This window comes from Podarcis pityusensis (genome assembly GCF_964106645.2).
Source record: "Podarcis pityusensis genome assembly, chromosome: 15".
In the NCBI taxonomy this organism is placed as follows: domain Eukaryota; kingdom Metazoa; phylum Chordata; class Lepidosauria; order Squamata; family Lacertidae; genus Podarcis; species Podarcis pityusensis.
The window spans coordinates 25,148,726-25,390,019 of record NC_138040.1 but is presented as its reverse complement, the minus strand read 5'-3'; the positions used below and the strand labels follow the sequence as shown (position 1 = coordinate 25,390,019).

Here is a 241,294-nt window from a genome sequence, read left to right as displayed (position 1 = left end):
TTAGGCACACCTAAACTGGAAGTTTAAGGGATGCAGGTTTAAGTTTAAGGGATGCGGGTGGCTCTGTGGGTTAAACCACAGAGCCTAGGACTTGCCAATCAGAAGGTTGGTGGTTCGAATCCCTGCAACGGGGTAAGCTCCCGTTGCTCGGTCCCTGCTCCTGCCAACCTAGCACTTTGAAAGCACGTTGAAGTGCAAGTAGATAAATGTGGGTACTGCTCCGGTGGGAAGGTAAACAGCGTTTCTGTGCACTGCTCTGGTTTGCCAGAAGCGGCTTAGTCATGCTGGCCACATGACCTGGAAGCTGTACGCCAGCTCCCTCGGCCAATAAAGTGAGATGAGCGCCGCAACCCCAGAGTCGGCCACGACTGGACCTAATGGTCAGGGGTCCCTTTACCTTTTAAACTTCCAGTAGGTTTTGGACTCCCTGCCTTGCATGCCATAGTGCAAAATTGCTTTGAATCCAGCTCCCTTTTAAAAACGTTGGCTGTGGAAGATGAGCTGTGGATTCTGCAGGCTGAGAAACAGGTACCCAAACCCACCCTCTCCCCACTCAGTTTGGTGTGCAGTAGTGATGAGTTAATATGTCAATTTCTATTTTTCTATTTTTCCTCATTTCCCCAATCTTAAGTTCAGTTCTTCATATTTCCACATCAGTTTGTGATTGTTGTTGTTTTTTTTAAAAAGAAAATCTCACCAGCATTTTAGTGCAAATTTCTCCCAATATACACATTTTCGTAAGCATTATTGTGTGTGTGATTTGAGCCCCAAAGCAGCTGTTGACCAACTTGGACTGAGAACTTTGTGAAACAAAGAGTCATGCAGGAAACCAGCCTCAAGGTGTGAGGTAGAGGTTTATGCTTTTGGGGACTGTTTACTGATTTACTGTACAGATTCTTCTTGAAGGTTTCATCATTGCTTTTTGGAATGCTGTTGATTTGTGTATTTTGCATGTTTGTGGTGATGGGAACTGTTTAAAGATTTTTAGGAATTGTTCTGATAACTGTGCGCGTGCTTGAGCCAACAAAAGAAGAATGGCAGATGAAATTGATGGAGTATGCAGAGATGGAGAAACTGACAAGAAAGATCCGAAAACAGGAAGATCAAGTATTTTTAAAAGACTGGAGTAAATTTCTAATTTATTTAAAAGACCACTATAAAAGGTTAAAATCATTGGCAGGGATGTAATGTAATGTGGGATTAACTATGGTAACTATGGCCATACAACAGATGGACAATGATAAAAGATGCAGAAAACTTTATCTTAATTATGGAACTCATGGAAGGAGGGAAGGAGGTCCGAAGGTTCAAAAGAACCTTTTATTTTCATGTTTGAAATGGTTAAAGTTAAAATGTATAAAATTGTGAAAAACCAATAATTATTTTTTTTAAGGTAACTGTGTGCGTGCTTGAAAGCTCTTTTGTGCTGCAGTGACACACACACACACACACACACACACACACACACAGAATGAGCAAAGACTTTGGGTAATGCAGCTCTGGTACTGAGGCTTGCATCCTGGCTTAAACATGTCAGAAACCCATCATCTTGGGCATATTGCCAAATTCCAGAAGGGGTTGTAAATGATTCAGGTGTGTGTAACACCTAATCACATTGTGTGTTGCCTAGAGGTGTTGTTACAATGCAAAGTGTCTGCTGCATCATTGACTCTGCAGGCTTTCCCTGACAAGAAGTCCTTTTTTTTTTTTTGCAAAAAATATGCCTGCCAAAGAAGAGACTAGGAATTCTTCTCCTTCTCTTTCAGGTCAGTAAACATTGCATGCTCATGAAATGGGGGGGGGGGAAGAAGCATGCCATTAAACAGCGGGCACTGCCTATGCCTCATGAACTTTCTACCTGCGTGGGTGTTGTCCAAGAGCTCAGGATGCAACATGCCTTAACCCACATTACTAGGAATTGCTGGGTTCCAGAGAAATCCCTTTATCTGAACTTACATCAGAGTCATGACTGCCTTTACAGGTGAGTCATCCTAATGCAAAGGTTAGTCTATCACCTGGTGCCTTACCTGGCACACAAACACTTAGTCCACCTTAGCAGGAGGCTGGAAAATAGTAATAGTAGTAATCTGACTGCTCATGTACCAATTGGCATGGGGATGTTTGGCACTTAGATCTTATGGGTATCAAAGGACAGAGGTGTGAAGAAGTTCAGCTCTGCAACAGTTATCTAGTATGTTATAAGCCAGTAGTGAAGAATCTGATGTTGGATTACGGCTCCCATAGTTCCTGACCACTGACCACCCCAGCTGTAAGTTGGAGCCCAATATAAAGAGGGCCACAGGTTCTTCTCAATTGTCACAGGCAGCAGCTGTAACAGAGAAGTTCTGGCCAAATACACAGTGGGGCAAATATTTTTGTGTGCAAAATGCAGGATGAATTTTACATATAAATTCAAAGCACCCTGTCTCTAGCAGTTGTGATTTTAATGAAGTCAAAGAGCCTCTCTGTGCTTGGTTCCCCTCACCGTTTTGCACCTGAGTTTTACAACTTGAGCACCACCCAGAAAATGCCACTATAATCCTGTGTTCAGAAATGAATGGACCTCGTAGGCAACAACGTGACGAAGAAAGAGTATATTAAAAAAGAAAAGAAATTTGTTAAGTTGTGGGTGAACATATCAGACGACACAGCGATTCTTCAAACAGCTCTTGTTTATTCCGAGGCCAGAACAGAACTGAACTGAAGGGTTCAGCCAGCCTGCTTATATAGAGCTCCACTAGAACGCAACAGTAACCATTTTGTGTAACTATCCAATCACTGAACGTCACTTTCGATCCCTTATTTGCATAACTATCTACAGTATCCCCCTGCTGGCCCAGGGTGAGAACTTCAGTACATAACAAAATTCAATTCATATGTCAACCCTACCATCGCTGTCCATTTTTGTCTAGGAAAAATGAAGATGTAGAGCCAGTCCTATCATATAAAAGAATTGCTCAGGAATCTCTGTAGATGAAACATCACGTATAAAACCAAGCCTACCATACTGAGCAGGAACAGAGAAAGGAAATGTATTAAACCTGTATGGGCAGCAGTGTCCTTAAAAATACAAAAATTGGGCACTCTACAGGTATTGCAAAAGAAGCTTACCAAGCATGCAAACTAATGAATCAGTCATTGGAGGTTATCAAGGCAATCCGAACTACTACTGTTTGCACTTTGTATTGCTTGGACACGTTTTGTGTATGTGTGTGATACACTCACAGAATTGTAATCATTTTTTCATGCCTCTTCCTATCCTCTTAAAGTTTCAAAAGGGTTTTAAAAAGGAATGTACATAAAATAAAGCACAATTTAGATATTGGTGTATGGGGGGGGGAATCTTATGGAAAGGTTAACTCATGATCTACGCAGGGCTAAGGGTCAAGTCAAATCTGATGTATCTGAAACAGCACAACCCCCGATTTAATACTTCAGTTATGCCACTGTCTAGTACTCAACTTGGGTTTTGGAGAGGAAACGTAAGAGGATGATCTTTTTGCAGATTTTGCTCTCCCAATCACTTGTACTTATTCCTAAAAATGTATCAACATACAATAATTAATATGGGGTTGTTCTTGTTCTATCTTGGTGTGTTTCTTAATGTTCCCATGATCTGGTAATAAATCTGGTAACCTTAGCCTATGGTCCTTGTGGCTTTCTTGTGAACTTGCCCTCTCATTATTTTCAGTGAAACTGCTCCCAGTATAAAGGTGAGTCTGTACTCCTGAGATTACTTCCCACATATGCCAGTCTCCCCCAGTCCCATGACATCTTCTTTTGTTCTTGGGAGAGGCAATGCTAATCCCAGCAAGGTGTTTGAGCCACAGCCTTTCAAGTGTAATTTGAAACCGCCTCTCCCATCAATCCTGGCTGATGTTTTTGTGCCCAGATTCTAATCAACAGGAAGATAGGCCTTTCTTTGTGTTGTGTTCTGTTTCTTGTATTCAATATGAAGAGGCGCCTGGCTGCTAGATCAGCCCAGTGGCCCATCTAGTCCAACATCCTGTTCACACAAAACCAGCCTGATCCCTCCTCTGGGAAAACACATAACAGAGGCAAGCCTCAAAATGGTACTAAAAATATGTGAATTGCCCCTGAATTGCTCCTTATTTATTGAGCTTTTGTCTCTTGCAAGTGAGTTGTCAAATTGCTTGTTTTACAATATATCCCTCCTAATTCAGCACTTGCTTTATTATCACAAGATTTGGCCCCAAACTCCATCCTTCCTGTTCACAGCAGCTAGACTAGTTATTGCCCAACGATGGAAGGAAACATCTAATATACCAATAGAGGCTTGGGTTAACAATATCTGGAGTATTACTCTATCAGAACGCCTCGCATACCATCGGTGACTAATCAAGGGAATCTCAAAAAAAGATACCTTTGATACAGTCTGGTATCCCCCTTTCTCTTTTATTGAAGAACAAGATATTTTAATGCCATCATCATCACAGAGGTGTCTGTGGGGGGGATATATTCATTGAAAATGTTAGCTTTTCTTTTCTTTTTTTAAAAAAGGAACCTATCTGTTTGTTAACCCTAGCACTAGAGGTACCGGTAATTCTCTAAATATCTCTGCCACTCTGTAGACTTTAATAATAATAATAATAATAATAATAATAATAATAATAATAATAATTTATATACCATCACCTGATTGGGCTGCCCGGAGCCTAGCTGTCAACTTACAGATTTGAAAATAAGGGACCAGCAGCCTTGAAAATAAGGGACCAGCAGCCAAAATAAGGGACCTGCAGCCTCACCTGTTCCAGGCACTCCAGTCTTCCTGTCCTCCTGCAGTCTGGTCAAACTCATGCTGGTAGCTTCGAGAACACTGTCCAACCAACTTTGTAACCAGAGGTTCAACTGAATAGAATCTGAATCACATGCACCACAAGGCGTATGCAGCCTCAACTTAAGATGGCACCCCGGCCTGGCTTTGTACTGCAAAGTTTGCAGCAGCACGTGCAACAAAATGGTGTCCAGCATTCAAAAAACCCATCAGCTTGCATTAACTAGCCACACACAAGGCATGCAAGCTCCACCCCCAGTCGTTCTTAGACTTCTTATTGGGTGAGCAACACAGCCAAGCAACACAGTTGCTGGTCGGCAGGGAGGGAGGGAGAGGAGCTGCTTCCTTTGAAATTTAAGGGACATCATTTAAGGGACATTTAAGGGACATCCATCAATAAGGGACAGCAGCAGGACATGGCGCTGGAATAAGGGACTGTCCCTTCAAATAAGGGACACTTGACAGCTATGGCCCGGAGACCCACAAATTTAGACTTGGGGGGGGGGGGGGGGAGATTGCCCAGGATTTTAACTGATTTTATATCTATCGCTTTTTGTATTTTTACTGTTGCTACAATAACTGCTTTTGTTTCTGATAAAAAATTTTTTCCCTTCCAGTAGCACCTTAGAGACCAACTAAGTTTGTTATTGGTATGAGCTTTCGTGTGCATGCACACTTCTTTCTGATGTTTCTGATCTGTTTTTATATTTGTTTTATGGTTCTCTTTTGTAGGCTATCTTGGATATCTAGATTAATAAAATTATGGGTTGTTGTTTTTTTTTAAATGCTTGTTTCATTCTGTTATCCCTTTTCATGATAGCAAAATTACACTATTTACCTCCAATGGAAAGGAAAGGGAGGGGGGGGGGGAGAGAGAGAGAGAGAGAGAGAGAGATGAAAAAAAAATAGTAAAGCAAAATTAAATAAAGAACAATTAATGGGGAATTCAGTATTGATCTCTTAGCTGTACAGACTCAGGAAGCTAAAAAGCAAACAAACCACAACAGCACAACTTACAAGCAGGAGGCTTTTGATTAGCATTATAAGGCACCGTTATTGAAAGGAACTTACTTTTGACTAGGTATTATAATAAGAACTTGTCTATGAGAAACAGTATTCTTAGTTAAGATTATTGTTGCGTTTATATCCCGCCTTGCCTTCAAGCAGCTCCAAGTGGCATGTTATTCTCACAACAACACTGTGACGTAGCTTAGGCTAAGAGGCAATGATTGATCCAAATTTGAACCCAGGACTGCCCAATTCCTAGTCCAACACTCTAACCACTCCACCACACTTCCTCTTCTAGTTAATTCCACATCTAGCAGGAAAGGAAATGCCTTTGCTGTGCTAAAGAGGTCCAGTGCAGAACCAACCTAACAGCACCCATAACAGCTGATTTTTCATCTAGGCTGTAAACCTGACTTTACAGAAGTGATGTTACACACACACACACACACACACCCACACACACCCACACACCCCAGTGAGTTGTGATTAGAGCCATTTGGCAATGCCTAACAGCCATCTTTCACATTCCTTGCAGTTAAACAACAGGCCTGCCAAGTGCTGAAAATTATAAATATTTATTGAAGGTGAGGGATGGAGGAAATGGATTAAGCTCCCAGATATTCTCAGAAAAAAAACTATGTTTGTTATAGATTTCACAATGATTAAATAATGCACACACACAAAATTCAAAGTTAAATTTTCATAATCCACTAGAGCAAAAAATGTTTCTTACTGTGTATCACTGGGCCTATTTTGTACAAGTTATTTTGTGAATTCATTGCCAAGATGATTTTTGACTTTTATACATATCATCCACAGCCAGACTACAAATTCACCATCACTAATACAACCTCACTGTGCACACATAAAATCATAAAATTGAAGAGTTGGAAGGGATCCCGAGGGTCATCTAGTCCAACCCCCTGCAATGCAGGAATCTCAACATGTGGTCCCCCATCCAATGCTTAGCTTTGCAAATGTACTAGCAGCTTTATGTACAGTTTTATGTACAAGTGCACCCTAGGACTGCAGTCTTGGAATCCTGATGCACCATTTTTATTTGCCGATTCTGGAGGAACTACACAGCCATATGCGCAAGATGATTATTTCGCTGCATTTGGAAGAATGCGACCTTTTAAAAATAGATATATTCTTTATTAGATCATTAAAGCATTGACAACCAAAATTCCAACTACTGACATAAAAAGTAACTATTAACATTACAGCAAATTAAAGACAGCACAGGGTAGTACATTAAGTTTATTATTCCAGAACATTACAAAAAAAATGCCCATCTTTCCATAAACTTATTGGATTGATTTGCATGTTTTCTCTCATAGTAGGTTGTACATTTTATGGTAGAGCGTGTACTTTTAAGTCAAAAATCATTAAAACAGCAGTAATCTTCAACTTCAGTCAGCAAAACAGTTCAAAGAAAAATAAACTACATGGAAAAAAACCCAAACTTTCTCAACACCATAATCGATGTGCATTTACAAATATTTACCATTTATGAGGTTCATCTTATTATACACAATCTTTTGTTTGAAAAAATACATTTCCCATTGACATCAGTGGAAATTCTCCATGTTTACCAATTTGCTGGATATATTCAATTTGCTTTTTTTTTTTAATTACAAAAACATTATTAGTATCGTATTGCTCCATGTGTAGCAACTAATGAAGTTTCACAGAAACCACTAACTTAAGAACCAAAGCTTACCAAAAGAAAGGGCAACATTTGGAACCGGACATAGAGCTATGAGCAAGTTGTTGAACAAAGAGGTAAAGTGCAGGTCTTGGTGTGCAGAGAGGGAGAGGAGGGGAAATCTCAAAGTGGAATCACTGTACACAGTATCTTCCAGCTAACCTTTGTCTATCATTAAACAGATCTGGCAGGTGTTTGTATTCCCTCGCCCCCCAAAAAACCTGTTTGACTTGCAGAAAACAAAAGAAAGCTGTTTCCACTACATGGGAAATGAGCTCTCTTAAAAAATTATTGCCCAACAGGAGTCTTCTTGAAACTTCTCCCTCCCTCCCTCCCTCCCTCCCTCCCTCCCTCTCTCTCTCTCTCCCTCCCTCTCTCTCTCTCTCTCTCTCTCACACACACACACAGTAGGAAAAAGTGATACCAGCTGATTGACAGGCAGACCAAGATTGGCCCATAGGCTGGAGGTTTCCCATCCCAGTGCTGGGTCCAATCAAAAAGATCCATAAATATAGGATGTCAGAGCAATGGATGCAATTCAGCCCCAACCTCAAACGATTTTAGCACAATGAACTTTGGACTGGATTGTGGCAGATGCTAGGTAGATTTTAGATTTCACTGATTAAAGAGGAAGGAAGGAAGAAAGGAAAGAAAGATTCATGATGCAAAGGAAATTGCACCTGTTGAATTGAACTGCAGTCTAAAAAAGCTTGTGCCCGTATTAAATGTCTTCATCTTGGAGATGGTACAAGAGGTTTGTATGCATGTTTGTTTGTTTGTTTACATAATACTGTATCGAGAGCTTTCACCAAAAATTCAGCGTACAGAATTATGGGGGAGCAGTTTTCACTCAACCCTGGTGAAATGCCCAGCTCCATTTGTCCGGTTCCAGATTCATCTGTGCATTTCTTATACACACTCAAAACAACCTCCATAAACTTTGATTGCATCGATAAACAAAGCATTGTGGCTTTGCTGAAAATACATCCTCAGATCAAGGGTGGCTCTGTTTTCCCCAGGGTAACACCAGAGATAAAACGCAGGTGCTCTGCCAATGAGATACAGAAGCCCTCCCTCTGTAGGGAACCAGTTTGAATTTTTGCATGGCAATAATCTGTGCCTGCTCCATGGACTACCTGCTCCATGGACCACCATCCATTAAGGAGCATCTTCTCCTGCACTTGATATTTTGAGAGCAAGGTCATTTAAGGCAGGGGAGAAGACCTCAGAGCTTCTCTATCTTGACACATATGGCTTGGGGAAATAGAGCCAGCCTTTCCCATCTATAATCTTCAGTGTTCTTCCATTACAATTTTTCTGAGGACATGAATCCAGCAAAGCCCAAGCCTTCACAGGTTCAAAGACTTTTACTGTCTATTCTCAAGCTGTTCTTCTGCCAACAGCCTGGCAGAAATGGCACTCCAGGTTTCTTGAAGTCCATCGAGGCATCCGCGGGCTTCAGATCATCAAGTATACAAAGCCTGAAACACATCTGCTTCCTGGTGTGCTTAAGTGTCCTGTTTACATTGCACATTCATGGGAACGGTCGAGGAAACTTGGAAAAGAAACCATTGGTGGCTCCACATCTTCTCCTTGCAAATACGGAAGGGCGATTTCATCTAGTCCAGAGAGCAAGCTGTAATCCTGGGCAAAGCGAAAGTATTCAATCAGTCTCATTTCCTAACACGGACAAGAGCTATGCAGAAGCCTGGCTTCCACAGAAGCTCAGCAAAGCTGTATTGACGGAAGAATCTGCATTTCCTAAGGATATTAGCTTTAATTTAAAAACAAAACAAAAAGGAAGGGCATTTCTACTTTTGAAGGTTGCAATGATATACGAGGCAGGGGGCGGGTACTGACTAATGAAACCCCCAAAGCCCCAGGGGCTGCTGAAGAAGACTCTCAGGGGGCAAAGGTGGGACCTTCAGTGTCCCCTACAGCCTACTGCCAAGGCTGGGTTCTGCAAGTCTGCAACAGTAGCTGGCTATGCCAAGTACAGATTGCCTGGTGCTTTGTAATGCCATGTATTCACCTTCTCTCCTGCCCTCAATCCCTAGAGTTATTTTGCAACTTCATTAGTGTGATCTGGGCTTAAAAAATAGTAACAATGAGGCAATGTGTGTAAGTTTCATTTAATTAAAGGATACAAATTTTTGCATTTTCCCCCCTACCCTAACTGTAAGTTTTTAAGCTCTGTTTAAAGTTGTTTTTTAAACTGTTGCAACCAAGCATGGGAACTTAGATACAGTGGTACCTCGGGTTAAGAACTTAATTCGTTCTGGAGGTCTGTGCTTAACCTGAAACTGTTCTTAACCTGAGGTACCACTTTAGCTAATGGGGCCTCCCGCTGCTGCCACCACGCTGCCAGAGCACGATTTCTGTTCTCATCCTGAAGCAAAGTTCTTAACCCGAGGTACTATTTCTGGGTTAGCGGAGTCTGTAACCTGAAGCATATGTAACCTGAAGCGCCTGTAACCCAAGGTACCATTGTAGTAGTAGTAATAATAATAATAATAAAACAGTTATACCTCGGGTTACAGACGCTTCAGGTTGTGTTTTTTTGGGTTACGGACGCGCCGAAAGCCGGAAGTACCAGAACAGGTTTCTTCCGGGTTTCAACGGTTGCGCATGCGCAGAAGGACTAAATCGCACTTTGCACATGCACAGAAGCGCCGAATCGCAACCCACGCGTGCGCAGACGTGGTGCTGCGGGTTGTGAACGTGCCTCCCGCACAGATCTCGTTCGCAACCCGTAATAGAGAATTAGGTTCTCCTTTAAATGATGCAAACTGGAACTGAATTTCTCCCACATTCCTACTCCCAAGTAACAACAACAACAACAACTGATTATTTATGCCCCGCCCATCTGGCTGGTTTTATGACTGAATGCTTCGTTCTCTTTCCTTTCTGTCTGTCATCCATAATACTTAAGGACCACACACACAAAAACTGGCATAGCAACCAGTCTTCTTGCAGTCTCCCTGCCACCCTTTTCACCAACCCAATAGAATTACCTGCTGCCTTTGGGACCTGTGAGTTTGGAAAAAAACACATCAGTTCACTATTTTGCTGGACTTTTGCAAAATAATTTGAAACTCGACTTGATGAGTTTGTTCCCTAGGAGAAGAATAAGAGGGTAGTCATAGTCCCCTGGTCTGGATACAGCTTTTGCGTAGACATTATGCTCAGAGGAGATCCCAGCAAAACATGTCAATGAAAAAACATACATGTATCAAGAAGACTATGTATCTCTGGAACCAAAAGCAATTTAATACATGGGTTCCTAGCAGAGTGGCAGTGTGTCCTGCTTTAGGAGAATAGCTGCTTTAAATGCACATTTTACACCTGACTTCCTCTAGTAATGCTTTCTTTTGAAAGGTTTAATATAATTTGCTTTGTCAACTTTGCTGTGTTAAATGTTCGTTCTGTACTTGATTTACTTTGCAACATTTTATTTTGAAATCTTTAAGCTACTATTTTAAGTTTCCTGTTAATTATGCTGCTTTGAATGTATATTTTATATTTGACTACCTTCAGCAATATTTTATTCCAGAGTGTTTCATTTGATGCTTTAATGTGTAGTAAACCGCTTTCAGATTTTTTTCTTAAAAATATAAAGCAATATAGAAATGAAAGGAACAGTAATAAAAACAACTTAGGTCCACTAATTTTAATGGGTTTGCTCTGAGTAGAAGTTAGTTAGCTACCATCCACTATTTCCAAATTTGTATCTATGCACATGATTTACCGACACCAATTTTATGCCAGTTGGCACTCTCTTTTGTAGTACAGTCATACCTTGGAAGTCGAATGGAATCTGTTCTGAAAGTCCGTTCGACTTCCAAAATGTTCAGAAACCAAAGTGCAGCTTCTGATTGGCTGCAGGAAGCTCCTGCAGCCAATCAGAAGCTGTGGAAGCCCTGTCGGACGTTCAGCTTCCAAAAATAGTTCACAAACCGGAACAGTCACTTCTGGGTTTGCGGCGTTCGGGAGCAGAAAGGTTCGAGAACTAAGCTGTTCGAAAACCAAGGTACGGCTGTACCACAAATCCTTTTTTTAAAAAAAAAAGTGTGGAAAGCCTCTGACAGTTGGCAAAACTCTCTTTTCTGCTAGGAGAAAGGATACAAGTGAGCAGAAGGGGAAAGACCTGGAAAGAAAAAGACCCTACACCCACTCCAAAACCCTTCATAAAATCAAGCTACATTTCCGTTTGAGACCAAAGTACTTACTTGCTCCCATGGGTTGGCTCCCATTTGTATCAAGCACTTGATACCACTCAGTATCTGATCCTTACGGAGGTTCAGAAGCTTCCATGTCTCAGCCGAGAGATGGCGGCTGTCCGAGTCCATCGCGAGAGCGCAGTGAGCCAAACCCGCGCACTGTATTGGCGTTAAGCCTGTTTAGAGAGGAGCAGAAGGAGCATTAGACACTGCAGGCCAAACCAGACATGCGCTTAGCATGTAGCATGCGTTTTGCTCTCTATTCAATAATTATAGGCATGTGCCTGTCCAATTCACAGTGAGGAAAACAACAGAGAGTGGAGGCTCGTATCATCACTTTCTCACTGTGGTTGGAACAGAGATCCCATCTCTTTCCCTGTGTGCTACTGGGAGACTGAGGGAGGGAATATCATTGGGGAGGGAGGGAATATCATTGGGGAGGGAGGGAATATCATTGGGGAGGGAGGGAATATCATTGGGGAGGGAGGGAATAGATACGTCCCCCCCCCATCACACACATTGCCTTCCCTGTAAACATTGGGCTCCCCCATGTCTGCAGTTAATTAAGGAAAAGCAAGATATGTGGCTGGTTTCTATGTATTAGGTCAACCTTTCTCAACTTGTGGGTCCCCAGATGTTGTTGAACTACAACTCCCATCACCCCTAGCTAGCAAGGCCAGAGCTCAGGGATGATGGGAGTTGTGGTCCAACAACATCTGGGGACCCACAGGTTGAGAACTGCTGTATTAGGTGCATGCCTTGATTAACAGATTGTATCCTAAGAAGCAGGAAGAGAGTTCCCTATCCTCACCAAACTTCTCCACATACCCTGATTGTCGGTTGCGTCTACTTCAACGTGGATGCCAACTTCCTGACAGCTTTTCAAGACCTGCCATGGAAAAAGAGACGTGGCTACTTTAAATATCCTGACTTCAGGCCGCAGTAAGAGTGGACCAAACAGCTGCAAAAAGATAGGCATGGACAAATCTCTCAAGTGTTGGTTTCTCTCCGTTTCTCATTTTTCTAATCTTAAATTTAGGTCGCATTTCTGCAGAACGTTGTGATTTTTTATAATAATAAAAAATGGTACGAAGTCACCAGTATTTAGTGCAAAACTCTTATAATAAACATATTTTTGTATGCAGTTTTGACATATATACATACATATTTCTGCAAGCAGTTTCCCTTGATACCATACATTTCCCACAATATTTTTATTAATATATGCATGTATATGCACACTTTACTTACTTACACACACACACACACACACACACACACACATTTTTGTACACAGTCCTTGGCTGGAGAACTTCATTGCAAAATTCAGAGTGGTAGTAATTTTGAAGCATGGCTGTACTTCAGTCTGCATGTTGTTTCAGGAAGTACAGTGGTACCTCGGGTTAAGTACTTAATTCGTTCCGGAGGTCCGTTCTTAACCTGAAACTGTTCTTAACCTGAAGCACCACTTTAGCTAATGGGGCCTCCTGGTGCCACCGTGCCGCCGGAGCACGATTTCTGTTCTCATCCTGAAGCAAAGTTCATAACCCAAGGTACTACTTCTGGGTTAGCGGATTCTGTAACCTGAAGCGTCTGTAACCCAAGGTACCACTGTACAGATTAGGTAGGTTTGGGTTTAAAGGTGACCTGGATTGAATTTCTCCCCCATCCCTACCTCAAATTAATAGACATATAACCCAGCCAGGCCCCACTTTCAAACTCTACTTACTTCCAAGACTCTCAGATAACCCTTCTCAGCACAGAGGTGCAAGGGAGTCTTCTCTGAGCTGTCCCTCGCGTTTACATCAGCACCCAGAGACAGCAGATCGCTGGCAATAAGGTGATGGTTCTTTTGAGCTGCTATGTGCAATGCAGTCTTTGAAGGATTAAAAAAAAGATGGGGAAGGAGGGATAGAAATTTTGAGCAATTCACAAATGAGAGTAGCACCTTGTCACTGTGTTGTTAATATCACAACTGCTGCAATTTAGCAAGCAATAATCTTTACATCCATGCAAAGGGAAGAGGACCTGTGCCCCCCTGCTCTTCTAGGATGCTGCTAGACTAAAATTCCCATTTCCTGATTGCTGGCCAAGCTGACTGGGGCTGACTGGAGTTGAAGTCCTAGCATATTTTGACAGCCACAGATTCCTCTTCTCTCCTCGAGGCTGTATGAGTTTCTACCACTAGTAGAGGAACAAGTGCAAGAGCAGTATCAAAAGCTGGCTTTCAATTAACGTGAATTAGCGTTAGGGAGTGTGGCCTAGAAAAAAGCAAGACCCGCCATTCCATTTCCCCTTATGGGCTCCCTCCCCTTGCACCTTAAGATACACTCATTCACAGACCAATGAAAACACTCTTTTTCTGTTGACCTTTTGGGGATTAGTGGACAAATGGTTTCTGCATTTTTAAAAAATGCAGCTTGCAACTTTTCACTAAACCCCCTATATTCACTAAACCCTCTATTTCATGTGGTCCATTTCTATAAAATTACCGACAGCTGCCCTGCAAACAGCCTTCTGCTAAAAAGCAGCTCATACCTGTTTCGCTGCGTTCTTCCCATCAAGTCTGTTGAGATGTGCAAACCTCCTTGCCAGTGCATATGCCAGCGCCCTTTTCCCCTGAGAAACAGCATTGTGAAGAAGCCTGGGCAGAAGGGGAGAGAAAAAGAGAGGAGTTTTGGTTTGGTTTCAGTAATGCCACAGGTGGTTCCAGGCCCTCCTAGTGTCCCTATTTTCCAAGGACAGTCCTGGATATACAGAAGCTGCCCTGGTTTCTGATTTGATCCAGGAATGTCCCTCTTTTCCTTAGGACGTCCCTATTTTCATCGAAGAAATGTTGGAGGATATGGAGTTATGCAACCCCAGAGCCAAGGAGACAAGTAACTATGCAGCCTTTGGAAGACATCCGAAGGAAGCTGTATAGGATTTTTTTTTAATGTTTAATGTTTTATTATGTTTTTATATACAGTGGTACCTCAAGTTACATACGCTTCAGGTTACATACGCTTCAGGTTACAAACTCCGCTAACCCAGAAATAGTACCTCGGGTTAAGAACTTTGCTTCAGGATGAGAACAGAAATTGTGCTCCGGCAGTGCGGCAGCAGCAGGAGGCCCCATTAGCTAAAGTGGTGCTTCAGGTTAAGAACAGTTTCAGGTTAAGAACGGACCTCGGAACGAATTAAGTACTTAACCTGACGTACCACTGTATGTTGGAAGCTGCCGAAAGTGGCTGAGGCAACGCTGTCATATAAGCGGGGCATAAATAATAAAGTTGTTGTTGTTGTTGTTGAATAAGATGCCCTATTTTCATCAGAGAAATGTTGGGGAGTATGTGGTTTTGCAAAACAGAGAGAAACAGCAAGGGAGGAGAGGCAGCTTGAAATCAAATGAGAGCTTCTGCTGCTGGGCAAATGTCAAAAGGATATTTTCACAGGCTCATAGGAAGTTGCCTCCCACTGAGATGCCGGGGATTGAACCTAGAACCTTCTGCATGCAAAGCAGATGCTCTTCCACTGAACTATGGCCCTTCCTCAGATACGATCCCCACCCCTACTATTTGCAAATTTAACAAAAGGTAACATAGGAAGTGGCTTTATGCTGAGTCAGGCCATTGGTCAATCTAGTTCAATACTGTCTACACTGACTGGCAACATCTCTCAAGGATTGCAGATGAGAAAACTCCTTCCTCCGCATGGAGATTAATCTTGTGGGGAACTGGATTTAAGACTAGCAAAACATGAAACCAAAATGGGGGGGGGGACCCCACTCCATCCCCAGATATCTATCCAAGCCCCAATACTTTCTTCCTTGCAGGTTTTTAAGGCAGAGGTTGGTTTTGTCATTTGTCATGGCTGCTTTAGTTGAGATTCCTGCATTGCAGGGGGTTGGACTAGATGACCCTCAGGGTCCCTTCCAACTCTACAATTCTATGATTCTATGATACATAGAATCATAGATTCTATACATCGCAGCGGTATGCTGGTTCAAAGTTATTCAGTTTCAAAATAAGGGGCACCGCTTCGCTTTGACTCAGCTCTGAAATATGAAAGGGATTTCCCTTTATTTTAGATCTAAGATTCAGAAGCAAATATTTGAAATAGAAACATACACATTTCTACTGAAATGGCTCATAAAACGTTGCTTTGTTTTGTTCCAGTTCCAGAGAATAGGCCCTCTGAGTTCTCTGGAAGTCTCCTCCCTGTTCCCTTATCAGTGACCTGACGCTGCTGGATAACCTCCCCATTCAGATTTATGGCCATCATGTTTGAAAATAAGGAAGGAAAGAAAATCGATGACAGAGAAGCACCATCAGCTTCTGCCACTCCAAGAACAATGATAATGACATACGGTGGTACCTCAGGTTACATACGCTTCAGGTTACATACGCTTCAGATTACAGACTCCGCTAACCCAGAAATAGTGCTTCAGGTTAAGAACTTTGCTTCAGGATGAGAACAGAAGTTGTGCGGCGGTAGCGGGAGGCCCTATTAGCTAAAGTGGTACCTCAGGTTAAGAACAGTTTCAGGTTAAGAACTGACCTCCAGAACGAATTAAGTTCTTAACCCGAGGTACCACTGTATTGGTGAGTTAGCAATAAGAGGAATAGTAAAATTAGTGCTGTGGCTGAGAGGATAAGCAGAGGGCTTAGTCCCCAACACATCTATAATATGGGGATAATAGCACCCATAAACCTGCTTGGACCAACTATCTAGCAGTAATATAGCTTCCAGGTTTCCCAAACCCTTTTTCAAGATAGATCAGCCTTCACCAAGTTGGTGAAGGCTGATTATGTTTTGGACTACAACTCCCAGGCTGGTGCTGATGGGACTTGTAGTCCAAAACATCTGGAAGGCACCAGCTTGGTAAAAGCTGTGCTATTTTATTTTTAAAATGGGGGTAAGAGTAAGAAAAAGCTGGATGTGATGGAAAGTCCTCAAGGACTGTGGTTTTTAGCAGTCGAGAGTGCAGGAGATATTATTCAGACTGAATTGTTAGATCGTGCTGGGTGTAGCAGGGAGTTCCGATTGCCCCAGGGGCTGCTGGGGCAAAGAAACATAGTGGAAGATCTCCTTTCACCCTTAAAAAATATAAGGGGCAGTTGTTCTTCAGGTCTGCCTCTGGTGCTAAGTGGAAAACAAGTCACGTCCTTGTAAGGCAGAGAGCAGGAGTAAAAACCTAAGAAAAAGTGTGTGGTGGTGTGTTAGCAATGCTGGAGATTCCTTTTAAGTGACATGCTGGTTGAAGAATAAAAAAAGCCAGCTGGAGTAGTATTACCTAGTGATTACAGGGCATGCAGACACCAGAAACAAGACCCCAGCTTTAGCTGTAGTTCAGTATTATAGCATCTGCTTTACATACAGAATGTTCCAGTTTCAATCCTAGGTACCTACTGGTAAAACTGGGAGAGATTTCTTTTGGAAACCCTGGACAGCCACTGCCAGACAGTATATGCAATATTCAGCTAGATCAGGCAACCTAAGGCTAGGGGCTGGATGCGGCCCAATCGCCTTCTCAATCCGGCCGGCGGACGGTCCGGGAATCAGCGTGTTTTTACATGAGCAGTAGAATGTGTCCTTTTATTTAAAATGCATCTCTGGGTTGTTTGTGGGGCATAGGAATCCGTTCATCCCCCCCCCCCAAAAAAATAGTCCGGCCCACCACATGGTCTGAGGGACGGTGGACCAGCCCACGGCTGAAAAAGGTTGCTGACCCCTGAGCTAAATGGACCTAGTGGCCTGCCTCTAGAAGGCAGCTTCCTTTTTAAATTAGCCCTTTATTCCAGCCCATGAGGACTAGAATCTTCCTTTATTTTTAAGGGAAGAGATCTAACTCAGTGGCAGAGCACCTGCTTTGTGTACAGATGGTATCTCTCAGTAGGGGTGGGAGAGAACCCTGTCTGAAATTCTGGTCAATGCCAGTCAGTGTAGACAATGCTGAGCTAGATGGCCCTATGGACTTAGAAGTTTCCTATGATATATCTATAAGAAAGCCATTGTCCTCCAGATACAGGATCCCTTCCTTGGATGGTTTAAAACTTGAGTTTTTAAACCACGGCTTTTACTAAAATTCATTACCAAATTCTTCCCTTCCCTTTCTCCCTAGTTATTGGTATTTGGCTTCAAGTTTGTTGGGGCAGGGAACTGCCCCCTCCTCACTTTTGTTTTGCACATGTTACTCTGAACATTGCAATGGACACTGGTCAGAAAGTAAACACAAACTCACAGCAGCTCTCAGGATACATCTGTGAACTGCAATGAAATGAAACAAAGGCCATGGGGAAAAGGTAGCAAGAATTGTGGGGCATATAACCATTCCATCACCCAAGTTACAACGGGTTTTGTTAAAAGATGTTTTGTCACCAGAAAGAGGAGGAGTATCAAGAAGAGTGGATTAAGTTTAATGATTATTTAGTTAAATATGTTAAGTTAAATTAACTGAAAACAGCTTGCAGATACTTAATTGGTTTAGGATTTTATTTAGGTTAAGTGATGAATTAATATGTTTAATTTCATAAAGTGAAGATTTAAGGATGTTGATGTTTAAGTTAAATTTTATAAGAATTATGATTTGGGAAACCGTTAAAAGGATATGCAATGAAATTCAACCAAGGGGAAGTGGGGAAGTCACTTACAAAGTTAATAAGTGCAATTTTCAATAAGGCTATGATTTATGTCTGTTTGTCTTATGTGTTTGTTTGTTTATTTATAATACTGTGAAAACCAATAAAAAAAATTGATTTTTTTTAAAAAAATAAAGTATTGTCAGGTGCAAAACCAAACCACTGACCAACCTGTTCCCATTTCTATCCGGCATGAGCAGCTTGTCCACCGAGATACCCCTGAGCCGACTCTCCTCGCGGCAGAGCTGGAATTGGAAGAAAGAAATGGTGGGAGCCTCCTGGTCCATGGAAGACCACGCACTTGCCTTCAGGCACCCCCTGCCATGCAAGGCAGCAGTGTCCTCTTCCAAAGTCTCTGGCAAAGCCTGCCCCAGTGGGTCGTGGCAGTGAGGCCTAATCTCCTTGGCAAAGCCTTGGGAACTCTCCCCAGGATGTTCAACAGACCCATTCCCCAGCCAGCATCTTTCTTCCACGCAGGAATTCTGGAAAGTGTCGACCAGATCCAGACGTTGTTGCGTCTTTCTGCACTCAAATCCATAGGAAATCTCAGCACGTGGATGAGGCAATGCGCCTGAAGCAGACAACGGCTGAAATCCGACAGGCTCCCAGCTGCTTCTCAGCCAGTTGCCATCTGGTTGTGAGTTGCCGTTGGTTTCCCACCAGGGAGGCTGAAATCCCTGGGTTGCACCATGCGGGAACTGCATAGGCAACTGAGGCTCTAGCTTGGAGTGGCTCTTGTTCAGGTCTTCCTGAAGTACTTCGACTAGGATGTCCAAGTCCTCCGTGCTTTTTAAGGCTGTCTGAGCCTGACAGCAGTTCTTTAAAAAGAAGAGAAAGAAATGAATGTGTGAGGTCTGCGGTCTGATTTGCTTGGGAAATGCTGGCTACGGAAGAGAGAAAGTGTCCCACATACTTGCTTGTCATGCCTTTCTGAGCGAGCTCTTTTTTTCCCTGTACAGGAAGAAAGAAATATATAAATATCCATAGGTATTCACTTACCAAAACAATTAAAGTAAGGGTTTCTGCATGTAGGGTTGCCCCATACATACGCACACAAGTTTTTTTCTTTTTTTTTTTACCTGCTCTTCCTGAAGACCTTTTGGTATTTGCTTTTGCAGGTGTTTCCTATGGAAAGAAAAAAAATGTATTTGGGAAATTATGAACCTTGATTAGATGGATCAGCCTCAACCTAGTGCCCTCCAGAGGTTTTGGACTATAACTCCCATCAGTCCCGGCCAGCACAGTTGTAGACAGACTGCCTGGGATGTCTCATTGACTGGGGCAAAAGCTGGAAAAAATGGCAGTGACACAAGCAGGGGAACCCCTGTGATCTCAAGGTGATCCCTTCTACAAATTGAGCTTCAGTTGTAGCCAACTTTTCTCTTCCAGAGAAGTAGCCCATAAACTCACACTTTTAGTGTGTGACTCTTAGTGGAAGGATAGATGTCAATACCGAACACAAAGTTTGATTCCCTGACCACTATTCCACCAGTACTAGAAAAGTGAACCAGGGTGTTTTCAGACAGGGTCATAATTGGTAAACGAGTTTTGGCATTAAGTGGTGTGTAAATTAACTGAAAGCTAATACTACAAAAAACAGCAACAAGCAATAATTTAGCAAAATGAGCAAGAGGGTAAAGGAAATATTACTGGCATGGAATCCTATCAGAGGTGATACCACCAGGAAGGAACAGGAATAAAAGGGTAGGAATTAGTCACCTTTTAGGAAAAATTATTACTGTATAGCATTTGGGGCACTTTTAGTGGAGAATGTGGTCGATTATTTGCAAGTATGGAAGAGTGGGAGACAGACAGGAATGACCTAAGGGACAGAACCCAAGGGGAAATTCTCTTGTACAGACACCACTGAGATTAGCAGGCACTGTAGGCCTTTCCTCCAATGATGCTTGTGCAGGAGATCTCCCCTTTGCGCTGTGTCTGCAGCTGCTAATCCTCTTTAATAAGCACTCTTGACAATGTTGTGCTTGACAAAGGGCAGGAAGTCGCGCCGGGCTCTTGAGGGCTGCGCAGAGCTGCCTGCAGTCCTGGGCTTCGTGCAGTTCTGCGCAACACTAGGGAGCCCAGCGGGAAGTCGCGCCAGTCTCCCGAGGGTTGCGCAGAGCTGCCTGCATTTTGAAGCCTGGGGCACGCTGAAGAGCGCGCCCGGGCTTCGCGCAGCTCTCCGCAAGCCTGGGGAGACCGGCATGACTTCCCGCCGGGCTCCCTAGGCTTGCGGATAGCAGGCTGTTCTCGGGGCTGGGGTCGGGGGACGCTTGGGCTTCCCCCGCGCCAGCCCCGCGCCTGGGGGGGGAAAATAAAATGTTTTTTCTTTATTTCGCCCCCCACCAAAAAACTAGGTGCGTCCTATGGGGCGGTGCGTCCTATGGGGCGAAAAATACGGTATATAACGTGACAGCAGAGGAAGCCATATAAAGGGAAAGCTGCCTTAGCACTTGTACCCCCAGAAGATTGCTGTAGCCTGTGGGAAAACATCTGCAAGTTGCAAAGATCTGCTCCTGCCAACCTAGCAGTTCAAAAGCATGTCAAAGTGCAAGTAGATAAATAGGTACCGCTCCGGCGGGAAGGTAAACGGCATTTCCGTGCGCTGCTCTGGTTCGCCAGAAGTGGCTTAGTCATGCTGGCCACATGACCCAGAAGATGTATGCCGGCTCCCTCGGCCAGTAAAGCGAGATGAGTGCCGCAACCCCAGAGTCGGTCATGACTGGACCTAATGGTCAGGGGCCCTTTACCTTTACCCCTGTTCTATGGAGTGGCACTTTCCAGATACAACTGAAAATGTTTTCTTTGTTCCAGCAGGCTAAATAAATGAGTCTTTGCCACGAGTGTCTGTTTTGTACAGGCAGCATCCATTTGCATGGGGGCGCGTTCCATTCCTGGCCCCCACATGCGTTGGCAGAGCACACATAAGCCAGTTCCGTTCCTACCCCTGCCTCTTCCAGGCCCAAAAGGACCCACACATCAGTGGTCATGCATCAACTGCACACACCTAAAATGGTCTCCACCTGCACAGGATTGTTTTAGTTTTATTTTAAAGGTATCCACTGTTTTTAATAAATGAATGACAATGATGAAAGGAAACGGGGCAGGAAGAACATGGAGTTAATTAATGGAAGGAAGTGTGCATCTCCATCTTGGGAATCATAATAATTTGGGTTGGCCCCATAGCCTAGCAAAACCAGGGAAGGTGCAAGGGGCATCTCACAGTGGGAACAGCCCAATCCTCATTATCCTCATGCTCAGGAAATGGGGTGGGTATCTTACCCTGACGTCACTGGACTCTGTCCCTTTGGAGAGACGGATTTTTCTCAGCAGTTCACACACTGGCATTTTTACCCTCACGCCCACATACTGCTTCTGAGGGGCACCCACAGTCAGTGCTGAACCTGGAAAAATAAATAAATCAAAAGGTGGTGACATGCATTTACAGAGGGCCTGATCCATGCTTCTCAGCTGGTGTTCCCAAAGCAGAATATAAACACCACTGGATAAACCAATAATTTTTAAAATATATATATCAAAATTTAAATAATTAAAAAGGTTTTTTTTAAAAAAAAAAAACAACCACCCAGAACATAAACAATGGCATCTGATGTTCTGTGAAGCTGGGAATCTTTAGCAGAGTTTTTTTCCTCCTTGCTAAAGTACAATTCCTAGGATGCTTTGGACGGAAGCCATGATGGCAAAAGGGGAATGAAACCAATTCAGGTTTTTCAGTATAGAGAAGACCTCAGTGTTGCCCAGCTATGCCCTTTGGCAGGTAATGCAATCATTTCTACTCTTGTGCACTTGTTTGGAGGAAGGTTTTGTTTAGGAGCTGTGTATTTCAGCATACTGGCCCTGCAATATGCTTTTATTTCTCTCACCTGAGTGGGTGATTGAAATACTTTTGCTACCATAGTGGATTCCACCAGCCTTTGCATATTCACTGACAACAGGAAATTCCTTGAAATCCTGCCAATTTCAAAATGCTTGGCACTCAAAAGGCCTCCCATGAATAATGATAAGCATCTTATTAATCAAGTCTTCCTATCACTACCATCAACACTTCTAGGAACTGGTCATGGAGAACAATGTTTGGGCCCAGAGCCTGCCTGCAAAAAAAGAGAACATTGCAATCCCAGTCTGGGGATGGGCAAATCTGTCAATGTGGGTTTCTCATTTTTCCCCAATCTTAAGTTCAGCTCTCCACATTTTCACATCAGTTTGCATTAAAAAAAAAGTTCTAATGAAAATTCACCACTATTTTAAGGTGTATTTCTCTTAATACACACTTTTTAATATCATAATCTTGCCCCAAATACACATTTTTGCAAATCAATGTTTCCTAGTAGAACACATTCCTGAATTTTATCCTCACCAACTGATGCATTTTTATGCCCCCAGTACCCTAGAATCTCCATTTCTGTACATATTACCTGGCTGGAGAGACACACTGCAAAAATTGGGGAAGTGCAGGTTTTGAAGGATGCCTGTGCTTCAGTGCAGGTATTGCTTAGGAAAGTGCAAATTAGGTAAGTCAGCCTTGAAATGTGAACTAAATGGAATCTCTCTCCCTCAATCATATCCTAGGATCTGGGACCAAGCTCTGTGGACCTTGTGGTGGGGGTTCTGAGGTTTCTCTCAGTAAAGATGCATGAGGTTGAGGTGCAACTTTCCTCTCCAGATGTCTCAATTGTAATACTAACGGTCTCTTTAGATGTTTGGGTCCTCATTTCACAGTTATTAGCTGCACTTGTCCGTATGGAATTCAATTCTTGTTATAGCCTTGAAAGGCTCAGCAACTCAGTAAATTTGGAAGTGACACCAAAAGTCATCCAGTGACATCTGAAGTGAAAATGTTTTATGAAGAGGGGTAGCATATTGGTCAGGAGCCTGGGCTGGGAGTTCTTTCAAACCTCACCTCTGCTATCCAGCTCTCTACAAGACATATGCACACCACAGAATTAAACTGATTTAACTTCTATATCCTCATATTAGAGTGCTAGGAATTTTAGCTGCAGAGAGCTAGGAATATCTAACAGAGCATTCTCAGTCCCTCACGTCAAACTACAGTTCTCAGGATTCTTTCAGGGAATCCACAATGGTTAAAGTGGTATAAAACAGATAAAAGTTTGAAAATGTGGAAACACCCTGGGTGTCCGTAAGCAAGCTACTCATTCCCACTCTCATGTCCTCTGCCAGAAATATGGGCTACCAAGGCTGACCAAACCTTTCCAGAGGTTTGGAAATAATACTGATACAGTGCATCTGAAGTGCTTTGAACACCGGGCTTACATAACGTATTAGGATAATGGTGCTTTCACAATCAAAATCCACTTTGAGCCTCTTTCCTGTCATTTGTGACACATGTGGACACCATTAACACGGGGCAGAATGCAAAACAAAGCCGCAGTCAATTTGCACGCCCCATCCGTCTAATGCAGAATGCAGATGTGCACAGTTCACTTCTGTGTTCTTCCAAAAACACTGCAGGAAATCCCCTTCACAGTGCAGGCCAATAGAGATTGCAACACACTTATATAGGAAGCTGCCTTACACTCCATAAAACCATCGGCCTGCCTAGCTCAGTACTGTTTGCACAGACTTGCAGTGGCTCTCAAGGATTTCTGGCACAGAATCTCTCTAAGCTCTCCCTGGATTTGCCAGGGATTGAGTCAGGGACCTTTTGCATGCACACCAGGTGCCCTACCCCTAAGTTACGGCCCTTCCCTTATATACTAAGGGCACTTCCTATATACAGTGGATGCTCAGGTTGCAAACATGATCCGTGCGGGATGCACGTTTGCAACCCGCAGCGTTCGCAACCCACAGCGGTGCGTCTGCGCACGCGCGGGTTGCAATTTGGCGCTTCTGCGCATGCGCGACCGCTGAAACCTGGAAGTAACCCGTTCCGGTACTTCCGGGTTTCAGCGGGTCCATAACCCAAAAAAACGCAACCTGAAGCGTCTGTAACCTGAGGTATGACTGTACTCAGGTCACTATCCTCAGGGAATTTCTCTTGTACATTAACATATATAACAAGAAGCAGGTCAGAAATCAATCTGTTTTCTTGCCTGATGAAATGACCGCAAATCATGTTGCACGACAGTATTCAATTATGCACAGAAAGGTTTCATCTTACCTCTCCTGGCAGGCAGCTCCTGAACCTTAGCTGGAGATGTATTCCAGGTAGTGGATTCCACACTGCTGAGTTCGGTTAATCCAGAAGCTGGTAAAGATGGGCTCTGTTGAAAATAGCTTTTGGGACTGGCTGTTTCCCCTGGCATAGGAGACCCCTGCTCCTCTGCATAGCCATAACCTTCCTTGGCACAGATATCTGGGCTGGCTGTCAATAGCTGGGTATCCGATTGAACTACTTTCACCAGTGCTTCCATCCTGCAGAAAGAAGATTACATTTCCTCGATGAGGCTCACTTTCCTACTCATTGCCAAGGGTGCATGATTCCGCATGTGAGCACCATCACTGTCCAAACTAAACTCCCACTTACTGGGAGGAATTCTGGGTGGTGACCAAGCTTAGGTTGTCTGTTCCCCTATGGTAGAAGCTGGTGGAGGCAGCATCCTCTGACTTTACTTGCTCATGAAAGCAAGAGGGGAAATATTTACAGGATAAAATCAATCTGGGTTGTAACCTGTCAGGTTCTGGAAGCCGTTTCTGGGTGTTTCAAAGCCTGTTCCCTGCCTACTTTAAAAAAAAGAAAAAGGTAATTTATACCCAGGTAACTCTGGATAGACGTCAGTTGTCAGTAAGAAACCACACCCTGTTTCCCAATTAAGCTGTAGAAGCAGCTGACTGACAGATAACGTAGGCGGCAAAAGGCAGAAAAACAATGCAAAAAACGTAATTGGCAGCGGCAGGTAGCTAATATTAAACAGCTGCACAGAATGATCCTGTTAGCAGATTGCAAGGGGAAGCAAACATCTTGCACTCTGTTATACAACTCGTTCACCCCAGACTGAAACCTTGCAGTCTAAGGTACTGCTCACAGCTCACAGTTTGCTCAAGGTCCTCAAAAACTACATGCTCTGACTGCTTCCCCTCTGCAGTCTAGTGTTTCCACTAGAGGGGAACAACCTTCCCATTCAAAAGCACAGAGAGATTCACAGCTATCAGAAGTCCCCTAGGGTTACCATGGTAACTATTCAGTCACTACTGCCTCAAGGGAAGGAACTAGGCCTCAAGCCTGCCCTCCATTTAATAAAACATTCTGCCTACAGTTCCAGTTGTGTGAATATAGGAAGGTGCCTTATACTAGCAGGCAACTGGTCATTGCCCGCACCAGTGGTAGTAAGCCAGTGGTCCTGTGCCAGTCAGTGGGCAGGGATGATGGGAGGTGAAGGTCCTCTCCATCCCAATGTGGTCCTGAATCTTTCCCCCTTTTAATGTGCCCCCCTCCCCCACATTCCTTGGAAAGTTTAAAAAAATAGGCCAGGATTGCATTTGCAATTAGGACACAGCTGAGGGCCAGCAGCAGGGAACAAGTGTGCAGGCTGAACCCCAGAACAATTTCCCTCCATTGTATCGGGACACAACCACAACAAAATATTATCGTTTCTTCTTCTTATGAAGCAACAGTGCAATCGTACATGTCTTTGCTTTAGCAATCAGCTTCAAGGGTGAAAGGGGACCCCTCAGCAAAGTTCTAGCAGCTGGGACTCAATACTAAATTACTGAGTATTGTGGTTAAAGGTAAAGGTAAAGGAACCCCTGACCATTAGGTCCAGTCGAGACCGACTCTGGGGTTGCGGCGCTCATCTTGCTTTATTGGCCGAGGGAGCCGGCGTACAGCTTCCGGGTCATGTGGCCAGCATGACTAAGCCGCTTCTGGCGAACCAGAGCAGCGCACGGAAATGCCGTTTACCTTCCTGCCGGAGCAGTAACTATTTATCTACTTGCACTTTGACGTGCTTTTGAACTGCTAGGTTGGCAGGAGCAGGGACCGAGCAACGGGAGCTCACCCCGTCCTGGGGATTTGAACCGCCAACCTTCTGATCAGCAAGTCCTAGGCTCTGTGGTTTAACCCACAGCGCCACCCACTTACAGATCACAAATTGAGCCACTGTCTTGAAAATGCCATACACCTTACTGTATCTTTGCAAGTAAGACCACAGATAACTAATCCTCAACATTTCACTTGCTCATGCTGGTCTCATTTAAGTGCCTCTCTCCCCCCCCCCCCTTCTCCTTCTCTCTCTCTGTGTGTATACACACATGAAGGAAGTTCTGTTTAATAATAAAAAGGATAACCCCTGTTATTAATTAACTCGTGCATTTAACTCTGTCATGGTTTCTGTCATAGTCATGCTGATTTAGCAGAATAAACAGGACCTCCAAAAAGGTCCACCACTGACTGCTGGCCGCAACCCTCCAGGGTTTCTGGCAGGAAATACTCCCAGCCCTGAGGTGCTGTATGGCATTCGTGTTTTCAAAGAACTGTAAGGTGCTCAGTGCACATCCACACCATCTATTTAAAGCACATCTAACACACGTTTAAAGCATATGACACCTCCCAAAGAATCTTGGGAACTGTAGTTTCCTCACAACCATTAACAAACGACAGTTCCCATGATTCTTTGGGGGAAGTCATGTATTTTAAATTTGTGTTGGATCTGCTTTAAATTTATGTGCCCACAGATAGATTTGGTGGCAGTGTGAGAACAAAAGACAGGGTTTTTTTCCTCCCTTGGCTAAGAAAACTGCCAAATTGATTGCAAGCATTTTTAATTCAAACCAGTGTGGCAGTTGAGATCAGTTCTCTCCTAGGGGAGGGTCCAGGAAAGCAAGCATCAAAATGCAAGTGTGGCTGACTGGCTCCTTCTAGGAATCATATTAGTATCAACTCTGTGCTCTTCACACAAGATTAGCAGCACGGATAGAGTATTTTAATCCCTCAGCATTTCAAACCACTCAGACTTTCCAGGACTTGTCCTGCATGCCTAACTTGGATGTTTGTTTTTTAAATACTGCCTAGCAAAAAAATCTCCGAGTTCTCCGAGCAAAAAAATCTTTATTTAGACATATGTGCAGCCTTTGCACAATGAAACTGTTTCTGCCGGCAAATATTGCCAGGAAATATTGCTCCACTCATCCCACACTCAGCTATGATACAGAAAGAGTAACATGGGAAAGAGGATTTGGAGAAAGTCCTATGTGAAATAAGGATGGGGGAGAAATTTGATTCCACATGCATTCAAATCCAAATTGTTCAAATTCACATTTTCCAACAGTTTTCTGTTAGAGTTCTCCAACCAAACTATGCTTACAAATGCATGTATTTTAGGGGAAAGTCTGCATAAAAATGAAGCTCTGAGTGAAATTAACATTAAAAATGCACAATATTGTGGGAAATTGCTTGCAAAAAGCTGTACCTTAGTCAAAATTGCATATACAAATCTGTTTGTTAGAACGTTGCACTAAAATGCTGATTAACTTTCATGAGGCTCTTTTTTTGGCAAATTACTGCAAAATATGGGGAACTAGATTTAAGACTGGAAAAATGATGAACAGAGAGAACCGATTTTGGCAGATCCTAATATTTTCTAAACATCCTATGTAACAGTGGCCCCTGATTCATATCTCTGAAATGATGTGCTGCTGTTATTCTTATGGGTGAAAAATTGCATATGATCAGGGCATGGGTACCTGATTGCAACTGGTTACAACAAAGCAGGGGTGCCAACTTGAATAAAATATTGGGTGGGGGGCAGGTAAGCCCTCCCCACACAATTGATCACAAGCCATGACACCCCCCCCCCCTATTTGAATGGCAATGCCTATGAACTGGGGGAGTGGGGGGCTGTAATATTTTATTGGGTGCTGAAGGGACTTCAACCCCAAGAGTTGACTCCTATGTGACAAAGCATGAATTATGTTGATAATGTTGCAGGCATTACAACACCCATCACCCCGGACCAGTCACCTGATGGGAGCTGGCGTCCTACAACATCTGGAAGAAACCATTTGTGGTCTGGTTGTGTGTATCTGCAGATGGGTAGCCGTGCTAGTCATCTGCGGAAAAACAACAATCACAGGATATAATCCAAGAGAAAGGTAAAACAACAGGAATGAGACCATTTTAATGATTAGAATCTCAACCCACCAAGACTTCCAGTTCATAAATGTATGCTCCTTCTACACTGGGCAGCATCTTTCCCCTGCTCCTCTCCCCGGCCCAGAAAAACACTATGATTTTTACAAACTCCAGCTCAAGTGCCAGGAGAAAAAGATTTGTGGGAGTATGAATGACTCACTGGGAAAATCCTAAATGTTTTCCCTGGCTTTCATCAGACAGGCACGAAAGTAAGACACAGGGTGTTCACTTGGCGTCTTTCGGGAAAGACAGTGGCACCCATTTTGCCCAGAGGCGAAGAGTCAGGTCTCATCAACAGAAACATGTTCGAACCTTTCTGGGTCTAGTGAGTTGACTTCAAGCTAGAGTTCAAGAGGCATTCACTAATTGTTTTTGTACCAGCTAAAGGTAAGCCCTAGTGAAAAACCAAGGTCTGTGTCAGAGGTCCAATGAAATGGAAGATCAAGAGATGTAGAAAACCTCTCTTTAAATGCAACCAGCTTTCTTTAATCATCATCATCATTGATATTACATTTATTTATTTTGTATGGTGCCCTATACTGGTAGATCTCAGGGCAGTTCACAACATAAAATTACAATATAAAAACACAGAATACATAATAAAAACAAAGACAACCAAATAATCCCCCTTTCCACAACACATTTAAAAGGGCACCAGATGTCAATCAGCCAAAGGCCTGGCTAAACAGGGATGTTTTCACCTGGCGCCTAAAGGTGTACAATGAAGTCGCCTGGTGAACCTCCCTGGGGAGAGCATTCCACAAACAGGAACCACTGCAGAAAAGGCCCTTTCTCGTGTCAACACCTTTCGGACCTTTCATGGAGAAGGTACACAAAGAAAGGCCTCAAAGGAACTAGGCAGGTTCATATGGAAAAAGGCGGTTCTTGATGTATCGCGGTCCTGAGCTGTTTAAGGCTTTATAGGTCAAAAACAACATTCTGAATGGGCCCAGAAACTAATTTGTAGCCAATGCAGTCAGACCAGGATCAGTGCAATATGCTCAAACCATCTTGCCCTAGTGAGCAACCTGGCTGCTGAATTCTGCACTTTGTTGTTGTTGTTTAGTCGTTTAGTTGTGTCCGACTCTTCGTGACCCCCTGGACCAGAGCACGCCAGGCACTTCTGTCTTCCACTGCCTCCCGCAGTTTGGTCAAACTCATGCTGGTAGCTGCACTAGGACCCCTCTAAATCCATCTCAGCCATTTAAGCCAACATCACGATCCTTTCTTAACAGCAACTATTTAAATACAAGAAGCCAGAGCTCTGATGGACCAAGTTTGTGGGGGGGGGGGGGGAGAACACAAAGACACTGGAAGGATATAGAGATTTCTATTTGCATTCTAATCAATATTTCTTAATCTGCACCTGTACGCATAAATTAGCATACCAATACATGTGCATTGCATGCAGATCAGTGTCTTCTTTTGTTTCCCCTGAAATTTCTGCACCCCTTTGCAATTATTTTTTTTAAAAGTCCATATGAAAATTCATCAGAATTTCAGTGCATATTTCTCATGATATACCTAAGGGCCACATTCCCTTCTAGGCAATGTTTCAGGGGCCACTCTGCCAGTGCTGGGCAGGACCACCAGCAACAGTGTGAAGAGCAAGAAATGTTTACTCACACATTCCTCTCTTTCCTCCGTCCAGGCAAGAAAAAAGTATCATCAGAGCTCCAGGAAACACTCTGGCCAGTCAGGAACACTCAGGGAGGGTCTATTTCAGGCATCCCCAAACTTGGTCCTCCAGATGTTTTGGGACTACAACTCCCATCATCCCTAGCTAACAGGACCAGTGGCCAGGGATGATGGGAGTTGTAGTCCCAAAACATCGGGCAGGCCGAGTTTGGGGGTGCCTGGTCTATTTGCTAAGGTCAGGCAAACCTCTACTAATTTTTATGCTCACGTTCATCCTCTCCAGAGCAGCTATTTCACATTCATCAGGGATAACAATGGGCAAAGACAAGCACAGAGAACAAGGGAGATTGGAGGAAGAACTGGGTAGAAAATCTTACACACACACACACACACACACACACACACACACACCACATTTGTAATTGCTGCAGCATAAGCCTAATGAAGCCAATGTTTTCAAAAAGCTCTGAGTGCACCTTCAGGGCACCATATATTAGGATTGCAATCTCTTATTATGATTGGCCTTGTTTATGTGCCTTTCACAGCAGCCCAAGAGGCAGAAATTAAGCAGGTGGAGATTTTCATGGCATGCATGAAGAGAAAGTGATGGAAGAAGCTCCCTCAGCTGCATTTTTGTGTGTCAGTCAGTCGCCAGGCAATGAGCTTGTCTGTCTTGTACTTCTCCATTAAGCAGCTGTAAAGCCTTCCATAAGAAGTCAAGAGGCTGGTGCTGTTCTTGTAAGACTCTCTACTGACACCCAGTGGCTTAGCAGAGTTCCCACCATTTAATGACTTTTCAACTGATGAATTGGCAATTTCATACTAGAGGCATAACATTTCCATACCCTCCAACATTTCTCCAGTGAAAATCGGGACATCCTAAGGAAAAGGAAAAGTGGATGTATGGAAGTGAGAGCTGGACCATAAAGAAGGCTGATCGCCGAAGAATTGATGCTTTTGAATTATGGTGCTGGAGGAGACTCTTGAGAGTCCCATGGACTGCAAGAAGATCAAACCTCTCCATTCTGAAGGAAATCAGCCCTGAGTGCTCACTGGAAGGACAGATCGTGAAGCTGAGGCTCCAATACTTTGGCCACCTCATGAGAGGAGAAGACTCCCTGGAAAAGACCCTGATGTTGGGAAAGATGGAGGGCACAAGGAGAAGGGGACGACAGAGGACGAGATGGTTGGACAGTGTTCTCAAAGCTACCAGCATGAGTTTGACCAAACTGCGGGAGGCAGTGGAAGACAGGAGTGCCTGGCGTGCTCTGGTCCATGGGGTCACGAAGAGTTGGACACGACTAAACGGCTAAACAACAACAACAAAGGAAAAGTGGGACATTCCAGGATCAAATCAGAAACTGGGATGGCTTCTCTAAATCAGGGACATCCCAGGAAAGTTGGGACATTTGAAGTGCCTGCATTCCTGGAAGCTGGGATTCATAGAATTGCAGAGTGGAGAGGGACCATGAGGGTCATTCAGTCCAACCCCCTACAATGCAGGGATCTTTTGCCCGACATGGGGCTCGAAGCCAAGACATTGAGTTTAAGTCCCATGCTCTACTAACTGCGCTATCCCAGAGAGATGGTGGGGAGATCTTTTTAAGTGTGAATTGGTGGGAAATAGAGATTCTGGAGAAAATCAGTGCAGTGCTAGCTTGCTTATCCAACTTGTTTTTCTACTTTAGCAACATATAATAACACTCACAACTTAGGGCACAATAGTTTTGTATAATCAAAGCTGTAAAAAAACAAAACCCACTTCTAGAGAGATGCAAACTACTGCAAAAAAGGGCCACTTTTAAGTAGCTGCATTTTAGGTTTTGTTCCCTGAGAAGCAGGAAAAATAAAAGTTGAAAATATAAAACAGCAACTTTTATAATAAGCAAGGGGGGAAATGCATTATTTGCACATAAACAGTACAGTGGTACCTTGGGTTACATATACTTCAGGTTACATACGCTTCAGGTTACAGACTCCGCTAACCCAGAAATATTACCTCGGGTTAAGAACTTTGCTTCAGGATGAGAACAGAAATCATGCTTCAGCGGCGCAGCAGCAGCGGGAGGCGCCATTAGATAAAGTGGTGCTTCAGGTTAAGAACAGTTTCAGGTTAAGAACAGACCTCCGGAACGAATTAAGTATTTAACCCGAGGTACCACTGTATTAAGGAGTAGCAGCATATTTGGACATGGAAGCAAACTTTATAACAACAATGAAAATATGCATGTTATATATGGCTGCAGTACACACAGGAATTGCCGTATTTTTCTGTGTATAAGACGCCCCCATGTATAAGATGCCCCCTATTTTGGGGGACTCTAAATTAAGAAAACACCCCTCAGCACTACCCGTGTATAAGATGAGCCCCAATTTTAAACCTATTTTTTTTGGTAAAAAAACCAACCATGTCTTATAAACGGAAAAATACAGTATTGTTTGCCAGTGCTGCAGATTGTCTTGTATAAAGTTATCCATACTACATTTTGAGTATGCAAAGCCTCGTTTTCCAAAGCACTATACTCACTCCGTAATGAGTTTTTCAGTGTTCCCAAATCCTTCCAATTTTTCCAATGGAAAAAGCGGGGGAGTCCTAAGGAGGGGAACTGTTTCCCTCCCCATTTTTAAAACTCCCTCTCCACCCCAGCCCCAGGAATTCACATTTATATTTCAGTCCAGTATGTAAAGAGATTCACACACATTCAATGGCTGTCCTATCACCTATCCAGCCCACTGCTGCTATGATGGACCAAAGTCCTGCTTGTGTCCCTCCATCCTGCCAACAGTACATCATATCTCCAATTCCCAGGCCCTGTCTGTGTCCCCCCCCTCTCCAAGCTGACCTCTCCCCCTCACAGTAGTTGTGCTTCTTATGGATATTCTGCTCTTGACCCTTCTCCTTCAGAAGTTAGAATATTTATGAACATTCCATGTCATTGTAGTTGCTTTTGTCCTTTGCCGCTCATTTCTATGGCACAGGGCTTGTATCAGGGAAACATTCCATGGAGCTTGGGCAGCACGGGCACGGGGTTACAAACCCACTCCTTTCCCCAAGTGTAGCACCTTTTTGCTGAGCAGAGCTATGGGGCTGGTGCCAAAGGAGGATGTCCTATTCACACCAACCACAAGATGGTGCTGTGGAATCAAGGAAACCTATATATATACTGTACAAAATGCTGGGGGGGGGGGGTATATATATGCAGGACAATTGGTTAAGACATATATAGAGTGTTTTTTTCCTTAAAAAATGTTTAGGGGTACTCTCATTTTCCTATTCATATTGAAATACTGCCTCTCAATGAGGCTAAACGTAGATTCACAAAATGTTTAGGGGTATGCGTACACCCAGAAAATAGCACTGCGCATATATATATATATATATATATATATATATATATATATGCAGAATAGGTTTGGAGAAATATTTGCTCTACATTAGAAAACATACAGCTCAGAATCATAGCTGTCAACGTTTCCCTTTTTGAAAGGGAAATTCCCTTATTCCGAATAGGATTCCTCGCAAGAAAAGGGGAAAGTTGACAGCTATGCTCGGAATCTTAACATAATATATTTTGGAGTAGTTCTGTTACTTAGCTGTACCCCATGTTACTTACTTTTAAATTGGCTCACCCTTCATTTTAAGGTCAAAAATCAAAGATTTCTGCTCCTCTTGCAGCAAGATGAACTAGGATGCCCTCCTTGTTCCTTCCATGACTGTTGCCCATTGCAGCCCCATCCTTAAGCTATTTAATGCTTGGGTCCTCTTCCCACACAATTTTCCAGTGCCTCTCTTAACCCCAGATCCTGCCAACGCCGTATCTTGTCTATGTTCCCTTTATGCATTTTCTCCCTCTTCTTTCAAACCTTTCACTTCCCTCCCGGAAGCCGCATTATTTGCCCTTGTTCTTTTGCTTCTTCTTTTTTTTATAAGAAATTTTTATTGATTATTTTCACATAACAAATTATTTCAGCAATTATATTTTTCCCCCATTCCCTCCTCCCACCCCCACATACCCCCCTCCCTCCCCTACGACTTCCCTCAGTTCCTCTCTCTGATTTATCAACACATACTGTTCTCTGCATAATGTAAAAATGTAAAGATCTCTGAACTATCCATCCATTATGTTAAGAAATAAATTTGTGTATGTTTATTCAAAACCTGCCAAGGAGTCCAATTCGTTTTGTTGTTTCTTTAAGTACTTTGTAAAGGGTTCCCATTCTTCTTTAACGTCACAGTTGTCCTTGTCCCGTAGTTTATGCAACAATTTTGCCAGTTCCACATAGTCCATCAGTTTTTCTTGCCACTGTTCTTTTCTTGGGGTTTACCCTTGTTCTTTTGCTGACATGTTTCCCTCCTTGCCCCCAAAGTTGGAATGCTTGTGAACATTCCCTGGCGTCATTGCATTCTGCAGCGGAGAGCTAGCAGGCAGGGAAACAACAGGCACTTTTAGAGGGTCAGTGGGTCCCTTCAGACTCAAATCTTGGCCAGAAGTTCCCCTCTAATAGACTGATGTAATAAAAAAAGAACTTAAAGGAAGAAGTAGGGAGCCCTGTTGGGTCAGACCAAAGGGTCACACCACTCCATGAGGTGGGGTGAAGCAGCCACCTCACACAGCAGAACTCTCTGCTACCAGCAGCGGTGTGGTGTTGGCACTGATGCAGATTTCCAATGAGAACTTGCTAAGATCTCACAAGATCATATGATCTTCCTGTTTCACCTCAAGCGCTGAAATGGGGTGCTCAGCTGAGCTGATAAAAAGGCAGTTGGAAAAATATATATTAAAGCTGTATTCGCCGGATGAAAGTATATGACATTTGTATATATCATATAAGTATATGACATGGTGGGGTTAGGGGTGGTGGATGGTGATGGGAAAAGGAATTATCTGTGGGACTGAATGTAGGTATGTTTGAATATATTTAAGGATTGTATGAAATGTATGTTTGTATGCTTGTATATTCGCAATATGTGTGTATTAATGCTGAATTATTTTAACAATAAAAATTTTCAAAAAAAAGAAAGTAAGTAAGTATATGACATTTGACATGAGTGAGAATCCTGGACCCAGGAACAAAGAATTATGAAGCGTTAAAATCGAGATATGGGAAATATGGAAACAACAGGAGAAGCAGGACTAAGATGCGGAGATCCAGACTGTGGGGAGCCCTAAGAAATTAATAAATATAATTTGGACTATAATTTGATCTTTTTTATTTTAGTTTTTTATTTTAATTGAAGTATTATGATTGGATATTTAATTGGATGTTTTTTATTGGAAAATCAATAAAAACGATTTTTTTTAAAAAAGTGCTGAAATAGGGTGCAAAGCCCATCTGGTCCGCCAAGCATAATAATAATAATAATAATAAATTTTATTTATATCCCGCCCTCCCCAGCCAAAGCCAGGCTCAGGGCGGCTAACAACAAACAAATAATCAAACAATCAAATAATCCAACATTCTAAAACATTTCATTATAAAAATTAATTAAAATCAAATTAATGGCAACCGTTAAGCAAAGTTCTGTGCAGGTTGCCGGAGGTGGGAGTCAGGCTGGGCCCTGACCAAAGGCCTGGCGGAACAACTCTGTCTTGCAGGCCCTGCGGAAAGATGTCAGGTCCCGCAGGTCCCTAGTCTCTTCTGACAGAGCGTTCCACCAGATTGGAGCCGCAGCTGAGAAAGCCCTGGCTCTAGTTGAGGCCAGCCTAACCTCTCTGAGGCCTGGGACCTTCAGGATGTTTTTATTTGCAGACCGTAGGTTCCTCTGTGGGGCATACCAGGAGAGGCGGTCCCGTAGGTACGAGGGTCCTAGGCCGTATAGGGCTTTAAAGGTTAAAACCAGCACCTTAAACCTGATCCTGTACTCCACCGGGAGCCAGAAGCAGGTGGCTCTGGTGAGCTCCCAGGCAGGGCATGAATGCAATAGCCCTCCTTTACTGTTACTCATAAGAGCACAAGGAGAAGCCTTCTGGTGGCCCATCGATTCCCGTGTCCTGCTCTCAGACCCTCCAAGTGTCCCTATTTTCCAGGGACAGCCCTGGATTTACAGAAGCCGTCCTGGTTTCTCATTCGATCCCAGAATGTCCTGCTTTTCCTTAGGACGTCTCTTTTTTTCATCGGAGAAATGTTGGAGAGTATGGAGTTATGTGACCCCCCAAGCTAAGGAGATAAGTAACTATATAACCTTTAGAAGACCATCTGAAGGTAGCCCTGTATAGGGACTTTTAAATGTTTAATGTTTTATATACGTTGGAAGCTGCCCAGAGTGGCTGGAGTAACTCAGTCAGATGGGTAGGAGAAGAAGAAGAAGAAGAAGAAGAAGAAGAAGAAGAAGAAGAAGACGACATCCCTATTTTTGTTGGAGGGCATGTGCTCTCGTCATGGCTGACCAGATGCCTGTGGGAAGCCAGTAAGCTGGACCCGAGGGCAACACCTGCAATTTCCAGCAACTTGTGTTCAGAGGCTTCCTGCCAGCTTCAGTTGGCAGGGGACATGTTTTTCTCCCTCAAGTGGAGTTAATTCCGAGACTTGAATATATGGCAGCAGAAACAGGATTTAGGAGCCAAGGAATCTTTAGAACAAGTTGGAGCAAAATGCGCTCTGTCCATGTTTAGCAAAGCCCTTTAAAAAGGCCGGGCAAACCCGCTGAGCTTCTAACGGCATCTCTCATGCCTTTACAATTTGGCACAAAAATTATTGACCAGTTGTGTCAAACCAAGCATGAATGCTAGGATCTAAAACCAAGCAGGAAATATCTTTTAAATTTATTTCAACGGAAAGAAAAGCAGATTATTGCAACGTCTGTACAGCTCAGAGATGCAGTTGTTATGAAGCTGAGGAGTAATGATGGACACCAACTTGGATGGCTATAAAAATGGGTTGGACAACATGGAGAATAAAGCTACCAGTCAGAATGGACTATGCTTTACTTCCACTGTAGATTGAAACATCATGTTTCTGAATACTGGTTGCTGGAAGTGGCAGGTGATGTGAGCGCTGTTTCACTCAGTTTCTGCTTGTGGACTTCCCAGATGAGGCATCTGACTGGCCATTGTGAGAAAAGGATGCTGAACCAGATGAGTCTTTGGACGGATCCAGCAACCTATCATTCAGCATGACATGCAAGCTAGCAATGTGCCGTTTGCTAGTGTTGCTCCATCCTTGAAGGCCACTTTTGGGGGTGGCAGCTGGTGATTCCCATGGAGGCAGGAAGATAATCACACAAAACATGGCTGGCTTGGATGTCTGGAGCACAAATCATGCTTGGCAGTGGTGGCTGGTACCCCATAGAGATTGGTGGGGAGGAATTCAGGTAACTGAAACAAGAGGTGAACAGTCCAGGCCAATGGCAGGTAGAGTGAAAGATTTCTGGTCTTGCCCCCTCGCCATCCTCCCTACTGAGTTCTACAAGGGTCAAGACTAAGGAAGGGGAAGGTGAAAACTAGTCCTTTCTACTGTGGGTTAAACCACAGAGCCTAGGACTTGCCGATCAGAAGGTCGGTGGTTCGAATCCCCGCGATGGGGTGAGCTCCCGTTGTTCGGTCCCAGCTCCTGCCAACCTAGCAGTAAAGTGCAAGTAGATAAATAGGTACCGCTCTGGCGGGAAGGTAAACGACGTTTCCGTGCGCTGCTCTGGTTCACCAGAAGCAGCTTAGTCATGCTGGCCACATGACCCAGAAGCTATACGCAAGCTCCCTTGGCCAATAAAGCGAGATGAGCGCCGCAACCCCAGAGTTGTCCACGACTGGACCTAATGGTCAGGGGTCCCTTTACCTTTACCTTTACCCAACCCACCCTGGACTGGTTGTACATAAGAAGGAATAGAGTTGGATCAGGGCAAGTGGAGGTTGGTGGGGCAGTGCCCCACTTGCCCAAATAATGGACCAGCCCCCACTCGTGCTTGGTAATCTAAACTACATCTAATGCATCTGCACCAACCTTGTGTGTGTTGCTTTCGGTGGAACAATGCTGGCCCACCCCGCAACCAGGAATAGTTAATCCCCTTTATTTCCTTACCACTTTATCTTTGCTGCAAAGAACTACAAAAGCATTCCAACGAATGCAACAAAACAATTAAAATGAGCTTCTAGGGTGTGTGTGTGTGTGTGTGTGTGTGTGTGTGTGTGTGTGTCTTTGGATGGTGTGTGCTCTTAAATTAGCCGGTGCCTATTTGAGAATAATCAGGAAAGAAATCCATCCGTAATGTTAGTGACAACAAGCCCATCAACAATGCATGTGTTAAAGGCTGTGCAGGAAATACTGAGAGCCATGGGGCTGAGAGACAATGGCTCATAATCCAGGGTTTGATTTCACAGCTTGGTTCCCACCAGTGGAGATTACCATTTTATTCTCAAAATGGGCAGCGATTCTTGCTTTGGGTATCCTAGCTAGATAATTAGGTTTAAAAGGCAAGTCACCCACCCCTCACCTGTTTTGAAACTAGATTGTGCTCCCCGCCCCCACAGGAGAAAACTGAGGTAGGTATCTGGGACAGGAGAAAGTGTGTTTGCTAATCATTTCCCTCATGTCTTGCAGATCTAGCTGTTGCTAAAAGCTGGGGTTCAGGGACTGCTTTAAAAGCTGGCAGCAGTTTAAAATTTAAGTTTAAAAGTTTAAAATTCATCAGGTGAAACTTTTTCCATTGCTGCATTGCTGTGCTGTGCACTCTCTCTCTCTCTCTCTCTCTCTCTCTGTGTGTGTGTGTGTGTGTGTTACCTGCTAACAGCCACTCAAAAAAGCTGAGGTCAATGAGCTGGCAATCTTAGCCTGCAGAATAATGTTTCCCCAAGATTCAAAAGCAGAAGCTGCAAGCGAAATGCAGTCATTATGAGCAAAGTTAGTTCCCAGAGGTACTGCAGAGGGGAGTGAGGGGTTGAGAAACTCCTTGCCCATTTAGCTTGAGACTGAGTCATGAGCACATGACAGGTTGCCAACATTTCCTTTGTCTTCTAATAGAGAAAGGCTACCAGCACCGCCCTGAAAAGCCATCTGCATAAGATTTCGTGGAGGGATGCCAAATTCTTTCTTTACTCAAGGCTGTGGTACAGTCCCAAATAATTGTGACATCTGCTATTTATCTAAAAAAAGGGGGAGTATTGTTAAAGCCTAATTAATTGGCAAGGTTGAGAAATGTGTCCAGCTGCCTTTCGTTCTTTTTACAGCCGATTAAACCCATTCCCAAGCGCACCAAGTATGCAAAGCTTGGCTGAGACGCCGCGTATTTCACGCTCGCTTCTGCCACATCGTTGAAGCATCTTCTTGATTTATTTTGAGTATCTTCAGCCCACCCTTTCGTTGCAAGGGATTCCCACGTGGCGTACAGCAACTCAGCTTCAGAGCAATGCCCACCAGCACTATAATACAAAAAATGAAAGCAAATAAACACATAAGTAAGACAACCTGTTTGAAGGGACACGGGTGGCGCTGTGTGTTAAACCACAGAGCCTAAGACTTGCCGATCAGAAGGTCGGCGGTTCGAATCCCTGCGACGGGGTGAGCTCCCGTTGCTCGGTCCCTGCTCCTGCCAACCTAGCAGTACGAAAGCATGTCAAAGCTTTCGGCGGGAAGGTAAACGGTGTTTCCGTGCGCTGCTCTGGTTCGCCAGAAGCGGCTTAGTCATGCTGGCCACATGACCTGGAAGGTGTACGCCGGCTCTCTCAGCCAATAAAGCGAGATGAACGCCGCAACCCCAGAGTCGTCCGCAACTGGGCCTAACAGTCAGGGGTCCCTTTACCGTGACTTTAAGACAACCTGTTTAAGCTGCAGAAACAGAAATGGCTTCCCGCTATCTAGTGCTAGCAGCAGTTACAAACATATCAGAGCAAAGGTGGGGAGCTTCAGGCCCAGGGCCAAATCTAGCTTGCTGAACTTCTCTGTCTGAAACTCACCCCTTCCTTCACAGCCTGCTCAAATAATGGCTGGAATGTGTCCTCGAACACTGAGAATGCATATCTGCCGAGCACCCCGTTTTCAGTAGGATGGCACCACTTTCTCTGAGAATGTTCCAGGCTCTGCCTTCGTCCCGGGTTTCATGCATGGTGGGCGACAGTGAGGGGAGGGCGTGCAGCGGTGTGCCAGAGTGTGGGATTGAAAGAAGCTCGGGTTTTTCCCCAGTCTGGCGCTCTATGAATCAGCAGGGCTGCGCCAGAGCATCAGACTGAGAAGGGAGCATCTTGCGGCTCAACAATCTGGTGTGACCCTCCTGATTTGCACCAGAGTGCAAGATTAATAATAATAATAATTTATTTGTACCCCAGACACTCTGGGTGGCTTCCAACATATACAAATGGTTTCGCAAAACCAAAGAACGAGCATTTTTTGGTCTCATGCTCTTGCGCATGTGTGGAAGCTTGGGACCAAAAATGGAGCATGGGAAAAATTTTGGACAGCATGAGAATGGGGGAGGAGGAAGGGATGTGTGAGAGTGTATGTAGAAACTAGCCCACTGCACAAAGGTAAAATTTACATTTGTTGCTCCACCCATTTTTGTCTCTGGCCCTGCCCACCAACAGCATGTGGCCCCTGGAAGGTTGTGCAGAACAGACGGTGGCCCTCATCTTGTGCTAGAGGCATAGAATCATAGAATCATAGAATCATAGAGTTGGAAGAGACCACAAGGGCCATCGAGTCCAACCCCCTGCCAAGCAGGAAACACCATCAGAGCACTCCTGACATATGGTTGTCAAGCCTCTGCTTAAAGACCTCCAAAGAAGGAGACTCCACCACACTCCTTGGCAGCAAATTCCACTGTCGAACAGCTCTTACTGTCATGCGATTCCTTTCTCTGGTGAAAACACCTTTACAAAAGAACACACAGAAGCTGGCTGATTCCACTGTAGATTTCCCTAAGAAGGTGGTTGGTTGATAGGGGGAGGTGGAATCAGAGAAGGAGGATTGGGTAAGAAAATTCCAAAACGTGAAACTGCAGCAAGATGGAAAAGTAATACCCACTCCTTTTGTAGGGCTGGGAGCTCCTGTGCCTTTAGCAGCTACAAGTTAGGCAGAAGTTCCACAAGTGGTATGACTTCCTCCAATGAGAAAAGTTGCTGTGCATATTTCCTATCTGTCATGCCAGCTGCCAAAAGGCACAAGAGCTGTTCCAGGCAAAGAAGATGGCAATTGCGAGGGTAAATCACAGGCCTTGGTTTCTTCAGATAGACTGTACTGGAAAAGGACTGTTTCTGTTCATATATAAATTTGCTTCCTTTGATTTTTCACAATGACTTGAAGACTAATAGCGGACTGTGTGAGAAACCACATTGAGTGGATGGGTGAGACGGCGATGGTCAGATCTGTCACTTTCGGTTTAAGCAACCTGAATGCAAGTACTTTGATTCCCTGGGTTGAATCTGAACGTTGTTCCTCTTCTTCTTGCACTGTGTATTGATTCATTGCTTGTCAACACTTTCAGACTTGCCGTTTCACCTAGATCTTTCGTTCTCTCTCTCTCTCTCTCTCTCTCTCTCTCTCTCTCGTCATACCATTGGCTAGATGCATTGATAAGAAGCTGATCTATGACTTCAGGAGAGCAGATTCCAAGTTGGAACCAGTTTTTCCTGGTAACTTCTGGAACTGGCTTCTTGCCACCTTGCTTTGCCTTAAACAATGAGTTCACACGAGAAAATCCCACCTCAGCTGCGATAAATGGGAAACTTCATTATCCTAAATGATTCAGAGCACCTGCTGAAGTCTTCGCTCTGATATCAAGGTGGGTTTTTATTTGTTACTTATGGCAGAGCATTTTGCACTCCCCAATTTCATTAGAAATCTTGCTCTTAATTTTTTATAATCCTTTAGCATTCACAGCATCTCTGTCTCCTCCGCTGTCAAACGTGTCAATCCTCCATGTAGCTCACGGAGCTGGGGTGGGGGTGGGGGTGGGATAAAGAAAATGACCAAATTTAAAAGATGCAAAGCCCAAAGTTGTGGATCATCCTCAAATTGCAATAATAATAATAATAATAATAATAATAATAATAATAATAATGTACTATTTATACCCCGCCCATCTGGCTGGGTTTCCCCAGCCATTCTAGGCGGCTCCCAACAGAATATTAAAAATTGAATAAAACATCAAACATTAAAAACTTCCCTAAACAGGGCTGCTTTCAGATGTCTTCTAAAAGTCAGACAGTTGTTTGTTTCCTTGACAGCTGATGGGAGGGCATTCCACAGGGCAGGCGCCACCACCCAGAAGGCCCTCTGCCTGGATGTTATCTCTCACTTACAAATAAAGAAGAACAGTTCACATGTTGCAACTGTAAAACACACATTTTATTTCATGCGTTTTATCTGAGCTGAGCCGACACTGTGACAGAAACCAGAGCACACAGAAATGCCTTTATCTACTTGCACTGGTGTGCTTTTGAACTGCTAGGTTGGCAGGAGCTGGGACAGAGCAACGGAGCTCACCTCGTTACAGGGATTCAAACCGCCGACCTTCTGATCGGCAAGCCCAAGAGGCTCAGTGGTTTAGACCCATGTCCCTATTTTTCTCCCATAGCCTTAATTCACACCCAAACCTTCCCCATCATAGTCTGGGTTTTCCCATATCTGCATTCCCCACAGTTGCCCCTGGAGAATTTTGGATGCTCTGCCTTTTTCACAAGTGTGTCTGTGGCTTAAGGATGCTGCTGCTGCCACCACCAACGCTAGACTATTTAACTTTACCAGAGCGGAGTTTGCATAGGGAAATGAGAGCCGGTGGCATGCACAGGTGTTCCTTGGAGTCTGCTCCTTTTTTACCCAGGCCTAAGTGGCTCATTGCAGCTCAGCTCAAAGCAAAAAGTTGGCAGTGTAGGGGGGAGGTACCCCTCCCGACCGCTGTACCATCAAATATTTACTCAGCCAAAGAAATGCAGGACTACAGAGTCAACATACCATCTGTCCTTCCTTATCGCCCCAGCCAGAAGGGGCACTCAAAATCTGGTTGCAGCTCCACACCTGTGCAAAGTGGGCATATGAACCATAACACACACACACACACACACACACACACACACACACACACACACTGAAGATTGTGGGTTTCTCGGTGCATTTATTTATAAACTCATATCTATAGTGCCTTTCACCAAAGCGGTTTACAATTCAATAAACAACAATGATATGATAACTCAGGAAACGCATCAATGAAATATATATGGGTTGGTTGGAAGCAAGCAAGCTATTTCTCAACCCCACTAAATCATACAGGGGTCCAAGACATATGAAGTGCTAGCAGATGTTCATACACAGCCACTCTTTTGCAGACATCTACACTCAACATGGGGACGCAGGTGGCGCTGTGGGTTAAACCACAGAGCCTAGGACTTGCCGATCAGAAGGTTGGCGGTTCGAATCCCCACAACGGGGTGAGCTCCCGTTGCTCGGTCCCTGCTCCTGCCAACCTAGCAGTTCGAAAGCACGTCAAAGTGCAAGTAGATAAATAGTTACCGCTCTGGCGGGAAGGTAAACGGTGTTTCCGTGTGTTGCTCTGGTTCGCCAGAAGCGGCTTAGTCATGCTGGCCACATGACCCGGAAGCTGTACGCCGGCTCCCTCAGCCAATAAAGCGAGATGAGCGCCGCAACCCCAGGGTCGGCCACGACTGGACCTAATGGTCAGGGGTCCCTTTACCTTACACTCAACATGTGGATATTGGAAGAATAAAGCTGGTCTGACATACAACAAGCCATTGTCCACATGTTTGCCAATGCATGGAGGACTTTTTTTGAAGAGAGCTGAAGTGATTTTCATAACCCAGGGATGGCTCCTTGCCATCTGAGTAGGGGGGTAAACCAGGAATGGAGCAAGAAAGGGCAACTGTATGGAAATGGGGTTTCCAACTAACCAGGAGAAAAAACACACCTCTGTTCTGTGCCTACCGTAGCAGACTGGGATGCAGGAATCAGCTGTGTGTGACATTCAGTGAAAGCACAATAATGCTACTGTCTGCACACCAAGCATGCGCTAAAAGCACACCTGCAACATTTACTCTCTGGGAGGGAACTTTGTGATCAGAGAAAGCTAACATTTTTTAGTTAGAAATTGAACAAGAAGAGGAAAGATCAGCTTAGCCACAGATAGGGATTGGGGGGGGGGGATATGATTCAATTCAATTTTAAAGGTCTCCAAATTTTGCAGTGCAGTTCTTCACTTGCAGAAGCCTAAAAAGGCACAAGCACTTTGGAGAGGTAAGCACACACTAAAATGCCCATGGCGATTTCTAAAGGAAGTGGCTGCATTGCACTGACATCTGAGAAAGAAAGAAAGAAAGAAAGAAAGAAAGAAAGAAAGAAAGAAAGAAAGAAAGAGGTAAGGTGTGTGTGTTTGTGTGTTGATTGGAGTGATGCCTCTGATCGCATTGCATGCGGCTTTTGTTTTTATTTGTAAACTGAGAACGAGCGAGAGCCTCTTATTAAGCTGCACAATTGCGGCCCACTTCTGTCCCCGTGAAATGAGCCGTTCCCTCCATGGGAAGAACAAACAAGGCAGCCGGCGGAGGCTGTGTGGAGTTATCGCACCCAGCCTGGGGCGATTGTATCAGCTGCCTGGAACAAAAGCCATTTTATCCCCGGGGGGAAAGAGTCCATCCTGGCAGGCATGCCACACGCGTGAACCGTCTGGCGCACCGATCCTTTACAGGAAGATGGAATGCTGGCTGAATCGTTTCCTTGACTGTTCTTTATTTATCTTTCGTGTGTTTCATCATCGCTGAGCCCAGGCGTTAAGAGCAGGTACCAGGGGTTCCTGAACTGGGTTCCAGTGAAGCCCTAGCCAACCACTTGCAAATGGGGTGGGGTTCCTCAACCCCATTGCTCTATTTCCAAAACACAAGGTGGCAGGCAGGGTACAGATTTGCCTGGCCACACAGAACCCTGCAGGTGAAATCTCCCACTAGAACATAAACAAGAGCACTGCAGGATCAGACCAAAGGCCTCTCTCTTCTAAGGTTGTCAGACCACCAGGGCTGACTTGAAGTCTCCAGGTTTGCCTGCTGCCCCCCAGATGGCAGAAAAATGTCTTGACTTTCCAGGTGAATGAGAGGGCCTTCCCTACCCAGGCTCCCTAAGCAGGTGAGAAGGAATGATCCCCTCACTTCAGCTGGACCTGGGAACATCCATTTAGCTTAAGGCTTCTGTCTTGATTTCCAACCAGTAACACATTTGCTCATTTGTTAGTCTTCCTGTTATGTATTTGAACGACATGCTCTCAGTGACTGTCGTTAATGTGGGATGTGTCATGCGTAATAACATTATTGTGGCCCGCCCCCTGTGACATCACTCAGGCCCGCCCCTGTGACATCACCAGGAGCTGCCCCTAGGTCTCAGGTTTGGGTCCTGCAATCTCAGGGTGTGGGAGGCTTCTCTGACCTGGCAAGCTGCTTCAAGAATCCCACTTTATACAGTGACTAACTACAGTGGTACCTTGGGTTAAGAACTTAATTCGTTCTGGAGGTCCGTTCTTAACCTGAAACTGTTCTTAACCTGAGGTACCACTTTAGCTAATAGGGCCTCCTGCCGCCGCCGCAGGATTTCTGTTCTCATCCTGAAGCAAAGTTCTTAACCCGAGGTACTATTTCTGGGTTAGTGGAGTCTGTAACCTGAAGCGTCTGTAACCTGAGGTACCACTGTACGTACCTTGGAGAATCTGAAAAGCAGAGAAGGAAAGCAACAGCCCTCCCTTATTGGTTTGTCCTTCTGAGAAACTGATGCTCAGAAATTTGGGCGGGTTTTATTGAGCTATCATTATTAACAGAACCTATTAGCCTCAGCCAGTATGGTCAGTGGTTTGGAAAGACGGGTGTTGCAGTCCATCAACATCTGGAAGGCCACAAGTTCCCCACCCCCTACACTAGAGTCTTGGGAACTGAGGCAAGGTCTACACTCTACAGAATGGGTCAACAGTTGACACATCATCTTATGCTGTTAAAAAACACCACCACAGCCACCAGAGTTTCCCCACGCAGCGCAGAGTCCAGAAGAACTCCCAGTGTCCTTCATCCTGAATGGTTTCAAAACTTCAGTCTACATTCACAAAACAGTGCCCTAAAATACATACCTGGACTTGTTTCGATTAATGTCTGCAGGAGACTTTGTGGATATTTAAGTTATAATTAGAAAAATCTTAATAATTATTCATAACGGAAACAGTTTATAAGAAGTAAATAAAGAGGCCAGATACAGGATAAAGGAAGTCTTTTATTTGGTTTTTTGTATTGTTGTATGTTATGCTCATGGGACGCAGGTGGCGCTGTGGGTTAAACCACAGATCCTAGGACTTGCCGATCAAAAGGTCGGCGGTTCGAATCCCCGTGACGGGGTGAGCTCCCGTTGTTCGGTCCCTGCTCCTGCCAACCTAGCAGTTCAAAAGCACGTCAAAGTGCAAGTAGATAAATAGGTACTGCTCTGGCGGGAAGGTAAACGGCGTTTCCGTGCGCTGCTCTGGTTCGCCAGAAGCGGCTTAGTCATGCTGGCCACATGACCCGGAAGCTGTGCTCTGGCTCCCTCGGCCAATAAAGCGAGATGAGCGCTGCAACCCCAGAGTCGGCCACGACTGGACCTAATGGTCAGGGGTCACTTTACCTTTACTTTATTGTTGTATGTTATGTTCACATTTAATGAGGGTGGATTTGTGTATTGGGTGGGGGGTTATGTTATGATGTAAATAAAATTCCAATAAAAATTAAATAATAATAATAAAAACTTCAGTCTACAGTGGTTGGTAAGGCCACATCTCAGTGGTACAGCATCTGCTTTCTCTTGGGAAGATCACAGGTTCAATCCCCAATGGCACTGGCAGGGCAGGGAGAGGTCTCTGCCTGAAATCTGGGAGAGCCACTGTCCATCACAGTAGACAATACTGCGTGAGATGGACCAATGGTCTGACAGCTTCCCTATGTTCCTGTGCCTTGAGAGAAGGACTCTAGTTCAGTGGAGATCATCTGCTTTAGATCCCAGCTCCAGTCCTTGGCATCTCCCAAGTAAAGCTGGGGATGTACCCTTCCTGTAAGCTTGGACAGCCACTGCTGGTGAGTGTAGACGATGCTGACCTGGATGGACCAATGGTCCAGTCCTGGATCTTAAGGGCTGTAGCTCAGTGGTACAGCATCTGCTTTGTATGCAGACGGTCCCAAGTTCAGTCCCTGGTGTCTCCCAGTTAGAGCTGAGAGTGACCTTTGCCTGAAACCCTGGAGAACTGCTGCCAGTTAAGTGTAAACAACACTGGCCTGGATGGACCCAAGGCAGCTATGTTTTCCACACACAGTATCTCCATCTTGATCTGCATCGTGCTTTACTTTGCTCAGTTTTACCTGCCTCCATACCACCAACTGGCTCCAGTTCAAGAGCCCCCACCAGCAGCCTCCCTCCCCTTGTCATTTCAGCGTGGAGGGTATGATTTGCATGCGAGTCCACCCAATTCTAAAGAAAAATGAAGGCGCATTGAATCCAGGGAGATTCTGCGGTCAAGTTTGAAGTTCAGTCTTCCCTCCATCAAAGTTGTCTCTTGCATTTGATCAATAAGCTGCCCCAACTATCAACACTGGGTGAATAATTGTCCTTTTAATCATGGGCTGAGAAAACAACAACAGGGTCACCCAGTGTCTGCAATGAAGGCCTTTTATATCCAGGGCAGGACTCTGGCTCTTGCGGTTTATAGGGAGATGCACAGCACCTGCAGTTTGTTTGTACTGCTATAAAAGAAAAGGAAGAAAGTGCAAACCACGGGACAGGAGTGCCTTTTTTGGGTGGGGTGGCAAGGCACCATCCCTAAACACTACCTAGAGAGGAGCAGAAAATGGGCGTCCAAGAGATACTAGATCACAGCTATGAAAACACTCTCAATTAAGGCCTCTTTTCCTTACATCTACCATATTTTCAATGCAGTAGATGGAAAGGCAGGTATTAGAGGCTTGCTAGGGGCAGCTGGCTGGGCAGGAGAGCATGGGGGCAGGTTCCTTTTTGCCCTGTGTCTGCAGCCTAACACAGCCAACTGCGTTTGGCCATGAAATATATGATAGAGGGGGAAGAATGCAACCAAAGGCATGATTTGTGATTAGACAGAAATTGTTTATCTGGTTTTTCACACAATAGCTTCAAGCAGGAATCACGGAATCATAGAACTGTAGAGCTGAAATGGACCCCAAGGGTCATCCAAACCAACCCTCTGCAATGCAGGAATCACAGCTAGCTCATACATGGCAAACGCCCTTCCAACCTCAGCTTAAAAACCTCCAAGGAAGGAGAGTCCACCAGCTCTCGTGGGAGACTGTTCCACTGTCAAACAGTTCTTACAATCAGAAAGTTCCTCCTCCTATTTAGTTGGAATCTCCTTTCTTCCAACTTGGATCCATTGGTCTGGGTCCTAGTTTCCGGAGCAGGAGAAAACAAGTTTGCTGCACCCTTCATAGGGACAGCCCTTTAGATATTTGAAGATGGCTGTCGTATCTCCTCTCAGTCTCTTCTTTGCCAGCTATGTAGCTGAGCAGGCAGGACTCAAGGTTTTTGCAAAACCACGCTTAAAGGTTTTCATCCATTCTTGAAACAGCTGGTGCTGACTCTCCCCAGGTGTGTGCATGCAGGGTAGGTGTGAATTTAAGAACATAAACACACACAGAGAGAGAGAGCAAGAGCCACTGGCTTACTCCAATAGTCCACCCAGTCCAGCATCCTGTTCTCACAGTGGTCAGCCAAATGGAATGTGAGCCTCTACTAGGGATGGAGAGAAATTCAATTCAGTTTCCATTTAAGGGTGCACCTATCCAATTTTCACTTTCTAAAACAATCCATGAATGGAAACACAGCTACCCTTAGGAATTCGCATGTATCTGAATTTTGCAATGCAATTCCCCACCCAAGCAAATTGTACAAAAATGCACACACTTGGATAAAAGAAACATAAAAATGCATGCACTAGTGAAAATAACTATTGATTATTTAAGTTATCCTTGTATTTTACAACGGGGGGTGGGGAGAGGAGCTTGTGAGATATTCTGGTTCACAGCTACAAAACGAAAATTTACCACCCTTGGGTGCTATGCTACACCCTTGGGTGCTTTAGAGGACGGGGCGCCGTTTGCTGCCTAGCCTCACGCAGGCACAGCAAGCTGTCTTGAACTGGCCCCAGTCAAAGCGGTGTTTTGGAACTCAAATATTTAACTGGTTGTGTTTTAAATGAGACACAAAAAGTTTTTTACAGTGCAGGAGGGAGGTTGGAATTTGCAAATGGAGTTATGAACCCACAGCCGCCTTTTGAGGGCTTGGAGAATCACATTCCAATCGTAAGTCAACAGAGAGCTATGGCGAGGAGCGCTCATTGCTGGGCGCCTTTTATGCCTTGGGAGCAGCTGGCAGATAAAGCAACCGGGACACAGTACCTTTGGTGCCCCCATAAAACATGTCCCATCCTGTCTTGGAGCTAGCAAAATGTTCAGCTTGCTTAATGCAGCCTTTAGCTGAATATGAGGCAGCAGCAAAGGGCTCTATCCCCTTGGAAGGGATCCTGTCTCAGACCTTTTTTTATTATTACAACAAAAATATTGTTGCTATTGTTACTGATATTATCCCACTTTTCCTCCAAAGAGCTTGATGGTTCGCCTTCCCCATTTCCGGTCACATCCACCACCACCCACACACTCAATAGTCATGGCATCCCTGCCCGCAAGAATCTGTAGCTTGTTAAGGGAGCTGACTCCACAGAGGTACAATTCCCAGCACTCTTAACAAACTACAGTTCCCAGGATTCTCCCTGGCTCTTAAAGTAAAAGGTGAAGGGGCCCCTGACCATTAGGTCCAGTCATGACCGACTCTGGGGTTGCGGCGCTCATCTCGCTTTATTGGCTGAGGGAGCCAGCGTACAGCTTCTGGGTCATGTGGCCAGCATGACTAAGCCGCTTCTGGTGAACCAAAGCAGTGCATGGAAACACCGTTTACCTTCCCGCCGGAGCGGTACCTATTTATCTACTTGCACTTTGACGTGCTTTTGAACTGCTAGGTTGGCAGGAGCAGGGACCGAGCAACGGGAGCTCACCCCGTCGCGGGGATTCGAACCGCCGACCTTCTGATCAGCAAGTCCTAGGCTCTGTGGTTTAACCCACAGCACCACCCGTGGCATAAAAATGTTTTAAATGTACATGTGGGTGTGGCAATCGCAAGAACACTGTGAGGTGGAAAGGTATGGGCAGATGTGCCAACTTCAGTTTCTTTCACTTTCTCATATTTTACCAGTTCTAAGTTTAGTTTGTTCTATTTCTGTGTAAACTGACAAACAAACATACAAGTTTTAAGTCCACATGAACATTCGTAATACGAGCGTATCATACAATTTTGCCGAGTGCATGTCCATTTTTCAAGCAATTTCCTCCTAATAGAATGCATTTTGGGATGCTGTTTTCATGAATATATGTGTTTTTGCATGCATACTTTTCAATAATGTGTACATTTATTATATTTTTCTACACATTCCTTGGCTGAACAGCTGCACTGCAAAATTAGCAGAAGTACGCATTTCAAAGGAGAAGAGCCATGTGCCTCAATGAGCACTGGTTCAGGAAATGTGGATTTGGTAGGCTCGTCATAAAAGGCACGCCAAATACATCATCTTTCCACCCCATCACCAGAGGTAGGTTAGGCTGAGAACTGGCAGAAAGCTGCCCCCTGAGCTTAAAGACTGCATGGGAATTTAAACCTGGCTCTGCCACTATTTTCTAGCTCCTGAGATGGCCCTAGGCAGAGCCCCACACACTGCCAAACTCCAAAGCCTTAATCACTGGCTCTTTAAGAAAAATGAAGGCAGCCATTCACAGGATGCCAACTCCTTTAGTCACCACTGAACTCTGCACATGTGCAGAAACCCAAATTACACGCAGCCGTGGTTAGAAATGAAGCTACTTCACCAGCTCTCTACTCAATTGGCTGAGAGCAGTGCTCAGGAGAAGGCCTGCATGAGTTTTCCTCCACTAGCTAATTTCACATTTCTGAACAGGCATATCTGACCTTCCTGGGAACCCGGGTGCGGCGAAAACCTCCACACTTTGGATTGTGAAGCGTGAATTATTGTGACACTGTTTAACGTGTAATCCAAACCGTGCTGGGCAGTGCCCAGTATGGAAATCCTGCCTTTTGGTAAACATCAGAGCTACTTAAAAAACGTTCTTCCTTTGAAAATCACCTGGTCTGCCCTAATGCTGGGGAAGAAACACGCACACCTCATAGGAACATAGGAAGCTGCCTGACACTGAGCCAGACCAATGGTCCATCTAGTGCAGTAATGTCTACTCTGACTGGCAGCAGCTGTCCAAGGTTTCAGGCAGGGTTTACTCCCAGCCCTACCTGGAGAATTGAACCTGGGACCTTGTGCCTGCAAAGCAGATGGTCTTTCTCCCAAATGTGAAGTAAGATGCTAGTCCTCATGACTCCAAATAGAGAACTGGTTTAAATAGCTACAGAGGAAGCTGCATTATACTGCATCAGACCAATGGTCCATCTAGTTAAGTACTGTCAGCACTGACTGGCAGTAGCTCTCCAGGGTTTCAGGCTGGGGTCTACCTCAAGATGCCAAGGATTGAACCTGCACAAAAAGAAAATGCTCTATCCTTTTGCTACGTCCCTTCCTATACTTCCTCATGCAATGTGGGCATGGTGGCACTTCTGAGCCAAACAGGCTATTTGCAGATCTTGGGGGACTGAGGAGATGCTTGGACCTTGCTGCCCTCTGGAGAAAGGAACAGCCACAGCTACCTCATCTTCTGCTTCGCAGGTGTGTCAACAGGTTGTTCTGTGGGTTGTTGGAAGCTGGCCACTCTGCTCACAGCCATGTTCCCATCCCCTTTGGCAGGACCCTGAGTTCATAGCATGGGTTGCCGGAGCCCGGGACAAGCAAGTTGCCAATGCCACCAGAGTTCTCCCTCCACTGGAGCCAAGCAAGTCCACACTGCGCCATCTGCCCACCCTCACGGGGGGAGCTCAGCCGCCTGATGAGGCCCTTAATGGGCGAATCCTCCCGATGCCTGCAGAGAGGAGCACTGGGCTGGGTTGCACTGGGGTCGCCCCTTGACCACCTCCCTCCATCTGTGCCTGTTCACCTGGGCTGTTTTGCCACCTTCACTGGAGTGGGGATCCCTGCAGAAGCCAGCACCTGTGGTTGCACCCCTTCAGAATTTTGCCCCTGCGGCCACGGGCCCCCCTTACCATGCTACGCCACTGCCTGAATTGCCAACATTCAAATCTGGAGAAAGTTTAAGGCAGACGTTGCCAACCTGGTGCCCTCCAAGGGGTGTGGGCTACACACAGCTATGCCAAACGGGACACCCAGTCAGCGAAGGTTTCTCTGAGGGCTCAGGTACTACAAAACATTCAATGACAGCCTTTGTTGCAAATCTTCCTCCTAAACAGGCAGGGCAGCTCTAAATCTTTAACGGGCACAGCACTCTGTCCCTGGGATAGCACCTTTTCTTTTTTTAAAAGTTTACCCTCAACAGATTCATACCTTGGGGTCATTCCAAGACTTTGGGTATTTCAGAGAGGGCATGAAGAATCACTGTTTCCCCTGAAGGTTTTTTGGCAGACACGGTACCAAGACTTAATGAAAAGCACTTTAGTGCCTTGGAGGGGCGGGGTGAGTTGGAAGAGTTGTGGTCTGAGGTCTTCCACAAGAGAGGGCTGGATGCTTTTGTGAATTCTCTGTCCGCGCCGTTCCCAGCATGCGTACCCACATCAAACTATAATATGTAAAAAAAAAAGCTTTCTCACAGGTTTCCTGCGAGGCTGAGAAGGCTGGCAAATTCATTTTACAAGGTTGTTGCAGTTTTTTTTAATGGACAGAATCCTAATGAATGCAACATCATCGTTCCCACGCACATCCAATTTCACCCATATCATTCAAAATTCCGTGGGGTGATTTCTTGTTCTGCACTCAGCCAGGTGAATTCTATAACGGATGCATCATATAAATTGCATTTGATTAATTGATAAATAGATTGATTAATCCTGCATAAATTTACATGTCCATGAAAACAATAGACTATTTGTTTTTAGATACATTCCCATGTCATAGCAGAGGCATTTCCTCCTCTGTATAAAAGAAAAGAGGAGTGTTTCTTCTGTGGTGGTATCATAAGCAAACACCCCAATATTTAGGAGATTCTTAGGAAACGGACTTACTCTGAGTCAAAGCACTGATCTATCTAGCTCTGAATCATCTAAACTGACTGGCAGAGATTTTCCAGGGTTTCAGAAAAGGCTCTCTACCAGCCATGCCTGGAGACTCCAAGGAATGAATCTGACCATCTGCTTGCAAGGTTTGTCCTCTGCTGTTAGGCCACTGTCCTGCATCTAAAAATAAAGAACTCCAATCTTCATGGTTCTGAATGAAAGGCTGAGTTATTCAGGTATAAACAAAACAAAACAAAACAAAATCCTGCCTTATATTGAGTCTTCTTAAAAAATGCATTCCTTTTTGTTGTTGTTGCTCTTTTTTGTTCATTTGCAATTTAACCTTGAATGATTCCAGAGGCCTTTGGGGTCGTACTGAAAGATGTACCCTTTCTACTAAAATATCTTTCTCTCTTCCCCCACAGCCCCTGCCCCCAAGTTTTCACTACTGAAATCAGAACTTGCGCTCCACATTGCCAGTAAAGACAGAGATAGAAACAGCAGCAGCAGCAGCAGCAGCAGCAACAAAATCAGACAGAAAGAAACCGGAAAGAACGACCTGGAAGCAATAGATAAGGCAGCCGGCTTAACGGGGGGGGGAGGGGGGAGAGAGAGAGAGAGAGACTGGCCTGGACACGGCTGCTGTGACTTCTTAAACATGACAACTTGATCTGCAGAAATCTTTTGAACATCGCCACCCGCTAAAGTCTGCATAACAGGCTAGGGGAGCTGTATCTGAAGCTGGCAACTGCAGATGGGGTCTGAGTAACCCAAAAGTCTTGAGTTTGGTATTAATCCTGGGAGGCAATGTTGCAGGATCGGCTCAGTCACATATTGACCCTAGAAGGCATGGTCAAGATTTCTCAATGGCGCCCTGCAGGGGAACGGCAACTTCATGAAGGGAGTTGGGTCAGCTCATCCATGAGGCAGGGTGAAATAGCCACCTTGGACTGAGGAAGACCCCAAGGTGGTTCCCCCCCCCCGGGTGCCCCACCACCTCTTCCGCTAGCCAAAAGGCACTGGGATCTGCTGATGGATCAGGTCAATGGACCATCTAGCCAACCGGATGGTCAATCAAAGCCTATCATCAGCTACTAGCCACAATGGCTATCTTTCTCAATGGCTTCTGAATACCAGAAACGAAGAATCGCAAGCAAAGAGATGGTTATCGGCTCAGGAATCCTGCTGCCAGACTTCCCTGAGGCATCTGGTTGGCTACTGTGAAAACAGGATGCTGGACTAGTTGGACCTTGGGCCTGATCCAGCGGCCAGGGGTTTCTTGAGTTTGGTGCCACCAAGAGCAACACCCTGTGTAGTTGGGCCAGCCAGCCAGCCTCACATTCCTGACTGTGTATTCAAGGGAAGAGATGGCCAGCAGGTGGCAGATTCATCCCAAGAAACAGTGCAGCCTTTGTTTTTTTGCCAAATACTTTAGCATTTAAATTATTTATTTATTACGTTTCTATACTGCCCCTCACCTGAGGATCGCAGGGGGATTTACAATATAAAAAACACAAAAATGTGTAACATGGTAACAAACGAAAATGATATCCCCCCTGCCCCACCCCAAACAGTTTAAAAGTCCATAGGTTGTTTATTAGCCAAATGCTAATAAGAAGAGGGACGTTTTCCCCTGGAACCTAAAGATATGTTACAAAGGTGCCAGGTCCCTGGGGAGATCAGTCCACAATTGGGGAGCCACCACAGAAAAGGCCTGTTCTCGTGTTGTCACCCACGTGTTGCCACCCTCCAAGCCTCTCGCAGAGGGGGCACACGAAGAAGGGCCTCAGATGATGATTGCAGAATCTGGGTTGGTTCATATAGGGAGAGGTGGCCTTGAGTTCTTGCAGCCCTGAGCTCTCTTGGGGTGGAAGGCAAAAGCTAAGAAGAGAGGTTCGGTGTGATCCTGAGGCCATTGGAATCCTGCCACCAGAAGGATTCTGGCCCTCAGCACTGCATGGATACGTTTGTAAATCAAGAAAAATCACCGAAGAAATAGAAACAAAGATGGCAAATATCTTCCCCACCCCCCACCCCCCAAAAACAAAGCAGCTTAGGCAAGGCCAGGATGCTCAGAACCCAAACAATTCATTCTGTGTGTGCCCAAGCAGAGGAGGACTTTTCTTTCTTTAACAGCTCCTTCTCGATGCTGCATGAAACGCCACTTCTGAAACTGCCGAAGGCTTTATGAACCTTGTCTTATGCAGATCTGCTGCAATTCAAAGAGCAAATAATTGCAATCTCTACTAGGTATTTATTCGCCCTGTGGGAACACCTTGGCGTTCTGACCCTCACAATGGGTTTGCTCCTTTTTTTAAAAAAAGCATGATTATTACTGCTGACGAATTGCTGTGAGCCCTGGATGCTGCTTCCTCTTGCCAAAGATGCCAGAACATTATGCAAAGTTTCTCACGCAATGCATTCTTCCGCGCTCCCTCCATTTGAAGAGGTGAATCATCCATCACTTTCTGGGGAGAGGACAGGAGGAAGTTTGTATGGAGGCCAGGTAAGTAGGCCGGATGAAGGAAAGCAGCTTGCTAGACATATAGGGCCCCTCTAGCCTGGTGTTTTCTCACAGGCAGATGCTGCAACATGCTCTTAACAACAGTAAGAGTGCATTAGCGATGGATTTATTCTGCTTCAGGTTGTTTTGATTCCCTGACGTTACTGCTTTATTGCTGTCCAGAGAGGTTATAGCACAAATGAAAAGCAGGACAAAAAAAACCAAAACCCAGAAGAGTTGCGGTATAAAAAATTATGGGATTTCAACGGGTTACAGGATATGCACTTATTGGAACTGAATAGCACCCAAACTTTCACAAGCACAATCAGGTGCTAATGCTCCGATAGTATCACAAGCACAAATGACCATGAATGTGCAATTTAGAAGGATGTGTGGAAAAGTCTCATGCACACACTAGGAAGACTACTCAGAAATTTCAGGTGGTACAAAATCAGCAGTGGGGCCGACCCTACCATTAGGCAGAGTGAGGTAGCAGATGCTGGAGTGATGGCAAGGTGCTGGAGGTCAGAGCTGTATATGCCATAGAGCCTATCCTGAATTTCCTAAGCTAGCCTAATACCATCAGGGGCAGTGGAGGGCAGTGTCCAATCGCCAGTATTAACATCAGATTCAACTTCCAGTCTCATTCGTGGAATGGAGCTTCCATGTTTTCTTTTGCTGCAAACAGCAAATGTCTTAGGTTGGCTATGTGCAGCAGCTAAATTTATGATTGATTGATTGATTGATTGATTGATTGATTGCCTCAGCCACCCTGGGCAGCTTCCAACAAATATAAAAGCACAATAAAACATCAAACATTAAAAACTTCCCTACATGGCCTTCAGTAATGCGTCTTGCTTCTGTATATTCGCCTCTGTGCATTTAAAGACTATCTATTTCCAGAAAGGAGATGTATATAACTTTCTTTCTTTCTTTCTTTCTTTCTTTCTTTCTTTCTTTCTTTCTTTCTTTCTTTCTAAAAATAAAAATTGTTCCCTGCCATGGAAACAAAGTAAATGCCTTGCTCCTGTAGAAACATGTGGGGGGAAAGGATGTGTTTTGAAACAAACTGAGATACGTTGACGTAAAATTCTTGACTTCCCTCGCTCTGCTAACGGACAGTCATTGAATGGTTAAGGTGGCAAATCCCTAATGTGCCATAGCATTAACCATGATTGGGGGCAGGGGGGGAGCATATTACTCTAGAAAACTAAAAGAAAGAAAGGAAGAACAGCTTTTTCTGTCCCCTACACCCTACATAAACCTGGAGATGGTGTGAGAAAATGGTCGTTTCATAGCAACATAAGGAACAAGATTTCTTAAGACTTGCAAAGACTTTGGGCGGTAAAAATGATTACTCATTTGTTGCTGTTGTTATAAGGGGTACCAGTCATCCAGTTGAAGAAATCTTCTTTGATTGATCATATGTGTTGGTTGTTAGAGGAGCTGGACATGGAGAGAGGGGTTAATTTCTTTCATGGGCACAAATCACCCCATGAATGAGACAAGCCAACAGGTATAAGGTCAGCCAAGCAAGTTGCTATGGCAACGGCCTATATAAATGATTAAGGCATGTCGGCTTATTAGTCAGTCCGCGAGTCTGTCTGTGAGTCGGAGTCTGTGTTATGTCTTGAATTGCTAGAAGCAACAGATATACTTTCTACTTGCATATATCCGTATCTGTATCTGCAAAGCCTACAAGCTGTATGTGTATATCAACATCTGGAATGGTATTAGTGAAGCCTGATCTTCTGCAGCAGTAAACTATTTTGGACCTTATTTTGGTGCCTCTGTGTGGTGACTGGAACTTCCACTTACATGGGTATCACACTTCAGGTTCCCAACATCGAGATGATTAAGGGGCCAGTTAATTGCATCTGCATAAATTTGGTTATAGAGACAGAATAAGAGCATAGTAAGCTGTCTTACACCAAAGCTGATCAGTGGTCCATCAAGTTCATAGGCTGGAGCTTTGACACAATCCACATCTACTCATAAGTAAGCCAGACGTAGTTTGAAGGGACTTGCTCCCAGGTAGAGGAGTATGGGATTACAGCCTTAATTAACTAAACACTACAGTATTCCTCCTCTTCCTCCTCTTCCTAAGGCACCATTGCTGTACAGAGAGTAACAACATCAAAAAAATGAGAGTAATGTTTTTCCATATTTGGACATGTGCTTGTTGTAGAAATAGACACCTGTCAACAGCATTGCTCCTTTTTTTAGAAAGACATTGCTTATTATCTCAGCTCTTAACTGATGTCTTTGCTAACTTGTAATAAGAATACAATGAACCTCCAAAGGTATTACAATGAACAGTAAATGACAGCTGGGATGTTTGAATACTGTACCTGACTTTTTCCACATGCAATGAAGAGCTGGAGGCCGCTGTGCAGAACACACTTACCAGGGACTGTAAGCACCATTGAAAGCAGAGAGACTTGCATTGGATTGTGCAGCTTTTAATTTTCAATTTTCAGCTTTCCCATCTATCCTGATTAAGAGTTCTGTGCAACACAGAGGTTTGCATACTATTTTTTGAACCAGCTGGCCCGATAAGTGACTTCATTTTCATGAGGGAGAGAAATCCCATTCCAACAGGAGACATAAATTCTCAGCTGTCTGCACCTCTCCTCCCGCTGAGGGAGTGGCCAGAAACTGAATTTTCACCAAAGCTACAAATTGACTTTGGCTGTTTCATTCCTAATTCGGAGGGAGGGAAGATTCCAAAGTTTAGTGCTGGTGTGGAAATAAAACAGAAGCCTTCTTCTCCCTTTCCCGCCAAAACACATTCTGTGTGCCTCACACAAAGACACATCTCAGACCGTTACCAGTTTTAAGTTCAACATAATGTTTTCAACCCTCCTCAGAGTAAAGGGGATATTTAACTGATAAACAGCACATATTGAGCAGAAGGGATGAGGGGCACCTGATGAGGTGGGACAACGTTGCAGAGCTACCCTAGGGAGGGGACAACCAAAGTCAGGGCTGTGTAAGGACTCTGATGGCGCCAATGTGGATCTTCTGTGGAGACTGTTTCCCCATCCCTCCGAAAACAACATAGAAGTGATCACTTTCCCTTTCTGAGGGCGAAAAAGAAGTCAAGCTGAAAAACTATGAAAGGCTTTGAGCTCAACATTGTTGCCGGAAAGGTGGGTTACAATGGTCGAAATAATAATAATAATAATAATAATAATAATAATAATAATAATTTATTATTTGTACCCCGCCCATCTGGCTGGGTTTCCCCAGCCACTCTGGGCGGCTTCCATAGAAACCAAAAATACACTAAAATATCACACATTAAAATTGAATTAAAACAAAACAAAATGTGGTACCTGCGCAGCCCTGACCTTGTTGCTGCTTTGTGTCAACACCGCATTATCCAAATAGCATACGTGGCAGCAAGAACAGTGTTGGGGGAGTGGTTTTGTGGCACTATTTCACCACGTTGTCTGCTTCTGGATGAGACCACAACTCAACGGCAAGGCACCTGCCCCGCCGCACACAGATGGTCTCAGGTTCAAATTCTAGCATCAGCACTAAATGAACCAGGCAGCAAGTGATGGGAAAGATCCTGAGAAGACTGTTGTCATTCAGAGTCAACAGTACTAGGTTCGAAGGACAAATAGGCTGGCCTTGTATGAAGGATGAATGAATATTTCTGGCCTGGACAATGTTTGTTTTAAACCCATAATTCTGTATCGTTTCCAAATTTATTTCACATTTTAAAATTCCTCTAATAAGAGAATATCAGTGTGCAGGTAAGTGCACATTTCCTCTCTAAATATGTATCTGGAGGTGTGTTTTCTCTCTGCGCACAAAACTGGGAAGTAAAAATCCAGAAACGTTTGAAGGCAGAGCAGCAGATCATCATCATCATCTTGCAGTCGCCAAAGGGGATGCCTGAAAAGCTAATGGGTGGGGCTAGACCCCCTCTGCCCCCCTGTAAATGGAGCACCAGGAGACAGCCTGCTCTAGGCCTGCTACAGAGCCCTGCCTGGGAGCGGTATAAAGCCCCATTCAATGTGGTATGTGCTCCCAGCACCTGTGTGAAACATGAAACAGTATTTGAGGTTCAGGAGACGACACAGTGTGCTGCACACAAACGCCTTGCCAGCATGAGTAAGCCAGGGCACGTTGCCATTTCAAGCTGCTTCCGGCCAGCGGCTGTTTTGTGTGATGTCAAGTGGACAACGAACCATTGGCTCTGAACGCACAATGTGAGCAGCAGCCTAGCCAATTCCAAACTGTACCAGCCTGTCTCATCTCTCGCACCATATTCTCTGCCAAACATCGGATAAACCCCTGATGCATTTGAGGGGAGCCAGTGTTCCTTTCATGGGAGAGAAGAGCAAACTTTTAGTTCCTGTTCCATCAAACATTTTTTCCCTTTTCTTTTTTAAATGAGCGTTGCAGAGAGGTTACAGGCCTGTGTTTGTGGGGCGGGGAGACGTTCTGTTTAGCATTCTACCTCAGGGCTTATCTTATCGCTGTGTTTACAGCATAGAAATGGATGACTGACCGTCAGCTGCCAGAAAAGAAGAAGAAGAAGCATGGACTGCTTTGTGCTGCTGCAGATAACATGCCCTTTGCAAACTTCCTCCTTTCCAAAGTGCACTAGAAGAGTCCAAACTGAACTACAGCCAGCATTTCAACACTATTGATGATATATACACTATCTCATCCAGGATTCAAAGGCCTTCCTAAAGCAGGAATGGGGGGAAATTTGTCCATTTGGCATTTTAATACAAACCTAACCAGCAGTTTAATTCCAGAACCAAAATGGAGCTATTGGCCAGGGGTGCCAACTTGAATAAAATATTGTGCATATTATTTGGTGCATGATATTATTTGTCTCGAGTCTTCTTTTTGGCTCCCTGATGGGAATTCACCCTTCTTGGGGTGTGGGGTTGTGGTGCCAGTTCTCCAAGCCCAAACCATGTACAAAACAGGCATATATAATCTATTTTCATTCCACTTGAAATCATTTCCTATAAAAAATACTGATGTTATTAAAAGCTGCTATGACAATTCCATATATACTAAAGCAATTTCATATTTTAACAAAAGATTTCAAATCCAATAAAGATGCAGACAGGGAATAAAGGTGGTACACAAACAGGTGTGTATTTCTGAAAATAATGTACAGATTCTATATGGGAATTTAGCTTGTGAAAATGCACATATTCAGGGGGGAAGTATGTCAAAGTGCACGTGAATTTTAATGTGCAAGAGAAGAAAGTTGGCAAATTGGGGCAAACTGAGTTTAAGATTGGCAAAGGAGAAATGGAAGCAGAAAAATTTATCCACCCCAAACCCTAAAGGGTGCCTGGGATGAGCTTTTGAGTTTTCTCTTTGAACAGGACCTCCCACGCACCATAACACACACAGATTTTGCATTTCCTCTGACTTTCTAAAGAGGCTTTTTGTGGGGGCACAAAGGAAAAAACCCATACACCATCTCTAAGAAAATGTCGCAGTTTGGGAGAGTAGCCTCACATGCACAAAAATTCCTTTTCATCCATCTCTGATCTGTTTGGGATATGAAATTTGGTGCTTGGTTATTAGATAGATATTTTGAATTCTGGTGCTGGAGGAGACTCTTGAGAGTCCCATGGACTGCAAGAAGATCAAACCTATCCATTCTGAAGGAAATCAGCCCTGAGTGCTCACTGGAAGGACAGATTGTGAAGCTGAGGCTCCAATACTTTGGCCACCTCATGAGAAGAGAAGACTCCCTGGAAAAGACCCTGATGTTGGGAAAGATGGAGGGCACAAGGAGAAGACTGACCAATTAAAAGATTTGCTTCACTACAGAAAATGGTGCCAGTGCCAGACCTGAGTCGGAGGGGGGGGGGGACTTTGGTAATATGGCACCTTGAGCGAGGACAAAATTTGGGGGGCCCTCCAATATTTCTTATTTTTACAGTAATTCATTTTTGTTCAGTTGCTTTTTTATGAATCTTCTCAATAGGTACTGTATAAATAAAGATATTATTATTATTATTATTATTATTATTAGCCCTCTCAGATTGGTACCCTGTGTGAAGGAACCGCCTCTGCCACCCTAAATCCAGTGTTTAATAATAATAATAATAATAATAATAATAATAATAATTTATTTATACCCCGCCCATCTGACTGGGCTGCCCCAGCCACTCTGGGCAGCTCCCAATTAAATATTAAAAATAAATACAGAATTAAACATTAAAAACTTCCCTAAACAGGGCTGCCTTCAGATGTCTTCTAAAAGTAGGATAGTTGCTTATTTCCTTGACATCTGATGGGAGGCGTTCCACAGGGCAGGCGCCACTACCAAGAAGGCCCTCTGCCTGGTTCCCTGTAACTTGGCCTCTCACAGTGAGGGAACTGCCAGAAGGCACTCGGAGCTGGACCTCAGTGTCTGGGCTGAACGATGGGGATGGAGACGCTCCTTCAGGTATACAGGGCCGAGGCCGTTTCGGGCTTTCAAGGTCAGCACCAACACTTTGAATTGTTCCCTGAGTGGACTCACAGCTTGGAGCTTCAACAACCTGAACCATTGCTTGGCATTGCTTCACCCCAACACACCTTGTGTTGCATCTACTGAAGAATGTGTCTACTGCCGCCAGTCACCCACCTCCCCTCCCTGGGCATGTCTTTTCACTGGTGGCACTTTGGAATGGACCCCGTCAATGGCTGTCAACCACCATTTTGCAACAACAAACATGGAATGCCCAGTGTCAACACCCCCAGGGCCTCTTTCAAATGCTACTCCTACTCTAAGGAGACTCATAGACATTCTTGGTCATGACTAATTTAAGCTCATTAATTTAGGTGGGTTTACTCTAAGCAGAACTTATAACCCCAAGGCTTATATTTCACTAATATGCACATTTATGTACTCTTTTTTACCTCAATATATTAATTTCTGTACAAGTAATGTAGCTGGAGAACTGCGCTGCAGCACAGATTTTGAAAGACGGCTGTGTTTTGGTTCGGAAAGTGAGAATTTGGTAGGTTCACTTTTAAATGCAAACTGAATTGAATTTTTCCTTTAGACCACCTCCAGAAAGAAGGTGCTGTTATGCTCATCTCCTGCCCATGGGCTTTGTATTTCAGGCATCTGGTCAGCCGCTGTCAAAAACAGGCTACTGGTCTAGATAGGCCTTTGGTCTGCTCCAGCAGCCAAGCTGCCCTGATGTTCTAAAAACAAGACTTCACTGAAACAGCTGGGGCTGTTTCATCTGTCAGTCTTTCTCTACTTTAAAGCGGCATTTTTGATTTTAAAATGACTAACCATGCTCTGACCCTTATAGGAAATGTTATATTTTCACATGCATGAACCCGAAAGGAATCGGTCGTCTTTGTCCGATGAGGCATGACATTCTTACAGGTGCTTCCTCCCAATTTCTGACATAGGGACCCCAGGGACTTCAGATTCTTGTAAAGAAACTGGAGTGGGGGTGCACACATGAGCACCAGCCACCTTTCTTGAGAATCATTACTGAGGCAAGTCCTTCATTTGGTGTAAATAAATGAGGAGAACCGCCAACTGGTTTTAGCAGAGAATTTAAAGTATCCTGGAAGCTACCTTAAAACAGACTCAATCTCCAGGGTCAGATTTTGTCCTCTGCCTGGCAGGGTCTCAGGCAAGGTCCTGTTGCCTGGTCCTTTTTGACTGGAATCACCAAGGTTTGAACTGATGCACTCAAAGGAGCAGCCACTTCTGAGTTGCAGCTCTTCACCCAAATCCTCTAGCTCACATCAGAATATGAGCAGAAGGGCTCCTCATGACTCACCCGGCTAATTTCCACTGGTTGTGAGCAGGCACTCACAAGGTTATCTAAGTGATGGGTTCAGTCAGAGGGCCACATTCCCTTCTGGGCAAGCTTCCAAGGGCCACATCTGACTGGTGGGTGGAGCCAGAGGCAAAAGTGGGTGGAGCGACCTATGTAAATTTTAGTCTTGTACTACAGACTAGTTTTGACACTATCCTCCATTCAGACAAGCAAAATGCTTTATCAGAGTTCAAGGATACTCTCCAGTCAGGCAAAAAGCACTCAGACTGCACAGCAGGACCTTGCCTAGGGAAAGTGGGTGTGGCCAGGGAGCATTCCGAGGGCCAGGCAGAGAGGTCCAGAGGGCCACATTTAGTTCCTGGGTCTGAAGTTCCCCTAATAAAAGGTCTACTGGCCTTAAGAATCCTACAACAGTGACTTCCTCCCATAAATAACAGCTTACTTTATTAGGCTGAAAATACGTGATGTTCTTTGTGGGGTGATTGTTGTTGTTTTTAACGCTCAGATAAGAAATTTGTGCCGTTTGTGCCCAACATCTTTCACATTACAGTAACTTTGGAGGAACTGTATGTTGTGGTGAAGAACAGCACTGTGCAAAAGGGAGGGATTTTTTTTTTTAAGTGCTTGTGGTTAGAGGATGTGACATCGTCACGCCGTTCAGCGGGAACCTGGTCTTTAAAAAAAAAGCTGAAAGGAACATCTTGACGGCCTGTTATCACATCAAGGTGCAAAGAGCAGCTAATAAGCCCAAGAGGGGTGGAAAGGACCCCCTCCTGCCCCAGAATATGCACTGGCAAAAATGTGAGTTCTGGACTCTTCTTTTTTTAAAATAATAATAATAACTAGAATGCAAAGATAGGCTCTGGGAGTAAGCCCTACTGAATTCAATAGGACGCATTGCTGAGTAGACATTGTTAGGATTGCACTGTTGAACAGTACTGTAGCAAAACTATAGAGGAAGAACTGCTAATTTTAATTATCCTTTTGGATTTTCCAAAGTGCTTCTCAGTTATTATTGTATTGGAACCGTTCTGAGGTAGGTCTTTATTCTTATTCACATATTGCAGCTGGGGGGGGGGGGACTGAGGCTGAGAGTTTGTGACTTAAGCAGAGATGGCCCTGGAGCTCTTCCAGATTAAATCATTCACAGCATAAAAAGAAGAAGGTGCCAGGCTGAAGTCTTTTCCTCTTGCCCTCTGGCATATTTGGAACAAGCAGTGCTTACCGGGTGATAAATGGTGAGCACTTTGCATATGCTCAGATGAACACTGCTCTCTAGAACTACCTTGCAACGTTTTGTCATTGAATCCTGGCCGGCAACCAACAGAATAGAATTAACTCTTCTTACTCTTTTAACTCTCACCTTGGTACCGTTCAGCTTTGCTTCAAGTGCGCCTGCTAAGAATCCACAGATCTGAGGCTGACAGATCTGTGACAATGCCTTCATAGAAGACGTTTGGCTTTTGTGTACTGGAAAGGCAAATTATCTGAACCATCACTTGTTTTCTGGCACACATACAAATTCACAGTGCGATTTAAAGCACAATCCTGCATAGGTTTACTTAGAAGCCAGTCCTGCTAAGTTGTTTTTGTTGTTGTTTAGCCGTTTAGTCATGTCCGACTCTTCGTGACCCCCATGGACCAGAGCACACCAGGCACTCCTGTCTTCCACTGCCTCCCACAGTTTGGTCAACCTCATGTTAGTAGCTTCGAGAACACTGTCCAACCATCTCGTCCTCTGTTGTCCCCTTCTCCTTGTGCCCTCCATCTTTCCCAACATCAGGGTCTTTTCCAGGGAGTCTTCTCTTCTCATGAGGTGGCCAAAGTATTGGAGTCTCAGCTTCAGGATCTGTCCTTCCAGTGAGCACTCAGGGCTGATTTCCTTAAGAATGGATAGGTTTGATCTTCTTGCAGTCCATGGGACTCTCAACAGTCTCCTCCAGCACCATTAGGGCTTCATAACTGACTACTCTGAGAACAACATGCTGAACTAGAGGGGACTTTGGTCTGATCCAACAGGGCTCTTCTTAGATCATTACATTCGTAATATTCTTTCATCCTCCATCTCTGTAAAACGGTGCTTTAACTTCACCACTATCCTTGGAAGCCTTAGGTAAGTTACAGTGGTACCTCAGGTTACAGACGCTTCAGGTTACAGACTCCGCTAACCCAGAAATAGTACCTCGGGTTAAGAACTTTGCTTCAGGATGAGAACAGAAATTGTGCTCCGGCGGCGCGGCAGCAGCGGAAGGCCCCATTAGCTAAAGTGGTGCTTCAGGTTAAGAACAGTTTCAGGTTAAGAACGGACCTCCGGAACGAATTAAGTACTTAACCCGAGGTACCACTGTATTTATTCTTAGCCTCAGTTCCTCATATGAGAAATGGGAACCCTCTGTATGCTCCTAATGGAAAGCTTGCTCGGCTGCAGGCAGATAACACGATGTTATGACATTTCCTGGGATTCCACGTATCTTGGTTTTTAGAGAATAACAGTGCCGTCCTTTACTGCAGGGGTTGACAGGCTTCAGGCTTGCAAGACCTGCCGTATTTATGCAAATCTAATGTGCCATCAAATCTAATGTGCACCCTAATTTTCTTCAATGTAAACAACAACAACAAAAGCAAGACCTGAGTGCAACAGCAACACTCCCCAACTGTGAATCCCACCAACTGCTATTCAGAGACATGTTGCCTCTGACAGAGCAAGTAGAGTATAGACAGGAGGCTAGTAGCCAGGAGTAGCCTTCTTCACCAGGAGTTTATGCAACCTTCTTTTAAAGCCATCCAAGTTGGTGGCTGTAACTGCAGGCAGTGGGAGCAAATGTCATGGGTTAACTATGCACCATGTGAGATAACACCTGCTTTGGTCTGTCCTGAACCTTCCAACATTCAGCTTCTTTGAGAGAGGGATAAAGACTGTCCGCTTTCTCTAGACAATGCATAATATCATTTACCTCTGTCATGTCCCTTTTTTACTCACCTTTTTTGGCAAGTCGATTTACTTTCTGTGGAGCAAGCAAATTTCCAGCATGTATAATGCAGAGAGAATATTTCCAATGCTTTTGTCAGATTAGTCACCATGAATCAAATGTCACTGAATGATTCACAATTGCAGCAATGCTTTTTTTTTTTTTAATGACAACAGTGGTTGCCAACCAAACAATTTCCATTTTAGAAAGTGAATCTTATCTTTTGCATCTGCCTTCAAAAAATGTCAAATAATCAGCAAAGAGTTAAGGGGAATGGCATCGATCAGGCCACTGGCAGCTGCTGTTGGGCTATTGCATTTGAGCATGTGCAGAATGCCTGTTAACACAGAGCAACTACAGGGTACCCAACCACCTTTATTTCTTTCACTCCTTCTTTTCTATATAGCATAAATTCAAAGTGGCTGACAAATCAGAAAAAGCAGGTAAAAGTACAGTATGCACATCCATCAACAGGGACAGATGAAGCTTTCAGCTTTGGTTCTCTCTGTTTCTTACTTTCCCAAATCTTAAGCACAGTTCTCCTCATTTCTGTTCGTTTATTATGTTTATTTATTTTTAAAGTTCTCATGAACTTTAAGTGCCATTTAAGTGCACATTTTGCCTATTAAACTCATGTTTGTATGCAATTCTCCTTTAATAAATGTTACTTTTGTTATTTTTCACTAATATATGCCTTTATAGGCACGTCTTATATCAGGGATGCCATATTTCTAAAAGTGAAAATCCAGATGCAAAAGTTGTTTAGCTTTTTATGGCAAAATCTCAATAATAATAATAATGATGATGAAGAAGAAGTTTTTGAGCTATTTTTAAGGAAATTCGCCAAAATCTACACTTCTGACATGGGTTGCCATTTGTCTGAATTTTCCCAGATATTTCAGTGATTTCTGCCCGGACACAGTTTCCAACAGCCGAATCCTGGCTATGTCCTGGAAATTCCAGGTGTATGGCAGCCCTATCTTATACAAATACATTCTGGAGAACTTCGCTGCAAAATTCGGAGAAGTGTGAATTTCAAAGGATAGTGGTGTTTTGGTCCGTGCATTGTTTTGAAAAGTATGAATTAGGCTATCTGAATTTCTCCTCCATCCCAATTGGAACTGGAGGCTGCTACTCCACTTGGTTCTCCGTTACTGCAAATGCTTTTTTTAAAAATGAACCTTTAACCAGCCACATTCTGGCTGTGAACCAACACACACTTTGAAGTGCTTTCTTATTTTGGGCATTTGTGGAAATGCCCAACAGACCACTAACAGTTAATTTATGGAATATGCTGCCACAAGATGGCCACTGGCTTAGGGAGATTTTAAAAAGAATTAAACAAATTCATGGAGTAAATGGTCCTATCAAAGGACACAAAATAGAACCCCAGGTTCAAAGGCAGTGTCCCTCTGTGTTATGTACTGAAGTTCTCACCCTGGGCCAGCAGGGGGGATACTGTAGATAGTTTTCACTCAGGTCCACATATGCAAATAAGGGATTGAAAGTGACGTTCAGTGATTGGACAGTTACAGAAAGTGGTTACTGTTGCATTGTAGTGGAGCTCTATATAAGCAGGGTGGCTGAACCCTTCAGTTCAGTTCTGTTCTGGCCTGTGAATAAACAAGAGCTATTTGAAGAATCACTGGGTTGTCTGATATGTTCACCCACAACTTAACACTGTGAGTACCAGGTGCTGGGGACAAACAGTGGGGGGGGGTCTGTCCTTCACACCCTGGTTTGGGGCTTTCCCAGAAGCATCTTGTTGGTGACTGCTGGGGAAAGGATGCAGGACCACGGATCCATTTAGCCCAGTTCTTAAACTGCCACTGTGCAAATGAGTCCCCTTGGAAATTCAGGACACCAAATACTTGGACATCCCAAGCACAGCCAGTTGAAATGAAAAGGTGGAAGTCAAATGTTTATCCTTCACTGATTCTGCAGCAGGTGAGGGTTAAGAAACCAGCTCTGAGAGTTCTTGAGAAGTGAGACTGAAAGATGAAACCATCATGTGTGATGTGTTCCATCATGTGCGCCTCCGTTCAGGCGAAGCCACCTTGGGAAAAGTTGGTGGGGGAAACAAACTTCATTGAGGCTTCATAAACCAGCTGCTTGACTGCCATCAACATCAGCAGTGTTCTTAATAGATTTCCCCACCTTGAAATGTAAAATGCAGCTAAGGATGGGCAAATCTGTCAATTTCGGCTTCTCCCAGTTTATATGCAATATTGCCTACCATGCACAGTTTTGCAAATCAATTTTCCCCAATATAAGGAATCTTTGCATGTTCTTTTCACTAACATATGCAGACTTTACCCTAGTACATGCATTTTTGAACGTGTTGCTTGGCTGGAGAACTGCACTGCAAAATTCAGAGAAGGTTGAATTTCGAAAGACAGCTGTGTTTCGATTCACGTACCACTTCAGAAAGCATAGATTTGGTGTGTTTGCCTTTAAATGGTGAACTGAACCAAATTTCTGCCCCATATCTAATTGTAGCACAGGGGGTGGCTATGCTCTGCCTTCACGGTCAGATCCAGTAATGCTTCTGAATACCAGCTGCTAGAAGGACCGTCTCCACCCCCATCATTCAGCCCGGACACTGAGGTCCAAGCTCTGGCGGTTGCCTCACTGCGAGAAGCTAAGTTACAGGGAACCAGGCAGAGGGCCTTCTCGGGAGTGGCGCCTGCCCTGTGGAAGGCCTCCCATCAGATGTCAAAGAAATAAACAACTATCTGACTTTTAGAAGACATCTGAAGGCAGCCCTGTTTAGGGAAGCTTTTAATATTTGATGAATTGTTTCATTTTAATATTTTGCTGGAAGCCGCCCAGAGTGGCTGGGGAAACCCAGCCAGATGGGCAGGGTACAAATAATAAATTGTTATTGTTGTTATTATAGAGAGAGTTCTCTTGTGCTCAGGTCCTGCTTGCGATTTTCCCACAGGTTGGCCATTGTGAGAACAGGGTGCTGGGCTAGATGGGCTATTGGCCTGATCTGGTAGGCTCTTCATACACTCTTATGATTGGTAGCAGAGAGAGCTCAGCATGAAACGTGACATTTTCTCACTTCATGTGTATTTGCCATTGTGCTGGAGGTCCGAGTCCAGTCCAAGGAGGTATGGAGGCTGTCCGTCAAAGCTGAAGCAGGGTCCAAGGCAGGGAGTCGGGTGAGGTCAGGAACTCTGGCAGAAGAGCAAGGCAGGGTGCAGGAAGGAACAGGCAACCAACAATGTTGCTCCCGCAACCTGGGACTGGGGCTGGCTGGCTTTTATCTGTCCTGAGGCATAGGGTGGCCCCGGTCCACAGGTGACTCGCCTCTCCTGGCCTGGAGGCGAGCACTCCTCCTGTGGGAACTTAGTTCCCTCCACCTCTCTGCCCTGAGCCTCTGCAGCTCAGGAGAGGCTGGAGGGTTACTGGACCCAGAGGCAACCTCAGCTTCCCCTGACGGGGCTGAGAGTGGAGCACCTGCAGGCAGTGGGTCCTCCATCACCTCAGGAGCCAGAGCAGACTCAGCTGGTGCCTGCACCTGAGGATCCAGCACAGGTGAGGACCCTTCAGGCTCAAGCCCCAGCCCCGGCTCAGCTGGTTCTGGAGGCGGGGAATCCTGTGCAGGCTGGGATTCCTCAGGTTCAGCCTCTGAGTCCGAATCCCAGGCCATCCCAGCCATCATGGCAGAGTGACCAAACCATGTAATGCCTGGAGCGGAGATTGGCATCCTCTGGATCCCAACTTCCTTCTCCTTATTTTTAAAACTGTAGCTTAAACCAGGATAAGATCATATCATGGACCAGAGACCTCTTGGTCCTGGGAGTATGTCATGTGATCCTGGAGAGCCAATCCCAGGTCACGGCCCACTATATGGCATCAGTGACTCGCATTCCCTCAGAGCGGCATATCTTTGTTGGAGAGGGACACAGCTATACTTCTTGGCTGCCGCCCAACCCCTTGTTGCCTCCCAAACCTGCCTCTTCATCATTTCCCTGGCCAGGAACCTCAAGTCCAGGAACTGTGATGCTGTCTTAACATGTCTAGGATATACATATAAGCAAAGACCCTGCTTTAAGAGATACCTTTCCCATTTAGGCCAATCTTGTCACAAAACCAGAAGTTGCAATCTATTGAGGCAGTTCACCTGTCCATCTAGCTCAGTGTTGCTTACACTGACTGGCAGCAGCTCTCTAAGGTTTCGGACAGGGAATCTCTCCCAGCCCTACTTGGAGATGTCAGGGACTGAAGCGGGGACTTCTGCCATTGAGTTATTAGCCTTCTACAAAGGCAAGTATCTTTGCATACTCAGCCAGACAATGGCTCTCTAGGATCTACAGCAGAGGGCTTTCCCATTATCTGTTACCTGGTCCTTAAGACTGGAGATGCCAGGGATTGAATCTGGGCTCTTCTGGCAGACAAATCCGATTCAGTTAATATTTAATTTGCACTTTCTGAAACAGTGCGAGAACCAAAATGCAGCCGCCTTTCGGCATTTGCACACCAGATTTTGCAGTGCAGTCCTCTAACCAAGCGATGTGTACAAAAACGCACAAGCTAAGGAACTGCATGCCTTAAAAAGTGCATAGATGAAAATAGCATCCATAAATGCAGTATGTTAGAGGAAGCTGTTTTGCAAAAAATATGCATATCAGGCATAATTGCACAGAAAAGAAAGTGTCTATTATGAAAAAATTGCACAGAAATGAATCACAACTGATGTGGAAATGTGAAGAATTGAAGACTGGAAGAAACAAAAATTGACAAGATTCACCCATCCCTACCACTGACAGATCTATCATTCCCTCTGTGCAAGCACCATCATGGCTGGACCCCTCAGTATCCAGGAGTCTGCAACCTTTCTGGTTGTTGCAACCTAACCATTCTAGCACTCAGAGCTAAGCACTGGACATAGGCCACTACTGCTTTGTCTTGGTGGGGTTTTTCTCTTCTGCCACATGCGCCAATAAGGCCCGTGCAAAACACTTTTCCACGTGCTCTGTCAGCCATACACTCAGAATTCTCCTGTGCTATAACCAGCTCTACTTTTGCTCAAGGGCTTTTGATCACTGAGTAAACACTCCCAGCCTGGTGTTTGCTTAATATCTTTGCGCAGGGTTAAATGTTTATTGAAACATCCTGACCCAGATGTGACCAGAGATGGGGAGGGCGCGGGGGGGTTGGATCCATTCCTTGCCAGCTTTAAGTGACAGCTTTGCTCCAGAAAATCAAATGCCACCCTGGGAAAAAGCTAGACCCATGTCAGTTTCAGAAGGGAGCCTGGAGGAGTCTCTCCAACAAACAGGCCTCAACATGCACCAAGGGTGGGTGGGTGAGCGTTGCTGGATAATTGACACTGTTGGGGGATCGTGGTGACACACACAGCGTCAAATTGAGGCCACGAGCTCACTGACAGGGCGATGGGAGCAATTGACAGTCAGGAAAACAAGGGTTGTCTTCTGCGTGTTGACCCAGCACTGAGTCGACAACCGCAGTAGGAAGCAGAAGGCATTCCCACAGGCCAGCTACCTCTTACACAGCTGCGCAGCAGCCAAGGAAGAAAAAGGTACTCTTGAGGTCACAGAGAGATCCCTCTTCAGGACCCCTTCCAAGGTAGTGCCGTTTTTTGGCGCTCCTTTTGAGATTCTGAGGGCTGCAGGGACAAACATGGCAGCATAGCTATTTGAGGGCAGTGGCGGGGGGGGCACGGCTGTGTGGCTTCCATATTATTGTCCATGCAAACTGTCAAATTCACGGTGATGGCAAAGTAGAACCTCCATGTTCAGGGGCAGCCGGCGCCACTTACTACTGGTTGCTGGGGGGGGAGGCAAGCAATGGAAGAGGGCTGTTGACTTCAAGTCCCAGGATGCATCTGGCTCTTCTTGTGTCCCCACTTTCCCACCAACTCAGGAGAATCACAGAGCATGGAGTCGTAGCAAGCATATACAGTGGTACCTCGGGTTACAGACGCTTCAGGTTACAGACGCTTCAGGTTACAGACTCCGCTAACCCAGAAATATTACCTCGGGTTAAGAACTTTGCTTCAGGATGAGAACAGAAATCGTGCTCCGGTGGCGCGGCGGCAGCAGGAGGCCCCATTAGATAAAGTGGTACTTCAGGTTAAGAACAGTTTCAGGTTAAGAACAGACCTCCAGAACAAATTAAGTTCTTAACCTGAGGTACCACTGTTCCGTATTTTTCCATGTATAAGACTAGGTTTTTTTCCTAAAAAATAATGTCAAAAATTAGAGGGTGTCTTATACACTGATACATCCCCCCCTCATTTTCTTGAATCTGAGTCCCCCAAAATAGGGGGCGTCTTATACATGGGAGCGTCTTATAGACGGAAAAATACGGCACTTACTAGAGTCAAAGACATCCTCTGGGACTGCAGAGTCCTAGGCTGAAGAGTTTTTGTGTGGCGTATCTCTCTCTCTCTCTCTCAATGGTAATGTGTAATATTAATTCACCTAGTTCAACAGGTGACAGAGCCCACCATACTGCATTTGGGCCCCTCATCTCTGCTCATTATGCTGAGTAGGACCCTGAATGTCTGCCCCCAAGTCTTACCCTGATGGCACAGGAAGGTGTGGAGAGGGCATTGATGTGGCAACATCCTTGTGAACACAGGAGCCAAAGTAGCTCAGCTGGGAGAGCATTAGACTAGAAATCTGAAGGCCCCCTGGTTTGATCCCAGGCAATTTTGCTTGGCAGGGCCCTCCTTGATGCGAATGGGCTATCTTTCAGTGACACACTTTAGGTGTCAAAGGCCCTGCATTACACCCCTGGCATCTCAAGTTAAAAGAGTTGGGGGCAGCAGGTAGACATGGGGATCAATTAGGTTTGGTCCACATTTAATGCACGCATGCTTAACACACACTTTCTGGAAGAATACGTGAAGGAAAGCAGTCATTCTTTGAAATTCACGCTTCTCCAAAATTTGCACCGCAGTTCTGCAGCCAAATAATGTGTACAAAAATGCATATACCAGAGTAATGTGTGCTTATTAATGCATTTAATTAGTGAAAATATAATACGCAGAACGCATATTAGGGAAACAGCTAGCAAACATGTTTCTAGTAGGTAATGTTACATATGAAGATGTGTGTATTAGGAGAGATTTGCACTAAAATGCTTACAAATTTAAAAAATAAATACCGTATTTTTGCTCTATAAGACTCACTTTTTCCCTCCCAAAAAGTAAGGGGAAATGTGTGTGCGTCTTATGGAGCGAATACAGGCTGTGCAGCTATCCCAGAAGCCAGAACAGCAAGAGGGATTGCTGTGCAGTGATCCCTCTTGCTGTTCTGGCTTCTGAGATTCAGAATATTGTTTTTTCTTGTTTTTCTCCTCCAAAAACTAGGTGCGTCTTATGGTCTGGTGCATCTTATAGAGCGAAAAATATGGTAGACCACAAACCCAATGCAGGCTTCATCCACACCGTAAGTACATTTAAAGCACATTGCTCCCCCCCCCAAAAAAATAATAATCCTGGAAACTGTAGTTTGTTAAAAGTGCTGGCAATTATAGCCCTGTGATGGGGTAAACTCTAGTTCCCAGGATTCAAGGGAGCACTTTAAAAGTGTGCTATGGGTGTGACTGAAGACTGGAAAACTGGAAAGCTGAGAGAAGATGAACTTAACAGGGTATTGGAAAGAGCCCCTGCCTGAGAGCCCGGAAAGCTGCTACCAGTCAGAGTACTAGGCTCAATGGGTAAATAACCTGTCATGCAGACTGGCAATTAGTTATTTTTCCCCCTTGCTAATATGAAATATATTACCGTTTCCCTCCCACACTCAAAACCATCTAAAATAGCATTTCAAAGCAGAGGTTGTTCTAACTTCAGATGTCCTCCTGCGCCTCCTCAACTCAGCCACCTGCTCTGAGATTACCTACCCAAAATAGTCCCAGCTGTGATCTTGTCTGATCATCTCCGGCTTCCAGTTAGTCTCTCCAAGAGGAAGGCAGATAGAGCAGCTCAACAGCTTCTTCCTCAAACTCTAGCTTTATGGTTTCCTCCTTGAATTCATGTCTACCAGATATTCCCCTTTTTTGCCCTCATTGCTTCCAGCATGTATGGTTTAGCTGGACGTCTTGATTCCCAGACCCGGTTTCTTCTGGCTCCCAATTTCTTTCCATCCTGTGGTCCTCCAGATCCCAGTCTGCTTACCTCTTTTACTTTCTGTTCCTGGTGCCAAGTCCCTGTCCTTATCCTCTTTCCCCAGATCAACATGAAGCCCAGACTCAATCAGGCTCATTCTCCCCACCCTAAGTGCATATAAATAGGGCCGGTCCTACCATTAGCCAGACTGAGAAAGCTTCCTCGAGCAGCTGGTTCTGGGAAATGGGGAATGATACTGAGATGCTGGAGGAGGACAGAGCCATATGGGCCAATAATAAATTATTATTATTATATTGGAAGCCGCCCGGAGTGGCTGGGGGAAACCAGCCAGATGGGTAGCGTATAAATAATAAATTATTATTATTATTATTATTATTATTATTATTATTATTACATGGCCTGCACATGCTCTGCATACCCCTCAATGAGCCTGCTGCTCTCAGCAGGAAGACATTGGGCTCATCCACACTTAGTTTTTGCTCCATGCTTCCTAGGCACAAGTCTGCACTTTAAAGCAATTTTCTTCCTCCTGGCCAGTGTGGTGTAGTGGTTAGGAGCAATGGACTCGTAATCTGGTGAACCGGGTTCGCTTCCCCGCTCCTCCACATGCAGCTGCTGGGTGACCTTGGGCTAGTCACACTTCTCTGAAGTCTCTCAGCCCCACTCACCTCACAGAGTGTTTGTTGTGGGGGAGGAAGGGAAAGGAGAATGTTAGCCGCTTTGAGACTCCCTAGGGTAGTGATAAAGCGGGATATCAAATCCAAACTCTTCTTCTTCTGGCATTTCCCCCATGAAAACCCATTCTGAATCGGAACAAACAGCAATTTGAGTTTGGTCTGATTCAGTGGCAAAGAGTGAGTTTTTATGGGGAAAGTACCAGGGCAAACGCACACACACACACACACAAAGAGGACAAGGAGTTTTAAAGTGCCAGCCTGTGGCTAGAAATGCAGCAACAAAGGAAGTCTGAAGGAGACACATTGTCCCACTGCCCCTGCTGATGTTAAGATTCAGCTGCTGGTCCAATTTGCTTCTGAATATACAACGGGAGGAAGACACCATTTTTGTCCTTGACTTCTTGCAGCCAGATGTATTGGGACCCCCCCCCCTGCATGTAAATGAGCCTGACCGCAAAAGGATGCTTCACCTGAAACTCAGGTTTGGTGACAGGTGCTCCTTTTATGACTTTTGAAACACCATTTTCGACAGCAAACTGGCGCTTATTCCGAAGTAAATGTGCTCAGCGTCGGGGCAGCAGGTACAAACTCTGTTTTATTCCTGTAGTCATGACGGTGCTCTGATTTAAGTGAGTTTAGAAAGGGAAGAGCGTAGAAGCAAGCTGGAATGGCGGCGAGAGAAGGCAGAATAAGTGTGAACTGTGAATCACAACTGAAATATGCATGATTGTCTAAAGTCCAGGGTCTCAGTTTTGCTTCTGTGTTTGTCGAATGCTAAGGGGCTTACCACGCCACAGGGTAGTCTGCGCTCTGGCCTCAAATCACACATGCAAACGATTTCGCCTTCTGATACTTCCTCTTTGACTGTACAGAGGGCATAGCACAATCACTGCCTACGCTAAGATTTCATCTAAATTACAAATGCACAGTGGTTTTATACCACTTTAAGCAGTTTGGCTTCCCGCAGGGCATCCTGGGAGCTGTAGTTTGGCGAGGTGTTTTCCACAGACCTACAATTCCCAGGGTCCCGCTTTCCATAGGCATTCCATAGGCATCTTGTTGTCCATTGTAAGAACAGGACGCTTAACTAAATGAGCCGTTGGCCTGATCCATCAGGGCTCTTAAGTTCCTATGGTTCTCTGGGAAGAGGAGGTGGTGGTCTGTAATGTGAGCATGCCTGTGAGTGCTGTTCAAGAAAGCCCCTGCTGTCCTGGTGTATGCACAGTGTACAGTGGTACCTCGGTTACATACGCTTCAGGTTACAGACTCCGCTAACCCAGAAATAGTACCTTGGGTTAAGAACTTTGCTTCAGGATGAGAACAGAAATCGTGCTCCGGCGGCGCGGCAGCAGCGGGAGGCCCCATTAGCTAAAGTGGTGCTTCAGGTTAAGAACAGTTTCAGGTTAAGAACAGACCTCCAGAACGAATTAAGTACTTAACCTGAGGTACCACTGTACATTATTGTAGTGCACAAGGAATCAGGCCTGCGTGAGTACAAAGTTTAGAATGGGTTCTCTTCTTAAAAAAATTATGTGCACACTGTGTGCCAAAGTGTGAGAAAATATTTTGTGTAATTCATTTTTTGAGATACAAGCCAAGATCCGCAACTGCCTTGAGAAGGAAACACTTTCTGAATCATAACAATTATGCTCCTTGGGGTTTGTGTTATCAAGCGAATGTTTGCTTTCCATACTTCTGCAAACAGAAAAGGATTTCCATTGTATCTCCTCAAGAGCTTATTATTTTACTCTGTGTGTGTGTGTGTGTTTGATTATACCAGAAATGCAAGCGGGGGGCGGGAGGAGGGAAGGAAAACAGTTGTGTGTTCTGGTTTGCGCCTCTGAATTGATAGATTTCTCACCTGCCAGAGTGTCGGAGGGGGTGGGGAAAGGCCTAGCGGAAAGTGTGCACTTTGGGGGTTGAAAGGCAACCAGTCAGCCATGCAAACCCTTGCAGGGTGACAAACTCTTTTCAGTGGAAAGTTGGCTCAGTGGACAGTCCTAGTGACTCATCTAAAAAAAGTCCTTTCCAACTAACTTTGGAGAGGTAGTGTGAGTGAAGCTTGGCAGGTTCTCAAAAGAGGGCTCAGCCCTTTGTGATCTGAATATCCGTGATGGGCTGTTGCCAATAAACCCTTTCAAAATCCCTCAGCAAACTCTCGGGGGCTTTGGACATTTCTCCTTGGTTAACGTTGCCTTTCACTGTGGTTTTTGAAGAAACCTTGGGTGCCTCTGACGTTTATCCAAGGTCTGAAATAGCCACTTCCTTCAATGTCGTGCCCATGAGATGTCGCTGGACTACAATTCCCACCATCCTCAAAGCATTGGCGATTCCAGCTGGTGGCATCTGATGGGAGTTGGAGCCCAACAACATCCTGGAGGGCACCAGGTTGGGGAAGGCTGGTCTGAAGATGGTACGGGAGGCAGCTGCCTTACTTTATTTATCCAATATTTACAGAGAGAGCCTCTTGGAATAATGGTGTTGTCCCGAGTAATCTCCACACACACCCTTCTCTTCCACTTCTCCTTTCATCAACAGCACCACCCCCACTACGGTTGCCACTTAGGGTCATCCGTCTCTGAGTCCTTTGGTCTCCTACTTTTAAGGTTCACCAGGTTCTGGGAGCTGGTGGGTCTGGAATGCTTTCTAGTGATAACATGTCAGCCTCACCCCTCAACCTCAGAGCATGGGAAGCCAACCAAAGACTTATAATTTGGCATGAAATTTGGATAGTTTGATTATTTTACAATTTGGAATGTTTTTAATGTGGTCTTTATTGGATTGTTAAAATGGAAAAATTAATAAATATTATTACCAAAATAAAATAGTGATAACATGTCAGCCAGCTGCTCCAGCTCTGCCACCTCCTCCTCTCCCAAGCTTTCCCTCTCATCTGCCTCTGAGCTGTGATCTCCCTCAAACCCCTCTTGTAATTCTGAACTGTCTTCTTCTCCTCTGTCCAGTCCCTGACAGAACCACATGTCTGCTACCTTGTGTCCCATGAAAGAAGAAAAGCACAATACAAATGTAAGGAAATAAGTAAAGGTGAACAACAGGGTAGGGGCCATAGCTCAGTGTCAGGGCATGTAACTTGCATGCAGGGGACCCCAAATTCAGTCCTTGGTGTTTATAGTTAAAGGAATCAGGTGGATCTTGCTGTGCCTCAGAGACTGCCAACTAGGAAGTCCAATACTGGGTTGGATAGACCAATGTTCTGACCTTGTGGGAGGCCATTTCCTAGGTTTAAGTAATTTTTTTGTTATTTTTAAGTAGAATGGTGGGAATTAGACTCTAGTTCCCATTTGCAGAGAATGTGGAAGACAGCCCTGGGTTGTTTGACTCTTTAATTAGTTCTCTTTTTTCATCTTATAAAAACTACGCAAGACCCTCTCTTCTAAAGTTTAAATAACATATAGTTTTTACTTACTGTACTTTCAGTGGCAAATAAAATATATACAATGCAGGTGGATGTTTCTTAAGATGCTAATATGTCTTACATAGATTACCAGCCATAGGCAAACTCCAGCCCTCCAGATGTTTGGGACTACAATTCCCATCGTCCCTGACCACTGGTCTTGTTAGCTAGGGATGATGGGAATTGTAGTCCCAAACATCTGGAGGGGGGAGTTTGCCTATGCCTGCATTAAACTGTCGCAGACTAACTCTGAGGTAGACGGAAGCAGCAGAGCACAACTGTTAAGACTGTTCTATTAACTGCCATAACTGTACCAACTGAAAATAAGTGCCACGGAGTGTTTGACATCATAGAGTTCTACAGCCCTTGCAATCAATTCTTTGCATATGCATTTTGGATGCTAACATCCCACAGGTATCACATTTCTGAATACATTCTCAAGCAGGCAGAGCCATTCTGACAACACCACCTCATTCTGTCGCAAGGATAGACCAGGCCAGAGTCAGAGGTCATATTTGCAATCAGTTTTCAGCATCAGTCCCAGGGAGAGAGACATGAAATAACAGGTTAAAATCGGGCAGGCGTGTTTATGAAAACTTCTGACAATTGTGGACAGTAAAATTACGGGGCACGTTATCTTTCCTCGATAACCATTAATTGCCCTTGAAGCTTGTCGGCAGGCGAGACCGTGAACGTGCTGGAGGTGAAGAATGAAATCTGGCTTGTGTTTAAATCACTTCTCTTTAAGAACAAACTAATAATAATATTAATACATGCTCCCTTCCTCAGTTCTGGAAGGCATGTGCCAACATTTCTTATCTCATGGTAAGAATCGGCCCCTGACAAGATGCAGAGCAGGGAGGAGAAAGACCTCACACCAATTTGAAGCTCCCAAAGCAAGATTCCTCCTGACTGTCTATCATTCCTATGACTGCCGTGGTGCTTGGTGCAACACACAGAACAGCGATAAGCATGTTTCTGTGGTGGAGGAAGCCAAGAGAGTGGGAAGGAGTTGCATCTCAGTTGCTTCAGGAGCCAAGGTTTTGCAGAGAGAGAGAGAGAGAGAGAGAGAGAGAGAGAGAATGTCCTCTGTCTGTGCCATCAATCTGCTTGGCATTAATTTCCCTTGTCTGTTCTTAAGGTTCTCATGATCTCAAGTCCTCTAGGACATGCTGATTTTCCTTGTAAGATTTAAATGCATTCCCCCTCTGCAATTGCACTTGCAAGTAAGACATCAGGGGTCCCTTGAGTCTGTGCCAGGTGGAAAGCTACACTCCCAGTACGCTATCTGGGAAGAGCCGACCACACAACAATTTGGTTAAATGGTGTTTATTATAAATGGGGGAAAGGATCCGTTTCCCCAGAATATAACCCCCTCCCCTACAAAGCAGTATTCTTTTCTGGAGAGATGAATCAACACTGCTGTCTCTTTTTCCTTGTCCCTGCTGATAATACAGAGTTGCCCAAGTGTTCTTCTGAGCAAGGATGGCCAAATCTGACAGTTTTTGCTTCTCCCCATTTCTCCCCCCCCCAAAAAAAATATTTCAGCTCACTTTTAAACATCAGCTTGCACTTTCTTCTAAGTCCTCATGAACATTCGTCAAAATATGAGTGTGAATTTCTCCTAATATTAATGCTTGCATGCAGTTCTGCCTAATATCCACATTTTCTGCAAGGCATTTTCTTCCTAACAGAGTGCATTTTGTATGTTATTTTCACCAATATATGCAATTGCATGCATACTGTACCCTAGCATATGCACTTTTGTGCTTGGCTGAAAAACAGCACTGAAAAATTAAGAGAAGAGGGGATTTTGAACGATGGCTGTGTCTTGGTCTCATATTGTTTCAGAAAGTACAAATTAAATGTGGTCTGAATCATATTTCTCTCCCCGCCCCCATCCCTACATCCCATGCTACTCCCCGATGTTCCAAAGACGGTTCAGAGATAAATGCACAATTTGCAGGTGATTCTGTCAATGTCAACTGTGAACTTACTTAATTCTCTGGAGACGAATTCTTTAACAGAAGAGGCTATTGCCTCATACAGTGGCTCCAGAAAGATAAATGAAGAATGGAGTGGGGGGGGGCTGTGGCGGGAGACTATGTGATGATGAGCAAGTGATGTTAAGTGAAGATAAATGCTTCTGGCCCATTTCTGCAAGGTGAAAGGTACAGATGCCATCTGTGATCAACAGGACTCTGTAAGAGAATACCTTTTAAAATTTCTGCTTCACATATCTGCAGGCTGGGGAAAGGTGGCTGGCCAGAGAGAGGCACAGATTACTATTTCACAAGATTGTGGCAACATGTTTTACATATACAGAGACAGAAGTGAAACAGAGAGGCAGGGAGACAGAATAGGCAGAGGAAATTATTTGTGATAAAGGTGCTGGACAATTTGTGACATCCAGTTGTGAGAATGCTTGGATTGCAGAGTGATGAGAGTGCAAGCATTGATTTCAAAAATTATTTGGTGGGCTAGAGCATCAGACAGAGAGCTTGCTGGTGAAGCTTATTCACTGCCATAACAGTCATGCTGTTTTAATAGAAACCTTTTTTATTATCTGTGAAATGCCAAGACATGGGTCACCCATGTTTTGGGACCTATGAGCTCATGTGTGAAACTGTTGTGAGCAGGGGTGGAAGGATTTGTCAACCTTGGTTCTCTCATTTTTCCAATTTTAAATCCAGCTTTTCCACATTTCTGCAGCAGCTTGTGGTTGGTTTGTTTTAAGCAAAATCCTCACAAAAATTATCCAGTGTGTTAGTGCTAATTTCTCCTAATATACACATTTTTGTATTCATTTTTGCCTAATACACGATTTCTTGAAAGTATATTTTCCTTAATACTTAGTTTTCCCCTAAGATAATGCATGCTTGTATGTTATTTCTTATAATATATACATCATGTGCACTGTTTAATATAATAATTTGTGTACAAATCACTTGCATTGCAAAATTCGGAGGAGTGCAAATTTCAAAAGGTGGGTGTTTCCATTTGTATATTGTGAGAATTAGATTTGCCTTTAAATGCAAACTGAATTCAACTTCTCCTGCATCCCTACCCACTACCCCACTTGTTACAATTCAATTTGTTCCCTGTTTCCCCAAACAACTGGCCTTATGAAACATACTGAAGCAAAAGAACATTAAACAACATAACAAAACAAGTTGAATAGATACATTATCTATCATGTTACGCTCCCAGATTACATTCTCAGATACTTCCTTGAGTAAGAACATTCTCAGCTCTTACTTACAGTTCCCCACAAATGTCTTAATTATGGTTCCATGTGGCCCTCTCCCATAAACTCCAAATTCCTTAGTCTGCCAACATTTCCTGCAAGAGTATTTCCCCTTTCCACAATGCCCCTGAATTACTGACATTCCAACATGCCTATATCCATCTCTGTGGTGTCATAGCTTTGTTTCATCTTTGGGAAATTTTCTGTGCCCATGAAGTTGGTACTAAGTTAAAAAAAATAAGCTTGTGAGGTTGCTGAGGATTCTCCCTCTCTGCTTCCCAACCTGTGCATCTTATAATAGCTCCTGAAACTGATCTCACACATCTTCCTGTGGTGCATGTTCAGTCTTTCTCCAACCCGTTCAAACACCACCATCCATACACCTGGGCAGCATTTTCCACCACCTTTGAGAATTTCCTGGTTCTTTATTCTTTTTCGTTATCTGCACTGAACTCTGCTACATTCTTTGCAACATCATCATCTGAGGAGCCTTTTTGGTTCTGGGTTTCCTCTTCTCTCTTCCTTCACACCACCAGCAGCTTTAGTACGTTTCGGTGTCCTGTCTTGCTCATTTCCCCAGAAACATTTGTCATTACAAAGACTGGCGAGTTTTCAAATGTTGCCTTAACAACTTTTTAAATATCTTTCTCCCAGTAATCTTCCAACTTATTTCTTCTTTCCTTTTTCAGAAAAACACAACCGCCTGTTTTTATTTCTGTCTTTTTTAAAATCCTGAGTTGCAATTCTGCTTTTGTTTCTCGCTCTTTATCTGTGTCTACCCTTTCTTGCTTACATAAGCTTTGCCATTTTCTGTGATGACATTCTAGTCAATAATTGGGCATGTGGTTGTTCATTGATTTTCATCTTTCCCTAAGGAGACAATATAGGCTGGCACTCTCTCCCCAAGTCCCCACAAACTACAGTTTTGGAGAACAATACATCCATTGTTAGTAGCTCCATCTATGAAGTTCTTGAGGAAGAGCTTAGCTTAGAGCATGGGTAGCCAACCTAAGGCCCAGGGGCCGGATGTGGCCCAATCACCTTCTAAATCTGGCCCGCAGACAGTCCAGGAATCAGCATGTTTTTACATGAGTAGAATGTGTCCTTTTATTTAAAATGCATCTCTGGGTTATTTGTGGGGCCTGCCTGGTGTTTTTACATGAGTAGAATGTGTGCTTTTATTTAAAATGCATCTCTGGGTTATTTGTGGGGCATAGGACTTCGTTTTTTAATTTTATTTTCAAAATATAGTCCAGCCCCCCACAAGGTCTGAGGGACAGTGGACTGGCCCCCTGCTGAAAAAGTTTGCTGACCCCTGGCTCAGATGAATTTAGTTTTGAAAAGCACAAAGATCAACATAGTTTTGAAAAGATCAACCAGACATTTTAAGGGAGTGGTCTTCAGCGCCCATCTGTGAGAAACTCTCTACTTGTTCTGATGGAGCATGAAAAGAGGTGCAACCCAGGAGATCATTTGCTGTGTTTGGAGAAATTGTTGTAATTGTTTCCCAACAGTAGCTACCACATATGTGCATATATTTTCATTTTACATGCAGTCTTGTTTTGTCAATTAATAAATTTCTTTTATACCAATTTCACCAGGGTGTTTTTTTTATGTGACTTTGTCTGTTGTTGTTTTTCCATATTTTGGGGGGCTATGGGTGGTATGCAACTAATGCATCCCATTAGTGCAAGAATTTCCACTTGTGCAATGGGTCTTCCTGCACTCTCCTCCCTGCCATGTGCCCTGCACTGTCCCCAGATCTGCTCTGGAGAATTGGAGGAATCCCTGCAGCAGATTTATGGGGGTGGGGGAGGAGAGTGGGGAAGTCCCATTGCACAAGTGGAAATCCTTGTACTGATGTGTTACTCAGCACTAATATGAATACAACCCCTTCCTCTCTGTCTCAATTTTTTTCTGGTGATGGGACCCAGTTCCTAAAGTTGTCATCACAGACTTATCAAACGGCCCGTAATTTTGATAGTTGAGGTGTTTTGTAGTGATGGGGCTTGTGTTTTACATGGTTTCCTGGGTGTACAGCCTCCCTGAGGATCCCTTTTATGGGATCCTGTCAATGACAGAGGTGTAGGACACAATTTGCCCTGGCCAGACTTTAGCCTTCCCCATATAAATGAATTCTAGTCACGAATGGTGACCGCAGGAACTAAGAACCTGGCCTCTCCTACCTGCCAGCCAAGCTTCTGTTTTGTGGCGTGCAAGAGTGTGATTCATTCATTCTCTGGCAGTGCTTGTCTGTTTATCTATCAGAAGATCACACTATTTGTGCAGTCAGGCATCAATGTTTACGGCATTTTGCAGAAGAACATAAGATAAAGCAACAGTTTCTTGCCCTAAAGAGCTTACAATGTGATTTTTGACAAAGGTGTGAAGAGGAGGGAGAGAGATGAGAGGCTGTGGGAAAGTAGAGGGTCAGTGGCGAGGCACGGGAAAACTGAGGATCAATGGGGGACACAGGGATGTTGATGGTCAATAGAAGATATGGGGTGGGTTGAGAGACAGGGAATATTTGTGAGCAAGTAGAGTCATATATACTTATTCTATGTTTTTGTTGTGGATTTGAAGTAAGTGCTGGGCCAAAAAACTTCATATATCTCTGGTGGGTTGTCTAGATGCACATTGTTTACTCCTGAATTATTTACTCCATTCATTGGGGTGGGAAGGAGGCACTGGTTATTTCCTTGTGTTGCTAGTCTTCCCAGTCCCCACAGCTTGGCATGGGTTACAGTGAACACATTGCTGGGCAGAAACAGCTTAAAACAATATATCTTTATCAAAACTCCATCTGTCTGGAATTGGCCAGCAACAAGAGAGTCTGATGCGGTGAAATGCATGGGGTTAATATGGACTTGGGCACAAGCCCATGGGCAGCTCCATCAAGGACTGGATGATAGACCACAGCAGCACCTTGTAAAACTGCACCCAAACCTCAGGGGAATGAATCTTCAGACAAGTATAAAATAATGTTCATTGGATATAATTTTTGTCCAAGGATTAGTGAGCCAACCACATTGCCTTAACAGGCTTTTCGCTGGACGGCTTTGAAACTGGCAGATGGTTTTATTTCCTCCAGCCAGGTATTTGTCATCAGTTGCAAAATGTTTAAAATATGTGTGGGTCAGTAGAAATATTTACAGAACAATCTCTGGCAAAGACAAGGCGTTTTCCTGGTGCTTGCGTTTAAAACAGAGGCGAGATGAGGGTGAAAGGGAACAGTGTGTAGCAGACTGGTAGATTAGTGTTTTGCAAAACTTTTACTGGTGGTCCAGATTCAAAGTTATGACTTGAAATGCCGCTTTCGACTCAAATGGGCTTTGAATTGAGGCTGTAAAGCAGGAAGTGGAAGACCACAGGCCTTGGGATTGAATGTGCTCTCCAAAGACTTCTGCCTGGTCCTGAGGACGCTCCCCAGTCTATAGCCTACTTTCCAGGCCCCATTTCTCCTGAAGCTACACCTCTCCCAGGCCCTGTTCCTTACACTTTGAATGCTTTGCCTGGCTGGAAACTGTCCTCCAGCTGTGATCGTGCTTTTAGCTTGCCTGGATGGAAGATGGACAGGTGGGTGGGTGGGGCTGCTCGATGTAGAACCATCTGATCTTGTGCAGTTGGCAGACAGTAGTCTATTGTACAAAGGTAAGAGTCAAATCTGTGGCTCTGGCTGTGCCTAGTGTTGCCGCTGGCCACACCCACAGCTGGCATTCAGCCCCTTGGGAAGGTTTCCCATGAGGGAATGGAGTCTTTGGGCTGAAAATAGCTCTCCAGCCCTGCTGTAAAGCCGGGACAATCCAGCAGGAACGCCATTATGGGAGTGCAATCCTTGGACCATTCTCATACCACACAATTACTTCTCAAAAAAATGTCTCTGTCTCTGGTCAGCTTACTAGTTCTCCATTGATATCTGAAGGGCTGTACTGTAGACAGATATTTTGTGGCAAACGGTGCATAAAGGTACTATAATAAAAAGTTAAAATTAAATTGGCCTCTCTCACCATACAACTGGCAGGTGGAAAGGTCTGAACCCAATACCTTAAACTCATATGTTGCCTTCTATCAGCCACCAGCAACCTGGTACCCTTCAGATATTCTGCACCATAGCCATCAACCCCAGCTCTTTCCTGTTGCCTGGTACCTGAGACCCTTTAAACTGGAGATGCCATGAATTGAGCCCAGGCCCTTCTGTGTGTGCAATGTTGGTGCTTGACCACTGGGTGACATACCCTCCCCTCAGGATTGAAGGTGCCGGGTTGAACTCTCTGAAGGGGGCAATTCATAAACAAGGTTCCACCTCTGGCAGTGGAGGCCTCTGTTAAAAATTAGCTGCCATTAGAGATCTTGCTTATACCTGCTAAAGGCAAATATCCTTTTGTTTGTTTGTTTTTTAATATAATTTTTATTCAGTTTTCTGTTTTACAATTTAAAGTGCATCCTTAAGATATCAAGGACTTCCCTTCTGCTTTTTCCAAGGTTCATTTTACATATCATAAATCCCTGCATATTTTACAAAAACTATACCGTTCAGCATTCCATCATTACATCCATCAAAACTTACACTGTTGAATTTATCTTAATGCTGCCAACGTTTTCAGCTGTACACAGTAATTTCCCATATATTCAATAAACGTTTTCCAATCTTCTCTAAATGTGTGTTCTTCTTATTCTCTTATTCTATATGTTGTCTGCAAGCTGCACATATTCTGTTAAAAGGCAATAAGCAGCGTTTTTATGTGGAATGGCACATATCTGTGTTTCCCCATTTCTGCTCACTACCTTTCTGGGTCTGTGGCTCGGTGGTAGAGCACCTGCTTTCCATGCAAAAGGTTCCTGGTTCCATCCCCAGCATCTCCAGGAAGACCTGGGCGAGACCCCTGCTTGAAACCCTGGAGAGCAGCTGCCAGTCAGTATGGACAGTATTGAACTAGATGGGACAGAATCTGTATAAATCAGCTTGCTTCCTGCATCCAACCATTCAAGTTGTTTATGTTTTGATATGGCTTTAATGAGAGAGGGTGAAGCTGGACTCCTCTGAAAAGGAACGGGACTGTTACCTGTTTGATTAGTTAGAACTTGGTTGGGAAGGAAGCACTGGTTATCAGCTCAGGTATGCCTACCGATTGCAGTCAAAGCCCTGTGCCGCGGAAATTGCTGCCGTCAATGGATTTATCAATATTTCCTTAGACCCGTAAGCTTTGATACAGTGTCAAGTCATCGCCGCCAAATACTTTGCATGTGATAAAGCTTACCTGTTTCAGATACAGAAGTGAGTTGTGTTTCCTTGTGACTCACACTATCGCAAGGCTTCAGAGTGGCTTCTTGGCTGACTGCCGGGTTGATTATTCAGAGGAGGTTTTATAGCAAGCCATGGGCTCAGACCTCACAATTTGCAATTGTTTTAATTCGCTAGAAAAGAGAGAGGAAGGAATGGTCAGGGTATGTCTACACTGCGCATTTAATCCAGCTTCAAACTGGGTGCAGGGGGGACGTGTGGAAGGCAGCAAGGGGAAATTCTATTGCACAAGTGGAAGGTGTTCCACTCATCCAATATTTGAAGCACCGAGAGAGAAAAATAATTATAATCTTCCCCTCCCAGGTTCTGCACCCGAGCAGCCCCCGCCCCCAACCCGCCCCTATCAAGGTGTCCGTGTCAAAGAGCCCGTAAAGGAACTCCTAAAGCGAAAGCGTGGCAGTGTTCAGAATGCAAACGTGGCCACTGCTGGGGCAGCGACGACGGTAAGAAGAGCTGTGGGCAAAACCACAATTTGTGGGCAAGATCCTCTTCCTCTCTGAATCTCCTTGTTGATTCATATAGGTTTCCATCATGATGTCACCTACGCCAAGCTTGGTGTCTTATGCTCAGAGCTGGCTGGCTAAGCAGATCTGAAATCGAGCTTTGTACAAAGCTCAAGTGGCAAAAATCTGATTTTATAAACTGAGCCAGGAGAAGCAGCACTTGCAAACAGCTGAAATGAAAGGTGGCCTGTTGTGGGGCAGCATGGCTTGCGGAATTCCCACCCCACTCTTTCTGCCCTTTCGTTCTCCAAACAAAAGCCTTTATTTGATTTGGTCATAAGATTTCTTACCCACCCTTCACCATCAGGACCCGAGATGGGTTCTCACAATATAATACAGTTACAAGAGCAAGTAAAACCATTATTATTATTATTATTATTATTATTAATCAAAACTGATGAGGTGGGTCCCGCAAAACAAAACACCTTAACTGTCAGAGGCCAGGGTAAAGAGGTGGATCTTCAGCATTTGTGGTAAACTATACAACAAAGATTCTAGACAAACCTCTGTCAGGAGGAGTTCCACAACTGAGGTGCTGCCACAGAGAAAACCTTCTCCCAGGTTGTCATTCCCTGCTCTTCTGAGGGTAGCAGAATGACCAAGGCCACATTCACGCCCTGCATTTAAAGCATCGTGGTACCACTTTTAACAGCCATGGCTTCCCCCAAAGAATTCTGGGAGATGCATCTTGTTAAGAGCGGTTACAATTCTCAGAGTGGTTTAATAATCAACTCCTCTTCACAAGGAGCTCTGGGGAATGGGGTGGGGGGAGAGATGGCTTTCTAACAACTCTCAGCACCCTTAACAAACTACAGCTACCAGAATTCTTTGGGGGAAGTGACATAATGGTGCTTTAAATGTAAGGTGTATGGGCGGCCTAAGAGAGCTCCCTACTGCCCTGTCCATATGCTGTGCCTGAAAGCTCATTAGGTGGCCTTGAAGTTTGATCGCAGTTTAAATATCACTGAAATGAGTTTCCTAGTTGGCCTCTGAGTAATATTTTCTCTGGTATTTCGTTTTCTTAAATAGCTGATGTCAAACTATTATTTTCCTTTAGGTATTTTTCCCCCATCAGCCTGTCCCTTCCTATTCACCCACTGGTAAGTGTCTCAGCATTCTGTTCTATTCTATTTTTTGCTTTTGTTTCTACTTCTTTGCTCATCGGTTTGTTTCTGACCTTCTCACAGCTTAACTCTCAAGTACAGCTGGGGGAGAAATTCAGTTCGTATTTAGAAGCAAACCTTCCTAACTGGCCTTTTTACAAAGCTAGCTGTGAGCCGAAACACAACCATACTTTGAAATTTACACCTTTCCGCTTTGTGCTGTGCAGATCTCCCAGTCAAGTAATGTGTTTCTAAAAATGAATATTTTAGTGAAAAGTGTGTACAAAATATATGCAGGGAAAACAAACGGTTTGCCAAAAAAAAAAAAAAGGGTCTATCAGGCAAAATTGCATAGGAAAATCTGTATGTTAAACCTTTGCACTAAAATGCTGATGAATTCTGAGGACCTTAAAAAACAACAACCCTAAGTGGAAATGACTTAAGATTGGAAAAAATGAGAAGCTGAAACTAACAGATTTGCCTTTCCCTACCTTCAAGACTCTCCTCTCTCCACAGGCCAAGTCTGCACAGATTCGGATTTTGTCACTTCTGCACTGCCAGTGATGGATGATGGGTCGCTGTATTCCGGGTGGTTAACACAACCTTCTCCAGCCTCTCTGCAGCCTTTGACCCAGTGGACCACCTACCCAGATTATGTCTCCCATGAAGCTGTCAGCTGTCCTTATTCAGCAGACATGTATGTCCAGCCCATGTGCCCAAGTTACACACTCGTTGGAACATCTTCCGTGCTCACTTATGCATCTCAGCCACTGATCACAAACTTTGCGGTGAGTCTGGCTGGGTCACTGCAATGGACCAGTTCTACTAATTTCTTACATTTTTATTGAACATGATTTATATACCTCCTAACAACACTGGGACATGGGTGGCGCTGTGGGTTAAACCACAGAGCCTAGGACTTGCCGATCAGAAGGTTGGCAGTTTGAATCCCTGCGACGGGGTGAGCTCCCGTTGCTCGGTCCCTGCTCCTGCCAACCTAGCAGTTTGGAAGCACATCAAAGTGCAAGTAGATAAATAGGTACCACTCTGGCGGGGAGGGAAACACCGTTTCCGTGTGCTGCTCTGGTTTGCCAGAAGCGGCTTAGTCATGCTGGCCACATGACCTGGAAGCTGTACGCCGGCTCCCTCGGCCAATAAAGCGAGATGAGCGCCGCAACCCCAGAGTTGTCCGCGACTGGACCTAATGGTCAGGGATCCCTTTACCTTTACCTTTAACAACAACAACAGCCTCTAGGTGGTTTAACTTAAAACAATATCAGCCATTCATAAGATGTCACAGATAAAATCAGCAAACTTTAAAAACAAAGAGACGAGATAATGATCAAAATATTGATGAAAAGCAACAGTTTTAAATACAAATGACCTTGACAGATTAGAGAACTGGGCCAAAACAAACAAGATGAATTTTAACAGGGAGAAATGTAAAGTATTGCACTTGGGCAAAAAAAATGAGAGGCACAAATACAAGATGGGTGACACCTGGCTTGAGAGCAGTACATGTGAAAAGGATCTAGGAGTCTTGGTTGACCACAAACTTGACATGAGCCAACAGTGTGACGTGACAGCTAAAAAAGCCAATGCAATTCTGGGCTGCATCAATAGGAGTATAACATCTAGATCAAGGGAAGTAATAGTGCCACTGTATTCTGCTCTGGTCAGACCTCACCTGGAGTACTGTGTCCAGTTCTGGGCACCACAGTTCAAGAAGGACACTGACAAACTGGAACGTGTCCAGAGGAGGGCAACCAAAATGGTCAAAGGCCTGGAAACGATGCCTTATGAGGAACGGCTAAGGGAGCTGGGCATGTTTAGCCTGGAGAAGAGGAGGTTAAGGGGTGATATGATAGCCATGTTCAAATATATAAAAGGATGTCACATAGAGGAGGGAGAAAGATTGTTTTCTGCTGCTCCAGAGAAGCGGACACGAAGCAATGGATCCAAACTACAAGAAAGAAGATTCCACCTAAACATTAGGAAGAACTTCCTGACAGTAAGAGCTGTTCGACAGTGGAATTTGCTGCCAAGGAGTGTGGTGGAGTCTCCTTCTTTGGAGGTCTTTAAGCAGAGGCTTGACAACCATATGTCAGGAGTGCTCTGATGGTGTTTCCTGCTTGGCAGGGGGTTGGACTCGATGGCCCTTGTGGTCTCTTCCAACTCTATGATTCTAGGAAATACACATAATAAAATTATATTTTTGGTTAGGCTAAGCAATGAAGCTTTTAGCAGTTGTAGAAAAGGGTGCAACGAAGGCACCTGCTTCAGGGAGTTCCAAAGAGAAGATGCTGCTACTCTGAAGGGGCAATTCTATTTTTACAAGTGCAGAGCAAGCAATGTTTGGCAGTTGCAAGAATGCCAGTTTCATAGATCAAAGTGGTCAAGTGGGATAAGGTGGTCCTTCAAGCAAGCTGGTGTCGGGCTGCTGAGGGCTTGGTGAAATATTTCCCTCAAGATTGCACATTAAGTATTGTTGAAATCAAGTATCATTGGGTGACAAATACACATTGTATGCAATATCCAGTAAGCATTCATCAGATATTTAAATATACAGCGAATGTTTGACATCACAATTCTCAGAAGACCATCACAAAGGGATTATTTTCCTGATGCAAATCCTCTTCGACTCTAATTTAAGCACAGGCTGTTATAGAATTAAGCTTCCTCATGTGAGAAGTAAAAAATTAAGATCATTGTGTGCACCTCGGGGGGGGGGGAATGAGAGAGAAAGTGAGAGTATAGTCATCAGCTTAGTATTGGCTTTGACTAGCAAAGAATCTCATCGCTGCGACTGGCAGCTTCTGAATTGCTGTAACTGAAGAGTGCCATAAATTGCATTGTTCTGTCTTGCTACCCAAAATATCAAATATCGGATCTGAATATTCGCAGGGAGCACCTGGAGCCTTTTCTTCCTGGTCTGTTTCCACACAATATTTTTACAACATTGTTTGTAGCTATATTTCAAATGCCATGAATAATTATTTTATTTGATGGTTTTCAGGGTGCTTTACAGTTGTTGTTTTTTAAACAACACTTTGCACAAGACCAACTGTATATAGCAAAAGCAGCACTGAGGCCTATTTCCCAGCCAAAGACCTGATCACCCACTGATTTCAGACATGATCAAGAGGGACAGTCTGCAGATACTGGGCTGTCTTCCACACTGAAGCCCACGGGGCTGGAATTTCTTGCAAATGTAGTTGTTGCTGTCAGAGATCAACACGGCCTCATGCTATGTGCCACAGCAAAGTGCCATCAAAAGTGGGAGGAACTTAGATCACATGTTCTGTTCTTCTCTTGTAGATGCTTCACTCAGCTACGGGTATGCACACCTCCACAAATGATTGATCCAAGTTAATGCCACAATGCCTCCATTAATTTCTATATGGGGAAGGAAGAGGCAGCATCCCTAGAAACAGCTGAGGGGAGGGAGGAATCTTGTTGCCCCACAGCAAGGAGCCTGTTAGGGACGCGGGTGGTGCTGTGGTCTAAACCACTGAGCCCTGGGCTTGCCGATCGGATCGGAAGGTTGGCGGTTCGAATCCCAATGACGGGGTGAGCTTCCGCTGCTCGGTCCCTGCTGCTGCCAACCTAGCAGTTCAAAAGCATGTCAAAGTGCAAGTAGATAAATAGGTACTCCGGCGGGAAGGTAAACGGCGTTTCCGTGCGCTGCTCTGGTTCGCCAGAAGTGGCTTAGTCATGCTGTCCACCTGACCCAGAAGCTGTACGCTGGCTCCTTCGGCCAATAAAGCGAGATGAGCGCCGCAACCCCAAAGTCGGCCACGACTGGACCTAATGGTCAGGTGTTCCTTTACCATTACCTTTAAGGACCCTGTTATTCCAAGGGTGCCTAGTAGCAGGTGGGCTTCTTGACCCATCAGCCATGTTAAGGAATCCAGCCTATTTCCCACCATGCAAGTTAACAAATACATAACTCTCCCATTCGTATGCATGGGGAAGAGGAAGGTTTTCTGTTCTGGGTTGGGAACGAACACACAAACTGAGGTGGTTTCTGGTACAGTTTGGAAATCCTCGGATTTCTCTGCCGTCTCTCTTGGCAGGTCCAGAAGTTGAGAACCTAAGAAAGTAATGCAAGGAGAGTTAATTGGGAGTAGGCTGTAAGGCTCAAAGGAAGCTGTTTCATACCAAGGTCAGACTCTTTGTCCTTCCAGCCCAGAGTCAACCACACTGGCTGGCAGTGACACTCCGGCAAAGATCTTTCCTGTCAACACTTACTTGACCTTTTCTAAAACTGGAGCTGCCAGGGATTGAATGTGAAACCTTCTGCATGCAAAGCAAGTACTCTGCCATTGTTGTTGTTTCTCTCTCCTCCCAGGATTTCATGGCATCAGTTAGCAGAATTTATTTATTCATTAGCCCTGGGCAGCTGCCATGGTTTTTTGCCAACTCCCATTTTATCCTCCGGCAATGTCCCCCATGAAGCAGGTGAGGTTGAGAGTGAGTGATTGGCCCAGCAGCAGTTGGTGGAGTGTGGGGCAAAGTCACAGAGCCCCTCCTGACGCGAACGGCATTACTGTTTATATGGATGAGGCTCAGGCAGGCTGCTGCTTCTTTAGCAGAGTGGCAATGAGGTTAGAGCCATGTGGACACATTGGCATGACAGAATTATTTATATGACCTTTGCAGACTAAAAAAGAAAATCCAGTGATAGCGGATTCTGCTCTTATTCGCTTGTGCAATTTCTGCTTCTGAGCTGTGGGTGAGCAAGCAAATTGTGGCAATTTCCATTTCTGATGTTATCCTCCCAGATTCCTAGCCAAAGGTCACCTAGAGAGCTAATGGCTGATTGGAGATTTGAACCTGGGTCTTCCCAATCCTAGGCCAACACTCTACTGCAGGGGTGCAAAACCCAAGGGCCTCCAGATGTTAGAACTCTCATCAACCTTGACTACTGGCCCTCCTGGGTGGGCCTAAGGGAGTTGGAGCTCAACAACACCCACGTTCCCCATCTGTGGCCTAGTTACTCAACCACACTGTTGTTGTTGTTTAGTCATTTAGTCGTGTCCAACTCTTCGTGACCTCATGGACCAGAGCACGCCAGGCACTCCTGTCTTCCACTGCCTCCCGCAGTTTGGTCAAACTGATGCTGGTAGCTTCAACAACACTGTCCAACCATCTCATCCTCTGTTATCCCCTTCTCCTTGTGCCCTCCATCTTTCCCAAAATCAGGGTCTTTTCCAGGGAGTCTTCTCTTCTCATGAGGTGGCCAAAGTATTGGAGCCTCAGCTTCACTATCTGTCCTTCCAGTGAGCACTCAGGACTGATTTCCTTAAGAATGGATAGGTTTGATCTTCTTGCAGTCCATGGGACTCTCAAGAGTCTCCTCCAGCACCATAATTCAAAAGCATCAATTCTTCAGCCTTCTTTATGATCCAGCTCTCACTTCCATACTGTATCCTTCATTATTTGTAATGGTTCATTGCTAGTTTTGCAGTTTTTTGTCTGGAGGATTTAAATCTTGACCCTTGTTTTTGACTTATTTATTTTTAATAAATGAATGGAGGCATCATGGCTGGGGCTGGTAAGATCTGGAGACCCACAACATCTGCCCCCCCCCCAAAGTTTAGCCTCTCCTGCTCCAGAGAAACACAAGTGATGGGTCAATCTGTTTTTTCCTTTTAATCAAACAGGCAAGACCCACTTCCACACCAGCTGTTGTGCCTCACTTGGATGTCATGGACCAGCAAGCTCCTCTGAGCTACTTCCCATGGACTCAGCCAATTTCAACATTACCAGCACCGTCCCTGCAGTACCAACCGGCTTCAACCACCCTCCCTGCACCCCAGTTTCTGCCTCTTCCCGTTTCAATCCCAGATCCGGTCCCCGAGGAGCTGAAGGACTCAAGGAAGGAAATGGGCACCCTGACCATCGAGAAGCTTCTTCTGCAGGATGAAAACAACGGCACATACGATCTGAGCAACAGCCTCCCAGTTGAAGGCCTTTAAAGTCAGAGTTTCAGCATACAGGGATAGCTTGAAACGTCTCAAGTCTTTGTGGCTCAAGGACAACCCAGCTCTCTCTCTCTCCGTCTCTCCTTTGGGTGTGAAAACCCGGTTTGTCTTCTGTGTGCTGAGCCCCTTTCCATATTGTGTATGCAGAGAAATGGCGGTTTATCGGGGCAGTTCTTCAGCACCCGAGTTTTGGCAAAAGAAATACAGCAGCCCAGCCCCACAAGTAGGAATACCACACTGTGAATAGGCTCTTTCCTTCCTTCTAGATGGTGGAATAAAGCGCAGAAACAGGGAAACAGTGGTAAGGCAGGCCACAACAACCCTATTTCAGCTTAAGTACAACCCGGGGAACCCCACAGCACCTTAATTCGTATGGCTAAGCACCCACCCAGTTCCATGGGTGGCTCAGGAGGCCGCCTGGAATTCTGGAATTGAATAGGTGCTGCTTATGGGCTCCTCTAGAAAAGTCTTTCAAGGGGGCAAGGAGCAGACGGGGACATGTTTCCCTTGCAAGGTGTGGCTCTTAGCTTTGTGCTGTAGGCTGAATTCAACTGGGGGTTTCTGTGCCCATTCCCACTCACACCCCTCTCCCTCCAGGCAAGCAAGTGACAGTTGTCATACTCTAAGAAGAAGTGCTCAAGGAAGGTGTGGAATGTTGCTAGCCTAAGGAGAAGTTGTGGTCTGGGCAGAATCCCAAGGGGCAGACAATGAGGCCTGGAAGGCCACATTTGACTCCTGGGATGGAAGTCCCTCACCTGTAGATCAAGGGCTTATCCACACTTTCATCTGTGCTGCAATTTCTATTGGTCCATGATTTGTAGGCATGGGTGGTTTTTTGTTTTGGTCACACCGCTGTGTTCCCCGAGCAAACCCACTGTTTATCACTGGATCAGAACAAACAGAAGTTCATAGAAAACCTGGTGTTTGTTCCAATTCAGCAGTAAAGCATTGGTTTTCCGGGGGAAGCAGCAAGATAATAAACCCCCAAAACTGTTCGGACCTGTGCCTAGAAATCATGGCACAAACAGAGCCCCAAGTGCTCACACCAGCTATTCACAACCTGGCACCCTCCACTATAACTCCCATCAGCTGTGACCATTGGGATGTGTTGACTCAGGATGATGGGAGTTGTAGTCCAAAACATGTAGAGGGTGCCACGTTTCCCTCAATCCGTTAAAGACGAACATTCTTCTGAGATTCGCTCAGCCCTTACGAAACCTATTTAGAAATATCCTGTCATAGTAAGTGTCTTTTGTCAATTATCTCTTGAAACTCTGGATTATCACAAGCTATTCAGGGTACAGCCAATAAAAAATTACAAACCCAAGTTAGGCACGTCCATTAACTTCAATAGGCCTACTCTGAGTAGGAATAGCATTGGATACACTTTTTTAAAAATATGAAGTTTGAATGTGGAGTGCACCTTCTGTGCTTTATTACACCAAGATACTCAGCGTGCCCCCCAGAATGTCAGTATTTTCCAGGAGAGATTTAAACACATAGCCGAGCTTTAGGTTTGTGTAATTAAAAGTGTCATCCTAGCACCCCAAATCCACGTTTGAAAAAAAGACTTTTTGCAGCTTGGAAAGTGACAGGCAAATGTGGGACGGGTGGCTGACTCACAGCAAACAGCCCACAAGCAAATAAGGATGAATGCAGGATGAACGTTTACTGTCGTATAACCACCCTGTAAACAAATCAGAAAGTATGCTCAGTAAAGTATGCACAGAGTTGTCTGGAGGAGCTCTCCGAGTTCTTTGTATATAATAGTCAGGATAAACCAATGAAGATGACGGAAAGGCAAGCTGGGTCCCTGCTGTTTTTGAAATCTGGCTTGTTGTTATATTTTAAAGAAGGGATTCGTGCTGGGTGCTGTTATTTCTTTAGGCAAAAATCATAATAAAACTTAGCATTGATGTAGCACATTCCCAGTGTTCCAATGGCTTTGCTTGCATACGCATTTTCCTAAGAATGATTTCCCATGCAAGGAATATTCCTCCTGTGAAGGATGCTACAGAGAGCACCTTTTAAAGCCAAACCCTCTTAAAGAAAGGACACTTTTCCAATGTACACTCAACATTATCTTGGCAAACGGCATTGCTTCATTTCCGAAAGGACTGTCGACATTCTGAGCACTCAGTGCTGTAAAGCTTTTATCGTGTGTACAATATAACAATCTGGGGACAAATATTGTCTGCAGGATCCGAGGGCCAAGCGGAGCAGTTAAAAAAAAAAGGCAATTTAAGACTCTCTCCCCCCCCCCCACACACCCCCATACACACACCTCTGCACCTTTCCCCTTCTTTTGGCTTGGATTTTGACTGCCAGAGAAACAACTGACTCTTGGTCTGGGAATGGGGAAAACGTTGCTTTAACTGAATGCTCCGTGTAGCAATTCTTCATCTAAAAGATCAACAAAGCCTGGGAGACTAAATGGAAGCAGTTGGGTCTAGTTCTGTAGGGTAGAACCTGAATTATCCAGCATGCTCACGCAGTCATAACCCTATGGCCTTTGCTCCTTCACGCCTGACACCCTCACCTGCCCAAATCTTTTTCTGCCCTCTCAAACCTACTCTCTTTTGGCACCCCTTACACAGTCAAGGCCACTTTATTGGGGGGAACAGAGCACTGCCTCACCAACATTATTCAGCAAAAACCAGCCCCTACCCGCTTGCCTTCTTACTTAACAATTAGTCCAGGGAGTGGTAGTACCTGTCACCATCCTCCTAGAGTTGCCCTTGTGGCACTCAGTAGGGAGGAGGATGGAGACAAAACTAGAATTAGTTGCCTCTGCCTGCCGTTAGCTCTGGCGTCACCTACTTTGGCCTCCCTGCCTTCTACCCTACCAGTGGAAGCATCATGCTATTTTCAGCGATTGCGTTTACCAGTTTTCTTCTCTGTGTGTTTCCTTCCTTCCTTCCTTCCTTCCTCTGCCCCAAGCTTTATCCACAAGCAATATGAAAGGCAATCCTCCAGCTACCTTGGTCCTACGTTGTAATGCAGGAGTGGAGGGCCTATGGCCTTCCAGATATGGCTGGACTACAACTCCCATGATCCCATGACAATTAGCTGTGCTGACTAGGGCTGATGGGAAATGGAGTCCAATGGCATCTGTTTCTATTGCCAGGTTTCCCACCACCACTGTAAAGTAAAATTCATATCTGCTGAACTCTGAACATGGACTTCAAACAGAGGGAAAATACTGTTTTTTCTTCTTCCCGCAACTGGCTGAAGCTAGTAGAGCTGTTCACAAGTAAACTGGTGTTACAACTCTGGGCATGTGCCTTTGTGCACACTCGTACCAGGAGAGCTGTGTTGCAAAAGCTTTGATGTCTGTATTAACAGGATGTGAAAGAGCAGCAAAGCGATGTTGAGCTTTGCCCTACAGGATGGGAGCCTCTTTTTCACCCCTTACTTAGAATGCAATGCAGAGCTTTCAGGTTCCTGAAGATTGCAAGGGATGTTGGGTTGCCTACAGGATACTAGAATTCACTTTCATCACAGTAAAAATTAAATAGCCCACACCTGGCAAACGTTCCAATTTTGCCCTGCCAATGGTGAATGCAGATCTTTCACATTTGGGTTTTTTTTCCATTTTGGAGCATGAACTCTTAATGCAGGATTTAACTTGGTATAAGTGTTTTAGACTTGTTGCCATGTCTTGGCAGGTTTGATCTGGGTAGGCATCAAATATGAAATTTCATCAATTAATGTATGGAGGAAAACAATGCAGTACAGACATGCCATGCAAACAGAGCTTTTTCTTCAGGAGGAACTCAGTTCCAGCCCTTCTCAGGTTGGCGTCACTGCTGTTCTAAGAGAATGAAGGAGGTGTTCGTTGTGAGTTCCGGCACCTCTTTTTCTAGAAAAATAGCGCTGCATGGGAGCATAGGCTTCCTGAAGGCATTTGGCTGGCCTCTGTCAAAAGCAGGATGTTGGGCTAGATAGACTTTCATTCTGCTGTGACTGGACTATGGAGGAGAAGTCTATCAACAATGGTCAACAGCATCTGTTTTGCATGCAGAAGGTGCCACGCTCAATCCCAGACAGGGCTAGGAGAAAACTCTGCCTGAAATTCTGTCTGCCTTTGGTCCCTCAGCATAAAGAATATTGAGCTAGATGGCCCAATAGTCTGGCTTGGTATAAGGCATCTTTCTATGTTCCTGTGTATTAAGGGAGGGGCTGTAGCTCAGTGGCAGAGTAACTGCTTTCATGCAGACAGTCGAAAGTTCAATTCCTGGCAACCCCAGAGTGCTGGGAATGTCCCTTGCTGAAAATCCTGGAATTCCAGCCAATGTAGACAGTATTGAGCTACCTGGCCCAAGGATAAGGCAGCTTCCTATATCGCTAGTTATTGCTCTGTGTAAAACCAGAAATCAGGGCTCATTCTAAGATCTGTGGGTTTAGCCGCGTCCTTACCCTTACTGCAGATTCTCTCTTCCACTCAAGAAAAGCCAGGTGTGTGTATTCTGTCCCCCAGTAAATGCCACTGCTAATCAAAGTGTTTGATCCGGGGGCCCGGAGCATACAAATATTTACTGAATCGCTCCGGAACCTGAGAGCTATAAAGACAAGCAGTTTAAGTAGGAAAAGCGTAAGATAGGGAGGTGAGCGGTTGAAGGCAACGTGTGGCCTCAAGTCACATTTTACAAGAGGTACAAGAAAATCACCAGGCTAGAGGCAAGATTCTTGTCTCTCCCCCCAGTTTTCTTTTTTGAAAAAATGGTTTAGCAGATGGTTACCTACCAGCCCTTGCAGCTGTTGATAGGGATAACACCTGGTTCCTGACCATGGAGACAGCAGGTCTGCGAAGCAGCCGTGAACTTGTTTGGTTGGGGCTTGGTTGTTGAACTAACACTATACTGAAGCAGCGATGGACGGGCTGGCTTAGATTTTAAAAATAAATAAAGAGGACAAATTCATGAAGGCTATGAATGGACATACAAGGCTATGAATGGACATACAAATAAAATGGTGGTGGTGATGGTGATGACATGAGCTGCAATACTGAACCAATAACTTCAGTGTACAGAGATTCTGAGTGACAGGTGTTGAGGGCAAACCACGGTGGAAGGTGTTGCTTCCTGCTGATTGCTTCTGATAACAGGATGCTGGACGAGATGGGCTGGTGGCGCTGTGGTCTAAACCACTGAGCTTTTGGGGCTTGCCAATCAAAAGGTTGGCGGTTTGAATCCCCACAATGGGGTGAGCTCCGGCTGTTCTGTCCCAGCTCCTGCCAACCTCGCAGTTCGAAAGCACACTAGCACAAGTAGATAAATAGGTACCGCTGCAGCGGGAAGATAAGCAGCATTTCCGTGCACTCTGGTTTTCATCACAGTGTACCATTGCGTCAGAAGTAGTTTAATTCTGCTGGCCACATGACCTGGAAAGCTGTCTGTGGACAAACACCGGCTTCCTTGGCCTGAAAGCAAGATAAACGCCGCAACCCCATAGTCGCCTTTTGACTGGACTTAACCATCCAGGGGTCCTTTTTTTTGGTCTGATCCAGGAAGATGCATCTTGTAAAGCAAGGGAAGGTGTCCTATGGCGCTAAAGGCACAAGCAGCCCTTGAACTCATATCCCTCCCCTACTGAAATTAGGTTTGAAAGAAGCCTATTGCTGCCAGGAGAAGGGCCATTTTCATGCCTAATTGTTGGTGGGGGCAAGGAAGAGTTAGTATGCCTGGTTGAAGTGTACATGCACATCTGTGACTGCAGTCTGTGCACTGTGACAGTGTGCATAAGATGCTCACAAATGAGCCCATGGGCGCCAAACTGTTGAGTGACTCTACTATTAAAATTTCACAGGTAAATGTAACGTTTCTATTAAAATTACGTCCATGTTTTGAAAATGAGCAAGCTTAAACAGCAAACTATTTCCTTTGGGTTCAAAAGCTGAGTCCACCAAAGGATTTTTGAAATCAATGCATGTACTTGCATTACCCTACAATCCAAGTTATACTTTGTGACCTCTGGATGCCACAAAACTTTCAACATCTTTATCACAAATAATCTGCTCTCTCCCAAATTATCATGCTCGGAATTTTTAAAATTCAGTGCACACGGTCAACATTTCAAGCTTCAGCCCTCTCTCTTTCTTTTGCCTCTCTGTGTAAAACATGTTGCCACAATCTTTGGAAAATAGTAATCTGAATATCTCTCTGGCCATCCGTCTTTCCCAAAACCGCAGGTATGTGAGCCAGAAATTCTAAAAGGCATTTTCTTCCAAAGTCAGGTTGATTGTGGACAGCGTCTGTGCTTTGCGCTTTGCAAAAATGGGCCAAAAACAGTTATCTTCACTTCACATCACTCGTCCATGATAGCTCAGTCTCGAAGCTCATCTGCCACCTCCACCCTGTAATTTTTCCTTTATCTTTCCGGAGCCACTGTATGGGGCAATAGTCTTCCATTTTAAAAAAACATTCCTGCCACTGTCTCCTGATAATTCCATAAGTTCACTGTTGACATTGATAGAGTCGCCTGCAAATTATTCGTTTATCTCTGAAGTGTCTCTGGACCATCCTTCCTGCCCCCACCAACCCCCCTCAAGGAAAATACAATCTTTCTTTTCCAGTAGAAGAATCTGAATAATTTCTGAACCAGCATCTGGCTCTCCTTATTTGGTCCAGCTTTTGTGGGGCAGGGAGTTGGGGGGGAGGTTTAGAGTTCACACATTTAATTCCTGTTTCCTTAACACATAGGGAGGGCGCTGAGTTTGAATTAGGAATGGAGGATAAATCTAGTTAGGATTTTAATCCAGGACCCTCCCCATCCAGTTCACACTTTCTGAAAACAATACACCAATCTCAGCACAGCTGTCCCTCAAAATTTGCACCTCGCCGAGTTGGGTGGCGCAATTGGTGAAAATATAAAATGCCTTCTCTCAGAGGAACTTGCTTGCAAAAAATAAATAAATGTGAATCTTGGGAGAAATTTCCAGTAAAATGCTGATGGATTTTCATGAGGACTTTAAAAAAACAACAACACAGAAAAAGAATTCCCATGTACAACAGCTCTTCTGAAAACCATATTGCTAGCGGTGGAATCAGAGAAATTATGGCAAGTTGTTATGGCGAGGCAACTGCTTTATGCGGCCAACTGACTGCAGGTACGTAAAGACAAAACACCCATAAAGATTAATCTCATTTCCGTCTGTTAAGGCTTGGCCTTGGAACAACAGGCGAGGAATGGGGCTTCTTCTATCTGGATCTATAAATCATGGCTTCTTGCGCTACAAAAGGAACTTTTGGCAGGCGCACTGTTTGCAGGCAGAGGCAGAGCTAGCTGCTCTTGCACCCTGAGCAGCACACATGCTGTGCACCTGGGGGCGGGGCTAGCTGCCTGCAGGGGCAGGGCAAGCATCCCAGGGGGGCCACCCGGCGATGTCACCCCCTTCAGGGATGACACCTGGGGTGGGCCGCACCCACCACCCACCCCTTCCTCCGCCAGTGTTTGCAGGGAGCACAGAAGGCAACACAAATCCTGCTTTCTTTCGGGCCATACATGAGAAAGCAACCTCCTTCCAGGCCGCAGGTCCACAGGAAGCTGCCTTTCACAGAGTCAGAGCTTTGGTCCACTCAGTATTGTCTGCACAGACTGGCAGCAGCTCTCTAGGGGTTTGGGCAGTGAGTCTCTCCCAACCCTATCTGGAGGTGCAACTGGGTATTGAACCTGAGACCTTCTGCATGCAAGGTGGATGTTTCATCACAGAGCTACGACCCTTCCCCAAGGTCAGACTATTCATCCCTCTTGCCAAGTACTGTCTCCTCCAGCGGTGTTGGTGTTAGTGGACTACAACTCCCATCCGCTCCAGACAGCATGGCAAGTGGGCAGGGATGGTTGGAGCTGTCATCTCACCATATCCAGAGAGCGCCACACTGACTGCCTCTGGTCTGTTCAGGCAGTGCGGGATTCCTGAAGAGCCTCAGGTAAAGAGGTTCTTGCTCATCACCTGCTGCCCAGAATACTTTTCAGTGGAGATGTTTTGCGAATATAAAGCAAGATTACTCACTTTGGAGACCCAGGATAAAAGAGGCTCTTATTGAGGAACAGGCTAAGGCACAACTGCACAGGAAAATGAAAGTAACCACAATTGAAAAAAGCTAAAGCATGGCACTTAAGCTCCAACCCATAGTAACCGGAAACAATGTTTAACTCTGTAATTACCAATTCCCTACAACTCCCAGAGACTGATGTCAAGAGGGATGGACTGCTAAACCACTCTGAGAATTGCAGCTCCGTGAGAGGAATATGAGCCTCCTAGCAACTCTCAGCACCCTTAACAAGCTTCAGCTCCCAGAATTCTTTGGGGGAAGAAGCCATGGCTGTTTTTAGTAGCTCTAAATGCATAGCACAGGCGCAGAATTACCGTATTTTCCGCCCTATAGGACTCACCGGCCCATAGGACGCACCTTGATTTTTTTTGGGGGGGGGGAAATAAAGGGGGGAAAATTATCCCCCCCCCCCGGCACAGGGCTGGGTCAGGGGAAGCCTGAGCTTCCCCCGACCCCAGCCCCCAGAACAGGTCCCAGAGCGATGGTGAAGCTGCGCGCAGCTTTGCGATCACTCTGGGAGATTGCCGGGCTGGGAGGATACCGACCCCGGGCTGGGGGGATACTGGGTGCGCACCGACCCCTCTCGCTCTCCAGGCTTCAGCGAAAGCCTGCATTCGCCCCATAAGACGCACACACGTTTCCCCTTCATTTTTGGAGGGGAAAAAGTGTGTCCTATAGGGCGAAAAATACGGTAAGTTTCTTTGCATTGTGAAAAGACAGACTTCCTTTCGGAAGCTTATTTGTCAGAAGCAAACTAAGCAGGACAGTTTTTAAATTATGACACCAATAGCAGTAGTTGTAGGGTTAGCCTCCCCCTGCCCGCAGCCACAATCTGAACAAAAATCACACCATGCTATTCACCTAAGGAAAAAGCTCCTTTTTGACCCAAACACATGTTCTGTTAATTGGAATAACAGGAACATATCCTCAAAGGCATTGCATTTTTCCCCCTATTAGGCCATGGGGGGAAATGGAACATTTTACAAACGCCCAGCAGGGGTCACTATGGGCTTCTAGAGGTGGAGATACAAGATTCCTTCAAATCCAGATGTTAATATGCAAATACATAACACATGTGGCAGGCCGCATTCTGGACCTTGTTTTCTCAACAGGGCAGGAAAAGGATGATCTGAAAGTGTGCGATATTGACATCAGTCACTTGTCATGGTCAGATCACTTCCTGCTGAGATTTAGGCTTTCAGCACCTTATCCCCTCTACAGAGGTGAAGAACCAAGTGGGATGATCCACCTTGAGGGATCCAATGGGTTTTCAGATGACTCTGGGGTATTTTCTGGCTGATTTGACTGGTGAGTCTGTCAAAGCCTTGACCAACCTTTGGAACATCCAAATGGCTCGGGCCATTGACATGAGCGCCCCTGAGCGCCCTCTCCCACTTTGTGGAGCCCATGTCTTCTCAACCCTGGTATACTTCAGAGGTTAGGGCAAGGAAACAAGCTGGGAGACAGCTGGAACGCAAGTGGAGGAAAAGTACAGTTGAATGCAATCAAACCCTGGACAGGGCTCATCATCGAGTCTACCGTGTGGCAGTGAAGGCAGCAAAGAAGGCACACAGTGGTACCTCAGTTTAAGAACAGCCCTGTTTACAAACTATTCGGTTTATGAACTCCACAAAACCAGAAGTAGTGTTCCGGTTTGCGAACTTTACCTCAGTCTAAGAACGGAAGTCAAATGGTGGAAAGGCACCGGTGGCGGGAGGCCTCATTAGGGAAATCGTTCCTCAGTTTCGGTTTAAGAACGGACTTCCGGAACGGATTAAGTTCGTAAACCAAGGTACCACTGTACTTTGCTGCCTCCATTGCATCCTCATTGTGCCAGAGTTTTTCTGGGTAGTGTGGGGCCTCTTACAGGCTGCCCCAAACAACCAACAGTAGATCACTGTGATTTTTTGCAAAGCATTTTGAGGACAAAATCACTTGCATCCCCTGGGATCTTGACTCTGCTATTACAGCAGATGTAATAGGGGTGTTCAGAACACTGTCAAGTCCTGTTGTGTTGGATGAATTTTAGTTAGTAAGCCTTAAGGATGTGGACAAGCTGCTTGGACTGGTCAGGGCCACCACTTGTGCTCTGGACCCTTGGCCCTCTTGGCTGACAAAAACTAGTAGGGAGGAAACAGCTGGCTGGGCCAGGGAGGTGATTCATGCCTCCTTTTGAGAGGGGGTGGTCCTTGCCTGCTTGAAGGAGGCAGCGGTAAAACCACACCATTCTTAATAAACCCTCCCTGGATTCAGAAAATCTAAGTAACTACCAACCTGTTGCTAATTTCCCTTCCTTGGGCAAGGTTCTAGAGTGGGTGAGTGCAGACTAGATCCAGGCATTCTTGGAGGAAATGAATTTTCCAGAACAATTTCAGTCAGGGTTTAGGTGTGGTTTTGGAACAGAAATAGCTTTGGTCACCTCTGTTAGGAGAGAGACAGGGGAAATGTGTCCCTGTTACGGTAATTCTCCTCGACCTCTCAGTGGCTTTCAATACCATTGGTCATGGTATCCTTCTGGAGCAGCTGTCCGAGTTAGGGGTGGGTGGCACCACATTGCAGTGGTTCTGGTCCTCGATGGTCGTTTCCAGAGGATGATGCTTGGGGAGTGCTCTTCAGCCCTGTGGAACCTTTAATGTGGAGTTCCTCGGGTTTCAATTTTATCATCTGTGCTGTTTAACATCTACAGTACGTACATGAAACTGCTTACTGGCGTGATCCAGAGTTTTGCAGTATGGCGTCAGCAATATGCTGATGACACACAGCTCTACTTCTCCTTTACAACTGCAGGTGCAGAAGTGGAAGCGCTGGACCAGCCTTGCCTTGGTAATGGACTGGATAAGAGCTAACAAACTGAAATTCAATCCAGGTAAGGCACTGTTCGTGAATGGTTCCCTAGACCGGAGGGCTGGGAGGTTGCCTGCTCTTGATGGGGTTACGCTTCCTCTGGAGGAGCGGGTGGTACTTTCGGATCCCTTGCCATCACTTTGAGGCTCAGGCGGCCTCAGCGATGAGGAGTGCCTTCCATGAGCTTTTATCTTAAGCCATTGCTAACACAGTAAATAAAGAGTTCCAGGAGGAGGAGTACCAGGAGGAATGGATGAAATTCAAAGCCTATTTAGCTAAATACGCTAAGATAACTTAAACAGAAATACTTGCAAGTACCAGATTGGCTTAGGATTTAAATATGTGATCTTATAGAATAATACGTTTAAAGTTAATATGAAAAGATACATGTTATTCGACTAAGTAAATTTTATGAGAAATTATTTTTGGAAATCCGTTACAATGATATACATTGAAACTCAGCCAGGGGGATTTGAGGAAGTCACCTAACAATGTTAATAATAGTGGAATAATTAGTTAGGATTTATGTGTGTTTGTTTGTTTATAAATTTGGAAAATCAATAAAAAAATTTGAAGGGAAGCAAGTAAATAAAGAGTTCCGGTAATCAGGCGTTTCATCCTTAAAGAGATTAGTCATCAAGCTGTCAAAATCAATTGTATCAGGAGGAGCATAGAAAGAGGATGGTGTCCTTCACTTTGTTAAACCCCCTTCGGAAACATGGGTAGGGCTCACATATTTAAATACATTTCCTCCCTATGGAAACATACAGATGGGGACAGGTAAGTTTCCATAGAGAATTTTTGTATTAGTGAGACTAAGGGTATTAACTATGTATGTGTGAATGGACTAGTTATTGTCTCGCCTTTATTCTTGTAGATATACCCCTGCTTTAAGTTGTATACATACTGTCTTACCTTGTATATTATTTACTACAAAGGTATGTCTTACTTATGCATTCTCAGTGTATTTTTAATTTTCCTTATTCTACTTGTTAATTCAGTGCAATTCTGATACAATTGATTCTGACAGCTCGATGACTAAGCTCTTTAGTGATGAAACGTCTGACGAACACCATAGCACAAGTGGACTCTTTATTACTGTGTTTGCAATTGTTCAAGATAAAATCTATTTTGGAAAGAGAAGAAATGAGCACTGAACCACTGATATAATACAAGTGAACTCTTTATTTACTGATAAAGATAAAACCTATTTGGGAAAGAAACTACTTTTGCCATTTTTATGGATATTTATTGTTTGTTTACAGACAGTTGGTGATAGTAGCTTGTGTCGACTGCAGTAGTCATTGTATCACCACCCTGTTGTTTTATTGTTCCATCAGCTTTGGCTGGTGGCCCAGCTGTGCCCCGATCTGGACAGGGATAGCCTAACTTCTGTCATCTATGCTCTGGTAACCTTTAGATTTGATTACTGTAATGCATTCTATGTGGGTCTGCCTCTTACAATCCTTGTAGACATAGGCTTCAAAATGTGTGGTTCAGATCTCAGAAGACTGAGCCACACTTCCGATGTCCAAAGTGCTTCATGTTGATGAGCAAAGGCAGAATAATTACTTTGGACTTCAAGTTCTGGTTTATTGGTGAATTTTCTGCAGGCTATGCATGCTGCTAGCCATAAGTGAGGAAAGATGGGGTGGTTTGACTAAATGACCCCCAATGATAGATTACACCCATATACTGACAATGTCTATAGGACTACTCTGGAATATCCAATAAACCTCCCCACTCAGCCTTTAATGGAAATGGAAAGTATCTCTCCCACGACAAAAATCAAAATTTTATCAGGACAAAAATCTAGAACCTGGAAACTACAGGGAAGTAGATTTCAGCTAAGTGTTAGGAGGGATTTCCTAATGGCAAGAGCTGTTCAACAGTGGAAATGCTGGGCTCTCTCCTTCACTGGAGGCATTTAAGCAGCTGTCGGGGTGCTGTAATTGCATATTCTGCACTGAAGAGTGGGTCAGACTAGATAGCCACCGAGGTCCCAGCCCACTCTACAATTATTTCATTCTGTGTGAACGCAATGCATTGAAATATGCCTCCAGCTATCAGTTTGTGCTGCGAGAATGAAAGGGGGAAAACACACCCATCTGCGGCAAATTGGCTGACGTTTGTTTAATGGAATCAAAGATACAAGAATGACAGGATGGTGAAAGAAATGCTGTGATGTGGTTTAAAACGTTGTGCGCACCCTTAAATGAACCCCACAGAAAACACCACCAGAAGAAGGAAAAGGTTGGGTTATGTTCGTGGAGGCAATATACTGGCTTATCTGATCTGAGCACAAACATATATACATGCTGTATTTATGAAAGAGATGAAGGAAACAGAATATATATTATACGGATAGGCGTATGCAAGCTTTTGCGTTTCACAGAACCCTTCATCTGGAGGGGACCAAAGTTTTAAATATATTGAGCACGCCAGGTTGCGAGGGTAAAACATGCCACTAATCCAGGGTGTTAAATAACTGGCTGTGCACATGCCGCAATTCCAATTGTGTACAGAAGAACTGCAAAATGTGTTGCTGGATGCACAATTTAGCTCAAGCCTTTAAAAAAAAAAAGGTTTCTAGTACTTTTGATTACAGAGATGTGCTTGCAAGTAAACAGGCAGTGTTTGATGAAATAAGACATGATGGTGAGTAAGATACCCAGTGGGCCAGGAGTACAACGGCAGCGCCCTGCCTAGCCCCTTTGATCCTCCCCACAACCAGCAGAGGCAAAGCAAATTAGGCAAAACAAGTGACATCCACATCAATTAAGTCGCTTGCAGGATTCAGCTTTTCTCCGTGCAGAATGTGGATTCCCCGGTGTGTGTGTTTTAGCACAGAGAACAAACGGTCTAATAATGTCACCCCCCTTTCCATTACACCTGATGAAGAACTCTGTGAAGCTGGGATGCTTGCACCCTCCTCCAACGAGAATGGCAACCAGAGTCTATGCTGATCTCCTGCATTTAGAACAGCGGCCGCCCACCGGACGCTCCCCCATTAGCTGTAGCATGTATCCCAGCTCCGATCTCTCCGGAAGAAGTCATCTGCTACGGAGACGGAAGGGGCATAGTCCCTGCAGTCCGTGTTTGCGTAGGGGAAATATTCCGGTACTCTGAAAGCGTCCAAGTGCTGGGAGCCGCAAGACGTACAGCAGCACGCAGAAGGGGCCTGGCTGTACTGTAACTGGGACTGCTGGTGATAGGGGCTTCCTTCCGACGATGGATACATGCAGCTCTTGGCATCCAGAGGGGAAGGGGAGCTGTAAGAGAGTGGGGTGAAAGGAGGAGGCTGCGGTGGAGAGTAGCTGTAATCAAATGAGCTGGAGGGGTCAGAGGAATCCGGGGATCCAGGACCCTATGGAGAAGGGAGAGGAGAGAGAAAAGGAGGCATCTAAGGAAAAGAAGTCAATAATAATTAAGGCTCCAGGCTTCATTTATTGATTCTCTTTATATTCCACCAGAGAGCCAGTGTGGTGTAGTGGTTAAGACTCGTAATCTGGTGAACCGGGTTCACTTCCCCGCTCCTCCACATGCAGCTGCTGGGTGACCTTGGGCCAGTCACACTTCTCTGAAGTCTCTCAGCCCCACTCACCTCACAGAGTGTTTGTTGTGGGGGAGGAAGGGAAAGGAGAATGTTAGCCGCCTTGAGACTCCTTCGGGTAGTGATAAAGCGGGATATCAAATCCAAACTCTTCTTCTTCTCCAAGGGGCCCAAGGTGGCAAACACGGTTCTCCCCCTCTCTGTTTTATCTTCACAACAACCTTGTGAGGTTGGTTAGGCTGAGAGAGAGTGACTGGCGTATGTGAGGTTCATGGCTGAGTGGGGATTCGAACCCATGTCTCCCTGGTCACACAATCTAACCCAGGGGTCAGCAAACCTTTTCAGCAGGGGGCCGGTCCACTGTCCCTCAGACCTTGTGGGGGGCCGGACTATTTTTTTTGGGGGGGGGGATGAACTATGCCCCACAAATAACCCAGAGATGCATTTTAAATAAAAGGACACATTCTACTCATGTAAAAACACACTGATTCCAGGACCGACCGTGGGCCGGATTTAGAAGGTGACTGGGCCGGATCCAGCCCCCAGGCCTTAGTTTGCCTACCCATGATCTAACCACACTATCACACTGGCTTTCTTTAATTGCTTTAACAGATGCCCAAAGCAAGGCTTCATCAGAGCAGATGCGCTTCTCCCAAAGCTATTTACAGCTTTCGGCAATTTCTGTCCTGCAGTCGTGGCTCTTACTTTCCTGCTGTATGAATCCCCCAAGCATACGGGTGCTTTGTAAAATCCTGAACCCCAACCCCATAAAAACTGAAGCACAATTACCAGGCTTTGGTTGAGGTAGGGAGGGCCTAGTTGGAAGCTGTCGGGAGAGCAAGGCATGTTGCCCTGGGTAGTCCCCATAGTAGCATCCAAAGGTAGCTCAGTTTGAAGGCAGGAATCAACCAGCTGCTCCAAGTAACTGGGGAGCTCCTCGCAGGCAGTGCAGTTTTGGAACTGCCAGGGTTGTACGCAGCCAGACGAAGAAGAGGCAAGTTCTGTGTCTACGTAAGAGGCTAAGAGAGGAAGGAGAAGAGAGAACAAGACAGTAGGACGCAAGGATAAACAGCTGTCATTTTAGTTAGTTGCATCATTTAGATGATTTATATGCTCCCTTTTGCACAAGCCAAAGGGCAGCTGAAAACAAGCAAATAAGAAAAGAAAAAATCCATGAAAATAACACAATTATTGAAGAACGCATGACAAGTGTAAGGTTCGACACTAGGCAGGAAGAATCAGCTGCATAAATAGGAGATGGGGGACACCAGGAATGTCAATAGTACACGTGAAAAGGATATAGGGGTCTTAGCAGGCCGCAAGCTTTATATGAGTCAATAATGCAATGCAGCAGTAGCAGAAAAAAAAGCAAAAAGCAAAAAGCTGATGCTATTCTAGGCTGCATCAACAGAAGTATAGTGCCCAGATCAAAGGAAGTAATAGTACCATTCTATTCTGCCTTGGTCAAAGCACACCTGGAATACTGTGCCCAATTCTGGGTGCCACAATTTAAGGATATTGACAAGCTGGACGGTGTGCAGAGGAGGGCAACCAAGATGTTCAAGGGTCTGGAAACCAAGTCTTATGAGGAACAGTTGAAGGACCTGGGTATATTTAGCCGGGTAAAGTAAGGTTACCAGACGTCCCCAGATTTACAAATCAGTCCCCTGACAATATCCTATCATCCCTACTGAAGTTGAAAACTGGATTCATTGGGGGGGGGGGAATCTGGTAGCCTTAGGGTAAAGAGGAGACTGAGAGGAGATATGACAGCCATCTTCAAGGGCTGCCACCTGGAGGATGGATCAAACTTGTTTTCTCCTGCTACGAACCAAGGGATTCAAGTTACAAGGACTAAACATTAGGAAGGACTTTCTGACAGTAAGAGTTCTTGCACACCAGGAAGGAGCTGATGTAAGATGTGAAAAGATTAACCCCCCACCACCCGCTGGATTAACAGGAAGAGAGAGAGCGAGAGAGAGAGAGAGAGAGAGAGAGAGAAAGAAAGAAAGAAATGGATGGGAGAGAAAGCAAGCCACTAAACTTGGCCCATTAGTTCCTTTTGGGAACAGGATGGGTCTATAGGCCGGCCCCAAACTGAGATGAAGAGGCTGCCAGGTGGGGCGAGGACATCTTTGCTGGCTTCCCCCTCTGTGTGTCCTCCTCTGCATTTAGCAAAGTTCTGATTGGCTAGGTTCCTAATTAAATGCCAGGTTTAGGAAGTCCGGAAAAGAAGTGGGATGTGTTTTGGGAGAGAGGGGAAAGGTGGGGGGTGGGGAGAGAGGAAAAAAGGTGCTCTCTCTTTTTGTACCAACCTGCACAGGGAGGGGAGAAAGACTCCGTCAAATGGACATTGTTGCCACTGCCTTCTCCGGAAACCTGAGAACACAAGGAATAAAGCAAAGCACAGCTGGGTGGTTCTCCATTTATAAAGCAGAAGGAATTCCTTGCCTCCTTCCCTCCCCCCTTCCTTCATCCCCTTAACACGGTGGAGGTAAGTCCAGGCTTTATCTCCAAGAGAAGCACGCAGAGAGTTAGCAATGCAGGTTGATTCTGCTGTTATCTGTGTAGGTTGAAGTTGTGGCCATGTTAGATGTTAGTTAGTCTGTTACCAAACTCATAAGATGCATGCTCCCATAGAAGAAACATGCAATTCCTGAAATCTGTTAAGAACGCACTGTTTTGCCATGGGACAGGCTCTCAGCATTTTTTAAAAAAATAATAATAACCTGCTATCAACATGCCTGTGTTTAGGGTGAAGCGCCACCGAGAGCAGGAAATATTTTTTAAAAGTTACTGGAAGGTCACCCCTATTTGCAAAGCATTCCCCTGCTGGAATTTACAACCTTGCTTTGTTTGATCACAGTTAAATCCATAAAGGCAGGCTCTGTAACAGCAGCTGTTCCAACTGAACTCCAGTCTAGAGCCTAGACACAGAGTTTACCTAAAAAGGAATTTGAAGGCAGCTCAAAGCAAATGGGATGGCTCTTCCACAAACAGAGGGGTTCTCCATAAGATGAATGAAATTTCCCCCCAAGGGGGGGGGTGTTTCACAGTCCCTCCACTCCTTGCCAGGTTTCGACTCAAGCGAAATCCGAAGGCAGTTTCAAACACCCAAAACTATGTTGAGGAAAGCCATCTGAGTCAGAAAGAAAGCTAGTGAAATTTCTCAGATGAGATATTGCATGTTACAAGAACCCTCTAGCCTCTGGTTTTAAATATTGGGGAGAGGTCCCTCTGAGATTGCTATTAATCTGTGTATTTACACTAAAAATAATTTAACTATTTATAATATTCCATTTTTGACACACAATGCTTAGGACACTCCCGAGGCAGCAAAGAAACATTTAAAAAAATAAAAAGCAGAAACAGGAATGTGAAATGGCATTAAAGTCTCAGGAGCAGACATGAAGCAGCATCACGAGCCATTGTCAGTAGAAACTGAGAAAAGCTTAAATTCTTCCCTGCATGAGGAAGGATATGATATGAAATGACAGGTGAGCAAATCTATCAATTTTTATTTCTCTCGGGCTCTCATTTTTCCACTCTTAAACACAAATTTGCACATCAGCAAGCAGATTCTTTTTTAAAAAGAAGTCTGTGTGAAAATTTGTCTGCATTTTACTGCTAATTTCTTCTAATATACACATTTTTGCAAACAATTTCCCCTAACATAAAGCATTTTTGTATGCTCTTTTAACGTAATATATGCATTTCTATGCACACTTTATCGCACACACATTCCTCAATAGAAGAAATGCACTGCCAAATTTGGAGAAGTGCAAATTTCCAATGGTGATTTTGTGTTTCAGTTTGCATATTGTTTCTGCCCCAATACATAAAAAAAATCTCTTTTGTCGTCTCTTCTCTCCCCTTCCCTTGCAGGCTGCCCGCAGGATCATCTTAACGGCTGCCTTGCTTGTGTTCTAAAACCTCCTGCTTAGATAAGAAAGCGACTGTTGTTTTCTTACAGCAGCACAGCTAGAAAACTAAACTACATTCACAGATTTTTATGTCATCAGAAGACGTATCTTCAACTAGGGCCATATCAGTGCTGAAGGGATTGATGCTCTCTCTCACACACACATACTTTCCAGATTGCCCAGTTTCTTAGACAAAGGGCAAATGTCTTTTCCAAGGAATAGCAACAGGTGGGTATTAGAGTTAATCTGTGAAGGTGGAAAACAGCCCTCCAGTGATGTGAACCCGGAAGCAGTATTTGGCTGGCTTTTTCTTTATGCAAATCACTAAAGCAACATAAGCCAGGGGAGCTCTTTGCACATAGTGCAATGTGTTGTGTGTGACTTCTTGATCACTCCTCCTCTCAAAGAGCAGTTAACACTTTCCCACCTTCCTGCAATGGCAGGGGCGGGGAACCGGGGCTCAGCCGGTGCAGCCATTGATCAGGGATGATGGGCCGCATAGTCCAATATCATCTGGAGGTCCTCAGGTTCCCCATTCCTGAGCTATAGGATGCTCTGTGTTACCATCATCAGCATTTGAGACCAATTAGCTACACCTTATGGGACATGGGTGGCGCTGTGGTCTAAACCAAAGAGCCTAGAGCTTGCTGATCAGAAGGTCGGCAGTTTGAATCCCCGCGACAGGGTGAGCTCCCGTTGCTCAGTCCCTGCTCCTGCCAACCTAGCAGTTCGAAAGCACGTCAAAGTGAAAGTAAATAGGTACCGCTCCGGCAGGAAGGTAAACGGCGTTTCCGTGCACTGCTCTGGTTCGCCAGAAGCAGCTTAGTCATGCTGGCCACATGACCTGGAAACTGTATGCCAGCTCCCTCGGCCAATAAAGCGAGATGAGCGCCGCAACCATAGTCTTCCATGACTGGACCTAATGGTCAGGGGTCCCTTTACCTTTTTTAGCTACACCTTAACTCTTAAGAGATTACAGGCTGCACCCTAATAAATTCCTCTCATCAGATGAACAGATCTAAACAACCCACGTCCATTAATTTCAATGGGTCTACTACAAAGATGACAAATGTTGGAAACTCAAAAGTCTACGCACTCTTGCTTTGTAAATATAACAAATGATAACACAGGAAACTACATTATGTAAGGTCAAACTATTTGCCTATCTAGCTCACTATTGCCCACTCTGACTGGCAGCGCCTCTCCAGAGTCTCAGACACAAACCTTTTCACATCAGCTGATGCCTGATTCTTTCGGATCGTGACGCCAGGGATTGGAACCTGGGTCCTTCTGCATGCGAAGGAGGTGTTGCAGCACTGAGCTATAGCCTCCCCACCCTACCCGCACCATTAGAAAATGGGAATTGTAGCTTTTTTAAAAAAGAGAGAGACCATGTAAGACTACCCATGGTTTAAATTGCGAAACAGGGATGGGTGTAACCTGGAATCTTGCGTTGGCCTAACATCCAGAGTGGAGGCATCAGAGGGTGACAGAAACGCCCAGGTCTCTGTGTCATAACCCTCCCTGATGCTTTGGAGTATCAACTCAGCAGAAATTCAAGCACAGTCGCGAAAAATTCCACCTCCAGTTTATGCATTGCAAAAGCTGACTTGTGGTGCCACATCCAGACTGGTGTGTGTGGAGCAGTCCTTCAGCATTGAATTCACCCCCTTCTGCCTCTTTCCTCTGGACCAAAAACTTCCACTTTCTGCAAACCACCCACAGAAAGGGAAGGTCCTCTGACTGAGATGTTAGAGCCCAAGTGTTGCATGCAGAAGTCTCCCTGTATCTCCAGATACAGCTGCAAATCTGGAGGACCACTGCCATTTATTGTAGACAGTGCTAAGTCAGATGGACTAATGGTCTCTGCATAATACAGCTTCCCATGTTCTTATGCTAAAATTAGCAGATTAGGCTTTCATTCTTATCATTTGTTAAATTTGCATGCCGCCCATCCTCTGAAGACCACAGGGCAGTCCACAACATAAAAATACAAAAGGCGAACTCAAAAGGCGTAAGAACACAAAAACAAACCAATAGCCCTCCTCCCACAAACACATTTTAAAGGCCATAGAATGCTAATGTCAAATGAAAAGGAACTTTTCGCCTGGTGCCTAAAGGTGTCTAATGAAAGCACCAGGTGAGCCTCCCTAGGGAGAGAATTCCACAGACAGGGAGCCACCACAGAGAAGGCTGGTTCTCATGTTGCCACCCTCCAGACCTCTCATGGAGGAGGCACACAAAGAAGGTCCCCAGATGATGATTGCAATTTAACACTTGGTTGGTCAGAAAATACTGGTCAAAAATGTCATGCATTAATTTATGAGAACAAAGAGGGCACCTTATGGCTGGTTTACAGATAAATGTTCAATGCTTGAGGGGTGATTGGTAGTACAGTGGTACCTCGGGTTAAGTACTTAATTCGTCGACATATGAGCATGAATTTCTCCTAATATTAATGTTTGCATGCAGTTCTGCCTAAAGGTAAAGGTAAAGGGACCCCTGACCGTTAGGTCCAGTCATGACCAACTCTAGGGTTGCGGCGCTCATCTCGCTTTATTGGCCAAGGGATCCGGCGTACAGCTTCCGGGTCATGTGGCCAGCATGGCTAAGCCACTTCTGGCGAACCAGAGCAGCGCACGGAAACGCTGTTTACCTTCCCGCTGGAGTGGTACCTATTTATCTACTTGCACTTTGACGTGCTTTCGAACTGCTAGGTTGGCAGAAGCAGTTCTGCCTAATAGCCACATTTTTTGCAAGGCATTTTCTTCCTAACAGAATGCATTTTGTATGTTATTTTCACCAATACAGTGGTACCTCGGGTTAAGTACTTAATTCGTTCCGGAAGTCCGTTCTTAACCTGAAACTGTTCTTAACCTGAAGCACCACTTTAGCTAATGGGGCCTCCCGCTGCCGCCATGCCGCCGGAGCACGATTTCTGTTCTCATCCTGAAGCAAAGTTCTTAACCTGAGGTACTATTTCTGGGTTAGCGGAGTCTGTAATTTGAAGCGTATGTAACCCGAGGTACCACTGTATGTATGAATGAACTACTGCAGGAAGACTTCCATACGGCTTTGCATCAGCTCCAGTATAATGTTTCTTCTATAGTCAGACCCAGTCTAAACGAGCAATAAACTGTTCCTGGACTGCACCGCTTCAAACTGCAAGCGGAGGGTGACAATGGTGAATACTCTTGCATATATTTTAATCCTTGCAACAGAAAGCTAATATGCTAGGGAGAAGGGTTCTGAGCCCCACATTTCTCACTGACAAGCTAGTTTTCTACATGCAGGGTTTGGTGTTTGGTAGGAAAGGATTCAAATGCATCGCCCCTTCAATCTGAAGTGGTGCTATGTGGGAACAGCTGTTTCAAGATCCCAGGTTCTAGTTCACACATGTTCAAGTGTTGCACAACCAAGTGGCATGGTGCAGGCCACGTCACTAATTGAAAGGAAGAAAATAACAAGTTGTTTATTATTATGATGCAATTGGCCACAACTGTGGGAAGAGGAGGAGGTGCTTACGGCTTCATCGGCCACAGCCTGCTTGGCTCTTCTCTGCTGCAGAAGCTCCTTCACTGTAATCTTGACTCGGACACCTTGATAGACCTTTGGTTTTCCTAAAAGAACCAATTTAACAATAGGATTTTATATTCTGAAAAGTAAAAGGTGAGTTTAGGGTTTACCAGCTTGGAGTCATAAATTGCTTAAGCAAGTGATTCTACACTTTAGGAATTGGGGGACTTGGGTTCTAATCCTGACCACACTACCTTGAAATATTTCCTCCTTTATAGGGTTTACTTACCTCTGGGTAGGAGGAAGCTGAAAGTCATGCTGAATTACAAAACAGGAAGTCAAAATAAACTTGTAAGGGGAAAGGCCTTAAAATGCGGTTTGAGCCTTTGCATGTTTTAATTGGATTTTTTTACATCAGCTTGAGCACAACATAGAATTTATTCTTGTTCTTATTACACTTTACATAGCACCCTTTATCAAAAGATCACAGGGTGGTGTACAACATTAGAAACACATTGTGTATGTTTACATTTTAATGTTTGCATTATTGGTTTTTATACCTGCAATTTTAAGTTCGTGTAATTGGCTTTTATCATCAAACTACCTAGGCGCCTACTTTGCCATTAAGCAGTATATAAAGAATAGCAATTTATTATTAAGAATAATAATACTCTGAAGTAAATCCCACTTAGTTTGCAACGCCACTTTGGGGCTTACTGTCTTGGCTGCAATTCCAACTCTACTTACCTGGGAGTAAGCTCCACTGACTTCATTGGGGCTTGCTTCTGATTATATGTAGTTAGGATTGCACTGTTAAATGTTCACCATCATTCCCTTATACTAAAAACTGTATTTGTGTGAACATTTATCAGACTTTCATGGATAACATATAAATACTTTAGAAAGAGGGGGGCAATGGCAGACTGTTGGATGAGTGGAATGATCGAAACCATTTTTTAAAAAAAGGAAAACTTGATGTGAGTATATCTCTCTGAATATATTATTGATGGCCTTGCAACCATTCCTTAATATGTAAACACTTCCTGATAGAACGCATGTTGTCAAACATTTGTCAAATAAAGCTTCCCCCAACATGAGTTTAGAGTTCGATAAACCTATTAAGTCCAGATTACACTCAAGGAGGTCTCATTCCATTCTGGTCAGTAAGTCTGAAGAATCTGCCCCCCCCCCGACACACACTGCAGGGAGGGCGCTCAGTATCTTTTTGTCATGCCTGATGGCCCTGTCGTGACCCAGTATAAGTTCCCGTTCACATAACAGCAACTCAGTTTTGGGCACCCTCCCATTTGATTCTCACAGGGAGGGCGATGGCAGAGAGGAGAACACATTTCAGCACGACTGGGGAGACGCAAGTAGAATTTTAAGGCTGGAAGATTATCCTAGAAGATTACTGCAGAACTAATGGGGTGTCTCCAACAAAGTTCTGCTCCGAGTGGGCCTCCTGAAATCAATAACCCTAAATGAGTTGCGCCATGTCCGTTAATGTCAATGGGTTGACTTACAGTCTGAATAGGGACCGGAGTTGGCTACACCACTGGCGTAGCCAGGAGGGGGCAGGGGGGCAGCTACCCCCCCATCAAGTAAAACAATAGAAATACATAACTGACCAATCACGTTGGTTCTGCCCCTCCCCCCACAACAAAAGTCCTGGCCCCCCCAACAAAAATCCTGGCTACAGCCATGGGCTACACCCCGATATTTTGCACCCTATTTTTTCTTATAGTAACCAAGAGCCTTGGTTATACTGTGATCCAAGGCTTCATGGGCACGTCTATTTAATTCTGCATTCATAACACGTTGTGCTCAATATGGGGCAGTTATGCGCAATCCTGCTTTCAGGGCGCACTGCTTCATTTCAGATCGGTGCATGTCCCATTGCTACTTGTGGTTCTTCCCCCAAGCAGAATGACGTGCGGACAGCCCAGTATAAATCCACCACTAATACGCTATCTGTTTCTATTGCTACTTTAAACTAATATTTATATCACTTTATGTGAACTGCTCAAGAGATATTTTTTTAAAAAAAAAATTAAGCGGTGTATTTGTCTTGATAAATAAATACCCAAAGTCATTAAACAACAAAATACAGCTGGTCATTAAACAGCAGGAAGTGAGCGCTGCACTTATACAGATACAACTAGCACTTGTCCCAACAGTAGACAGTCGTTATTAATGGTGCAATTCTGTGCGGGCTTACCTTGGAGTCAGCCCCATTGAGCAAAGTGAGACCTACTTCCTAGCAGACATGCATAGGTAAAGGTAAAGGGACCCCTGACCATTGGGTCCAGTCGTGGCCAACTCTGGGGTTGCGACGCTCATCTCGCTTTATTGGCCGAGGGAGCTGGCGTACAGCTTCCGGGTCATGTGGCCAGCATGACTAAGCCGCTTCTGGCAAACCAGAGCAGCGCACAGAAATGCCGTTTACCTTCCCGCCGAAGAAGTACCTATTTATCTACTTGCACTTTGAGGTGCTTTCGAACTGCTAGGTTGGCAGGAGCAGGGACCGAGCAACGGGAGCTCACCCCGTCGCGGGGATTCGAACCGCCAACCTTCTGGTCAGCAAGTCCTAGGCTCTGTGGTTTAACCCACAGCACCACCCGCATCCCTAGCAGACATGCATAGAATGACAGAATCCTGGAGTCCTGGAAGGGACAACAAGGGTTGTCTACTGCAACCCCCTGCAATGCAAGAATCTTTTGCCCATTGTGGGGCTCAAACCCACAACCTTGAAATTAAGAGTAGCGTGCTCTATTGACTGAGCTATCCCAGTGGCATGTGCTTATGCTGTCTGGCTGTGAATCCCTTGCAACTGGGGTGTCCCTAATTCAAACCTCGCCTTTGCCATGGTTCCACCTGCTTACTCTAGCTCATGCTTAGAGGCTGTGTAAGCACATTGAAAGCACACACCAAGACCCCTGGGAACTATGGCTTACCCCTCAGAGAGATACAATTCCTAGCACCCTTAACAATCTACAGTTCCCAGGATTCTTGGGCGGTGGGAGATGTGCTTTAAACGTACGGTGTGTACACAGCGTTAGTCTGTCTTTATCATTCCCATTCACGGGAGGGGAAGAATGATACCAGTCTACATTACAGGGCTGTTGTGAAGCTTGCCTAGGAGAGCAAATGTGAAGGTCTTCCACAAAGCTCAAAATGTGCTGTGCAAGTGCTACGTATTAAACAGCCAAACAAGTGATACCTGTCCTGAGAAAACAGAAGCATCAAGTTTCAGCCAACAACATACAGTGCTGCAGCTACATAATGTTAGAGTCTTGATTTAATGGTCTTAACTGGGCAGGGCAGTTTGCAGGAAACGGAGAGGTCCTTAGGTAGTAATGCGTTACAGATTGATTTTCAGGGAAGGTCAGTGAGCCCCGATATGTGTTTTTTTTGCAGTGGGGGGCACCTGCTCATTCTGCTTAGGGGACCACAGGCACCTGCCCTGTGTCCTGCCCTGACAAACAGCACTGACGATTCCTAGAATGAGTTTGCCAGATGAGAAGCTGCAACAATTTTATTCCCCTGCAGAGGTTTGGGAAACAGAGCAGGGGGAGAAACCTGGGTAATTCTTGTGCATCTGGCACCATCTGAGACCGTGCCATTCCGCTGCAAAATGCCTAAATGTATATAATCAGTGGCAGTATTTTTTATTTTTATTTTAAGGAAGGTATCTTGTGCCAGGGGAAAAGGAAAACGAGAGGCCTTTCTTTTACTGGAAGTCACTACTATTTTCAGTGCTAGCTTGCCTTATTGGGTGGAAGTACCACCCCCCACGCCCCCAAAAAACCCCAGACTGTGTTGCTTCAAGATTCTGTGCAGCCTTGCTTACATTGAGTGCAGTCATGATGCGGGAATGCTGCCATCAGGCTAGAATTTTAGGAAATTTGCATACACACAAACAGCAAGGTTGCTTTAGTACATTTTGGTGGAGTAGTACCGTATTCACTCGAATCTAATGCTCACCTTTTTTGGCCAAATTACGTCGCGAAAATTAAGGTGTGCATTAGATTCGACAGTACATTTACATTCGCCAGCAAATACCTTTTTTGGTTTCAAGGTTCTGAAAATTTAGGTGTGCATTACATGCAATGGTGCAGTAAGACTCGAGTAACTTTATACATTTTATCTAAAGATGTGAGCCCCTGTGTAAGTCCATAGTACAGTATTAAATTACCCAGCTGCACCACAGAGCAGTAGTAATTTGGTTACAGCGACATTTATATCCCACCTTTCCTCTGAGCTCAAAAAGTACACAATTCTTCTCCATTTTAGCTTCACAACAACCACCCTGTGAGGTAGGTTCGGCTAAGAGACAGAAGACTGGCTCAGTGGGCTTCATGGTGGAGAGGTGATTTGAATCCTGGTGTAGCCTAGCCCCCACTTACGCTGGTGGTACCCGTCCCACAACCACTGGGCGTGACGCCCCTTTCTGGAAAACCAAAAACTTATATGGCTTCTAGAAGATTGGCCGGCTCAAAGTGTTGCAAACATGCAGAACGGAATTCCGGAATCAAGGGTCACTGTCTAAAGGAGGGGTGAAGAACCTGTGTCCATTCAAATGCTCTGGGACCTCCAATGTACATCACCCCTTACCACTGGCCCTGCTGCTGAGGCTGATGAGAGCCCAGCAATACCCAGAAGCCAGTGTGGTTTACAGTAGTTGTTAGAGTGTTGGACTTGGACCCGGGAGACCTGGGTTCAAATCCTCGTTCAGCCATGAAGTTCACCTTGGGCTAGTCGCTGCTTCTTAGCTTAGGGTTGCTGTGGGGGGTTAAAGGAGGAGGCGGAGAATCGTGCCTGCCACCTGGCGTTACCAGGAGAGAGGGTTGGATATAAATGTAATCAGTAAATAAGTTCATCCCTTGTTTTTTTAAAAAGCCACCCAGATGGCTAGGCAAGGCAAGCACTCAGAAGAGCTTTTGAGCAGCTGCAACTTAGAGCATTGCATGCCCTGGGGGAGACTCTCTGCCTGCAACCTTGGAAAGCTGCTGCCTGCCAGTGTCTAGACAACAGCACACAATTGGTCTGACTGAATATAAGGCAGCTTCCTTTGTTCCTATCGTGGGCTGGATTCAATGCTAGAGCTGACCCACTGGAATCAAAGAACCTAAGTATGTCAGGTCCAATAACGGCAATGGGTCTACTCTTAAGACCAGCACTGGGTACAACCCTATGTAATTCTTTGCAAACCAACTCTGTAAATTGTAGTGGGCCTCTAAACTCAGCGGTAAGTATGGATGAAATGGGTTCTTCTGCCCAACTCGATGATGTTTTCCCGCTACTCCATATCTGCCACTCACCAACCACCTACACTAGAGCCGATTCCCACGAGGGAGAGGAACAACTGGTGTCTGGCCAGCTCCCTGAACTGTCCCTTTTGCACAAGGCGCGCCTAGGTCACAAATGCGTTTATCCCCAACCCGGTTTAAATGTCAGGGCTTGCGGGGCCGCCTGGGAAGGGTAGTTTTGCAGGGAAAGCCTATTCACTCTCCGCAGCTCAGAATCCTGCCATTTCATGTCTCTGGGTGGTGCAAACATCTCGCCCAAGAACCCTTGCTTTCGTGAGTAAATCCCGCGTTTGCTTTGGGAGGGTGTGTGTGAGAGAGCTTTGCAGAGGCATCTGAGGGCTGGGAACGGGGGGGGGGGGAGAGAAGAAGCGGTGAAATTTGGAGAGGGGGGCTCTGATCCCTCCCCGCTCCTCAAAAATAAGAAAAAGAAGAGCAGGGGGGACAGACGGGGAGCGGGCTCCTGCAAGCCGCTTGCAAACCGATTCCACGGCACGCCAGTTCGACGGGGCTTACTCCGGAGTAAGCGCGCCACGGATCGGAGCCCTGCGCTAGGCTGGCTGCGCCGGAGGGAGCCTGGTCGGTGCTTCCCTCGTAAGCGCCGTGAGTAACTGCGGGCCGCCGCGCTCCCTTCCGCGCCTGCCTTCTATCCGCGCCGCCAGCCAACAGACCCCCGCTCCGAGACCTGCACGACCCGCACGTGGGAACGGGAAAGCGGGCGGGGGCAGGCCGGATCCGCTCCAAGGAATCTCGCTGCGGGTGGCTCCCGAGGTCGGGTTAGGAGGGACCGCAGCCCTCTTGCTCGGGAGTAGAGGCGTCGTGCTGTCTCCAGCCGGGCTCCTTGCCAAAGCGGCGGGCGATTCCTCGCCTGCCAAGCTGCCCTTACTTACCTGGAAAGAAGGAAGCGCCGTGGAGCACGGCGGGGGGTGGGGCTTACTTCCGAGTAAAACGTGGCCCGGATCCGGCTTCGGGACTCCGAAGTCAACGTGCACAGCAATTGCAAACTCTATACACGGTTTTTGACAGCTTGCATTTATTCCACCCCCCGCCAAAAAAATAACAATTGCAACCTTGTGCACGTTGGCTCCGGAGAAAGAGCCGTCGCAATCCAGGGGACTCGCGTGCAGCGCGATCCTATGTCTGTTTACTCGGAAGTATCCGGCTTCTCTTCCCAACCGACAATCTCCCTGCCCCTACTTTACACCCCACCCGCAAGAGACCCACCTGAGATACCCATTTCCTTCCACCTCGCATATCTGCCTGCCTCCCCAAGCCGTGCACGGAAAGTGTATATTGCGCGTGGGAAGAATGGAAAGCGATCGCGCGTGGGGAGCGCAGCGGGGTTTTTTTTTTCCCCGTGTGGATTTTCTTGCGCGGCAGCGCCGCCGCTGGACTCAAAAGGAATAGCACGGGGGACCTGTGGGCACAAGCGACCCTTATTGAGCGCCGCACTCCATTAAAAAAAAAGTCGCATCTTCCCCCCCCCCCAACCACCGCACCCCACCCTACTGTATTAGGGGTGCACTCATTTAGCCTCTCCTCTTCCTCCCGGGAAGTGGGGAGAGCCAGGTGGCTGACTAAGCCCCGCTGTCGTGGTGGGTGGGCTCTGATCGTCCCCTGAATATTAAAATCCACAACTAATCACCTGGCAAGTTACGTGGCTGAAGTCTTAAATTGCACCCCGGGGATGGAGGGGGAGAAATGTTTGTAATTTGGAGATCCGTAGCCCCTGGTTGCCTGGGCAGAGAGGCTGGCTTTGGAGGTGAAAATTCCACATAAGCAATATGTGTTTTAAATATATACTTATACATATACATATATATATTTAAATGCTGCCTTTCACAGTGAAGTTTGGAGCAGCTGCACTCCAGAACTTTCCCAGCTGAGACGCTTCTTTTTCCTGTAGCCCTGTTGCTCTGATGTGTTGTGTGCGCCTGTGCATATATATTTATATATTTATTATGTATATGAGTTTGCATCTGGTTAGATTTAACTTGCATGCACTTAAAGAAACATTGATTTCACTGCATTTTGGAGCCACTGGTGCCCTCCTGTTCTTAACTCTCCCCACCCTTTCCTCTTCCACCCTGTTTTATTTGAAAGCAAACTGTCCCAACAAACTACACGGGTGAGAATTAATCCACCCTCCCCACCAAAACCCCACAAAGAGAGAGAATGAAATCAAACTTACCTGACATTTTCCAGGGCAAGAAGAAGAAGAAGAAGAAAAAGTCTTTATTCTGGGTTGTGTTTTTTTTTCTTTACACCCAGGGATCTTCTGTGGACAAAAAAAGGGATCCTCAGCTGGGCTTCCTAATTCAAGAGGAAAACAGAGAAGAAAACAAGGTTTTTTCAGTTAAAAAGTCATTTCAAACCCTTTGTGGAGATCTCGAGTGGGAGACAAACAATATTAATGTTTTATACCTACAGATATAAGTTTGAATTTTTCTCCCCGCAAGCCAAGTATTTAAAACCTCAAGAATCCAATGATTTGACAATCAATGATTGCGCGATAGTTTCAATTTGAATATTCAAAGGCTCCACAAAATGGCCTACCTTTGAGTGAAAAGGAGCATCTCCCCACATAGCAGAGGGTCTGAGGGAATAAAATCCATCGCTGATGCCTCCCTGGGACCCCTGCTTGGGGGACATCGCCCACCTTTTACCATTCTTGCCACAAACAACCCAGATATCCCTGGGGATGGGTGGTATTTTCACGGGAGAGGAAGGCAGGCTCTCCTGCGGACCTCTAATGTCCCCTGCCAGCTGTCGGGGGGGCTCCTGCAACAGGTGGGGGGCCGTGGGGTTCAGGGTGCGCTTTGGGGGACCACATGTGAGATTTCCAGGAGCGAATATGGCCCTCGGGGGGCGTGGCAGGGCCAGGAAAGGCTGTCGAGGCCTGCAAGGAATGCTTGCGGATGGCAACAGAGCTATAGTCACTTCCACTGGCATTTCCTATTCATGTTCCCCATTGCATGTGGCTCCCCCACCCCACCAAAGTTTTGCTTCACATAAACAGATGTGTCCCTCCCTCGCAATACAGCTGTTCTGGTTTGCATTCTGGGAAAGAAATGAATTGGCATCACTGCCCACCCCCACACCCGGCCCCAGTTCTCTCGCAGCGGAACTGGGTGTTGTGAGATAATGTTGCCCTTGGATGAAATTTCCCAAAAAATTCACATTGCATTTTCCTAATCCTGCCCCCCCCCCCTTTCACGGGATAGCAGAAGGCCTCAGGCAGGGACAGCTGGGTCAACCAGCGTGTAGGCGAAGCTGTTAATCATCTACCCTGGTTATAATTTGGCCATTGTTCCAGTTCATTTTTTTTTTATTACAAAAGTTCAACAAATATAACTTGATTTGAGTTAGGGAGTGGTATGGGTTTAAAAATACTTCTTTTCTACTGGCTTTTCATCAGTCCATAGACTCTGGCACATGTAACCTGTAATCCTTTTTTTAAAAAAAAAAATACATATATATGCACATTTATACATAAATTGCATATATACATATATATGCAAATCTCCTTAAAAGTACACTAGAGGGGATGAAAAGACTTCTGAGAGATGCAGGAAAAATCACTGGATATCTGTTCAAGAGGAGATGGCTTGTGCTTCCCTCCCCACCCCAAAAAAGCATATCGATAGTGCTAAAAACACTTTGCTCACAAGAGGCAGAAATTGCATATTTATTTCACAAGATTTATATACTGCTTGATCACAGTAAAACCTGAAACTGGTTTACAAAGAGAACAAGACAATTAAATTACCAGGTTGTTGTTTTTTTTTAAAGTTAAAAGCGACAATTAAGAACGTTCAGAACATTTGCTTGGGGTGGAGGACTTGACTGAGAAGCTGCCTCACCTTCTGAAGTTTGCATTTATTAAACAGACACTTTTGGATTACTGCTCAATCATGAGCACATCGCTGACCCGTGGCAACAGCTAGTGTGTTAATTTTTAACGGAAAGGATGCCAGATCTCAAGACAACTGCCAGGAAGCCTTGCTTCTCGATTCCAGATGTGTCAAGAGTGGGCTGTGATTGCACTGGGGAGAGAAGCATTCTGCACGTGCTCAGGGACACCCTTGTTGCTGTTAGACAATGGCCACATTCACGCCATCCATTTATACTGTCATGGCTTCCCTCCAAAGAATTCTGGGAGCTGTCATTTCTTAAGGGTGCTGAGAGATGTTAGGAGGCCCCTATTCCTCTCACACAGCTACAATCTCCAGAGCTTCTGAAGAGAGATCGGTTGCTAAACCACTGAGAATTATAGTTTTGTGAGGGGGAAAGGGGTCTCTTAACAACTCTCAGCAAATTTTGAAGGATGTCTATGTTTCAGTTCACTTTTGTGTGTGTGTGTCTTGGAAGGTGCAAATTAGGTGGGTTTTCCTTTAAAAACAAACTGAATTGAATTTCTCTTCCACCCCTTACGTCAACATGTCATTTTTTAAAAAGTTGTGGTTTTTTAAAAATATAAACCACTTTTATGTGATAAAAATATCTCTGTAAAATGAGCACTTACCAGAGAGTAAGGGCCTCTGAAGCTCTGTCAAGCATTGGAGTAAACATCAGTAAGATTGTATTTCAGAGAAATAAACTCTAGTTTTTAAGTCCAATATGCATTTGAGGAGTTACATTTATTTTTTATTTTTTATATTATGTGAATCTTGTCTCTTTCCCCTCTCTCCCCCTTATCCTCTTTAATTAAAAACAAAAAAAAGGGGAAAAACTGTAGTCGCTGCTAATCCCAGGGTGGGGTGTGGACAGCCCAGTTGTGGCTTGTGCCCAGACTGAGACCAGCTTTGATGTGGCTAAAATGAAAAATGACATTCTGCAAGTATCTCGAACCATTTGCAATAAAATAAGCGAGGACACTCTGTGGTAACTTGAGTTGAAGCTGGCCACATTAATTCATCATCATTGCAGCCCCATGCTATCCGGACAAACAGCTTCCTATGAGTCTGTTTATGGGGCAAGTGCATTTGGAGGTTGTGTTGCCAGAGTTTAATCCATTTATGAAGCAGAGTTTAATCGAGGGGTGGGGAACCTGCGGCCATCCAGATGTTGGGTGCCAGCTTTTATCAGCCTCAGCCAGCATGGCCAATGGTCAGAGATTATGAGAGCTAAGAGTCCAACAACATCTGGTGGGGGCCACAGGTTCCCATCCTCCCTATTTTACAACAGTCCTTGGAGGTAGGCTAGGCTGATAGATCTATCTGTGGTAAATCCATTTTGAGGCTAGGAATCACAGCAAGGGGCTATCTGACAACAGGCCCAAGGTCACCCATGAAGTTTCATGGCTGAGTGTAGATCTGAACCCAGCTCCCTGGTCCTGGCCTGATGCTCCAACTGCTGTCTGGTGTCAGTTAAGGATCCATGTGGTCCAGTCCTGACACTCAGATCCTGCACTGTTACTCTACAATCCTATGCATCTTTTTTGGGTGGGGGAGGACTAAGTTCCACTGAATGCGTCAGGGCATACTTCCAACCCTGCAAGTGCAAAAACCACCCCTCAAATTCTCCACTGGCTCAGTATTTGCTTGGGTAAATCTGGTTATGAGTTTGAAAGGCAGCGCTGTTTGTTTAGCCTTGAAAGATCAGGGAAGCAGTACATAAACAACAAGATGCAAAATATGAAAATGGTACTGTGATTGAGCTGAAGAACATATGCATCAATACCAAAACAATTAAACAACAGTGTAAATGTCTGTCAGAAGATGGGATACCAGCTGAAAGACCATCTCAACTCATTAGTCTTGCTTAATCCCATCCGGTTGAACTAGCATCTTTGAGAAGATTGATAACACCACACTCCTGATGAAATGCATCCTTTACTGGCTGATGAAAGTTTTTTGGGGCTGTTTTGTCACTGGAAGATTGTAGGTGTTGTTTCCCAGCCAGGGGAGTCCTCATCAGAGGAGGCCCAGAACGCCCTGGCCTTACAGCGCTCCATGGCTCAGGCTCCATCTTGGGGAAGGAGCCAGAATTCTGCAATGAGGATGAGTCCCAAAACAGATGGTAACCAAGCTCTATCTAGAGAAGTGCCTGACTATAGGCAAGGACTCCTCTGGAGCAAAAGTCTTGGGGAGAAATCCTCTCCTCTCAAGGAGACCACTGGAGAGAAGGGAGTTGATACGAGGCAGCTGCCGTTGGGGTGAAGTTCCAGCAGCTCCTGCTCAGAAAAACCCCACTGCCAGGCTGGAAAAACTACTGAAACAATGTCTGTGTGTGAGACTCTAGCACAGGGCCTCCCAATTCCCATTCCACAGAGCTAGTCCAGGAAGACACCACTGTCAATACCCGCCCTGCCCAGCCCAGCCCGAGATATTGTTGAGTCCATCAGAAGTTGCACAATTTAAAAGGAACATTTAAAGCACTCTTTAGCCAGAAAGGCTTCTGGGGCAGCTTACAAGGTAGGTGGTAAGATCATCGCTGCCATCAGGATTACAATGTAAAAGACGTGGCATGCATGGAAAAGGGTAGAGGGAGGGAAGAGGAAAAATACAAGCTCAGGCACCATTTTTTTAAAGTTGGAAGGGTGGAAATCCAATTGGAACTTCTTATGTTTTTTTCTGCAGCAGAGACCTCTGGTAAAAGAGGGGAAGCACCCCTTCCATGATCATGCTATCTCACCCTGTACTCAGAGGGGATCCCCCAACTGTCCGGAGCAGTTTGGGGGGGGATGCTGGGCACTGTCAGGGGGAGAGGGATCCCCTTCTGCTAGCAGATAGCTCCACCAGATCAAAGTTCCCTGTGCTCCCCATAAGGGCGCTAATTGGTACAGCCCACAGTTCTGACAAGGACCCCCTGAAATGGAAACCATTTGGGTAGCCTGATAGAATGGTTGTTGCTAGGCAACCATTGAGGGAGGGGCCAATGGTGGCTAGAATGTCAGCAATGGCGATAGAAGAGCTTCCTTCTCTCCATCATGAACCATGTTGGAGCAATGGGCAAGCCCATATGGTTTTGGAATCTGTTAAAATCAGGAGGCAGATTATAGGAATTTTGAAGGCATTTGAAACTTGGGAGAAGCTTCTGGGGCTGGTTTTGTGCGTGCGCGCACACACGGTTAACCATTGAAAAAGGACAGAGGGCTACTCCATATAACCTGTATAGTATTTTCATTCTGATTTGTTTGCACAAAGTTTATACAGAGGCTAGATTATGTCTGGTCTTTACTGAACATTCATTTGACTTTGCTTGTGTAGAGGATACGTGTCTTGCTGTTAGTCATTTATTCCACACTCTGAATGCATTTCTTCTTCATGTTCCTAACTGCGAAACGTCCTTTTAAACTGCACTTTAATTGCACAAAGTTCTAACATGCAGTTGAATCTGTCCCATAAAATACAGTCTGGAGGCAACCTGAATGTAGACTGTTTTTCCTAAAAGAAATGTTATCTGGAATTCAGTTGTGTATGTGTGGTTTTTTTAAAAAAAAAAATCTCACCAAGGATGGGAGATATATTCAATTGAGTTCACGCTAATTCTCCCTTTCCAAAACAAGGTGCAAACCAAAACAAATCTGCACTTCTCAGAATTTTGGAAGGTAGTTCCCCAGCCAAGTAACATATACAAAAATGCATTTGCTAGAGAAATGCATGTGTTGGTGAAAATAACATGCAGACGTGCATTACATTAGGGGAAACTGTGTTGCAAAAAGGTTTTCTATTTGGAGAAATTCGCACTAAAATGCCAGTGAATTTTCTGTTAAGTTAAACTAATTGGAAATAGCTTGCAAGCAACAGATTGGCTTAGGAATTTATATAAGTTAAGTGATGTTTAATATGTACAATTTCAAATTGAAAAGATATAAGGATGTTAATGGACTAAGTTAAGTTATAAGAATTATGATTTGGAAAGCCGTTCTAAGGATATGCATGGAAATTCAACCAAGGGGAAGTGAGGAAGTCACTTAACAATGTTAATAAATGTAATTTTAATAAGGTTATGATTTATGTTTGTGTGTTTTGCTTGTGTATAATTTTGCGAAACTTAATAAAAAAAATTGGGGGGGGGATGCCAGTGAATTTTCATGATGACTTTTTATTATTTTAAAAAATGGCGAACAGATGTGGAAATGTGGAGAGATGATCTGAAGTCTTGAATAATGAGAGTTTGAAATCAACAGACTTCCCCACCCTTACATCTTCCTTGGTTGGGATTAAATCCAAGTCATCCCTGCCTGGAATGCCAAAGAGCAAAGAAAGATGCACAGGGTGTGGTTCCTTAGCTTCCACCAAGGAATTGTGGGAAATTTAAATGGTGCTTAGCCCAGCCTTCCACTATTTAGGACACTTGGAGCAGAGCCCTTCTACTACCAGGTAAGCCTGTCAGGCCTCACGACCAGAGCAGGGCTCCTAAGAGCCAGCCCTGTTTCTTCTGAGTATCCCTCTCATGAAGCATGACAGAAATGTGTACTCTGTATATGTTCAAGGTACTTCTTTATCCACCTCCAAATGGGGGAGTTTCAAAGCAAGTACCAGAGGTTACCCACCAAAAACCCCAACAACAGATACTGCATCATAGCATCCAAAATGTGTTGTTTTTTCAGGATCACAAATGAAGCACTGGTGAGCAAACTTCCAGGATTCAGTTCCTTAAAAGGTTGCTGTTCTGGGGGTGGTGAGAGATGCACTCTGTACATACTCTAAGGCGCTCTCCCTGTACCAGGTCTGAGGGCATATTTCAGGAAGGGCAGAATATAAACACAGCTAATTAAGAAGAATTAAAAGTGGGGAGGGAAGTCTGGTTTCTACAACTGGAAGCAGAATGCCGAACTATCTTTGATTCGATCCAAAAGGGCTGCTCCTCTTGTTTTCTTAACAGCCTCTAGCTGTTGCTTCAGAGTTGAACTGCATGTTGCAAGCAAGGTCTGGAAATGAGAGGCCTTTTCGTTTACCGGGCTATAATCTGCATCTCACAAGTCTGGGCCATAGCTGTCGCGTGGCACCTGCCTACCTCTACATCCTGCTTTGTCTCGGGGGCAAAGTCCAGGATTGCTTGAATATATACACATGTGAATAATAGTGTGATTTTCCTCTCTGGGTCTTGCTTGGTTCAAGCCTTCTAAGCGATGTGGCAACAACCCAAAGTAACCCTGAGGAGGTTGGGTCAGCTGTGCACATAGCCTGCAGCGATTGGGTTTCCATCCTAACAAGTCGAAACAGGGTTTTGAGAAAGAAAAGAAAAACGACCAGGAATTCCAAAATGGAATGGAATGTTGAGCAACTGACAGGTGCTGGGACCCAACGCTCCAAACTTCGGCACTCAGCAAGTCCAAGGAGTCAGACTTTCTGTTATTTGCTCAGATATCTTAAGGCAGATACCTCCAGAGGTCCTCCAGAGGTCTTGGGCTACATGTCCCATTAATTAATTTACCGTATTTATATCCCACCTTTTCTTCCAAGGAGCTCAACGTGGCATGCACGATTCTCTGCCTCCTCACAGCAACCCTGTGAGGTAGGTTACAGGCTGAGAGACGGTGAGTGATGCAAGGTCACCCATTGAGCTTCAATGTCAGGTAGAGATCATCAGGCCTAGCCTGGTGCTCATCTGGAGAGCACCATGGCTGGTGAAAGTTGTCTTTGAGGAAGGTGAAAACGCCTGGTCTCACACGAGGAAAACAAATGGGGGTTCCTCCCTTTGCAACAACAACAAAAAGCTCCTAAATTCCTTAAAACTGTAGGCACTGTATGTTCAAAACAACGGCAACACAATATTCTGGTTTTTAAAATTGGTCACGATTTTTAAAAGCTGAAAGCAATGCAATAAGAGAACCCGTTTCCATAATAAATCCAGCCTTCTTCTTCCTCAAACCATACGACCCTTCTCTCATAAACCTGTGGACCCCCCTTCAGATGTCTTCTTCACTTAGCCAGCAGGAATAAGGCCTAATAATTCTGGGCTGTGCCACCTGGATCAGGCCAGCGGCCCACCTTGTCCAGCATCCTGCTCTAACAGCGGCCACCCAGGTGCCCATTTTTGGTGCCTCTTCTCATGAGGTGGCCAAAGTATTGGAGTCTCAGCTTCAGGATCTGTCCTTCCAGTTAGCACTCAGAGATATATATATATGTGTGTGTGTGTGTGTGTGTGTGTGTGTGTGTGTGTGTGTGTGTATACGTATATTTGTATATGTATGTGTGTGTAGGATTTTACAGCTGGGCTATGAAAAATAGATGAAAATGCCTGTTGTGTGAGAGTTTAAATTTCTGAATTAACATTCTGTACTGTTAGTTTTAGACACTTTCTATCCTCAGAGAAATATTCTCACATTGGCTTTATCCACTGAGGAGCAGTCTCTTGCATTTGCCACAGAACCACTGTGCACAGCAGAGGATTCTGGGATATATCCCAGAATGCATCGTTCATGTGGGGTGCTTATATATTGAGAGCCCCACCATCATTGGGAAGTTTCCAAGGAAAGCCAGGGGTGTGTAGGTGGGTGGGTGTGTATATGTGCAAACACCACCACCTGGTGATCATATTTGGGAATGCCATGCATTTGGTTGGTCAATGTGACAGAATGTGAATGCGATAGAAAAACAAGCTTGGAAGCTCATGCAAAATGTGGTTGCCTGTTGACAGGTTTCAGATGAACAGATAATATAACATCAATTCTCTGTTCCAGCTATACTGGCTGCCTCTTCTAAGCCCAATTCAAAGTGCTTGTTTTGAGATTTAAAGCTACTCATTGCATGGGACACCAATATTTTCTAGAATGCCTCTCCTGATACAAACCCATGCAGGCCCTTAGATCATCACATGCCCTTCTCCGGGTCCCACGTCCGAGGGAGAATCAGAGGCTGTTGATAAGGCCTTTTCAGTTACAGCTCCTCATTTGTGGAATGCTCTCCCCAGAGAGGTCTGCCTGACTTCAATTACATTCTATCAGCACCTGGTAAATACTTGCATTTTTTTCTCCAGGCTTTTGATAGACTTAGGATGATACTGCTTGTTATTCTGTGCTGCCAAAACTTGTTGTGACGATTATGGAGTTTGTTTCCCCACACACACTTTGTTTTCTGGTATTATCAATATATTTGTGTTTTCAACAGTATTGTAAGTCACTTGGAGAACGTGTGGTAGCAAGCGATTAACAAATCTAAGAATAAAAGCAATAATTTAATTAATTAATAATTCTTGGGTAAAAAAAGGGAAGAAATTTGGTTTGGCTCTGAATTAATGTGACCCTCCTTAATTAGCATTTTCTGAAACCGTTTGCAAACTGAAACACAGCTTTTCTTCTCTGAATTTTGTAAAGCAGTTATCCAACCCAGTAATGTGTACAAAAGTGCATCTATAAGGGGAAAATGTACATTAAAATGCCTATATATTAGTGAAAATAACATTTAAAAGCTTTACATTGTGGGAAATTGTTTGCAAAAATGTGCATGTCAGGAAAAATGGCGTATTAGGAGAAAATTGCACTAAAATGTTGGTGGGTTTTAATGAGGACTTAAAAAAACAAAACTACTCACAAATTGATGAAGGAACACGAAGGTCTAAACTTAACACTGGAAAAATGAGAAACCAAAATTGAAAAATTCATCCATTCAAAGGGTTCAAGTTGAGGGGATTCATATTAGGAGTGTGGCCTGAAACCCAGGGAACTGGACCAGGAGGCAACCTATTGGTTTTCTCTGAGTTCTATGACCCAAAAGGAGAAAATGGTTTTTGGCATGCAAATGATTTTTTATAGCAGGACAGAGCAGAGCAAAGCAGCTGTCATTACACTAGTGCTGCAATTCATGGTTGGTGCTCTTTTCATGCTTTGAATGATGGCAAACTGCAGCCAGAGGTTTCATGGTGTGTGCACAGCACCCCCTGGTGGCTAGGAAATATTTTCAGAAGAAGTCCACAGTTTCTCCTGCAGCATCGCTCTTTGAGTATTTGCCCTGATTTCTTTGCAGGAAGGGAAGGCTGGACCACACCAGCTATTTATTGAACATTATCCTGCTTTGTTTTCGGATAGCATCAAGGAAGTGCCACCCCACACTTTGCCATGCTTTCCCCCACCACTTTCCTGATTGCGAAAGGTCTGTTTCTAGGCAGACGTGGGTATGTTTGCAGAAGACCTCTCAATGAACTATTATCGCGCAACCTGAATCTGTTGGCATATGATTGAATCTTGCATTTCCCCTTTCTTTCTCTTCATGCAGAGTCAAAACCATCCAGAGATGATCTCCTGCATGATCTCAGTCATGCCTGCTCCATATCAGCATCATACTAAACAGATCCCAAACGGGTGTGGTGGGCAGAATAGATTGGAGAAGGCAGATGTGGAGAATAATTCCAGTTTCTTGGATTTCTATTTTTTATTTTTGCTTCTGCACAACCCTAGCTAACAGGCCTGTGGTGAACAGAGACTCTTGCACCATCAAGGGGAGACTGGCATGTATGGGTGAGCTCTCCTGAATATCTTAGCTTGCTAGCCTTCATAGAATTGTGCTGCAACAACTAATCCCACTTTCCAGGGAACTCTGGGAATTGGAGCTCTCTGAGGGGAACAGAGGTCTCCCAATTGCTTTCGGCGCCCTTAACAAACTACTGCACACTTCCCAAGATTCTTTAGGGGAAGGTTGTTTAAAATGGTTATGATACTGCTGTAAATGTGTGGCGCAGATGGGGCCTTACAATCTGGATGATATTGGCTGGTTGTTGATAAGTGTGGAGTTTTTCTGTGTGTGCAGCTTTAGTCTAGGGATGAGCAGAAGGTAGGTCTCTGGGAAACTGCAGTAGATTGGCAAGGCCTTCTGATGGCCAGCTGCCTTAAGAGCAGCAACATTTTAAAAATGTCCCCAGGTTGCTGAAAAGAATGCTTGGGGGGAAACAAGGAGTGGATTTTTGTGCAGGCTTGGCTCTAGTTCTGATCACGCATTCTTGGCTTCAGCATGTGCCCAGGGGCACCATGTTCCTCAATTATTCAAGAATAGTTACAGGTAGGTAGCCATGTTGGTCTGCCGTAGTCGAAACAAAATAAAAAAAACATCCTTCCAGTAGCACCTTAGAGGCCAACTAAGTTTGTTATTGGTATGAGCTTTCGGTATCTGAAGAAGTGTGCATGCACACGAAAGCTCATACCAATAACAAACTTAGTCTCTAAGGTGCTACTGGAATTTATTTATTTTTATTCAAGAATACTCACTCAGCTGAGCCACAATTTTGCACTGAGCCCCAGTTGGCATACTGGCAGCAAAAACCAAAACAGATCCCGTAAGCCTAAAGTCCACCCACATCTTAGATTGATTACATATATATCCTACCTTTCCTCCAAGGTACTCAATGTGACATGCATGGTTCTCTTCCAGTTTATCCTCACAACAACCCTGTGAGGTAGGTTGGGCTGAGAGATTGTGACGAGCCAAAGGTCACCCCACAAGCTTCATGGCTGAGTGGGGATTTGAACCTCTCAGTTCATAGGCCAACACTCCAACCACTACACCACAAAGGCTCTCTCAAGATGGTCAGAACCCTTTAAGCAGTTCTTTAAATAAAACCAGAGGGGCTTATGTTTGCCTCTCTGTCGTGAGTCTCTTTGGTTTAGTAAGTCCTTCGACATTCGTACGACCCCCAAAGGGGGCTCCCATCTTCCTTTGGCCAGAGGGAGCTGTTGTCAGGGAGAGGGGCTGTGTCTGAAGACTCCTCTGAAGAGGTCTGGAGCATCTTGGGAGTCAGGTCACTGGCCACACTGGACATAAAAGATGAGAATGGGTAGGGAGACGCAGCAGAGTAGCCGGCTGCGTAGTGGACGTCGTCCAGAGCATGGAAAGAGTAGGACTGAGTCCCAGAGATGGGCGAATTCCAGCTGGGATTTCTGTACTGGGAGGAAACTCCCGGCTCATGAGAGGAGAGGCAGCCAGCAGGGATGGAAGGTGCTTGAAGGGAGTCGGGAGGACACACATCCGATTGGCCAAGGCTGTCAGGCATGGCCTGTTCCCAGGAGTCTCTCTGCAAGGAAGAAAACGGCCCACAGCTTAGAAAGGGGGTCAAGAAGCAAACCTCCCTACAGAGTTACAGGTAGCAGCTTGGGCAGGGAGGCATGATAAGGCCTTCCCTAGATAGTCTCCATTTATTTCTTTGTGTGTGCATACATGAGAGAGTTAACTGTTGCAGGGACACATCAGGGTCCTGCACGAGGGCTTCCCATAACGGGAATATGGTTGGCCCCTGTGAGAACAGAATGGTGACTAGATAGACTACTGCAATGCGCTCTACGTGGGGCTACCTTTGAAGGTGACCCAGAAACTACAACTAATCCAGAATGCGGCAACTAGACTGGTGACTGGGAGTGGCTGCCAAGACCATATAACACCAGTCCTGAAAGACCTACATTGGCCCCCAGTATGTTTCCAAGCACAAAATTCAATGTGTTGGTGCGACCTTTAAAGCCCTACACAACCTCAGTCCAGTATACCTGAAGGAGCGTCTCCATCCCCATCGTTCAGCCCGGACACTGAGGTCCAGCTCCGAGGGCCTTCTGGCAGTTCCCTCACTGCGAGAAGTAAGGTTACAGGGAACCAGGCAGAGGGTTTTCTCAGTATTGGTGCCCTACCATCAGATGTCAAGGAAATAAACAACTACCTGACTTTTTGAAGACATCTGAAGGCAGCCCTGTTTAGGGAAGTTTTTAATGTTTGATGTTTTATCGTGTTTTTAATATTCTGTTGGGAGCCGCCCAGAATGGCTGGGGAGGCTCAGCCACATGGGCAGGGTATAAATTTTATTGATTGTTTGATTGATTGGCTTTTGGCCTGATCCACCAAGGTTCTTCTTAAGCTCTTGGATAGAAGAATCTGCTAGGTAGGACAATGGCTACTAGCCATGATGGTTCTTTTCTACCTGCACTGTCCGAGGCAGTATGCCTCTGGAGACCAATTGCTGGGAATCTCAAGTGGGGAGCAAACTGCTGCACTCAAGTCCTGCTTGGGGGTTCCCCAGATGATGAAGAAGAAGAGTTTGGATTTGATATCCCGCTTTATCACTACCCTAGGGAGTCTCAAAGCGGCTAACATTCTCCTTTCCCTTCCTCCCCCACAACAAACACTCTGTGAGGTGAGTGGGGCTGAGAGACTTCAGAGAAGTGTGACTGGCCCAAGGTCACCCAGCAGCTGCATGTGGAGGAGCGGGGAAGCGAACCTGGTTCACCAGATTACGGGTCTACCGCTCTTAACCACTACACCACGCTGGCTCCAGGTTGGCCACTGTGAGAACAGGAGGCTGGACTAGATGGGCCTTTGGGCTTGATCCATCTTAATGGGCCTAGTGTGTTCTATCTTATGTACTTACACTTAAAAAATGTGCCGAGTCACTTGGGAAGGATGGCATGACTGACGTCAGTGGCGACGAGGCACTAAAGAGGGACGAGGCTCCAGAGGTGACAGATGCAGTTCGGTGGTCAGCATATTGGTCAATGAAATGGGTGTCTAGAAGCGAAGGATATCCCTGAACTGCCGGTGATTCATACGCAAATGGCTTTGCTATGAGGGAGGAAGTGTAGATGTCACTTGAGATCTGCTTATTGTTTTGTAAATCCACATCTGCCATTAGGGATCTTCGGATGCCATAGTAACCAGACATAGCAGAAGAACCTATTGGCAGTGGAGAAATCAGTTACCATAGCACCAGAAGCCAACAGGGAGTGAGTTGACATGGGGATAGACACAGCATATCAATACACACACTAATGTTTGAGCTGCCAACCCATTAAAGTAATCACAGCTGATTAATTGTATTAAGGTTGAGATGAACAATTGATTGCATTTGCATAGAGGTAAAAACAGTAGTTGTGAATGAAGAAACGCTCTGGCTGCTTCCACACTGCAGATTTATTATGAATTAGCCACACTTTGTTCACTTGTTTTTCACAGGGCGTCTGCTCAAAACATCCCCCATCTAATGCTTTCAGATTTAATGGTTTCCCACCCTGCCCATAGTTCAGAATTTCCAGTTTGCTTTAGACCCCCTAAACTCAGTTGAATAGCCATACAATTATCCACTAGCCAATGGCCTATTGCACAGCTGTTGTGGCCAATTCTTGCCTGTATTGCTCTGGGCAGCATTCAGCTATGTTTTACTCAGAGTTGCCATTAATGAGCATGACTAAGTTTGGTCCATTAATTTAAATAGATCTACTCTGAGTAAAAGGGATGCGGGTGGCGCTGTGGTCTAAACCACTGAGCCTAGGGCTTGCCGATCGGAAGGTCGGCGGTTCGAATCCCCGCGTTGTTCAGTCCCAGCTCCTGCCTTCCTAGCAGTTCGAAAGCATGTCAAAGTACAAGTAGATAAATAGGTACTGCTCCGGTGAGAAGGTAAACGGCATTTCCATGCACTGCTCTGGTTTGCCAGAAGCGGCTTAGTCATGCTGGCCACATGACCCGGAAGCGGTACGCCGGCTCCCTCGGCCTATAGAGCGAGATGAGCGCGCAACCCCAGAGTCGTCCATGACTGGACCTAATGGTCAGGGGTACCTTTACCTTTACCTTTTTACTCTGAGTAAAACTTAGTTGAATACCCTATAGTCAGTTCCTAAATTGCGCAAGCCACAGATTTCTCTACAGTCCATCTTGCTTCTTTAGAAATCAACTCTATCACTTTAACCCTTCTCTTTCCCTTCCTTAGCATTGCCTTGAAAATTATTTCTCTCCCACTAATCGTGACCAGGAGATTTTTTTGGGAGATATTTAACTATCTCTCAGTCACTCAGTCTCTCTCTCTCTCTGTCTCTCTCTCTCTCTCTCTCTCTCTGTCTCTCTCTCTCTCTCTCTCTCTCTCTCTCTCACACACACACACACACACGTGTCTATGGCATCTCATGCTCACTGAGTTGTTTCAAGAAAGACAAACCAGCACAACCCATCTATGTCCCCATGGGCGTTTTTGGAGGAAGGAATATACTCACCTGCCAGTGGGACAAATGACGACTGTGTTGTGGCAAGACTTCCCTGAAAGGAAAAAGAGCAAGGTGTTGAAATCTTAATCATTTCCCTCTCACGTTTACCAGGTTTGACTGGGTAATACCTTGGGAATCCCAGTGAAATTCTGGGGCCAGTGAAGCAAGCTTGAAGTGCTAGCATAAGCTCAGTGACAAGGCAACGATGCAGGACAAACTATGCCAACCTGGTACCCCAAGCAGCTGGAGCTGGTGGGAGTTGCAGTCCAAAAACATCTGGAAGGCACTACTAGGTTTGCAAAGGCTGATGTGTGAGAGAGCTCCCTTCTCTCAATACAAACTGGGCCACTTCATTCTCGCCCAAACCTCCATCCTCCACTAAAAACAAGACTACTGCAGTGAGTAGGAAGTGCTCCCATTGGCCTTGAACCGCCTTCCAGTTTGCATAGTGCAAATAGGAAGTTCCTGACATGGCAAGCAACCAAATTTAGAGGTTTGGATTTGAATTAAAATTTGCCAGTGTCAAGACTTCCTTCGGGTTAACAACGCTCAGCTTCCCACCTGGCCATGTGCTCTTCCATGGAAATGAGCTGATTGGATCTTGCCGTAGTTACAAACCACAGGGCAGGGGGGAAGCGATGCAATATTCCATCAGCAACTCGAAACTGACACCTTCCCAGGGATTGTTTTGGAAAAACCGATTCACATCATCGCTCTGGGGGGTTTGTTAGGTTACCTACCAAGCTGCCTTCCACTGACTCAAAACACTGGTCCACCAAGCTGAGTATTATTGGCTCTGGCTGGCAGGAGCTCTCCAGCAATACAAGCTCCCTAAGGTAGGGACCTTCAGTACTGGGGCAGGGATGTCTGGAGCCAATGACTCCTCAAAATCACTGGCAGTGTGGAGCCACTGGGTGGGTCCAGTCATTCAACCAGCTACAAATCCACCTAACAGTTATCTCATCCAGTCCAGATTTTACCAGCTTCTCTGCAAGAATACCAAGGGGGCCTTTGTCAAAAGCCTTACTAAAATCAAGATGCTTTGATACCAAGATACAGTGGTACCTTGGGTTACAGATGCTTCAGGTTACAGACTCCGCTAACCCAGAAATAGTACCTCGGGTTAAGAACTTTGCTTCAGGATGAGAACAGAAATCGCGCGACGGCGGCAGTGGGAGGCCCCATCAGTTAAAGTGGTGCTTCAGATTAAGAACAGTTTCAGGTTAAGAACGGACCTCCAGAACGAATTAAGTTCTTAATCCGAGGTACCACTGTACACTACATTCACAGTATTCCTCTGATCCACCAAGCCTGTAACTCCATTTTTAAAAAATGAAATTCGTCTGGCATGACTTGTTTTTGAGAAACCCATTCTGCATCTTAGTAATCGCAGCATCCTTTTCTAAGTCCTCACAGACCGACCGTTGAATGATCTGTTCTAGGACCTTTCCCAGTATCAATGCCAAGCTCACCAGTTGGTAGTTACCTGGGTCTTCCCCCCCCCCCCCTTTTGAAGATGTGGACAACATTTGCCCACCTGCAGTCTGCAGGGACCCCACCTGTTCTCCAGGAATTCTTAAAGATCATATGCAGTTGCATCAAGGCAAATGTTCTCCCACACTTTCCAGTGCCTTGTTGTGTCACCTTTTTGCAGAATAAGTCCGATCTTTTGGGGAAGTGGGGTTGTTGCACAAAACCTCCCTATAAGGTATAACCGCACAACCTCAATTTGCTGGTGTGTGATTGAATCCCATTTGAAAATATTGAGAGTCTGGAATTGCCCTGAGTATTTAAAAAGGAGCATTTGCAAATTCTAGAAATAGTTATTATTCTTGCTGGTTTGCATTTAGTGATGTCTGGGATATTCTAGCACAAATGGCTGCACAATAAGTGTTGTTTAATTTATAAGAATATTTACAAAATGGTAACTTATAAGCAGGGCTTTTTTCCTAGAAAAAGAGGTGGAACGGGGTAACGGCCAACCCAAGTGGTTGAGCTTTTAGAGAGAGAACCTTTTTTTAAAAAAGCTTTTCTTCTCCTGCCTCCGCAAGAAGAGGCGTTTGGATTTGATATCCTGCTTTATCACTACCCTAAGGAGTCTCAAAGCGGCCAACATTCTCCTTTCCCTTCCTCCCCCTCAATAAACATTCTGTGAGGTGAGTGAGGCTGAGAGACTTCAGAGAAGTGTGACTAGCCCAAGGTCACCCAGCAGCTGCAGGTGGAGGAGCGGGGAAGCGAACCCGGTTCCCCAGATTACGAGTCTATCCCTCTTAACCACTACACCACACTGGCTCCCAATGCTACAAAGGTGCCGGAATGCACCAAAGAAGTGACAGAACTCAGTTCCGGTGAGTTCTGGCTGGAAAAAAAGCCCTTCTCATAAGAAAAATATCATGGCAATGTACAGTTAAAATCTTAAAACATCATAAGAATGTAAAATTATAAAATAATCAATAGGTAGAGGTCTGCAACAGAATGTTGCTGACTTGAATGCTGCTGTTCAGGATTCCAGCTGGGAAACCATACCCCCTTTCAGGAAACTTCATTCCATCTCCCATTTTTCTCCTTCATTCCCCAAACAGACAGACAGCATTCCGTGGCCACTGGCCATGCCCTCTGCTTTTGGGGCTTGCTTGTTTGTTTAATTTAGGTTTCCCCTTCTTTTATTTTTAGAAATGCAAATTTCTGGGTTCTCCTGAACATGCTGGTACATTCCTCTTGCTTTCCCCTGTTTTGGCTACAAGTAGAGAAAGATGGGAAATTCAATCAAGTTTGCATTTTGAGGCAAATCCTCCAAATTGGCACTTCCTAAATCAGTAGGTGAATGGAAACGCAGCCATCCTTGAGAATTCACAATTCTCCAAATGTCACAGTGCTGTTCTCCAGCCTAGTAATGTCTCTATTGGGGAGGGGGGTGCCAAAAAATACATATGCTGGTGCAGATAACATACAAAAATGCTTTATATTTGGGGACATCGCTTTGCAAAAATGTGTGTACAGTGGTACCTCAGGTTACATACACTTCAGGTTACAGATGCTTCAGGTTACAGACTTTGCTAACCCAGAAATAGTACCTCGGGTTAAGAACTTTGCTTCAGGATGAGAACAGAAATTGCCCAGCAGCAGCGGGAGGCCCCATTAGCTAAAGTGGTGCTTCAGGTTAAGAACCGTTTCAGGTTAAGAACGGACCTCCGGAATGAATTAAGTACTTAACCTGAGGTACCACTGTATTCGGCAAAATTACATACAAAGAGGGGGGTGTTTGTGTGCGTAGTAGGAGAATTTTTGCACTGAAATGCTGATGAATTTTCATAAAGACCTTGTAAAAAAGATTCTCAAAATAACGCGGAGATATGGAAAACTGAACTTAAATTTGGAAAAATAAGAAACTGAATTTGACAGGTTCACCCATCCCTAACTATACGGCAGTTGGCACTCACCCGCTGAGTTTACAGTTGGAAGGAGACGATAGGATATTGTCATTGCTGCTGCTTTACAAACTATGAAGGGGCTGGCAGAATCCGAGACCAGGGAGAAGAGTCGGTGGAAGAAGATTGGAAGAAATTTAAAGACTATCTACAGAAATATTGTAAAATTAATGAATGATAGAATGATGTTGGATAGTAATTAAGCGGTTTCCAGCTGTAATGCTCTAAGAGAATATGAAAAAAGGGTTATAAATGGGTTAAAATCTAATGGTAAGGATTTGCTGAACCAATAAATTGAAGTGGAATACAAAAAAGGGAGGTATGAGGAGGTCCGGGAAATAAGCTAAAGGAAAATAAGTAATAGAAAATATGTGTGTTTTTAACTGTTTTTATTTTGTATTTTTCTCTTTTCTTTTTCATTTTTACTGCAATATTTCAAAAAATCTTAATAAATATCTTATATATATAAAAAAAAAACTATGAAGGAAACCCTTTTTAGTTGATAGTTTTATACTATCAAGTCCCACTTCCAAATGAAAAAGATGCACAGAGCCAGAGATGTGCAGAACGGGCCAGATATGGAGGAGGAGGAGGAGAATGTGTGGCCTGAAATGTGAGTGGCGTTTTGTAAGGGACTGCTTTTCCTAAATGAATCCCCTGTCCACTGGCATATCATGGGTGAGGCCACAGGGGCAGTTGCCCTGGGCACAAAATTATTAGGAGCACAAAATTTCAGAAGAAAGAAGTAATGAAAAATTTTAAAAATAGTGTGCCCTCCCCATCACACAGAAAATCTCCCGGCTGACAGAGGAGAGGATCTGGGAAAAGGCTGGTTGCTATGGTGCTTTAGAATGATACCCGCTCCCAACCTATCTCCCATCCCGCTCTCTGCCGTACTCAACACTCGTGGGGTGCTGCGCCTGCCACTCAGGTAGGTCGCCGAGCCATTGCCCGTCCGTTACAACCTATTAGCGAGTGGAGCCAAGGATACTTGCCTTGCCCCGGGTGCTGGCAACACACGCTATGCCACTGCCCCTGGCTAACCCCTGTTGATCCACGGCACACATGAAGCCCAAGTCTACCCTCCTGGGAAATAAAAAATGCAAACAGGGCATATATCATCACCATGCAAATTGTGCCTCTCGTGATTGTCAGGTAAGAGCCAGGCCTTCAAAATCCCAACAGTGTTGATGGTTCATTTAGACAAGAGGCCATCTGATGAACTCCACCCTCTTTCTCCACAGACAGGTCTAGAATCATCTGCCCATGAAAAGTTTTGTTTTTGTTTTGCTTTGGCAAATCAGAGTTTTGGGTGCACTAGATATCAGTTCCAAGGAAAGGCAAGCTCCTTCCTCATCAGCTGGCCGAATCAACCCCACTCACCTGCTGTTTGCTTTCAGGGTTATAGTATCTGTTTTGCGACAACTGTGACAACACAGTTGCAAGACTGACCAGAGTGCCGCCTGGGCTCTGTGCAAACAAGGAAGTTTGTTCCCACACTGTAGCTTTTGGATTGGGTTGAATGGACCCATTGATAGCTGCTGGAGTGTATTGACTCTGAGAGGCAAATCTGGCTGTGAACCAAGAGGTCTTTGGTTCACTGTTTGCTGATGCCCTACAGCCACCCACTCAGCATCCTTAGGCGAGCTGTTATTCTCTCAGCCTCAGCTAGGGATGCAAGAAGGCATTGTTTTCTGTCTTGCCCTGTATCCATCATATGCAGCACTGTTTCCCTTCAGCCACGGTTCACCTGCCACCAAGAACCACCCTATTCACCTCACTGCCCCCTGTAGCGAATATACATAACTGAGATGATTAACTGAGTAGATTATGTTTCCATTAACATTATTCCACCCCCTTCATTCCTGTGCAAAGGAAGCATAATGCAAATGGGGTATGTAATCAATTATGTATTTTATCAAACTGAAATCAACAGCAACAGTAATACTCATAACATTATGGATTTATTTCTGCTCCAGACATGCGCCAAATAAGCAAACTTTGGCAATTTCCTCTAATAATAATAATAACAACAATTTATTATTTATATGCTGCCCATCTGACTGGGTTGCCCCAGCCACTCTGGGCAGCTTCCAGCAAATTAAAAAATCAAACACAGTAAAACATCGTACGTTAAAAACTTCCCTATACAGGGCTGCCTTCAGATGTCTTCTAAAAGTCAGAGGGTTGTTTATGATGAGAGGGCATTCCAGAGGGCAGCCACTACTACCGAAAAGGCCCTCTGCCTGGTTTCCATGTAACCTCACTTCTCACAGTGAGGGAACTGCCAGAAGGCCCTCGGAGCTGGACCTCAGTGGCCAGGCTGAACAATGTATACAGGTATACTCCCATTTCCTTCCAAATTCTCTGACATTCCTAACCTCAGCTCCACATCTGCAAAATGTGGAGACCTACCTTGCAGGGTAGTTCTAACTTCTAAGCTTGATTTTGTCATTCAGATTTTGGATCTGTATCTCTATCTTTAAATCCTCTTCACATTTTCGAAGGTGAATTTTTACCCAAGACTTGAAAGACATGTGGCTTTGCTGGCAACTCATCGTTGTTTTGTCAGCCCTCAAATATGAAACCACCTAAGAGGTGGTCATATACTAAATACTGTCGTATTCCATATGCCATTGCATGATGCCAGTTGACTAAATGCTATTTGTGCCGTCAGGATCAAGTATGAAACATCAACATCAAGTATGAGACATCCATCAATGTAAGGTATGAAACACCACCACACGTCAGCTGTCAAATGCTGCCGTACTTCAACTGTCAAATGCTGAAATCAAATACCATTGAACATCAAATACAGATTTCAGATATTTGGGGAATCTCTGAGCATTTGGAGAACATCTGGGGAACACTTGTGATCCAGAGTCTGCAAAGGGCAATTCTAAAGAGCCAAAGAGGTTTCAGCTTTGTTCTGCGGCTTTCCTGGTTTGCAGGCAGACCAGCACTGATCATTACCCAGCTTTTGGCATTAGTGCGCTTTTCGAGATCTGCTTTCAGTATGTACCTCTTTCATACTTCCAAAGATATCAGGGACCAGCAAGACGCTGATGAGTGCACACCAAGTGCAGGGCTAGCTGGAGCCTAGACTCAAAAGAGGGATGCAATGGTTTGTGGGGACCTGTACTAGCCAGTAGGCAAGAATCAGAGACAAGGAAAGCTTCAGAGCTGGAGGGTGGAGCACGGGATGGGTTGGAGGAAGAGGCAGGTCAGGCAAATGAAAAGCCAGGAGCTTTCCCACCCTCTCCTGCATCTCTGTCTCCCAGAACCAGCAGGGGAATGAAAAGGAATGAGCAGAGGAAGTTTCCACGCAGGCACAGTCTCTGCTTGCATCTGTGCAGCCTATCAGGGGAAGATACATAAACTGGTTAAGGGGGAGTGGTCTCCTGTTGATGCAACCGCTCCATGGAGCATGGACCTGGAAATAGCTGCCTAGCTGTTAGATTGGTGTACGTAGGTCTGCAGAGCTGCAGAAGTGTTATATTTGACAATAAATACTTAACTGTCTGCTGTGTGCATGCATTCCTTTGTCTGGGAAAAGCCTTGACATGGGTGAGGCCAGAGTCGCAGCAATGGATGTGACTTTTACCTCTGTGCAATGGCTGGTTACATTCCAGCCACACGCAAGCCAGAGGTTTCTGCAACCATGCAAGACACGCACACCTCCATCTCCCCATCCTTCATCCAAGCAAATGCACTCAAGAAGGGCACAGGGCCAGTGTGGGGCATGGCCTAGAAGCCTGGGGAGAGTCCTGAGGGCCGGATAGAGTTCCCAAGCCTACAGTTCAGCATCCTTGCTCCAGATCACACTGCACTCTTCAACATGCACTTACGTTCAGCCGTGAGCTGCTGGTCTGCCTTGAACGCTTTTCAGCCAGCAGGTCCTTCACCGTGTGCTTGACCCGGACTCCTTGGTAAACCCGCTTGCCGTAGTCTGCAGGGACTGAACCAAAGAAAGAAGCATGAGCGGGGAGGGGGACACCCAAAAGGGACTTCATTCTGTGCCCAATGCTTAATCAGTGAGGAGGCCCATATGTTCTCCACTCAGCCAGGTTATTCACTAGGTAGTCCAGTCTACTTTGCAGGGTCGTTGTGAGGATAAAACAAGGCAATGCTATTGACGCCACTCCCTGATCAATGGGCAGCGACAAAGCCTGGGCAGTTTTGGTAACATAGGGGGTGAAGCCTGATGGATTTTGGTGGACTGAAGGGCAGAGATCAATGCAGCCTCCAACAAACTGATACCGTACAGATATTTTGCACTACAGCTCCCAAAAACTGCAGCCAGCACAGCCTTTTCCCCAAAGAAAGCACATGTAGGGATGGAGGAGTCCATTAGTTTTGGTTTCTCTTTTTTGCATTCTTAAATTTGGTTCTTTACATTTCTGCAGCAATTTGCATTTTTGTTTTTTTAAAGTCCTCCTGAAAATTTGTCAGCATTTTAGTGTGAATTTTCTCCGATAAACATCCTGTGAGCGGTTTTAGCTAATATACACATTTTACAACTATTTCCCCATATATAATGTACTTCGGTACATTGTTTTCACAAATGCACATATTTTTATGCATACTGTTCCCTTCCTATATGCATTTTTGCACACAATGGTTGGACAACTGCAAATTTCAGAGGATAGCTGTGTTTCGGTTCATGTATTGATCTGAGATTAAATTAGTAGGGTCTCTTTAAAATGCAAACAATATTGGATTTCTCCCCCATCCATACTCTGTGCACATACTTAGCCCAGCAATTTGCTTTCAGGACCAGAACTCATCTCATGGTCCTTTCACACACAAATTCAGTTCTGGTTTCCCCACAAACTTTCTTTGCTTCAGCAATCTAATTTAGATGGGGTGCCTTTTCTTGTAGCTATTGTTAAAACTGTGGGAGTCAGAAACTAATATGAACATGATAAGAGCCTGCCTTTTTGTTTTGATTATTTTTCTTATGTATTTTGTGTTTTGATTATTTTTCTTATGTATTTTGTGCTTTGTATACTGTAACAATTGTGTTGTGAACCACCCTGAGACTGACGGTTATAGGGCAGTATACAAATTTAATAAAAATACTAATAGTAATAATAGTAATAATGGTTTTCCCAGTAGTGATGTATGGAAGTGAGAGCTGGACCATAAAGAAGGCTGATCGCCGAAGAATTGATGCTTTTGAATTATGGTGCTGGAGGAGACTGTTGAGAGTCCCATGGACTGCAAGAAGATCAAACCTATCTATTCTGAAGGAAATCAGCCCTGAGTGCTCACTGGAAGGACAGATCCTGAAGCTGAGGCTCCAATACTTTGGCCATCTCATGAGAAGAGAAGACTCCCTGGAAAAGACCTTGATGCTGGGAAAGATGGAGGGCACAAGGAGAAGGGGACAACAGAAGACAAGATGGTTGGACAGTGTTGTTGAAGCTACCAGCATGAGTTTGACCAAACTGTGGGAGGCAATGGAAGACAGGAGTGCCTGGCGTGCTCTGGTCCATGGGGTCACGAAGAGTCGGACACGACTAAACGACTAAACAACAACAATAGTAATAATAACAAAAGAGCCCACTGGAGCAGGCCAGAGCTCTTTTAGTTCAGCATCGTGTTCTCACAGTGGCCAACCAGATGCCCATGGGAAACCCTTAAGCATCCCTGAGCACAAGAGCATACACCCCTCCTGCAGTTTCCAGCCACCTCTGGTGATTGTGTCTAGTAGCCATTGAATTCGTCTAACACTCTTTTAAAGCCCTCCAGTTAGCCGACCTGACCGGAAGAGTCCGCGACCAGAAGGAGGAGGAGTACCAAGAGGAATGGAAGAAATTCAAAGATTACTTGGCTAAATATTTTAAGATAACTTAAATAGAATTACTTGCGAGTACCAGATAGGCCTAGGATTTAAATATGTGATGGTGTAGAATACTATGTTAAAAGCTGAAATGAAAAGAAAGAAAGATGTTAATTGACTAAGTAAATTTTATGTGAAAATAGTTTTGGAAAACTGCTACAAGGATTTATATGGAAACTCAGCCAGGGGTATTCGAGGAAGTCACCCAACAATGTTAACAAAAGTGGAACTGTTATAGCTAGGATAAATGTTTGTATGTTTGTTTTTGATGTTTTTTGTTTGTTATAAATTTGGAAAACTAATAAAAAAATTGGGAAAAAATTAAAATAAATAAAGCCCTCCAGTCTGGTGGCTGTCGGTACCCTCTTGTGGGAGTGAGTTCCACTGTGTGAAGAAGGGTTTTCTTTTGTCTGTTCTAAATCCTCTAACATTTGGCTTCATTGGATGTCCGTGATTTCTAGTGCTATGAATAAAACATTCAGCTTGGCTAAGTGGTGCAGCCTCTTCCTACAAACAACTGCCCCTTGTGCAGAGAACCGTGTGCCAGCCCTTTGCAACAAAGGATTTCATTTCGCACTCGCAAAAATGCCCATTGTTCACTTCATTATGTCTCTTGAGTCATGCCTTTAAACCGGCTATTTGTTTGTATGTTTTTGACCTTTTTGAGAGTGCCCATCCCTGTGCCAGCCAGCCCAGGATAATGAGGCAGGATCTCTTTTCTTCCATTTGCCCCATTGGGATCTGCCCATGGAAAGAACCTGCACCTGTGATGGAAGCCTGCATCAGGCTGGGGAGAGCTTTTAGTCAAATGTTACAGGTGGGAGCGTGGTGCTCTGCTTAATCCTTTAGAAAACAACAAAGATGAGCATTTCCTGAGCTAAAACAAACATTCATGCCCTACGGGGGAATTGTTTGATCTTTTCCACTGCTGGTTTGCTGTTCCAAAATTCGGACCTTTTGTGGGTTTGCATTTGGAGCTTTTGTTTCACCTGGATTGCGGCAGCCAGATTAGTTTTGCTAGGAAGGGATGGAGCTTCAACAGAAGCTCCTCCACCCCACCCCACCCCACCCCACCCCCCAAGAATGGGGGCCTATAAAATACCTTGGCTGAATGTGGATTGTGAACCCCTTGGGTCTCGTTTAATTCCTCTTCATCATCCATGTGGCAGTCTCCTCCAACTACTTTTGCCCTGCTCTTTCTCCTCCTTAAATCCAGAGTCTCCCCATACTTTGAAAATCCAAACAGGAGAGCTATGTGGATTGCATATAGGGAGTCTACAGCTTTAAGCAGGACAAAGTGTGGGACAGAAGTATTTAGAGGAGAACATCGCACAGATGAGGGTAAATTAAAGGAGGTACCAGGGGTTCAAAGCTCACATTAGGCGGAGGTCTGGACGAGCCCCGAGATCATCTACAAGAAAAAAAGGAGCTGACCATCTTGTTTCTAGCTTTCTCCAATTTCCCGCTTAGGCTGTCAGACCTTTCAAGTGTCCCCCTTTTCCAGGGACAGTCCCGGATTTACAGAAGCTGTCCTGGTTTCTGATTTGGTCCTGGAATGTCCCGCTTTTACTTATGACATCCCTGTTTTCACCAGAGAAATGTTGGGAGGCTATGGAGTACTGTGACCCCTGAGCCAAGGAGATAAGTAACTACACAACCTTTAGAAGATGTCCGAAGGCAGCCCTGCATTGAGAGGTTTTTTCAATGTTTAATGTTCCATTATGTGTTTATATATGTTGAAAGGGGAATAATAATAATAATAATAATAATAATAATAATAATAGCAGTCTGTGCACTGCACACAGCCTTAGGCACAAGGTTCATCTACCCTACTACCACCAATACCATTCAGAGATTTACATGGTTTGTTCTTTAAGCTAAAGCAGCCTTCCCCAACATGGTACCCTCCAGCCATCTTGGACTACAATTCCCATCAGCCCCAGCTAGAATGACCATGCTGCCTGGGGCTGATGGGAGTCGTAGTCCAAAATATCTCAAGACCCCAAGTTGGCAAAGGCAGGCTTATGGATTTGAAAAAGGTATGTTTGAATTGCTCTGCTTTTTTCCCTACTATATGTTATATTCAGTGCTATTTTTCTAGAAAAAGAGGTGCTGGAGCTCACCATGAATTTCTCCCTTGTTCTCTTAGAGTGGCAATGGTGCCCATCTGAGAGGGGCCGGAGCTCAGCTCTAGCTGAAGAAAAAGCCCTGGCTGTATTTTAAAACTGGGAATAAATGTTACTTTTTCTTTTATAGCACAGGTAGCTTCTGGCACCAATACCTAGAAAAGGCAAGCATATATTTGTAGACATCAAATGCCCTGAACCTCTGCAGACTTGGTCAGCGCTGCTGCCACCGTAAGCTAATAACTGGAGTCAAAGGATGCTTCCAGATGAAGGTTTGATTTGTAAATGAGTCACTGATATGTTTCAGTCAGGTTTTTGGCAATAGAGTTTTTTTGAATTCTTGGATATCTCCCAGAAAGAGTAAATCAGGATTACATAAGGATTTTATTTATTTTTAATAGACTGGTGTTTTGATGCCAATTACATCATTGCAAAAAACTTGCGTGCACAAGGAGTGCCAATCTCACAATAAACACTCACCCGGAAGCACCGTGTTGTTGTATTGAGTGCCCAGTGAGAGCCCAGAGTAATCTAATAAGATTATTGTAATATGTACAAGGTCGGTACCAGTAGCAGTCAGTGGCGGAGCTGAGCTTACTGAAATTGGCACAGTGCAAACACTCAGCAGAGTCAATCCAGTGCCTCTGTAGGTGCATTAGCACCACTGCAACCTCATCCCTTCCCCTCCTGATAAGCCATGGCAATGTTGGTAATAGGAGGTCAGGTAATTGCCACCCACTCCTAGTTGGCACAAAAGACCAGAATCACAGAACTGTAGAATTGGAAGGGACCCTGAGGATCATCTAGTTCAAAGCAAGAATATTCAGCTGTCCCATTGTCCCATATGGGGATCAAACCTGTGACCTTGGTGTTAACAGCACCATGCCCTAACCAATTGAGCTATCAAGAAGACGACCACTTACTTGCAGGATTGCCTTACTCCATATATGCCCACTCAGCCACTTTGATCCGCTGAACTGGGACTGTTACTGGTGCCAAATAATATTTGTTCCACACTTGTAAGAAATTGATCTTTTAGTGTGGCAACAGCTACACTCTGAAACTCCCTGCCTATTGAAATCAGGCACCTTCGCTTTCTTCTTTTTGGCACCTGCTTAAAACATTTTTGTTTAGGCAACCTATCCAGAGACATGTAGAAAATATCACATATACTTTAATCTATCTTTATACTGGTGTTGATTTTAATTATCTTTTGGAAATTTTTAATACCTGGTTTTGATTGTCTTTTAATTTTCTCTTATAAAAGATTTTTATTGATTTTCAACAAAATATGAACAAAATATTAAGTTTCCCCCAGTTCCATCTCCTCCCCCTGAAACAGAAGATTAATGTGTCAGATTTTGTCACAAACCTGTGTGCGTAGTTAGTGGGTTCCAGTCTGCCAAATGCTCAGTGATTGCCTTTTCTTGATAATGATAATGTTTTATTCTTCTAAATCACTTAGAAGAATTTTTGTTACAATCAAGCAGCATATAAATTTTGCTAAATAAATAAATACTAGGTAGAATTTACATAACACATTTTAAAATGTTTCACACAATACATTGGCTGCATTTCAACAATCACACATTGGATTAATAGGCTGAAATGTGCAGACAAGAACCTTTTGCTTACATACATGGCCTCTCCTCTCCTCTCTTTGTGTTGTACCTGAATGAACTGCAGAAATTTATAGCTAACCACAGTTTCTCATTTTGTCCAGATAAAGAAACTATGGTTAGGACAAGACAGGATCTCAAACCATGGTTTAAAATCTTGAAGTTAGTAATCACAGTTTCCTAGTTTGGACAAAAGAGGAAACTATGTTTAATTGAAGATGTCCACGTTTGGTTCAGGCTGCAGAGGCAGAAGAAAAAGGGCTACATGCATAGGCAAAAGTGGACATCTCAGCTTATTAAGCCACAGTACATTTGTCCAAAATGTACCATTATCTTAGTAATCCCTATAACAACCCTGTTCGAAAGAGTGACATCATTACCATACTGCTCTTATAGGACTAAGCCTGAGGGCTAGTTTCTTGCCTGAGGCTACCCTATTAAGAATGAAATGATCAGGCTCTTAACTTCACCATGGACCTATCCTTCAAAGGCATCACCCCAGTCTGGGGCCCCATTTTCTGTCTTGTGTCTATAGGAATAAGTACATAAATATGTATGTTTTCAATTGTCAATAATTGATCTTTTGTGTAACAATCATCACACGACTTTCATCAAGAGAGTGTGCCGTCGATGACACCTACCCGTTTCCATGGCGAATAGTGATCACTTCCACCTCTGTATTCGACAGGACTTTACGGCGGGATGATCAACCTTCATGAGCTCCGATCTGCAAATGAAGCCACTGCAAAGGGCTGTTCCTGGTCAAGCTTGATTCTGAGCCAGACGGAAATGGCCTCCTCCACAATTTGGGGCAATGCCTCTGAAATGGCTTGCCTGGGATTTGCGTACATGCAAATCCTTTGATGTCTGTTTAGATGCAATTTGCATGGCCGGCGAGGAACACCATGAAAAGGCTCTTTCACTGGACCAAAAGGATACTTCAGAAGAAAGAAGCAGGGGAGGGCAAAATAAAAATAAAATAAATGAGGTGTTCTTTTACTGATAAAAAATTTAATGCTTTTGCAGTAGAGTGTTTTAACATAAAATTCCTCAAGTGCTTGAATGCTTAAAGATGATAGGACCTGTTCAAAACTGTTTGCTTAGATTATTCTTAGAATTGCTATTCAGCATTTGTAACTCAATTGCTTACAGAGACCCTTTTTGAACTAAATGTTCCACAGAGGATTGGCTAGTCAAGAGACCCCCCTGTAAGGGCTGGTTGAACCATTCTGCTAAGTACACTATAGCATAGATGCCCAGTTACCTGAGTCCTTACCTTTAACAATTAACAACATCATTCAATTTTTAGAAGCCTCTTCCAAAGGGAGTTTTTCAAAACTTTTAATTTTTGTTCCAATTTTAGTTAGGTTTCTTCTCTTTCATTTCTAGTATAATTTATTGTTATATATATTTTTAAATCTTAATAAATTTTGCATAGGAAAGTGGGGAAAGACTCTTGCTCTTTGCCTTATTCTCTTTCTCTAAAAAAAGAGAGCTGAAATGAAATGTACACTTCAAAATTTGACAGCATCTCAGAATTCAAATTCACCTATGCAGAATTTCAGATCTATAAGTAAAGGGGGGTATTTGCCAATTTGTGCTCAATAACATTATCTTTCAGCTGAAACCATCTACTTGATGAATAGTCAAATGGTTCATGTTTACTCTGCTTTGGTAGCGAACTGCAGCTGTCAGGAGCTGGATTATATTATGGGATGGTGGTGTAAAGAGCAAGTTGTTTACACAAGTCCAGCGTCTTTTTCATGTTCTGATCGAATGCAGCACAACACATGGCATATCATGTTGCAGGAAATAGCTTTTTGTTTTGTTAACACTTTGTAAAATTTCAGTGGAAAAGCAATGTGGATTCTGCTGTATCTGAAATCCCTAAAGCTCATGATAACCAGCTGCATGAGCAGTGAGCATCGGAAGCTTCACAAAGCTTAGCTGCTTGATCAAACCAGAATTCTTAGCAATCAGTAACCCAAGATAAGCTTTGCAAGATCAGAGTTTAGTAATTGGGGATGTGATGAATATGAACATGAGACTTAACCTTTCTTGTTGAATAATACCCAATTTATTTTCTCTGAATCCAGGAAGTGTGAGAGATGGTGCTTCTCAAAAGCTAGACCCTGCCATTCAGAGGACTGGGATGCCATTGTCACAAAGATGCCCCTCTATGAGCCTGCAGGTGTTTTTGGCTGCGTGCACACGATGCATGTATAAAACACATGAGTTTCCCCCCAAAAATATTCAGGACTGTAGTTTAAGGTGCTTGAAATTGTAGCTCCATGAGGGGAAAACTCCCAGGATTCGTTAGGGGAAGAGATGTGCTTTAAATATAATGGTGTGTACATAACCTTTGTTCCATCTTCCTCCACTGCTTGCTGCCACCATTCAGTACTGATTTGCCCTTGATCATCCTGGCCAAGTATAAATATAAATAAATATAAAGTAATGGCTGAGTATGGGATAGGTCTATTTGGCTGCATATCTCCATACCCAGTTGGTTAATTATTGTTCCCACCTCCTGTTCTTAGATCGGTTGCCTAACTCTTGACTGCTCTTAATCCCTGGATTAAGCCTGGGTGGATCAGACAAAAACCTACCCATCCAGTTTTCCACCATGGCCAACAAGATGCCTCTTGGAATTCCCAGCAACTGGTGTTCAGAGGCATGCTGACTCCAACAGTGGAGGCAAAACATAGCCATTGTGGCTAGTTGCCAGGGACAGCCTTATCCTACACAAAATTGTCTCAGCTTCTGTAAAGCCATCCAAGTTTGTGGCCATCACTGCAACTTGCAGAAGCAAATTCCATAGTTTAACTATGTGCTGCTGTGTGAACAAAGACTCCCTTCTGTCCATCCTGAATCTTACAACATTCACCTTCTGTTGATGTCCCTGGCATCTGTTGCCCCACTTTGGCACTGTCCTGACTCTCCCACCATTCAGCTTGATTGGGTGACCCCATTGGGTACTAACATTATGAGAGAAGAAAAATGTCTCTGTCCATTTTCTGCTCATCATGCATTGTTTTATAAACCTGAATCATCTCCCCCACTTACTTGACATTTTTCTAAACTAAAAAGGACCAAACATTGTTTACTGTTCCCCAAAGGGAAATGACTCCATTTTGCATGCACATTTCTGCACCTTTACAGCCCTACCAATACTCTTTTTAAAATGCAGTGACCAAAACTACCGTATACACAACATTCAAAGTGATGTACCATATAATGTTTCACACAGGGACGGCACAATACATTTTTGCCCCTGAGGCAAACCATAAAAGGGCACCCCACACCCCACCGGCGGAACCAAATAGAAGGTTATACCATATTTTTTAGCCAGGGCCACCCTGTTCCAAAACCCAGTCTTCACCAACCTGGTGATCTCCAGATGTTTTGGGCTACAACTTCCATCAGCCCAAAATTAGGGTTGCTATATTTCAAAAAGTAAAAACCAGGACACCCCGAAAGTTGTTGAAATATACTCTGAGTCGAGAGTGGATTTCATGCTCTTTATTCAGCTCATAGTGGTGAAGAGGAATGGAAGTTCCCCCAGAATGTCTGCTTTATATACATTATTTACACAATGGGCCCCACATGATTGGCTAATTCCGAGATTCTCCTGTAGGCCAATCAGGTTGCGAATTCACTTCCACCTGGAGCTGGATTGGGTGGCTCCTATGGACCAATCAGACTGCTGCATTCTGAATCCTATTGTTCTAGGACCAATCAGACTGCTGTATTTTGGATCCTATTCAACTCAGTACATAACAGTTGTTGAGTTTGTTTTTTAAGAAAACCACCAACATTGTTCAGCAAATGGCAGCCCAACCAAAATATGGGGAGATCACCATGCTGGCATAGATTGCCATAGGCACACTCTATTCCTTTTGAACAGGAGCAGTATAATGTCTGGTACAGCTGGTGGAAACCATGGAATACAGAATTGTAGAAAGGGACCTTAGCGATCACCGAATTCAGCGCATTGTCTTGCTAAGAAGCTAACTGTATTCATATGCAGGGCTCAAATTAGAGTGGCAGTCTGCCAGACCTTGCTAACTTTTATGATGGCTCCCTACAATTCCCAAGATCCCCTGGGAGAGGCTCCAAGGGAGTGTTTCACCAGAAGTTTACATTATGGGTGGGGGCATGACATGGTCCTGGGCGTTTATAGTACAGTGCTTATTTAATACAAGGCAAGTTTAATAATTTTGGAAGCCCCAAACAAGAGGCTGTTTATTGATGAGCAGGCTAACACACAACTACATAGAAAAATAAAGGCACCCACAAGAACAAGCTGAAGGGTGGAGTCTTAGTTCCAATCCATAATAACTGGAGACAACGTCTAAGGCTGTAATTACTAGTTTCTACACACGCGCGCACAGCGTCTTTTTCTATCCTTTGATTTGTTTATGTTTTTCTCCATACAAATGTACCCTTTTAAAAACCCACGAGGCTTTCAAAACAACCCGGAACCAAAACATTGGAGCCCCTTGTTCCCAGCCGGACTCCACAGCCCGATACCCACTTTATGTTTTGACAGCCCGGCTGGGGCCCGCCCTTCATGCGACGCCATTGGCTGCCTCAGATGCTCCTGGCGCTCTCATTGGCCGAGAGGGTTCATCCGGGCCGTTCGTCGGCGCACAGGTGGCGGGGGTGGGAGGGGAAGGCGACCGCGAGCTGGAAGTTGGAAGGGCGGAAAACTGACGGTAACTATGGAAACGGGGCCTAGTGCCTGCCTCTAAGCCCTGGGTTCAAGGCCCGAAGGTCTTTTCGTTCCCTGAGCTTTTGCTTCTTCGGCAGTTGGGCTCCTGAGTGGGGAGGGACTGGGAAGCCCCTTGCCTGGTCCTGCTTGGTCTTGCTCAGAGCCCTAGAAAATTGGGCAGGGTGGAGTAGCCTGAGAGGGGGGGAGAATGGGACGTTCGTGGGGGGTGGCTTCCGAATTGAAGGAAGGGAGATAAGATTCATTATATCGAGGGATTGCCTTGGCCTTCTTTGGGGACAGCTTGATCTGAGGAAGGTAAGGGGCAGCGCCATGAAACATAACCAACTTCCACTTCTCTAGCTGAAAAACAAAATATATCTCTTATCTGTCGCCCCAGCAGCTGTCCTTCCGCTTTGGGAGAGGCTGCAGCAGCAGCAGCTTCCCTGCCAGGAACTCTAAACGAAAGACTTAGGACCGTCAGGGCTTTATGTGTGGTCTAAAAATAGTAAGTAAAATGACTGGGAAAGCTGAAAGGTTTGTGGTCCAATTTTTCAAGCTAGCCTCAGGCAATCTGCTTTCCTGCAGGTGTGGGGAACCTTTGCCTTCCAGATGTTGTTGAACTCCCATTATTCCTTGCTTGTGCAGATGGGAATTGTAGTTCAGCAACATCTGGAGGGCCAAAGGTTCCCCACACCTAAGCCATCCTTGCCCATTGGCAGAGTGGGTCAGATAACAAAATCTACCACTTTTAAAGGGTGGTTCCAAGGGTGACCAAGGTACTGTAATGTATCTGAAGTACTTGAAAAGCGCAATGTAGAGATTTCTGTATTATTTTATCACTTTTATTTCTACAGGCTGATTTATTTTTTTATGTGAAGCTAACCTACAAAACAGTAGGTTAAATTAGAAAATAATTCATTGCTTTCTTGCTTACTATCCCATTTTAGACGAACCCCTTCTTTGCAGTGTAATCATATGCATATCTATGTGAAAGTGAGTACTGTTGAGTTCAGTGGAACTTACTCCCAGGTAACTGTGCATTGGGTTGCAATAAGTTCACATTTAGAAGTTCAAATATAATTTTAGTGTAATGCAGTGTGTGTTTGTGTGTGTTTTGCAGGCGAGGAAATATAAGAGAGCCAAGGTTCTTCTAATTGTGGAAGCTGGATACTTTTCTAAAACAAAAAGTCAAAAGCCTTCCAGTAAAATTCCACTAAATAATGTTAGGCTAAAGGAGGCACATGGGAGAAGATGATACTCCTATCTATCTGATACACACACATGTACTGTGTATATATGCTTTTGTTGAGGTAATTTGTATTGTGGTAGAGAATGAGAGGAAGGCTGCCAGTCTCTATCTAAAGAGAGATTGTATTTCTCTAGAGAATCTCTTCTTTGTCTTTCTCTAGTGCTCTTAACATGCCTCCTGGGAAGGTGAGCCACAAGCAAGCCTTGGTCCTGCCGTGTGAGTGGGACATTTGCAGCTTTGTGGCCTCAAAGATGGAGGAGTTCTGTGAACATGTGTCAAAGCACTTGCAGCAGCATCTCCATGACAAAGATGAGGATGATGAAGTGGATTCTCTCGGTAAGGGGTGCAGTATAAAATGAGACTGACCCTGAATTAGTCTTTAGTGTAAGTTACGGTGTTACTATCTGAAAACTGCTACTTCTGTGGTCCCCCACAAGACAGATCTCTTTCCCCAGCCCTGCCATAACAATTGCATTGACTTGCTTGATTTTATTGAATGGGGGTGGGATCGTCAATGGTTTGATAAACTGAAGAGCAGTATCCCGGGTTGGTGGTGGACACTAGTAGTGGGAAAACCACAGCTGTAAAGACTTAATGCTTGGGATATGCAAAAGTGTGGTCAAGATCACACTAGGGTTGTATGAAGTGAATTTGCAAGCCCTTCTCTGCTGTGCCCTCAGTTCTCTGTGTGTAGAATTTAAGTAGCATGGAGCGGCAGATCAGGAGTGCAAGAACCAAGCAGATAACACACAGTATAGTTTCAATGTGATTAGTGAAAATGTGGGCATCCCAACAGGCTTAGAAAGTAGGGAACACAGCTTGATGAAATCTGGGAAACATAGACTTTCACATTTAAAAAAAAAAATGAAGTAGTGTTAGCAGCCCTACACATAAGTTAGGGTGGTATTTCCCAAAGGAGAAGGGAAGACTCTAAAACTAGCACTTGCCACAGACCAGATACATTGTGAGCAGGACTCTTTGTTGTTTGCTTTATGAAAAAAGCTTGTCATTCCCATACTTATGGAGCAGAACTGCCTTTGAACGATCTTCTCTTTCCATGCATACTAGGCCCTCATCTACCTGCAAGTATGAATTCCTGTATTCTTGCATTTTAGAAAAATACTCCTGCCTCTGGCAAGAGTGTGGATTCTGTTCTCCCGAGAGCCCTACAGAGCTGGCCCGCCATGTTTACTTCCATTGTTACCACACCAAGCTAAAGCAGTGGGGACTACACGCCTTACAGAGCCAGTCGGACCTAACCCCCTGTCAGTTGGACTTCCAGAGTCGCAACATTATCCCCGAGATCCAAGAGAACTTCCTCTGCCTCTGGGAGTACTGTGAGGTGAGTGACAGGATGGGTGTTGAAGTATTTCCAGGGGAAGCATCAGGGTGGTGGGGGTGGACTGTTCAGTGTATGAAGCTGGAGAACAGCCACATTCAATGAGGAAGGCAATGGAGTTTGTTAATGAACTGTAACTAAACTTCACTTTTCTTTTTCTAAAACAAAACTATCAATTTGTACAAATTCTTCTCACTACTGAGTAAACACATTTAGAACAGGCTTCCTCAAACTCGGCCCTTCAGATGTTTTGAGACTACAATTCCCATCATCCCTGACCACTGGTCCTGCTATCTAGGGATCATGGGAGTTGTAGGCCAAAAACATCTGGGGATTGAAATTGAGATTGACATGTATATAAATCCTATTGGTTTTTAATTTTGATAAGCTGGCCTGCCACGTATTCTCTGGCTGGCTTACAAGATGTGACTATTTCTCCGCTGCCCGACTTGCAGCTCATTAGGAAATTATCTTCATTTCCCTGTCTTCTCATCAGAGAGGGTTTGATAACCCTGAGTGGTTCTACAGGCATGTGGAAGATCACAGTTTCTGCACAGAGTACAAGGCAATTGGGAAGGAGAACCACATGTTCTTCTGTGGCTGGAAAGGTAGGAGTTCGCCTTGCATGAGAGTCTTTGGGGTTTGAGGTGAAGTGGATCTGCACAGTGGCATTCAGAGCATCTTGGCAACTCCAGGTTTTCCTGTTGCTTTGAGCCAGAACAAAATATCTAAAATACTGTGGGATTTAGAAAATCTTTTTTCACAGTTCTGTTGAGTGTGTTTGTTATTTATTTGTTTATACTGCAATATGGTAAAATCTCAGGGCAGCGTGCAGTAATAAAACACACCATTGAAAAACAATACACTTAATCATTAAGCTCTTGGCATAAATAAGTTCTCAAGAGACACCAGAAAGTCAAACGGGGGGGGGGGGGATGCCTGTGGAATCTCTGCTGGAAGACTGTTCCTCAGCATGGGGTGGGCAACACTAAATGCCCTGCTTCTAGGTGAGGTCAGTCAGGCCTCTGTAACACAGGAGACAACCCAGAGGGCACCTCTGGATGATTTCATAATGGATCATACTTAACTAGCATCCTTGGACCTGCTCAGAACAAATACGATTCTAATCATTTTTCCTCCCGGGTCTAGATTGTGACTGCGCCTTCAAAGGCCGGTGTAAGTTGCGTGAACACCTGCGCAGCCACACACAGGAGAAGGTGGTGGCATGTCCCACCTGCGGCGGGATGTTCTCCAACAACACCAAGTTCTTTGACCACATCCGCCGGCAGACAGCTTTAGAACGTGAGTATCTGAGCAACCAAGCAGGCAGAGGGCCTAGACACAGTTTCTTTCTGGCAAAAGTGACACTTGATGGTGGTATTTTAAGGAACTTTAAAGCTTCTCCTAGTCACCAGAACCAGAAAAAAAGATTGTCCACAATATATGAGTTTAAATAGTCTCATATATGGAATCATTTGGGGGGGGGGGGAGAAAAGACTTTTCATCACTCCACATATCAGGTCAGCTACATTTACACGTTATGTAAAACCATACTGGGAATGAAAGTGCATTAGTTGTGCCCCTTGTGAAAATGTCCTCTGACAGGCATCACAATGAGGTCTAAAAATGTTTAAAGAATTAGGTAAGAATGTTATGGTTAGGAGAAGTTGGTAAAAATTAAGATTTAAGTTTTAAACTTTTTTTATATATAAGATAAGATGAAAATAGACTAAGGTAATGTAAGGACAGAATATTATGAATTATGGAAAGGATTTGCTGTGACTATTATAAATCAGGATACAGGAAAAGGGAGGAGGAGGAGGTCAAGGAAAGAAGGTATTGAAAGTGGAGAATTGGAGAATGATGGTTTTACTTTTCTTTTCTTTTTGTCTTGTTTCTTTTTTTGTGTGTAATTTTAAAAAATTTCTCAATAAATATCATTTTAAAAAAAACAACAACTAAAAACAGTCCTTTTAAAGAAACAATTAAGCTGATGCTGGAAATCCTGAGATGTTTTCCAGAAGCAACAGAAATTGTTAGACATGCCCACAGACAGGGCAGTTCCATGATGCCTGACTTGGATGGTTTATTTACAATATTCATATACCATTTTTGATAACTTGTCAATTCCTAGGTTCCACCGTCTTGATAAGAACTATTCTTCTTACTGTGTGAGATCCCTAAGTGGTTTACGTAAAGCACAATGAGATCATTTCTTTTTTTAAAAATCCATATCACAGCATTTATAAGCAAAGTTAAAACAAATTCCAGCGAAAAGGAAGTCTGCATCAGTAAAACAAAGCAGTGTGATGAATCTTGCGAGACGGAGAGACTGCATAGATAGATGGGTCTTCAAGAAGCATTTGAAGCTTGCTACTGTTTCCACTTCATGAACTGCACATGGGAGGATGTTCCGAGGGGCTGGGGCAGGATACCCTCTATGGGTTTTGCAGTTAGAGGGGGCTGGTTGCTGCCAGCAGGTGCCAAGAGAGAGAAACACTCTGCACTTGAGTCTTGCCCCTCTCTGTTCTGTATCTGATTCCTCTTCACCTGCTCCCTCCTCTTTACAGAGCAGCGATTCCAGTGCTCCCACTGCTCCAAGAGGTTCGCCACAGAGAGGTTGTTGCGTGATCATATGAGGAATCATGGTAGGTGGTGGCAGGAGCTTCTCCTTCTCTTCCCTCCTCCATCCCTCCTCCCCTCCCTGTACTAACCTCTCCTCTTCTTCCTCTTCGGCAGTCAACCACTACAAGTGCCCTCTGTGTGACATGACCTGCCCTCTGCCCTCCTCCCTGCGCAACCACATCCGCTTCCGGCACAGCGAGGAGCGGCCCTTCAAGTGCAATTATTGTGACCACAGGTAAACTGAGGATCGTCCAGGGAGAGGGAAGCAGGGGGAGGGTGGGCACAGAATCGCAGAGCAAGGTAGAGAGGGAGGCTGGATGAGAGCCCTGAACATTAAGGAAGGAAGCAGCATTTTTTGCAAGTGACATGAAGGTTTCTTCTCAGTGGTAGGGAAATCCATGTGCTTTCTGTTCACTTTTTCAAAAGCGACTGGCTCTTTTTCACTGTTTTAAGATTTTGGGAATTACAGAGGCTTGAGTTGTGACAAAAAAGAGCTGTTGTGTAAGTGGGCTGGAAACATACAGACAACTGTGTCCCATTGTTTGGCCCTGAATTGTATTATTGCTATTGTGGCCTAAAATTCCTAATCTACCCACCTTCCCAACATAGGGGTTGTTAACTTTAATAAAAGAAGCCACCATACTTAATTCAAATGATATTCAAATATCTGTGGATTCAAGGATTGATCTGTCAGGCCGCTATTGTCCCGTCCTCTGGGGGAAATGTATTTATTTATTTTCATTTTTAAAATTTCTATGCCACCCTTCAGTATAAAACTCTCAGGGCTGCATGCATTAAAGGGGTAAAAACAAATATATGTCTGTCACTACAAACATAAAGCTGGCAGGTCAGCAGCAGTCAAAACAAAAAATGCTCAGCAGGAAAAGCCTTCTGAAAACTAGCACATGTTAAATGTTGGAGTGCCTGGGTAAATAGAAGCGTCCTTGTTTGATGCTTGATTGACATCAGAACTGACACTGGATGAGCTTCCCTGGGGAGGGCATTCCATAAATGGGATACTACAACTGAGAAGACCCTCTTCCTGGTCACAATCTGCAGGTAGCAGGGTGAACAGAGGGTGGCTTCTGAGGATAATCATAGAATGTGGAGCAGGGGGTTGTTTGGTGGAAGGAAGTCCCTCTAGTACTTGGGTCCAAAAGTGGCAGGAAAATTCAGCCTTGGTGCATGCTTTTGTTGAGTCACTGATTGACATTTTTCACTCTTGCAAAACCAAGCCGTTCTTCCTGGGAACTCTCCTGCACTTGAAAATAGTAGAGCTGTTTTCGCTAGCAGCGCAGGTACAACATGTGTACCTTCTGGCTTGGAGCCTCTGCAGACTATCAGCTGCGGTCCTAGTGTGCCAGAGGTTGAGATCCTTCCTTTTGCCTATTCCTTCCAGCTGTAAGAATCTCATTGATCTACGGAAGCACTTGGATACACACAGCAAAGAGCCGGCCTACCGCTGCGAGTTTGAGTCCTGCAACTTTAGTGCCCGGTCCCTCTGCTCCATCAAGCTGCACTACAAGAAGGTTCATGAGGTGAGATGGAGTCACAGAGCCTGGGGCTGTTTACTCTTCGATTTTCAAAAGAGCATCGAGGCCCAGGGGACAATAAAAATCTTTGCAGCGTTCATGAAGGATATGGTGGAGATTTGACAATGCCAATGGCTAGAGCTAAAGTGAAATTCAGTTTTCCAGCAAAAGGGCATATGGATATATGGCACCTTCATTATACACCTCTAGGCGCCAGGCAAAACATTCCTCTTTAACTAAGCCTTTGGTCGATTGACATCCTATGGGCTGTTTTTGTTTTTATTTTGAGGTTTTATATTCTGATTTTATCCTGTGAAGCACCCTGAGACCTGCATATATAGGGCAGTATACAAATTTAATAAATAATAATAATATTTGCACCAGCTAATTTTGTGTTATTATCTCCCTGAAAATACTGCAGCCATGGGGTGGGGTGAAGAATAACTGGAAATTCTCCCCCTTCAGTACAGGAAATTCAGCTCAGTCCCTTATTTAAAGACTTTACCAGCCTGACTTTTTGGGTAGAGGGCTAGTAGCCAGTGTGAAGCCTGCAGGATGTTGTTGAACTACAGCTCTCATCATTCCCATCCAACATGGCCAGTGGTCAGGAATGATGGGAGTAATAGCCCAACAACATCTGGAGGGCACCACACTGTCTACCCTAGTCTAGAAACTTGCTTTTTAAAACAACAATGAAAGCTGAGGTTTGCAGCATGCTGAATTTCTCATCCAGGACTTAAACCGTGTGCTCTTGAATGATGCGCTGCTGTGCTGACCAGAAAGCACGCTCAATGCAGATGGTGTATAGGAAGTTTCCAGCAAACCAAAAGATGCATACCTTTGTTTTCTCTTTTTCCGCACCCGCTCAGGGTGACTCGGAGCCCCGCTACAAGTGCCACGTCTGTGACAAGTGCTTCACTCGTGGGAACAACCTTACTGTGCACCTCAGGAAAAAACACCAATTCAAGTGGCCTTCGGGTCATCCTCGCTTCAGGTACGTAGGCCTAGGGATGGGATTTCATCCTTCCCTCCTCTTTTTTGTGGCCCTCATTTGCAGGCAATGAGAGCCTGAGTGATTTGGGGGGCCGGGTTTGCAAGATTTTGAGGGGGGAAATCAACTTGCTACTGCAGTGGGCTGTTGGCCACCATCTTGTACCCAATGGCATTCTGGGGGAAAGTTAATCAGAGCTGCCAGCCTTCAAGGAGCTCTAGCCAGTCCCCTCTTAAATCATGTGCTCCCCCCAAAAGGCAAACAAAGCTGGGTGTGGGTGTTTATACCTTTCTTTTGCTTCCAGCCTCTCTCCCTCCCCCAACCTACATAGTCTTGCTGGCCTTTTCCTTCAGACTGCACAGAACAAGCAAGGAGACTTAATTGGAGAGCAGGATTGCTCCTCCTCCATTCACATCCCTAAGGCTACGCATGTTGCCATCCAGTTGGAGCCAAGGCCACAAACGAAAATGGCTGTGGTTGCCACAGTACAGTGGCTTGTGATCTGCAAAAACAGGCTGAAGCCGTCTCTATAAAATCACCAGTTCTTGTGCTCTTTGCAAGAACCACTAGGTGGGGCAGTTGGCATTGCAAAACTCACCAATTAGCCTTTGCACTGCAAAAACATTCGTATTCTGCCTTTTACAGAACTTTGACTCATTTCCCGTTACTTTAATAGCCAGGTGGGATGGAATATTTTTCTCTGGGATTATTATGCCCTTAAAGCATTGTCTCACCTTGAGGTGAGATTTCCGTATAAAGAATTATCATGTGAATTTGCCCCATAGGTGGCATGACACCTTTCCAGCGTGTCCCTTGGATCTTTAGAAACTGGCCGTCTCTTATATCAGCCATCTCCACCTGGTCTGGTTGTGATTTCAGCCCTAGTAGATACTGTGCACAAACAGCTTAGAATGCAGCGTTCCATAATGCCTTACACCTCGCTTTTTCCTCCTCCCCACCAACCCACAACACTCCTCCCCCAGGTATAAGGAACACGAGGATGGCTACATGAGGCTGCAGCTGGTGCGTTATGAAAGCGTGGAACTGACAGAGCAGCTGCTGAAGGACCGGGAGAAGCAGGGTGAGGTCCTGGATGACACAGCCCAGTGTGTGGTGCTGGCGGGGGCTGAGGGCAGCCTGCAGGGCATCATACTGGAACCGTCAATGGAGGAAGATGCTGACGTGGACTTGCAAGCTGCCACGCCCCCCCAGGGGCCTGCTCAGCCAGAGGCTGATGCGTCTCCAGACCAAGAACCAAGTGCGCCATCCAGCCCCATCATTCGCGTTGTGAACAGGACCAACGAGCGTGGGGAGAGCGAGACTGTATACTATGTCATGGCCAATGCACCCTCTCAGAGCCGGGCAGCTGCGCCTAGTGGGTTTGCCACGGACCTGGAGGAGAACGTCATGGACAGGCTTCAGAAGACAGCTGAGGAACTGGGCATCCAGATTGTGTGAGGCTCCTGGATGGATTATCAGGTGCTTTCCACCAATCCCAGTAGGTGGCCTGGAGTCATGAATGCCCTGCTTTGGCTCCCTGTGCTCCTCTAATGCACATCATGAGAACCAGATGGTGCTACAGGGAGAAGGGGACTGTTTGTTTCTCCCCACCCTTCAAGCAGTACTCCATAGGCTCCAGACCCCACAGATGCTTCCTCTTTTCTCCTGCCATGGGGATCTGGTGGGTGGTCTGGCAAAAGGAAGAAGGAAGCCAGCTTCTGAGATGGTCAGGACAGTGGGCAGGGGCTGGTTCATCTGTCAGTTACTTAGGAAGGTGAGGACGGCTGCTGCCTCTGGTGTACCCTGTGCTGTGGAGACCATCCTGGGAATGCAAAATATCAGGGCTGAGTCAAAGCAGTGGGTTTTCCAAGACGCCAACTCATGCTCCTTGCCTTGACGGTGACCAGTGCCCCCGCCAGAAGTGTTTACTTTTCCTTTGGCTGCATCCTGGCCAGCCTTGTTCCTTACTGTGAGCCCCACATTCGGACTCTGTAGTTCTTTCGTATGCCTCTTGCCTCTCACCTGCTGGTACCCCTGCCTTTTGAGATGCTTTCTGTTATCCCATTTGCCCAGCATAGACAGTAATACCTGATGCAGTCTCCATCCCTTCCAGACTGTTCTGCATTTGACTGTTCCAAGAGAGTTCCAGCACTGTTACCTGTTTGCTCTGGAGTTTGAGATTGTGAGAACCTGTTATTCCCAGCTGCCACTCCACAGTTAGTTGCTTACTGCCTTTTTTGTCGTTGGCATGACCTCCGCTTGCATTATCTTTGTAGCATGGGAGTCACTTGGGTAACGTAGAAAGCTTCAGGTTTTCATGTTACCTGAGCAGTGCAGGAAGCAGTGTGTTGCAGTGGCTCCCACAGCACAGAGAGGTAGAGCAGAACAAAACAGGGTGCTAATTCTTGCCCTGAGGTCCTTCCCCCACATTGGGGTTCCTGCTCCTCGCTTGCAAGGTTTGTATTACAAAAAAATAATAATTAAAGAACAACAACACTACCAGGTCTTGTGGTAGACATGATGTTTGCTGTAATCTGTCCTGGAGGTGCACATGATTGGGTCAAATTTGAGACAGGTGGCGCTTCAAGAGCCCAAATCCTTGAGTCGGTGGCCAGGGTGGGGTGGCTGCCACAACTGATGAACGACATGGAGCTGCATGAAGACTTGGAGATGGGTTTTGTGGTCATGCTTGGCATCGTGATTCATTATTAAAATGTAGCGCTGTATGATCATTCTGTTAATGCAAGCATTCCGGCTCATGTAATGGAACTTCTCCCTGCTCTTGTCTTCCAGTGCCCTCCCAACATCTGCTCTGGAGGGTTGGGGAAAACCCCAGAACAGATCTAGGGACTGTACAGGGGGAGGACGGTTTGACTGTGCAAATATAAATCCTTGTGCTGGCGTAACAAGTTTGTTGGATACCGCCCATTAATACATATTTTTCCCTACTCTTCACCATAAGGTCCCAGGGGCAGGCCACATCAATTTAAAATACAACATTAAAAACAGTTTAAAACAAGTGGCCGTATTGCAGCCAGGAAGAAGTTTCTGCTTCAGTAGGGATGGCTTCTCTAAAAGTGGGGTATGCAGCTGGGTTCACTTCCTGCCTCATCTGGATTCATTTTCTCTGCCAACACCTGTCATAGTGTCACCTGGTCAGGGGCCACAAATATTGGCTGGGTTCAGTAGCCAGCCATTTTTGTTGTAGCTACCAGACGCCTCCACACAGAGTGATTGTGTGAGAAATGGCAGCTTGTTTCTGGCATTGGACTGGCAGCAGCAAGACTTGTCCTCTGACCCAGCATGAGGTCAAAGACAAATTCCTTGTATCTATGCTTTGCAGTCTGAGGGGGGAGAGGCAGGCTCCTGCCTTGTAAAAGGGGTCCCAAAGTGCTGGCAGGTGATTTTCCACTACCCCCGAGATACCTATATGATGACTCCAGAGATCCTCTACCCAGGGGTGGGGAACCTCTGATTTGGTGCAAGTACGGTGCTCCAGGCCTGGGGACTCTGCTCAGGCCATGCCTGCCACAGACCTGGCCCTCTGTGCTTTTGCCTGACTGGAATATGTCCTTGACCTGTGATGAAACCTATTTAGCGGCGTAGCGTGGGTTGTCAGCACCCGGGGCAAGGCAAGTAATTTGCGCCCCCTAACCCGGGGCAAGGCAAGTAATTTGCGCCCCCTAACCCGGAGCAAGGCAAGTAATTTGCGCCCCCTAACCCCTAACCTGCCGCCGCTGCCAGCTTCTTCTTGCTGCTGCCTGGTCTGGTCTGGTGTGGTTCTCTCCCATGCTCAGCGCTGTGCTGGGCGGCCGCTGCACTGTCCCTCCCCCAGATACTCCCTCGCTCTCTCTCCGCACCGCACGCCTGGCACCCACCCCCTCCACAGTGGGCAGCGACCCAGCGGCTCGGATCGGATTCGCACAGCCAGCACTGCAGTGAGAGAGAGTGAGTGAGCCAGGTAGGGGCAGAGAGCTGCGAGTGCGAGCGCCCCCCCCCAGATGTTGCGCACGGTGCGGCCGGCCCCCCCTGCACCCCCCACGCTACGCCACTGAACCTATTGCTTGCCTGGATGGAGGATGACAGATGTGTGCACACGAATCTGACACTTGTGTGGTTGAAACACAGCTGGCTGCGCAAAGGCAAGAGTCTTATCTGTTGCTTTTGCCTTGGGCCACACCCATCATTGGTGCTGACCCCACCCACTGATGCCTCTGGGAGGTTTCCCAAGGGGGGAAATGGTTCACTGAACTAAAAAGGTGCCTCTGCTTTAGCTTCATGATGGGTACCTGAAGCCTGGTAAAGAAAGGGCTGGGAATTAGTAAATTGTATTTTGCTTCTGCTTGCTATTCTCCCTCAGCCTTAATCTGGGATATATCTTGAACAGCTGGTTCTGTTTGCTGCACATTCCCAGTACAGGCTCTTAATCCAGGGCTTGGCATTCTAGGTTTTGTCGCTGGAAACTCTGGACCAAGGTTCCTGCAATATAACTCACACTTGGAAAGTTGACTCTCCCTCCTTTCGCCTTAAGATTGTCACCTGGAAATGACAGACTGGGGCAGTATTTACATGCCTTCCCAGGTTCCCCCTTTTAAAAACAGTCCATTACACACAGAGAGATAGACACACACACAGCCAATATCCTTAGGAGACCCTCCTGTAATCTCCTTACCCATCCCTTTACGGAGCTTGTCTTGCAAAGAAGCTGCCTTCTGTTCCAGAGGTTATCCCAGGTTTCTTTCTTTGAAATGCTCTCTCTCTGTAGTGTCTTGTGACATTTTCACACGCAACAGCCCTGTAAGGTAGGTTTAAGGCAGCTGATAGGACATGGTTTGCTCAAAAGCCACCCAGTCCTAGTTCTCCATACCCCAAATTCTATTCAATGTGTCTCACCATTCTCTGTGGTCCTTTCCCACTTCCCCACACTAACTACTTGAAAATGACTGGTTTAGGAAAGCATCTATGTTTGGTGCTCCTGTGTAAGATTCCAGGACTTGTAGTATAAGGTTTTCGGAAGAGAGAGAAAAAATAATCGCTCTTGCTGCTGTGGGATTATCTGTGGCATGGAGAGGCGGGGAGGGTTTGTGGAGGGATTTGTGGAAGCTTCCTAACCTCCCCCTGTGCTGCACAGTATCTTGGAAAAAAAGAAGCGAGGGTGATTTTCTCTGCAGTTTGAATGGATCTGGGCTGCTGCAAGGCCCTCTGGCGATCAGTTCAACTTTGCCATCCCCACGGGGGCAGGTGAAAAAACTTATTCCCAAAATTCCACCTCTCCCTTTGAAGCCACTGAAAAGCTGTCCCCTGGCGGGGTGCCAGCCCTGCTATATCCACCATGGCGCTGATTATTCTCTTCTTCCTCCTTTCCTTCTGCGAGTTCCTCTCGGGCGAGGAGTTGGAAGGTAAGTCACAGGGAGCCAAGGTGCAAGGTAAGGGCTGAGCGTACTTCTTGGTATTGGAAGCTTCATCCATGCTAAAGTAGCTCTTTGGGTTAAGAGGCACTGTTTTCTGGGTCAGCAGCTGCAGAAGGAGTGGCGAGTCTTACAAGTCAGTTGCGCAAATAAAGTTTCCAACTCATGGTGCATAGTTAAATGATCCAGGTAGCCCCTGGTTTATATTTCACTCTGCCAGAAACTAGTTGGCTGACCTTGGACAAACTACAATCTATCTGAGCCTCAGTTACACATCTGTAAAATGGGGGAAAGAATACTGACCTTTTTATTGTAGTTCAAGGGAAAGATGATAAAAGTTCACACACACAAAATCCTACTATATAGCAAATTTTTAAAAAGAAGACAAAATACTGATACACTTATAAGTTTGCAGTCTTATTTGATTACTGTATTTGGGAGCAAGCCTCATTGAACTCAGTGGGACATGGATAGGCTTGTCCTGTAAAAAAGGATTATCAAGATAATAATTGGTCTGCTTCTTTTGATGCTAAAAGCCATTGTTGTTTATTATGCTGTGTAATTCCAGGAACTTAAACTAAGATTAAATAGCAAGTTTGAAATCTGAAAAATCTGAAACTTTAAATTTTTCTGATGTCAAGTTTAAATCTTGAGAGATTTTTTCTTTCTTTTTCAAGACCTCTTGGCCAAACTTCAAGGCAGCCTTCTTAAATCTAGTGTCCTCCAGATGTTTTGGACTACATACAACTCCCATCAGCCTCTGCCAGCATTGTTGTGAGACACTTTGCAGACTCTGAAGTAGGAAAGTAGCAAACTCCTATTTAAACAGATAAATAAATGAAATGTTATGACACTAAATAAAAAAAATCCTTCCAGTAGCACCTTAGAGACCTAAGTCTCTTAAGTTTGTTATTGGTATGAGCTTTTGTGTGCGTGCACACTTCTTCAGACACTGACACTTAATAAGTATGTACGCTACCTAGTTTTATTTCTGTCACTTAAATGCTGGGGTTTACCAAATGTTGTAACGTTTTCATTCAGTTATACCAATCTGGCTGACAGAAAGAGGCTGCGATCCTAACCTCACTTACCTAGGAGTCAGCTCCATTGCATTCAGCAGGATTTCCTTCTGAATAGACGTGGTTGGGGCTACAGCTTAGAGCTCTGAATTTCATAAATGGATACAGTGGTACCTCTGGTTACGTACTTAATTTGTTCCGGAGGTCCATTCTTAACCTGAAACTGTTCTTAACCTGAAGCTTTAGCTAATGAGGCCTTCTGCTGCTGCTGCGCCACCGGTGCACGATTTCTGTTCTCATCCTGAAGCAAAGTTCTTAACCTGAAGCACTATTTCTGGGTTAGCGGGAGTCTGTAACCTGAAGTGTATGTAACCTGAGGTACCACTGTAATAACAATCACATACAGTCATACCTCGGGTTACAGACGCTTCAGGTTGAGTTTTTTCGGGTTACAGACCGCCGAAATCCGGAAGTACCGGAAAGAGGTTACTTCTGGGTTTTGGCGGTCGCAGATGCGCAGAAGCGCTGAATTGCAACCCGCGCATGCGCAGACGCACCTCTGCGTGTTGCAAACGTGCATCCCGCACGGATCACGTTCACAACCCAAGCGTCTACTGTACTATAATTTATTTTTAGGATAGAACAAATTATTACACTTTGGGTTGTTGTTATTTTTTTAAAAAAACCTTCTTTTTCCAGAAAATTTGGACACTTACTGGTCCGGAACTGCCCCCATCTGCATGGGAGGCTGTAAAGGAAAGCACAAAGAACTGAAGAAAAGCACGTGTGGGAATGGAAGCTGCTGCTGGTTGGGGTACAAATCATTTTGCCGGGGTATGTGCAAATCCAGAATACGTAGAGTCAAATCCCAGTTATGCTGCAAGCTGCAACCGGTGCTGTAGTGGTCTAGGGTCATGAGAGGTCAAAGGCCATTACTAATTCTGCCACAGGGTCCCTGTCGCCAATATCCTGAAAGGGGGGGGGGGGGGTTTAGCCACTGAGAATATTTTTTTCCCATCCTTGATGCTGATTGGAACCAATCAGAGTGAAGGGAGGTGAGTCAGCCATTGATAATTGGTTCCTAGGGTCAGTCTAGAGAAGGCGCTTGGGAAGAGCACTGAGAAGGAGTTCTGTATGTTCCAGAGCATAGGCGCCAACTCTATGGGGCCCTGGTCTCTTTGTCCCCCCGATAAAATGTTTAGGGGGTCGCCCTCCATATTTTCTGCAAGTTGGGGGGAAGTGGGAGCAGGGGGAACACACATTTAGGAACACCCAAGTACTGAAAAGAGAATGGTGTGCAATGGAACATCATGGGAAACAAAAGTTTAAGTCACTTTAAAATAAGATGTTGGAGCACTCGAATTCATTTGCCCACGTAGGTGCATAGAAATCTAGCTGAAAGGCAACACATCGGAGATCTGAACTGATTGTTGCATTGCATCCCTAGTTGTTGTATAAGTCTAAGATTATTGTATAATTATAAGATTATACAACCTTCTAAGATCATACAATGATTTTGGAGAGCTTGTGGGTCATGAAGGGACCATGTACTTCTAAATTTGCCACGGCATTACTGGATGCAACTAACTCCCCCCCCCCCCAAAAAAATGTAGCAATATCATTTGTGGCTGATGAGGAATATGGGGTTGCGTTTTTTTTAGGATTTTATTTTAGAAAAAAAAGTCATGAATAATTTAGCACACGCACCTCCTGCAATCACATGTCATCACCGCTCTTGGAAATGATTGTGTTGCTAATGAGGGCAAAACAGAATGGAGATTGTAAAGCGTTTAGCTAATCGTATAGTAGTAACTGGGAGGGGAAAGGGGCAACGTGGAGGATTTAAAGAGGATTCTCTTTTTTAAAAAGGATTACTCAGGTTCATGGTGGAGGAGAGGCTGATCAGGCAGGCTGTCATCCTAGGTCAGGGGTCTGCAACCTTTAAGACAAAAAGAGCCACTTGGACCCGTTTCCGAAGGAAAAAAAACTGGGAGCCGCAAAACTCGTCATTATAAAAATAACTTTTTTGTCACTTTTTTATTATTTCTTTGTTTGACCCCTCAGAATTACTCCTCCTCATAGAAATAAACGTTAAATTAACAAGTTACCTTTTTGTGTGTGTGTGTGTGTTCTTCACTCCCCTTCAAAACAGTGACCAGCGTACATGCCCCCTTTCAATGCAGTGACCAGCGTACATGCCCCTTACAATGTAGCGGGCGGGCGGGCGGGAAGGTGACGTTGGGACGCTGCGTGACTAACGCACGCACCGCCCCCAATGCGACGTCACAGCCAGTACAGCGCCCGCCACAGTGGGGAGTGTCGGGGCGCACAATGCGCCTCCTCCCCTCGCTAGTATCCGCCCCGGAGCTGTGGCAAAAGTTTTAAAAGAGCCACATGTGGCTCCGGAGCCGCGAGTTGCAGACCCCTGTCCTAGTTAAACAGAACTTCCGTGTGACTAGATAGGCTACCTTGATATACAGGTGGGACAAACTTGAGGCAAAGACACTCCCTGGTGCTGAAGCTCCCAGAGACGTCTGGTTGGCCTTGGCTGGGAGCAGAATGCTAGACCGGGTGGACCTTTGCTCTGATCCAGTGGGACAATACTTCAGCAGCATGCTGGACTGGGATTGGAAGCAAGGCCCAATGTTTGGGGTGGAGGGGTTCCCTTGGGGGGAACATGAACTGAAAATGGAATGAGGCCAACTGAAATTCAGACTCCGAGGATTACGTAAAAGTTTCTGCACCAGAAACCAGCAAAATCACATTTCTTTCTGCATTTGTTCTCATGATGGCATCTGGGGAGTTACACTTAATCTTCAATACTGGATATACCTGGAAAAGTTTTGAGGCAGGCATACCACCTCATTTCCAACCAGTGCGTGTCCCGTAACTTCCTGCTAAATCCTGCAACTTTTTCGACCGCAGACGTTCTGCATTTGTTTTGATTTTGTCCTATAATAATGATTATTATTATTTATTTATACCCCACCCATCTGGCTGGGTTTCCCCAGCCACTCTGGGCGGCTTCCAACAGAACACTAAAATACAATAACCTATTAAACATTAAAAGCTTCCCTAAACAGGGCTGCCTTCAGATGTCTTCTAAAAGTTTGGTAGTTATTTTTCTCTTTGACATCTGGTGGGACGGCATTCCACAGGGCGGGTGCCACTACTGAGAAGGCCCTCTGCTTGGTTCCCTGGAACTTGGCTTCTCGCAGCGAGGGAACCGCCAGAAGGCCCTCAGCGCTGGACCTCAGTGTCCGGGCAGAACGATGGTGGTGGAGACACTCCTTCAGATATACTGGACCGAGGCCGTTTAGGGTTTAAAGGTCAGCACCAACACTTTGAATTGTGCTCGGAAACGTACTGGAAGCCAGTGTAGGTCTTTCAAGACTGGTGTTATATGGTCTCGGTGGCCGCTCCCAGTCACCAGTCTAGCTGCCGCATTCTGGATTAATTGCAGTTTCTGGGTCACCTTCAAAGGTAGCCCCATATAGAGCGCATTGCAGTAGTCCAAGCAAGAGATAACTAGAGCATGCACCACTTTGGGGAGACAGTCTGCGGGCAGGTATGGTCTCAGCCTGCGTACCAGATGGAGCTGATAAACAGCTGCCCTGGACACAGAATTGACCTGCACCTCAATGGACAGCTGTGAGTCCAAAATGACCCCCAGGCTGCACACCTGGTCCTTCAGGGGCACAGTTACCCCATTCAGGACCAGGGAGTCCTCCACACCCACCCGCCTCCTGTCCCCCAAAAACAGTACTTCTGTCTTGTCAGGATTCAACCTCAATCTGTTAGCCACCATCCATCCTCCAACCGTCCTGCCAGCATTTCACTGCTGTGCAAAAGTGTCCCTCTCAAAGGCGAAAGGAGGAAACATAGCTGAACGGCCAGTCAAGCAGAATGGCGTGCAGACGGTCCATTATAAACCCACTGCTAAAGCACAATTATTTCGTCAATGGCATGTTGCAGAACACAGTTGCCACAAAGCAACCACCTGGAGGGTCCCTGTGTGTGTCTTTTTTCTTTCTCAGTGAACTGCGGACGACCAGAAACAGAGTTCAATTCGGTGGTCTATGGGAACGACTGGTGGGTTGGGTCTGTGGTACGCTACAGCTGCCGGCCTGGGTACCTGCTGGTGGGGGATCCTGCTAGCGCCTGCCAATCGAGTGGCCGCTGGACCCCCAAACCTACTTGCCTCAGTAAGTATAATTGTGTGCCTTTCATGTGTATATCCAGAGCTTTTTTTTCCAGTGGGAACTTGCTGCAACTCAGTTCCGGCACCTCTCAGGTAGGCACCATTGCCAATCTTTCTCTTTTTTAAAAAAAGTTTTTATTTATACTTTTCATGTTTATACATTTAATTAGTTTTACAATCAATATAACATTTCAAAATTTGACTTCCTTCCCCCTCTTTTTGCAGTTCCTTAAATTTATTTTTAGTATCTTCTACATATCCAAATTCATTTAACTTGCTCATTTAATTATCTACTGTAGATATACACTGTAAATATATACTGGAGGTTATTACAATAATCCTGCTAATGTTTTTATCTGTTTACAATTTATCTTTAAATATTCAATAAACCATTTCCATTCTTTTATGTAAAAGTTTGTTACCTTGGTTTCTTATTTTTCCGGTAAGTTTCGCCATTTCTGCATATTCTTGAACGAGTCATCCTGGTGTCATGCCTGCTTTTATTGCTTTTTGTCTTTCTGCGAAGGGATCTGCCTTCGGGGTCGGATTGAGATAAACGAGCGTGACATCGATGGGAGCTGCTCCTCCACCTGTCCCCATAAGGTGTACCCAGGGGCCTTTCTCAATCATGGCTGCATCAAGATCTCCTCCTGCGTCACTAAGCAATCTGGCTGGACCCGATGGTTCTCTCGCTGTGACTTTTGTGAGTGTGATTGCTACGTCCCCTGCGGTGAGTACACACCCTCTGAGTGTCCCTATTTTCGAGGGACACTCCTGGATTTACATAAGCCGTCCCAGTTTCTGATTTCATCCCAGAATGTCTCGCTTTTCCTTAGGATGTCCCTATTTTTATTGGAGAAATTTAGGAGGGGATGAGGGCATCTGATTGGCTGCTGTGGAAAGCAGGATGCTGGGTTAGATGGAACTTTGCTCTGATCCTGCCAGGGTACTTAGGATATTAGAGGTAAAACGCAGGTGGCGCTGTGGTCTGAACCACTGAGCCTCTTGGGCTTGCCGATTGGAAGGTTGGCGGTTCAAATCCCCACAACGGAGTGAGCTCCCGTTGCTCTGCCCCAGCTCCTGCCAACCTAGCAGTTTGAAAGCACGCCAGTGTAGGTAGATAAATAGGTACCACTGTGATGGGAATGTAAATGGCGTTTCTATGCGCTCTGGCTTCCATCACGTTGTTCCGTTGCACCAGAAGTGGTTTAGTCATGCTGGCCACATGACTCGGAAACCTGTCTGTGGATAAACCCCGGCATTTTGCCTGAAGCAAAATGAGCGCCACAACCCCATAGTTGCCTTTGACTGGACTTAACCATCCTTTACTTAGGATACTCTCAGTTTTTGGTCTTACCATTAGACAGAGTCAAGCAGCTTCCTCAGGTGGGGGATAAGGATAGGGAACAGCTGTCTCTGGTATGTGGCCTGTTCTGTGCCCCTTAAGACAGCCTTGTTTCCTCAAGGTGAGGTGAAAAATATTGACCAGTGCTGAAGTAAGATTCAGCTATCAGTCTAGTTGGCTTTGTAGGATGGAGTCCAAGGGCTGCCATCTTGTCCTTTTTTTTAACCTCAGGCTGCCAAATATCTTGGCCAGCCCCAGATGTTCTTAACCATCACACAGGCTTTCCAAGGAATCCTGGGAACTGAAGTTCTAGGAGGGCAATAGGAATCTCTCTCGGAAGAGTCTCCTCAGCAAAGTATGCTTTCCTAGCATCCTTTTGGGGAAAGTGATACAAAGCCGATATGAGCTTGTGGAGTAGATAGGGGCCCTGGTATTCACCACAGGGGGTCCCCAGTAGTTGTACTGGTGAGAACCCAAAGGCTACCACCCAATTTCTTCTCTTCCGCAGCTTCCTCAGGATAAAAAATCCAACCGCTGTGGAGGGGCTGGTCTGCTCGCTGCAACACCTGACTTTTATGTAAGTTTCAGGCACCCTTCACACCTAGAGCTGTGGCATTTAATTTATTTAACTTATTTTAATAATTTCTTAGGAATCCTTTTAAATCTACTTAAAATGTTAATAATTTTAACAACAGGCAGAGTAACTTAGCAAGTCATTCACCTCACACAGGAGGGGAGGCCTCATCCAAGATGGTGCCTGCTGCAAGGTGGGGGGGGGGTGAGATGCCCTTGGCCTTCTCTGTGTTGTTGGACTCAAACTCCCATCAGGCCTTGCAACTGGCATGACCAATGGTGGGGAATGATGGGAGCGGGAGTCCAGCGACACTTGCAGGGCCACAGGTGCCCCATATGGTGGCTGCTTGCACATCCCCTAAAATAGAGAGCCAGTGGTGGTGCAGTGGTTAGGGTGTTGGACTAGGACCTGGGAGACCAGGGTTCAATTCCCCACTCAGCCATGAAGCTCACTGGGTGATCTTGGGCCAGTCACTACCTCTCAGCCCAACTGCGTCACGAGTTGTTGTGGGGATTAAATGAGGAATGGGAGAAATATGAGTTCCATGGGGGGAAAGGTAGGTTATAAATGCAACAAACGAGAGCCAGTGTGGTGTAGTGGTTAAGAGCGGTAGTCTTGTATTCTGGGGAACCGGGTTCGCGTCTCCGCTCCTCCACATGCAGCTGCTGGGTGACCTTGGGCCAGTCACACTTCTTTGAAGTCTCTCAGCCCCACTCACCTCACAGAGTCTTTGTTGTGGGGGAGGAAGGGAAAGGAGAATGTTAGCCGCTTTGAGACTCCTTAAAGGGAGTGAAAGGCGGGGTATCAAATCCAAACTCTTCTTTTTAAAAGAAAAAAAAAATGCAACAAACAAACAAATAAAATTTGCACGTGCTTATTTATATGTAAAAAAAAAAAATCAAAACGTTGAAAAAAGTTACTATAATTTGAAGTAAGAGATACTGTTAAGTTGTGGGTGAACATATCAGACGACACAGCAATTCTTCAAACAGCTCTTGTTTATTCACAGGCCAGGATAGAACTGAACTGAAGGGTTCAAGCTATCGTTGTTAGGCCGAATTGCTGTGATAAAAATGAATGTATTGCCAAGAATGCTGTTTTTGTTTCAAACACTACAAATTTTGGACAAAATGGACTGTTTCGAGAAGTGGCAGAGAGATATATCCAGATTTGTCTGGCAGGGCAAGAAGCCTCGTATAAAATTTAAGATATTAACTGATGCTAAAGAAAGAGGCGGATTTGCCCTGCCAGATTTAAAACTTTATTATGAATCAGCCGCTTTTTGCTGGCTGAGAGGATGGATGCTTCTTGAAAACACGGACGTTTTGGATTTGGAAGGTTTCAATAATGTATTTGGTTGGCATGCATATTTGTGGTATGATAAGGTTAAAGCACACAAAGCGTTTAAAAACCATATAGTAAGAAAAGCACTGTTTAATGTCTGGATAAGATATAAGGATTTGCTAGAAAATAAAACCCCAAGATGGTTGTCACCAAAAAACTCAATATGGAGGCCAAATGGCCGAAGTATTGGGAAATTTTGGAACAAGAGGGTGACAGATTAAAACTGCAGAGTTTTGAAAAATTAAAAAACAGAGTACGAGATTGGCTCCATTATTATCAAATAATGGAGGTGTATAATTTGGATTAAAAAATTGGCTTCCAGATGGAAAAATCAAAGTTGGAAACAGAATTGTTAGACCCTAAAGTTAAGAATTTGTCAAGAATGTATAACTTGCTGTTGAAATGGAATACTCAAGATGAAATGGTGAAATCTGCTATGATTAAATGGGCACAAGATGTTGGACATAATATTATGATGGCTGACTGGGAACAGTTATGGACCACTGGTATGAAGTTTACGGCATGTAATGCCTTAAAAGAGAATTTAATGAAAATGATTTACAGGTGGTACATAACACCAGTCAAGCTTGCAAAAATCATTTGCCCGATAATAAATGTTGGAAATATAATGAAACTGAAGGTACATTCTTTCACCTTTGGTGGACATGCCCAAGGATTAAGGCATTCTGGGAGATGATCTATAACGAAATGAAAAAGGTATATAAATATACCTTCCTGAAGAAACCAGAGGCCTTTCTCCTGGGCATGGTCGGCCAATTGGTGCCAAAGAAAGATAGAACTTTCTTTATGTACGCTACAACAGCAGCAAGAATACTCATTGCGAAATACTGGAAGACACAAGATCTACCTACCAGGGAAGAATGGCAGATGAAGTTGATGGACTATATGGAACTGGTGGAAATGACTGGCAGAATTCGAGACCAGGGAGAAGAGTCGGTGGAAGAAGATTGGAAAAAATTTAAAGTATACTTACAGAAACATTGTAAAATTAATGAGTGTTAGAAGGATGCGGGAATGAATTAACATGGTTTTAGTAGAAATGCAACAAAGAATTAAGTAAAAGTTGATTGACATTGGGTTAAATTGAAAAAATTTAAGGTTAGATCGTTAAAACTATAGAATCAAAATTGAGAAAGATGGGAAGAACTTGCTGAAATAGTGAATTGAACTAGAATACAAAAAAAGGGAGGTGTGAGAAGGTCGATGAAATAAGTTAAGGAAAGGTAAAGATATGGAATATTGGATGTGTTTTTTAGTTTCTTTTTTTGTCTGTTTTTTGCTGCACTATTGTATGGTGTTTATATGTTTTATGTGTTTTGTTATTGTTTTTTTCTACTTTATTGTTATTTCTTTTTTTTCTTCTGTAATTCTTAAACTTTTAATAAATATCATTTATTAAAAAAAAATGAACTGAAGGGTTCAGTCAGCCTGCTTATATAGAGCTCCAGTACAAGTGTAACTTTAGCAACTTTCTAAAACTATCCAATCACTGAATGTCACTTTCGATCCCTTATTTGCATAACTATCTACAGTATCCCCCTGCTGGCCCAGGGTGAGAACTTCAGTACATAACAGATACAGTCTTCCCCACTATGATGAAAGAGATTGCAGTGAGGCGACCTGTGTGCCTGCTCAATGCAACTATTGATGGGCCCCTACCTGGTCTATTTCCCAGCAGTTCTTTGTCTTTTAAACCCAACTTGGACCAGAGAGCCCTCCAAACAGAACAGGTAGGGGGAACCTGTAGCCTCCCAGAGGTTGCTGAACTACAACTCCCAGCATCACCCACCATAGACCAGGCTTGCTAGGGTTGATGGCGGCTGTAGTCCAGCAACATCTTGGGAGCTACAGGTTCCCCATTCCTGAAACAGAGGGTGTCTCCACATAAAAGGCTGTCCTCTGTAAATCAGGACACAGGTTTACCCAGATTCCCCATCCCTGCTACACAAGCACCACCTAAAATCTCTTATTTATTCAAAATGACTAATTCATTTGTATTCAGATTTAAATGACTGATGAATGCATTCATGTTAAGTTGTCTAATTAGCTAATGTTTCCTTCATACATCAATAGATAATCTTTCCTATTAATTTCAGCAGGTCTCAAGCAACCCTTGTTTTCTCAGGAATGTGGGTCACTGATGAAATAATCCCCGCTGGATTCATCTCCTCTTCCTAACCAGTTTCTGGAATGGCGACTGGAAATGGTTAAATTGTGTGCGAATAAAACTGTTGCAAAGAACGCATGCGTTCTGACTCTCCCTGTAAGCAGCCATTTTCTTTTAGGGTGGGGAGGTTCCCAGGGGACTGGAATCCTTAGTTGTCAAGACGCACAGGTTGGTGGCAGGACACCTGCTTGACATGCAGAAGACTTGATCCCTGGCAAGGCCTGGTTCAATACTACCTGGTAGCAGTGCTGAGAGAGAACCTCACTCTGAGACCTTGGAGCGCTGGTAAGTGGTAGCAGAAGGCAGGGACATACCCCTCAAATGTCCTGATTAAAATGGGACATCCCGTGGGGGGGGGGCTGTGCGCTCGTGCAAGAGCACAGTGTCCCAAAACGTGCAAGAGCACAGCCCTGAAAGTCACACTTTTTTTCAGGGCTGCAATCTCACAAGAGAGCACGGCACCCAAAATCACATGCAAGCTTGGCCCCAGAAGATGTTTCCCTGCGTGTGTGTGTGTGTGTGTGTGTGTATCTGTTTTACAATTTCAAATACTCATTTTACATTCTTAAGATATCAATGATCTCCTTTCTTCTCTTTCCATGGTTCATTTTACATATCTTAAATCCCTGCATATTTTACAAAAACTATACCAATCAGTATTCCATTATTGCACCCATCAAAACTTATTTACACTGATGAATTTATCTTAATGCTGCCAGCGTTTTCACACAATTATTTCCCATATACAGTGGTACCTTGGTTTACAACCATAATCCGTTCCAGAGGTACGGTTGGAAACCAAAACGGGTTGTAACCCAAGGTGCGTTTTCGCCAGTGGGGCCTCCTAAAAAAATTGGCTGTAATCCAAAAAAATGGGTTGTAATCCAAAAAAAAAAGGGATATGCACTTCCAGGTTTGACATGGTTGTAATCCAATAGGGTTGTAATCCAAAGCGGTTGCAAACCAAGGTTCACTGTATTCAATAAACGTTTTCCAATCTCCTTTAAATGTGTGTTCATCTTGTTCTCTTATCCTATATGTTAAGTCTGCAAGCTGCACATATTCTGTCAACTTAAGTTGTCATTCTTCTTTGGTTGGGACCTCGCTCGTTTTCCATTTTTGGGTTAACAACGCGCATCCCAGTTTTCCGCTGGGACATATTGAAGGATATGCATAGAGGCCAACACTAGGTAGAGCCAGAGAGTCAATGACTGGGGGAGCTAAGTAAGTCTAGTTTTGTCCCCCATCTTCCTCCTCTCTGGTGGGTTCTACTGAGGAGAATGAAGCTGACAAGAAATGCCATTTCCTGGATTAGCTGTAAATAGGAAAGCAGATAGGTTTTAAGGGGGAGGGACTCCTGAATGAGGGCAGACTGAGGTTGGTTGGTTCCATTTTGCCCTAAAGGCCTTCATTGTCTTAGAGTCCCATATCTACTGGGAAGGGAAATATAGGGGCCAGCGGGCATGGGGTCCATATAGGACAGCTTTATAGGGTCTCTTTCTCTGTTCCTCAGGTTCTTTCTTTCTCTCTCTCTCTCTCTCTCTCTCTCTCTCTCTCTCTCTCTCTTTTGATACAATTTATTAATTTTATGAGAACAAAAAACAACAACCCAATAAAAAAATCACAATCAAAATCTTAATTGACTTCTCTCCCCCTCTCCCTCCTAGTTCCATTTTTTTATACTTATTTATGCACATCCAGACAATCTTAGACACTTACCTATTCAATTTTAAAACCTTATACATATTATTACAAGTGACCTTTAAAAGTTCAACTAATGTACAAAACCAATACACAAAGCTTGCTGCTTATGCCTGAACATTTCTCCCTTTTTTAAGGAAGGGGGGGGGGGGAGAAAAGAAATTGTCTGGTGTGTCCAGTATAGTCCATTACAGTGGAACCTCAGGTTAAGTACTTAATTCGTTCCGGAGGTCCGTACTTAACCTGAAACTGTTCTTAACCTGAAGCACCACTTTAGCTAATGGGGCCTCCTCCTGCTGCTGCTGCTGCCGCACCGCCGGAGCACGATTTCTGTTCTCATCCTGAAGCAAAGTTCTTAACCTGAAGCACTATTTCTGGGTTAGCGGAGTCTGTAACCTGAAGCGTATGTAACCTGAAGCGTATGTAACCCGAGGTACCACTGTAGTTTGTTTTCCCATCTCCTTCGTCTTCTTTGGTGGTGGCTTCTTCCTTCTATAGGGATGGGCTGGTCTTGGCCTGGTGTCCATTCTCAGATGCAAAGTCTTTTGCATGGTAAATCCATTAAGTTCTGTACCTTCCAGGATCACTGCTTCAATTTTATTAACCAAAGTCATTTTCAACATTTTCTTCAAATCTTTATATATCACCTCCCAGGCTTTCTTAATAATTTTACATTGCCACCACATACGGTAGCCTCTCACACCCTTTACTCGCTCTTCCTGCTTCATCACCGTCAAAGCTTCCCAGATCAATTCACACAGGGTATCATTTTTTATCTTGGGCCAAGTCATAGGCCTCCCATATCAGTTCACATGAGGTATCATTTCTGTTATAGACCGGGTTTCCTCAACCTCGGCCCTCCAGATGTTTTTGGCCTACAACTCCTATGATCCCTAGCTAGCAGGACCAGTGGTCAGGGATGATGGGAATTGTAGTCTCGAAACATCTGGAGGGCCGAGGTTGAGGAAGCCTGTTATAGACCAATCTTCCTCTCCCTTGTATTTTCCTCAAACCTCGCACCTCAGACTTTCCTACCTTAAAAGTTTGTGCATTCACCTCTTTCAGCCTCTGACAGTAATTTAGTATTTCCCCAAATTTGAGAAGCTGCCTTAATCGCAGTTGAGTGCATAGATCTCACCTTCTTCATTAAAAAGACTTGATAAGCTTCTCAGCTTGCTTTAGCATCTCAAAGTGTCCCTGGCAAAAACAAAACAAAAACCCTGCAATGTGGAAAATCTTCCTCCTCCTTCTATGCGTTCTGCATTGTATAATGATGCCTTTTTCCTCCTGCCGCCAGCTGCCTGCAGTCTGGCTGGTGACAAGAGGGATCTGGGGAGGATGGGAGCAGATCCTCCTTCCAAGGTTAACCGGGAGAGGGAGAGGATAAAAGCAGAGGATGAAAGAGGGAGAAAACGCTGGGTTTTCAGTGCAAATGTTCTCAGTGCAGCAGTGCTGCCCAGAGCTTCCCTTCCCTCCAGGAGAGAGCGGAGGCCCAGAGAGACGCACCAAGGACAGGCTAAGAATGCAAAGCCAGCCAGCTTCCTCAAACTGCATTTTCTCTTCACCTCTCGACTCGCCCCCAATGCTGCAGACCTGTCTTCCTTGCCTAAACAGACTTCTTGGTGGGATGTGCTGCAGACTGACCAGGTCGTAAGGCAAAGGGCCTTAGGTGGGTGAGGAATTTTGTGGAGCAGCTAAGGGGCAGGTGGACACCTCGAGTTGGAGGACCTTAACCCTGCCGAGAAAAGACAGCCCTATAACCTGGCAATCCTCCACTGCATGCTACTACAGTGGTACCTCGGGTTACATACGCTTCAGGTTACAGACTCCACTCACCCAGAAATAGTGCTTCAGGTTAAGAACTTTGCTTCAGGATGAGAACAGAAATCGTGCTCCGGTGGCACGGCAGCAGCAGGAGGCCCCATTAGCTAAAGTGGTGCTTCAGGTTAAGAACAGTTTCAGGTTAGGTACGGACCTCCGGAACGAATTAAGTTCTTAACCCGAGGTACCACTGTACTGATCCAGGGTTATCTCTGCCCATCCCCACACCTTCTACATATACATACATACATACATACATACATACCGTATTTTTCGCCCTATAGGACGCACTTTTTCCCCTCCAAAAATGATGGGGAAATGTGTGTGCGTCCTATGGGGCGAATGCAGGCTATGGGGCGAATGCGCACCGACCCCTCTCGCTCTCCAGGCTTCAGGAAGCTATCCGCAAGCCGTGGGAGAGCTGCGTGAAGTCGCTGAGCTCAGCGCCCCCCAGGCTTCGGGCTTCATGCAGCTCTCTCACCGCTTGTGGAGAGCTGCCTGTTCTGGGGGCTGGGGTCGGGGGAAGCTCGGGCTTCCCCCGCCCCAGCCCCGCACCTGGGGGGAAAATAATTTCCCCCCCTTATTTCCCCCCAAAAAACTAGGTGCCTCCTATGGGCCGGTGCACCCTATGGGACGAAAAATGCGGTATATCATTTTATTTGTAGGCCACCTTTGCATAGTTAACAAAACACTCCAGGCGGCTTACAACATGAAAAAAACCATAATTACAAATATAACAAAAGTAGTCACAAACAATAGATGAAACGCATCAAAAAGTACACAGCCAAATGGAATAATTGCCACATAAATCACAATAGGATCTAAAAATAAAGATACAAAAAATTTAATATAAATAACAGCAATAAAATGCCCCTAAACAGTAACCCAATGGAAGAATCTGTTGGAGGGTATGTAAAGTCAGTGACAAGAGTATCTGGAGAAGCTGAAATCTCCCAATGGATTTTTGAAATTCCCATTTCAGATGCCAGATTTGTGTCCATTTAATCTGCCTCTGTGTGTGTGTTTGTGCATGTAGAGAGAGACGACCTGTCTGTCCTATGTAGAATACAGAAGGGTGGTGTCAAGGAACAAGGGTGGGAGAGGAGACCTAGAGGCAGCTGTAGAGGCACCACTGGGGGCCAGATGTGAAAAGATATGGCAGATCCAGCCTCCAAGGAGTGGACCATAACTGTTGCTGCTACTGTGGCAGTGGTGGCGGCAGCAGGGGATGCATTCGTTGGTGGCCAGATCTGCTGCCCCTACTAAAAATTTTAGAGAGCTTAAACAAATATCTTTGGCCCCATCCACCATTGGTGCACACCCCCCAGAAAGTTGCCCCTGAGGGAATGCATTCCTCAGGATGAGAAACGCTCCCCATCCCTGCTCTGCCTAATTGTAGGGCAGGCCTCACATTAGGGCTATGTAAACGCTATACCTTTAAAGCACATTCCCCACCTCAAAGAATTCTGGGCCATGTAGTTTCCTCAAGCTTGCTGGGGATTTTAGCTCTGTGAGGGGTAAACTACAGTGCCCAGAATTCCCCAAAGGAGAGTATGTGCTTCGAATGTGCATTAAAGGTGTATGCAGCGCAGATTCCAAAGCTGAGCGGAACCTCCAAATGATAACAAATAATAAATAATAATAACAAAATAAGCAAGTCACCCACCTCCTTCCTCTGTTTTTGTGGTTAAACTTAGGAAGAGTAATGGGGAAAGTGAAAAAAAAAAGCTTACATTTGAACTACTGTACTTTGTTTTCACGCAAGAAGCAATATTAATTACCCACTAGATTCTCCCCTGTGAATAAACCACCAGGGAGAAAGCTGGCAATAAGCAAACTCCCCAGGGCTTTTCTCTCTCTCTCTCTCTCTCTCTCTCTCTCTCTCTCTCGGACATTCAATGCTTACTCCAGCAGCAGCTTGGCTCCTGAAGGGGGAGTTTTCATGAAGATTCCTGGGATGATTTTGTGCTGGCTTTTGAACAGGAAGAGGAAACAGTGTTCCTGCCTTTAGGGGGTGGGGGGATATAACCAAAAGGAACAGAGTGGAGGGAAGCAATGAAGATATGAAGGGGGGGAGGAGAATGAAACGATGCTTGTATGCTGCCGCTGCAAAGCATGTCTAATGCTATGGTGCCATGGGGGAGGGGTCACCTTTTCAAAGACCCCAGAAGGAACTTGTCCACAACCTGCCCCAGTTTGTACAGTTAAAGACATACTGTGCTGAATTGCATCCGAAACAGTGCTGGCCAGAAAGAGGGCATGGGGAGCCCAATGCCAACAGGGTTAGATTTGTAAAAATGCATCTAAGGGCTCCTGCAGGTGACCTATTTCTGGAACATGCATCCTGATTTGTTTGCAGGTGCACCTTAAAGGTAAAGGTAAAGGGACCCCTGACCATTAGGTCCAGTCGTGACCGACTCTGGGGTTGCGGCACTCATCTTGCTTTACTGGCTGAGGGAGCCAGCGTACAGCTTCCGGGTCATGTGGCCAGCAGGACTAAGCCGCTTCTGGCGAACCAGAGCAGCGCACGGAAACGCCGTTTCCCGCCGGAGCGGTACCTATTGATCTACTTGCACTTTGACGTGCTTTCGAACTGCTAGGTTGGCAGGAGCAGGGACCGAACAACGGGAGCTCACCCCATCGCGGGGATTCGAACCGCCAACCTTCTGATCAGCAAGTCCTAGGCTCTGTGGTTTAACCCACAGCGCCACCCACGTCCCACCAGGTGCACCTTAGGTGGAGGTTAGATGATGCCCAGTCGTTATCGCGCATTCAGCCTGTATTCATCCTGATTTGTTTGCAGGAAGGTTCTACATTTTCCGCTAAATAAATGGTTTATCTCACACTTTTCAACTGCAAAAAAGTCTGGTTCCTTTTTTTAAAAAAGTGACTTCGTTGCACCGGGGCGACAGAGTGCTTTCAATCTGTTTGTACTGCAGAAACCTCACGGTTCTGTTATGTGACTGAATTTCCCCTGCAAAATACAGGCAGTCTGGAGACAGCCGCAGTGAGTTCCAGATTGCCAGTACCTGTAGCTTGTTAAATCTCTGCTCTTGCCACAAGAGGGTGCATTCAAGCTAGGATGGAAATTGCCTTGTGGCAGTGAACGGGGCCAAGGGCGTTTCGAAAATGGGCAAGTTTTCTAGATTCAGAGTGTTGGTGCTGACCTTTAAAGCCCTAAACGGCCTCGGTCCAGTATATCGGAAGGAGCGTCTCCACCCCCATTGTTCTACCCGGACACTGAGGTCCAGTGCTGAGGGCCTTCTGGCGGTTCCCTCACTGCCAGAAGCCAAGTTACAGGGAACCAGACAGAGGGCCTTCTTGGTAGTGGCACCCGCCCTGTGGAACACCCTCCCACCAGATGTCAAAGAGAACAACAACTACCAGACTTTTAGAAGACATCTGAAGGCAGCCCTGATTAGGGAAGCTTCTAATGTTTGATGCATTACTGTATTTTAATATTTTGTTGGAAGCCGCCCAGAGTGGCTGGGGAAGCCCAGCCAGATGGGTGGGGTATAAATAATACATTATTATTATTATTATTATTATTATTATTATTATTATGTCCCTCGTCAAGCACCATTCTAGGGCTGGCTTTCCCTTCCCTGCTGCTCTGAATGCCTGCTTCACAGGCAGGAGGTTGCAATCCCTGGCATTTCCCGCCAAAACAGTGGCAATAGGAAATCTATGGCCCTCCAGATATTGTTGGACTACGACTCCCATCAGTCCTGATTGCTGGCTTTGGCTGGTCTGAGCAACATCTCAAATCTGGAGGGTCAAAGGTTTCCCACCCGTAAAGTAGAAAAATCAGCCCATAGGGTGTGGCAAAGACCCTTCTCTCTCTGAGGCCAGTGGTGGCTGGTGTTCATTGGGATTATTGGGGTGGAAGGCAGGAAGCTGACAGTAGGTGGAGCCAAAGTTCGGAGGTGGTTTTAAGGTAGCGCAATGGGTGCCGCTCCGCAGAATGCTGTAGAATGGAGTACAAGAGGTGGGGTGGGGAGGGGTGCAAAAACAATTTGAGAGCCCAAAGTGTGCCACTGCAGAGTTAATCACAGACAAGAGACAGCGAATGACAAGCAGAGCCAACTCATTCTAGGCCACATAAAGCACTAAGATGGCCGATTAGCTCAGTTGGTTAGAGCATGGTGCTGATAACACAAAAGCCACAGATTTGATCCCCGTATGGGTGCATATTTCTCAGGGACTGGGCAGAGGAGGAATGGTGGAATCTCCTCCCCATCCTGACCCTTCCAGGGAGAAGAAAGAGGAAGACAGTATAGATTTACGACAGGGGTTTGAGGGAAGTCACAGCTCAGAGACAAATGAGGGGGAAAGTTGGGAAATCATGGGAGAGCCAGAACAACACCTGGCTGACACATTGTCGTTAGAAAGCATTCCAGACCCTCCATCTCCCAGAACCCGGCGAGCCTTAAAAGTAGGAGAGCAAAGAGCTCAAAGACAGAGGGCACATAGCAGCACCGGTACAAGTTACAAATGAGGAGGTGAGAGAGACGGGAGGTGGAGATTTACTTGGGACAACACCATTATCCAAGAAACTGGGTTCTATAGCCTCTCTCTGTAAAGATTGAAATAAAAAAGGACTGTAAGAAACTTCCCCTTGTCTTAATACTTTCCAGGACCAACAGCCAGGAGCTGCTGACAGCATCCTGACAATATTCCTGCATTGCAGGGGTTTGAAGAAGAATAGATGATCCACGGGATCCATCCCAACTCTCCGATTCTATGCTGCTGCTTTAAATAGTCATGGCTTCCCCAAAGCATTCTGGGAACTGCAGTTCAGGGTGCTGAGAGTTGGTAGGAGGTCCCCTATTCCCTCACCATTCCCAGAGTACCCTTTGATTGGTTGTTAAACCGTTCTGAGAATGGTAGCTCTGTGAGAGGAATAGGGGGCCTATTCACAACTCTAAGTGTCCTTAACAAACTACAGCTCCTGGGAATCTTTGGGGGTAGCCATGGCTGGTATCCTGATGCTGATGATGTCAGTCAGGGATGACGTCAGTCAGAGGAGCCAATCCTGAACCTGAGGGACTGGAGGTCTGACTCAGTGTGAGATCTTTGCTTCTCTTTATGTGTTTCCAAGTTTGCTCACCAATCTCTACGCTCACGTCACTCAGTTTCCTCCCAACCTCCCCCCGCCTGTTTTGTTGTTTTTTTTCATGGCACAGGGAAAGATTGGCAGCAGATGGTGATAAATTAATGCCACTCATTTTTCCATATGCCTTTTGTCTTCCAGGCAAGGTGGTGATGTTGGGTGAAGCAGATGACTCACAAGGGGATGGCAGCGTTCCGCCAATGGAGGAAAACCAGACCTCAGATTCTCCTCCTCAAGTAATGCCCTTAACATATAGAGTTAGACCACATTTGCACCATACATACTGCTTTAAACAATCATAGCTTTCCCCTAAGACTCTTGGGACTTGTAGTTTTTTAAGGGTGCAGAGAGTTGTGAGAAGGCCCCTATACCTCTCCCAGAGCTACGGTTCCCAGAGTTCCCTGGAAAGAGGGATCTGTTGTTAAACCGCTCTGAGAATTGTAGCTCATGGGGTGCACAGGAGAAATCCCCCGCTATAAATAAGTCAGAAATTAAATCGTTAAAACGAAAGGAAAAAAGCGCTAAGGGAAATCACAAAGAAATTTTCTTTGCTCTCCAGCGCCATCTGGTGTTGCACGTTTAGAATACATTCAGAGTGCTGGTTTTTTTTACTAACGTAGCTGAGTCCCGTGAGAGCTGCTTTTGGGGAAGGAGTTCCAGACCAGGGACAGGTGCAGAAAATGGAGAATCCCTTCAGTGTTAAAAAGAAGAAGGCATAAAAGCAAAATAAAACGAAGGTGTTGATTAGAAAGACTGAAGTGGCAAGTCATTTTTTTTTATCTGCTCTAAAATTATATTTGCTTCCTTAGGTAAGTCATAGACTGTTCCATATTCCAAAGAAAACCTCTAAGAGGTTCACAGCATCTTAAAAATACCACAAATAAATGCCAAATACAAAGAATGTGGGGGGAGGGGAATCCACATTTTAGTGCAGTGCAGATAACACTTAGATAAGATTTCCTCCTAAATGTAAATAGAAGCTGGAACAACTAACATATGGGGACCCATAATAACTACTAGCAGATCCAAAATACAGCAATGCAACAGAAACAATTAGCTTCACCCAGAAAATAGACACGCATGTGGAACTCTCACTTCTGCTTCCGTCTCCCCATCTTAAGCTTACAACAAAAGATGGAACAAAATGACACACTCCCCACAGCTCAGTTGGTTAGAGCGTGGTGCTGATGACACCAAGGTTGCAGGTTCGATCCCCGTATGGCACAGGTGCACATTCCTGCCTTGCATTGCAGGGGCTTGGACTAGATGATCCTCAGGGTCCCTTCCAACTCTACAATTCCATGATTCCTGGAGCTCCCTCTGCTATCATCAGGGAGCACCAATAATAATAATAATAATAATAATAATAATAATAATAATAATTTATTTATATCCCACCCTCCCCAGCCGAAGCCGGGCTCAGAGTGGCTAACAACAGTAAAAGTAACACAGCATTCTAAAATCAATTCATTCTAAAATCAATGCAGAATCAAATTAATGGCAACCATTGGGCTACCCACAGAAATAACAAAATACAACAATAGCAGGAGGCACCTTCAACATGACCCAAAAGGGATTCTCTCCCCCCGCCTCCCGCCGCTGCCCATTGATGTCACCCCTTCAGGGATGCCCTGTTAAAGACTATTGCAAAAGTATCACACGAGAAAGTGAAAATTAAAAGAAGAGCAAACATGCAGTGGAAATGGCTGTGACCAGCATGGTAATATAGTCTTGAAGGTGTTGTGGTGGATTAACATTCATAATATGTCACTGCATACATTCAAAGCCATCCCTCTTCAGAAAGGTGGGAAAGTTGCACTAAGGCAAACTTCACCTGCACAGGTGGCACTCCTGATTCTCCCCAAAGTCATATCGTCTGCAGCCTGAGAAAACAGGAGGACAACAATTTGATGATGATGTCATGCAGATGTTCTGTAAAACGGGAGTAAGGGAAACATGACTATTTGGGAGTAAACACTAAGGTTGCTTTCAAGCGACCTGTTTGTTGAGCAAGTCTGCAAAGGGGGTTAGGCGACCACCAGCTAATTATTGAGCATTCATCCTGATTTCAGAGGTGGATTTAGGGGGCGCGGAGCAGTGGTGCCGCAGGAGGACATCTCAGCTGTGATGTAGACTGGAAGGCGAGGGGCAGGGGGATGGTGAACTTTGGTGTCACACAGGGCCCCGCCAAAATCTGAGGCCCCAAAGTCCACCACCACTGATTTATTTTTGAGAAAGTTAGATGATGTTGCATCAAGTACAGTGGTACCTCAGGTTATGTACGCTTCAGGTTACATACGCTTCAAGTTACAGACTCCGCTAACCCAGAAATAGTACCTCGGGTTAAGAACTTTGCTTCAGGATGAGAACAGAAATTGTGCTCTGGCGGCGCAGTGGCAGCAGGAGGCCCCATTAGCTAAAGTGGTGCTTCAGGTTAAGAACAGTTTCAGGTTAAATACGGACCTCCGGAACGAATTAAGTACTTAACCTGAGATACCACTGTAACTGTATCCCATGTTTCCCAGGGCATTTTCCTGTCATCTTCCTTCTTGCAAAAAGTCCAATTTGGGGTGCGAGGTGAGAGTGGATTTGTTAAGCAAGGACGCCAAACCAGCTTTAACTGTGCGACTTAAATTTGCCACCCCATTAAAAATAAAACTTACGGGGGAAATTGTAAGAACTAGATATTCTGCATAGCACAGTAACAGTTAGACCTCCGAAACACATTGTCTTAATTTGCGCAGTTACTATGTAAATTAGCAAGTGGAAATGTGATGCAAATTTGTGCATTGGGTCTTTTATGTTCCTAGCATAATGGCCCTGTGTGGAAACACTCCATTAAGATGAGAAACTCATAGAGCTGCAGGTGGAGTCAGGAAATGACAGGTGGCCCAGCCACCTGCCCATAGGAACAAACTTAAGGGAAGGGCCATAGGTCAGTGGGGGAGCATCTGCGTTGCATGCAGAAGGCCGCAGGTTCAATTCTTGGCATCGCCAGGTAGGGCTTTGAAGAGGCTCCTGACTGAAACCCTGGAGAGATGCTGTCAGTCCCATGAGAAGCGTGTGTTTGAGAGAAGTCGCAACTGTTCACTTGAAGCTAAAAAAAAATGTGAAGTGACACCTCAGTTTAAGGCTGGTTTAGGAAGACTTGCAGGATGCGGGTGGCGCTGTGGGTTAAACCACAGAGCCTAGGACTTGCTGATCAGAAAGTTGGCAGTTCGATTCCCCACGACGGGGTGAGCTCCCGTTGCTCAGTCCCTGCTCCTGCCAACCTAGCAGTTCAAAAGCACATCAAAAGTGCAAGTAGGTACCGCTCTGGCGGGAAGGTAAACGGCGTTTCTGTGCACTGCTCTGGTTCGCCAGAAGCGGCTTAGTCATGCTGGCCACATGACCCGGAAGCTGTACGCCGGCTCCTTCGGCCAGTAAAGCGAGATGAGCACCGCAACCCCAGAGTTGGCCATGACTGGACCTAATGGTCAGGGGTCCTTTTACCTTTACCTTAGAAAGCCTTGGTTTGAAGAAGGGGGAAGTCCTGATGACGTGTTAGCAAGGGCTTCTTTCCCCACCCACCACCCACCCCTAGGAAGAGGCAGAAATCCAGTGGAGACTTTTCTCCCATCCTTATGACGGAAGTGCATTAATGATCAAGTCTACAGACTAGTAGAAGGAAATGGCCACTCTTATATGAATGCTCAGAAGCCCCTTTTAATTCAAAATGTGTGGTTGCTTGGCAAACTCTGTGCATGCTCTGATGCACTTCCTCCTGTTTCAGTGGTTTTGTGGTGTCCCCTAAGGTTCAGGTACAGGAGACCTGTGACCCTTCCAGATGTTGGCGTCCTGTTCTCATCATGTCTAAGCACAGGCCATGCTGACTGCAAAGGCTGATGGGAACTGTAGTCCAGCAACATCTGGAGGGTTCCTTATTCCTGCCTTATTGGATCTGACTGAAGGCCCATATGGTCCAGTCTTCCTCCAGAACAGTGGTGTCCAAACTTTTTTCAAAGAGGGCCAGATTTGATGAAGTGAACATGTGTGAGGGCCGGCAAATCTTTTTTTAGGATTGAAGTTGTTGAGCCTTTTTAAGGATTTTGCCCCAAAGCTGTTGAGCTTTTGATAATGCTGGGCAGGCTGGGTCTTCCTGTTATATACCTGCTGGGATTGGCAAGGCATCTGACTCTCACCTGAATCTCATAGATCTCCTAATGAGAGTCTGCCCACCAGATACCAGGCACTCTACTATTCAAATTAGGCCCCAGTGTTTTTGTTACAATCCCCTTCTCAATTAAGTAATAAATCTTAATCTAGAATTTAAATTCTCAAAACTTTCTTATTTGTTAATTTCAGCAAGTAAGCTACTGCTCTTACTTCATTACAAACAGTATTTCTACCTGCAACACACCTGAGCAAACCTGCTCCTCTTCCTTTCACAGATATTTTGTTGCCATTTGCAACTGTAGCTGCCTCTGATTAGTTATCATTTAACTCTTGCGGAAAATAATTAGCATCACACATCATATGCATGGAAGTTGCCAAACCAATTAACCAACAAGAAGGATTACTGTTAATAGCACCAGTTTTCCTATAACTTGATATTCCTGGATAGTTTTGATGAACTGCAAAAGCATTTTTAGTTTGCTTTCTGTTGCCACCTGGAACTTTTATTTATTAGTGCCACTTTGTTTTGTACGATTCCTTGCAAATGAAGGAAAACAACTTTTCTGCTTGTATATGTTGATAATATAATTTTGGTTACTGAGGACAAACAAGATTGTACAAAAACAAGATTGGGTGCAGGCCTGGCCGGCACATAGGCGTCCTGACTGTGACAAATATGACCTGTGTGCATGCGTGCTTGTTTGCTTGATTAACAGCTCTTGGGAACTTCCATGTCAAGAAGGAGGGTAAGTGGGCACCCTATCAAATGACAGGGCAGGAGCTACATGGAGCAGGGCCTTTTCACTGGTGGTACCCATTGTATGCCTTGCTCTTTCCAGACCTGCTCTCTTTTGGCTTGTATTTTGGAGCTTTATAATCTAGGAAGACTTTGGAAGAACTGGTTGACAAGTCTTATCAGTCGCTGACATATGAGCGGATTTTATTTGCTGCTTTTCTGGGCTTCTGGTGCACCAGGGTTTACACCAGCGTAATAGAGTTGGCCAGGATGCCAGAAGGGATACAATTCATGAGATTTCTCCATTATCTGCACAGCAGGGGGTGTTAAGTCAAAAGTGCAAAGGCTGAGCTGAAGCATTTCCTGCTGGTTACCTGCTTTCAGCAATAGGAGCCAGACTTTGGATATGCCTGCTCTAGAATGTTGTGGGACTACAACTCCCAGCACCCCCTTGGCCATGCTAGCTGCAAGGGCTGCTGGGATTCCAACCACATTCTCCCTATCTCTGCAGCCAACTGGAGAGTTTTTTCTTGCTTTTAGGAACTTTTAGGACTGACTGCTGTTTTTAATATTGTATTGTATTTTTAAATGGTTCTAATCCACACTGGCACCTCATGGTGAAGAGAGGGTAAGAAATAATATAACATTTATTTCGTTTAATTTCACAAAATGTATATACGGAGTCTTGAAAAAGAAAAAAAAGACCCAAAAGACCCAGTTTACAAAAAGAATGGGCACCCTCCTCTCTCTCTAGAGACAATGAAGTCAAACTTTTGGAGAATCACAGCTGCTGCTGTGGCTGCAGAGACTGGTAACTCGCTCCTGCATTGTTTTTGCAGCATTAGCAGCATCAAAGTTGACCTTTCCGGGGCAAGCCTGGGCAGCGTGTATGACCAAGATGATAAGACGATAAGACGGATGTGGTCCAAAGGAAAGGAAAGCAATACACCTGATATCATCTTGGCTGCAGGAGTTGCCGGAGGAGAAATACAAGACGCCATCCAACAATATAATCACCAGTATAACAATATAACCATCAGTAAGAATAATAACAACAACAATATTAATTTTATTATTTATACCACCCATCTGGCTGGGTTTCCCCAACCACCTGTTAAAAACATTCAGAAAATAATTTAAATCAATGACAAGCTATAAAAAAAAGCTGTTATCTTATTTTAAAAGTGGAGGCCAGGGGAAACGTTCTAGCCCTCTCTGCAGAGGACTAGGAGCTTGCTGGGGTTTTTGTGGGGGCGGCAGGAGCGCCCCCTCGAGGAGGAAGCGTGTCCCGGGGGCCTGCCGAGCTGCAGTTCTTGGCATGATGCTTTTTTCCTTCCTCCTCCTCCTCTTCCTCCACCAGCCCTCCACTTTTAAGAGCATAGCCGGCTGGTCCCTTTAAGGGAAGCTGTTATGCTGGCTGGGAAAGCAGAAACCTGCCTGGAAAGCCCGGCCCAGCAATCCCTCCCTCTCTCCCCCCCCCCACCTCCGGCCCGCCCTGCTAGCTGGTGCTTGTGACATTCAGCAAGGAGGGGATGAACCTGGAGAGACGGAGGAGCCGGCAGCGTCGGGCTGATGGAGCAGAGAGGAGCCTTCCCCACCACCAGCCGGGGCAGGGGAGCTGCTAGGGGGCTGCTGCTTGGCTGAGGAGAAGTGGGGAGCAGGGGGGGCTGGCTGGCTGGCGTCTCCCCCCCAAGCCCAAGCCCAAGCCCCACCACCACCTTCCTCTGAGAGGATGGAGAAGGACGGCTGCAGGAGGTGAGAGCTGCCCTCTCTTGGTCTGCTCTGCAGTCACTACTTGGCAGCCGGCTGGTCCTTGCCCTGCCCAGCCCATCGCAGCAGAGCATCCTTTGGGAAGAGAGAGAGAGGAGAGCCCAGGACCTCCGTCCATCCCTCAGCATCCTTTCCCTTTTGTCTCCAAAAGGGGGGGGGGGAACCGCTGCTGCTGCAAAGAGAAGAGGGAGGGGGGAAGAGAGAAGAAGAAGAAGACGCCAGCACCCACCCACCCACCCACCCCACATGTCTGCAGCTTGGGGGGTGGCGGCAGGCAGGACCCAAAAGCCCCGAGCACCCCAGCAGAAAAGGGGAGCCTGCTGTCCATCACATCCAGACGCGAGGGAGCTGAGCCAGCAATAAAAAGCAAGAGAAGAGAGCGAGGTGAGTCTGAACTAAGGTGGGGGGGGGGGGAGATGAAGTAGGCAGCATCTTTTGACACCCTCCCCTCCTTCTTCCCTGCTGAAAATGAGCCCTTTTTTATTGGGGGTGTCTGCCCCCCCATGCATTGCTTGAACTGAGGCTGATGTTGGTGTGGCACTGAGATCAGTGGCACTGGGGTGTGTGCATGAGAAGCCCTCCCCCTCACTTATAGGGGGGGAGGTGGGGCAAGGAAGATGGGTTTGGGGGGGAGAAGATTAATAATAATAATAAATTTTGAAATCAAGGTGAAATCGAAGACCAGCTTGCCTGTCCTTCCTGGATAGCGCAGGTGGAGAGACTGCTCCTCCTCCCCGCCCCCCCCCCCGCCACCGCCCCCCCCCCATCTCTAGTGCAGCAAACTTTTTGGCATTCCTATTAGAAGGTCCTTGTGTGTTTAATGTGGGGGGCGGGGCAGTGGGGGGGGGAGAGGATTTATGGTCTGAGTTGGTCTAAGAGTTGCCTTCTCTGCAGGATGCTCTTTTGGGATGCAGCAAATTTGGGGAGGCAGGCGGAGAGAAGAGAATGAGGATGGAATTCTCAGTCCTGGAAAGGGAATTCATTCTGGTAGCATCAGGAAAGACTGAGATGAGCTTCAGGGGTGGGAGTGCATTTTAATTTGCCAGAATTTCTCTCTCTCTCTAACACACACAAACATCAACTTCCCATCCTGTAATTTTGGAAGATTGTGGGAAGGGGTAGTGGAAATGTGTGATTATGATGGCTGCATTAAGCTGGTTTAAAAGGTTGTTGTTGTTGCTATTGTTATTATTATTATTATTATTATTATTATCACATGTAAAATATCCCACCCAAACCCAGAAGGCAAGCAATTCTGATGCCCTAAAAATGCCTTCAGAACTTCATTTGTTTTGTTTTCAAATAATTGCCTCAACTGGAAGCCATTAAAAAGAAAATTTGACTAGAGTAATGAGGCTTGCAACTCCCAACTATCACTTCACCCGAAGGGAGGGGGTATTTAAGGGATTTCAATATTTGGATTATCTAAAGATTATCGCTACCGGATCATTTGCATGTTTTTGGAAGCCCCCAGTGATCTTGGTGGAACTTGTCTTCCCAGGAACCATGCAAAGAGCCAGGCTTCACTTGTGAAATATCTCAAATGCAGAGGAAAAATTGGGAAGAGGTGTCCAAAATCCATAGCTGCCCCTCCTCTAGGGGGTACTGTTTTGGGATTCCACAGAGTGGGGAAATTGATGAGTTTTCAGTAAAGAGCAGTCAAGATTTACAGGAAAAGGCCAACTGGCCTGTTCTTGAATAGATCTGAGATCAGATTGCAAATAAGGAGTGCATCTTAACACCATTTGCTGGCTTAACCAGAAATAAAAGAAATCCCTGAAACATGATCACATGTGGTTTGAAACCTGTGGGGAGAGAGGGTCTTTAGGAGACCAACCCACACCTCTCACCCCCTTTCAGTGGCATTTCGCCCTCCTCTAAGGAACATGTAGACTAAGAAAAATGTGCATTTGTGGTATGGATGCTTTTGTATTGAGGCCGGGGGCAGATCTTGATTATGTTTTATTTATTTATTGGTGGGGGAGGGAAGGAAAAGGACACTGGGAGAAATAGACAGCGCCTTGTGGCGCTTCTGATGTCAAGGACAGGTGCCAGCCCAGCCCCCAAAACAAGGCTGCTTACTTCTCTGTGCCTCCGTACTGCACAGGAAACTGCAGTGATCAGAAATGTGGGTTAAAGAATTGCAAGGGAGCAGAGTGGGCTGAGCCCAGAGGGAAGGGGAGGGGGAAGAGGAGGGTCCCACCGGCATTCTTCTGCCCACCCACGGGTGCACACTTCCCCAGAAACCTGTCCAGGTTTACCCCGTAGGGTCCGTTTCAAAATCCAAGCTTCCAGAACAGGGAGAGGAGGCCAGTTCTTGTGGCCTGCCTACCTGCAGCCAAGCATTTTTGATGCTTTGCCTTGAGAGCTGATGGTAAGAGCTGACTGTACCACCCTAGCCTGCCTTGCTTGCACACCTTCTCCGCTGCACAGTGCACCCTGTTCCTGCACTATGGCTTCTTCCATTGTGGCACCTTTTCTTTCTTGCTTTGCCCCTGGATTTGAGTGGCCAGCTCTGCGTTCGATTCATAGCAAGGATGGAGGCTGGCTGTTGGCGCAGGCTAGGCTTGATTTTCTGCTGTGGCTGCAATCTATGGGAATTGTTCAACAGTTTCCCTTTGAGGCTGGTTTTGCCTCTTCTTTATCTACAAAATCTCTCTCGGGTGCTGGAGGGAACAGGAAGGGTGGTGGGAACGAAGGGCGAAGGCTGGGGAGCCTTTTGGTCATACCTTTGCAGACTCCAGACGCAGTTGCACAACAGCCCGGCAATGGAACAATCTTTCAGGCACCTGGGTCCATTCGCACACTCAAATTGCTCTTGTGCGGCTGGGCGTTGACTGGGGCTCCTCCACTCAGTGGTTCTCAGATGCCAACCAACATCAACTCAGTACTTTAATGTGGCAGCACCAGTTCTTTGGAACTCCCTGCCGATTGAGATTAGGCAAGTGCCTTTGCTTCATTGATTTTGACACCTGCTAAAACCCTTTTTGGTTTAGGCAAGCCTACCCAGACATGTAACTTTATTGCCTAGGTTTGTTTATTTTGTTAATGTCGATTTTAATCTATATATCGATCATTTTATTGTGTTTGCTGCTTTAAAGTCTGTTTTAATGAATATTTTATGCCGTTTTCTGTAAACCACTTATAGATTCCCCCCCCCCCCCGGTTAAGCGGTATATCAATTTTGAAGACATAGGTGCACCTTTGTAACACTCCGCTTCTAATACGAATGATCGCTGTGCTCTTCACCTTATGCCAGCCTTATATCTAACAGCTCACTTGGTCACCACAGGCGACCAGAAATTGCATGCAGGTGAACGCATGGTATTTCATGCAGGCTGCCAGAGGAAGAATAGACTGCTCCATTACTCTTCCACCAGCCCACTTGGGAGAAGCCCACAAGAAGAAGGATGTTTCCCCAAGCTTTGAATCACAGACCCTCCAAGTATTCCTATTTTCCAGGGACATCCCTGATTTAGAAAAGCCACCCCGGTTTCTGATTTGATCCTGGAATGTCCCACCTTCCCTTAGGATGTCCCTCTTTTCACTGGAGAAATGTTAGAGCGTATGGCAGGATGTTCCTATTTTCATTGGATAATTTTTGGAGGGTATGGAGTTACCTGACGGCAATCCTGTATAGGGAAGTTGTTTTTTAAATGTTTAATGTTTCATTATGTTCTTATATATGTTGGAAGCTGCCCAGAGTAGCTGGCGCAACCCAGTAAGATGTGTGGGGTATAAATATAGTAAAATTATCAGTATGGAATGGGACATCCCTATTTTCATCAGAGAAATATTGGAGGGTATGGAATCACTGGAATATTTTTAATGCCTGCTGTCTAGTTTTTGCCCTGCCCTTTGCCAGTTTGTTATCTGGGTTCTGTGAAGCCAGGTCAAGATGGGCTGTGACTGGGAAAAGGAGAATACTCCAAGGGCCAGGCAAAAAGGCCTGGATAGCTGCATTTGGGTCTCAGGTTTTCCACCCTGATTTAGGAGAAGCCCTGCCTCTGTGTCGAGGGCAAGATGTTTTCAAAGCGATAAGGGGGAGCTATGGACTTCCTTGGGACCTTTGGTAGGTCACAGCATACCCTCTTGGTTATTTCTCTGCAAAAAAAATGGCCAACGCTCTCCTCTTGTTCTTTTCCCTAGTTGGCAGAGAGGAGATTATGATACCTGGAGGCGGGGTCAGGGGGGGAATTGGGGACACAATGGGAAGCAGGAGACCATTTCTGTTCTGCTGCCTCAGCCTAGGAGCTGGGCCCAGGAGGCAGTAGAAGGAATAATAATAGGAGGCCTATGCATTATTGAAACACGAAGTAAGTGACTGCTGGCTTTCAGACCTCTGGTGCTCCAAGGGATGGGGGGCGGGGGAGGCCATAGGAGCAAGCAGGTGTCTCTGTGCAGGGAGGAAAGATGGCCCATAGCTCAGGGGTGCAAGGCAATCAGTCTTCACCATCTCTGGTCACAAAGATGTCAGGAACATCCAGCGAAGCTGAACGCTGGGCTGACAGGAGGAAGCCTTTGTCCACGCTTAAACTATGGAAGTCGCTTCCACAAGGGGCAGCAATGGTCACTAACTTGGGCAACTTTGAAGAAAAAATCAGAATCTCCGTTCTTGCAACTTGAATCCATTAGTTTGGGTCCTACCCTCCAGAGCAGGAGGAAACAAGCTCACTCCCTCTTCCATGTGAGATATTTGAAGGTGGCTATCATGTCTCCTCTCAGTTTCCTCTTTTCTACATTCTTCTTATGTAGATGTAGAATCCAGGGATGAAGAGCTGTCAAGAGTTAGGTCCTCTGTCTAAGAACAGGAGGTGGGAAAAAGAATTAACCAACACAGCATGGAAGTACCCAACCCAAGAGACTTATTCATTACCTTGCTGTTACTGTGAAATATTTATAGCTGGCTAGGGGAGAGCGCTGTTGTACTCAGGGCCTTCTTGTAGGCTTCCCATGGGCATCTGAGTGGCCACTGTGAGAACAGGATGCTGGACTAGATGGGCCATTGGCCTGATCCAGCAGCCAGGCTCCTCTTATGGGCTCATGTTCTGGATTTCGTAAGAGAGTGAGTGAGTGAGACACTTCTAGCCCAACAGCTTCCTAATGCCTCCATCCCTTTTTCTGCAGTTCAGTGGCGATGGCCGAGAAGAGCCTTGACCCTGCATGCGTCTCCATCGCCCTGGAGGACACAGTGTGCAATTCCGGCTCGCAGGATGCTCCCCTCCTGACCACCCACCTGAAGAAGGTGGAGAACCACATCACGGAAGCCCAACGGTTCTCCCACTTGCCCAAGCGCTCGGCTGTGGACATTGAGTTTGTCGACCTGTCGTATTCCGTCCGGGAGGGCTCCTGGTGGCGGAAGAGAGGTAGGATGCTCTCCCGGCTTTTGTGCACACGTGTGAATCAGGGCCCGCTGCTTTTCCTCTAAGTCTCTCCTTCCATGGCCCCTCGTGGCTCTGCGCGTGCAAACATCTATGCACACACATGCACACATCTGCACGTGTACATGCCTGTGCATAGATGTGATTTGCTGGCATCCCTCTTAAGCAGGAATATAATGGGAAGAAGCGTGTGGAGGATTGTGACTAATGTACCAAACTAAGCTACATCTGCCTCTGAGTCACAGGAACAGCCTGGCCTGCTCACCGGCTAGTTAGGACATATTTCTTGTCTTCTCTTTCTTCCTGAATGCAAACTGGGAGGCTTCAGTGTTTGCTTGAGTGATATAGGAAAGAAGACCTGCAACAAAATGTTGCAGCATGGAGTGTTCCCATTAGTTGTGCTCCATGACACTCCTATCCACCCCCCTGCCCCATAAGTCAGCCAGCATTGCATGCCCACCAAGCATGCTAAATCCTCACTGAACTGCTGTTTTGGCGATCCTACCTTGAGGTCTTCTCCCTGTCCAAACTTTTTTCAAAGAGGGCCAAATTTGATGAATGAAGGGCCGTGGGGGCCGACCAAAGTTGTTGACCTTTTTGAGGTTGTTTAGGGATTTTTTAGGATTTTACCCCAGGGAATAAACTGCCACAGGGACCAGATTAAACTGATTGGTGGGCTGGATTTGGACATGCCTGCCCTATAGTTTTATTGCGGGTTTGTTTGCTTTTTTTCCAAATCCTGTTTTTTCTTTAAACCAGTTGAGCATGGGTAGTACCATTTTTGGCTACATAAGCATCAGCACTTTCACCTGAACTTCTGAAATTGAGGGATGGTTCCTTATGTGCAATGAAAAGAGAAGGGACTAGAAACTGAGGGTGGTGAGGTGGGGGGGGATTGGCAAAAGCTGCTCACTTTTGGAACCCTCCGAGAAAGGAGATCTTTGTGAAGGTTCAACAGCAATTAGAGACATTATTCTCCCTTGTAAAACCCGCTCGTCTCTTGCCCAGCTTTCTGGGAAAGAAGACAGCAACTTACGTGATGAGAGAATTTAGATACTTCGATGGATTTGCTTGATAGCTTGAATCTAAGGTCTTGCAAGCAAGCCTTACAAGACCTTAGCTATCACCTACCTGCCAACTCCAGTGTATATATTAGCTTTCGTAAACAAGGTTGTTGGCAATTAAAGCTGCCATCTTGTGCACATTTAACTTGGGAATAAATCCCACTGAACTCAGTGAGACTTACTACTAAGTAAATCAAATCATAGAGGTGGACTGTAACCTATCCAGTAGCTGAAATGGCTGGTTCAGTGCATAGCACTTTTCATCTTTTAACCTACCCCGGGACCTCAGGGTGAAGGGTGAGATGATGATGATGAGGATGATTATAAAATCCAATGGGATCCATCCAATGAAACCGAAGGATAGGAGACTCAGGACAGACTAAAGGAAGGCCTTCTTCTCTCAGCGCATAGGGAAGCTGTAGAATTTGCTACCCCAAGATGTAGCGATGGCTGTCAATGTGGGATAGCTTTCAAGGGGGATTAGATAATTTTAAAGGGGAATTAGACAAATTCATGGAGGGTAAGGCTATCAGTAATGACCAACAGCAGCTCCATCACCTCTAGTATTAGAAGCACCATGCCCTCCTGTGGCACAATGGGTCAGCACATCTGGCTGTCAACTGGGAGGTTGGTGGTTCGAGCCCAGCCAGGGATGGCTGTGGGCCGGGTTCCTGCCTTGCAGGGGTTGGACTAGATGATCCTCGGGATCCCTTCTAACGCTACAATTCTATGATCAGCAACTGTTAGAGAGGTCAGTTGAGCTCATATTCTGCCTATGGGCTTGCCACAATGGTTGGCCATGGGGGGGGGGGAATGCTCTATGAGGAACATAGGACACTTCCTATCAGACCATTTGTCCATCTACCTCAGTGTTGCCTGCACTGACTGGCAGCAGCTCTCCAGGCATTCAGACAAGGGTCTTTCCCATACCTGCCTGGAGATGCAGAGGATTGAACATGGCACCTTCTGTGCACAAGGCAAGTGGTCTACCACTGAGCCATCCCCCTTCTCCTAAATGGCCCCTTTGGTTTGATCCTGCTACAAATCTCTTCTAATGTTCTCATGTGTATTGTTTTTAACACTTGATTGGAAGCCACCCAGAGTGGTTGGGAAACTCAGCCAGATGATTATGTGTCCAAGTCCAAAACTATCAGCTTGTTCCTCCTTTGCCATTTAGCCAACCGTTTGGGGAGCAGAGACCCTTGTTTTGCATGCAGGAGGTCCCTGAATTCCATCCTTGGTGTGCCTTGTTAAAAGAAGCTACACTCCATGTACATTACACATTTAAAGAACCATGATGCCACTTTCAAAGCTATGGCTTTTGCCCAAAGGATCCTGGGAGCTGTAGTCTGTTAAGGGTGCTGGGAAACCCGCAAGCAGGACCTGAGCATCCCATTGACTGGTATTCAGAAGCATTTCTGCCAGTGGCCACGGAGGCAGAGTATCGCCATCCTGGCTAGCAGCCACTGATAGCCTTCTCCTCCATGAACAGAGATGGAGCGCTACAGGTCCCCAGCCTTTGATCCACCTGACCCCTGTTCCTACACAGGGCTCTGGTATTTTTGCACACCCCACATGGTGAGAGAGGTCCCACATCCCATGAAGTTCCGGAGGCAGGAATTCTGCCTCTGGGATGGGGACTCCCCACCTGAAGGCATGCCTTGTTCTGCTCCGTCTCCCCGAAGATCGGAGGCCTTGATGCCAGGCAAGAACACGTGATGATAAGGAGATAAATTTAGCATCTGTTTCCTGCCCCAGCCACGGGCATCTTTCCCTCTCTTTCTCTGAGCTCTCTGGGGAGCCTGGTCCTGCGTAGGCGGCACCGTTGCTCCGCGCATATAAATCAGTGCTGCAGAAAGCCGGGGGAGGGTTTTGGCAGGTGGGAGGTGGTGGCCTGCCTTAATTAGCTCCTCTGCATGGAATGCCAATCACCAGACCCCCCCCCCCCCCGAAAGCAAAGCCCCCAAAAGAAGGCGTTTTCTTTGGGAAAGAATAAGGTCGAGAGCACGCCAGCATGGGGCAGCGCCAAAGGGTGCTGAGCTCAAGGAAGGGATCATTGGGCGCATAGGAAGCTGACTTATACGGAGGTCACATCCACACTGTACATTGAAAGCGTATGATTTCTCCCAAAGAATCCTGCGCACTGTAGTTTGCCAAGGGGGGTGGGTGGGAATCAAAGCTCCATGGGGCAAACTGTAGTTCCCATTATTCTATTTTTTGGGGGGGAGGGGTGAAGCCTTGTGCTTTGAATGTATGGGGCAAATGCAACCAGAGTCAGACCATTGTTCCATATAGCTCGGTATTGTCTACGCAGACCAGACAGCTACTTTCCAGGGTTTCAGCCATGCTGGCATCTTCTGAATGCCAAGCAGATGGTCTGCCACTGAGGATTCGTCAACACTTCTGCTTGTCCCATGCTTAAAAAGCACAGGTCCAAGAGGTTTTGTCTTTTCCCCGCTGTCCCCATCCCCCAAAAGCCTGCTCTGTAGCGCTTAATCAGAACACACAGCAATCCATGGAAAACCCGGTTGCCGTTTACTCCAATTCAGTGCTAAAGAGCAGGGTAGCACCACCAGGGAAGTGCCCAAAGTGTGCATGTGTGTGTGCACTCTATTCAGAAGCATGTCGTTCTGGGGAACCACCTGTTAATCCTTCTCCACTAGCGCAACTTGCATAGGCGACCCCATCAAATGTGCTTGCTAGCCACGCACGGTACCCCAACCAGGGCTTTGATTGCCCTTTTGGCTTGGCCACTCATCCAGGACTGCAGACAATAGAGCAGTAAGAAAGTTGCCTCAGTGGCTGACAGTGACAGGCTGCCTTTGGCTTGGCAGGTCACAGCTTGCGCAATCCTGCACTCGGCGGTTCCCCCCTCCCTGTCCCCGAATGTTTATCCCATTGCTTCAGCTTTAGGGAAGAGGGAAGGGATGGCTTGATAGACAGCAGCCAGTTCTCTATCTGCTGAGCCCAAAGGAGTTTGGCTCTGCCTTAAGCCAGTAAGATCCAGGTTAATCCTACTTGGGATTGACTTTGTGGAGCCCTTGAAGAAGCAGCTTCCTCCACTGCCCCTGATAAACGCTGAGCGTCAGCTGGGTCCCCTCTCTCCCCCTAACCCGGGTCAAGTTATCTGGGAGAAATTTGACCCCTTGCTGCACAACATCCCTAAGGCGAGAAGGCTGGTGGGAATAATTTGCGTTTTGCGTAAAAAGCTTGCCTGTGCTTGCCTTGACGGTTGTATGACCCCCCTTGTCCATGCTGTGCTGTGTTGCTTTTTAGGGCAAAGGCCATAGCACAGGGGTAGAGCATCTGGTTTGCATGGAAAAGGTCGCAGGTTCAATCCCTGGCAACTCCAGGTTAGGCTGGGAGATACTCCCTGGTCTGAAACCCTGGAGAGGTGCTGCTGGTTAGTGTAGGCAATATTGAACTTGGTGGGCCAATGGGTTTGAATCAGGACATGTCCCTGCGTTCCTAGGAGAAGTCCACTGACTGCGCCCTGACAGCTCAGTCAGTAGAGCAGAAGACTCTCAATCTCAGGGATTGGATTTGATATCCCGCTTTATCACTACCCGAAGGAGTCTCAAGGCGGCTAACATTCTCCTTTCCCTTCCTCCCCCACAACAAACACTCTGTGAGGTTAGTGAGGCTGAGAGACTTCAGAGAAGTGTGACTAGCCCAAGGTCACCCAGCAGCTGCATGTGGAGGAGCGGGGAAGCAAACCCGGTTCACCAGATTACGAGTCCACCGCTCTTAACCAATGGGTTCGAGCCCCATGTTGGGCAAAGGATTCCTGCATTGCAGGGGGTTGGACTAGATGACCCTTGTGGTCCTTTCCAACTCTACAATTCTATGATTCAAGCCAAGGGTAGGCAACCTAAGGCCCATGGGCCGGATGCTGCCCAATTGCCTTCTAATTCTGGCCAGCAGACGGTTCGGGAATCAGCGTGTTTTTACATGAGTAGAATGTGTCCTTTTATTTAAAATGCATCTCTGGGTTATTTGTGGGGCATAGGAATTTGTTTCTTTCTTTCTTTTCTTTTCAAAATATAGTCCAGCCCCTCACAAGGTCTGAGGGACAGTGGACCAGCCCATGGTTGAGGGGGGAGGAGAACGAATTCCTATGCCCCACAAATAACCCAGAGATGCATTTTAAATAAAAGGACACATTCTACTCATGTAAAAACATGCTGATTACCGGACCATCCGTGGGCCAGATTTAGAAGGCGATTGGGCCGGATCCGGCCCCCGGGCCTTAGTTTGCCTACCCATGTTCTCAGGCAGGGAGAATTCCCAACCCTCTCTGGAGATGTTGAGGACCGGACCTGGAATTTTTTGCATGCAAAACCGCTGAGCTTCAACCCTTCAACCCTTCATCCGAGATTGTGATTCCTGCACACTGCAGTATGCATGCAGAACATCTGAGTTGCACTGATGGCCGACTCCCCCAGCTGCAAGCAAAGACCCTTCTCTGGATTAGTGCAGAGCCCCTGGGGAAGGAGGGGGTGGAGGAAACCATCCCTACTGTTCTGTGAAAGGTTTTGGGGGGGTGCTCTTTCTTTCTGGGGGGATCAGGCCCCAGCAACCAGACCCTGGTCTTGGCTGAAAGGAAGACGAAGAGAAAGCGAACCTTGCCGAGAAGGATGCCCTCACTGGCATTGCTGGAGCTGAGTTAGATTTGCAGCAGCTGAGCTCAAGGCAGGCGGAGGTTACTGGCAGTCAATGAACTCGAGTAACCGCACTGCTCTGCGCCGCAATCGTGTCTGAGTGGCAGCCCAGCGGCATCTCTCTCATGCTGCGGGGGGAGAGAGTCCTTCCTATTTTTTCCCTGGGTTTTCTTGCAATCGCTCGCAGATTAAAATCTACTGGTTTGTTGTTTTCCCCTCCCTTCCCCCAGTCCACCTCTTTTCCCCTTCCCCCTCTTCAAACCAAAAAGAGGCATTGCCTGCATGCGTGTAGCTCAGTGGTTCTGTCTCTAAGCTCTGGGGCTTAGTCTGAAGTATAGGGTTTTGCCCCAGAACCTGTTTTCTGTGTCGGGGCTCAGCTTTGCAGAGGAATGGAGGCTGGGAGGAAGGAAGAGCTTTCTTTGAGGATGTGCAGAGCAGTTTCCTTATGGGCACTGCATAGCGACAGACATCTGGGGGGTTTTCAGAAAAGAGGATTTGGGGCAGGTGACAAATCTGTTTAGGAGGTTCATGGCTGCAATATATGCAGCAAGCAGTTACACACACACACAAAGAGAGAGGGGGGGGGAGAGAGAAAGAAAGAAAGAAAGAAAGAAAAGAAAGAAAAGAAAGAATTTTTATTGTATTGTGGAGTTACCGTGAAATGAAGTGATAATGAAGTGAATTTCTTACCTCCCCTTGAAGTGCCTTGATTCAGAATGGAAATAAATACAGATTCAGATTTCCAGTCACACACACACACACACACACACTTCAAATCCAGTTTCACTGATTTTTTTTTTTATTGTTATTATCTGTTTTTCACCTCTACATTCTCAGCATATGAGAATGGCTTGCGTGGAAATTTCCCCAGCTTGTTTTCGCAGGGTTACTGTGCCAGGATCACTTCAGAAGTCAAGATTAGCGAGGCAGAGAAAGAGGTTTTAGAATGCAGGGGATAGGATCTGCAAGAGAGATCAGATTAGGTGGATTATAAATCTGCCATCCTCCTAACCCACTGGACTTCCCTAGCAAAATGCTGGCAGGGATATTTGTGCTCAAATGCTCCTTCCCTCCTGTTAGACGGCATGACTTCTCACTGAGTACAGCTCCTTGCGCAGAGGTGCCCAACCCACCACTGATACAGTTTGTCATTGAAAGGTATTCATGTTCAGCTGTTAAAATTCCAGATACCATTTCAAACATGGAACAGGCTCTGGCAAGGAAAGCTTTCCTAGGCAAACTCCTAGAATAGTAATACATCCCTTTCCAGCCTGGTCCCCTGCAATAAGCTTTACTCGCCCCAGGTGACCAGTTGGGTGACTGTTAATAAACCTGATATAACAATTATTATGAAAACATGAAAATATTTGGGATTGTGTCTTTGATAATGTTTCCCTCCAGTCCTGGGTTTCAGCATTCCATACCCTTTAAATGCCTCAGGTGGGGGTTAAGGGTCTCTATAGCATTTTGGTTGGATGGGTGGAAACCCTAAATTTCATGTTATTTTTTTAATTCAGCCCTACCATAGGGAGCATCATCTTTTCAAAATAGGTCAAAGGCAGGAAAACCATGCTTGGTATTTGCTGGTATTGGCAAACTTATTCTTTATTCCCAGTGATGCTTGTGGTTTGGGGTTCATTTTGCAAGACAACAAAAGCGCTGGGGCAAATATTTCCCAATGTCAGGGCCGGCCTCAGCCACCAGAACAACCTACATGGAGTCTGAGTTTGTCGCTTCTTCATTCACCTGCCTTGCTGCTGTGTACCTCATCCTGCAACTGTGCTCTTACTCCCTCACCCCTTATACTCGGGCCCCTCTGCCTGTATCATCCTCTTTCCTCCCCACATGTCTTCCCCTTGTGCTGTTTCCCTGGGCAGCCATTTTGCCACTTGCAAGGGGTTGTGGGAAAGCACATCCAAGTTGCTAGGCAACCGTAGGGCCGCATAACACAGCCTGGACCACAGCACGCCACCGAGAGTTGGCGCACTGCAGAAAGTTGCTTCCATAGGAAATAACTTGAGCTAACTCACGGCAGTGAGCCAAGTCACATAAAGGGAGGAAAAGGCAATAATTTCCTTCTTGTCCCCTAGCGCAGTTAGTCGGTGGCTTCCACGTTACATACTTTGGTGCTGCTGATACACTGCATTTCCACCATCGACTGGAAGTGGAATTAAATGGCTGGTTTTGCAATGCACTTAATATAGCGCTATTTTCTACAGCAGTGCTTCTGCCAAAGCCCATATCTAATGTTTGCTCAGAAATAAGTTGCGTTCAGCAAAGTCTCCAAAGAACTTAATTAGAAGCTTCCTCCTTTCAGCTTCTGTTACTTTTATCAGCTTCCCTTCCGTGTAGGGATGGGGTAAATGATTGATTGCATCTCACTGCTCCTTAATTGCCACATAATTAGTCAGTTTCTGTTCACCATTCGGGGGAGCATCAATTTCTGATTTCCTCTCTTTTTTCATCCCTCCCCCTTTGATTGTAAAATCCTGGTATTTCATTTGTCAACTTTGCCATTGGAAGAGGGTGGGGTGGGGAGGATGGTATCAGTAATTTAAGTTTTCCCCCCACAGGGAACAAGAACTGATTAATTAAGGGGCAATTGATTAATCCCCAGCCACCCTGAAAGGAAGCAATCAACAGGGCAGAAGGGGCAATCAGGACATTACTACACTAGGACCTTTGAAACCTCAGTAGAGTTTTGCCTGACCACAGTGGACAGGCTGATGCTGCAGTTGTGCTTTATTGCGAATTAATTGCCACAAATCAAGTCGTGGGGTTGGGGAGAAGGGAGCCACACAAGAAGAACCTGAAATACAACAGACTGGGAACAACCGAGGGGCTCTATTATGGGATGGTTGCTCCTCAGATGTGCATTTATTTATTTTTTGCATGATCCTTATGGCATGTTTGGCATAAAAACGCTTGTCTGTATTTCACACATATCCCCTTCTAATCCAGATTTACCCTTTCCTGGTGAAATCTGACAAATAAACAAATTGTTGCAAATAGCCTGTTTGCAAGTTAAGTCTTTAAGCCCTCTGGTTGTTAATAAAAAGTGAGTAAGTTCAGGATGGCAATTCCAGACAAAATGCCAAGTGTGGAAGGAACTGTTGTTTGATCAATGAAGGCAATATTTGTTGTGAATAGACAAATCTTGTCTATTGGCCCTAACCTTTGACTAATCCATCTGGAGTTAAGAAAGGAGAAGACGAAAGCTTTGGAATCCAACAGAACTCTTTGTTGGGCAGGAACATGGTAGGCTTGTGGAAGAGCTCTGTGTAGCTTCTATGCCCTTTGCGCTGGCAAAATGTCAGCCCAGCAGAGTAAGGCACCCGCTTAGCTGTCTTGGGCAGCAGGGACTCGTGAGCTGGAATGACTCACTGGAGATCCTAAATCCACAGGTATATTCATTGTAATAGCAACAGGATTGATAGGAATCATGGGTGTAGCCAAGGGGGGCAGCTGCCCCCCACCCAAATAAATACAAATCTGAGGTTCTGTCCCCCTAACAAAAGCCTGCCTCCACCATCAAAAACCCTGGCTACACCCATGATCAGAATGTCTGCCTGTCACTCTCTTTAATAGAGAGTCCTAAACACATTTACAGTGGTACCTTGGGTTAAGTACTTAATTCGTTCCGGAGGTCCGTACTTAACCTGAAACTGTTCTTAATCTGAAGCACCACTTTAGCTAATGGGGTCTCCTGTTGCTGCCGCGCTATTTCTGTTCTCATCCTAAAGCAAAGTTCTTAACCCGAGGTAATATTTCTGGGTTAGCGGAGTCTGTAACCTGAAGCATATGTAACCTGAAGCGTATGTAACCCGAGGGACCACTGTACTATGGAATATTCTGAGTAACAATGCAATGGTTTGTACTGTTCCCTAAACCGCTGTCTTCCCAATAAGCATTCACCTCCCTCCCAAACTACCGGTATCAGTTTGGTCATAGAAAGCTGCTGTATACCAAATCAAACCGAGCTCAATATTGTCTACACTGACTGGCAGCAGTTCTCTTAAGAAGAAGAAGAAGAGTTTGGATTTGATATCCCGCTTTATCACCACCCTCAGGAGTCTCAAAGTGGCTAACAATCTCCTTTCCCTTCCTCCCCCACAACAAACACTCTGTGAGGTGAGTGGGGCTGAGAGACTTCAGAGAAGTGTGACTAGCCCAAGGTCACCCAGCAGCTGCATGTGGAGGAGTGGGGAATCGAACCCGGTTCACCAGATTACGAGTCCACTGCTCTTAACCACTACACCACACTGGCTCTCTTAAGGCTTCAGAGTGGGTACCTTCCCTGCCCTTGCTGGGAATGAGGCCAGGGATTGAACCTGGGACCTTCTGCATGCTGGGCGCATGTTGTACCACTGACCTATGTCTCTCCCCCAGTTCCTTCATGCTACAGACTCTCTTTCTAAAGGGATGACTTTTCTTTTTATTTATTTATTTAATAGTAAATTTTATTCGTATTTTCCACACAACAACAAAAAATAACAATACACCAAACACAAAAACAAGCATATAAAAAAAAAATCTAAATCCTACAAATTAATAATATAAACACTAAAAAGGAAAACAAACATTGACTTCCCCCAATGACTTTTCTAGAGTGACAACCTGCTGCTAGTCACATGTCATTAAACTTCTCCAGCAAGCAAAAAAGAAAAAAAAACTAACGCTAATTGGACATTTAAGCCCTTAGTAATGCTAAGCACAATTAGCAGCTGCTCTCTGCATGTTCCTGGGTATATACTAAGCAGGTCACTGTCGGCCATTGATCTGGTGGGTGCAAGTAGGAGTGGCTTTGCCAGGTCTTCTGAGGCTCAGGGGAGGAGCCTGGGGAGATGTGGGTGGAGTCTCAGTGTGTGGGTGGAGCTTAGTGAAGGCAGGAAGCCTTGGTGGGCCAGGAGACAGAGCAGGGGTAGGTTTGATGGCTCAGAGGTAGAGCCTAACTGAGCTCACGTATTATTTGTAAAACACCTCATATGTTCCAGGCGCTGTACAGGAACTGAGAAGACGCATCAGTCTGAGACAAAAGGAGAAGGGAAAGCTTAACACCATCAGGGAGAAAGAGAAAAGGAGAGAGATTTGATTGTCTAGGAAGGGAAGTCAAACCCACAAAGCCAAATAGGATTAGGAGAGACAACAGAAGTTTCAAATAATTTCTTAAACAAAGAAAAGGCTGACCAGATAGTTTTCACCCAGGTGAACAGTATTAATGTGAGGATGCTTTGAATGTGCTTCGAATGAATGTTGCGGATCTGCCCTAACCCTTTTGAGGGTCCCTTCAGATGTCCGATTTATTGAGCCTTCATTCTTATTCACTTGCACAAAGTTCATGCAAAAGTTAGATTGTGTCCATTCTTCATTGAGCATTTGTTCTGATTTGTTTACAGGGTGGTTATATGACAATAACGATATATCCTGATTTGCTTGCAGGGTGTTAATGTATCTTCCTTTAATCATTCATTCCACCCACATTTTCCAATACATTTCTCTGCCACATTCTTTTGTTTGTTCGTTTCCTAAGTGGGCTTGTTGCGCTAGAGGGACAGAGCATTTCAATCCACTTTAACTGTGCAAACTTAGAAGTTCCAATATCCCTCCTGCAAAATAGAAAACTTTCTGGAGGGCAGACCAAAGTTGAATAGAGTTGTGGTGTTGTGGAGCCCTCTAGCGGTGGTACTACCTTCACAGCTGCTGATTTATTTATTTATTTTAAGCACATTGCAAAGTAGCCAAGTTGTTCAACGATGTCTTCCTCTGTGCATGCGTCTGCAGTAGACAGGAGTCTAAGCGAGGATCCTAAAATCATTTGCCGTGCGGATCTTGCATCAGGCGAGTCTGAAAAAATCTGGCTCCCCCTGGCTGGATTCTGCAAGGGCCCTTCATCAAGTGCCTTATCCATAGCTGTCAACGTTTCCCTTTTTTTAAGGGAAATTTTCTTATTCCGAATAGGATTCCTCACAAGAAAAGGGAAAGGTTGACAGCTATGGCCTTATCAATTCCTGTCAAAGGCATCTTGGCGGTAGCTGTGAGAAGAGGATGCTGGACTAGAAGGGTCATTGGTCTAATCCAGCAGGGATCTTGTGATCTTCTTACGTTCTCCCTCCTCACACATCTAGCTGCAGGTCCAGGGGTAATGTGTGCAGGGGGAAGGGCAGGAGAATAAAAGATTAATCACTTTTTCCCAAAGCAACCTTCCCCAATCCTCAAAGTGGCTCAGTGGGCCTGCTAATTAGCAAACCAAAACCCACAGGAGACGTATTAATGACGCAGCCTCCATCTCTCCTTGGTCCTTATTTAATTTATATTCTTTTATTCATTCTGGAGTGTGGCACTGGTGTTTTTAATTATTATTGTTATTAACACGTATCCGTTGCCTCGTACGAAATGAAATAAAATCTCCAAGTGATTAGACGAGGTAAACTGTAACACACGGAAGCAATTTAAAAACGTGAAAACATTTGAAAACAACCAAGACCTAAAAAGCTTATCCAGTAATGTATCGGTGAAGACAAGTCCTCCTACCCAGCCCACTAAAAGACAGCCCTCACCATAGGAGGCAATATTAATTAACCAAAGGCCTGAGCGGGCAAAAAGGCCTAGCCTGGCACCTCAAGACTGGCAGCGATGGTGCCAGGTGCGTCTCCCAGAAGCTGTAAGAATCGTGAGCCATGGGGTGAAACTCACCAAGTCAACCTACATGGCGTACATTTAAAACACATTCGAAGGACTCTCTTTCCCTCAAAGGTTTCTGGGAAGTGTGGTTTAAGGGTCCTGGGAACTGGAGCTCTGTGAGGGGTAAACTCCAGTACCCAGAGTCCTTTGAGGGAAAGAATGTGCTTTAAAGCATCGCGGGTACACAGCCTAAGTGTTTACACCAGGGGCAGCTAACCCTGTTTGACCCAGGGGCCATATTTGCCCTTGGCCAAGTCTCTGGGAGGGGGCCACATGCCCAGTAGTGCGTGCGAAATCCTGGAGAGCTACTGTTATGTACTGAGTTGAATAGGATCCAAAATGCAGCAGTCTGATTGGTCCTAGAACAATAGGACCCAGAATGCAGCAGTCTGATTGGTCCACAGGAGCCACCCAATCCAGCTCCAGATGGAAGTGAATCCACAACCTGATTGGCCAACAGGAGAATCCCGGAATTAGCCAATCACGTGGGGCCCATTGTGTAAATAATGTATATAAAGCAGACATTCTGGGGGAACTTCCATTTCCTCCTCACCACTATGAGCTGAATAAAGAGCATGAAATCCACTCTCGACTCCGAGTATATTTCAGCTACTGCCGGTCGGTGTAGACAAGACTAAGCTAGATGGTCCAGCAGCCTGACTAAGTACAAGGCAGCTTCCCTGTGTTCCAGCCGCTTGCTCTGTCCTGCTCATCCATTCCCCTGTTTTGCTTTCCATATTGCGGTTGGCATCACAGCGGTTGCCAGTAAGAATCAGGTCATCTTGAAATTCTGCCAAAATCTGTCGGTCCATCTGCAGGAGGGAGATGGGCCCTGCTGACCTCGGCTCCCTTCCTGGAACTCAGCAAAGCATCCAAAATTGATTCAAGTTCTCCGTTTAGGGGCTGGGCGTTCCCTGAAGCGCTGCACACCACCTCACTAGGCCTGGTCTCGACTACTTCAAGACAGGAAGGAGCGGTTGATGAACTAGACTAGGAACCAACGTGCGTTCCCTTACTCCCTGTACCAAAGATCACGCCTTTGTCTTCTGAGCTAGGCTGTGGACACACTCTACATTTAAATTTTGAATTTAATTTTAAAGCTAGGGTTCATTTAAAGCAAGTGGTTTTCTGCAAAGGAGCCGGGAAACAGTAGCCTAAGGGTGCTAGGAATTGTAGCTCTGTGAGGGGTAAACTACAGCTCCCAGAAGTCTTTGGGGAAGCCATGTGCACCAATAATAATAACAACAACTATTATTATTATTATTTATTTGGCGTGTGGTGTGCATGCAGCCTCTGTTAATCCCAAGGAATTCCTTTGGTAAGAATGCTTCCAGGCAACAGCTGCTTTGCCAGAAGCAGTTCAACAGGTAAAATCTTCCTCAGAGTAAGGAGAGGATGCAATGGTGGAAAGGTCTGAAGCGCTTGCTCATGCAGAAAGTCCCGGGTTCAATCCTCAGTGTTAAGTTGTGGGTGAACATATCAGACGACACAGAGATTCTTCAAACAGCTCTTGTTTATTCACAGGCCAGAACAGAACTGAACTGAAGGGTTCAGCCACCCTGCTTATATAGAGCTCCACTAGAACGCAACAATAACCGTTTTCTGTAACTATCCAATCACTGAACGTCACTTTCAATCCCTTATTTGCATATGTGGACCTGAGTGAAAACTATCTACAGTATCCCCCTGCTGGCCCAGGGTGAGAACTTCAGTACATAACACCCGTCCCCACCGAGATAAGGCGTTAGTTACAATCGTAATGGTTTCCTTATATACAGCACTACACGTAATGGTTCAATTAGGCACAAAAGCATGTCGGTTACATTTCACCTACTTCCATTAGACCGACAGGATTACATGTCCAACAACATAGTCCTTTAAATAAGTTGGGCGCTTGGAAACTCTGCCAGACCGCCGGGGACCGGTATCCAGGTCCGGGGGGCCGCCCAATTCTTGCTGAGGCTGTGGTGCGACCCTAGGTGGCCTTGAAACCAAGTCCCCTGGATCCGCTGCTGTGGGTGGAACATCCGCAAGTGGAGTTGGCGGAATGTCAGGCATGGCAGTGGTCTGAGTCTGTGGGAAGTCCGGCAGACCCTCTGAAGCGGCTTGGTTCAGCTCCATGCCTGCTGTTTGTGAGAGAGGTGTATGTGGAGCCTCGACATCTGGCCCAGGGTGAGAACTTCAGTACATGCAGCAAGAATATTATTGGCCCAAAAATGGAAGCAAGAAGAATTACCAACGATGGAAGAATGGAGGATGAAATTAATGGACTATGCGGAACTTGACAAACTAACAGGAAGGATCCAAAACCGGTAGGGACTTCCGGGTTGGCGCCATCGCCGAATGGCGGACTCCCTCCGAGCTCCGGAGGGAGTCTGCTCGGCAGGGGCTGGGTCCTACCGCGCCGGCGACGCGGGGACCCTCAAAAACCACGGGCACGGAGCCCGTGGACATGGGGACTCGGCTGGCACCGCTAGCGCCCTCCCGACTCGTGAAGGAGCCTTTTTAAAGGCTTCGGATCGGGTGCCGGGGAGTGGCGTGGTGCTTTGAGTCCATTGCTTCCCCTGCCGAGCGCAGCCGCATGCCATTCGACGGAGAGCGCTGACTTCTTCCATTGGAAATTCGGACTATCAACAACAACCCGTGAGTAATTGGGAAACCGGGTACAAAAGGAGAAAAAAAGAAATTTTTTTTCGGATTCGGCACGAGCGGGGGGGATCTAAAAAGGAAGTCAGTCCCCCCCCCGATTGTAAACATTCTAAAACAAGGACTGGGTAACCAAGATCGAAAGAGAAGTTTATTGCTGACAAAAATCATTAATTCCACGAAGGGAAATTACAAGAATTGTGCTGGAGGAGAAGAGTGGAGGGTGAGAGGGAAAATGCAACCCCCCCTGGGAACCGGGGCGATTCGTAGAACCTGGCGAAGAGAGACGGAGACTTTGACAGCTGTCAAAGTAGCTGTCAAAGCTGGAGAATATAAAGAGGACTTTGTTACAAGGACCTTGCTGGCTAATTCTGTTACAATTTGACACAATATGGATATAAACTGTCGGAAAATAAGGAACAACAATTTGACTTTTGGATTAGAGGATATAAAGTTACTACAATCCCCCTAGAGGGGTTTCGGGACATTACAAGTGGTCGTATGTGGAAAATCACTCTGGGATTCGTACAGGACTTATCTTCTGGGAAAGCTGCAAAACTGACATAGTATTTTGTCTACAGAGGTGTTTACATTAAAAGGAGACAATAGAATTTTCTATTGAGGAAAGGAAGGGACTGGACGTAAGTTTTTGTTCCTGAACAACAAACCTCTGTAGAGATACCAGATTTCGGAATAAGAAAGTTTTAGCAGCTGAACAAGACAAGAAACCCGAGAAAGTAAGGAATAAAAAGAACAAAGGACTAACTACGACATGGAAAGAATAATGGGAGGAGCAGCAAAGACCAAGGAAATTAAAGGCATCTATTAGACTGGATTTTTGAAGTTAAACATTATTAAAATAAACAAATTAAAAGAAAACCGGCAAGGTGGAATGGGAAAAATCTGGCCATGGACTTGAGATCTCCAGGCTGACAACATATAGACTGATGGACATGTGGAATTCAAACCGGGGAAGGGAAGGGGGAGTTTTGGAATCCAAAGGCTAATGTAACTATCTGTCTGAACCTTCTTATATTTTTTATCTTTTATTTCTTTATATAACTTTTGTATATCATGGTATTATGATTTGGCATGTTAAAAAAAGGGAATTCGTGGAAGGAAATTGGGGTTGATCTTGGGGAAAAATCTTTTTTCTTTTTCTGTTAATGATGAGGGATGATGATAAAATTGTATAATTTAAATTGGTTAATGGGTTAAACATATTAAGTTTTAAATTGGGAGTGAGAGCTTGTGGAACCAAATTAATGAAAGGGGAATATAGTCGGGGGGGGGGAGGAGGGAGTCCCAGAAAGAAGATAATGAAAGTAAGGTTCTAAATGTATTCTATCCTTTTCTTTCTGTTATTTTTCTATATTATTGGAAATTCTAATAAATATGATTTAAAAAAAAAAAAAAACAAAACAAAACCGGTGGGACCAAAAATTTACCGTACACTGGAGTAAATTTACGGATTATATGAAAAGTATTTGTGATGACCAGACGACGTTTGTAGGTTTGCAAGAAGTTCTGTGAGGAATAATATTAGAAATATTGTAAAAATGGAGAAGAAGAGATGATAGGTTAAGAGATGTAAAGGCAATATTAAGTTAGGAAGTGCATAAGAAGTGATTAAGACGGAGGATTATCAGAGGTGCTGATGGAAGTCCAATAAGAATGTATTTGTGATAAACTGTGTGGTATGTTCTAAAACTTTGTATGCTAAAAACTAATAAAAATATTTATATGTATAAAAGAGAGAACTTCAGTGCATAACACTCAGCATCTCCAGGCAGGACTGGGAAAGTCCTTGCCTGAAACCCTGGAGGCTGCTGCCAGTTAGTGCAGCCAGTACTAAGCTAGATGAACCAAAGGCCTGACTTGGTATAAGACAGCTTCCTATCATGTTTGGAGAATGACATCATGGGCTGAATTCCTGCATCCCTGTGAGGCAGGTGTTTAAAAGCACAGGGACTAAAACAGAGGAGGGGTGAGGAAAGGGACATGGCCCCTACCCAAGAATCTGGTGGTGGTGATGCAAAGGAGCTTTGCTTGGGACTAAGAACATAAGAAAAGTCCTGCTGGCCCATCTTAGTGTTATGTACTGAAGTTCTCACCCTGGGCCAGCAGGGGGATACTGTAGATAGTTATGCAAATAAGGGATCGAAAGTGACGTTCAGTGATTAGATAGTTACACAAAATGGTTACTGTTGCGTTCTAGTGGAGCTCTATATAAGCAGGCTGGCTGAACCCTTCAGTGTCGTCTGTGTCGTCTGATATGTTCACCCACAACTTAACACTTAGTCCAGCATCCTGTTCTCACAGGGGCCACCCAGCTGCCTGTGGAAAGACAGCGAGCAGAATTTGAACACAAGAGCATTTCCCTCTCCTGTGGTTTCCAGCAACTGGCGTTCAGAAGCATGACTGCTTCTGATCATGGAGGCAAAGCATAGCCATGGTGGCTAGAAACCATCTATAGCCCTCTTCTCCACGAGTCTGTCTCATCCTCTTTTAAAGCCATCCAAGTTAGTGGCAACCGCTGCTAGGGTTGGGTGATATATCAATATATCATCCCAAACCGGTTTGAAGTCCATACCGTGATATTGGTTTCATAGTTTTTGACCTGGCAATATATTGTGAATCGTGGTGTGTGGTTAGGGCTGGGCGATATATCGTCCAAAACTGGTTTCAAGTCCATATCATGATATTAGTTTTATAATTTTTGACCTGGCAAAATATTGTGAATCATGCTTTTTGTGTGCTACGCATAAATCACAATGTGGGGGAAACCGTGAAGCCAGCTGTCAGATGATGATGTGGTTGCTCAAGAGCAAACAGGCAAGACTCCGACCTGTCTTTTCCAGGCTTTATTCTTAGTGCAAACTATTTCCAGTGAAGAGCGTCATAAGTTCATGTCTCTCTCAATTGCTAGCAGAATCTGGGAGTGGTTGGTCCTTGTACCTCCCCCAGCACAACAGTCGCGTGACCCCCAACCTTCTCCACCCCTCCCTGCGCCGAAACCTACTGCGCAGAATGGGTGCTGGCAAAGGGGTACTTCCCTCCTCTCCTGTTTGCTCAGGCTCGGTGTTGAGGCTCTCCCTAGCATCCCCTGGTTGCTGCACCTCCTCTCCACCAGAGGTGGGGCTTTCCTCCTCGCCGGAGTAGGAACCGCTTTGCAAGATTTTCGGAGGTTCCCTATAACACAACTGCCCTTTCCACCTCTCGCCTCTGAGCTGATGGCAGTTCCCTGACACCAGCCAATGCCTCTACATAGCTCCACCCTTATTTCAGATATTGCGATATATCATTATATCACAATGTTTAGCTGGTGATATATTGTGATGTTGAAAACCAGATATTGCCTGGCCCTAATTGCTGCCTCCTGTGGGTAAGAGAGTTCCGTAGCTTAACTCTATGCTGCGTGAAGAAGTCCTTTTTTTAATCCGTCTTAAATCTTCCCACATTCAGCTTCTTTGGACGGCCCCGAGTTCTCACAGAGTTGCCCCAACACACATGCCTTCTGAACTCAGAACTTTTGCAAACTCTGCCTCACCCCCACCCCTTTCCCAAAATGCCTTTTGGTTCCCTCCAGCTTGCTTTCCCAATAGATTCTGTTTCTTGCCCCATCTGCTGACAGGGAGGCAGCTATTTGGTTGATGAGATCTGTGCATGGCCTGTCCATCTTCCGATAAAGCACATACCAGGAGATTAGTGGGGCGAAGGGTTGTAGGAGTCGAGAAAGAGGAGCAAATTTGGCAAGAACAGACAAAGCTGGAGGCAGATGCTGATCCTCTCGACATAGATCTCGCTCCCTCTCTCTTTTTAAACTCTTTCTCAATAGCACTGGCAAAGAATGTCCTCGTTCGTCTTCATTTACGCAGAGCTGGGATGGGGTGGTGACTGGGTCATGGTTTCTGCTAGTCATTAGTTTGAGCAGGAAATCTGAAGCTTAAAAGGTATTCCTGCTTATTGCTGCCTAAAACTTTCTCGAGGCTCACTCTTGGCAGCCAGGGTTAGCCATTGTGAGTGCAGTGGTTAGAATGTCAGATGAGGACCTCGGAAACCAGGGTTCAAATTCCCACTCGGCCAAAAAGCTCACTGGGTGACCAGTCATCACCACTCTCAATCTAACCTACCTCACAAGGTTGCTGTGAGGATTAAATGTGGATCACCGTGGTAACTATCTACTTGCACTGGTGTGCTTTCAAATTGCCAGGTTGGCTGAAGCTGGGACAGAGCAATGGGAGCTCACCCCGTGTGGGGATTTGAACTGCTGACCTTCTGTGGTTCAGACCACAGCGCCATATGAGTCCCATCCATGGAGTGTACGGTCATACCTCATGTTATGTTTGCGTCATGTTACGTTTTTTCAGGTTGAGTCCCGCGGCGACCCGGAAGTACCAGAAAGGGTTACTTCTGGGTTTCACCACTCGCGCATGCGCAGACATGCAAAATGACATCACGCGCATGCACAGAAGCTGCGAATCACAACCCGCGTGTGTGCAGACACGCCACTGCAGGTTGCGTTCCTTTCATGTTGCGAACGGGCTTCTGGAACGGATCCCGTTCACAACCAGAGGTACCACTGTAATGATGTCACTTGGTATTGTAATAAAGGAGGTTCCAAGCCACATAACTTGCTCAATCCCAAATTATGCGCCAAATGCTAACAGGTGTGTCCTCCACTGTCTCTCAGACATGGGTGGGGAACTTGAGGTCTTCCCTGCATGTTGTTGGACACCAGCTCCCTTCATGTTGGCTGGGGCTGGGGGGAGATGGAGTCCCACAGCATTGGGTGGCCCTCAGGCTCCCCACTCCTGCTCTCTGACTTCTGGGGCAGCCCTCACAACTTGCCCACCTTCCTCCCTCTTTTCCAGGATACAAGACACTGCTGAAATGTCTGTCTGGGAAGTTTTGCCGCCGCGAGCTTATCGGGATCATGGGCCCTTCCGGAGCTGGGAAATCAACCCTCATGAACCTCCTGGCTGGTTACCGGTAAGCCAATGCCCTTTCCTCAGAAAGAGGCATGTTTTTCACTGAAGGGATTGGGATCTTTACAACTCCTGCTTTAACTGTTGTTGCGTTGTCAGGTTTATGTCCTGTAATGAGCATATATCACATGATGTTTGATGTCACATGTGGCGATCACACAGGGTCCCCAGACGTTTGACGGTCTATTGATCACTGTGATTGCTTCCCTGCTGCCACCAACCCGTTTCTCTCGGGTACACACAGAGTCCAGACAGTTGTTAACATTAAATCAAATAAGCAAGTTTATTTTATAAGCATTAACAAGTTTATGGTTTCAAATAATTTTTCTTGTCAGTTTCTTAATCTTAGTTACTTTACTGGCCTATACCTTCCTAATAACTGCTAACTGATTATCCCAAATGTTTATCTGACTCCTCCTACAGTTTCTCTCACTCTCTCACATCAAAACTAGACCAACCCACAGACTTATCCTCCCTCTTCTTTCTCCAGCTCCCAACTCTAACTCTAACTCTAACTCCTCCCCTTGGGTTCCCACTGGCCAATCACTTCACACTCATTTAACCCTTTCCTTATTTAACCTAGGAGGGCAAACACCACATCACATGATGAACACGGATCATCTTTTCCAGAACAGGGTGGGGAACTATTTTTCCTATATCTGACCTGCCCTCACAGGCCAAATTTGACTAGTAGGCGGATCCTCAGCCAGCGTAGCCAATGGTTTGGGGTGAGTGGAGTGGGCGACGGCTCCACATTTTAAAGGACCCTGGCCAATTTACCCTTCATGGAGCTCCTCCAGCGCTGACCCCCACATCTTCACTGTGGTGGGTCTTGTCAGTGTGGCCCCTATTTGAGTGTGGGTCATTGGCAAATGCCCAACCATGTTGACTGTTGGTGCCAGCTCTCAAGAGAGAATGCCAGGGGAAAGCCCATCTAGATCTATCCCAGCCCTTGACCTCTCCCTTCCTTCAAGCTGGGAACGCTGAGATCAATGCAGGCTTTTCCAGCTCCATGGACGTAGCTCAAGTGGCAGTGAGTCTCTGGCTTTCCAGACGTTGCCAAAGCGCAACTCCCAACATCCCAGGTCACTGTTGTCGTTTACAGGGAGACGGGCATGAAGGGGCAGATCCTCGTGAATGGGCGGCAGAGGGAGCTGCGCACCTTCCGGAAGATGTCTTGCTACATCATGCAAGACGACATGCTCCTGCCGCATCTCACCGTGCGCGAGGCTATGATGGTGAGCAGGGGAGAAACGGGGCCCGGAAATATTTGGGTGATAGTGTGGGGGTGGGGGGTTGTACCAGGAGAAACCTAGGAGGAATCTGGACTTCCAGAGATGTGCAGAGGTCAAGATGGAAGAGAATCACGCCCTGGTGGCAACAGCAATGGCTCTCTTCCCAACCCACTTCACCTCATGGATTCCACATTATGGAGCTTATAGCCTGAGAGAAGATTATTGTCAGGATCCTATTGGTACACCACCTCCTGACTCATTCCTCCTCAAACTGCAGAGGGCTGCAGTTTTATTGTTTTTAAGCATTGTATTTTGTAAACGGGGACATGGTTCTGTGGTGGAATGCGTAAGGGTTTTGCCCCATATTTAAACAAACAGTCACTGTCTGTGCCTCAGAGTAGGCTCTGTCAGGAATTTGATTTCTGTGAATTTCAAAGCAAAGTTGCCTAATGTGCTTCTCCTGGGGTAGCTACAGATCAGAATGCCATTATATTTCAGGTTTTGCTTTTTTTAAAAAAAAGTGATATAGTTATTGACGGAAAACAAGAAATACGTCTTATAAATGCCTGCTTTATGTTTCTAAATGTATCTCTTGTGGTTAAAATACTTATTTATAAATGAATTTTCATCCAAAACAATTTTTAATATGCAAATTAATATGGAATAAACTTATGAATAAACACATACAAGACTGACAGGGGTTGGAAACTGATTTGGCCATCTCTCGTGTCAGGGAGAAAGCCTGTTTAGAACCGTCCACTTTGAGTATGGGAAGATTTTTTTTTTATTTAGTTCATGTGGGAGAATCCCTGAAAGATATGATGCTTCCACAGTTCAGTAAAACACCATGTGGTTTTGATTTCTTGTGTAGCTCAGCTCTAATGTCTCTGGTGCAGTTATGGCAGTTCTTATTTTTTTAAACCTGAGCCAGTGCCGGGTTTATGTATAAGCTAAATAAGCTATAGCTTAGGGGCCCATTCTCTTGGGGGCCACCAAAATATTAAAGAAAAAGAAACCTGGATGTACATTTCCAAAATGTAAGATAAAAAACAAATGAAATAAAACCTACATACAGCAACAGTGTTTTGTGTTGTGTAGGCTCCTATGATGTTAGTCATGGGTCCCGCCTGCTAGCCTGCTCCCTAAAATATCACTGGTTTGCTCATTTCTATATATAGGGTGCCTACATTCTGCATGTGCAAATGGCTTTAGATACCTATTAGGTCCATCAATTACCATATAGCATATATTCAACACAAAAAAACCAGCAACAATTTGTTGTTGACAAAGGACAGCTGGACATATAAAGGGTCCCATTACCTTCAGTAGCGTAGGGCCTCATCAAACCTAAATCCGACCCTGACCTGGGCTATCCTGAAGCTAGCTGCTCTCATTTGCGCATGTAAAACTCCAGGGGTGGTGGTAGAAGGGATTCCTTACCCCCTCACATCCACAGGTGGACAAGGACACCCATTTTTCAATCACCCGACATCCAACGACCTGTTTTTACTCATGCCAACAACCATTTGCAGGAACCCCAGCAAACTAGCCTTCATTAGGCTGCTGAATGCGCATTAACCTGCTCAGATCACTTCCTAAGAAGAACATTTTCACTTCCCTCCTCAGGTTTCTGCCAACCTGAAATTGAACGAGAAGCAGGAAGTCAAGAAGGAGCTGGTGAGTTTGCGTATTTCCCACACTTGAAAACCAAGAGTTGTGTATGTGATTCCCCCACACGCTGGGCCTCATCAAGTAATGATGGCAAAGGCCCACATTTCGGGCTGCCCTATGGCTGCCCTAATCTGTCCATTTCTCCCTCACTCCCTCCGTGGGGTCCAGGTGGACGAGATCTTGACAGCTCTGAGTCTTCTGGAGTGTTCTTACACCCGCACGATGTCCCTGTCCGGAGGCCAGCGCAAGCGCCTTGCCATCGCCCTGGAGCTGGTCAACAATCCCCCGGTCATGTTTTTCGACGAACCCACCAGGTAAGATGCCAAGGTGTTTCCAGGCTTCCCTATCCCTTGAACGTCACCTGGAGAAAGGCAGCAGGACTCAGTTTGTTAAGTTGTGGGCGAACATATCAGACGACACAGCAATTCTTCAAACAGCTCTTCTTTATTCTGAGGCCAGAACTAACCTGAACTGAAGGGCTCAGTCAGCCTGCTTATATAGAGCTCCAGTACCTTGTTACTGTAACAACTTTCTAAAACTATCCAATCACTGAACGTCACTTTCGATCCTTCATTTGCATACAAACTATCCAATCACTGAACGTCACTTTCGATCCTTCATTTGCATAACTATCTACAGTATCCCCCTGCTGGCCCAGGGTGAGAACTTCAGTACATAACACAGTTAGCATCCAGTGTATGTTGCAGAGATTCCATGGGCCGCATTCAGCCTCAGTGTCAATTCTGGGGGAGAGGGTAGGAGGCAGTGGTAGGAGGAGGCTCCCCACTGGGCAAGCAATGGTGCATTTAAGGCTGGAACCTGGGGGTGAAGTCTAGGTGCCCCGCAGCCCAGAAGGCAGGAAGTGGGGGGGGGGGGGAGAAATTGCCACCCAAAGAACAGCCCATGATGGGGCAAATGGAGGCTAGCCCACTATGGCACTCGGGCCCCAATCTCGGTCTTGATTCCTCCAAGCCCATCAGCCTTCTTTCACCATTTCTGTCTGCTTCCTTCTCCTTAGGCTGCATTCACACCATACACCTAAAGCAGTGTAGTGCCCCTTTAAATAGCCATGGCTTCTTCCCCCAAAGAATTCTATTAATATGTTTATCAGGTTGGATTTTTAAAGAATTAAGTTTGTTTTTATTGTTTATCTGCTTATTGTTTTCTTCTTTGATGTACTTTTTTGTCGTTTGTTTTTGTTTGTTATTCTGTTTTGTGCTATTTGTGATATTCTGTTTTGTTTGTTTGTTATTCTGTTATGTGATATTTGTTATAATTGTGGAAAACCTAATAAAAAAATTGGCTGTAGTTTGTTACGGATGCTGAGAGTTGTTAGGAGACCCCCGACTCCTTTCCCAGAGCTCCAATTCCCAGAGTTACCCGTGAAGAGGGATTGATTGTGTAACCAACTGTAGCTCTGCGAGGGGAATAAGGGGTACTGTCCCCCGAAAAACAACTTCAGCTATGCCCTGCTGGTACCGATCATGGAGAGAAAACACACACTGATGCTGTTGCCTTCTAATAACAACAGGGAACATTCCTCAGTACCAGGGAAAACACACAAGGTAGACACACCACTCTCATTTAACGGAAACCACCCAGAAGGTACCTGCCCATTTCTACACACACACACACACACACACACACACAGAGAGAGAGAGAGCTTTCTTTCAAGGAGGGCTGGAAACTTATTTTCTTTTTAAAAAATGAAAGCTCAGAGTTTGGGGCATCTGCCCAGAGTCACCACTTGAAGCCTTCATGGGTGCCATGATGTGTTTGCACAAAGCTGGTAAACCATAATTTGGCTTACTGTGTCGTGCAAACCAGGCTACTCTCAATTTGCCTCCTTCCGCCGTCATTCGCTCCAGCATTTTCTCTCTTTCCCTGGCTCTGCAGCGGACTGGATAGTTCCTCCTGCTTCCAGGTGGTCTCGCTGTTGAAATCACTGGCCCAGGGCGGTCGCACCATCATCTGCACCATCCACCAGCCCAGCGCGAAGCTCTTTGAAAAGTTTGATAAGGTGAGGGTCTCTGCGCGCCGTCTGCCTCCAAACCGGGTTATTGCCGTGGCTCAGTAAATTCTGCAGGATCCAGACTGCACCCTGGTATGGCACTACTGATGCCATTGTGGCCCAGGGGTGTGTGCAGAGGGTCTCAGAGCCCATGCTGTAGTGCACTGTTCCTGGTTGGAGAGGCAGGCTTTAGGATCCTTTGCGACCTGTCCATCCTCTCACCAAAGCTGCCTCCATTTTGTTTTTGTTTTTTATCCTCTGTGCCCCCATCAGTCAGGGCAATGCAGTCTAAAAAGAGCAGAATTCTGTGCACAGCCAAGCAAAATTCGGTGCCAGGGAGAAAGGGAATTTGTGTGGCCTGCGGAAAATGATGCAAGTCGAGCATAATTTCCCAAAAGTTGCAGGATTTGTTCTGCAGTTTTGCATTGTTTTTTGCCAAGTCACAGGAGGGATAGATGAGGACACTGTTACTCTGTCCCCAACCCTGGAATATCTCATTGAGCCCCTTCTGACTGGCTTCTAGATTTCAGGGGTATATCCTCAGCCATAAGGGCTAGACGCCTGGTTGACGACAAGGAAAAAAAGCTGAGGCATTCAGGAAGTTGCTACCACATTTCGCTTTCTCTGAATTGTGGCATACACACAGCCTTGCCAGCTGTGTGAGTCAGAACGGCAAACGGTGCACCCGACACCACATCTCGAGGTGCGCAAAACCCAAGGCCAGCCAAACCGCTTTGGCATGTGATCCCGAACATCCCACAAGCGCTTCTCCCTGGGAGTAAAAAGGCAAGAAGAATAAATTAAAGAATTAACTAATTTCTGCCCTTTCATGACACCCAAAATCAGCTGTCTGAGGTGGCTGCCTCCCTCTGCTTAACGATAGGGCCTTCCCAATATGTTAGTCCTCATGAGTGTTTTTCTTTTCTTTTCTTTTCTTCTCTCTCTCTCTTTCTTCCAGCTTTATATCCTGAGCCAAGGTCAGTGTATCTTCAAAGGTGCAGTGCCCAACCTCATCCCATACCTGAAAGGGCTGGGCTTGCATTGCCCCACGTACCATAACCCAGCTGATTTCAGTAAGTGATGGCTTTAAAAAAATAAATAGACAAATTCATGGAGCCCGAAGGCTGCATTTTCTTCTGAAGGCCACAAGCCAGTGGTAGGAAGTTCCAGAGGCAAATGTGGGTGTAGCAATGAGCATACATTTTACCTTTGTGCAGCAGGCTGGCTTCACACACACCCCTCTCTGACCTCCTTTCCTCCCTCCACCCAGAATCTGACTTCTTGCAGTAAGGAAAGTGATGCGCAAAATGAACCGGAAAGTGATAAGGCTCGCTTCACACAACAGCATATAAATTCCCATCAAGCCATTCGGAACGATTGCTTAGCAAATAGCCAACAGTTGCCTGACTTCCCTGCAAAGGTTGTGCAAACAGAACAGGATAAATTGCTCGATAAACAAGGTTGTCTGAAAGCCGCTGCTTTCTCCTTTGCAGTTATCGAAGTTGCCTCGGGAGAATACGGCGACCTAAACCCACTACTGTTCCAAGCGGTCCAGAATGGACTCTGCGCCATGGAGGAGAAGAAGAGCAGTCCGACCAAAGCAGATTCCTCTTGCCCAGGACACTGCGTGGCAGTAAGCTGGGGCGGGGCGGGGAAAGGGGTTGGCTCTGGCTGCTTGTTTTGTGACTCAAGAATCCCAGTGTATACACTCAGACCTAGGGACTGTTTTTCCCATTCCTCTCTCCACATCAGAGCACCATCATTAGCAGGAATACTCATGCTGGTGAAGGGCAGGTAGCCCAAATAACAATAACAGTAAAATCTAAAGAGAATTGAATTTGCCATTAGTAATACTTATTTACTTACTTACTATTTATTTATTTATTTATTCATTCATTCTCCTATTTATTTATTTTATTTAGTAAACTAATTTATGGATCGCTTCAAAGCATTAAGCCATTGAAGCAGTGCACATGGCTAAAAACAGGACAAAACACGGAAACACAAACTTGGAAACAATAAAACCACCCGTGCAAACTCTAAAAACCACCAGGCAATTTCCTCGGATGTAAATTGGATCGTCCATAGATGACTGGGAAAGCCGTCCTAAGCAAAAATAAAAAATAAATAAAAATCAGTAAGCACCTAAGACATCATGATACTAGGCGCCTTTTTGATATGGGCTGGCAACCGATTCCAGAGAGCTGGAGCTGCAACACTAAAAGTCTGGTTCCTAGTGCAGGATGGGTGTGCCCCTCTGACACTCAGAAGTGACTCTGACGTATATCACTTATTTCTGTGTTAGCTTTTAGTTTTTGTGGACCACCTTGCATTTCAGTATGATGGAAAGGCAGGCTAATAAAATAAACAATGATAAAAATGCACATGTTCACCACCCAAATCATGACAGTTCCACTAACCTCCTTTTCCCCTCCCCCTCCCCCACCCCCTTTCTCTTTTTTTGGCCCTGTGTCACTCTCAGGATTTGGACCATATCGAGAGCCATACTTTTGCCACCAGCACCATGACCCAATTCTGCATCCTCTTCAAGAGGACGTTCCTGTCTATTATGAGAGACACGGTGAGGCTTGGAGGAGGGGCAAGCTGAGAGAGGGAGGAGCTTGAGTTGTGGGAGGAGGAGGAGGAGGAGGGATGTGGGGTGGGACATGGGGTATGGGGTGGACGATGTGGCTTGTTTTGGGTTGTTGTTGTTTTAAGAGCTATGCGCGGGGAGCAGAGAGACCTTCCCAGGTTTTTGGGATCACGCTGTGATAAGAGAGGCACTCTGCACATGGAACAGATGCATTATTTTAGGTACTCCAGAATCAGGGCAATGAGGAGATGGTTTGTTTTGAACCCGGGTCCTTCTGCATGCAAGGCACCTGCTCTACCACTGAGCTATAGCCCCCAAAGTCAAGACAGATCTCACCAGGAGCGCCAGAATCACAGACGTAAGGCTGTGTATACCCTATATCTTTGAAGCACATTCAAAACACAAAGAATTCTGGGAGCTGCCGTTTACCCCCCACAGACTTACAATTCCCAGCAACCCTTAACAAACTACAGTGCTTGGAATTCTTTTTTAAAAGGTTTATTTATTCAAAAGAAAAACAATACAATATTAAAACACAGGGGAAAGGGGGGCAATGACTGGTGCAAGGCGCATCGCGACCTCCTCAAAAAATAAAAAGTTCCTGAGTTCATGTTACATACATAAATGTTGCCAAATGTTCATAACTGCAGTGGTTGCACATTTTTGTAAGTATTTGCTGGTTGCGTATGTAATTCAGTTCTGCCAGGTGGCATAAAATGATTGCGGTTTTTCTTTTCCTTGCATAAACCGGGTTCTACGTGTAATTATTGCCAAAGCACGAATCGTTCTATATCATGCTGTAAGTTCAGGTTATCTTTTTCCCCCCACCATGGTTTGTCTAGCAGCAATTAGAAAATGTGAAATCAAGTCCTTAAACTTTATATCCTTATTATGTCCTGTTAAAACATAGGAAGCAAAAATAATTCCCATAATTCTTTGAGGGAAAGAATGTGCTTTGAATGCCCCTTAAAAGGATGGCATGTACCCAGCCTTAATGCAGAATCAAGGACCTAAGTTTAAAGCTGATCTTAGGACCAGATCAAAGCCGAAATACAGAGTTCAAAGAGGCAACAGTTGAGTTGCACTCTTTTCCCCACCTCTACTCATGATGTGCATACCAAGCTCTCCTTACCCCTTACTTGAGTGATACAGGATATTTTGCTACAAAAATGGGGTATTTCAGTTCTGTCTTACGGAATCTGGGCAACAGGCAAGGCAATCTGAAGCTGGTTCAGCAGGAATGATGTGTGACAGACAGTGGTCAGGAGTCTTCTGGTGGCTCGGACTTAAGAGGAGAGGACAACCCAGGTAGTATTTATAGGCAGGTGAGAGGTTGTCATGTGACTACCTCCAGCCAATCGGGAGCAGAAGGAAGTGTCCTGCTACTGCCCTCCAGTTTTCTGCTTCCTTCTTTCCCCCCATCAAAGTGTGCAGATAGGGGGCAACAACAGCTGGGAAACGAAGGGGCCTCACTCCAAGTCCAGCAGCAAAGCCGAGTCATGGTTTGATCAGGCGGAGAGAAATGTAGGCAGGAGCATCTTGGCCTCAGTGCTATGGACTTCTTGTGTGGCCACCTTGCTATCAGTCAGCCTCAGTGATCCATCTGTGAAATGGGAAAAGGAGTGACAAGCATGGCTGAAGTATACCTGAAGGAGCGTCTCCACCCCCCATCGTTCTGCCTGGACAGTGAGATCCAGCGCTGAGGGCCTTCTGATGGTTCCCTCACTGCGAGAAGCCAAGTTACAGGGAACCAGGCAGAGGGCCTTCTTGGTAGTGGCTCCCACCCTGTGGAACGCCCTCCCATCAGATGTCAAAGAGAAAAACAACTACCAGACTTTTAGTAGACATCTGAAGGCTGCCCTGTTTAGGGAAGTTTTAAAAGATTGATGTTTTAATGTATTTTTAATCTCTGTTGGAAGCCACCCAGAGTGGCTGGAGATACCCAGCCAGATGGGCGGGGTACAAATAATAAATTATTATTATTATTATTATTATTATTATTATTATTATTATTGCTTTAAGACGGTGAAGTACCTTGCAGATGTTTATAAAGGCTTTGCGCAAAGGGCGAGGTCGGTCGTGCTAAACTTGCTGCATCTCACTTTGCACACAGGTGCTAACCCACCTGCGGTTCATGTCTCACATCTGCATTGGTGTGCTGATTGGACTGCTCTACCTGCACATTGGCAATGACGCCGCCAAGGTCTTCAACAACACCGGCTTCCTCTTCTTCTCCATGCTCTTCCTCATGTTCGCTGCCCTGATGCCCACGGTCCTCACTTGTAAGCGCTCTGTCCCCAGATGGAAGAGAAGCGATACCCAACATGATGGCATTGCGGTGGTCAGATTTAGACGGGCGTGGGGAGGGCTGGAGCTCCCAAGTCCTTCTTGGCAGTTCATCCTTTGCTGTGGCTTCCAAACTCCTGGCTTAAGAAGCAGAGAAAGTAGAGAGCCAGACTGTTGATCCATCTAATTCACACTGTCTGGCACCACATGCTCTCCCACTGAGCAACATCCCTTCCCCAAGGAAGATGTCAGCAGCTGTTGTAGAACTACCATATTTTTCACTCTATTGGATGCAATTTTCCCCCTCCAAAAATTAAGGGGAAATGTGTGTGCGTCCTATGGAGTGAATGCAGGCTCCTTGGCTTCAGCGATAGCAACGCGAAGCCTCTGAAGTGCAGAGGTGACTATCCCTGAAGCCTTTGGAGCGCAGTGGGACCTCGTGCTGCGCTCCAAAGGCTTCGGGTTCCTTTTGCTGAAGCCGGGAGAGCAAGACTCTCCTGGCTTCAGCAGAGAGGGAGAGCTGCGCAGCGCCCCTTCAGCGAAGCGGAAGGAGAAATGGAAAGGGCTCCGTTTCTCCTGCCGCTTCGCTGAAGGGGCGCTGAGCAGAGAGGGGGAGAGTTTCTTTTTCTTTTTCTCCCCCTCTAAAACAAGGTGCATCCTATGGTCGGGTGCGTCCTATAGAGCGAAAAATATGGTAACTCCCTATCACTCAGAGGTGGGGAATGGGGAACCTCCAGCCCATGGGTCTAATACAGCCTGACAGGGTTCCCAGTTTGGCCTGTAAGGTAGTTTCCCCCAAACCACGCTGATGTGCCCCAAACCTCACATCATATATAATGTCAGGTGTGGAGCAGGTAGAGGCACAGCTGCAAAGGAACCATCAGATGTCTTAAAGCACACTCTTGATTCTTCCTCAGCAAGTGGGGTTTTTAAGTTTGGCATCAGCTTCAAGCTCCGCCAAGAGTGGCTCCAATTGGAAGCTCCTGAATGGAGCCCATCCCTGCCAGAGTTGGGTTCGCAAGTGCCCCCAACCACTGACCCACAAGCTCCGCTTTTGGAAGAGATCTTCCCCTGCCGTTCAGTTCAGCCCATGCCAGGCTGCAAAGAAAGAAAGGAAAGAATTACCGTATTTTTCACTCTATAGGACGCACCGGACCATAGGAGGGGGAGAACAGGAAAAAAAAAAATTCTCCCCCTCTCTGCTCAGCGCCCCTTCAGCGAAGCGGCAGGAGAAATGGAGCCCCTTCCATTTCTCCTCCTGCTTCGCTGAAGGGGCACTGCGCAGAGAGGGAAAACTGTGAAGCGCCTCTCCAGCGAAGCGAAGCCTGGAGAGCAGGAATGATCGGTGTGCACTGACCCCTCTCGCTCTCCAGGCTTCAGACGGCTATCCGCAAGCCTTCGGAGCGCAGTGGGAACTCCTGCTGCGCTCCAAAGGTTTGCGGATAGCTGCCTGAAGCCCCCGGAGCGCAGCGCTTCAGAGGCTTCGCGTTGCTATCGCTGAAGCCAAGGAGCCTGCATTCGCTCCATAGGATGCACACACATTTCCCCTTCATTTTTGGAGGGGGAAAAGTGCGTCCTATAAAGCGAAAGATACGGTAGGTCTTTCAATGTGCTCCCAATTCCTTGCTTTGAAGTGAAGCCACCTATTGTCGTGGTGATTGACAGCCCAGCCAGATCCTCTTCCCCAGCCCTGCTCTGGCCCAGAAACAGCCTCCCTTCTTGGGCTGGCAGTTTGGAGGGACAGCTGCTTACACCATGGGCACATCCCCAGGCTGCAGAACCGAGGCCTCCTGTAGGGAAGTACACTGAACCCACAAGTGTGACGCTGTGCTCTGCTCTGTCTCCTTGTCCCTCCAGTCCCGCTAGAGATGTCTGTGTTTCTGAGAGAGCATCTGAACTACTGGTACAGCCTGAAGGCTTATTTTCTAGCTAAAACGATGGCGGATATTCCTTTTCAGGTAAGGCTTCTTCTGTACTCGTGTCATTCTCCTATGCCCACGTTCCCGACCAGGGATGCCACATTTCCCGCCCCCAACAGAAGCTCTGTGCCTTTAACCCATGAATGGGGAACTTGTAGGTTGCTGGGCTCCATCTCCCACCCACCCAGAGCCTAATTGCTGCATGGCAGACAGAAGTTCAACAGGTTCAGCTCCCTCCCACAGGGGATTCTAGAATGTGCCTGTTTCTGCTCCCAATGACTTTTGCCTCCCCCAGCTAGCTGCCATTTACACCAGGGATGGCTAACCCAAAGCGAAACAACAAGGTGCCCACCCCCCTCCCTCTGAAACATTGCTTACAAACGTCACTTAATATGCATTCGTAATGGATTGTCTTGAAAATATAAAACCAAATAAACATAGGTTTATTTATTTGGGATGCGGGTGGCGCTGTGGGTTAAACCACGGAGCCTAGGACTTGCCGATCAGAAGGTTGGCGGTTTGAATCCCCACGATGGAGTGAGCTCCCGTTGCTTGGTCCCTGCTCCTGCTAGCCTAGCAGTTCGAAAGCACGTCAAAGTGCAAGTAGATAAATAGGTACCGCTCCAGCGGGAAGGTAAACGGCGTTTCCGTGCGCTGCTCTGGTTCGCCAGAAGCGGCTTAGTCATGCTGGCCACATGACCTGGAAGCTGTACTCCGGCTCCCTCGGCCAATAAAGCGAGATGAGCACCGCAACCCCAGAGTTGGTCACGACTGGACCTAATGGTCAGGGGTCCCTTTACATTTAATATGCACTCTTAATGGATTCTCTTGAAAATATAAAACCAAATAAACATAAGTCTTATATGGTTTTATATTTTCAAGAGAATCCATTAAGAGTGCATATTTTGTGACTTTCAGAGATTCATTAGTTTTCTGTTTATGTGATTTCATATATTTCATATTATATAAAGAGTGTATATTGACATTGTATCATTGTATTTGGTCATCGTGTTGCCTTGGATATCACTGACTATTGTTTGCAACACGGGGGTTAAATTGTTTGGTTACAAACATCACACCCGGCAATGGCTCCCAGTGAGATCTCTCAAGAGTCCTGCAAGATCTCGCCAGAAGGGGCAAATGGGGCACCTGCGGAAGCACTGCTCCACAAGATTCTGCCAACCAAGGCAGCTGCCTCAGTCTGCCTCATGGGTGGGCCAGCCCTGGGTGGTGGAGAGAAACCCCACACTTACAAAGTAGTGCTAACCTGCTTCCTGCTGCCCCCTGCAGGTAATATGCCCCATTACTTACTGCAGTATTGTGTATTGGATGACGGGCCAGCCTCCGGAAGCCACCCGATTTCTGCTCTTCTCTGCTCTGGCCACTTCCACCGCCCTGGTGGCCCAGTCCTTGGGGCTCATGATTGGAGCAGCATCCACCTCCTTACAAGTAAGACCAGGGAGGAAAGGGGCTGGTGGTGCTTTGGGTTTTCAGCACAGGGATGAAGTCCTGTAAGAGGACAAGGGCTACCTGCACTGGATCCAAGCAAGATCTGTCCAGGCAGCAGCCTGTTCCCAACAATGGCCATCTAAGGAAGCTGAATGTTGGAAGGTTCAGACCCAACAAAGCAGTTCCTCATGTCAGGAGTTCAGCCTACACCCGAGTAGGACCCTGGCAGAGACACATGCCCAACTGGCATGTTCTCTCCCTCCTGGCCGATCGTTTGGGCGCTTCACAAGCTTTCTTCAGCCCAAACATCACAGTGACCGATGCCAACTGACACCGGCACACTTAGGGATCCGCAGAGTTTGCGCATCATGCTCGTGATAGACCTCAGCAACTCAGCATTTTGGCTAATCTACTTTATTTACATATAAACACACACGGAGCATTGCAACATGGCTCCCTCTCTCTCTAGCATCAGACAGCAAAGCGAAAAAGAAACAAAGGACAATAGTCCCACTTCACGGAACACAGTAACACAAACATCCTGTCTCCGTCACTTCCCACTCTGTGGAGTCAAAACATATATCGTCATGTGAAAGACAACAGTCCCATGACTGCAATCATGGGGCAGGAATTCTAACACTTCATGCAGTGCTCAGTTAAACGATGCAACTTGCGAAAATCCGCCACCAGCGAGACCAATTGTTTGAAAAAGACTGGAGTAAATTTATTTTATATTTGAAAGAACATTGTAAATCTCTGACACTAACAGGACTGATTTAAAGGTTTTTGCAGTTTAGAAATAGAAACTTACCTACAATGAGAAGGAATTTTAAGGAATGAAAGTAGGTGGATAGGGGGAATTGGAAATGCGAGGAAATTATGTAAAGAAGATAGAAAGTTAGTTTGGGGGGATGGAGGGGAGTTTGAGGCTGAGTCAAATTATAGGTGATGAAAAGATATGTTACAAATGTTTGGTTGAAAAATGAAAACTTAATAAATATTATCTTAAAACAACAACAACGACACAACTTGCTCCTTCAGTGATGGCAGTAATGGCCATCAGCTCTGGGGCTTCAAAAGAGGATTGGACAAATGCATGGCGGAGAGGACTATCTATGGTTACCCACCACCACGGCTGTCCTCTGGGAAGCGCAAGAGGGGAGAGGGCTCTTGTGCACGACTCCTGCTTGCAGGCTTCCCACAAGCATCTGGGTGGCCACTGTGAGAACAGGATGCTGGGCTAGATTTGTCATTGGTCTGATCCTGCAGGCTCTTCTTGCAGAGATAACTAGGAGTTGGTAACCTTTCTCTTGGTGCTCTCCTGCTCATCATATGGAGATTTATTTTTGGTTTAATTTTTCAAAAGGTGAATGTGCACAGGTGCCCCAATACCTGCACACATACCCCAAATCATAGCTGTCAACGTTTTCCTTTTTTTAAGGGAAATTCCCTTATTCTGCATAGGATTCCTCACCAGAAAAGGGAAAAGTTGACAGCTATGCGCCAAATGTAGAGTTGCCATATTTCAAAAAGTAAAACCCAGGACTCCAAAATTGTTGAGTGTTTTTTTTTGGAAAATCCAAAAGTTGTTGAGCTTTTTTCCTTTCGGAAATCCCTCCTGAACATGAAATCCCAGGAAAATCCAGCCATATGGCAGCCCTACCCAAATGGGAAAAAGGGGAGGGAGGGGAATAGTGCTTATGGGGCTGGAACTAGAATACACAGCATGGAAACTTTCCATGAAGAACTGCCCTCTGCTGTTGAATATATAACAGTGCATGGAATATCTGGCTGGGGGGCTGGGAATTAAGATTAAAAGATGGAGTGTGTGAGTGCCAATTGTAAGGATGGGGGAGAAATTCAATTCCGTTCTCATTTAAAGGTGAACCTCTTTAATTCACACTTTCTGAAACCATAAGAGAATTGAAACGCAGCCATCCTGCCATGCAGTTCTCCCTATAATCAGAATTGTAGAGTTGGAAGGGAACCCCAGGGTCATCTAGTCCCATCGCCTGCAATGCAGGAATCATAGCCAAGTGTTGTGGGCAAAAATGCGTATACTAAGGTAAAGTGTGCATGAAACCACCGATAGGAGTGAAAACAACAAACAACAATGCATTCTATTGGGGAGAAATTGCTTGGCAAAAATGTGTAAATATTAGTCAAAGCCACGTGCAAAACTATGGAGACAGTTGCACCAAAACGCTGTTGAATTTGGTGGCATAAAGTCCTTGTCTGGAAGTCCTCTTTAACTTGTGTGCCTCTTTCTCCCTTCCCTCCTTTGTCTTCCAGGTGGCCACCTTTGTGGGTCCTGTCACAGCCATCCCCGTCCTCCTCTTTTCTGGCTTCTTTGTGAGTTTCAAGACCATCCCTACCTACCTGCAGTGGAGTTCGTATGTCTCTTATGTCAGGTGGGGCTCCTAGCACACATAAGCGCACCTCGCTGTATTCCAAGGCTCTGCAATGCAATCTGACCAGGGATGTGCGCCATGCACAGTAGCTTTTGCATCGGTTGCTTCAAGATGGGATTGTTGCAATGTGCTCAGTCCGAGGCTCAATCTCTTGCGCATAACCCGGAAAATCCAGCTAGTGCAGAATGCTGCATCAGGGTTGTTGACAAGAGGGAAACTTCTGCTCAGATACTTGTACCAGTTGCCCAGTCGCTACCGGGCCAAGTTCAAGGTGTTACTCTTCATATATAAAGCTCCTGAAAGCTTGGGACGAGGATATGCAGAACTGGCAATGTTATAGGTGCTGCATAATACTCGTTCCACATTTATAAGAAATCATTCTTTCAGTGTGGCAGCCTCAAACCTGCTTATTGACACCAGACAGGTGCCTTCACTGTACTGTTATCGTCTCCTGCTAAAAACATTTTTGTTTAGGCAAGCCTATTCAGACATGTAGAGTGTTGGCATGCGTTTTAATTTGCTTTTTAGCTGATCTTAATTATTTTTTGCAGGTTTTCAGTTGTAGCTTTTAATTGTTAGAGAATGATAATTTCAGTGTTCTTTTTGTAAACCACCTCGAGGGTTGTTGTTTTTTGTTACAACCAGACATAAACTTTATTAAAGAAATGTGCTGTTCTTGGCTGTGAAGGAAATACAAAAACCTTGGTTTTAGCTCAGCCTGGTGTGGCAGTGAAAAGGACTGGGGAGGAGCAAAGGAGGGCACATTTGAGCAGTAACAGGAAATCATGGTTTGCCTTACTATGTCATATGAACCAGGTCAAAATATCAAACGCATTTCAAAATAGTATATTTTAATCCAGATTAACAAACTAACAAAACAACAGCAACAAACCATTAGAAATTCCTGAAACATATGAAATACCTTCCAGGTTTCTTGAGCAACGTTAACGCACCAGGTCACGCAAGACTCATGGGGTCCTAGCAATGCTAGTCCTACTCAGAGTAGCTCCCCTGAAGTTAGTGCAAATTTAAGCTTATTCGTTTTAATGGGTCTATTCGGAGTAGGATTTGGTTGGCTACAACCAGCAGTTCTTGAAAAAAGGGGGTGTAAAAATATGTCCCATTTTCAACTTTTGCAAGTCATTGGAGTATCTTCAGGTTGCCTTCAGCTTAGTCCTGCTCAGAGTAGACCCATTGAAATTAATGGAGCTAAGTTAGCAGTGTCCATAAACTTCAGTTGGTCTGCTCTGAGTAGGACAAGCAGTGAATACCACCCTGTGAACACCCCAGGTTTTTTAGCTTTCATTTGGAAGTAGCCTAAAAGTTCAGGGATCTCTGAATATGCATTGGTGTTATATTTACAACACTGTTTTGTATCTTGGCATACAGGTACGGCTTTGAAGGTGTGATCCTCACCATCTACTCCTTGGAGCGGGAAGAATTGGAATGTAAGGTACCCGATTGTCCTTTCAAGGACCCGATAAAGATACTCCAGGAATTGGACGTGGAGGAAGCTAAGCTCTACCTTGACTTCATCGTCCTAGGGATTTTTTTCGTCATCCTCAGGCTCATGGCTTACCTCACCCTGAAGTACAAGGTGAAGTCCGAAAGATAAAAAGGGAACTTGGGCAAAATCCCCGATGCCCTTTGGCGGATGCTATTGACTGCCCCACGAACCTACTTTCCAAAGGACACGGGGAAAATCTGTGCGTCGTGGACTCAGAGAGGGTTGATGTTGTTGGGTAGCTGGTGGCTGACGTCACCTCAGTCGAGAAGAGTTGATGAGACATCTCGGAACTGTTTTAATATTTCCAGGCATTCTCTTCATTGGCAAAATGGTCTTTCCTTCCCCCCTCCCCATTTTCTTTGGGTAAAATTCTGGAATGTGTCAAAACTATTTTCCCAGAGCAATATCAGCTGGAGGGGAAACCTGCCCAACCCCTTCCCTAGCAAAGCACTTGGAAGAAATCTGGTTTCTGCTCCACCGGGAGGGGAAATGGAAGGTGGATGGGGAAATGCTGGAATCAATTTGGGCAGGACCCAGGGGGGTTGGGAAAAGGAGACGAGGGGTGGGAAGCAGGGGTGGGGTGGGGTGGGCGAGGGGCAAAACGAGGGTTTTGCTACAGGCAACCACGTCCTCTGCAAAGCACAGTTTTGTAGTGCCGCCGTTTTTGTGCCGTTTTTTGACTTGCTCGCTTGCGGACATAACTGTAGCATGTGTATCAATATTAAGAAACTGGAAGACTTCTACTGGGGGGGGTATGTGTGTGTGTCGCACAAGGCTTTAAATGTTTGCCATAACTGTAGCAATGGGGATTATTATTTTTTTGTATTTTCCTCCTTCCCCCATCCCAATATCTCTGTTTCTTCTTTCTTTACAAGAAAACCAAATTACAATCCGTGAGCAATTTTTGCAAGAGTCGCAGGCAGGCCTAGAACAGGAGATCAGAGCAACCGGCTCCAAGAGGATTCTGCAGGATTAGAGGGCCTCGTTCGTAGGGTGAGGTGAGGCTTAAACTTCATAGTAGCGTGTCAGAACACCCACAGCCTCTCTTGGGCTGGTGAGTGTAGTCAGGGCTGTGTTTATGCCGTGATTCCGTGTGAGCACGGGAATGTTGTGCTAGCTACAGAATCCAACCCCTTGATGTACCTCAGTTATAAAGGGGGAGGGAAAGGGCTGTCAGTGCCCTGCATAGCTCTTCCACCGTCTCTGCGATTGTCAAGAGAGGAATAAACAATACAGAATAATGAAAACTGCAGAATAAGAATTCTGCAACACAAGATCAAATATGCAAATGGAGCAGTTTTGCATTCAGGTATGCAGGTTGCAGAATCCCAGCTTTTACTTGGCGCAGAATTTTACTTAGTGTCCCATTGGACCTGATTGGGTCTTACTTCTAAGTAGGCATGCATAGGATTGGGTCCCACAAAACTTTGGTGCCCTTGTAGGCTGGAGACAGACTCAAGTGAGAATTAGTACTGGTGCCATAGAACCATCAATGCTCATGGCATGGGCACTCCTCTCTTGTTTCCTTATTGTCTTTGGTCAAGCAGGTTTCAGAGGGTTTTTTTCTGAAGCACAACATAAACTCAGATGGCCTGTTTGACCAGAGAAAACTGGGGTAAATAAAGGACTACACACCATGAGAAACGATAGCTCTGTTATGCCACTTTCAGCTCACTGATAAAGCCATAATCTTTATGCTGCTATAGAGGGAAAAGTGCTGGTCTAGGACTTTTGCATATCCCCAGTCCTCCTTGGATTGCCACCTATAGCACGATGAAGCCAAGGTGCAGCCGAGGTTCTTTGCCATTCCTTTGCTGGAATACAATCTTAAATATTGAGACAATCAATAGTGTACCACCTAATTGTTATTTCCTCTCTTTTCCGTTCCTTCTCTGTCCCTGCTGCCTGTTTACCTTTCTAGCAATCTTACATTTGCAGAAGTTGTTTGTCTGTAGCAGGCACTACCAAAAATATTGGCAGACTCAAGGATGCTTTTGCCTTTCTCTGAGCCTTTGGTGGTGATGGGCCACTGGGATGACAAAGAACCATTTTGTGCTCCGATTCTTCCTTCACTAGCTCTTGCACTTGGGAAGAGGGTAGTCCCTTGTCAAGAGGATGCCCCAACCTGTACTCTTCCACCTTGTCTGTGTTCCTCGTGGGAGAGGAAGGGGCAGGGGTGCAGAGCTCATTGCCATCTGTAGTAGCAATAACATCCATTACTATGCTTTTTTTATGGGTAGCTTGGTTCATCTTTCCCATGAAGTGTATCCCCTGTGACAAAGGCCACCAAAGTCTTTGGCTTTGAGTATAGTTACCAGGGGCTGCTGCCCTCACTCACTCAACTCGCCAAACCCTGCTAACTTGCTTAATCAGTGTGTGAAGCTCCTCTCTCCCCTCTGTTAAACAGGAGGTCACCTTCTAACAGTGCTCACCTGCCTGCCATTCATCACGCTGGAGTTGGTGCGGCCACCTATTAGCAGCCATGCAAACTGCAGCATGACGACAGCCTTACATTTTTATTTATATAGGAAGATAGGGTAGTGATACGTGAGCCAAAGAGTGAGGATGTCTGTGTCAAGGCATCTTAATGCTGTGTTTTATTCCAGATCAGGGTGGTTAGTTGTGATACCTTTTAAGAGAGCCCAGTTCTTAGAAAGGGGAGAAAGAGATTACTCAATTTTGTTTTCTCCCCATTTCTCTTTTTTCCAAGTTTAATCCACCACATTTGTGAGTTTGTGAGTTTCTTTGTTTTCAAAAGTGTTCATGAAAATTTATCAGGATTTCAGTACACATTTCTCCTAATGCACACATTTTGCAAGACAGTTTCTGAACTATAATGCATTTGTTATTTTCACAAATACTGTACATGCATATCAATGCACACTTCCCTCCAATGTATGCTGGGTGGGTTGTTATTATTATTATTATTATTATTATTATTATTATTATTATTATTTTGCATACATTATTTGGTTAGAGAACTACTTTGCAAAATTCAGAGAAGTGTAAATTTCAAAGGGCAGCTGTGTTT

At 45.4% G+C, this 241,294-nt stretch overlaps 7 protein-coding genes and 2 long non-coding RNA genes across 16 annotated transcripts; 5 read left to right on the top strand and 4 right to left on the bottom strand.

Moving 5' to 3' along the window:
• Nucleotides 1-6,936: 6,936 nt before the first annotated feature.
• On the bottom strand, nt 6,937-25,708 carry LOC308464289 (uncharacterized protein). Of its 3 annotated transcripts, none has more exons than XM_080983539.1 (12): nt 25,652-25,708; nt 24,494-24,747; nt 21,634-21,755; nt 19,431-19,476; nt 19,265-19,302; nt 18,523-19,169; nt 14,270-14,375; nt 13,461-13,607; nt 12,560-12,620; nt 11,741-11,907; nt 10,526-10,628; nt 6,937-9,155 (listed from the first exon to the last, which is right to left on the bottom strand). In XM_080983539.1, the coding sequence occupies exons 2-12, from the start codon at nt 24,744-24,746 to the stop codon at nt 9,127-9,129; spliced, it is 1,719 nt and encodes a 572-aa protein (XP_080839665.1). In that variant the 5' UTR covers nt 24,747; nt 25,652-25,708; the 3' UTR covers nt 6,937-9,126. The 3 variants fall into 3 exon arrangements, with proteins under 3 accessions (XP_080839665.1, XP_080839664.1, XP_080839663.1); XM_080983538.1 differs by lacking the exon at nt 25,652-25,708 and adding an exon at nt 24,860-25,069; XM_080983537.1 differs by lacking the exons at nt 10,526-10,628; nt 25,652-25,708.
• A 38,579-nt stretch (nt 25,709-64,287) lies between these two features.
• On the top strand, nt 64,288-96,752 carry POU2AF1 (POU class 2 homeobox associating factor 1). The gene is made up of 5 exons (XM_080983699.1): nt 64,288-64,318; nt 87,538-87,677; nt 88,795-88,837; nt 89,357-89,628; nt 94,507-96,752. The coding sequence occupies exons 1-5, from the start codon at nt 64,303-64,305 to the stop codon at nt 94,819-94,821; spliced, it is 786 nt and encodes a 261-aa protein (XP_080839825.1). The 5' UTR covers nt 64,288-64,302; the 3' UTR covers nt 94,822-96,752.
• Nucleotides 96,753-106,890: 10,138 nt separating this feature from the next.
• Nucleotides 106,891-124,236, bottom strand: POU2AF3 (POU class 2 homeobox associating factor 3). Of its 2 annotated transcripts, none has more exons than XM_080983701.1 (5): nt 124,215-124,236; nt 116,727-116,821; nt 111,594-111,657; nt 110,068-110,297; nt 106,891-109,092 (listed from the first exon to the last, which is right to left on the bottom strand). In XM_080983701.1, exons 1-5 carry the CDS (start codon nt 124,219-124,221, stop codon nt 108,736-108,738), a joined length of 753 nt encoding a protein of 250 aa, XP_080839827.1. In that variant the 5' UTR covers nt 124,222-124,236; the 3' UTR covers nt 106,891-108,735. The 2 variants fall into 2 exon arrangements, with proteins under 2 accessions (XP_080839827.1, XP_080839826.1); XM_080983700.1 differs by lacking the exon at nt 124,215-124,236 and adding an exon at nt 123,248-123,481.
• On the top strand, nt 111,664-129,433 carry LOC308464398. Its single transcript, XR_013980009.1, has 3 exons — nt 111,664-112,775; nt 113,164-113,429; nt 124,295-129,433. It is a non-coding gene; the product is annotated as an uncharacterized lncRNA (long non-coding RNA).
• Nucleotides 129,434-135,150: 5,717 nt separating this feature from the next.
• On the bottom strand, nt 135,151-156,317 carry POU2AF2 (POU class 2 homeobox associating factor 2). 2 transcript variants are annotated; one of them, XM_080983678.1, is made up of 6 exons: nt 156,233-156,317; nt 152,577-152,873; nt 146,194-146,303; nt 138,927-138,969; nt 137,315-137,616; nt 135,151-135,976 (listed from the first exon to the last, which is right to left on the bottom strand). In XM_080983678.1, the coding sequence occupies exons 2-6, from the start codon at nt 152,584-152,586 to the stop codon at nt 135,569-135,571; spliced, it is 873 nt and encodes a 290-aa protein (XP_080839804.1). In that variant the 5' UTR covers nt 152,587-152,873; nt 156,233-156,317; the 3' UTR covers nt 135,151-135,568. The 2 variants fall into 2 exon arrangements, with proteins under 2 accessions (XP_080839804.1, XP_080839805.1); XM_080983679.1 differs by lacking the exons at nt 152,577-152,873; nt 156,233-156,317 and having other exon boundaries at nt 137,315-137,505; nt 146,194-146,803.
• Nucleotides 156,318-156,555: 238 nt separating this feature from the next.
• On the top strand, nt 156,556-166,884 carry HINFP (histone H4 transcription factor). 4 transcript variants are annotated; one of them, XM_080983561.1, is made up of 11 exons: nt 156,593-156,653; nt 157,050-157,154; nt 158,059-158,234; nt 159,014-159,240; nt 159,734-159,845; nt 160,387-160,539; nt 161,808-161,885; nt 161,977-162,097; nt 163,262-163,400; nt 164,264-164,388; nt 165,369-166,884. In XM_080983561.1, the coding sequence occupies exons 3-11, from the start codon at nt 158,069-158,071 to the stop codon at nt 165,841-165,843; spliced, it is 1,596 nt and encodes a 531-aa protein (XP_080839687.1). In that variant the 5' UTR covers nt 156,593-156,653; nt 157,050-157,154; nt 158,059-158,068; the 3' UTR covers nt 165,844-166,884. The 4 variants fall into 4 exon arrangements, with proteins under 4 accessions (XP_080839686.1, XP_080839687.1, XP_080839688.1 ...); XM_080983560.1 differs by lacking the exon at nt 157,050-157,154 and having other exon boundaries at nt 156,556-156,653; XM_080983562.1 differs by lacking the exon at nt 157,050-157,154 and having other exon boundaries at nt 156,621-156,711.
• A 1,645-nt stretch (nt 166,885-168,529) lies between these two features.
• Nucleotides 168,530-180,538, top strand: LOC308464358 (inactive serine protease PAMR1-like). Its single transcript, XM_080983723.1, has 6 exons — nt 168,530-169,784; nt 171,512-171,646; nt 174,850-175,017; nt 175,540-175,743; nt 176,867-176,935; nt 180,394-180,538. The coding sequence occupies exons 1-5, from the start codon at nt 169,718-169,720 to the stop codon at nt 176,878-176,880; spliced, it is 588 nt and encodes a 195-aa protein (XP_080839849.1). The 5' UTR covers nt 168,530-169,717; the 3' UTR covers nt 176,881-176,935; nt 180,394-180,538.
• A 14,805-nt stretch (nt 180,539-195,343) lies between these two features.
• On the top strand, nt 195,344-238,817 carry ABCG4 (ATP binding cassette subfamily G member 4). The gene is made up of 15 exons (XM_080983505.1): nt 195,344-196,144; nt 200,888-201,126; nt 221,068-221,185; nt 222,287-222,419; nt 224,043-224,093; nt 224,256-224,401; nt 225,984-226,107; nt 227,057-227,171; nt 227,592-227,731; nt 228,581-228,679; nt 230,805-230,973; nt 232,835-232,935; nt 234,187-234,345; nt 236,638-236,756; nt 238,146-238,817. The coding sequence occupies exons 2-15, from the start codon at nt 200,898-200,900 to the stop codon at nt 238,369-238,371; spliced, it is 1,929 nt and encodes a 642-aa protein (XP_080839631.1). The 5' UTR covers nt 195,344-196,144; nt 200,888-200,897; the 3' UTR covers nt 238,372-238,817.
• LOC308464389 lies at nt 207,648-208,889 on the bottom strand. Its single transcript, XR_013979993.1, has 2 exons — nt 208,581-208,889; nt 207,648-207,828 (listed from the first exon to the last, which is right to left on the bottom strand). It is a non-coding gene; the product is annotated as an uncharacterized lncRNA (long non-coding RNA).
• Nucleotides 238,818-241,294: the final 2,477 nt, after the last annotated feature.

Bases quoted from the DNA above. Each gene is read 5' to 3' on its own strand.
- ABCG4 (XM_080983505.1), top strand. From the start codon at position 200,898: ATGGCCGAGAAGAGCCTTGACCCTGCATGCGTCTCCATCGCCCTGGAG. The intron at 224,094-224,255 runs GTGAGTTTGCGT...CGTGGGGTCCAG, and splicing joins AGGAAGTCAAGAAGGAGCTG to GTGGACGAGATCTTGACAGC. The intron at 230,974-232,834 runs GTAAGCGCTCTG...TTGTCCCTCCAG, and splicing joins GATGCCCACGGTCCTCACTT to TCCCGCTAGAGATGTCTGTG.
- POU2AF3 (XM_080983700.1), bottom strand. The intron at 110,298-111,593 runs GTTGGTACAAAA...TTCCTCTCTTAG, and splicing joins TTTCTCCCCTCCCTGTGCAG to CCTCTTACGTAGACACAGAA. The intron at 109,093-110,067 runs GTAATTGTGCTT...CCTTCTCCATAG, and splicing joins CCTACCTCAACCAAAGCCTG to GGTCCTGGATCCCCGGATTC.
- LOC308464289 (XM_080983539.1), bottom strand. From the start codon at position 24,746: ATGGAAGCACTGGTGAAAGTAGTTCAATCGGATACCCAGCTATTGACA. The intron at 19,303-19,430 runs GTAAAAAAAAAA...CTTCCTGTACAG, and splicing joins AAGGTCTTCAGGAAGAGCAG to GGAAAAAAAGAGCTCGCTCA. The intron at 14,376-18,522 runs GTTGGTCAGTGG...CCTTCTGCCCAG, and splicing joins CCGGATAGAAATGGGAACAG to GCTTCTTCACAATGCTGTTT.
- LOC308464358 (XM_080983723.1), top strand. From the start codon at position 169,718: ATGGCGCTGATTATTCTCTTCTTCCTCCTTTCCTTCTGCGAGTTCCTC. The intron at 171,647-174,849 runs GTATGTGCAAAT...TTTCTTTCTCAG, and splicing joins GTACAAATCATTTTGCCGGG to TGAACTGCGGACGACCAGAA. The intron at 175,018-175,539 runs GTAAGTATAATT...CTTTCTGCGAAG, and splicing joins CCCCAAACCTACTTGCCTCA to GGATCTGCCTTCGGGGTCGG.
- POU2AF2 (XM_080983678.1), bottom strand. The intron at 138,970-146,193 runs GTAAGTGCATGT...TTTTCCTTTCAG, and splicing joins CCAGCAGCTCACGGCTGAAC to GGAAGTCTTGCCACAACACA. The intron at 135,977-137,314 runs GTAAGTACATAA...TCTTCCTTGCAG, and splicing joins ACTCGGCACATTTTTTAAGT to AGAGACTCCTGGGAACAGGC.
- POU2AF1 (XM_080983699.1), top strand. The intron at 87,678-88,794 runs GTAAGAAGAGCT...ATTTTCCTTTAG, and splicing joins CTGCTGGGGCAGCGACGACG to GTATTTTTCCCCCATCAGCC. The intron at 89,629-94,506 runs GTGAGTCTGGCT...TTAATCAAACAG, and splicing joins CACTGATCACAAACTTTGCG to GCAAGACCCACTTCCACACC.
- HINFP (XM_080983560.1), top strand. From the start codon at position 158,069: ATGCCTCCTGGGAAGGTGAGCCACAAGCAAGCCTTGGTCCTGCCGTGT. The intron at 158,235-159,013 runs GTAAGGGGTGCA...CTTGCATTTTAG, and splicing joins TGATGAAGTGGATTCTCTCG to AAAAATACTCCTGCCTCTGG. The intron at 161,886-161,976 runs GTAGGTGGTGGC...CCTCTTCGGCAG, and splicing joins TGATCATATGAGGAATCATG to TCAACCACTACAAGTGCCCT.